General features: G+C 42.1%; 2 protein-coding genes and 1 long non-coding RNA gene across 13 annotated transcripts; 1 reads left to right on the top strand and 2 right to left on the bottom strand.

Annotated features, from left to right (window-relative positions):
- Window positions 1-46,248: 46,248 nt before the first annotated feature.
- PLAU (plasminogen activator, urokinase) lies at window positions 46,249-54,875 on the bottom strand. The gene is made up of 11 exons (XM_066191449.1): window positions 54,804-54,875; window positions 53,126-53,235; window positions 52,488-52,539; window positions 52,215-52,319; window positions 51,543-51,708; window positions 51,197-51,282; window positions 50,892-51,081; window positions 50,107-50,261; window positions 49,018-49,158; window positions 48,291-48,439; window positions 46,249-47,464 (listed from the first exon to the last, which is right to left on the bottom strand). Exons 2-11 carry the CDS (start codon window positions 53,183-53,185, stop codon window positions 47,270-47,272), a joined length of 1,299 nt encoding a protein of 432 aa, XP_066047546.1. The 5' UTR covers window positions 53,186-53,235; window positions 54,804-54,875; the 3' UTR covers window positions 46,249-47,269.
- Window positions 54,876-93,358: 38,483 nt separating this feature from the next.
- Window positions 93,359-126,064, bottom strand: LOC136294054 (uncharacterized). Of its 3 annotated transcripts, none has more exons than XR_010722293.1 (6): window positions 125,611-126,064; window positions 101,196-101,315; window positions 98,984-99,118; window positions 98,550-98,686; window positions 97,091-97,745; window positions 93,359-94,445 (listed from the first exon to the last, which is right to left on the bottom strand). It is a non-coding gene; the product is annotated as an uncharacterized lncRNA (long non-coding RNA). The 3 variants fall into 3 exon arrangements; XR_010722295.1 differs by having other exon boundaries at window positions 97,527-97,745; XR_010722294.1 differs by having other exon boundaries at window positions 101,233-101,315.
- Window positions 126,065-126,369: 305 nt separating this feature from the next.
- CAMK2G (calcium/calmodulin dependent protein kinase II gamma) lies at window positions 126,370-244,332 on the top strand. Of its 9 annotated transcripts, XM_066191439.1 has the most exons (23): window positions 126,370-126,595; window positions 128,450-128,544; window positions 179,868-179,927; window positions 195,057-195,111; window positions 195,688-195,753; window positions 198,577-198,649; window positions 201,810-201,912; window positions 202,789-202,872; window positions 203,747-203,841; window positions 206,391-206,513; window positions 207,620-207,703; window positions 208,361-208,403; window positions 216,090-216,130; window positions 224,225-224,257; window positions 228,124-228,192; window positions 229,793-229,837; window positions 230,460-230,508; window positions 232,550-232,663; window positions 234,312-234,437; window positions 237,071-237,146; window positions 237,652-237,746; window positions 238,842-239,087; window positions 241,596-244,332. In XM_066191439.1, exons 1-22 carry the CDS (start codon window positions 126,531-126,533, stop codon window positions 239,072-239,074), a joined length of 1,827 nt encoding a protein of 608 aa, XP_066047536.1. In that variant the 5' UTR covers window positions 126,370-126,530; the 3' UTR covers window positions 239,075-239,087; window positions 241,596-244,332. The 9 variants fall into 9 exon arrangements, with proteins under 9 accessions (XP_066047536.1, XP_066047537.1, XP_066047538.1 ...); XM_066191440.1 differs by lacking the exon at window positions 234,312-234,437; XM_066191441.1 differs by lacking the exons at window positions 224,225-224,257; window positions 234,312-234,437.
- The last annotated feature ends 364 nt before the right edge of the window (window positions 244,333-244,696 follow it).

Here is a 244,696-nt window from a genome sequence, read left to right as displayed (position 1 = left end):
CACTTATATTTGTGTGATTTTTGCCCATATAAAATTTAAATTTTATTCTTTGCATTATGTGACTGTACTGCATGCCCTTCACTGAAATTTCCTCCATGCTGTTGGTGTGACTGCCTCATTTTTGAAGCCACATCCAGCAAAATTCTTTGCAATTAACAGCAATATATGTAACACTGCTTTTCTAGTTGTTGTTGGTTTTGGGGATTTTTTTTAAAGTGCTAAATTTACAGAGTTTTCTCTTTCCTTTGCAGTATTCACAGCTGTCACATTGATGTCCTATGAGTAACAGCTTTGAGGCAGGTACTTTTTTCAAATAGTTCAGTTTCTTTACTGTGATGTTGCTTCTCCAGGTTTTTCAATAATCATTAATTCATTGGGTCCTAGTAGCTGCTTAGAAAGGAATGATAGGTTTTATATTTTCTGTTTACAAAGCCCAGAATGGAAACGTGTGATTTCTTTTGTCCTCTTCCAATGTGGTATTGCATATCAAACAAAACAAAGAAAGAGATGCAAAATCTCCTTTCCTTTCCATGCACTCCAATTGTTAGCATTATTAAGAGGTAGTATCTATTATTAGTGTGACAGTGGTAACCAGCATCTCAGATAAGTTAATGTGCTTAAAATAAAAGGATTAGCTTTTAAGGCATTTTTCCATGTCTTTTAGTATTTCATACAAACTCAGGTGAGTCCATTTTAACCCATTTCTGCAGAGAACCTGATGTCAGAGGTACAGATTTCTGCTTACGGAAATCTCCATTGTCTTCAGGGGCATAATGTCTTTCTGACCCAAATGATCAAATAAATTCTCCTTTTTTCACAAGTCTTTTAACAAAGGAAAGAAATTCTCTCTTTACTTCCAGTGAGGTAAGTGAGATGCACGAATACAGAAGCAATAGGCTTAGGTGGAAAAAGGGAGCACACTGTGTGCTTACAAAAAGCATAGCTGCAATGCAGCCTCTGCCACCGTGTCTTTTGGAGAGTTCTGTATCCCATGCTCAGGGTATGTGGCACTGGAGCTGCAAGTGGCAGGAGCAGTGGAATTGAGCTGCTTGCAAAGTGCTTCATGAACCTGCAGTTGTCTGCAATTATAAGGTATTTTGCTTGTATTAATACTTTATTGAAGTGAATGTGTCTGATTAGTTCAAAGCACTAGCCTCCATATTACAGTAGTTATTTTCAGTATTAGGTACCACAGTGGAGAAGAATTATGCTTTCTAGGCAAATACACTTGGCTGTGATTAATCACTTTTCCCTGGAATCATCTCATCTTGTCTGCACCAACTTGTAACTTTTCTGAATAAAAACTGATTAGCCAACTGAGGAAATTCACAAACATGCTGTATTCATATATTGCATAAGCTGGATTGTATAAATGTCTTGGTCCTATGAAGATTTAAGCATATGTGGAAATTTAAGGTTTAGACTCTCTTTTATCAGCTTCTGGAGAGTTGGAGGCTACTGTTGATCATGGAATGTTCTGCATTTCCCTCTTATCAAGCATTAACTTTGGGTAATCTAAGGAGTAAGCAACGGATGGTTGAATTTTAAGTTAAAAGTTGGGGGTTTATTTCTTTCTGTGGTAATTCCCACCATAAATTTTAAATTTATCATGAGTTTTTTGTAGAATGTATCAATGTACTGATAGCTCTAGCGTGTAGGTGGCTGGCACAGGAGGAATAAGTTTCATGCCTAATAAATTACAACCTTGAGAAAGGAAGAGCAGATTACTAAGGTGTTTGTCAGTGTAACTTCACCACAATGGCCTGTCAATGTGCCTTGCCATTATTTAGCTGACTATTGCCTTGAGCCAAGTTAGGTTCTGTTTAGTTCTGCATCTTGGTTGGCTCTGTTCTAGGAACTGCAGTGACACCAACACTTCAGAATTTTTATACACTGACTCATCATCAGTCCCTCTCTGAGCTAGATGGGAGCAGGCTATTACAACTGGAAAATTTACACCACAGTTGTCATCCAGCTCCTGAATACAAACTTGGTTTCATTGCACAGCACCACTTGGTTCCCAGCTGCCCTTCTATAGCTGTGTTCTGTTGCTGGGCACACATATTGGGGCTTAGGTCAACAGAGAAGGCTGCTACCAATTCCCTGTCTCCTGCAAGGGGTTTCTTGATAGAAGTTCTGCTGGGAAACCAAGAGAGCAAATGTAGTTTATTTTTTTCATCTTCTCAGTTACTGTACTGAGCCAAAAAGGTTTTTTTAACTACACTGCATTCTGACATGGTTTATTGTGGAGTAAGTATTGCACCAATTGTAACAACAAAATTCAAGAAATGTTTTTAAGAACTTGAAACATGTAGAAAAGAAAGGTAAGCAAAATATATGTTATTTTTGTGTATTTATTCTAGAAATTGCTAACTAGGGATGAGGTTCAAAAACATTTTTCAACTTCTAAAAAATTGCAGGTGAAAATATATATTCAAGTACATGCAAAGCACATATGGTAGTGTATGTGCAGTTAAAATTATACAGTCTAGTCACAGTAAATGCAAATAAAAAGTCTTTCTACTCTTGTGCTGACATTACTATTAACCTACAGTAGATTTTGGTGTTTCATGGAGGAACAGGTGGTTTTCAGGAGCTTGACTCATACTGGCTCAGAGCTTGTCAATATAATTGACTACCTAGTAAACAATCCAAGAGCTTTATGTATGGTAGGTGACCATTTTTATAGTCTAAGCATTCATTTTGCACATAGGGATTTTGTCTAATATTTATGGTCATTTCTACACATGGACACAAGGAAATTGAGACAAATAAACCGAAGATGTCAAATGTGTTTAAATTAATAATATTAAACTTCATGTGGATGTTGTCATTTGGCTTTAAATGGCCTTTGCTGCTCAATGATTCCTTTCCAAGAATATGCTTTGTGAGAGCAGTAAGTCTTTTGTCATCAAGCAGTTTACAGAGCTGCTACATCTACCAGCTGAGATGTGGCAACTTCTTGTATGGTCTTGGTGTAGTTCCTTAAAGAGAAGAGGCTGTTTTAAATTACTCCTGTTGATCAGTTTAAGCTTCCTCTGTTTTACTTTGCACTGAATTGGACAGAGTCTCAGGTGAGATGCCTACAGTAAGTTCTCATATTTTTTATCTGCCTTGCAAGAACAGATCTTGATACATAGTCCTTGATTAAGTAATTTTTTACATGCGGGTATGTTCAATTTCAATTCAAGGACCTTTGTATCCAAATTAGCCTCCAAGATGATCTAAGCAATACTTGATTTTTTGGGGGCAGGAGTACATGTTCATCAATGCCTCTGCAGGCTTTTTCCCCAGCTTCTAATACTAGGTGCTTGTATGTATCAGCTCTTTTCCTTGTGGTTCCTTGTATTGGATTTGATTTACTCAAGTATTAAAGCGTGTGTGTTGGGAAGTGTAAGTTTGGTCTAAAATTTTAAGTGTTCTGCTGGTTTAGAGTTTCATAAGTTATTTATTTCCCTACTGCAGGATTAACAGGTTTGGGGGCTTCTGCAATTCTGTATATGTTCAAATTCACCACAAAGTCAAAACCTTTAGACTGGCCAACACCTCTTGAAAAGCCACTGGCTGAAATTAAGAAGTACTGTATGGAGTAATAATGAACTCTTTCTATATGTGCCTGTATGTGATTGGTTTTTAACTGCATAATTGTAGAGATCTTTAGCATTTTCATGGATTCTTTATGGTTTATATAATTATCTGATTTAGTGTGCAAGTTAAAGATTTGTAGCCATATATTAGTAGCTATAGGAGTTTACTGACGTCAGCAAATATTAAATGACCAAATTCGATTTCAAAGAGAAAATGCCAGATAGCACTTAATTTCTGTATCAATTTATAAACTCCTTCCTTATACAGTGGAGATATAAATCCACAGAATAAATATACTTTTTAAACATAATTTGGAGTTTCCTATCTGTGCTGTATTCAGTAACACGTCTTGACTAAAACTCTTCAAGTGTCTCAGGGGAGCTTCAAGTAATTACAATAGAGAAAGACAATTAACCTAATGCAAAAATACTTCCTTCTTCCTGCCCCCAGATCCTGAACTTGCAGTTATTTTCATATAAATGGACCTTGTACTTGGGGAAAATTCAGTAGGACTCATTGTAAGATTGCTTTCTGAACCTTTTGTTCTCTGTTCCACATAAAATGCAGTGGCATTACAGAAAGGACAGTGTGTATTCAACAGCTGTGCTCATGATTTTAAAGATCGTTAGGATTGTTTTAGGAGAGTTTAGGAGAGTTTTATCCTGCTCTAAAGGGAAGAATCCAGAATGACATTGATTCATGCTGCATTAATGAGCCTGAAAAATCTGTTCTCATGGTGTGTTATGTCCATAAGTTTTATTTTAGAATCTCTTCAGTATACCAAAAGCATGATAATCTTTCTCTTAGTCTCCTCTATAGCTAGATTCCTAGCTATTAAAAATCAGACTGTGAATCTCTTATCCGTAGGAAAGATCCCTGTGCTTTGCTTTGCTTTCCTGTAGGTATCAAGTGGTAGTGGTATTTTGCCCCATTCCACAGGTGACATTGCTGTGTCAGTATTCAGAGATAGGAATGAGAGGTTCATGACTGTCCTAAAGGAGCTTGGCTATAAACTATTATTTCTTTTAAAATTGTTTCAAAGTAATTCCTATATAATGCATTATATGCAATACAATATCGTGTATTCAGTACACTTACAAAGGCAACAGTTGATTAATAAAAATTTTAACATTTTTTGTTAAAAATGTTAAAGAGCTGTTTGGCTTCTGCTGTCTTGAAGCTGCTGGAGGATAAGAAGCAAAAAATATGGGCCATTAAGTTTGCTGCAAATGCCCTAAAATGCCAGGGGTGAAATGAAATTCCTGTTTTGGTTTTGGGCTCTGTGTATAGAGAAATGTCCTTGATGCCAGGCAACAATATTTTCTGTGTGAGTTCTCCACTGTTGCATACTGTGTCAGCACTGCCAACTCGGTGGTAAAGTGTGTGCAGACTGGTGCTGTAAGAGGTTTAATAGCCTCAGCAATGTCCCACTGTGCAAAGCACACTGTGCTTGTGAAACATTGCCTCCTGAGGCAAACTTTCTGCCTTCATCACAGTTCCCCTTGCAAAGCAGTTAGCCAAGCCTAGACTCACATTTTTCACTCATACTGTATTTGATTTACATCAGCTGAAGGAAATGGTAATGTGCAACAGTGACTCTGGAATTTAAACAGAAAGCCACAAGGGATCTCCATGCTGAAGGCCAACTTCCAAATATGGGAGAAGAGAAGCAGCCGTAGTAGCCTGGGAAGACATCCTCAGCACAGCAAGGGACAAAATAGTTGGAAGTATAAGAGCTTTTTGGAGTTTGTTCGGAAAGGTAACTGCTGTCATGTTTTAGTCAGAGTGATGGAATGAAATACAAATACTGTGATTGCAGAAAGGAGCACGGTTTATGTTAACTGTCTGGGCCTGAACAACAGAAGTGCAGCTATTTTTTTCAGTTTTATTTTTAAGTATGTGATAGTGCACTTACTCCAGATCCAAATGTGTATCTAAACTCTGCCAGTATCAATCTGTTACGATCACAGTTTAATCAGGAAAACCCATAAGAAAAGCATCTGTGAGGAAATTAATGGGGCTCAGGGCCAGGTCTGGTTGAAATTCTGCCAGAACATTCTCTCTCAATAAAAATAAATTCACCAATATTTAGACCCCACATCCTGCAAATTCTGTTTCAAAGGTTTGAGAAGAGCTTTTAATATACATATAGCCCCAAAAATGTAAAGGCTCAACAGATTCTGTTTGCTGGTAGATTCACTTGTGTTTAGCTATTGCAGATTTTTGGGGCTTCTGGTTTCTGTGAGCAGCACTAGTGTGTCAGCCAGGCACATAGAAGCAGTGACCTATAGGCCACAAGAGTACAGAGCCAAAGCAGCAAGGGCAACTGACAGAGTAGGGGAGTGCAATGTGGTTCACATTTCTAGTGGGCCACTGTTTACAGAATTCTCTGTCAGTGGTACCCTTGTTCGCTGCGTTATAGACGAGGCTTAGGACCTTTTGTTAGCATGAAGATAAATCTGGCTTATAGAAACAAACAAGGATCATTAAGCCAAAGACTTACAAATTGAAATGCCATTAGAAAAGCCTTCCTCTTATGGCTGTGGGCTTCTTATGAAGGAAAATAATTTGTAGGCTATTTTTCATAGTGACTGTGAAAGAACTATGAGTTTTCTAGAATAGCACAGGCAAGAATGGCCGTGAAAGAGACAGGGTGCTTGTTGTCCTTGGACACTGCCAAGGTGAAGGTGGGAGCAATAGATTCTATTTTTCTTTTTACACTCCTTAATGGAAATATCCTGTATTCTGTCAGCAAATGAGAATTAATTGCAGTGTGATTCAAACTTCTTGAACTGACTCTGCTGTCTAAACAACAATGGAATTGGAGTTTCTTTAATGTCATATGGTGGTCCATATAAGAGTCTATTATTTATATGTCATTAGTAAAAGCATCAACACTTTTCAGGTTGATGAAAAGTCTAAGCTGTAGTGGAAAGGAATCCTAAATTTCAAGTCATAAGTCTCTCAAATTAGGATTGTATGTTAAAGTTGAGTCATAGTGATTCTGCTACTGTGCCATCAGTGAAAGATTTGGCAGCAGTGTCACTAAATGACACCCTTACCTTTCAGAGCAGTTCAAAATAGGAAATGTAGCAACTTGGATAAAGTTGTTTCTGCCCAGCTGAAGAGATTTTGGACATTGTTCTGCAAGAAGGTGTGGATGCTGTTTGGCAGATGTATTTTATGCCTCGAAAGGCTTAAACCCTAATGCCTGATTTAGTTCTGCTTTTCAGCCTCCATTCCTGTACATGATTATGGAGTCCAAAAATGAATTTTCAATGTAAAAGATTCCTCCTCCCAGTACATGCTAAAACTGTTCAGACTTCAGTTGAAGAATTAAAAAAAAATCTTCAGTATATCATAAATCTTTTACTATGTCATCATTTAAAAAGTAATTGATTCCAAAAGCTTATATGGAAAAAAATTCAAAAGCCATTTTTACTGTTTCACAAATTGACCCGTCAGGTTCTATTAAATACAGACACACTATTTCTAGTTCAAATCCCCATCTTTAAATTTCAAATTTAAATTTTTCAGCTGAACATATGTACTTTGGGAATTGTTATTTTATTCTTGCCCCCTCTTTTGTACTCTGTCATAGACATTTACTGTTCACCACCTTCAGGGTTGGGATACTGTGCTAGATGATACACATGGCCTGACTGGGCACCTTTATGTTGTTCCTGTGAAATGGTTCTACTCTAGCGCCTTCATGAAAGAAAGACCAAAATTTGTGTCTGGGTAATAAGTAACTTCAGGCTGATAATGTGTGATATGAAAGTAACTTATCTTCTGTTTCTGTTACATCCTCTTTTCTGTGACTGAGGTTTTCCTCTCCTAGAATTGACTTGTCTCTGTTGCAACAAAGATATATATTGTATAAACACTGTACTGTTCCCATTTGATAATTAGTGATAATGTGAGGGAAAACAATGTGTGCTATGTCATCATATCCTGGCACTATGGACGACCATGGACACTGTGGTCTGAGGAGCACAGCTGTGGATCAGGTCACGGAGTGGGCTTGCATCTGGTCATGTGGCAGGGACTGCTTGCTGAACAAACTTTTAAATGCCATGCATGCTTTTACACCAAACATCAGCTGGAAGAAAAGAATTGTACATATATTAAATATATGCACAATACATATTAAATATATGTACATAAATACCTTTATTAAATATATGTACATGAATACCTTTATTAATGCATGTACTCCCATGCACCTGATTGACACCCTTATCACAAAATGGGCAAGGCTGGGAAGGGATCACAGGTGAGGTCATCTTGTTCAACCTCTCTGCTCAAGCAGGGTCTTCATAGAGCACATCGCACAGGATTGCATCCAAATAGTTCTTGAATATTTCCAGTGAGGGGGATTCCACAGCCTCTCTGGCCAATCTGTTCCAGTGCTTGGTCACCTTCACAGTAAAGAAGTTCTTCCTCATGTTCAGGTGAAATTTCTGTGTATCAATTTCTCCTGTTGCTTCTTGTCCTGTTGCCCAGCACCACTGAGCAGAGCCTGGATCCAACCTTTCAAAACCCTCTTTTCTGACACTTCCAAGCATTAATGAGTTCCCCTCTCAGTGGTCTCTTCTCAAGGCTGATAAGGCCCAGCTCCCTCAGTCTTTCCTCATAAGAAAGGTGATCCAGTCCTTTAATAACCTTTGTCACCCTCTGCTGGACCTGTGCCAGGAGCTCCATGTCTCATGTCCTGGACACAGTGCTTCAGATACCCCTCATTAGGACTGAGTACAGGGGCAGGGTCACCTCCCTCAATCTGCTGGCAATGCTCTTCCCAGGGCACCCCATGATACCCTTGGCTTTCTTGTCCACAAGTGCACACTGCTGTCTCATGAATATCTGGTTGTCCACCATGACCCCTTAGATCCTTCCTTGCAGAGTTGCTTTCCAGCAGATCAACCCCCAGCCTGTACTGGTGACAGTATTTATGGCACTCTCTGTGAAATATTTTCCTTGCATCTCCTTTATGTAAGTCGGGAGTAAGCTTGTGGCATCTCTCTCCCAGAAAAAGAAGCCTGGAAACAACTTCCTGTGGCTTCATGCAAGCCTAATTTCAATCAAAATGTCTCTAAGTAATATAGCCTAAAAATGCTATGTCTCTTTAATTAGGTTTGCATTTCTCTTGGAGACTGGGAGCAAAGGCAGAGAGAATATAATGCAATAGAAACCCTGGGAAAATTAGATCTGAAAATGAGGTAAAGAAAACAGATTCTGAACACAGGACTGAGACAGGGAGAAAATTTATTTTGGGAACATCATTTAGGCATTCTACTGACAGGATTGCTTTGAGCAGCTGGGAGATTTCATGAAAGGAGATTTTATTTTGTCCATGAAATGACAGTGAACATAGGAAACATGCTTTCTATATTTTAATTTGAATTAATGATAAAGGAGAGGAAAAACATAGGTCAAAACTGAGGCACAACATTTTTAAGAAATCACACACACACACATACACACATCTGAATACACAGAGTTCACATGTCCACAACAGAAACCCCTTGGGATGTCAACTTCCTTCTGCTGCTGTAGGAAACCAGTACTTCTCTAACTTTCAGGAAGAGTTTAAAATAATATCAGTAAGTGGATTTCCAAATGTGAGTCTGAGCAGGGAAGGCCATTTGCTGCACTAGCTGTTGTCATAAAGCTCTGTAGAGGCAGTGAGTTTCTGAGGACTGATTGTGATCCTCAGTGGTTATGAAGTGTATCACCATGGCACAGCTGCTTTCCAAATCTTGCAGCTGAGACAGCCCTGGCGTGGACATAGTAACCTTCACGACTGGACACTGACATCTGGTTCTCCTTGTAATTGTCTCATTGCAAAATACAAGAGTGTTAGTTAAATAGCTGAAGTACAAAGGGAACCATGGTTTGTGGATTTGTGAGGCTCAAACCCTAAGAGCAATTGCCCTTCAAGTTGCTGTAGAAAGGGCTCCAATACTCTGGGGATCCATTTGATTGCATGTCAAATGTACAATGCCAAGATGAGATATAAATATCAATTGCCACGTGTTACGATAGGAAATGAACCTGCCAATGAAAGAGCAGATGTCATTGCATGAGGTCTGTCCGGCGTGGAATAGGAAGGAGATAATCATGTACGTGACATTGATCAGGATTACACAACCGATAACAAGGTCGTTGAATTTCTGCATTTGTGGTTAGGCTGTAAGAAAATTTAAGTCCTATTCCACACTAGCAAACAAATGTCATTAGTCTTCTTAAAAAACAACAACAAAAAAAAAGTGAGTGCAAAAAGAACATTAATATATTTTTAAGAAACAATAATATTACAAATGCAAAAATCCAAAGCAGATACGATGATTTTTCAGTCATGAGTGTTGTTATTTTTTCACAAAGCCTCTAGTTGGATGCAAGCAAATGAACACAGGGATGCTGTGTGAGTGCTGGACCATGGCCTTTGCACTGAAATCCAGCAGATCACGTGGAATCACGCAGCAGGCTACACCAGAGAAGGAGGAAATGTAAACACTGCATCCTGGGTGCTGCCATTCTGCTCTCTCCACCCACAAAATAGGAAGGAGTAGAGTTGCAACTCAGACCTGTGTCTCTAAGAGAACATTAAGAAAACATGAAGAAAAGAGCAAATAAATCTAAAAAAAAAAAAAAGGACATACATCCCCAAAAAACCCAAACCCAGCTGAAAACCCCCCCACCAAACCCAACACACAAACGAAAAAACACAGTCCATCTGACCCACAAACAGCCCAACAGGCTGAATCTGCATAGCTTAGATTCTGCTCAGGATCTCTCCAGTCCAGGGCTGGAACTGCAGGAGGTGCATAAGGGCAAGAACTTGGGAGGTCCAGGAGAAGAGGAAGAGGGAGTGTGAACATGCAGAGAGAGAAATCCTTAATAAATGCAGGACAAGAAGAACAGCAGCTGTCAGAGGCCAAGGGTTGAGATGCCTTGTCCCAGAAGAGCTATGTAAAGAATCTTGCCCAGCACCTGTCCATAGTGTCCCAGGCTTGGTCGTTCTGTGATAGCATCTAAAGCTGCTAAGATATATTGGGGGGAAAAAAACAACCAAAAAAGAAAAGGATAAAGCAAGAAATGACAAAAAATAAAAGCAAATAAAAGAGCGGGGGGGGGGGGGAGGGGCGATAAGACAACAATGATAATGATGACGTTAATTTGGAAAGAGTCATTTAGGAAAGATTGGACTCTGGCACAAGCTGAGACCAAAAAGGAGACCCGAAGAGAGGAGTAGCCATTATGATAAAATAATTTGGGTGTTTTTTACAAAAATTCGATAACAAAACAACTTTAAAGTGCATGCAAACATAAACTGAGTTTTATTCAAAGTGGTGCTAATTGCCTCAAATGAACTTTGAGCCTGCTACAAACTGTTAAATACTCTTAAGTTATGGCTTACTTTGAGTACATTTGAATGTACAGACACTGCAGGGAATGAACCATGCAGCTGAGAAAAGCTACAGAATGGAGAAGTGTGCTTCTTTGCTCCATATCCAGTGTATGGCTCTCCCACCTCACCTGAAATCAAAGGAGTTTCTTTCTACTTTACTGTTTCTTTCTGCTTTCACCCTCTTCTCTCTGTAGACTGAATTTCAAGCAGGTCAAAACATGGGAAATAAGGTGCCACTGCCGCCTTAGCCTGCAAAATCAAGTGGATGGCAGCTGACACCTCAGAAATTCTCTTGCAGGTGCCATGGCCAGAGGTTGGCTTTTATGGTGAGAAGAGGTAATTTGGCACTACTGCTAGTGCTACTGCAAATGTTTCCATTTGTATGGAATGCTCCAGAGCTTCATGAAAATCTCCAGGCTGTTTCTGTTTTGTCTTTCCCAGCTAGCATCCTACAGCCACACTGAGTTCAGACTTCTTAGTATTCCAAAAGCAGAGAAAGATACCTTCTTTTGAGATAAGAAATAGAAAGTATTTACTCTGTACATTTTCCTAGCAGCACAAATATTTACACAGGCTTTCCACAGGAAGGTAGCAGTTGTCATATAGCTCAGACCCCTAATCTCTCCAAGTTCAGTCAGGCTGTGGCCAGTCCTGTCACTTTCAGAAGAAGCTTTAAGAAACCCCACTTAGAAATTCACACCCATGGTAGGAGACTGTGGGTGTTCTTTTCACCCCAATAGTGTGACAGTGAATTCTTCCTGTTACTTTTGTTGTAACCTGAAGATAAAGCAAACTCCTTTTGGGCATGTAATAGTGCTGGGTCAGAATTTAGATGCATTCATTCCCCTGGACAGGAAAATCCCGTTCAGGTGGCATTTCACAGGCTGCCTGTGTCACATACTGGCAAAATGACATTCACAAGGATTTATAAAACTGATGAGCTCACAAAACTCCCATTGTAATCAGCAAGAAGTACAGATACAACATAATGATTTGAGATTATGAACAGTAAATACTACTATCTTTTTGCTGCCAAAATTTACAGTTATTAAGAAACGGGAAGTATTATTTAGCACTAATAATAATAATATCAGTTTATCTGCTGGTAGATTGATCTCCATGGTTGTGGATTATCTGTTTTCTCTGCAAGTAATGGTATTGCTTGTATTTATTGGTACATTTTGGAAGTTCATTCATCACTGTATTTTTCAAAGGATGTTTTAGATATTAGCTAATGTGTAGTACTCTCTTCTGAGGTTGGTATGGGATAGGTCTTATTTTAGAAAAGAAGGGACTGAGACTTTTTAAAAATAAACAATTTTTCCTTCTTAAGTACTGCCTGAAATTGCTACATCAAATTTTTAGGCTTAGTCTGTACTGCCTCTTCTTGAAATATTTGAGAGCACTGTTTCTGTGTGCTTTTATTTTACATAATTTGACATGAACAGAGTAATTACACATCAGACTCCTAGGTGTCAAGAAGTGACAGTTTCACAGTCCAGTCCTATTATGGGTTTTAGCCAATGGTCTTGGATACATCTGTGAATAAGCACCTGGGATGCAACACCCCGAGGTGTTCAAAACTGTTAATTCTATTCTGCCAGTTCTGGGTATTCTAAGCCAATTCTTTTGACCTCTCTAGCTCCAGTAACATACATAGCTGAGAATCCATTCTCTTGAATTCTTAACTATAGGTGTTAGATATCAGATAGAGATGATGTGATACTACTTATGCCTTGGCAGTGTCTTTTCCTCTGAGCTCCCATTCTTGAGATGTTTGGCATAGTTAAATCTTCCTTACATGAGGGTGATTTATTTACTCTGTGTAAATTATACTGTTGTAAGACTTCTGCATATCTCTCAAATATCTACATGAACATTTGAACATATGGAAGAGTATTTAATATAAACTACTAGTTTTATATACTAACGAGACCAAAAAAAAGGGGAGCTTATACCTCAGTCTTCCATAATTTCTGCATAAGCCTTTTTTGACCCAGATTTCCTATAGCCCAACTTCACAAAATTTTATCCAAGTCCTAAGCACCCAAGGAAATATGTTTACTGAAATCCTCATGTCACTGAATTAGTAGAATGCACACATACTGTAACAGACCAAGGAATTTACCCCTGAACTTAAAAGAACTTCTGTGACCATGAAAAAAAAATCTGGAGACTATTTCCCTGTTTTAGCATTACCCGGACTAATGCGAGAGAATTGTATTTTTAGGTATGTGCACATTATTCCCAAACACGTTCAGTCTAGGCTTAAACACTTTTGACAGTCCAGAGGTGCTCCCGGATATTGCAAAGGGAGCTGTGAAGCAGAGCAGGAGCTGCCCTTGGACTGTGTACATAAACACTTTGAACATTACTTAGTCTGGTTAAAACTAAATTCAGCTTCCTGAACCAAAGAAATTTCTCCTTCTTCTTCTGTAGAAGTTGCAGGTAATAGCTGAGCAATAGATAAGGTCAGCAGTGTCTGACCACAATAAATAATGTTATGGTGAACACAGTGCACAGTCTGTGCTGGCTAGAAAACTGCACAGAGCTTGGTGTGCCCCAGGTTCCTTTGTGAAGAGCCATAAAGGAATAAGTAATGTATAGGAGGTTTTATAACTGTGGGTGGAAGTTGGGGAATATCCATTCAGTCATGATGTCACTGGTGAGTTTTAACATCTTCCAGATGCCTGTGACATTCCAACATGCTTTTTGGTAACAGTAGTCTATTACTGTTACAAAGCTGCTATTAGCATTCTCCTGAGAGCGGAACATATTCCTTTAGTTATTAAATCCCTGATAGGAAGTGCCTTAACAGCAGTTGAGGGCAGTGCAGCCCATTTGCTAACAGTTGTCACAACATGCAGAGTAGAGCCGTAAACTTTTCCTAGCAGCTCGTTCATGCCATCTTTCCTAGTAATTCTAGGATAGCCTGCCTACTTCATGTGGGACAATATTAGTTTTCTGTTTGCGGAAGAACTGGACATACCAAGTAGCACACAGAAGGCCAGCAGTAACACAGATATTCTTGTAGTGGAAATTGTATAGAGTTACTATGAAAAAAGTCAGTAAGGTGGTGCAAACTAATATTTTATTTATGTGTTGTCATCTGTAAAGACACAAAGGCCTTGCCTTTGTTTGGAATTAGGCCTGCAGACACTGAGGTAGAGAAAACAGTACAACTTCCAGAAAAAAGGTGCTTTTCTGGATCCTGGAGTCATCCCTGCTCACCCTATTTTTTGTCCTTGTTTCTTGGGAGTTTACCATGTGCAGGAACACCAGAAGCTGTAAGTGTGGTTTACAGACCAAACAATGCCCTAGATTTCAAATGATCTGCAGTGTTGCAACAATGTGAGTTGTGATGCCCTGTGTATCATCCCTCCCATCTAGCCCATTGACTAATCTGCTTATTAATAGCTCTCAGTCTGAAACAAATTCATCACCCACTGTATTGCTTAGGCTGTAGCTTTCTCCTGGACCTGACAATGGTCGTGCAAAAACAGCATGAAAACTGAATACTAATGCAGACAACTCTTCACACCCACAAACTCTGGGGTCAGCCAGATAGGCTTAACAGGAATACCCCTGTGACTTCATTGTCTTCAGATACTCAGTAGTGGTTTTTGTTTGATGCCTGGAGTGTTGTTGGCAGGCTTTTCTTTTGAGAGGCACAATTTTGTCTGCTTATTATCTGATGGAAAAATCTGCTTTCATTACATCACTTCAGGTAGTTTTCTAATCTCAGCTAATTTAACATTCAGTTTCTCTGACTACAATTTCGTTTTTTGTCTTAGTGTTTGTATTACTACTAGTAATTGAACACTGGTTCTCGAGTTTTCTAATTATTTAATGTCATAAAAACTCTTAAATTAATATGCCCAATTCCTGTATCTCATTTGGGGAGAAAACCTCAGAAATGGGGAGCTCTAATTCTAAAATCCCAGACAGTCGTTCAAGTCACAACCCTTAATTAAAACACTACTCTTAATTACAATACTACATTACTTTTCAGGATCCAACTTACTTTTTACTGTCCCCATTAAATGTGGTAGTTCTTTAATGTATTTACTTTACATTGGGCTTATCTTTGTTAGTGGCCAGCACCAGCCTAGAAAGGGATTCCAAATTTTCTTCTATTTGATGTCCAATATTTTTGTACTGTGGATAATGTCTATAAATCTATTACAAAGAAAGTTATTGGTACTCTGGTGCCTTCTGAGACTTAATAATCTCACAGATGGTGACTCTTAAAACATACCTTATTACAGTTTGGGAAATGAGCTTTTCAGTGCAGAATCCTGGAGTTCATAAATATGAACTCTACTTCTGCAGAAGTTCCTGGTTTTTATTGGGGCCTTCAAGGTCTTACAGTGCTTCCCTTAACAAATACTGTCAGGAAAGCTGTATTACCTTCTCCATCTTCAGCTGAAAGCTGTGTGATGGCTAAATAGCCAAACTTGTATAGAATATATCAGTCATCTTTATGGTGGTTTTTGGAAATATTTCTTTGAAGTGTCAGACCATTTGATGGTTGAAGAGAGTTCATACTTTTTAAAGGACTGTTCTATAGTTCAAGTCTCCAAAGGAATTATGAAGTGGCTTTGGAATGCTCTGTATTACATTGGTACCTATCTCAAATCTTATCTGCTTATAAATAAAACGCTATTTTTGACAGCTACTCCTACATATTTTGATTGGAGAGTGAAAGCCAAGAAAGATTTTCTTCCTGTTCATTAATTCCTTGAAATAAAGAACTCAGGTTAGGAACTCAGATTAGGGAAGACAGAACATGAGAACCCTTGTAAAGACTGTCTGTTTGCAGCCTTGGTATTAAATCAGGAGCCAGAATACAGAGCATATTCTCAGAGTGGCATATGATATGCAGGTACTATAGGAATAAAAGCAGAAGATTCCAGCTTTTCTCACCAGTGTTCATAGGTCTGGTTAGGAATAGTCCTTAAAAAACAAACCAAACCAATACCCCACACCCCCATACCCCCTCCCAAACACACACACACAGTGTCCAGGCAGATGTGCTTGGGTTTTAGCTGGCCCTTACAGAAGTAATGAAACTCCTAGTACAGAAAGAACCAGGTGTCTTTTGCTTGGGACCGTGGCTGTAGTGGATTCAAATACAAATTCAACCCAGGCTTGGCTTGAAGCTGTCTGAAACATCAGCAATTAGAAAGCTGCTGGATTTTAAATTTTGTGGGACACTGAGTTATTATACAGAATCCCTAGATTACTACAATCTTTTGAACAACCACTGATTCTAGCAACATGTGTAGACAACTCAGCAAATATTTCATCCAGATTTCTTGCGAGGGTAGTGCATGCTTATTGCAAGCTTACTCCTCATCAACACTGACTGTGATAACAACATAGTTGTCAGAGATGTTATGTATTTTTGACATCTGTACAGCCATACTTGCTGTCATGTGCTAAATAGGAGAAGGATTCAAAAATAATAAAGTTTAAGATTGCTAAAAAACTGAATCAAATCCAGTTTAACAGCAACTAAACACACAAGGCTTTTAACATCAGATGTTTTTTTCTTTTAGTGGAAAAAAGAGATTTGGGATCTTGTAGCATCAAATCCCAGCATTTCATTCCACTAAGTGATCTGTGAAAATACTTTCTGTGATCTAAAATAAGACATGCAGACTGGAAGTGCAAAGATACTGTTTTTCTGTGGGAAACCAAACGCAGATTCAGAGTTCCTTGAGTCAGGCGTTTTGCATTGATTATTTGGAAAGACCTTGGTTTCAGTTGTTCTGTCAATGTAAGTCATTCAAGAAGAAAATTCTTCAGTGTGACAGCTACATGGAGAAGAATTCCTTTTCCTTGCCCTGTTTCACTTGGTTGTTACTGGATGGGTAACTGGCCAATGGACAAATGGTCTATTCTGTCCCTGAGAAAAGCCTTGAGGCAATAGCTGCTAGAGATATTAAAATCTAGGGTTTTTCCTGTTTTCCTTTCCTTTCCTTTTGACAGAAACATGATGCTTGTATGTCTTTCAGACTAATCTATTTTTAAAATTTCACCAGGATTTGCTGGTATGCTGACATGCTCTGCCCCTGTGAAAAAGTACATCTATCAGAACTGAGTTATTTTTGAAGTTTTAGTTGCTGTATTTTTTCACTGCAATGTTAAAGACTAGTTCAGGGTCAGGAATGCCCATCAAATAGAAGAGACAGGATAGTCTGTAGTTCCTTTTGGAAAGCAGTGCTGTCTTCCTGCCAGTACCTTTGCCAGAATGTTTTAGGCTGGAGTTCGAGTGTCTCATATGGGAAAGTGAATTTTTGCCTATCAGTTACAGCTGCTGTGTGGTGCAGTTGTTGCGGGTTATTTCTTACTTTGGGAGAGAACATGGAAGGTGGGAAAATGGGGCATCTGTTAAAACTCCTAGAAAAGTATTTCTTGGTTGGTACAGAGATCAGGGCCCTTGAAGACCACCCAGGAACTCTCTCTAATTCACAAGGCTCAGCATCACACAACCCCTCAGCAGGCCACAGGTCTGAGACAGTGCTGAGAACTTGGAGTGGCTCTGTGTGACTGAGGGATCTGCTGCACCCCTGCTGGCATCAGGCTGGGGAAGTGCTGGGGAGTCATACTGCCAGTAACTGTAGGGAACAGTGTGCATGTGAGGAGTAGGGTTAGGCCTGTGCATTGGTGCAGTCTCCACTTCATCGCGGTGCAGCTTCTGAATTGTTAACAATCAAAACTGCCCTCCACCAGTTTTCTGTCTTCCTCACTGAATTGAATACAGCTAAACTATGCTCTCTCTAGTGATTTCCTTGATTCTTGCAGTTGTACACTGCTAAGATATTTTCTTGAGCTGCCACATTCCTGAGGTAAATAAATCCTCCCTCCCACTCTCCAGCCCTACTGTATCTTCCTTGATAGGGAATCTTTTAGGTCAAACCCAAAACATTTTCATAACAGATCTCATAAATGGATGGTTATATACTGCTGTGGCTCTTTTTCTGTGTACATACATTTAACTTACCTGCATTATTATCAAGGCAGGAGCAAGACCTTATCATGTGATCTTTATCTGTACTGCACTTTTTTTCTGATTCTCACAGAACAATACTGGTGTGCACAGTTATCCAAAATATTGGAATTACTTTTTCTTCTCTCTCAATTGTAATGGCAATCTCTGCATTAAACAGAATTACTATTGTTAATATTTTTTCAATGCCATAATTTTATGACCTCAGCAGACAAATAATGTTTAAATTCAGGTAAGTTTGACCCAAGGAATTCTAGAATCTCATTTATATATATATATATATATATATATATATATATATATATATATATATATATATATATATAAAATGCAAATTTTAAAAGTGTTATTTCATTTCACTTTAAAAGAGTAATCAGCAAATGTGACTGTCCCCATGCTCACTGTTAAGATGTTGTGGCCAGCAGGAGGGAGAAGCATGGCTTAAACAAAGACCTATACAGACATTTTCTTATCTCTAGAAAGCAGAGCATTCTGCTGGTCCTACTCTGTGATGTCTTCCTTATAGTGACATATTTCTTGAGATTACCCAGAAAGCACCAACATTTCTTTCAGGTAAAATAAAAATCCAGAGTCCAGATTTTTGTTGTCTCTTTTCAGCTCCACCTCTGATGTCTGTCTATTTTCAGACAAATCTGAGTCTTCATGGCTGAAACAGGTTTAGCATTTACACAGCTCAGAGCAATGAGTCACATCTTGGTTCTGTTCAGTAAAGCACATAGAGTTCATCGTGAAATACAAAGTTATTTCCAGACAGGGGCCCTCTCTGAAAAATGTTAACAGGTGGAAGCCCTAGTAGATAACTTAATGTCTGCTCTCCAAGAGAGGGTTATTTTTACCACCAGCCTGAGTTTGGTGAGTGCAAGTGTACCATGCAATGATATACAGAAAGCATTTATAGCTGGAATGCTCTGGAGTGCCATGTCCCTCCCCATTTGTAAAGGAGAAGAGGCAAGCAGACTGATAATGTCTATGCATTTGTGCATTCATGACGCCTACATGAGGACATGATTTGATTTCTAGGCACAGAATTGATTTGATCACTTAGACAGAGAAGTGGATTATGAATAGAGAGTACCCAGTACCAAGTCCATAGGTGCTTTGATGAAAAAGTGTACAAAAATATTTTTCATGAAAATGCAGCTTATCTTTGTGAGGTTACTGATCACAGTAAGTTTACAGCCACGTAAACATGTCTAGAATTTCATATGCTTATATATAAGAAGTCATCTAAGAGAAACAGTACTTTTCTCCCTCCACTCATTTTTTGCTTGGGGAAAGATTATTAATTTGTAGCTTCTCAGAAAATTCTGCTTTTTTTCCCCGGTGTCTAGCTTTGTTTTTTAACACTTGAAGACACGTGTGCCCATGAAACTGAGGAGCTTTATGAAGAAGTTTGAGCTGGTAACTGAGTGCAAAAGTCTTGTCTGATGGCTGCTTAGCTGAGGAAGAAGAGACTTGATCACTTGTGGAATTCCCCCTGCCTCAGCCCACGTGGATGGGCAGTGACTTTCATTCTCCCCCTGACTTGGCAACTCTGGTCGGGACTCATCACAGTGACTTCAGCGCCTTTGACTACATTGTCTGCTGAAGTGCTTGAGGCCCACCAGTGTCCCCTGTGAGTGTGGGACAGCAGTGTCTTATAAATGCATAATGCATTCCCAGTGTGCTCCTGAGAGAAAGGAGCCCAGCTTTGCATAGGTCCAGCTCTGTGAGGAAGGACTGTAGAAAAGGAAGCCCACGGCAACAGTGTAAACTGATAAGTCCCATTGTGGTGTAAACAGAGTTTAGGCTTAGAAATGAAGAATTCAGTAGTGCATCACATGAACTCTCCTTCCCACTTACTGAATACATTACAAATTCTTAGAAAATTCTGCATTAGTAATACTATCAAAATCTGCTTTTATTGGATTGTGGATTGTATTGCATGTCCACAATTGAAAAAAGGGAGGTTGTGTCCCCCACATGGTTCTAGCTATACCACTATTATCTCTTATTGTAAGAGAACTGCTCTGTGTATTTGCATTTCTTGGTCTTTTCTTAAACACCCTGTTTGCGAGAATGCCAAATAGAGGCATGTTTTTGATGAGTATCTTTTCTTCAGCAACTGGGCTGAGAGCCACAAGCTTGCTTCCAGTGAACCACCAAACCTTCTTTTAATTTGATGACCTCAGTTACTGTTGTTGTATTTGGATGAACCCAGACAAGTTTATATGTGAAATTGTCTGTCTTTCATTGCTAATCCTTTGAGCTATTCAGTCTTTTTAAATCCTTGTCTTTTTAGTCTTAAAAGGGTTACATCGCTATCCAGACACTTTCAATACTCTGTTTTCAGGACTTTAAAAAGCATTTCAAGGCTCTTCCTGTATTTAAGATGATACTGATAACTGCAAAGAAATTGTTTAAAGCGAAGATTTTTGCAACATCAGCCAGCATACAATAGTCTTTTTTATTCAGGTATAAACGTGCTTAATAACTAAAGAATATTGCTTGCATATATTAAAATCATCTTTTCTAGGAGAAGACATGAAGCATGTAGTCAGGTTATCTGATGTCTTGCTTGGAAAAAATTCTCCACCAATAAAACATGGACTGAACATGGACTTGCAGAATGTGCCTTCAAAAAAGGAGAAATTATTTAATGGTTTTCAAGGTTACATAATTAGATACTGGAATACAGGGCAATAGCAATGAAATGGAATCATGTGCCTGACTTCAGAATAGTCAGTGCTTCATATAAACAGGCTTTGAGATGGGTAGAAGGAAGTTTTGTGCCATGGACTCTCAGATGTTCAGCAGACTTTGGCACTGCAGTCGTCCTTCCAGACCTGGGCAGTCGAAGGGGTCACCATTCTGTACTATTCCTGTACTATCACACTGCAGAGAAGTGAGAGTTCCATGAACCAAGCAACCTCAAGCTCTATGTGCCTAAACTTCTCAAAAATTACTTCTGTCTTTATGATTAGCTTTTTTACTATTTTCAGTTCTTATTTTGTTTCAGCTTGAAACCAAGGCCTTTGATGATTTCAACAGCCAGAAAAAGAATAAATGAAGGAAGTGTAAGTATGGTTATTAAATCTGGGAAGTTCTACAGAGTTTCAGTGATACTTAATATGTTCTGACAAGTATCCACATCTTTATCTTAAAGCTTGTGGAATCAAGATGGTGATCATTAACTCAGCTGAATTTTAAGAAAGATAGATAGTGACGTGAAAGGGATTATTTTCTTCCTTTGTTTTTCTTGGTTTTAGTTAAAATCAAGAGCATCACAGAACGTAATACATGTTTTCATTAAGTTCTCAACAGCAGAAGTTGCTGTCTTTTACTGAACAAGCTACAACTTTCATCTACTCATGGAAATTGCTCTTAGAATACACTTTTAAGGTCATGAAGAGCCGAAAGTAATCAATTATTCTGGAAATGGTATCTGAGAGAATCTGAATATGCCTGAACTTGTCAGCATAAGGGACTCTGTGCTTGCTTAGTGTGAAAAAAATAATATTCACAGCTACCATGAATAGAAGGAGATGCAAGATACTTATTTTTTTTCTAAACTTCATGAAGTGTTTTAAAGTACTCATATAGGTGCTGTACTCTGGTAAAGTGGCATGGTGGTAGCATCAACTGTCTTAATCTGCTCCTACATTACTAGGTAAACACATTCCTATGCCTTACCAGATATTAAAAATGTATTAGGAAATATCAAAAGTATAGAGGCAATTCTGCCTTCAACAGAGTAGATATGCATTTTTCTGTGGTGGAAGACAAGGGTTCATAGAAATTACCCTTAACCTCTTGGATTCAAGAAAGGACTGCATTGAACATGGACTTGCTTTAGTTTTAAATCCCTTGTCTGACAACTGCCCCTCCTCCTGCAGTACACAATGATGCTTACAGGTCCAAAAGCTACAGTATCCTTTACATCTTGAAACAATCCTCTGTGCTTGCTGTCGGCTCTATCATGGAGATGGATGCTTTCCTCTGTGTGAAACACAGTATTTTGAATTAAAGAGAATAGTTTCGTTTAAGGTTTGCTAATAGATGCAAATAAATTCCTGAGAAGCGGAGCCTGACTTCTCTAGAGTGATTTTTTCTTCCTGTGTCTTACTCCACAAACTTTGAGAAAATGCTTCCACTTATCACAAAGCCTCCCTTGTCCAAATGAAGAGGGAATGCCCTCGTTTCCATGCACCCTGAGGGACTCCCTGAAACACCCCTGTGTTGTCCTGCCTTGCTGGTGCCCTCGGAGCAGCCCGACTAAGCAGAACATCAGATTCGTTCCAGGCACTGCTGGCTGCCAGCACATTGTAGGACTAACTTGCAAGGAATGTTCCCCTGGGCAGGCAGCCACCTCCTGGCATCAGTGCCAAATGGTATCAACCATAATTGTTACTATTTACGATTTTTCTTGTTGCTTTTATGAATCACTGCTAAGACAGCCAGGTTATTCCAAAGCTTTGATCAACCATGCAGTGCAAAACCTGATAATAGGTAGAGGATAGTATGAATTATTTTGAATTGAGTCTACAATTTTTTGAGCTAAGAGATAAAAGCATATTCTCCTTGAGCTGGGAGTTCCAAATAAAGGAAACGCTGAGTCTTAGGACACAGCATTGACACTGTCCTGCTGTGTGCCCTGGAGAAGTTTCTTGATTGTCTCTCTGTTTTCTTTTACTTAGACTTCTCTCTGTATTCTGTTAATTTGCACTTTTTTCCAGCTGATTTTAAACTAATTTAAGCAAGCAGGTCCACATGTAAATAAATATTTAGCACTGAGAATAGTATCATCTATGTGCAATGGGTCTGACTGTGTGGAAAACCCTGAGCTTCTTGGTGTGTGGATGAAATATATAGATAAAAATGGTAATTATATTTTTCCCTGAAACTGACACACAATTAAAAATATAACAACTCTGTCCTATTTTGCTTTTCCCAAGTAAGCAAAATGCAAATATATATGAAATTCCTGAGGTGAACAATGCTGTAAGTGCTCAACAGCTCTTATTCAGGTTTGCACTTCCAGAAACCCTGGACATGCTGTCACAGGCATTCTGGAAAATGTTGAGTGAAACAGCTATGCATGCACAGTAATTCTGGCATGTCCTAAAAGCAGGTGACTACTGTGCCAGTACAGTGTCATATGAATGCAGGCAGTTTTTATCAGGAACTCCCAAGCAGAAATTGATTTTGTCCTTTTCTATGTGTCATGACTAAAGCAGACACAAAAATGCATTTTCTGTAAAAGAGAGAACATTGTATGCAAGGTGCTCTGGGGGTGGGTGGTTTGGATGTAACAGCAGAGGAAAATAAGTCTGGTCTTTGGTGCTGAAGAATAACCTTCTGTAGCACACATGGGCTAGTAGAGACTTCAGTGGTAGTACTGGAAGGATGCTTTAAGTTCTAAAAAAGGATGTTTGTGTTTTCCTCCACTTCTCGTGACTGACTGTGGGAGAATACAGCACCCAGCTCTTCTTCCATTTCCAGTGTGTTTAATGCCTCTGCAATGATGTTACATGAATAATATTGCTTTTTAAACGTCCATACTGTTGCTGAGTGTCAATAATACTCATGACAGAGTTTGAGCTTTTTATTGCTTTTGGTTATTATTATGTATTTTCATTCTAAATGCAGTACTACGTATTTCATTTTGCAAGTGAGAAGTACCTATCAAACATCACTGTTTATACTGGCAAGCTTATGAAATATACTATTGAAGCAAAATATAATGTTTTTTAAAATCTGAGATATCACAGGGGTACAAATCCTAATGTGGGCATATAATGCAACTGCATATATCCACAAATATATCCCCAATTGCATATATCCCCAAATATGTGCATTTTCATCAGGTCACCCATGAGGAAATGGTCTGTTAGCCAGTGTAACAGACAGACCACAAATATGAAGCATCTGAAGACACAAACAAGGCAGCACAGCTACGTTATGCCATCAGAGGTCATGACACTTATACAGAAATAGAAGGGCTGGTGGCTTGGAAGCAAGGGGCAGAAGGCTTGAACTGATTAGGGATGCCCTGCCAATGCCAGTGCTTCCTCTTGCCTTCAGACAGGCATTATGGAAGAGCAGGCACAATGCTTATCGTGTGTAGAAAAACAGGGTATTTCTTAGTGGAAGGCATGGAGAGAAGTGGAAGAGTGTTGAGGTACACTGTGTAGGTCATTCACTCCAAGGAAAGGAGGGGATAATTTTTTCAGTGTCTCAAATAGGAGACTGAACTCTGGGGAAGTCACTAAAATGCTCTGAATGCCTACACTGGGGCAGCAAGCAAACCCTTTACGGCAGCATTAGAGAGTGCACCCTCACTCCTGGTGCCCAGCACAGCAGTCTCCAGCTCACATTGCAAAGATGTACAAGTTCAGTTGTTTGTTCTCCTGACCCAAGCCTATAAATGTACAGAAATATTTTTCAAATCTTGTTTACTTTATTCCAAACCCTAGTTAGTGCATGTCAGTGCAAAACTCTGAAAACACAGTTTTGTGGAAAACCAATGAGACGCTTTATTATGATGCAGTTTCAGAGTCAAGAATCGAAGGATTTTTGGTGTAACCCTGCCTAGAAAAAGTTGTAGTACAACTGGGAAATATTCATGTTTTGTAAACATGAATTACAGAAACCAGAACCACTATGTTAAGTTTGAGGCCGTTCTGAATGAGTGGATCTAGACATACTGGCATTTTAAGTAGTAACCAACCACAAACTTGGTTTTAGTTGTTTAGGTTCCTCTTTCTTTTTTTAAATCTTTGTAATTCTTAGAAAACAGAATGCAGCCAGGGGAAGGATGGCAGGGAAGAAGTGGTTCCTTTGGTCAGTGCTACACTGAAATGTTTTTTTCTGTATTTTCTGGTGAAGAAAAGGCTTTTCCAGAACTTTTTTCCCCCCATCCCAGTAGTAATGTTTCAACTGGATTACTGTATATGTTAATTTTCAGCAGTCATCTGGCCCACCCAGGAATGTGAGTCTTGCGTTTTCCCACTGTTAAAATCTTAGAACTAAAACTCTTCCATATTTTAGCTATACTATCAAAGTATATCTGTAGTGTATCAAACTGCAGATCTATCGAAGTGTCAGCCATTTAATTATGACCAGTTCTGATTTCTTAATTGTTACTGTAAATGTTTGGTCTTCCATTAACTTTCCTGTGCCCTGAAGACAGTGGGCCCCAGATGGCAAGATGTTGGCTGTGCGACATTATGTGCAGTCTGTTCGGGTGTCTCTTTTTCCTTGGTAAAGAGAGTCTTTCTGCTGCTTTAGGCCTTGGATGTTCTCTGCTGATGGCTGGGACAGTTTTGAACACTCCAGGAAAGGCAGTGGCCAGAGCGATGATTTTGCTGTAATAGTGTATTTCTCAAAAGCCATCCAAATGCCATAGTGGTGGACAGCTTTGAAATACATATTTAGCTCATAAACTTTAAATTAAGTCTATCTGTTATGCCAGAGCAAGAGAAAAGATTTAGAAATCAATTGTAGCAAAGCAAAAGGTTTGATTTATTGGTCTTTCCCACTTCTGCCTCTCACATGTTATTTCTAGTGACCACACTGTAACAGAACATAACATTCTTCTTTTTGTTACTATATCGGTTTATATTGAACTATTATGTTCTTTATAGAATTCTGACTGTATCCTTTTCCTAACCTTCTTCACTAGTGTAATTTTTCTTTGCTTAGTGTTTCATTTGACTATAAAACTATTTGCATCAGAAGTGCAACACTTGTGTTAGTTGCTGATGCAAGCCACAGCTCTGCTTCTTGTTTCCATCTCACAACCAACTGAACAGAAGTAAAAGAAGAATAGGCAGGATCCAGACTAGCCTAAATTTCTTAAGTTTCTGGTCAAAGTCGTATTTGGAGTCCTTATTGTAACAAGCACTGCTGAAATTAGATGGGTTTACTGTGGTGATGAAGAACTGCCATGGTTCTGTTGCTCTTGGTTGCCATAAATTATAGTTTTTCTAACACGTCACCTTTGCAAATTGTACTGGTTATGCTGCTGGGCTGTCAGGGGCACTTTGCAAAGAGTGTCTGCTGGAGTCTCAACAGGATGTAACACATGGCTCTGTGATCATTAATATCTAGCACTTTTTAGCAACCTACCTAAGTACATTTTGCTCTGTGGGAATGTATGTTTAAATAGACATATTTTAAAATTAATGATAATGTCTTTGCTTGCTCTTGATGATTTAGGTATTTTCTGCACTTTTAAATTTCAAACTATTGTCTAACAGGTAACAACAGCAGTTAAATACAGCATTTTTAGAGCACAGATTACGAGGCACAGAATTCCAGCCTGAAACATCTGGCTGATAAATTGTGTTGTACACTAATCAGCATGTCATGGTGGTCGATGGCAAATGCCAGGCAACTCTAAAGCAACTACATCACTATTTCTGTCTCTCCAAACAGAGTTCCATCTGTACAGTAATTTTCTTTGCACCCAGTAAGCTGTAATTTCCGAGTTATCTGGAGAAAGATACATTTGCCAGTAGGGAGAATGGTTCTGAGGGAAGAAATCTGAGTGTGCTTGGACATTTTAAGCTGAAAAATTTCAAAATCATGTTTATAGTTTGGGAAATAGATTTTTTCTTGTTGGGGAGTTTTTCACATTGATGAGACAGCACAACTCTAAGAAGTGACATTGTCTCTCATATCCTCAGAATCAAGTTGGGATGTGGTTATTGTCTGATTAGAGGCTTGGTGCTTGTAGAAGGAGCTCTACTTCTATTTCATACAAGAAGGCAAGCATCAGACAGCAAATAAGTGTGTGTGGCACTTGCACATGAGACATGTGCCAGTACACAGATGTCAGAATAAAGTAGATGGATAAAATCAGTAAAGGTAACTAAAAAAAAACAACCAGCAGTGAAACACAGCTGCAGTTTGTGGTTTTTCTGCATGACTTTGTTGCTCCCCAATGGCTAAAGATTTCTTGCTGTGTGAGGTGGTAGTCCTGACAAAAAAGAATAGAGTTGTTATAGTTCTTTAGTTGTTGGGTGCTCTTATAGTACTGATGCACCTTATGACCTGTAGAATATAATGTTTCAGTTCTGGTTGTAGGAAGAATTCAGAGCTCTATTAGTCAGCTCTGATTTTATATTTTGTCTGGTAATGGGCCATTGTGTTTTTCAGCCACTCAGCAGTGCAATGCTAATTCTAGATGATTGATGAGCAATGCTAGCTCATCTAGCTAAGTTTACAATGACTTTATGCTGAGCTGGGGCTTTCTAGGCACCAGCAGAATCCCTTTTTGTTGCTGCCTTGTGTGCATGCTGCTAGGCAGCAGAAGCACGAAATTTCAGATGTAAAGCTCTTCTGACTGAAGCACAAGTGAGGAGTAGAAGTCTGAAAGAGAGAATATTTCAGTTTTTGAGAAACTTTACTTCCCCCATCAATGACCAATTAGATAAACTTGTTTTTCTGTTGGTTCTGAAAATTGCTGTGCAAGTGCTTCTGTTACGTGGATCTATCCTGTTGGTAAGGCACAAGCCTTAAGGAAACAACTAAGCCATATGGGGGCTGGTTGATTGCTGTGGTTAGAAATGTACCGGCTGCATGGGAATTTACGGAAGTGCAGCACACAGCTGAGCTCATTGTGGCTGGGCCTTCAAATCAAGGGCAAGATGCGTCAATGTGCTGAAGGAAGTAGAATGAAGGCATGTTCGTGAGATATACTGTGTTTCTAAAAAGGAAACATAATTGACATTTACTTTGCCTAGCCTTGCCTTCACTTGCCTTCATTTTGAAATCTTTCTGTCACAATGAGTGGAGGCTCTCAGTAAAATCCACTCCCTAGCTGTTGACTCATGTGGATTTATTTTAGATTTTTTGACTTTTTGCTTATGCTGCCTTAAGCCTGAATCCATAAGCAGTAGCTACACCATGGCTGTAGAGGAGAGAACATGAATGCATTTCAATAATAAAGAATACTGGCCCTATAAGAATTTTCTTGCTTAAGGTTTGAGACACACCACATTGACAAAATTACTTTCTCATCTCAGTGGTTCAGCTGCTATTATGTCTGATTTTGAGTGTGCATGTGTTGCAGTGTCTAAAAAAAGCATTACACTCACTTATGTACAGAAAATTATTTATGAGGTAATGATACCATGAAGCGTGATTTGAGCTTTCAGGAACGCTGACTTCAAGGACTACAAACATTTGCAAATGTAGCTAATAAAAATTATTTGGAAACATAGATGATGATGAGACAAAGAAGCAGTATAAAATTTACTCCAAATAAAGATTCTACCTCTGAATTTGCTAAGACTCTCCTTATATCTATGTCCATGGAATTGATGTTGTCTCTCTCCTAGGGATCTTCAGCAATCCCAAGGGATTACTTCAGGGTGTGCAAAAAAATGTTCTTGCATTATTTACCAGTGACTCATTTGTAACCATCTGCCACTCCTCTTCCTTGAGTAAATATTGGCAAATGTTATTGCTGCAGAAACAACAGTCAGATTTACTTCACAGCTTTCTCAGATACTGGCACAATGGCTGGGCCAGGATAAGGCAAAGTGCTTGTCTGAAAGGTGTAAAAACCATCTGGCGCTTTCTCACATAATGCCAGCCAGGGTAACCCTAACACCATTCCACCTGATTAGGAGAAAATTAGGACTGAGGTCAGGAAATCACCAAGAATCTATTCCTCAGTTGTTGCGGTTGTGCCAGAGGACTTGATCTGTTTTAGCCTGGCAGGGAACAGTTTCATGGCTGGAAGAATAGAGCTCAGACAAATGATGGTTCTGTGAAATCTGTTTGGGTTCTCATCTCTGGGAGAAGTTTTTGGAGGCTAATGATGCCGAGTGTTCTTGCTTTCTTCTGCAGGGCCATGAAAGAGGAAAGACCCCTCATGTACATTACTTTCATGCGGTTAGATGCAGTTGCATTTAATTTCTATGTTTTCGGCTTCTACTACATCTTCCATGTAGAATTGTGAAATCCTTTGTGACCTGATGCTGTATATAAATTACTCCAAAAGTGGCACCTTGGTATATTAACAGCAGACAGGACATTTTTCTTTGTGCTAAGAATTGGCCTGTTTCTTTTCAAAAATGACTAGAATTTTTGCTGCATTCTTACTCAGTGTTCTAAAATTATATCTTCATTGATTTGGCACCTACCAGCTTTCCAAATAAGACATTACAAGATCCTTAATGGATGTACTTTTGTGGCCTAGTAGCAGACTGGCTGATGTTGTTTGCTTTCAAGGTAACCTTTCATGTTTGCTACGTTTTCAGAATACTTTGATGGTGTGCCCAAAACCACCAAAGACACTCATCCTGCCCCATCTAACTGCAAAGGCTATTTCAGCCACTCTCGTGGGCAAGCTCTCAAGAGGTTGTTGTAAAAGGAAGATTTTTCTAAGTGGTTTTTTTCTCTCTAAATTGGTACTTACTCAATGTACACCAAATCCTGTGCCTTGCTGCATGGAGGCGCCCTGCCAAACCTGGGAAATTTAGCTTGGCTGCTGGAAGCAGTTCCGTTACATGAGCATGTGTGTCTTCACCCTGGCTAAAATCCTCAGCTTTCTGTTCGGCCTGGTCATTCTGTACAGAGTGTCAGTCAAGTGAATGCAATCTAGCCAACAAGAGGGAAGGAAATACATTATTCTTTCATATTTTCATGTGTTATCCTGGTAGATTCTGGTGATTAGGTCTTGGGTCCTTCCAAGCTGGCCTTTCCAATGAAGAAGAAATCACTGATGTGGAAGTTCACTGCATCCGCCTTGCTACATACAAGCCTAGAAAATAAGCTTTTCTTTTAAGACTTAAAACTTGCTTCCACATGAAGAAAAAAGATTCTTAAGAGACAGTGGTAATATTGCTGGGTAATATGTAGACCTAGTTTGTGGAAATTAGTTCTTCAGTAAAATTATTGGTTAATGTGAAAATTCTTAGAAATAGGCAGGAGATATTTAAAGATTAAATTATAGCCTGCTGGTTGACTACAGCTTGAAAAGTAGGGCTACAGACATGGTGTGTGAAAAAGCCCATTTAAAACCATGCTCTACTTTATTTAGAATCATGTAGGATGAAAATTCACAGTAAATATTCATAATCTATCTTCAAATATTAGAGAAGGAATTTAGATTGTCCTGAACCCTTGTGTTGCTACAAAAGTATGGAAATTATTTTCCTGCTTTCATTGCAGAGGGAAAGTAACACTAATTTTGGGAGCTTGTGAGATTCTGCAAGGCAGAATTAAATATGCTGGTCTAGTTTTGTGGGGTTTTTTTCATTTTGGTCAGCATGTGAAAGTGAAAGGCAAATGTTAGCAATCTTAGAGCCACTCAGATTTGTCTTCTGTTTGCTTAGGCTTCCCTGTGGATGATCTTTAAAATACATTGCATCACAAATACAGTTATACAGAATTCAAGTATGGTGGTATTCTGTGCAAATCCCTCCTCTCCCCTTCCCCACCATCCTGTCAAATCATGGGCTTTTTTGTGTGATCCATGGGGTTTTTTTCACTTATTTCTTTGTGTTGTTTAAGGAAACATCTGAGTCATGATTTTACTTTTTCTCTCCAACCATGACGAATACAATTTTTCTTATGAGTGAAAGCTTAAGTCCTTAAACTATGAGCTCTGAGCTTAACAACAATTACCATGACAAGTTCTCATAGCTTTTCTTATTCCACTTTGGATGAATGGTATTATTTCTAAGCAAAGGCACCATTAAATACCATAGGTAATTCACAAAAAGCCTATTTAGCTTGTTCTGCAGTACAGGATTCTTGTTGACTAGGCTGTTTATTTTAAATCAAGTCTTATCTCTGGCCATGAAAGAGATGCCGAGATGAAGGAAGACCAGAACATTGCAGATTCAAAATGGGGACCTGTCAGGACCTAATTTTATTTTCTGTACTTGACACACAAACACCAGGTGAGAAACACAATTCACTTGATTTGATTGCTGTGCCGTGATCTTTCCCAGTATGATAATAAGCATTAAGCAGCCTGGGGACACCCTCACAAAGTTATGTTAGGAAGGACTCTGAGGTTTCCTTTGTCAGGATCAGGGATGCAGAAGCACCCTTTCATCTCTTTGTACACAGAGAATAGGAGGGGGAAAAAAAAAAAAAAAAAAAAAAAGCCCTGTGTTTGCTGCATGTCATCTTCTGGCATCAACATTTGCCTACCTGTCATCATGCAGGTTTGCATCAGGATTTCCCAAAGCTGTCGTTCTCCTAAGTTGACTGAGATCAATGTCTGCTGAGGGAAAGTAAAGACAGCTTTTGCACACCAAGCTTGCATTGATTGTTGGTATAGTCTTGTAGCCCCTGCACAAGAATTACCATTCATGAAATCTAAATACCTCATTCCTTTTGGCTTATATAGGTTTTAGCTGTTTTTTTAATTAAAAAAAAAATATTACTAATGGCTAACTGGGAGTGTTAGGAGTCAGGATGTCTTTACATGAACATCTATTTTCACAACCAATATGCCATTTTTAATGCATTAACTGCCCTTACAGATTCTAAATGACAATCCCTGTGCATTTCCTTTGTGTTGGAATTACCTGTTTTAGTGAGCTTTCTGTCTTAATACACCACTAAACTTAGTTTCCCTCTGAACATACAAGCAACCAGCTAGAAAGAGAATACATGACATTGTAATATTGTTCACTTCGATTGGTAGTGCAGCTTTTGCAGAAAATTCAATCAAGGCATAAATTTTAGGCTGTGATGATGATAATAAATTCCCTGTTTAACAGAATTTATGCTTTTGTGCTTTTCAACATGACATTTTAATTAATCAGTGTAAGTGCTAATGAAATAACAAAGTGGCTTGAACCATAGAAAATAGCTATCGTCTGCTAAGTACTGTGTGAGAAACAAATAGCAGAACTTACCAGATGGATGCATAAATTATTGTGGCTTCCCTGAGTTTATGGTTTTCAGCTTTTTTTATTTTGTATTTCCATTTGTCCTAGGAATGTGTCACAAAATGAAGTAACACATATCATGAAAGTCCAGTGCAGAAAGTTAATGATTAAGCTGTGTAATTACAGTCAGTAAAGGATGTGATTTATAAGTATAATTAGTTCTTACTGAATAGTCTTCTACTGTGCCTTGAAATGAGAGTCCAGTCCAAATGGGAATACAGATGAAAACCTACACAAGGTGTAGCCCTTTGATTCAGTCATGGCTTTGAGAAACAGAGGAGATGAGTTACCCAACTTTTCATGATGTGCAAGTCTTCGAATCTCAGTCAGTCTCCGAAGCAAAGCTGGAACCACAGGCATTCCTGCCTCAGTGGTTGAGCTCCATTTGTTGCTTGGAGCAGAGGAAAGTTTTAGTCAAGTTGGTGACTTGTTACCAGTCCCCATGAGTCTGGCAGTGTTGGCTGTTTGCTTCTGGTAGGCTCCACTTGAGTGCAAGCACTGTCTAATTAGACATGAAGATATTTGTTGAATTGTATTCCCTTTGCTCACTCGGTCAATGCTCTGAGCAGGAATCTTTCAGCAGATATTGACCCTGACTCATGGGACTCCAGCTGATGAGGGAGAAGGTTGTGCATCTGCTGTGCTCAAGGTCGTGTCCTGGGTTCATGTGTTTGTGGGAAAGCACAGAGCTGCAGGCAGCTTGCCTGGAAAATGTGCACTGCTGCCACGTTTGCTCCTTCTGATACACCACAAACAAGGCACAGCAAAGATCCAAAGGAGAATCTCAGCACTGCAAACACACGGAATGTAGACTGAGGCAGAAGTGTGAAAGTGCATAAGCTGAGGTCTGATTGAGCGAGCCATCGACTCAGAGCAATGAGACTTGACAAGTCTAAGTGAGGAAAGGCCCGGAAGGGCTCTTCAGAGAAAGAACATTATTGCTGCCACAGTTCAGTTCCTTGTCAGCCTCTTCCTAGGGCTGTAGCCTAGCCTTGAAACTATGACTTGCAAATGTTTGCAAAATATAAATTGCATAAGAAATTCAGACTTGGGTATTTTGTAGTTCTGAATCTCTTGGCTGAGCGTTGTCTTTGCAGGAGTTTAATTTTGCTGCAGTATATTTCTATATCACAGCAAACTGGACTTTAGGGTAAAAGTAAATTGCCAGATTCTGCCTCTGGAATGAGTGCATGGTGCCTGTCAGATTCTGAGGAGCTGCTGGCATTGAGGTGAGGGCTGAATATTTGGGCTTGATCATGAATAACAGTATCAAGTCTTGCTGTTTTATTCATTGGGACATAATCTAGACAGCACAGGACTTACAGAGAATTATATTTTTTATTTCATGTGAGATTCTTTGGGACGTATTTTATATTTGGTAAAATAGTTGTTTGAAAAATGATGTGCAACATAAATACCATTTCTGAATTTGACTCTAGCTGAGGAAGACACATGCAGAGGAGATGGAAAAAGATGCATAATGAGAAATCTGACCTTAACCTACTCCCTTGTTGGGTTCATGCTCTTTAACTCAAGAGATAGCCACAATTAATAGAATTTTAAAATCATTTAACTCACGTTTTTTAAACACTTGACTTAAATCACCAATGCATTTGAATAAGTATGTTTAGCCATTTCTTTGCAACTAGGAGCTGCCATGGTATTTGGTTCCCCAACATTGCTGTTAAAGCAATTGCAGGCTAATTTATTCTACACCTACCTGAGTCTTGTCAGTTCTGAGTAGTCAAGCAAGTCAACAGCTTAGTTTTTATTCCTTTCCTGTCACAGAGGCAGAGAAATAGCCCTGCTGCTGGGCTTGTTCAAAGATGAAATTGCTCTGGAGTCTTATTAATATAGTGAATCAATATGTTCTCCTGAACTGGCATGTTTTATGTACTTAGCTTCTCCTCCCCAGGAAGACACTATTATTTAGGAATCAAATCTACCCAGCAAACTAAAATTAAGTAATTTTCCCCCTCTCTTTATATATTTTTCCAGCTAAAAAGTATTCCAAGCAGCATTCTAAATTATTCAAAACTCTGTAGTCTGTGGAATTTTCAATCTGATAGAAACAGCTGAAAAATAAAAACCACATGCTCCACTGGCTCTGCATACAAGAGTCTGCATTTTAATCCAGAGCTGCTGCATACACTGTGGCATGTGCCTCTATCGGTTGGTGTTGACATCTGCATTATGATGAGAGGAATTATTCATAGCCAAATTACTATTCAGGGTGGTAGTGTGGAACAATGAAAATGAGATTGCTAGAGGGGAAAATATATGCAACAGTTTGTATAGTTAGGGAAGAAAATTGGATTCATTTGCTGAAGCACTACTTTCCTCTTTAGCAGAGTTTAACTCCTTAACAGTAGCTGAAATAAAACTGTGACATGTTTCATGACAAAATTCAAATACCTTTTCAACTGATATAGTTGTAATATTTGTGGACATAATCAGAAAATGTTCTATATGTGGGAAATACCTTGTTTAGACACACATCTACACTTTGTTGGAACAGTGGGAATAATTTGCATCAATAAGTAAAATGCAACCGAAGAATTACCACATTTCATTTTATTAAGCTGTGAACGCACTGATTTTCTTTTTTTTTTTTTTTGTTGCAAATGGAAAAGCTTTTCTTTCAATGAATAGATGTGGATTTTAAGTGAACTGCGCCCATGCATTGTGAATATTCTGCTATGTCCTCTATTGGTGAGCTTCATGTCTCAGGATATTAATTTGTGTCCCTAAAATAATTTTCTTCCTTAGCTAACCAAGGTAGTCAGACTATAAAATTCTGAAACACAGTATAAAAGTAGAGGTTGGATTTTACAAGTTTGTGCTGGTCTATACCTCTTTTAGAGGTAGAGACCCAACGTTCTTCAGCTACCCAAGAATTTAGGGGTCCTAATAAAACTTTCAGAAAGTCATCCTTGCCCTGTACTCTACTTCTGCAGAGAGGTTGTGGATTCCTTCCTATATTTAAAAATTATCTACAACAGCCATAAATTCGAGTTTCTCTGTATATTTTAGTCAGAATTCCAGGTTTGCCCGTCACATCTCACAAAACAAGATATTTAGAGCACACGATTGTTTTATAACTCCTTGGCAGAGCAAAATTTCCACCCGTTCTTGAAAGGTTTATGGCAAAGTGTAGCTCTATCCTAATTGCTGCCTCTGAGTCCCCCCTCCTTTTTCTTACATTGTCTGTCCAGTTATTTTACAAGGGTCTTCAGTACCTCAGGTCTGGGAGGTGACAGTGTTCCCATTTCATTTCTTTACTTCTTGAACTGCATGCCAGACCAAACACTGGCGTATGGACACATTTGAACTGGTTGCTAAATAAGCAATAGACACTTGTCTTCCTCCTTGAGGGCTGTTTGCTTACCTACAGTTTAACTTCACTTATGTGTCTTCTAACTGGTTGCACTAACATCCTTTATGTGCGATTCCAAGAGGTCACAAAATTCCTTATTGACCACAGAGATAATTTTAAAGAGACAGTAAGGAACTGGAAATTCAAATGTAAGACCTGGTACAAACCGAACTGAATGGTTTTAAGGCTGGTTTTACTTTTATTAATGTTAGATTTGTTTATGTTTTGAGTCTTCATTTATACAAACAAAAGCCCCTGAACTGAGTTGTTTCTTTTCCAGCAAGAATGAGAGGTTTTATCAGTGTACATTTTCAACATAAGAAATAAAGTAATTGTTACGATTTTACAACTACTTGTGAAAGAATTATAGTGAGTTACTGGGGGGTGGTGGGGGAGATGAGTGCTGGGCTGGACTGGGCTGTGATGAAAAGACAGTGAATAACCAGATATTTTTGAAACTTCTACTCATGCTGTGTAGCACCTTTTCTTCTAGTGAAATTCTGCAGTTTCTTTGGAATTTTGCAGCTTTCTTGCAAGGGGAAGCAGAAGGACAGGCGCTGATTTCTTCTCTCTGGCTGCCAGTGATGATACCGGAGGCAGTGGCATGAAATTGTATCGGGGAGGTTTGAGCTGGGTATTAGGGAAAGGTTCTTCACCCAGAGGGTGGTTGGGCACTGAAACAGCTCCTCAGGACAATGGTCACAGCAGCAAACCTGCCAAAGTTCAAGAAGTGCTTAGACAATGCTCTCGGGCACACGATGTGATTCTTGGTTCTGTCCTGTGCAGGGCCAGGAGTTGGACTTTGATGATCCTTGTAGGTCCCTCCCAGTTCAAGACATTCTATGATATAGTAAGAAAAATCTGTCCTGTATATATTTGCATGATATTCCTTTTAATGTAATGTAGATGTACTTACCCATGAATAGAGAAGTTTTGCAACTGCTAAAACCTATTTTTAGAGATGGACAAACACAGAAGCAGAAAGGGAACACACAAATTAAGGTGGGTTCTGTGGTGAAGAGACCAAAGAGTGCAGGAAATACACCCCTGGCTCTTGTAGTGTCTGTAACTACCCTTAGACTGAACATCTGATGCTGAGATTTGAGAACTAAATGTTTGATAGCTGAAGAGTGATGTATCTGCACTGAGTTCCGAAAGATCTGAAATAGTTATCAGCTATGTTCGTGCTTTGAAAGGCCCATTTAGCTTTGGTGTCAAAGAGTTAAAAAATCAGGCGCTGTCCACGATGAAAGACATTGGTAGAAGAATTAACTTACGTTAGCCAATAAGGGTGTTTGCACTAAGGTACGGAATTCTGTTTTCATACATAGGCTAGAAGATACCAGTTCTCCAGACCATGTTCACCCCAGCGACACATGTTAGGCATCTCCCATTGCTGTGGCTTTAATAACCTCCCTGCAGATGCTGGAATGCTGCCACACAGAGTGCAGCCCAGGCAGTAACAGTAGGAGCTTCTTCATTAGACTCCCTTCTTCAGCAGGGCCTGGGAATGATGGCTGCTGAATTCCCATCTTTTGCATGAGAGAGATCTTTCCTGTGTAATGCAATCTTGAGTTTATGTAGCATATGTTAATAGGTCACATGAATCTTCTGAGGAAATTGATTACTTGACTGTTAGCTTTCATTTGATTCATAAGTGAATGCTCTAGAAAGACTTCTGTGCCCAATTATCTTCACATTCTCAGAATTTATCCTTTAAGGAAAAAAAAAAAAAGCTATTTACATATCCTTGGCATTTAAATCACCAATTTTTTGCAAAAGATATCAATTCTAGAAATAATTTCTGAAATCACTGAAGGTTATGACAATTATTTGCCTCTTCCTTTAACTTCTGAATCAATACTGGTTGCCACAGCTTGATTTCATTTGCTGTCAAAATGCAGTACATCATATACCTGTAGCAGAAATAAGTCTAAAAGGAGTGGAGGACTTGGCATAATTTTTGAACCTAGGTGACGCATAAGGAAGATTAATAGTAACCTAAACGGGGTAGTTTTTATGTTCTGTGCTCTTCCATTAGTCTAACAGAGTAAGTAACGAATCTATTTAAATGTTACAAAACCTGTTTCTAATGAGGTAATTTGTGAGAAATGCAGAATATCTCAACATTCTGACTGATGTCATGTTTGTTTGCCATCTGCAGAATGAAATGAAATAAGTGTTCGGTTTTGTTCGTTTGATTATTTAAGCAATATTTAGTTCTGTTCATGTGTCAAGAAGAAAATAATTTTTAAAGTAATCTTTAATGGAATGATGAATTAGGATTATTTATCTTTGCCATGCATCTCATATTCCTTAAAAATATGTTAACTTGATAATTCAGAGGCTGGAAAAGTTTCTTTATCTTGCAATTTTCAGGTCACGAATGCTTTAACAGCTTCTTGTTTCCAAGGTTCAGAATGATAATGTTTGGGTCGTGGGCTTCCTAAAATTTGGTGGCAAGTGATAACACAAATAAGACAACTGTAGCAAAGGGGTGTGCAGACTTATTTATTAAACACATTCAAGTGTTTCTGGCTGGATGCTCTGCTAATCTTTGTATCACACCTATATTGATATTGTAATGCCATTTTTATTTTCAGAATGGGACAACTTCTTGAACAAATTGACAAGATTTGTCATTTTAGCTGTGCATTGATGCCTGAATAGATCACAATAATTAGTCGATGTAAGATCAGTTGGGTTCTGAAAATGTTGATGCAGCTTCTGGTGGCAGTAAATTTTCAGAAATCCCTTGACCGTACTTCGCTTCCCTACCTGAACGTGTCAGATGTGAAGACCCATGAAAAGTAAATTGTAAACAAGCTTTTGCCTTTTATCTGTGTGTTTGCATTACCTTAAGAAAGAAGTTAAGGACTAAGTAGAAAGTTTGTGGGTGTTGTCTTGAAGTTAAAATTTCAAACATCCAAAATCCAAGAGATTAAACCAATTCAAAGCAAATTACGCTACGTTGTTCTAACTCAGGGACAGCAAAGTACTTGTCTCTGTGTGTAGCAAGTAGGAGAAACGGGTTGGGGAAGAAAAGCCAGCATCTCTCAGGTCAGAGCAGCCAGTTGGTTCCTATTTAGACGTGGCCATACGGCCTGAAGTTAGTATTCTTACAGCAATATGGGAATTACTACTTTCGTAAGCGGGGGTTACAGCCTCGCACCACTGCGGACGCCCAGGATGTCCCTTGGGGAACGCACCATCCCCTCTCCACGGCGTTTGTATGACAACACGCAAGGCTGCCGCAGCCTGGGCCGCCCGGCTCTTGTTCTCGCACGCCCCGCTGGCCGGGGGCTTCCTGCCGCCGCCGTCCCGGCCCCGCCGTTCCCTTCCCGCCGTCCCCATCCCGCCGTTCCCATCCCGCCGTTCCCATCCCGCCGTCCCCATCCCTCTATCCCCATCCCGGCCATGCCCATCCCGCCGTCCCGGCCCCGCCGTTCCCATCCCGCCGTTCCCATCCCGCCGTCCCCATCCCTCTATCCCCATCCCGGCCATGCCCATCCCGCCGTCCCGGCCCCGCCGTTCCCATCCCGCCGTTCCCATCCCGCCGTCCCCATCCCTCTATCCCCATCCCGGCCATGCCCATCCCGCCGTCCCGGCCCCGCCGCCGCGAGGCGCGGGCGCCCCCAGCGGGGGCGGCAGCGCGGCCGCGGCGGGAGCTGCTCGCTCCCAGCAAACGCTGTCAGAGCGGCTGCGGTTGGCGGGCGCGTTTTAATGATCCAGCGCTTTAGAGCGGCTCAGGGAGGATCACTGTCAGCGCTCCCTCTTAACACAATTATAACTGTTACTCTTCTTAGGTAAGATTTAGTACTGCCGCGTTTGCTTGTGCTTTGTGTGCCGGATTGTCTTTGCCTGTGCTATTTCAGTCCAGCTCGTGCTTTGTTGCAGGAAAATGGTTATGTGGTGTAGGACGGTTTTGGTGGTTCTTCTTAAACACTTTTCCCGCTGTTTCCATGTCTTCCACGACTTCCTGTGAACGTGACATGAAATAACTTGCTTTTGTTTGGTTTTGTTTGATTTTGGTTGTTGGGTTTTTTGTTTTGTTTTTCGTTTGTTTGTTTTTGTTTTATTCACGAAGTAACTCTCTTTATTGTGGCAAGGGGTTCTCATAAGGACAGCGTTCTGGCCATTCTGCTGCTGTAAAGGGTGCTAGCATTACCTGAAGTCAAGATAGATCAGGAAAATTTAGGATTAGAAATGTCAGTGCGGAATCACAGATTTGTCTGGCAGGATCACAGTTAGAAGTGCCGGGTTACAGACGTAAATGGCTGAGTAGCTACTGTTTGTCCCAATGCTCACCTTTTTATAAGTACTGGGGCGGAAGGGGGGCAAAGGTTATGCTATAAATAAAATCTCTTCTCTGTGATTTACGCGCTCAATGAATTGCCTGTGCGCTGGCTGCGAGCGACAGCGTCTCCTTTTCCGAAGCTGCTCCCCCATCTAGCGGCAGCTCTGTGCCTTGGCTGCCGGGAGAGGGATAGAGATGCTGGCGCCTCACCGCCCGCCTTAGGCACAAAACTTACTCATGGATTTGGAGTCTATCTAGACCAATCAATAAAAGACATACTTAGTTTTTCTGCAGATGTTCGTAAAAGTTTTAATAGAGAAGAATGGGATTTAAATCGGGGAAACTACCTTGTCTGCTGGGATCTTTGTAGGTGTGAGATTATTTCATGTAAAATGAGGGATGAGGCTAGCCCAAACACTTAGTACTAAATCTGGAGATAAGAATTCGATCACTCTTGTAGATCATTCAGTATTAAAGGTGTGCTTGTCAGTGCTATATTTACATTTTCCCTTTAAAACATTATTTCTCTAATAGCTCACAAGTCTCCAAATTGATCTGATTACCTATATCTTTGAGCTGAAGACTTTTACATTTCTTTTCTGTAAAGCTTAATGTATAAACCCTGCCTTGACGCATCTTTGTTTCCATACCAAGATTCTGTAACTAAAAATTCAAGACAAAAAGTTCTGTTTGGCAGTGGGTTTGTTATTAATAAAAATTAGCCATTGGCTCCTGTGCAGTGATACCAACAACACGATTGGGTTACTGGTAACCTTCTATGAGAGAAAGCTCCTACAGAAATGCTCTTTGCTGTTGGAAGAACCTGGAGACTGTAATATTAATTGTAGTGTCCAGGCAAGTTTGACAGATACCAGACAAAGAAAACCCAATAGTTAAAAAACATCTAATCTTGATTGTCCCTATAGAAACTAGAATATAACAGCAGATATAGCTATTTTCTCATTCAGGTTCAATGCAGGAGCTCAGATGCTGGAGATTTGTAGGATTCTTTGGGATTAAGTCAGTAAAGTACATTACATATATATGAAAACTTCAGCTCTTGACATAAATGTTTAGTAGGAAAAAGCATAGCAGAAAATCTCTGGTAATTGTGAAATTTGAACCTTGTTACTACAGTCTTTGTAAGTGTAAAATTATCCCATCAGGCAAAGATAATTAACTTATTTAAATTAACATAGTGAAAACTATAGTATTTCATGAAATCTGTATACTTGTCTCTTTAGTTATACTGACACAAAGTCTGTCAGTGTACGTGCCAGCACAGGTATGTATAGCCTGGCCCTGCAGTCTGGAGTATTTTCATTGAGATTCTGTATCTGGTTTTAGAGAGTTCTTTAAACACTGCTGCTTCCTGGCATTTTCAATGTATTAATAATGCATATTTTTATTATTATTGCAGGTTTGTTGATATAAAAGCCTGCTGACGTAGATCACAGTTAGGTGACAAACTTTGTTTTTAAGCTTTGGAGTTCAAAGCACTCATAAACTAGCATCCTTGGGAGGCTGAAATCCACTGTTTCTTTATCTTCTTCCACCACTTATCATCTTAGATGTTTGACAGCTCTGTCAGTCAGTATTTTTCCTGGCCATATGATTGTTTTCATGTCTGAGGAGGACATATGTGTATTTTATGTCTAGAATAGGACTGTAAAAATAAAAACTGTTCCAAATTTTTAAGGGTAAAGCTACCAAATTTTCCCTCTGACTATTTTAAAATCCCTTTAATGTAGTTATGAGGCTGAGTCCAGTTGACCATCAGAAAACACTTCTGTAGCCTGGTTTCAGCTGCAGAATGTAAAAAAATTTTCTGATTTGTCTCTCCAGGTAATAAACAAAAGGTCTCTTGATGCTGTGTGTATTAAAACAAGCCCATTGTAAACAGAGGATACAGTTAATGTAAGACAGAGCATTCTTAGAGGGCAAAAGATTTAAAATGTAATTTAAACCTAATTGCAGTTATTTTAGATGGAACTGGGTTGGTCTGGAAAAACATTTCAAATTTATCTGTGTATGTGTAATTTGAAATTAAACCTTAATTTAATTAAGGTTCAATTTGAACTCAAACCCCCGTGCTGTCCTGCAATGTTGGCTGAGGTATAGTCTAGCAAGTTCTAAAGCAAAATTGGACTGAGATGGTCATAGGCAACTGTTTAAGGCAGTCCTTGATGTGGCTGGGGCTGCTGTTAACATAGCACGTAAGCACGTAAGCGTGTTTAAAAATAAAAGTATTATCCAGCCACACAGATTTGTAATCTGTCAGGCTTTGCAGGTGCATTTGTAAGATGAAGGAGTTGGAACATTAGTGAAGATTTTTTTGTCATGGGTGCTAACAGGCTGTAGTAATGCCAAGTACATGCTGTGATCTTCATGGAACAGCTGCAATTTCAACAGCTGTAGTGATGTTCTGGTTTATGTCACTTGGGGTTGCTTTGTTTTAACTTAGGCTACAGTTTTGTGCCACAAGGCAAGAAAATTTAGGGAAGAATTAGTGGTAAGGAATTCTTAACTATTACTGTTGATGTTATGAATTTATTGCACTTGGAACATCCCAGCTGTGATTAGCAGAGATACTTTGGTTCATTTCTAATAAATGTGAAAGTGCCTGTGGATGTGTAAACGTGTCCATCTGGTTTTCTGGAATTATACTGTCACCAAACAGGTACCAAATCCCAAGATGCATAGGTCTGTGACTGTCAAAGACTCCAGGTGGCCTGTAATTTTCATCTTTTTCTGTGATTGCCTCTTACAATAATACTGAGCTTTGGAGATTTTATCACACACCCAGAGGCTTCTAGCTCAAAGCATACTGAGGTAATTCATGTGTATGATGCCGAGTCATAGCATTACATACAAACCACTTTTCAGTTACTCAGTAGAAAAAATAACATTTCCACTATCCAATGGGGGATAATAATTTCACTTTCTTGCCAGTTGCACATGTTATTCATTGATATTATTTTGTCCAGTGGGACATGGAAACAATTAAATTGATTCTAGTCCTTTCTAGAATATTTTGCTAAGGGTCACTGAAAGGTTTGCTTAAAACTCTTTGTAGTTATTAGTCTGCCTTTAAGAGGTTTGCCTTTAATTGTGAATTCAGAATCCAGACTATTTTCTCTCATAGGACCCATTTCTTAAAGCCGCTTTTTAAAAAGATGGGTAAATTGTGTAATATTATTTCTAAATTTCCCTGCAACATCTTTATTTTCATGTAGTCATCTCAGTCACTGAGCATGTTCATTGATTTCATAATAAAGCAGGGAACCTGAGGTTAGATGATTTCTCAAAATACCTTTTAGTTGCATTGCAAGAGCTCAAACCAACTATTTTATTTCTGTTTAATTTTTTCTGGAAAAATTCAGTGGATGAGGCTCAACACCACTCAATTCCATTTATTTCATACTTCACTACTCTTAACAGTAGAGTAATTTCATAATAGTTCAGTTCAGTTTCCCTTCCTGCAACCAAGATTATTGCTTCTCACCCCATGTCCGGAAGATGAAAAGAACAGTTTATTCTCTTCTCTGCTTCAGCCTTTTCCCTTTTGAGGAAAATGTCACTTGTAGATTTTGCTTTTCTGGATAAAAGAAAGTAAATATTTCCAGTTTTTTCTCCTGATCATGTTCTGGACCACTGATTACCGCTGTCTTCTCATCAAGAAGAATGACACTCAAAACACAGCTGAGTGTTTGCCTTGTCCTGAGGTTTACAAACTGTGCTCTGAAGTATGTGTCAGTATGTTAACAGTTTTTTACTCAGTACTGTTGACTTAAATCCAGCCTGTGGTCTGCAATGCCTTCTGGATCTGTTTTAATACCAGTCATCACTCTTTTACTTCTGTGAGTTTGGTTATTCCTGTTTGTCTTCATTATCTTGTTCATTTTGAATGACTCTGGATTGCTGCATTCACTCTGGATCCTGTTTGGATGCTGGTATTCTCACAGCCCTTTTCAGCTTCAAAGATCATTAGTGTATCCTACCAGGCAGATGCCACCTAAATCTAAATGAGTCAACTTGTTGGCTGTAGCTATGGAACCGCACACAGGAATTGAGCATACTGCTTATGTGGGTCTGCATGTGTTCTCACGCTTGACTTTTGGGTTTGCATCTCAGTTTGCATCTGTTCATTAAGTACATAGTGCTTGTTCCTTCAAATTCATGCATTTCCACTTCTCATAATTCCATTTCATTCACTTGCCAAAAGGCTAAACGGCAAATCCAAATTCTGTTCACATTGTCCACTTGAATACTGCATGAGATGGGATGGATTTGGAAGGGTTATGCCAGACAAAGTTTGAACCCAGATATTTTCTTCAATGAAGATGTAGTTCAAATACGTCACTTTTTACTTCAGCTTCAGATAGAGATACCTAAAACTTGAAATTACAAGGCTGATGGATGCAGGAAGATTTGACTCTCTTTTTATGGATAAATTCTGTACTCATTAGGCCTAAAACAAGAGCTGTGGTTAAGTGTTAGAAGTTAGCCAAAGACTTAGTGACCAGATAGTCATGTTGTTTAGTTCAGGTTTCAATGTGCACAAACAAAATCCTCTCATGCATACAAATTCCACGTGGAAGTGGTTTAACAAATGATGATGTAGTACATTTCCTCATCCCTTAGTTTATTTAAAACTGATTTTATTTTTAACTACTTTGAGTCACATTTTAGTTTCACTTCCATGAAGAAAGCTTCAGCTATATAAGGTTAAGTGGTCTGTTCATTCAGGATGCATCACTTCCTTCTAAGAGCTGACAGGTTAAACATGCTTGCTATGTGCTCTGGATACATCAAATACTGCTTTGTTCTCTTTATTGGATATGTTTCTTCTGTGGAAGGATTGAAGATAAGTAGGAACTTTAGATTATGTTAGTCATGCTTATAAGGCTTCCAAGAGTATGATCTCTTCACGTGGGCTGATGCCTCCCTCTGAGCTGTTTCTGAATACTTGTTGGACTCCTATTCTGCTCCTCTCTATTGCCAGCAAGTACCTGAAAGCAATGAACCATATTAACTAAAAGTATCTTTATGCTATCAAATTTTGTCTTGCATGTATGTTTGTACCGAGCAGATATCTAATATCTTCCAAAACCATTTTCTCTCTAGTCATACGCTTGTCATTCTGCAGGGGTGTTTACCAGTCTCCATGCACAGTTTTCTAAGGCTGTTTCTCTCCATCTTCACCAGCACCTCAACCTGGATCAGCACTTGCTCACTCTCTGTAACATGGAAAGAGAATATTTCCTGTGGATTCTGTTGCATGAAGAGGAAGTTTTGCAAAACTGTGCTCTCATCTTTGCCCTTCATTTTTCCAGGCTCTGATAACTAGGCCAGGCAGTTGATAGTGTTGCTGTAGCCAAAAACATGCAGAGAACATTGAAAGTGACTACATAAAATGGTATAGTAGCCAGTGCAGAGATGGATGTATACTGTATGTTTGTCTAAAGATTTAATTTTTGTTGGAATAACTTATCCAATATAAACTAAAGAGCAAATAAGATGCACACCCAAACAAGCATCTAAATGGTCTCTGCTTTCAATATCCTGTCTTTATACTTTGCCTAGTTTCCTAGACCTCAAACTGCAGGAAACCTAAATGCAAGTCTTATTTATCACACCTTTTTCATTCTTGCTTATATTCAAAATGTTGGAAATAAGTTGAAATTTAAATTATATCTCTGCATAGAAAAAGTCTAGAGAAGTTGATGACAGATGTGCTGTTCATTGCAATGAAATTGATATGCAGTAGCCATGAAAGTATTTATAATCTCCACCTCCTGGAGATTCATTGGTAAGTATTAAAGTGGAGTACTGAAGTAAGAAAGTTGTAGCATGCCAAAAGACATGCTTAAAACCTAGTATATTTTTGTCTAAAACTGTATTACCATTGCTTTGGGCATGAAGTATTCTCTGCCAGCACTGGTTAAGTGGTGGTTCTGGTAGTTGCATTCAAAAGAAGCAGTGAGGAGATGCTTTTCTTCTCACAGTCTCCAGTTTCCCTCTCTCTCACATGAGATCTCTAAGTCATTCCCCAGAAACTATATAATTGTAACCAACTCCCTGCACAAACTTTAATCAGGACTCCATAAACTCACCCCAAATAACTCTACCACAGACCTTGGTTAACTCTGCTAATATATTTGTTTGCAGATCCCAACCACAAATTGTACTGCCTAATAGTTTGCCATCCAGCACTGTCAGTAACCATTTTATGTTTCAGTAGTGCTTGGTGTCCCTGTCCACCATGGGCTGTCAGGGCATTAGTCACAGTACAGTCACACGGTTGTCAACTCTCCCTCCTGACAGCTTAGAGGCAGGCAGAGCTGTGGGAAAAGGGAAGCACTGTCCCACCCCTTTTATAGACACAGGACTGAGGTATAAGGACACATGACTTAACAACAGCACTGCAAAGACTGGAGCTGTTACCTAGTTCAGTCTTGAGTCTCAAGGACCAGACTGCATCAAGGTTCTTGCTATCATTCCAGCACCAGTGTGCAAGGTTCATGTACCCAGACTATACAAACCTAGAGCTGTAGTACCATTTTCGCAAACACCCATGTGCTTTTTGGAAAAAGAGAATTTAGCTTATTGCATATCAAATGCTTCATAATCACACAGTTCAAACATTTTTGTTTTACTAAGGAAGATTACAGTCAGATTAGAACTTAATGACAATTCTCTTTTGAGTCATACCATTCTATTTTCCAGAGAGGAGAAACAAACATATAAGAACAAAGTTTTTTTAATGATATTTAACATCCATAATACAAACAATAAGTTAAACACAGTAAAAATAATTAAATAAAGCTTGAGGTCCCAGCCCTCATACAAATAATTCAAATCTACAAAACAAAGATAAGTTTAAAAATAAACCCGATATAAGTCTTGGAGATAAAAAAACCACTTCCATATAGTATCAGTTAAATGAATGGAAATAAATTTCTGACTTTTGATGCCTGCAGCATTCAATAAACGCCAAGTCCTTAGATCTTCTCCAGGGTGCATAGGTACATGTAGAGAGGTTGCATAATCAGACTTTCCAGGGGACTCAGACACCTTCACATGTGACCCAGAAGTCCAGCAAGTTTCCAGTTTGCCTTCTGGCAGAACAGTTCTTAAATGAAATACTTTAAGAATTTGTCATGCTGACTCAGCTACTACTTTTTTTTCCTCCCCACTTTTTGATGCCAAGTCTGATCACTCTCCCAGTACTGGTGTTAACAGGTTAGGTCTGTGGAACTTGAGACTTAGTATTATTCAGTACAATGAGGAGAGATTTTAGACTCAGGTCATGTATAAAATGAACACTTAAGTAAGTTGAAACTGTATCAATATTTCCAGAGCAATGCTGGCTCATAAATGAAGTAGACAGCTAACTTGCTATGCATAGTATCATGCATAGGAATACTCATTTAAATGTTAAATATTTTAGTTTCCCACTGAGTGGTTTCCAGGTAATTCAGAGTAGTAAGATAATATATCAACCATCTCTCTGCCTCATGCCTCAGGAACACTGATGTAAGTGACTGACCACACAAGCATTCAAAATGAAAGCCTCTTATGACCTTCAGGTCTTCACTGCCCTGGTGTCAATATAGGCTGAATTTTGTTCATTTCAGTCCAGCTGTAGAAAAAAAGGTCACTTTGGTTCAGGAAGAAAACGACTCTTGGCAAGTAACCCATTCATGCTGGAGTCAATCCAGTTAAGGTATTGAGTAACTCTAGTGTAAACACCAGGCTTGTTTTCCTTTGCACAGCCATCTCCCCAGCTGACAATCCCATAAACCATCATCCTGCCATTGTGCTCACACACCATGGGGCCACCGGAATCTCCCTGACAACAGAAAGAGAACATATTAGGTCATTTTCTGCAGATGGAGACTGTGATTTTGTTTTTCTAGAGTTAAGCAAGCTAGTAAGAATCCATGAGCTAAAGCTTTGATCTTTGAGAACATTGCTTAGATGGAACAGAAGGTTTGGCATCCGCTCTGACTTGAACAGTCTCTAAAGCTGAGGGGCTCTCTAGCCCCCCCATCGGGCTACCAGGAGAATAGCTACCTTGGAAAACAACTCTCCATCCCCATGCTAAGTTGATAAGGACAGATATTAGACCAGTGGTACAAGGTCAAGGCCAACATGCCCAATTCTTCATCACAGAATCAATTGTCTCCCTGTGCATAAGGTACTTTTACACTTGAGGATGCTTGTTCTTTTCAGTTGCTCCTATGGCCACTCTGCCCAGTAAGGTGCAGGGAAATAAATCTAGTTTTGAGGAACCTAGAGGAGCTCAGTGTCCCCTGTAATCTACCCTTGCAAAGCTATAGTTAATTTGCAAACAGATTAGAACAGCTGCTATATAGCTCTGATGGATGTCTATTGGCTATTGCTGGATTAGATTGAAAACAAGGCCTTGAGGAAAAACAGTGGCTAAGATACTGCACATCTTGCACTTGCAAAGAAAGGCCTGGAGGGGATAAAACCTAACTCTGGGTTCCAACTTCATTCCAGATGTTTGGCCACAAGTGGAGGTCAACTCCACTTGGTGTAGTAATTTCCAGCTACATTAGAGACTCTTGTGACTAGCAGAATTACAAGATGCTGCCACATAGTAGTGTATGTGCATTTGCAATTATTTAGAAAACAAACCAAACCAATTTTACCTTGCAGGCATCAATCTGCCATGTGGGATCCCCAGCACAGACCATGTTGTCAGTAACTCTGATATCGTCGTAGTATTCATATTTGCATTTGCTCTGTGATATTAAGTTCACAGTGGCTGACATGAGTCTTTGAGCATAGAAGATGTCATCTGCAAAAAAAAAAAAAAAAAGAGTATTTCATTACTTTCACCCTGCAAGACACAAAAAGAAGCAAGCAACCCCCCCGTAATAATTTCTGCACTTAAATTAGCATAACCATTCCAATTCTCCATTGAGGTTATTACCTCCCCCTTATGCAGTATTGGTTTGCATTTACTGTTAATAAATAAGCTTCAAAGAGAAAAAAAATGTTCCAAATACAAAATAAAGTTCCATTTTTAGAGAGAAATAATTTAATAATTTTTGATGGAAATTCTGCACAAATGCAATCCTTTGCTAATCCTCCCACATGGCTTTGATTTTTTTCTGCTCCTCATCACATCAGGAATGATAAAAATTGTGTTTTACATCTTGGCTTACTTTGTATGGTTGATGAATGAGAGAAGCATCAGATAGGAAATGCCATAGACAGAGAAGATGATAGCAAAGGTCATGTTCAAGTGATACACATGGAATACACACAATAGAAAGCAATCATTTTTTAATACTTCACAGATCATGGTATAAAAATCATCACATCCCCACCACTGCGGAAGACCAACTTTAGGAAGAGAAGTCATTCACTTACAAAAATCTTGTTTTCCATAGCCAGCTATTTCACAGTGGGTATTCTCTTTTAAGTAAAGGTTCCTCTCTGGCAAGCAGACTGTTCTGACGTACTTGGATTCTACTGCACACTGTCCAGAAGTCGTCCTTATCCTTATCAAAGCTATGAAGCAAGTCAGAAAAGATATAGTTAGATTTACAAAGCAAGCTTTCCCCCTCAAGTTCTGACAATAGAAGTATTTGGTACAGTTAGTGGGAATAGTTGCAATTATATTTAGTTCTGGTTACATATGGTTCCCCTCACTGCTTTTGGAATGAGTCATCACTTAATAACAACAACATTCGTTTCCCAACACTAAAATTGACAAATGTTACAACTTGAACTTGCTTCCTCAAAGGATAGGGGCTGATTGCTTGGGCAAAAGAGTCTTCTGCAAGAGTATCTTTAGATGTTTTAAAACACCAACTTTCTGACTGGCTGTAGAGAGTGGCACACACTACCCTGAATGGCTTACAAAGATATTCTTGGATTTTCTTTATTTTAGCAGCAGCAGCTGGAGGAATCTGAAAGGGTTGACAGAGTTCTAAATGCCAAGTGCAAGAGTGGCAAGTCTGTTCTGTGCAAGTTGCAAAAACCCCTCTCTGAAGTCGCTGCTTTAGGAACAAGCTTGTGAAACCCAGACTTTCTTAAAAGTCTGAATTAATTCAGGATAACCTTCAGGATTAATTCAGGATAGCTAATGAGGTGCCTGATATGGCATTCCCATGCTGTATGATGAAACATACTGTGCATGCATTTTTTCATCATTTACTATACATAGTGTGATCTCTGGGCACATAATAAAACAGCAGAAATGGAATGCTGCCACCAGTGCCTATGGAAAAGCCACGTCTTCTACAGGTGAAGAGCCTGCCCGCCAGGTAACAGATCTGATATGTACCACAAAACTTATACAAGTGCAAAAACTGTCAGCACAGGCCTAGTTTTCAGGCTGTTCCTGTTTCCCTTCTTCCCATCTCTCATTCTACTTCTTTTAGAAGATGTGTGCCACAATTATGTAGCCTTCACCTATCCCAGTGTTTTAAAGGCTCACATTAAGATGACACTTACCAATATCATTCTCATTGCCACCTGTGTCATCTGTAAAGTCAGGGTGAGAGATGATCTCATCAACCATGAATACTTGTTCCTTATCATCAGTAACATTCAGTATGGATTTTCCAAGGAAGACTTTGTAGACAGATTTGTTTATTTGTCTTCTTGACCTGAGTGAGAGTAGAGAGATTGGTGAAGACTAGTGGTTTCTGAGGATAAGGTCAACAGCTGAGATCCAGTCCCAGCTCAGTTTCATATTTATTTTGATGCTGATAAGCAAAAGTAAAATTTAGTCAGCTTTAAAACCTGATCCAATATTCTGAAGGAATGCATCCTAATTTTCCATTTGAAGAGATTAAGATGCTCAGACATTTTGAAACATGCTTAACTGGTTGCTACTAACACAAGGCGTTGGCGTTAAGAATCCTCTGCAGGATGCCAAAAGGATCAGCTTTCCACAGAAAAGTCAACAAAAAACACCCAAAAATGTATTACACATCTTATCACCATCAGTACAATTACAAAGTTTGGGGAATGGCTAAGGTAAAAATTAAATCCTAGCACCCCCATATACAGTAAATTGTGTAAATTACATCCCACCTAACTGTCTGCATCTTGCTAGTTCATTCTGCTAGATGTGGGCTCCCAGAGGCTTCATGTTTCTGTCGCTGCTCTTTTTTCGTTCGGTCAAAGGAACATTCTTACTGTGGTGCATTCCAAAGGGTTGCTCAGTGAGCATCACACTAAGGAATCACTTGAAGAAGGTTGCAAATAAGAAGCCCGTGGAACTGGAAACTTACGGAGTGTGGAAACAGTGCGCTGCCGTGAGCACCCAGCAAGGGTCGATGAGGCTGCCACCGCACAGGAAGTGGTCCGTGCCCCTTATGGTTTGGAAGATGCCAGCTATCCAAGGCTGAGACTCAACCTCTGCCTGCCTTCCACCAACAATCTTGAAGTTCCTGCTGAAACTCCTTTGACCACACGTAGGCCCTGTGAAAAGAAGAATTTTGTTCAGATATTCTTCCAAATGAACCCCAACCTTGCGCTATTAAGAATAAAATTAAATAAACAAAACGCCAATTGTGTTGAAACTAATATTACTTACCACACTTCTCTATGTTGCAAGGTGTTTCTTGAATGAAAGATCCCCTTTTGGTGTAACACCAGGGCCTGTTCCTTCCATTTGGGTTTCTAAAAGACAAGAGTGTTCTTTTTATAAAGACACTTTAAAAAGTCATAGTATCTTAAAATCCCAGGTATTCTGAAAAAACCCAAAATATTTTGTTGCAAGATATGCCAGGGAGAAAAATGCTTTGGAAAGTCACATTTCGAATATATTTAGTCAATAATTCATCTCTGTAATGTTATTTTTTAAAAACATATTTCTCACTGAAGCACCTCTGGGGCTGTTATAATAGAAGTTATCACAGGAAGAATGATGCTTTTCTTACCTGCAGTAGCTGTGTTTGCCCAGCCCAAGCTGCAAAGCATTCTCTGAGTAAGCATGGTAACGACCCTTCCTGATTAGTGAGTGCAAGTTCCATGGCAGACATTTGTCTTCTGTTGCCATCCCTCTGTAGTCCTCTCCATTTTCAGTATAGCATGTGCTGTCAGTGTCTGAGAAAATAAAATCTTTATTAGCAGCATATTCATGTTTATAATTGTTCTGTGACAGACGTGGACAAATCCTTCCAATGAGGAAAAAAGTTCTTGCATTACACTCAAAAACAGATGTAAAATCTAGACTGACTAGATATTGTTAGTAAATTTGCTCTGTATGGATTTTGAGCATCAGGTACCTTACACTTTAAAGCATGCATATTAATTCCGTAACAGTTTAAGTGAACCTCACAATCTGTTAAGTTCTTTTGCTTCTGAAAGCTCACAAACTAGTTCATTTTTTCCACCCCAAACTAAAAGTAAGGTTGAAGAGGCAAGAACAAGAAAATTAGACATCATGGTTTCACACCAACATTTACTGGCTTCTCCTCATTTAAAACTGCAAAAGGCTATCCAGTCATGTTTCTGGATAATAATTTTACTTGGCATTTCATATTAACTTTGACTATCTTTTAGACCCTTCCAATCAATTCAGTTAGCATTAAGGAAGACAGATACTCTACCTAGCTCACAGTGAATCCCAGTGTATCCGTCTGGACATATGCAACGACCAATTCCACTAAAGAGGTAATAGGTAATGCATGTTCCTCCATTCAAACAAGGGCATTCTGTAAGGAAAAGACATCACTAATTAGAGGCAAAACATCTGAATGCGGAGGTGAAATGTAACTGAAAATTAAGTTTTAGGTGTTTCATATCATTAAGGGTCTTTCTTCTTGTATGAAGGTATAGGTATAGGTTCTTTTTAGGTTCAAATAGAACAGGTAGATGCTTACCCTTGTGCTCTGATCTGCGTTTATGTAGCTGGTAGTACTTCCAGCTATAAATCTACAGGAAAAGAAAAAAAAAAAAAAAAGATTTTTAACAAGGCAGTTCCTTTTATGTGGTTTGATCATCTGTTCCCTACTGCATACCTTCAACAGTTTAAGTTTTTGCATGTAGCTACCTGCTGAACCTGCTCTGTGGAATCTGGATATGAATGAGAAGTGGAGCTCTAATCAAGCAAAGCAGAATGGGGAAGGCAAACCATGTCATGCAAACAGAAACCACCAAAAAAAACCCCAAAATCCCAAGCTCAGAAAAACCCCACTGAGTTGTGCCACTGCATCAGGTCAACATTGTAATTATTTATGCTGTAAGAACCCAAGCAGCTCTTAATGGTCACTGTCCCTAAAACAGGGGAGGAAACCTCACCCTCTCCACCAAGCAGCGCAGCAAAGATGCAACATTCATCAATTGCCCCAGTAATTTTGGTGACCTTGGTGCTTCATGTTTGTACCATAGAATAAAAGCCAGAGAATTTATTCAACAGTGGATTCTTGTTCTGTCCTTCATGGTATTCCCTCTGCTTTGTAGGCTGGGTATGCCTTTCTCCATGAAAGAAGATTAGGTTTTTGATATACTTAGAACTTACAGACGCTAGTCCCGTGACAAGTGTGCCCAAGGTTATTGTGAGGAAGATGAGTAACTTCATGTTGTTAGTTAACTTCTCCCTTGTTCTTCTTCTATCTGTATTATTTGATTCTGAAAATAAAAGAGGAATTCAGTGTCATGCTGTAGCTTGCAGTGTCAGCTTTCTTGCTTCTATTGTCTTCAGCTAGTTTCAGAATAAATTACAACACGACTGATGAAGAATTAAGCATTTACTTGCAGTGGAATATCTGCTTATTATTTCCATATACTACATTAGAGGTTATACTTTGAAGCTTTTTTTGTACAGGCAGCAACACAACCAGATCTTTTTTGAAGAGCATAAATGAAGCAGGAAAAGTGAAATTGGAAAAATCTATACTCCATTTTTGCAGTATGGACTAAAAGTTGGAAATTGGCAGATGTACTTAGCTGCTGTCCAACTGTTTGTCCCTATTTAACTGACCATTGCTACCTTCAACGAAAGCACTGAGCATGCAGCGTCAGGGTATGAAAGAGAAAGCTCCTTTTTCAATACCTCTGTAGTTATCAGCTACATCTTGTTGCAGCTCAGCATTTAGGTAAGCCTGGCCACCTGACCAAGTGCCTCTGACCACTGCTAATTCTTGAAAGTCTGCTGGTGATGTTGCCTCACTTATTTACAGCATTAGAATATTTACAATATTATTAATTACATGCTGCTGGATCTTGTAGCCAAGCATGCATTGCAGTCTTACCAATGATAAATAATTATCTTGTAACAACAATGGGTGGTACAATAAAGTCCCGTATGTCTTTTTTGTAAATTGCAATGTAAGTCATGAGAGTATTTTTTTTAAGCATTCTCACTTTTAGAAAACTGTAAAACTTGATTTTTAAAAAATTCATGGGAATCTCAGTTATATTTACATTAGCAAAAAAAAAAAAAAAAAAAAAAAAGGCAGTGCAGTAGAGAAGAATGTACAGAACTGAGCTAGTGCTGAAGACCTGCTCCACACTGCACCTACTTCAGGTTTCTACACTGGACTAATCCCAGTTTGGTCCGGCAGACTGAATGCCTACTGATATGTGGATTGCACCTTCTAGTTTGATTTTGTTTGGAAGAAATGGAGTGCAAGTACTCTACAGCTCATTACTGAACACTCCTAACACACATTAAATTCGCACGCTCAGTGGTGTGAACCAAAACATGGGGTATAGAGAAGATCACTAGATTAATTTGGAAAATAGACATGATACAAATGAAAATGCTAACACAAACACAACCTTTGCTTGTAAGCAGGTGTCATCATGCAAGAAAGCAAATCATGCCCCAAGTACTTGGCTGTGCATGCTATTCAGGTTCAGATGTGATTTCAGCAGCTATGCTTCCCTTAAACGTTATTATGAGAATTATTTTTAGCATTTTTGGCAGCAATGCACGTAATTTATTCTTTGTTACCATAATTAGTTTCTCGGGCCCAGCCTCCGCACCACAAACAGCACTACTGCTGAGTCCTTTAAAAATTCTGACATACTGTGGCACCTAGAACTGACCTTCCCCGCTGCTGCGATACTGCATCACAGCAGCTTTTAAAATTTTTTTCAGTGTAATTTTAAGAGCAATCGCTTCATCCCGATCGATTCAGAGGCGGCACGGGCGCCTTTAGCTGCAGACCGGGTTTCAAAGGCATGGCACTTACCGGCGGCGAGGCGGCGGTGCCGGGCGGCGGAGCTGCAGCGGCTGCCGGAGCGCAGCGCGGCCCGGGCTCTATAAAGGCCGAGCCGGGGCGGGGCCGCTGCCGCTGCCTCCCTGGGGCGGCTTCGCACCGCCCCCTCGGCATCGCCGAGCTGCAAACAGAGCTGCCCAGTGACTCAAGGGGGAAATTTTTTATGCCGCTTTTTAGTTTCGGGAAGGGGGGTATGGTCAGGGCGAGCGAACAGCTTTGTACGGGTTAAGATTTCTGGAAGGGGCTCCTTGGCTTCGCCGCGGCAGTCAGCAATTCCTTAGGGACATTTATAAAAACAAAAGAGAAATATGAGTGAGAGCTATGAAAGGAATTACTAGAAACATGCCTGGAGACATGACAGAATGATAACATGCATCCCTATGTGAATTAGCGATAAACACAGAATGACTATGAAGCATGCCTGGAGATACAAGCAAATGTGGTGTGTTTTATTCATATGGTGCTACCCATAATGACAGAAGCATAAGTGATCGTTTAATTAATAGAGGATTAAATTCTTTCAGGTGTGGGTAAAACGCAGCCCGCTGGGAGGGAGTATTGGGTCAGAATGTGCGCTTGAAGCACTGGGTGTGTTTTCAGAGAGCTGTCTTCAGCTGAAACGCAGGACATGAGGGAGAGTGCTTCCCGTGCCAGCTGGAATCCGTTAGGACGCGGCGCTTACAGCGGGTGCTAAACTCATCTCCTCCAAGTTACTTACGCTCCCTCGGCCCTGAGAAATCTTCTGCTTGTGAGAAAGTGGTTGTTGTTCTCTTTTAATTTCTGTCTCCCAAAGAAGTATTCAAAGCAACTCATTTCATGAGATGAGGATGGAGATTTGAAGCAACAAATGTTTAAGAATGCAGACCCAGCAACAATAGATAGTCTTTCCTGGCCCAGTTAAATGTGATTTTGTTCACATTATGCCGTGACCTTATAGCAATTCAGTGAATAACAGCAAACAAATGCATAGTATTTGTGGGTGTATTCATAGGGTTTAGCTTCAGGTAGTGCAGGTGACTAAGGTGAGGTAGGTCTCCACAGGCTGTGTAGCTGATGAAGAGCCGTTACTTTAGAGGTCAGGTCAGAGAAGGAGTTGACTTGAAATGTTTTCATAGCTTGACAATTCAGAGCTTAAGGAGACTACCTTTCCATGTTTGCCGTGTAAGAGCTGGTGTGAATATGGCTCAGCTTTCTTCTTCCTTCCCCATTTTCTGTCTGTGTCAAGTCTGTGGTGTAACCATACCTCTATTTAGGTAGTCTGCTTACATTCTCTATTCCTTTCTGTTCAGATCTTGTGGCTCACATCAGAACAGGTGTCATGTTTGCAGAAAGCACTCTGAGTTCACTTCACTGAATGGCAGGAACTGAGTCAACAGAAAACAGCTCAAGCTGGAAGTCCATAAGTGAATGTAGATAAGGAATAAGCCTTTCTGAATTTCAGGAGAGAAATTTGTCTCACATTCTGTGGTGACTTAATATATCAACATCACAAGTAATTAGACCCTCTAAGAAACAGGGCAGAAAGTGTCAGGGTAGAATCCCCATGGCACTCTCTTAATTTCTGAGGAGTGACTATCAACTAAACTTATCCTAAGAAATCAATTCTGCAGAGGGGGAAATAATCCAGATTTTACAAGCAGTCTGGAACATTTACTCAATTAGTTTTTATACACCAACCTTGCACATAATAAATGAAGAAATAGGTCATGGTTTGATTCAGCAGGGTGAGCATGGAAGAGGAGGGCTCCTCAGGCCTGGACAGCACCTCTCCTTCCTCCTCCATGCTCCCAAGGAAGAGTCTCTAGGCCTTCCTCAAACTCTCCTTCTGGAAAAAATCCCTAGAGCAGCTGTGTTTCCTCTTTTATATTTTTGTTTCCTGAGAAGTGTGATCGGTTATCCTCTTCCTGAACCCTTGACCAAGCTGTGCAGATGCCCTCTCTTCCTCATTTTCTCCCTAAAACCTGCAGGTTCATACTTGTTTTCTAGATCCAAGTACCAAAAACTTTTGTTGTCTTCACTCTGACACAAGATACAGCAAGATTCAAATCTCCCTTTTTCTACCATTTGTCTTATACTCAGGTTTAATGAAATACTGGACTTCTTAAGTACATCAAGAAGACCCCCAGGAAAAGTGACTTGGGCTGTGGTGTCACACTGTTTCAATCAGACCGGTGACAGCTATGGATCAGAAATTCTGACATGTTTGCAGTGCTGCTTTTAAGCTATCGAAATCCTTTGGCCTAAATATTTGTACTACCTAGATAGGTAAATGAGTTGTAGTTGACACTGGACTGAAACTGAACTGAAAATGTGGTTTAGTAAAAAGATATCCAAGCCAGCTGCAAATAAGTTTGTTTTGGTTTTCCAAGTAACCTCACAGCTGCATTATGTCTATGAGCATTAAATGACTCTTAGGAAAGCAGAAATGCATGAGATAATTTCCAGTATCTAGATTCACTGAGCTGGCTGATGACTGGCACAGCAAGAGCTGAAGTGAAGTTTTAGGTAAAATAAATGCTTGGAACCTTGTTATATGCCCTGCCTTAAGGCATAGACCTTGGAAAATCTGTAGCATGGCACTTCTGCCATGTCTTTCATGTGGCCTCAAAGCTGGACCTGCCAGCACAGATGGGAAATGCACATGCTCAGGGAGTGGCAGGGATGAAACAGGACCGGTTCTGCTACCAAGGGATTTTCGGTAGCTTCAGGGTCAACATTTGCTCTCTATTGCATGTCTCAAGAGTTTAGAAGGGCCTGGTTACAGGTCATGTCTTCTCTTCAGGATAAGATTGAGATAGGACAGAGGAAAAGCAGGTCTTTATAACTCAAAAGCAAAGTTGTTTGGGAAGAACAGTGAATAAAGTTAAATGCCTACTGCAAGGCTCTCAGTGGAAGTGGAATTTACTTATAGATATAGTAGATACTGACTATGAGAAATCATGAGGCTTAAGGGAGAAACACTTCTACAAACTCATGAGCAAGTTTTGTATTTTGAGAGGCATACTGTGCCACACTGTGCTTTGTACAGTTTATTTCCTTTCCTTTCATGTGTCTGTGGTTTCATCACTTTGGTCTCTTAGCAAAATTTGGCAGAGGTGTAGGCAGGATGGAAGGAGGAAATACTTTTGAAGAAAAAGAGATGGTAAAGTGCTAGAGTGACCCTGTAGAAGGCACTTCACCTGCTTAGTAGGAGTACAGCATCTACGTAAGAAAACACTACTCACAAAATCTCACTCATTTTTTTAGTCAGGGCTGTTATTAATAGGGCTTTATATATTTCTCTTGTTTGCACCTGGATTATATCACAGAGTAAGGAAAATTTATACCTATTCTGAGCTCCTAATGTGAGTCTGCAGTCATGTAGACTTCTCTAAAATAGAAGTCAGATTCAGTGGATCTAACCCTGAACAGAAAGTAGTATCAGACCCAGAACCAGGCAGTTCTTGGGTTACTGTGATTTTGTGTTTAAGTTTTCAGTTCCAAATAAAAATCTTGCTGATTCTTTTAATTTATTGTTGAAGTAACTTGGATGTTTCAGATTAATCAGCCAGCCTGACTTAGCGAATTTAGGAAAGATAACATTCCATTCCAGCTAGATGAGAACACTGACCCTCAGAGAAATACAGGGGTTTTATCTCATGGTGGTGCATTGAAAGAGATTGTGAGGTTTGCATTGTTCTGCAGAAGTTGCTGAGGTGGAGCTATTATTGGTTACAGTGTTCATTTTCACAGCTGATGCATGATAAAATATTAAAACTCAAGAGAAATACCGTCTACCATACATTGACTCTGATGGTCCATCAGTAAACCTCAAAAGGCTAGAACTCCCAGGGAGTTAAATAACTCTATAAATATTAGTAGCAAGAACTGCTACAGAAGTGCTGTTCTACAAGGAAAATTTAAGCCTGACGCTTTGTATAGCCTGAAATCTGGGGGTCATGTGGTGCATGTTCTGGTTTATATCCACTATAAGTAACATCAGAATTAGTCCTTTGACTAGTAAAATGTGTGGTTTGCCAACGTGAATTTCAAGTCCTCTCTACTCATGGTACATTATGAATGGAGAATTTTAAATTTGCATATGAGCTGTTATGTGTGCTTAAACCTCTGTCATCTCAAATGAAAGAGCAGGGTTAAACCATACATTTGGTATTTGGTTAGTGATTAAGAATACAAAAGCTAAGAAAACACCTAGAAGTCATGCCAAAAGATTGACATGACTTGTCATCTCTTTAATGAAAATAGCTTGTTGTTGTCAGTTTTGTTAAAAAAATTAGTTTATCATTGAATTAAGTAGCACCAGCTATGGGTTTAGAATTTGAAGAATATAGTTATATTCACCATTGCATTGTGTATTGAAATGTAGCTTCAAACTCAAACTGTATTTGATTACAGTTAATTTGGGATTAGGATAGAAAGGATTTTAAGTCAGTCAGAAAGTGTGTTACAAGTTTAAGGGAAATTTTCCAGTATGATGCTGATCTAGATTATTTTGTCTTTGTCTTGGAAAACATGGGTACTTTTACAGTAAAACATTTTGTATTCTCTCTCTGATGTTATCCAAGTTAAATTTTTTAATCAGTTTACTTCCAGCTCTTGAGATAATAACTGGAATTACTGAATAAACCATTAGATTTTGAAATGTAAACAAATAGATTTCAAATGTTACATTATCACTATTCATAAAGTTAAAAATATAAACCTCACTCTTTAACCTTATATTCTCAAATTACTGTTTGTATGAGTCCCAGGAATTTCCAGAGTAGCTGATTTTAAATTGAATGTGATTCATAAAAATTCTTGTTCTTTAATGACTCTTGATTATTTGTCAGTTGTTTGTGGTTGGAATCTGAAGCAAATGATGATCTCATTTCCTTTAGGTACAATTCAGCTACTCAGGTTTCTTTCTTTATTTAGTTTTTTCCTTTTCCTTGCTGCCCACTGTTTTTCCTCTTATCTGTGTTATCTGTGGGTGCAGAAGTAGCAGAGCGTTCTCATTTGAGGGCCGCTGGACTGTCTCAGATGCCTGTGGGCACTACTTGTGGCTGTGCAGGCAGTAGGAGTAGCCAGGCTTTATCTCTGAGCTAAGCCAGTGTCACCTTGAGCGCCTGTGAAATCCCCGGGCACCGACCAGGCCTCTTTCGTTCATGCGTGGAGAGCAGCTGCCACACGAGTGTTCTTGCTTTTGTATACAATGATTTGTTGTTTCAGTGAGCTGTCCGGATACGGATATTTTTCCCGTCAGCGATGATCACATCTGAGAATTTCTTCATAAGCTTGATGTGCACCTGCTTTTAAATTGTGCTTTGTATCTCGTTTAGCATTTATGAAAATTCATTGGTTATGAAAATCAGCAATCTCTTTGACATTTGGTCAAATTGCTCATTTGAGACAGCTAATACCTAATATTTAAAGATTAGTTGAGCTACGGATCTTGCATCCAGATCATAAATACTTGAAAATTATGTTTGTGTTTAGGTCTAGGCCTGTCTTTAGTTGAAATCAAAGTGCTGATACCACTGAGAGAAACACAAAAAAGATTTCTGAGTCTGAAAGAAGGCGGCAAAACAAATAACAGGGGTTTTTAGGGATTCAGTTGTGCTTCATTTGGTGATCTTAAATCCTGAAGTAGAATATTTTTCAAAGGAATCCTTTTTCTACCCTACCATTTACTGGTCTTGAATAGCACATTGAAATCCAACATTGGAAATTTACAGAAACAGCTAATTTTGGACTATTATTTCTGCAGTGCGTCAGTCAATCAGACACACATTCCACAGGGAACCCAACAAACTGAAAGCATGCCAGTTAGCATATTTCTGGAGGAAAAAGATTTTCCAGAATCTTGGAAGAAAGCAGATTCTGGGGAATGACCTCTGCAAGCTGTGTCCCAGTGATGGCGTATCCAAGGAAGCAGCATACCCTAAACCCCCTGTGCAATACAGCCCAGGCGAGAAAACTGGCACTGTTCATCCCTCTGAAAACTGCCTGGGAAGATCATCTAGGATTCAACTCCCTCTAAAGCATTAATTATCTAAATAAATACAAGATACCGGAAAAATCGTTCTTAAATCTTGAAATTAATGACATTAATAATGGACTGTTCTAAAGAAGCTCTGAATAGAAAAAGGCAGCTCTGTGAATTTATAGTTGAAGGAAAGTGTTAGTAAATGCAGAAGAATGGTAAAGAGCCATGATGGTAAAGAGTTCAGTGTGTCAGACAGTCTCAATAGACTTGCAAGTGCAGGTGTTGAACAATTCAGAGGATAAAGCATTTTAAGGAGAAAAAATAAGTTGCTTCCTGGGGGCTGCTGAATAACTGCATTCTTCCTGCATCAGCTCATAAAGAAACTGTGCTGAGAAGAAAGAAGAAATGGAATTAACTTGGGTACTCTTGGGTAATAATAGTGTGTCTATCGAGTGCTCCAATAATAGGACTTATCTTCCCCCCACCTCCACTTCTTTGGATGTTTTGGCTGCATTCTTCCTTTTCTTTTAGTTTGCTTCCTGTAATTTATTTCTAGTATGGACGCTGTGCTATTTTTCCTAATCTCTGTTTGCTGATAGTTGTTTCAAGTTTATAGGCTTTAAGTAAATACATCTCTAAAGAAGGCTGTGCTTGTTCCCCTGATTCTGTCTTATCGCAGTTGCAGATTTTATGGACAAACGAGGTGGACAAAAAAACCAAACACAAAAACAAATAGAAAGGGAGATTGCAGAGCCTTCTCATATATCGTAAGCCCAACAGAAAAACAAAACTTTAAGAAATATGTTTTGTTTGCAAAATAGCCCTTTTTTCTTCTTTGTGCAAATTCTTCCAGAGGGAGGTTCTGGCACAGAGTGACCTATCATCAGTACCAGCAGGAGTATTCCTGCCAGAAAACAGAAATACTTATTTTCTGTCTCTCCCCTCTGCCTCCATGGCTTTTTCTTGGCCGTACTCACTACTTATGCCGTTCTGTGATTTTGGTTAGAACAGTTGGAAATTACAGTGTTTTCTTTCTTCAGAAACATAAGTGTGTTTTTGACCAAAATATCTCAAACTGAGATACAACAAAATCTCCATCATGTGGACTTTTTGGAGTGTGTCTTCCCATTGTTCCCCAGGAGGTGCCAGGAGTATGCTCACTTCTTTCTATGGACCAAGCAGTGAGAGAGACTGTCATTTACAGGGGAGATGAAGGCAAGGTGGAGGGCAGACTCCGTGCTAATGAATCTGTGAGGCTCAGAATCTCAGGCTGCAAGCTCATACTGTTGTACCAGCTTCTGATCATGATCCCATGATCAGAAAGGTAGGGAGAGAAGTGGGGAGATCGGGGAAGAGGCAGTGTTAAATGTCACTTGCAGGGAGAAGGGTAAGAAAAAAGTGTTAATGTCAGAAACGGAAGAACACACGGCTGCAAAAAGTTGAAAGATACTTATCCATGGACGTAATATCATAAAAATACTGTGTGGCCAATGTAGCTTGGCCACACAAGTTATTCAGGAGGATTCAGCATCCAAAGGATGAGTGTGAAAGGATAGGCCCAGAGGGCACAGGTGATTAGGTGCTCTGAGAGTGAAAACAAGTTATGTATAGCTGACTCAGTGAAGAACAGGCATAAGATACAGGATGACTTGATCGAAGAGAATTCCACAAGAGATGCCTTTGCAGGAGCTTGTCTGAGTGCAGACAAAAGCAGCATAATTGCAATTTTCAAGGCTTCTGTCAGGCAGAAAAATTGCATCGCTTTCAATGACAGCCAAAGAAAGTAGAAAATGGTTGGTTTGGACCCAAAAAGACTAAGAAAGACGGAGCAGTGTTATAACTGAGTTAGATCTTATGAAAGGTCTTATGAAAAGGTAATACCAGAGAGATGTTTGAATTTACTCTTTGACGGAGTTTACAGAAAGTTTACAGTAGAGATGTAACATCACCCACATAGAGATGGCAAATTAGTTTGTGTTTCCAAATGGAAAAAGGAAACCAGAAGACAGGCATTTCAAAATAAAAAATGTTGTGTTAGAAAAGTATGAAGAGATTCAGTGAAGAAGAGAATTGTGGAATGTGGCCAGTGATATGTAAAAGAAGCTCCCCAAGCCCTGAAAAACAAGGACAGAACTCTGCCTCTGAGCAGTTCTGTGAGAATAGTTCAAATTCCATGCAAAGAACAGAAGAGGAGGAAGCCTAAATTGGAGTTGGAGGAGAAACTCCACTGTTAAGTTTGTATTTGGTAAGCTTTAAGGAGATCACTATGTGAAGGAGTTGCAAGTATACAGTGGGATATTGTTAAGGTAAGACTTAGTGTAGGAAAGAACTGGGTTTTCCCTCATGGCACCTGGTGATGAACATTAATGTTGCCATCCAATTGGAAAGCTTTTGCAGCCCATGTGAATTCCCCTGAGATAAATGGAAATTTCTAACATAGTCTGTGTAATACAATTCATTATATGGAACTACTTCTATGAATAAGCATTACTCAGTGGGTATAAGGAATGTCAGGACAAATCCTAGGCTACTGTACTATGCTGTACTGAATATTACTTTAAAATCACCTTGTGCTGCACTGAGTACTATTTAAAAGCAAAAAGCTTAGGCAGATGTTCATTTTCTGTTCATTTCAATGGAATAGGTCCAAAATACCTACTAAACCAGAGACAGGAACTCTCTTCTAAAACACGTTTATAAGCTCAGTTGCTCCATAGCATCTTTATACTACTCCAAACAGAGGTCACCGTTTTGCCTGTAATAACTCACTACTGTTTTCTTGTATTCACCAAATTATAGAAAAAGCCTGCTGTAGAATATGTTCCAATGGAACAGCTTTTCCTAAAAGCTATCTGGTAATTCATTTGTCTCTTGGCCCTCAGATCTGTTTCTCTCTCTGCAGGGTCTCATCAGAAAAAGGTGAAGATTGACCCCTGCCCTAGACCACCCTTTTCACAAAAACTAGAAATTAGTGCCTTGGACTGACAAGAGCCTGGAATCCAAATCTTTCCTTTCAGGGTAACTGCAAAAAAGTGAGTGCTGTTACTGCTGGCTCTTTTGACAAGCTCCTGCTTTTAGAAGGTAACTTCATATATCTCAAGAAGGAAGCATGTTTCTAGTGCAGGCACTGAATGCAATGGTTCTACAAATATACCAAAGGACCTGTTTAATGTTTTTAGGGGGTGCTCTCATGGGGCATAAGGACATCAAATACCTACTTTAGGTGTTCTGAACTAGGTCAAGCAGCTTTTTTTTTTAATGTTTCCATGCCTGAGTTTGATAAATATGAAAATTAAGCTGGTAAGAGTAATGATTTTCAAGCTAAATTCCAATAAAGGCAATGTAGGCTACTAGGTCACTTGCTTCAGATAGTTTTAGGTGATTAATTGGTATTCTTCTGCCATTCATTCTTCCCCCTGTGTGATTCATAACGAAAAAGGGATTTATCTTGTCTTTCACAGTATGGTGATATGTTAGTAGGTGATTCTACAATAGTATTCAGTGCCAGGCAGAGGTATTTCCTTTGATTCCTGAAGCCTGTCACCACATTAACATGAGATCATTCCTCAAAGCGAGGCTCATTAAACTCACAGTGCTGCCCAGTTACGGTTTCACAGCTCGCAGTTCTGGAGCAAGATAATTTGGCACATGTGGACCTCTCTGTTTCTGTACATTGACATCCATAGGCATTGTATGCCTAAATGTATGACATTTTCTTTCTCGCTGCGGACACTGATTCCTAAAAAAAAAGAAAATACAAAAGAGGAAAGACACAATCATTTAAGGAACATAAGAAAACCGCAGCCCAAGCATGTGACATTGAAGTCTCTGCAAGCATATGTCAAGTACTAAAAACTGAAGCAATTTGTGTAAGTAACTTCAGAGTAGACAATGGCTAACTTTACCTTTAGCATCTTCAAAAAAAACTCTATTAAACTATTAGAGTATAAGCTCTAGTACATATTTATGTAGTATTGACAACTCAAAAGGAAGGAGAAATAGTATAATCTATGTTTTGGTTGTTAACAAATGACATGGACATTTTACAGCAATTTCATGGAGTGCAAATGAGAGTAGATACCTAAACATGTGGTGTGACTCATTTACGAGACGATTTCTTCAGCTGTTAACTGGACCAATGCTATTAGAGTCAGCATCAGGAGTGCTGAGAAACCTTTGATTTGACAGGTAGTTCTCTGAATCCTGGCATGAAAATCACCTTCTCAAACAATGGTAACACTTCTTTTAAGTAAGTCTTTCTAGGAAAAGAAGGAGGCAAAAAGCTGAGCACTGGAAGTCAACACAGTGATTTCTTTTTAGCTCTTGATAAAAAAGCATTTATAAGCACTGCTTTTAAGCAGGTGATTAACCATAGGAGCGTGTTACTCTATTTCAAAGCCCTGGAATGGTAGATCTTATGAATGACTGAAGGAAACTCCTGGGTTCTTGTAGGTATGATTGTCATCTCATCTCTACTGAAACGTATTTCACAGCAGGGCAATTATCTTAGATTGTGGCTATGGTAAATTCCACATTAAATACTTAGAAGCTTCAGTTTTAGATGTATAGGAATATTGGGAATGCTGTGATCTATTTGAGCTGCCTGTATCAGCTAAAATGATATGAAATGCTAAAGATTTGGTTCAACTCTTAGTGCCTGGCACATATGCAGCCCGCTTTAAGTCATCTGAGAATTTCTGATTTGAATTTTTGAGTTTGCCAGTGGTTCTTACTTTCATCATTCAGATATGGAATAGGGTGTCAGTGCTGTTACTCTACTGGCAAAAATAATGTCCTGATTCCTTGAGCACTAAATTTCAGAGAAATTTGAATGTTTTAGCAATTCATGGTTAGGATTACACAGTTTTCTTCTCATTCCACTACTCTCCTTTCGGACAAGCTTCTTAATAAATCTAGTAGCTGATTGAGGCTCAAGAATATCTTTCAGAAGGAAAAGTGACTTACTGCCAATTAAAGAAGATGTGAAATATTGGCTACTTTGGCAGACATGCAAGTAGTCAGATAAATTTTAAATAAGCTCTCAAAGGAGAACTTAGAACTGGGTGAACAATGAGAAATCTAAACAGAAGTATCTGTTGCTTACTTAATCAGCCTCATTTCATGCATATTCCTAGGACTTGACAAACATCTAAACACATCTTGCCAGAACCTTTGCTCATGGAAATCATGGCAGGAGAGTCACAAAACTGTAGGAGAGTGCCTAAGCTTGGCGGGGTTGCAGAAACAGCTCTGCTGTCCCATGTACATCTGAGGTGGTTTGGACTGGCATGCAGGCATGACCTCATGATAAACTCACTGATCCTCACTAGGAATTAATCATTTGGCTACTTGGAACCAGCAATCTACCACCAAGAGGAAGAGACTGCAGTCTTCCTTGTGAAGATCATAAGGGCAAGTACATTTATCAGCACTGTTGATCAGAGACGTCACAATGAATTTATGAGCTGATTTCTGTAATTTCTGATAATAGTACTGTGTGAAATTTCCCCACTAGTAATTTATTTGTTTTGAAGATTTGTAATATTACTGTGACCTAAGAGTTGCTTGTTTTGGTTTTGTCTCTTTCTAGAAGTGTTGTTCTGCCAAAGATATGGAACTCTGACTCTCAGAAAGTTTGAGTTGCCATGACTTACTGATAAGGAAAAATTATCCTAATCAATAAGATATCCATTCTTATGAAATGTTATTCATTCTATCCATAACAAAATGCTTTGCCGTGCCATTGAAGAAGGAGAAAGACGAAGATAGACATGTTGTATCAGTTTTCTTTTGAAATAAATCCCTTATTTTATCTTCCTAAGAAAAAATATCGTATAACACTTACGAAATGTTATGCATTTGAATAACCTCATTCAAAGTTTATGGGATTCAAAGTCTATGGGATGGAATAGTCCATTTTGAACAAATGTTACACAAATTGTGTGTGTTCTGAGATTTTATTGTCTTAAGTTGTGAGGCTGATTTTCAGCTATCCAGCCAAGAAGTCCTTGGAAATACTACAGGCAGCAAGAGTCCCGCAGGAAGTGGTATTTGTGATTCAGTCAGCGGCACCTTGCCCACTGAGTCAGTGTTGAGCCAAGGTCCAAATGCGTTTCTAGAGTGTGGAATATAAAACTGAAGTCATGACTGCTGCAGCCACTGGGAAATTCACTGAACTATTGACGAGAACAGGGACATTAACCGCAACATCCCAGATTCCAGACAGGGATAATTAAAACTTTCACCCACTTACTTCACTGGGAGAATAGTTCTTCTGATTTTCTCTGAGCCATGTACTTTTTTCCTGCACTTAACAGATCACCATTCTCTAGGCATGTTGGAAGGATGAGTGCCACAACTCAGATAAGCAGTCTATCTTTCTGTGGGCTATGCTGGAAGTGCCAGGTGTGGCACCTGCAGTTTTGCAATTCCATGACTTATCCCACTTGAAGATGTCAATGGACACCATCATTGTAGCCTACTTGAGCTTTTCCAGCTAGTTCAGTTTTGCAGCTGAAGGGATGTGCTGGGGCATTTGCAGTACATTTCCTCTCCAGGCTCATGACCCACTAGATGTGCACAGTGACTCAGAACAGCCTTTTATAAACCAAGTCTTAATTCATGGGTAGGAATTGAACAAACCTCAGCTAAGTTTTAATTGAAGATGCTCTGCATATGTGATCTTTCCTACTGGCTTTCACATGTCCAGTACAGAATTATTCTCTACTCATTAGGTTTTCTGGTGCTTTCTTTGTTTTTTTAATCCAGTTTCTATATATACTTTAAAATTTAACAAAAATAAATCTTCAAAACAGATTTTTTTAATGTCACTCATCCATACACTAATTTATGTGAAGGTTTGTGGCAGTAAATTTTGGCATCCAGATTCCCAAAATAATGCCAGAAGTTGCTGTGAAAAATCACAACCACAAATCTGGAGTTGTCCAACAGGCAGTCTAAGTGCTGTGACCCTGCATGTAGTTGATGATATAGTGCTTAGATTTGTAAATATTTTTCATGTTAATTGTTCACAGAAATATTTTTATCCTTTTCCCGATTTTAATTTTTTGTAATTATGAAGTAATATATACCTGCATTTGACTTAAATTTAGAAAAAAATTAGTAAGACACTTGGTAATGCTGGTTTTGGACCATTTAACATTTTGATTAGAGTCATTGCTAGCTACATATAAATGGATCAAATTTTGTAACAGGTAGATATGGTTTGGACCATTTAGTTAGACTCTATAATCTGTATGTAATGGCTAAATGATTGCTAGGGTTATGGAACATATTAAATATTAGGTAGTTGATTTAGCAGGAGGATAATTCTGTCGACATGTGAGTTTCTCCATTAATGTTGGGAATGTGTTTAAATGTTACTCGTATCATCTTGGCTAGAAAGAGCTCATCAGTCATCAGCGGGTGATGCAGTAGCTTCCACAGCAGACCAAGAGACATAAGGATGCAAAATTCACTTCTCTGGACACAACAGTACTACCTCTGAGCGCCTGCTGCATCTGGACTTGCAGGTCCAAGCCTCTTTGTTCTTCATTCCATTGGAATGAGGAATAGAGGATTATTCAATGTGAGAAACAGTGACGAGATTTCACTCTGAAACATGTTCTCATGGTGTCATATGAAGAACACAAAGGTTATGCACTGCACGCCAATCAATCCTGGTCTTTCCCCTTTTCCTTCCTTTATCTTTCCTCCACCCTTCAATACAAAAGTTTCCGCTTGGTCATGAAGGAAGTGAGGGAGCCTGGATGCCACCCCAGGAGAGAAAGCTAGAGGAAGGGCTGGGTGACTTAGTCAAGCAAAGGGGAGGAGAAGGAAGTGGTCATTGAAAAATAAGGTTCTAAATACAGGGCTTTGGATGAGAAATATGTGGAAACATTTCTTTAGAAGTGAGGAATGGGAATAATATATGCAAAACACTTTAATCATGTTCAATTAGTAAATGGAGATTTCAAGGCCTGGGGCCTTGTGTGAGACCAACAGCCAGAGACATGAATTTAGAGTGTCAATTTTCACTATGTATTGCACCAAAAATGCCTGTTTTCGGAACCCCTAGTACCACTTTGCCCTGTAGTCTGGTTGACCATAACTCCGTTTTGATTGGAATCCTTGCTGATGCCTTCATCTGTCATATCCTGCCTGTTGCAGCACCTTTCTTTGTGGCTTCTCTCTCTCAGATATGATGATTTAGGCTGTCTGCATTCTAACACTTAAAAAACCCACAACTTCACAAGAACCTGATCGTGTCATATGCAGTTACCATCTTGGTGTACTTTGCGTGTGTCTATTAGTATCTGTTTCATTAGAAAACCAAGTAATTGTTGGTATTTATACTGTGCTAACTTACACGAATGTATTTTGTGTTAGCCCATTCTAAGATTTTTTTCCTCTTTTTCAGATCTTACTTGGCTTAAGTGTTGTTTTTAAGGTATTTCTTCAACTAGCACTTCTCCTGTAGTTCTGTGAGCATCTGTAGGAGCCATTCTCACAAGCCAGCCTGCTTGTGAGATTGCTGGGGTTTTGTAAGTGAGGGGTGGTGATGGGGCTCTCATTTTATAATGCTGAAAAGACTTGCACAGTGCAGAAAATGAAAAACTTCTAAAAGTTCTTCAATCAGAAATGCTGGTATCCTTCACCTGCGTTGCCATAGCTTGGAAGCTCACAGAGTGCAGGTGATGAGTTGGGTCAGTTGGCAAGAGCTGTGTGATCACAGACAGTGGAGCTCCTTTGCAAGCACACAGGCTTCCTGAAAAATTCTGGTCTTAAGGGCTGGCAGAAAAGAACGGAAAAAATAGTAACCGTTTTAGATTTTATGACTCGACTACCTCTTTCCTATTCTGAGCTTCCTTTCAGATATTCTTTCACATCCTGGGCTGCATCAAAAGCAGTGCAGGCAGGAAGTCAAGGGATGCGATTGCCCCCTTCTAGTTCACTCTGGGGAGACTCCACCTGGCAAGTGCTGTGTCCAGCTCTGGGGTCCCCAGCAAAGGAAGGACATGGACGCATGGACCTGTTGGAGCAAGTCCAGAGGAGGGACATCAAGGTCATTAGAGGGATGAAGTGTCTACAAGGCAAGGCAAGAGAGGTTTGGGATTGTTTAGCTTCAAAAAGAGAAGACTTTGGGTTGGCCCAATTGTGGCCTTCCAGTACCTGAAGGGGGTCCAAAAGAAATATGGAGAGAGACTTTTTCAAGAGCACATAGTGACAGAACAAGGAGGAATGGCTTCAAGCTGAAAGAGAGATTAGATAGTAGGAAGAAATTCTTTGCTGCAAGGGTAGTGAGGCACTGGAAGAGGTTACCTAGAGAAGGCCCCATCTCTGTCAGTGTTCAAGGCCAGGTTGGATGAGGCTCTGAGCAACCTGATCTAGTGATGTGTGTCCCAGTCCATGACAGATGGGGCTGGAACAAGATGGTCTTTAAGGTCCTTTCCAACCCAAACCATTCTATGATTCCTAGCCTTTGGGGAACTGTGAAGATACCAATACATGCTGAAGTAGTTAGTTCAAGTTGCAAGGAAGAGTTAGTAGTTGAAGACTTATACAGGAAAGATCTTTTATTGCCAAGTAGCTAAGGCAGTTCAATTGCTTTAGGAAGATTTTTTACAGTATATCAGTGAAAAGTCATTGAGTGAACAAATTGCATTGTCCTTTCCTGTATTAGGCCAGGTTCACGAATAGGATTTTTTGCCCCTTCCTGCACACTGCTATTTCTGAGCCTCATGGTATTGTGAACGGGCAAATGTTATCTGCTTAAGAATTGAAAGGGCAGAATTATTTCACCCTTTCCTTGGAAATGCAGGTTGAAGATAAAATGGTCAGAGTATTTAAGATGAACAGCTGGCACCACTCCTTGATGGCCGTTTACATTGTGCTTATATTACTTGCTTACAGTGGACCTCTTCACTTTATCCAGCCTAATCAGCAAGAAAAAATTAGGTGCTGTAACCCCTAACTGTAATCTTGTTGGCCAGAGTGCACACAGCTCACTGGAATGAAGATTAAGAGACTGAATGTCAAAAATTGAGGAGAAACATGTCTCTTACCCACAGATTTTTTTAGATGTATCAGGGCAACTTCCCCATTTCCTTCAGACACATAAACAAGAACACCATGTTTAGTAGCAGCAGGAAATTTCTGTTTCTTTCACTTCCTGGGAAAGTGCTTTTCTTAATTTTTTTTTTCCTGTAGTAAAAAAAGCTCTGCTAGCAGATTTGTCCCCAGTGGTTCAGCCTGCTGACAAACGATTGTCAGTTCATTCCCTGAAAGCAGCTAACGGAGTTGTTTCTGGGTGCAGGAAGATATTAGATGTTCACAGGTCCCTTTCTAGCCATGAGATTTCTTTCTAAAGTGTGTGTCAGTAGGAACAGCCTCCAGGTGAAGACCTCTGTCAGATGCAGGCCTCAGTACCCCTGCATATTACTTGTCACCTGAAGATGCTCATATAGGAGCATCTTGCCTGTCTCTGCCTCACATATTCATTTACCTTAGCTTCTTACCTATAAATGCAGGGGGAAAGTAAAGCAAAATTTTCAGGGTCATAAGCATTCAGATTGAGGAGTAGGACAGAGATCTGCCCATTATTCTAGTGCTTGAATTTTAAGCCTGAAGTTTCCTGAACTTCTGCCTGAAGAGACCTGGGTTATTATTTTGTATGAGTTTTCATCCTGGTATTTCCAGTGATCTTAAAAAAAACAACCCTAGAACTTTTTGACACCTAGCAATGTAAAAACATACAGAGCAGTCAAAGGAAAAGATAAGCTCAACTATCTCCCCTTCAGCCTTCCAGGGAGAAGTAAAGTAATTTTCAGGCCCACTGAGTCGATGTACCCATCAGCCATTTTCAGGAGTACCACAGACAGCAAACACTGGTGCTGGAAACAAGCATATCTTTAGCATTACAGCCATTTGTTCATACCAGTGACTGCGCTTCTCTACTACTTTTTTGAGTTTCCATGGCTTGCTAGGGAGGTCGAGAATGTAAATAAGAGGTGGACATTTGAAAGCTATGAAAGAAAGTAACATAGGGCAGGCCCCCTGTTGAGGTGTGATTCACTTGATCAGGATATTTCTGAAGAGTTCTTTGTCTCTTTCATGGACAAAAAGTCAAATACCTTAGAATGGATGATATTAAAGGTTAAGTTCATTGTCTCTGATGGAACTTCATACAAATTGAGTTCCTCTTCATTTTTCTTGTTTCAAAATAAAATGGTAGAATTGAAAGTCCAGGTTTAACTCTTTTTCTCTGACTTGACACAATTGAGTTCTGTTTCCAAGTTGTGTTTTTAAATGCTTATGAACCATCAGCTTCAAAACGTGAGAACAAGAAGTTGATAGTTTTGACCTTACAAGAACTAGGATATACCAGGCATCCTGAAACCTGATCCATTTTTGAGGTAATGAGACAGGAATGAGTTTCACATTTTGAAATTAGTCTTCCTCAATTCTCAACTAGTAAAATTAATTATTTTGCCTGCACAATGAATAAATTTGATTTCTTTAGTTGAAACATCATTAATCATTTCATGGAAATAATTTTATGAAGGCCTTCTAAGAAAAACAAGTATTTTTAATGCAGCTGCTTGCCTCAAAAAGTAGCAGAATGTTCCACAAAGTGTTATTCCATCAAGATCAAAAGTATCTGCCACACCTGGAAAAGATGTAAAGAGAAGGATTTTCCTGGAGGGAGGCTAGAGATCATCTTTCCACTGCACTGGTCTGGTAGGATAGGAGCTAAACCTATTGCCAGTAGGATATTTTTGGGAGGAAGCATCTTGGAGTTCCAGACAGATGAATTCTCACCTGAATAGTTCTCACCTGGAAGTGAGGTATAGCTGGGTATTGCCACTCAAGCAGCAGTGAATGAAAGAAGTTTATCTTTCCCATATCAATTCTAGAATTTATCCGACATGAGTGACGGGTTGAAATGACATCATGTCCTCACAGGGAAGAAATTAATATGTTCTCCAAAGATATGCAGAAAGAAGGGTTTCTGTAGTATGTTTAAAAGTAGTCTGTGATAACAGAATTATAGAAATTGTCAAACTCTAAAGCAAGGGGCTTAATTACTTGATGTTGTATTAAAAAGCAATGAGTACCGCATATTATTTTTTGTCCTGTTATGGAAACTGTTTATTTTCACCTTTCCAAATGAGCCAAAATTTGCAAATACTCATGTTTCGGGGAATGCTTGCCCTACGAGTTTCTCAATAAAATGCCTTGTGTGTTCTCACAGCTAATCTGCAACACTGCAGAACTCACCAGTTCATCCTGCTGCATGACATTACATGGGCATTTGGTCACGTTGTATTTGAACGGCTTTGGGATAAACAAGAGGGGGATGTACAGTTTTGTTTAGTTTTTCAAGATTTTTAAATTATGATAAGAATAGTCCAGTGTGTTGAAATAAATGCCTTGTAGAGTTCAAAGTCATTGTTGGTTTATCTTGTAATCTAGAATTAATCCTGACAAGAAGTATGTAAACACAGCTGAAATTGATTAAGATATCTTCTTGGGGAAGATAAGAAAGAACAAGGTTGGGGCTGGCTTCTTTTTAATATATATATTTTTGAAATAAAATAGTGGCGAACAAAAGAGTTATTAAAATTATTTCATCAGTACCTGAATAAACAAAGTGACCATTTAAATCTAGGAAGATTGAGGCAGGTAAATTCTTTATTATTGTGAAAAGTAATAAAACAAGCAGGTTTTGGAAATAAGATTTGTATCTGTCACACACCATGTCCAGTTCTTGCTAGATTTGACACACATTAAGGAACATAGCTATTTTAGGACACAGCCTAAAAAAACCTAGTTAACTCCCTGCAAACTGTATCTGGAACTTCCTGCAATCCAGATGGGAAGTACAGTTGGTATAGGTATTCCTGAGGGAACTTTACACTTGGCTAGCTTAGCTCCATCCAGTAGAGCTGCAGGGGCATGGAGGTTCCAGTGTTAGGCCTGGAGTCCCTTCTGGCCATGCAGAGATCAAGCTGCCCCAGCTATGCTGGCAGCAGTGAAGAACTTGTGCTTAAAGCTTTTGGGATATGTTTACACAAGCTGTTTTGCCACTGGATTGCCCAGTAGCAATACAGTTTATAGTAGACAGATCAAATGTGTGAAGCTGGCTCAAATCTCTTCTGCACAGCCAAGTTACAACCATTTCCAAACTGCTTTTCTGTGGTGTCCACCACTGTCTGAAATCCACAGAGAAAATCTCATTGATCTCCAGTTCTCTTGCAACTCTCCTTTGCCAAGGCTCCCAGACAGATCCTCTGAGCAGCACTATCCTGCTGCCTGCTCAAGTGCCAACTCAGTGATAATCCAGCCTCCAGGCGTAAAGGCTCCAGGATAAATTATGTTCTCACCTAAAGTATGTGTTTCCGTGTCCTATGTAACTTTTGTATCTCAGTTCTGAAATTAATGAGGCTGTATGTGCTTCTGCCATTCAGTTTGCTGAGATGCGTGAAAAATATTGTACTGAGGAGTTTTGTCATAAAATTGCTTGTTGACTTTGGAGTGCAGGAAGTTCTTCATTGAATCACTAACCTAGAAGAGGAAAAGCAAGGTATTGTGAGCAAAGTAGCTGACTGGTGGAGGACTATGAATTAGTCATATTTACTGTAGAATGTCATATTTACAGTAGGATGTGTTCCTAAGATAGATGAGGGTACTCTGAGAAATTTGTGTGAAAGGTGTCAATGACTTGTCCATTTTCCTCCTACTTCCGTCCTGTGCACTATCTTACCACATTCAACTATTTTCCCCTGCTGTCTCATGATGGTCAATCTTTCCCTGAGCAGGCCAGCACATCCTCTCACAAAGATACCCTTGAACCATCAGAGGCATGTCTAGCGGGAACCATTAACCCAACTCCCCTTCCATCAGCTCCCCCCACCCCTTACAGTTTTTGCTTGCTTCCTCTCATCAGATTGTTTGCTGTTTGAGGCAGTTATTGAAAGAGATTGCTTTTCTGGTCTGAGTGCTGTGTGGAGTTGTGACTTGAAAGTTGTGTCACTCCACAGAGATGGGGCAATAAAAGGGTATCCTTTACTTATTTTCGAGCTGTATGTTAAATGCTGCTGGATTGACTGTGACCCACCAATTTATTCACAGAGAGACTGCAAGAGTGAGGGGTTCACAAATTGCAAGACTAGGAGACACCTTTCAGCCTGTTTTTTTAAGTCAGGTTACTATTGTCTCCAAAATTACAAAAGATTTTGGAAGTTAAGGCTTCCTATTCATCTTGGTTTCCATCTGTGTCTGAACATTTCTACCTGATGATAACTCCAAAGTCAAGAACCAGTGTAGTTCTCTCAAATATACATAAGAACTCTTGCTGCTGTTTTTGAACTGCTGAGTTAGAGGTGGAACTCAGAAATGGCTCACATTACCAGCTGGGCTGAAAACTCAGGAACACCAAAGTACTGAGTCCCCAGATAGGAAGATAGGATTTCAGTGAAAAATCAATATTCACAGATGAACTAAAGAAACTGTCACAATGTCCTCACTTTCAAATTCTTTCATAGACTTAGCCAAAATTGTGATTAAAAGTACATAAACAGCTTGCCACTTTAACTTTCAGGTGTTTCAAAAAGAACTCAGGCTGTTATATCTGCAAGTTCCTGCCTATTGATTCCCATGGGCAAAGATATAGCCTAGGGCTGTGCAGTCTTGACAGCAATTTTGGAAAGATACTGAGGCACTACCAGGTATTGTGCTTGTCACACTGTGTTTTAAAAATAAACTATTCAGTGCAGATAGGAAGAAAGCAGCCTTGCATTTTTGTTACTAATGTATGAACACTACTTAAATAACTAGAAAAATTTCTGAAAAATGGTAAACATCTTACACTGTGATGAAGTAGCTCAGTTTCGGACTGGTCATTAGGCTGATCATTTACAAATAGTGAGTCAAAATACGTCCCAAGCCACACCCTTACAATGCCACTGACGTCACAAGTTCTGACCTTCGAACAGTTGTATTCACTGTTCTCAATGATGCAGTTAGGAAATGTAATGATGGTGGTATTGTATGCTACTTTTACAGAATCACTAGTTATAATAGCAAGAGCTCTGGTACAGTTAGTAGGAGGAAGTAGCACTAATAGTCACAGCAAGCAAATACTTCTCTGTGTTGCTTTTGGTCAACAGGAGCTCCATCTTTCTTTGCTTTTTTTTGGTAAGGAAGAGGGCCAACTTTTTTTAGTCACTTGAGATGAACTGGAAAGAAGGGCATCCAATTTTCAAGCCAGGTTTCCCTCAGTCCAGTAAAAAAATCTGCTAAAAAGAGAAGTGCAAGTAGAATTTTATTTGTCTTTCTCATTAAACAAAATTTAAAGTATTTAAATGCTTCCTAGCCAGCGGATCAGCCCTTTTTAAGAACAAAAGACAAACTTAAATCCATATCCGTAAAACTGGCATATGCAGTTTAAAAATGGAAGAGAGACCAACTTGCTGTTTTTTCCTGCTCTCCAATGTAGGTGAGAGGTGGAAGGAAGACTGTGGCAGAGAGCTATAGCTAAGGGTACATATTCCACTGTTTGCCAGCTGGGGCTGTCATCTCCCACACCCTGATCCTTCCTGTGAAGACAATCACAGGAGCACATCTGATTTCTTGCAGCTCTGGTCATTACTCATTTCCAGCTGTGCCCTCGAAATCACCTGCTCTACGCAACTGCTGGCACTTTACCTGCACCGAAACACATCCCTCTCAGAAATGTAAGACAAGGTGTCCTTGGAAAGTTTTAAAGTTCCCCTGAGTAGTCTCAGATTTAAATTTCCATAACACATGATCTAGACTAAAAACCCTAATGAACATACTACCTTTCTGGGGAAGACCAGCTGCAAACTGCATCTGATATTCTGCATACATGAATGCATAAATAAATGGTTTAGCTGCAGCAGGAGGAACCAAAAGTTTAAATTACATGGTTTATAGGTCAGTGGAAAAGCAGGGTGCAAATTTAAGTCTTGAGCTCCCTTCCAGGGCTCTATTTAGATATCTCCAGTGAAATCATGTGAGCATTGTAGTGCCCTGAGGACCGTGTGTGTAACTGTGCATGATATTTTTGGTTTTGTTATTACCATTTTTAATGACTTCACAGTGATTAATCCCCACAACTACTGTTTCTATCAGAAAATATTAAGAAAAGTAGCCTCCTGTTCTGGAAAACACAAGGTAGTTATGAAAAAAATCATTGATAACAACAGAACCCTTTGAAATTAAGACCTCTTCTGATGTCCATATTTCTTTGACTCCTATATCAGACTTTCCTTGAGAATTTCAACCTTATATTTAAAATAAATTATAAGTATTTGCAGTTTTATGTTGTTGCAGAGTCCACATTCTTTCTTAGCATTTAATGTGTTCCGGTTTATAAATACAAGCTATTACAGGAATCCTTTGTACTTACTAATAGGAGCAGCTTTGTTTATTCATTGAGTTTGAAATGAAGTGGTCTGTCAGCCAAAGTATACAGTTCTACCCCCAGCACTGGGGACATTGCATTTGCTCACACGCCTGCTGACTCTAATGGAGTCAAAGGAGCTCTGGGTCATTCATGGTACATTAGTTTAGTTTGGGTGTGGAGTCATTTTTAAGATTACATAAAGGACCTCGATATGTGTGTTCTATATTTAGAATTAAAAACCTTGAGAAAGTCATGTGCCATGCTAACAGGGGATTCACGTCCATAAGGTGTATGGAATTACTGTGAGTACATTGAAGTGCTGAGGGCTTTTTTTTAAATGTGCCTCCTTCAGTTCACCTCTTCAACAATTTTTGGAGTTGGCACTTAAATTTCATGTTCACTTAAGTATCTTAAGCTGATCACCCCAAAACTTTGTTTTCAGGTATTTTTTGAAAGCTCTTGCAATCTATACGTATTTTCTTTATTTGTCCTTCAAAGCCTACAACAGAATAAGATGTTGTGGTTTTAAGCATTTTATAGATGCATAGAAAGTCATGCTCTAAAAGAATTCATAACTCAACTACTGCATTATTTAGAAAGAAAATGAGAAGCTAAGTTATGAGAAATTCAGTTGGCAGAGCAAAGTAATAAAAATGAAATATACAAAAAAGTAATCAATGACACTAAAATAAAGATTTCCCAAATAATTTCCATCAGCTGCAAAGTCAATTCTTGTGTGTCTCTGTCCTCTTAACTCATAGACATCTGCCCACCTAATAGATATCACAAATATTGACAAACTGCGATCTTCAGTCTCAAAGATGACATGTCTATCACAAGCAGTCTTTGCTATGATATATGATATGGAGGTAATTTTTGTGGAGATCAGAGGTTTGTGTTTGATTGAGTTTCTCCATTTGAGACATAGTAAATCAAGAGTTGTTTACTTTCCACTGATACCTGGTATTGGCATTCTAGCTGGAATGTTTACTGGCTGCCAAAAATGTATTTATATGCTACTTCTTTACAGACCACAACACTTGAGAAGTGAAACTTCAGACTTTTAAAAAATACCTGCATACTTAACAGCAGCAGTCCCATCTGCTTCTTCCCAGCTTTAGCACTGTTATCAGCCATTATCTCTCAATTCCTGGAATTAGTTTCTCCACCAGAAGAAAATCTGGATTATTGTTCTTTGAACTACCATCAGTCAGTACTGATAATGTTACAGAATCTTTTCTAAGTCGTACATTTTACAGATCCTGCATTTTTCAAGCAAAATGTTATTGAATTTAAGTTGAAGTGTCCAAAAAAAAAAAAGAGCCCTGTTGGGAAAAACAGTTTCCTTTTCCTGCGTGTAAGACAGAGTCCAGCAGCTGGTAATGGTAAGAGTGTCTTAATCTAATCACTGTGAAATTATGAACATACTTGAAATTGTAAGTATTTGGGATAAGGACTGCCACAGAATACAGATGTTAGAGTAACCAAGGCCCGCTTTTAAAAAAGAAAATTACAAGTGTCTTCATGTGCTGATTTATGATGATAGATGTTGTGAGTCAGTAGCAAAACCCCCAGAACTTCTGTAGAATTCCTGCCCCTGAACTGGAAAGATGGTTAAAGAACTTCTTCCTGCATATAAATTTCTATCATTACACCCTTAAACATACACAAAGTTAATTCAGCAAAGATTTGTCATGTGCCAAATATCCAAAGGGATAAATAAAATTCAACAATTCTTCTGCCATCCATACCTTATTTTCATTTTGATATGTCTTGGAAGGTGAGGAGAAAAGGCTAAGGATCTGCTTGTCTTTCTCTGGCTCTCAAAGTGTGAATGACTGAAGATTGTCCTTTAGCTAATTTGATGTTAATAGAAAATACTAAATGAACTTCAACAAGTTTTTCTTTGAGAAGAAAACACACTTCCCCTGGCACTTAACAAGGGTAATATAAGGATAATTAGGAGGTACAAAGTGAGCAGTTTTCCTCTGCTCTACATGGACAAAGACTTCTCAAAGTCTGTGGGGATTAAGATGGGTATGTTGGAAAAGGCAAATACCATCCTGCTGGGACAAGTGGAGGTACAATAGAGATTCTAGTGCTTGCTAGAAAGAGTAGAGAAGTATATTTTGGGCCTGCTGGGAGGAAGCAGTTTAATTTTAATAAAAACAGCATCATTCTGAAGTCTGGATGAATATGTACACCTTTTGGACCATGGAAGCTAAGTACTCACTTCCAGAATGTTTATGATTTTGCCAGGATTAAGTTAAATTGAAATTACGCTGTCTGCTTTTCTCACTGGTTAAAAGTGTACTTGCTCTTCTTCCACAATGAACTGCTTGCTCTGGTACCACTCATTAAATCACAGAATCATAGCTTGGAAGGAACTTTAAAGATCATCTTGTTCCAACCCCATCTGCCACTAGCAGGGACACCTTCCACTAGACCAGGTTGCTCAGAGGCCCATCCCACCTGGCCTTGAACACTTCCATGGATGGGGCACCTACAGCGTCTCTGGCCAACTTTCTCAAGTGCCTCACCATCCTCACAGTAAATTTCTTTCTAATATCTAATCTAAATCTACTCCCTTTCAGTCTGAAGTCATTCCCCCTTTTTCCTCCAATTAGAGGAGCTCATTTTTTTCGTAATCAGTAGATCTGTAAAAATATATTAGAAACAGATTCATTAAGTTATATATCCTGTCTCTACATGCCCTTGTAAAATGTCTCTGTCTCTCTTTCTTGTGGACTCCCTTCAAATACTGGAAGGCCACAATTAGGTAACCCCAAAATTTTCTGTTTTCCAGGCTAAACAGTCCCAATTCTCTCAGCCTTTCCTTGCAGCAGAGCTGCTCCACTCCTCTGACCATCTTGGTGGCCTCCTCTGGACTTGTTCCAACAGGTCCATGTCCTTCCTGAGCTGGGCACTCCAGAGCTGGATGCAGTACTCCAGGTGGGCTCTCACCAGAGCCGAGCAGAGCAGGGAATCACCTCCCACCACTTCCCTGCCCACGCTGCTTTGGATGCAGCCAGGACACAGTTGGTTTTCTGGGCTGCAGGTGCTCATTGCCAGGTCTCCCACTGCTTCTTGTGTAAGGCCCCTTTCCCTTTTCTCTCAGTGTTGTGCTGTCCTTTATTCTATCCTTAGCCCTCTTTAATTCTAGCATAGTAATACCAGCACAAAGATTTATACTAGCATAGAAATATTACTAAAAATTCTACTTGCTTGTCATTGGTAAATTTTTCTAATGGAACCTGAAAATTTCTTCTAGTCTGAAATTGTGAAAAGTTAAAATCTTTAAGTCTCACAGAAGTATTCCCAGGTTGTACATAATACTGATCCTCTTGCAACTCTCAGAGAAGAGTAGTGGACAGGTGCTCTTAACTTGTATATTTCATAGCTTTTCTTCACCAAGAACACAGGATTTATGTATGTTAAAACTTCTTGGTTTCTGAGAACAATCAATGCTAATTAAACTTGAACCACTTATTTGATGTCCCAGAAAGTTCTTACTGACAGGCTTGGTCATAATGAATTCCTGTATTGCTTGGAGCTCTGTGTTCTGCCCATGCAACAGACCTGTCTCTTCTCTTTAACTATATTAAAAGCCTGTGTGCTTTACTGTCCTTGTCAGGAGCTAATCTATAGGATTATTTTGTTGTTGCTGACATGCACAAATAGAATCTGACACTTGCAGCCACACAGCTGTGTGAGGTTTACCCACCCAAAATCTTTCAAGGGATAGATTTTTGTTCTTAAATACATACATTAAAATCTACATGTGAGTTTATTATGTATAAAATTGCAGAACTAAGTTCTGAGATTCAGTCATATAAAGTAGGGAAGGAAGAAAAGTATTTAGATGAACTTCTTGCATTAATTTCTTTTGATGTTTCGTAGATATCTAAATGTATAATGAGGGTGTGCTATGCATCATCTTTTAGTATCAGTGTTTCTCTTGATGCCAAGAGACTTGTAAATCAGATATTGAAGTGCCTATATTAGCAATAAACTTCATGATATGCCTGATCTGGATAAGAAAATTGGATATAACACCATGCAAGTACAGCTCTGTAAGCAACCTTCCCAATGTTAGTGGGCCAAGTGACCCACGATAAAAATTAAGATAAAAATCAAGGTATAGAGGTGTACCTCTTTTGACAGTACTGGTACCAGAGCAAGCACTGACTGAGTTTTCCATCCAGTTATCAAAGAATTCAAAATCTGAGTCTTACAGGAATGAGGTATTGATTTAGTTGTACCAAACACAAGGTCTGAAAAATAAGGCTCCCCTTGAAGTACTTCTCCACATTTCAAATATATAGGAAACCCATGGCTCTCCTGAAGCGTGTTAGAGTTCTTCCTTAGAAGCCATTCCATATGGCTTCGTTCTCAGCTGTCTCCTTAGCTGAACTTGAGGCCACACAGGAGTATAGGCCACATGCTTGCAACCCATTCCTCCTATCCAACATAAAACAAAGCTTTAGATATATCAGCCCCTTTGTGACTTTGCTTTTCCCCACAGGAGCCAAAGAATTGCAATAGCGTGAGCAAGAGGACTGCCTAACATCAGTCAGGTTTTCAACATACTTTTCAGCTGCTTCCTTTATTTACGCTATTGTAAATAAGTTTATGCAATCGTGACTTGACGCTAAGTCTCTCTTGCTTTACATAACTGTGGGCTGCCTTTCCTAACAAAGTAGGATGTGACTTAAGTAGCCTCTTAGGCTGAATAGACTGTCAGCCTTGTAGGGTCATCTTTATTCATTTCCTCTGCACAAATACTGCATTCCGTACATTGAGGCCTCTTTGGGTCTGTTATATGCAGTTTGTTAATGACTATTAACTGTCAGTCAAATTGCATGTTTTCTTTCCTTTGAATTTACATCTCAGGTCTTGACTGACCTATCCACATTCCTTCACTAACTTTGTGATTTTGTTTCAGGTTTTTTCCCTCTGGCCTGCCTTTTTTGGTGCCCCACTTCTATGGCATTGAAGCCTGGTTATTTGACACTTGTGCTGTTTCAAGGAGTCATTTGCATTGGTATGATGGATCGTGTTTGATCCTGTATCCATATGCGCCCAATTTCAGTTAATTTAAATTCCTTTAAAAGGAACTGGAGCAAAATACAGAAGTTTGAAAAAAAACATTTGCTCCATTCAATTCCAAAAAATTGTTTTAGCTACATGGTAAAGTTTGAAAACCCACTAAAGTCACACATAAGCCTTTGATGGATGAAATCAGTAAACTGAAATACAAATTTTTACAGGGATTTAGAGGTAAAATATTACAAATAATCCAGAAAAGGGTTAATGCTGCAAAATCAAACAAAAGAATCATGTGCCAGCTGAAGTTTATTGGGAAAGAAAAGCTAGTGGTTGATTTGGTTAGCCTCGAGGTTAACAAGATGTTAGGAAACATGAGGAAATGGAGACAATTGCTGTGACTGCCAACCAACTTTCTGTATCTCTCTTCTCTACTAATTTTGGAGATGTACCTGTCTTAGACATGCTTTCTCCTTGTAATGCACATTAAAAATATATCAAAAAGAGAGGTGCCTGATCAAACCAGTAGTTTGGAAACAAATAGTCGTGTTAGGAGGTAAGCAGCATCTCAAACTTCTGAATTAACTTTAATATGAAGTACAGGACTGTTAAAAACAATGCTGTTCCTCAATTAAAATTGCTGCTGATGGGGATCAGAAGTAGTGCTCTCATGTTGAAAAATATTCCAAGGTTAACTCAGTATTTTACACCACAAAACCTTACCTTTATTCCCAACAAATTTTTGAAACTGTAGCTCCAATATAGAGAACGTTGGAAGATGATGTTCTCAAAGTATGAAAGAAAACAAGTTTTGCAAGGGTAAATCTTACTTCTCTTATTTGACTGAGTCAGTAGAGTGAGGAATGAATATGAATGAGATTATATAGTTTTATGGTTTAGAATTTTGATTTTAATAATAATCTTGTGGTAAGTACCAAAAAGACCCATTTAGAATGGAATAAAATAAGTAACTTTTTGGACCTTCTGTTGTTTTTCCTGCATATTGGCACGGCTACTCTGATGGCGTTGATGTGGAGCTAAGTCATGATTATACTGGTTAGTTCTGTAATGGAAGTAGTCTTTCAGATCTGACTTCAGCTCTTGGTATTTCTGTTAACTGCTTATGGAATTCATGGCAAAGCTGCAAAATTCAGGGACATGTTCAGAGACTTAGCCCAACCTAGGGAATAAAATAATCCTCCCATAAATTATGAGTATATGGAAAAGCTGTCACATTGTTTTCTTGACTAGTTTTAAAAGCTCAGTAGTTTTGATCAGACAGGACTTTCTCTTTTTTACATTAGATACAGTGTGATAGTTTGAAGTACCTGGAGTGCAATTCTGGCACTATGCAATGTAAATGTATTATTATAACAAAATGCTAGAGAAAAAATGTGTTGAAAAGGACAAACGGAGTTTGGTGAATCGACATTAACACATAGAAGCTCAGTAGTTTGTGAGATTTCATTCAAATAATTTTCAGGTACTTGTGAAAATGTTATGATATGTTCACATGACCCAGTGACTAGATATGAAGAAATCAGAAGTGACTCATGAAATATTTGCAAACCAAAAATGCCTTCAGTGTGAATGTTAAAACCAAACCCATTTATAGTGTAATCTCTCCTTTATGGGGCTATAACAGACTTTTTGTTGTATGCAAAAGCATGGGATTTTTGGAGTAGCCATTGATACAGTTACTATGATCAACCACCCTGTAGCAATTTTTGTTCCCAGGTACCAGTGATATAGTGGAAAAATAGAAGTTTCAGACCTTTTCCATTGAAAGGGACATTCAGGAATACTCTGTTGAAAGCTAAGGCATGCTCTTAAAATTCTGAGATGAATCTGAATTTTACTAGTTGAATTTCTGTGCAAGTGAAGCACAGGACTTTTCTTTGCCTTGTCAAATGAACTTGTGTTTGGTGAATCTCAAGAGGCATAAAAGGCCTACTGGGATGAAGCTGACATGCTTGTAAGTTATCTGTCTTCATCTTAGTTCAACCACATTAACCAGTGGAGTTCTGTGTTTTCTAAACTCGGTTACTTGTTGTCTGAGATTGCCCAAGAATAATTTAAAGGGGTTTTATAAAAAGAGACGATAAAATCTCCAAGTCCATCTTTTCTCCAGGATATAATGCAGATGTGCAGTAGTTTACTCAGGATTTTAAAGAGCTCTCCATGAGTCAATGTCCCCAGTATTGTTCTTGGCCCTTTTTTCAGAGCTGAGGTTGCTGGGTCCATCCTCTGTAACCTCTGGTTTTCTGGTTTTTATTACTTTGGAGGCCTCTTTAGAAAACCATTCCTATTTGACAGTTAGTCTATTAATATGTTGCCTTTAAGAACATAGCATGTCTTTGAAATTTCTTGTCTGTTAACAAATTCTGTTAGATCGGAAGAGGCAGATAGGAAAGTTCATTCTGAGTGGTTATTCCAGATGCAGAAAGGTGAGCAAAAGCCGTTGTGTTACCACACCAGTATTTTGGGTCTTACTAGTGTCTTCATCAAATTGAATGAAGGATAACTGTCTTTTCAGACAGATTTTTACAGGCAGTAAAAGCCCTGCACTGCTTGTCTCTCTTATCCAGCCAAGAACCCAAGATTTCCCTGGCAGCAGGATTATGTCCATGTTCCCTGTCAGAATCCAAGTTCTCCTACTGCTTGTAGTGCTTGCACTGTGTAAATCTAGTTCCTTAGCAGATGGTGGGAATGTCTATTTTCTTCTCTTCTGCAGCCTGCTCTTTGCAGAATTGTAATCGGGAAATGAGGTTCAATCCCTTGATCCCAGTATCCTGAACCCTGAGTATGGATGATTATGTATACTTTATTTCTCTCCTATTTTGAATCCTCAGTCAGCATCAAAATGCTCTCATAAGGATTTTGATTATAGTAATACTTCCGCCTGTGAAAATGGGTCTTTAATTTCAGATGTTCTCATGAAGAAAATGCATTTACTGAATCTAAATATCTCTTATGCAAATCACTGAAGATATTTTAGAAATTACAGAAGCCATTTTTAAAAATGAAAGAAAGTGAGGATTGTGTTTTTCCTGGTTTTTGGATCCTTTTGAGATTTTATGACTACTGGAGGCATCTTCCAAATAACATCAAAATAAAATACTGATAAAATACTGTTAATTTTAAAAGCTCTGTGTAACAAGATTAGCTTATATGCTTTCTAGACAACATACTACTTAACCAAGTCTCTATTTTTTTATGCATTGACAAGGAAAATAATGTTTTGAGTATATTGTGATGTATCTGTTTTATGACTTTTATTTGACAGTCACGGTTTTAAGCTTCAATGTTCCCAGGAAATAAGGACTGAAGCTTAGGGAAGTTAAATAAACCTGCAGTTATAGCATATTAAACAGTTTAACTAATTCCTAGGTTTCTGAAGGCAGTGTGTCTCACTGAGGCTTTGGGCTGGGTAATGGATTATACTGGTAGGTAAGGAATTAATTTATGGAAGGAATAATGTTAGAAAGATTTGAGGTTAGTGTGTCAAAGACTTAACCATTTCCAAAATAGGCATAAACCAGAGATTTTTTTTTTTTAGTGTTGGACAGAGAAGGAACCTGTGTTAAAGAGGAAGAGTATGATTTCCTTGAAGTTCTTTTTTTCCCATGTTAGTATTTTTGTTTCTACATATAACAGGAATTGGTAACATTCACATCCACATGGTCTTGTGAGAAGGATGTCATCTGAGAGGCAGAGAATTGTACATAAATTTTTAGATTTGTTTTCTTTTATAGTCTTAAGTTCAGGAATGATCTATCTGCAATAAATGATTAAATAATAAACATTAATTCCATTAAATGATAAAAAACATATTCAGAGGAACCTTGGGTTCATCCCTCTGTCCAAAAGCAGGGTCATTCTATCTGTGGCATTGTTTCACCTGCTTTGAAAAGCCTGTGGTAATAAAGGCAGGATATGTTCCTCATCAATTTATTGTGATAAACTGCAACTGAAATCCATTAGTTGTTGTCCTGTCTACCATGGGCATTTAAACATTTCATTTCTAGACTCCGCATGTACTGTAAGACTTGTATGGCATTCCACCTCTTGCCTGTGCCTGTGTCTGGTGCAGTGTGTCTGATCTCTGCCCACAGGCCGCGTTTCCTGAACCCCCGAATGCATTAGTTGGCTTCCTTCTGTCTCCTACTGGTGTGTGCCCTTCTTGGCACTTAGAGCCACCCTCAGTGCTTCGGCTGAGGTTTTACAAGTGCCCAGGGAGATGGTGAACTAGGATTATTTCCTGTGTTGCTCAGGCCACACTCCCATGTAGACAACCAGTACAATCCCTGCTGTTTTCACAACACCATGATGTTGTTGACTCATCTGTGAATGATTATAACCATCTGTGGGATCTCTTCAGGCAGACCTGCTGCTGGGACACTAGGATCCCAGCCAGTGCCATCTTCTTATTGAAGCTTATTTTCTCGTATTTGCCAGAAGAGACTACTATTTTTAAAAATTGTTTCCCTAGTTTGCCAAAATTTCCAAAATTATAACCTGATCTTCACCAGTATTTGAGCCCTGCACGTTGAATAATGATAATGATAATGATAATTTACCCTTCTTGCTGTTTTGAAAATATTCAACAGTCCTGGGTCAAAGGCAAACTAGTTTTTAAAACCCTACCCAGTGAAACCCCAACCCATATCAACTCTATGGCAATTAAAATAAAAACAAGAAAAACAAGTTTCTCTGGTTTGCTCTGAAGAGCATTTAGTGTGCCAGGATAAGAAACCTGGTACTTGTTGATGGTGCAGGCCAGCCTGCAGAGGCTGCACTATCTGTGCCCAAGGAAAGGAATGCACAGAGCAGCCTCCCTGCACAAAAGGAAATTGAGGTGAGGCTCTAGATGGCCACTGTGGTGGCCCTTCTCTTCATGGTGGGCAGACTGAGTTACAAAGGTTGACACAGAGGAGTCACATATTCTTTCACGAGTCTACCGGCACCACAATGGAATAAGACAATGGCACTCTCACATCCTCTATCCATAATCCCTATTAAAAGAGTGAGACTATTTAGCATTGTTACTTTAGTTCATCTGATGTTCAGTACCATTAAGTTACCAGTCTTAACACTTAATATATGAGTGATAAAAAGGAGGAGGAAGCTGGGAGTTTCCCTGACAGTTTTGGGAATGCATACCAGTTTGCTCAGTGCTGTCTGCATAGTGGGGATTTCTCTTATAGACAGAAATTGAAATCCAGTGTTCTGTGCTCTCTCTTGGCTCTTTCTAGACTCCCTCAATTTAGGGAAGTTAATGATTCTGTGTTTGTTTTTTTCTTACATGACTAAAATGATACAGAAATGTGAAAATGAAAGGGAGGTTTGAGAGGTCATGTAACCTCCCTGCTGAGGTATCTTTAGTTATACATTCCTGAGACATGTTTGTATTTGAATCTCTGGCAAATGGGACCTCCACAGCTAACTTTTCCTGCAGTGTTTGTACTACCCCTAAGCTTCCACATGCTATGCTTTCTTCTTGTTTTCCCTACCATTAAAGATGGAGAAAAGTGCATTGCTATTCTTTTAATAACATCTTTTCTTATCTTACAAACCTTAGACCTTGTTTTTTCCTCATGGTCCTTCATGGTTGTGTCTTTTTCAGATGCTGTTACCCCAATTTCTTCAACCTTTTCTTTTAGGCCATGCTTTTTAGTTGATTCAGCATTCATGTTGCCCTTCTCTGGTCTTTGTCCAGTTTGCCTTCATCTTTATTTTGCTTGTCTTCAAAGCAATAAATACTGTTCTTCACCAGCATTCAGAAGCACTGATTTTCACCTAGACTGTCTAATCCACAGTGAAACTGTAAATTTAGAATAAGTTGAGATTTACCTTTTTTGTAGCCATCTTGATGTAACTACTTTATAATCAGGTCAGTATGGTAGGAGAGCACTGTGTAATTAAAATGCAAATTGTCTTTATTCAAGAAAGCATTTCTTTTCAGACCTGTCTGTAAGTCACATGTGTTGGAAATGAAAAATCTGCTTAAATGCATTTCTTAACCAGAGTTTATGCATTTGAAGTATTTTAATTGGAAGAAAAATGTGGTGTTTATACTTCATCATGATAGTGTGTAACCCTGGCAGTTTTCAGAACTTCTCCTCAAATTCTTGTTTATCACATATTGACTGTGGTAGACTGGAAATAATTTGTTTATTTTTAGCAGCTTGTCTACACAATCATGCAAATCTAGAGGATGAAGTTGCCAAAACTTCTAAACATAAATACCCTGGAGCTGTTTCTGCAACAGATGGAAAAGTGCCAGAACTGCCACTGACATGAGGGCAGCCTGACATTCGAGGTGAAAGTAATTTATTGTAGAGTGGTTACAATGTAGTGAACAGAGGGTTTGCATTTGGGGAAATTTGTGTTGCCTTCTTCCATATTTCGCTCTCACAGTCACCAGAGCTAAGCAAAAACAGGAGGTGAGACAATAAAACAGCTTAATGAAGAATCGATAAGATTTTTCAGGTTTGTGTTCATGTTCAAGTTTTTTATTCATAGGTCACATTTTAAAACACCACTTTTCGCTTTCCTGCCACCCTTTCTTTTGAGAATAGACATTGTATCATCCATGACTTACTTCCAAATATTGCCCCACCACCTTTTCACAGTGGATACTGTCTATTTCTTGTTCTCCTTAGGCACAGGCTGTCACTTCTTTTCACAGAAATGGGGAGGAAGACATCAAATCACAACACATTTGAACCCCCTCCCCATCCCCCAAGGACATATTTTTACAGAAAGAGCTGGCAGCTTTTCAGAGTTCATAGAATTTTTCCTTTCCCTATGGGTTGAATCAGACCTTGGCCAAGAAAACCCAGTCATTAAAAACAAGCCATTGTAATAGCCATGCAGCTGTCAGATGTAACATTAGGCTGTGGGTGGTATTGTAGGTGGCGCTTCCAAGTAATTGTATTGTTACTTCATTGTTAGTGAAGAGCTTGGGGATAAGGCTGAGAGAACATGACCCTTAAGAGATCTTGTGTCCTCCCATGTACAAGTCTGTTACGCTTACCCGGAGAATGTGCCAAATTTGCTTGCCCTAAGTTTTGTCATCCAAGCCATGATGCAGGCACTATTGGTCACTGGCAGTTCTGACATCACTGTTCCTGAGAGGAATCCACGTCCTGCAGACGTGGCGCCAGACCTGGTGCAGAGCGTGTCAATCTGCCCTCGCCCCTCGCTAACAGCGTGCTGGAGCACCAACTAATGAACAACCTGGTACCAGCTAATGCAGCCAAGCTCAGAGTAGCTCCGAAGGATGTTGCGTTTTAATGGTTTGTGGGGCTTTGGTTTTTTCTTTCCAGAAGTGAATGTAATGGTGGTGGACCTATCCTAGTGCAGGTAATTTGCCTGTGAAGCAGATACAGTGGTCAAAACAGAGAAGGGCCAGCATGGCAGAGCAGGATATTGAAGAGTTCTGATATCAAGAGGAAGTGTTCCATCCCACAGTCTGCCCAAGTGGGCACTCCAAGCAAAGCACGTGTCTCTCTCAGACACCACTTCCTGGTGTTAATAAGTTAATAAGTGGAAGTGGTCTGCAGGGGAAGTGATGTGTCTGTCACAAGTTTGAAAGTCCAAGGATTTGACTAGCAGAGTTTGAGGACAGCTGTCATGACTGCAGCTGTTAGTTCTGTAAAATTTGATTTCTAATTCACCACATTGCTGAGAATGCCTTTTATTTTATTGTTGGGGTTTGTTTGTTTGTTTGTTTGGTATGTTTTGGTTTTGTTCTTTACCTTCCAAACATGTCATAATTCGTACTTGCTTAAGAAAGTCAGAGGTGCAGAACCCTAACGCATTTACAAGGCACTAGGTAAAGGAGTAAACAAATGAAATCAGCCACAATCAAGTCATGCGAGCCGCTCCTTTCTCCTGAGGCTGAGTATAAGGAATTTGAAGAATTCCTAAAGTTAGCTGCCCAGCAATGTTGCACCCACACCCCCACCCTAGCAGCACAGATTCAGGGAACACTACAAGGAGGAAAAACCTATTTTCATTTCACAAATTATGAAAGTTTCAATAAAGAAAGCAAAAAAAATCAAGAATTTTTGAGTTCATGATGGTCATGTTTAATAAAGTCATGGAAACATTTGAGGTGTTACATAGAGACCGTGTCATGAAGTGGACCCAAAGGAGTCTGTGTAATAACTCGGTTTCCTTGCCTGGCTGGGTACTCCTATGAGCTAATTATAAGGGAGCTGCAAGCCACCCTCATTTGTCAGCATTGCCAAATTTCACAATTTCATGGCAAGATTTTCTGCAGTTGCTTTAATACTTCAAGGTTGCTTGGTGTGTCAAAGCAGTGGAGAATGTCAGTTACCTTTTTTACCTTCCTGAATATTGGAAAAAAGAATTGAAACACGGGAGCATGGATTTCATATAGGAAGTCATAGGACCCGCAAAATGTTGTATTTTGAAAATAGCATTAATTGAAGCAAAATCTTTCTTTAAAGCATTTGAGGGGATAATTTTTCTTCTTGCGGTCATTATCTGGCTCTGGATTGATGCAGTATGTGATACACTATATTACAGCTGGGCAATGCCATATCATGATAAAGTAATGATGCAAACTTTTGCCAACTGAGGATTGCAAGCTTGAGCTGGTGACTTGTCTTCCTCTCCTGGCCACTGCTCAGTAGAGACAAAGAATGAGTTGACAGGGATGAATCTGCTTTTCGATGGATTTGGGTTAATTTTTGTATATTCCATTTTAAGTTCAAAAGCATCAACTTCATGTAATTGTGTTGTGTGAAGTCCTGGCCTCTGCAGCAAAGTTTTTAAAGAACAGGCATCCAGTGAAATGTTTATAATCAGCAGGCACCATAGTGAGTCACCAGTATGAGTCACTGACCTAGTTGTAGTTCATGGGATTGTGAAAATGGGGTCAGATTTCCCTCTGCCTCACCGAGGGGGTACACTCAGACTGGCATCTGCACTGTGACAAAGTGAGGATGTGGCCCTGGATGGTGGGTACTAGTAGGATCACAGAGCGTGTCCTCAGAAGTTTCTCCACAAGTTGACATTAAAGGACACGCCATATGAACTTTAAATGAGAGATTGCCACCAGCAGCAACAGAATCTTTACAGTCCTGAGCACACTGACCAGTGTTCTATCACCACCCACGGTGTTAGCCTGATGTTTTCCAAGTTAAGGACAGTTATGAACACAGCCAGAGGGGGCTGTCAGGCAGGTTGTATGGTTGTGGTTCAACCAGCTGTCCATCTACTGAGCTTTTCTTAGTGGTTCCATAGAGTAAGGGAGAGAGCACCCCAGGTCAGCTATCAAAATGGCAGGCTTACCCTTATGTACAGGCCACTTTGTCCCATAGCTATCACTTCCCCTTGTAAATATTTCTGAAATGATGGACAAACATTTTGTCAGATGCAGACATATGTTTGGTGTTGGTAGAAATTTCATGTAAACCAGAAGGTTGTTATGAAGGGTTGATTACATTCTGTTTACTCATATCCAAGCTCATTTCCCACTGGGAGCTGGGTGAAATGTATTTCACAAACACTGTGGAAAGATCACAGCGTTTCAGGCATCTTTCCATGAAGATGTTCAATGAAAAAGAGCAATGTGGAAACTTACAGTGAGAATGTATGCTCTGCACAGGTGATATACCAGAAGCTGCACAGCACTCTGGTGTGGGAGAGAGCCTAAAAAGAGATGAGCCTGGCCAGTACCAAGAGGCTGACAGAAAAGAAGAGACAGTGGAAAAGAAAGGGCTTAGTTGCAAAACCAGTCAAAGGGTGTTATGGTGTGGTGCCCATTCACAGAGCAGCTGCCCTCAGCTTGACCACCAAATTGCTAGACAGTGAACTCAGTGTATCTCACGGATTGGACCAACCAGATGCCATAATAATTAATTCCAACTGTCCAGTAATTGAAAACAGCATAGAGACAGCAATTCTTCGTTGACAACATTAATAAAAAATCATCTTTAGTTGGCAAAGCCTCAGGTTTTATAGTTTTGAATAATGCAAAAAGAAAGAATAAAATTCTGTATTCTAAGATAGGCTTTGCTAGTAGTGTTGCATCTCTCAGAAGGGACTCGTTCAGCAGCCATAATTCTAAAATATCACTTTGAAAGCTGGTGTCTGTGTGTAAGGCAGGGCTTCTTCACAAGAATGTATCTGTCCATTAAGAAGCAATACTTTCAAATCATATTTCACAGATTTTGAAATTTTATAAAGGATTGCCAAAAACATAGGAGTACTTTGCTTCTTTTGTGTCAGTTCTAACTTTACTGCATAACGTAATTATCCTTGAGGTAAGTAATTCTTAGGCTGCTTTTTTCTTATTTAAACGTGATATTTTAATGTGTATTTTTGGCTGAGGCTTTAAATGCCCAAATTGCATTGAAATGCTTTAGGGCCAGAGCACACAGTTCCTGTAAAAACTGTTGCCTCCATCAGTAACTCCAATGCTCAAAAGATCCGAAGTGAAGCTTCTTGTCTGCATATTCCTGTTCTGTTTCTCATTTTATTTGAAGGATGTTAAAAACGAGGAAGGCAAAGATTGTGCTTTTTGATATGCATAATAGTGCATGAAGAGTGCTAGATCTTCCCTTTTTTAGGATGAAAGCCTTTTTGTAAAGCTATATGGCAGTCATTGGCATCTGATCTATAATATTCAGGTCTGTAAATTGACTAGCAAAGTATGGTCCTCAGGATACCACAAGAATTTAATTAAGCAGAGCTACTTTGTTTACATGGTGCAAATGGGAGCAAAATTGACCAGCAGGTGAGACATGACTGAGATTTATGTTTTTCATCAGAAAAATAATACAATAATACTATCACTTCTAAGACTTTATATATATTTTTAAGAACACTATCACTTCTATGATTTTTTATGTCATTAATTGTAGATAGTTTAAGAAATTGTTCATTAAAGAGTTCACATATAATTCTTGCAATTACACTCTTTTATCTTGCCTAGCGCTTTAAATGGAAATCTCAGAACATGGTTTTTCAGTTCTTTGTTTGCCAGAAGGAAGTAGGGAAATCAAACAGATAAATAATTAAGGCATTGACTTTAATGGGGGCTTAGGAGTTTAATTGTTTGGGTTTTTTCAGTACAATTTACGCATGGTGTTATAAAAAAAACCCCAAGAACAAATCAGCCAAAACCAACCAAAAAAAAAAAAACCAAAACAAACAAACCAACCATCTAGCATTTAGTGTCTTTAATGCAATAACAAACATTTCTACAGTTCAGCACTTGTGAGCAACCCTAGAATAGCAAACCTGTACAAACAACTCAGATCTTCTGAGAAACTTTGAAGTAAAAAGTTATTTTGTGCAAAACTCAGCACTTTGTGACCATTCAGATAACGGCAAACCAATGTTCTCGTCTCAGCACTTGCCTGCTCTTCTGCAATAATATGCCAGTGTGAATGTATGACAGGAAAAAAAAAAAACAAAAAACAAAAACCCAAACACTTAAAAGATTTATTTTCCAAGTTCATACAGAGCAAGTAAAAATAGATTTGGTCATTTATAAATGCATTTTATTATATACAGAATGAAATGCAAAAGGTTATACCTAGGATTTTGAAATGCTGGAATATTTGTAGTTAGTACAGGAAAATGTGATTTTTTTTTTCCTCCTTACCAGAATCCTGAGACAACATTAAATAAAGAAGGGTGAGCTAGGCTGGGATAACTGACAAGCTGAGATTAAGAGTTTGTTCCTTTTCACAGCAACTTCAGTGATTCTACTGTTCACCCTGGTGCTTCCAGGGTGCCTTTCTGGCTTTTAGCTGTGTGCTGCAGGAAACCATTTCCGTGTGTGCTGCAGCTGTAGCAGTGTGGCAGGGACAGCTGGACAAACTGCTTCAGTCTACAGAGCTGGCTTCCATCCCCATTCTCTTCCTGGCCTGAAACATGACTGCCCTTTTCCCATATTCAGTCTCCCTATTTCTGACTCATTCGCTGTTTCTTTTTATATGCAGAAAGGAATTGTGCAGGAGAGGTCAGAGCTGCTTCTGCAACTTCGTGCTGCTCACACAAAGGCCGTCTCTGGATACCTCTCACTCACACAGTGCTCTGCAGATCTGGGGGCCCAAAGTATCTGGCTCACAGCAGACTTTTTTCCCACAATATTCAGCTCTTCTGTATGTCTCATCTCCTGGTGGCACTGGAGGAGGGGAGGGAGAACAGAGCAGCTAGATTAGCATTTGTCACGTGGCGACAAAAATAGCAAATCACCATTATAATTTTGGCCTGAGTTATATGAGATTAGAGGATTTTTTCATGATGCTTATGAAAGTGACCTTTAAAAATGTTTTGTGGTCAAATAAACATGAAACTTATGGAAAAGGAAAGTCCAATTGTGTACAGAATGTTCTCAGCTCTTGCATAGAACTGGGAATCTAACAATTAGATTACTAATGAACCATCATCGTCAGAGCATGTTTCACAAACTGAAGTTAGTCTATAGAGTACTTATCAGGGATTTAATCAGAAAAAGCCTGGAAATTCATCTGGGGCACAAGCAGCCTTTGTTCAGCAAACTGCTGACATGTTCCTTCAGGCAAATTTTTCCTTTGGCTGGATTAGTTAAGCAAATAACTATGCAGAGTGCTTAGTCCTGGGTTTGCAATTCTGAAGGAAATTTATCTCCTTTACAGGTGCACTGCACATATGAGTATGTCAAAGCAAGGTCAAAGTCACAGTCTTTGGGACTATGTCTTGATTCAGTAAAGCTCAGGTCCTTTGAAACAAAGGAGAACTCTGGTTCTGAGTTAGCAGCACTGCTGGTGGTCATCACCACCTGGTTAAGGAACACTTTCGATACCACTGAAGTCCAGTTCATATTTTTGTGCCCTGTGAAATAAGGAGTCCTGTAATAGTAAAAGATATAATTTATGATTTAGAAATCCATCAATTGAGAGAAAGAGGACTCTGTGTGTACAAGTGCTTGGTAGTGAGCTAGCTCCTGTGCAGCCAGAGTTAAAAAAGCCAAACACTTTTCTTGGGGTAATGTAATTCTCTCTGTATGCCTTCTGGGAGTTTGCAAGGGAATGTCAACATTAGTACAGATGATGCAGACATTCTCCTGAAATACCTTATTATGTTATTAGCACTACCTGAGAGATCAGTTTTGTCCAAAGGTGTCCAGTGGTGTCTTCACCTAAGTCTAAAGTACAGTCCACAAGTATTTGGTAAATGGTTAAAATGTTTTTCTTTCTTGGCTAAAATCCATATTTTGATTTAACCCAAGATGCTGTATTAATTTTTTAATGACTGCCACTCTACTATAGAAACTTTTTCAATGAGGTACCAACTGTGTACTCTTTTTCTGAAAGTGTCCTGCCTGCTTGATTTTTTTTCTCACGTTTCACAGACTCATTAACTCAATCCCACCTCCTTTGCCATTAAGAAATTTGAATTGCCATTCTGTGACCACTGCAGACTTGCCTGCAGCTGCTTTTGGACTTTGGCAACACCCAGTTGTTGTTCATAGGCCTGAGTGATGCTCGACTTGACTGGGCCTGTGTCTTGTTCTGCAACATGTAAGTTGTGCTTGTGTTGTGCAGTTCATTGCCCCACTTACTTCCCCTGAATTCCCTTCCCTGTTGCCTTTTGGGGCTTAGAGTGGCAGAGCTGAAGTCAATGAGACTAAGGAAGGAACTGGTCATGTCTGCCTTTCCTGTTGAGCTTTTTCCTTTTTACAGTTTTAGTAGCCCTATTAACACATTTAGGAAAGCTGGGGAGCCTTTGCTCCCACAGAATACCTGCATACACTGTAGTGGAGATGTCTCCTAACACCCCTTCCCTGTGGGCAGAATGGAAATGTGAAAGCATGCCTGGGTCTTACGAGGGGCATCACAGGTCAAAGTCCACATAAAGGTAGACAGGGGATAGACATGCCAGATCTTTCAGAAACCATTTTGAAAATTATGAGCAAAATGGGAAAGCGAACAATAGGATGATGAGTACATACTAATGCACACAGGTGAGAGGAATTAACAAAAAGCCAGGGTGAGCTTCCGGGAAGGACTACTCAAAGGCTCTGTGTGAGGGCTGAAGAGGTTTGGGAATCTGGAGATATCCTGAGAGCATGAACAGAGGGAAGTGTAGATCATGTCTTCAATTAAGGCTGGAAGGACTGGGAGCTCTTTGGAAAGTAAATAGGCTGTGATGGAAGCAGGGTTTGGTGTTGCATATATGAAATAGGACAGAGGTTTGCTGAAAGCTGCTCGAGCAATTTTGGATGTAAACACACCAGCCAGCCCCCTGAGGAGAATGTGGAGAGACAGGGGTCTGCCGCTCCCACAGTTAGTAGGATTACTCATCGAAAAGAGAAATGGCCTTATCCTGTTTTGCTCTACAGACACTTCAGTACATTTCTCCAGTGTATTATACCACGAGTACTCTGCCTTTCAGGAGCTCCCATGTCCTTCTCAGTTGTATGGAAGGATCATGCAAACATGATGGCTGAAGGGAAAAGGACAAATGAGCTGGGATTCACAGCCAAAAGAGCAGAAGCCCACCTTCCTCTATTTCTGTGTCATATCTTACTCTTTTACACCTGCTTTTCAATGGTTCTGTTTCCTACTGAATGTTACCTCTTCTACCTTTTAGCAGATCTCTCTCAGATGGCCACATTGCTCAGTCTGTTTGGCCAAGCTGATATTTGAGAGTGGCAACATCCAAGCCAGCACTTTTAACATAAGTTACTCACTATGTTTTGCTGTATCTCTGTGATGAGAACTGAGATTACGGGGTTGTGGGAGAGAAGAAAATGGCAACAAAATGGAAACTACACAGAATTCCCACCTTCTTTCTGGAAACGACTTGACAACCTGTTGAGATTGTAGCTCTTCTTCCAGCTCTGGCTGTCTGTGGAATGCAACCCAGCAAAGAGAAGGTAGTTGTGACTTTTTTTTGTCTATCTGCCTTGTGTCCTCAAATCTTGCTAAAGGAGAAGCCTTATAATCTGCTTGCTCTTTGCAGTGTAGGGTGTTGCAGCTCTTTGGAGAACATTTGTATCTTTCCCTTGGTTATTGGAGGTTTCTTGGCTCTTTGGTTGAGAAAAGCTCAAAGGAGCAGATGTGTTAAGGTGGGTGTCATTCTTTCTTTTAACGCACTGGCTTTTCTAACCCGAAAGAAAAACTGTTGACGACTGGCCTTCTTGTTAAACAAGAGACAGTGTGAGACAGTAGAAGCTGTCTGGCTTGACTCATGGGTTTGACAGAAGAGTTAGTAAGTTTACCTGAGGACATTCTGAAACATCATGAGACTGGTAGTAGCTAAATATAAGGCAAGTCTGTTGGTGCCACCCTGGGAAACAGAACTCATGGGTGTGTGGCACAGAGACAGCAGAGCCTGCTGTGCAGAGGCAGACAGACTGCCCCACTGACCTCTTGCAAGGTATCAAGGCAGTCAGACTCACAGTTGTAGAGCTGTGACTGAAGCTAATAATATCCAGTACCTGTAGGACATTAGGAAGGGAAGAAGAAAATATAAAAAGATGCAATAATTAATAGGACTAAGAGTACAGATAGTTAAAAACTGAGAGTTTCAAGGGATTCCAGATGCTAGGATTTTGCATCTTTGAACCTGGAAAGATTCTCACCTAAACTAAACATCCATCAGAATAGCCAGAAAACAGACATCTGCTGCTTTTCTTTTGGCTACATATTGATTTGAATTGCTACCCTATAACAACTACGCTGTAATACACACAGGCCCAGATGTTTTCTGACAATAAAAGTGTAGCTTGCTAACGCTTAAGGAGGAAGGATGCTAGGTCTTCTTCAGGAAGAGAATGGTGTGTCCTCCTCAATGCAGCTGGACAGAGTTAACCAGCCAGAGTATTTGCTGTACAGAATAAGCTAGTCTCGGGACCAAATAGCAGTCCCCAACCCTGGGTACTGTGTTAAGCTTCTCTTTGTTACAGGTATAAGAGATGTGTTCTGATTTTAACCTGCCTCAGATCTGGCTTCCAGTTATGGATGTAGAAGGACTGTGTTTTGGAACTTGACTCTACCCACAGGTAGCTCTCTCTCACGGAATAGTTCAAGAATTTAACTAGACTATCTACCTCTGAAGGTCTTGCCATGTATGTGTACCGCTTGAAGCTTGATGTCTTCTCAAACTGATTCTCAGCTATCAAATCAGGCTACCAGTGCTTCCTTTCACCCACTACTTTCTTTACTTTTTCTTTCTTACCTAGAACCTGAAATATTTGTGGTTTACATTCTTAGGGCACAGCACTTCAGCTTCTCATTAGTACCTCCAAAGCTTAAGGGAAGAAACAGAAACAGGAGCATGTGTGTGGGTACGAGCCATCATCATTGAAGGGTCACGTAGCAAGGTTTCCTCTCTCAATGACTCCAGAAAAGGCATGACCATCACAGCTTGCAGGTGGGACTGTCACCAAAAGAGAATAAGAATTAAATTGTGCCTCATATTTCTAGCACCTAATCACTGAGCCGTATAAAAAGTCACACAGAAAGTAGCTACCATAGTGGAAGTCAAAGCATACTAACTTCCAAAATCTGAAAAACACGGGTTTTATTATTTTTTGGTCCACACTTGAGCTAGGGGAGATATCTTGAAAAGAAGTTAAAAAATCAACTAGGTGTCTCAAGGATCATGTGACATATATTCTCAGCAAGCAGCCAGAGGGTGGGGAAACTCCCAAGTTAGCAATCCCATGAAAATTACCATATTTGATGGCAGCATCCACAGAATGTCCATCTCCCTGTAGAAACTGGTTTTGCTGCTACAAGCACATTCATGTTTAGATCATTATCTACTCAACAGTTCTTGATTCCTTGTACTTCAGAGGAAATGCTGTATCTGTTTTGAAGGTGGATGGCAGAGAATGTGAAGATTGACTTAATATACAGGTAATTTAAAAAGATACTGCACATTTATTTTAAACTAGAACACCAGTAGAGTTCATGTATACCATCTTATGCCAGAATCAGTCTCCCTAGCCCTTTGGAATTTAAAAGAATATTACAGACATTGAAGATAAAATTAAACTCGTCTATAATTTTTCTGTATTTCTATGATAGAAATAAATATTTTTCAAGAACTTATTCAGGACTAGTCATATCTATGGACTTTTCTTTCTCTCCAAATCTTGTTATGTGAATAACAGTCCCAAGTCTTTCTGTTCTGGGTACAAACATGTTTCAAAGGTGTTTTCAGCCTATAGTTCCAGGCATAGCTGTTTTTCCAGCTTCATTCTGTCTGACCACTTCCAAACAACTTGTTTAGACAAGAGTTGTAATTTTTTGTTAGTACAAAGACCCAGAAAAATTTACTTATACATCTAGAGGACAGGAGTCACAGAGGAAGGACAAAATAATAAAAGGCCAGCAGGTAAATTATTCTAATAAGTGCTTACCACCTTCCTTTGCACTGAAGCAGACATTTACACAAGTGTCACTACTCACAGGGAAGCAAAATTTCAGCTCTTGTCTCTCCTACTCTGGACAGATCCTCAAAAACTCTATTCATAACTGCATATCCTGTTCCACTGAAAATATGTGAGGCCTTTGACACCTGTTTTCCTACCAATTATGTACCTTTTTTCAGATACATATACGAAACATCATTAGATGTAACTCTTAGCCCTCCAGAAGCAATGCAGTAGCCATCAAATAAACAAGGCAGCCAGATAATGATCACTGATAGCACCCAGGTGCTTCACAGGGAAGTTGCAGCAAGGTTTATTATCTCTTGCATTATCTTTAAGGTTTTGCCTGGAGGCCAGTGCTGAAATCAGACTTCCAACCTGCCAGAAAATTCAAAAGTACTTGCTAAGTCACCCTCCCTGCCCTGAAGACTTTGTATTCTAAAAAGTCCCTTTTCTATAGATAGAAAGGTGATGCATAAACCAAATCTAGACTCACATTTTGCAGCAGGTTGACACTGATTTTCTTGATGTCTTACTGTGAGAGAATCAGGAGTGTTTTCTGGGAATGTCCTAAGTTTCAGCACTGTGTCTTTCTCACCAACCTCTTTTACAGAAAGTCATAGAACAGTGTGTGACTGAAGGATTTAAGTCACCCTATTCAGTGGAAGCACTAATGGTTATGAAAAACATCCAAAATTGCAGATAAAATGGATATGCAAAACCCCACTCAGTTCCTATAAAAATGAATATTCTACCAAACATCACGTTTTCAACAGAGATTTTCAACAGAGATCAGATTTGGGCTGGTTCTGTGTTTTCATTCTTTTCTCTTTTTCTCTTTTTTTTTTTTTTTTTTTTTTTTTTTTTTTTTTTTTTTTTTTTTAAGTCTTCTCATGGAAAACTGTACCATTTATTTCATCTGTGTGAGAAAGGGCAGGATGTTTTGCTGGTTATTTCATCATGTGTGAAAAATAAAATGTTGCCAAAGCCTACATTGAACATACTTCCTTAAGAAAAGCAGGTTAAATTACAATAAGCCTCCAGGGGTTTTAGTCACTGTAGAAAAGTCAATCTGTAGTTTCTACTATACCAGCAGGTTGGAATGCCCATACTTGCCCTGAATATCACTTCTCTCTTATGCCGGCCTCTGAATTTTAACATACTAATGTCTAAATACAATTTGTTTCTATATGTGAGATTTTGGAAATACATATAAAATCCTTTGAGACAACATTTTATCTTTGTCTCTACATATATCTAAGCTTGAGCCAGAATTCCTTAAATCTGAAATATCTGTACATGAAAGGAATACTGTTGGATCTGGAAAAATGCAGAAGTCTGGTAGTATCTCAATTAGTTCTCATATCTTTGTGTTGCTGGGACATGAAACATGAAATGGCACTTAAAACAAGAAGCTGGGCAATTAAAGGTGATCCGTGTTTGCTGCTGAAGTTGTTTAAAGCTTTTATCAACTCTCTGAATGCCTGTTTAAGAGATGTAACTGCCCACCTTGCAGTCAATGGTATGTTGTTCTCAGTAAACGTACTTAGCATAGAAGAAGGGTGCTTGCTTCTGCACACATTCCTATGAATCATCCACATGATTTCACAGCAGATTTTCATGAAGCACCTGCATGAAAAAGGGTTGTTAGAATCAGTCTTTAATTCCTCCATGTATTTTCATATTTTTTAGGATTTTGCAGGGTGAAAAACGCTCTAAAAAGATAAATATAAGTAAGTCATCAGCAGTGAAATGTGGCAGTTGCAAGTTTTATTATTTGAATGTTGACAGGTCATTTCCCCTTTGCCTCTTGCATAGACTGTAATACTATCACCAGTCAGCACCAGCCATCTGGCTTGTCAGCAGAAGGGCAGGGAAATCACACACTAGGCAGGGAAAGCTGCTTCTTTTCTTTCCCAGGGAAGTCCATGACAGGAAATAAAGGAAGAAATTATAAACTATGATCAAATAAGATAGAATTGTCCACTCAGGAATTTTGTTCTCCTTTCATTGGGTGATGAGAACAAATGCTCAATGTTTAGCCTGCTCTGACCTCGAGAAAGCCAAGTCAGTACTCTGAGCACTGGGACTTTAATGGTGACTAAACGAAAATGCAGAGAGTGGTTATGTTCCAAGGGGAGGATGAGTGGAGTAGGTTGGGGATGGACGACACTTCTACCAGCTGGGAATACACTATTGAAGAATCCATCTTTGCAGAAAAATATATTGGCTAGAAATTTGGTGTTTTTCTTGGTGCATGTCAGTCTGACCTATGAAACAAGGTGCAGCACTGCAAGAACACAAATATGTCACCAGACCTCAACAAAGCCCTTAATTATACGGTGGTTAAGGAATTACTGCATTGCTAGGAGCATGAAATGCTCAGTAATATCCCACAGCTGTCTGAAGAAACCTTTGTGCTGCTGCCAAATAGTTTGTGGGGACATTAAAACAAATAGTGAATTCTCAGCAAAAAAATCAGACTGAGCTCCTTTACTTACAGAGAACAGCAGTGTTTCTGGGCTCCAAATCTGGGCAATCCTGCCTTGGTGCTTATGCCAGTAAGAAAAATGGGCTCTTTAATCTTTTCTCTGTTCCAGCTTTTGAAGGGATGTTGATACCGCTTTTATCCCCTGCTTTTTTGGGGTGTATCTTGTCAATTTTTCTCCTCACCTTTTCAAATATTGTTAGCACACTAGAGTCCTTTTAGACAAACATCAGCAGCTGGAATGCAGACCCTAAGGGTGTGATGACTTACCAGATGCAAGGAATACATCCTCATTGGATGTGATTTTACAATTTTGTTAAAAGCTTGAAACTAGTGGAGACATGCAAGCTTGTGACATGCGAACAATATTTTGAAACCTAAGTTTTTAATACCATGAAACCTGTTATTTCTGGCCTGGTCAGTGTAGAATGGGAAGGTCTTAGGGGTATGGAATGAAGAGAGTTACTTTTGGAAACAAAGTTGAAGAGTTCTGGTAGTTAATCTAAAAAAGAAACATCAAACTAAGTAGAAAAATGTTATTGTGTAGATCTGAATTATTTGCTGCCATCTTCTTTTGTTGCTTTAGGTGAGTCAGAATTTTTTGGTTTCTTACTGACATACCCATTTAGTGGACTATAAACTTTAGTTACTGCCTAGACATGCTGTGCATTTTGACTAATGACTATGTGAGAAGCAAGCTGCTGTCCAAGATAGAAGATCTTACAGATATGCAAAGTCAAAGTGTTTTTACAGATGAGAGTGTGAACATCCACAGTACTATGGCTTAGTTTTGTTCCCTTTGTAAATCTTTTCAACAGATATGCAGATCTCCAGTCAGCCATTCTCTGAAATAATTCAGAACTAAATCTAGCAATTAAGGGGCCAAATTTTATAATGAAATATCCTGACACTTCTGCAAACAGCGCTATCAATTACTAAGCATCAGTCCTAGGAAGGTAGGGTGGCCTTTCCTGAAAAAAAAAAAAAAAAAAAAAAAAAAAAAAAAAAAAAAAGAGAGAAAAGAGAGAGAGAGAGGGAGAGAGAGAGAGAAGAGCTCTTCAGGGCAAGACTCTTGTAGGAAAATAGGATTTGATTATGTGCCTCTATCCCATTTTGGCTCCATAAAGTCTTTTTCAGGCCTGCCACTCCTTGCTGACACATTACCAGGTCACCTCCGCTTCCGTCCTTTTGCTCTCTTTTTCCCAGGCAGGCCATCCGCCAGGTCTATTTGGCCAAGTGCCATCCAGTGAGCCTAAGGAGGTCTCCTCTGCAGACCAGGATTATTCTTCAGACCAGATACAAATCTATTAAAGCTGTGGGATTTTTTTAACTGCTTTTATGGGCCATCAATACTATACTTGTTCATATCCTTTTGAGGAACAATACATATGGCTTCTTGTGAGTCAGAAGGAATTTTCTTGGCAACCAACAATGTGCAGGAGGTGAATTTGCCAAACCCTAATTTATTCAGTGTCCTTCTGTCTCTGGGGCGTTTTAATCTCTTCAGCCATGAGGTTCTTGAAGTATTTGTGTCAGGCAGCCACTCTCATTGCACAGGAAGATGGCTTTTCTGCCTGCCAGTTCTCAGTGCATTTCCTGCTTAATTCTCTGTCACTGCTTACAGAAATAATCGAAGTGTCCTTACCTTGCCTGCATATGTTTATGTTGTCTATGGCATGAGTACTGATAAGAAAAGAAGTATCAAAATGCAGATGTGTCTTTGGAAATTCTTCCAAGTTTTCAAATACCTTTGCCTTCAGTTTGTTTTCTATCAAGTTTTTGCATGAGTTCCCAAGGGAACAGTAGGAGTTGGTGTCACCTTATAACGTGACTGACAATGACACTCTCAGCAGCTGGGAATGAACAGCATGGTGAATGTCTGGTTTTAGGAAGAAATGGTTCCTTGTTTCCTTTCACACTGCCTTCCAACAGGATGATCTTACTTTCCTTCATTGTATTTATTAATTACTGACATCCTTTATAGGATGGCTTATCTCCTTCCTCCCTTGAATAATGTTTAACCTTCAAGAAGCTAGTTTCTTGCAAATTGGGAAGTACACTTCTTTTCAGGACATCATGAATGTAGAGTAGCAGTGTATCATAATACGCTGACTACCTTGGAATTCTCATTCTGTTCTGTGGATGGAAACCAACCAGAGCAGTTCAACTCCCACCTGCTGGAAAGAATGTTGGTGGGGCATATAATTGATTCTATTCCTGCAAACTGTTGATGCAGAAATTCAGACACATCACCACTCTTTGTGCTTTAACAGGTCTGAAATTGAAATTTGACCCTGAATGTTGTAAGGGACAGATATCTCTAATGAGAAAAGCAATGAATGATTCCTTTTATTCTGCAGAAACTAAGAAGTTCTGGCTGCAGCCCAGGCTAGCTCTGTTAGCACTTCTGTGCTCCACTGTCAGTGTAAAGGTGAACACGTTTGAAGGTGCTGATTCACATGCTATGTGATATTGCATTACAGTTTTGTTACTGACAATGGCTTGGGTAAGTGATTCTAAAGAAACCACAATCCCCTGTGCTCAATGGGTCAGCTACTTCAAGCTTTATTTACTTAATTAATTTGTCCTTAAACTTATTTTCAGGCCTTGTGTTTGTGGTGAGGGTTAGTGCATTCCTATAGAATTAAGGAAAGGTTATGGGCTGCTGTAAAAAAGTTGCATTTAGGAGCCACTTTAGTGTGATCAATTAATTTTTCATACCGTATCAGCCTTTGAGAAGGAATCCCTACTTATTTGACACATGGATCATACTCTTAAAACAAGTGAATAATTGAAATTCTTCAATGTGTAATGAATTGTGAGGGATTTTTCAGTTCTATTTTCTTTTCCTAAGGCAGAAATGCCTTACAACATGGGCATGTGAAGAATGTGTTCACTGCATTCAACCACTTTAAATTTATGGTGCTTCACTTTATTGCAAGGTATCTGTATTGGAGAAGGTCGGTAACCAGAAGGGTACAATTAGCTTACCTTAATGATGAACCCACAGAATAAAGCTGCTGCAGCTGCAAGTGTAAATGGATTAAGCCACTTTAAATCTGATTTATACAAAATTAGCTTATAGCTACAAGTAGCAGTTTAGCCTATGGTTAGACAAAACACAGGGACACAGATCCTATTGGTAACCTCAGAGTGAACATCAAAAATTACCCTTCAAGCTTCCTGCTTGAACCTATTCATTGCTTACTTGGTACATGGTAATTGGAAAAGCAAGGCAAGTACACACCCCCTGAGTGGTGCTGAGGGAAGGACCTTGTATGCAAAAAGCTACAAGAGAAATATTCTCATTCCTTTCTCAATTCATTAAGCAATGCTGTGCTTTTTGTTGTGTCTGTTTTCATGCTGTCTCATTTATCAGTGAGGGGTTTTCCTTCTCTTCAAGCTAAAACAAGACTGAGGGAATGCTGAGGAGCTCATAAAAATATTGCTTTTGATCAGCTGGGAAATTCACCGATGCGTAATTAGAAATGATCACCTGCTCGAGTTGCCTGGATAACAAGAGGTCTAGTCCACGACAGAATCTGTTAATACAATTATGTATTTCACATGCTTTTAGCAATGTCATCATAGCCAGATATTTGATCTATCCGATCTGGCATCCTGCCTTTGGACCTGGCTGTTAACTGAGAGTTAGGTGAGCAGCACAGTTTCCAGTCTCTTCTCTCACCCTGAAAATACACATGAGCTGCTTTACTGAGTAGCCAGGTTTGTGCCTTGGAGGGACCGTGGTTTCAGGAGCTGCAAAGCTAAGTTTTAGTACCAGCTCTGTCACTGACTCACACATTGGCTGTAAGAACCTTCACTGCTGTTGGATTATTTAAAATGTCCAGCCCACTCATTTAAAGCTTGTCTTTTCTTTGGATTCTTGGGATCTTTTGTAGAGTTATAATTTATTTGCAGTTCAAATCAAACCTATTCAAATACATATGAATTAATTCCCTGAACATCTTAAAACATGTTCTTTAGCTGCAAGTGTCTGAAAATTCTGTTAATAGTCAGAAAAGTTAGCTGTCTGTCAGGCTTGGGAAATGTCAGTCTGTTGAATTGAAGATCTGCTCCCTGGCTGAACTCTGCTCATGTGCCATGTCATCTGCAGCTTCGCCTCTGGGAGATGAGGATGAAGGCCTAGCATATTGGTGAAGTCTGGAACGAGGCTTCTTTCCTTCCCTTGCATATGGCTGATGAATCTACTAATGCTGTGTGCTACACAGACCAAAAGCTAAAAAAATACAGACATGAGACCACAGGATGCAAGGAAACAAAAAGCAGTAAGCAATAGGTACATCTAGGTGGGCCTGTATGAAGCTGGGCACCCAAGGAGTAGAGGGTATAACACTGTTTGAAGAGATTTGGAGAATTATTGAGGGCACAGTGATTACTGGACGAAAACGATGTATGTCTCCATTGGCATTTACACGACAGAAGCTACTTATGAAAGAAGTGTCACTTAGGAGAATCCCTGGAACAGACTGTTCAGATTGTGTGGTTGTAAATGTGTTTAGGCTGGAAACTGAAATTCTCTGACCATCACAGCTATTGGTCTGGGGCACTTTCCCAAATGATGGAATGAGGCAAAAAGCTTGTTATTGTTTCACAGATAAGGTCAGTCATTTTAAGAAGCAGGATGTTTTGAAGTGGCTTCCTTCAAAATCCAATGCTCAGCATGTCCCCTAATCTGATATTCTTAATATTTGTTCTCTAAAAAATTAAAGCATTACTTTTCTAAGGATCCTTGTACTGAGGTTCTTATATGTTTGCTTTTGAGCATCTGTGTTTGGATAATTTAATCTTTGTTTTCATCTCTGTCACTGGACTTCTTCAAGGAAACCAAAATATTTTGTAGAAAGAAAAACAGTGCTATTAGGCACAGGCTGAAGACATAATAGAAATACACCATCCAGTGTAATCTGCTTTTAATTGGTCATATCATTCAACTGGTCATATCATTCAACTATTGCTAGTTAGAGAAGACACTGGAAACAAAATGTTTGGCCTCAGAAAAACTAAAATGTGTTATAAAAACTTAAATATAGAAAATTGATAAATCAGAATGAAACTAATCATATGGAAAATCTCAGCAAACAATCATCATACAATGGCTGGGATAATTTCAAGTGTGTTAGAGGTACAAATGGGCTTGAAATAACATGGGGCTTTTTGCTTTGAGTTACAGCGTTAATATGATAAAGCTTTGATTCTTTACTGCTGTATTTACCCAAAAGAAAGATAGCTTTTTTAAAGTTAAACTGCTTGGAAAAAGTAATTCTAAATTCTGTCATTCTCCCTTTAGCTTAATGTGGTAATTAATATCTGCTTTTTAAAACAGAGCAACTTTTCAAAAGCTTTCTTTTTTCGTTCAGATTATGTAGTGTTATGTAGAGGCCACAGCACAAAACTATCCTACCATTTTGCTTCTACTTTTCTTTCAAAGTTGGTTTCTTTGTCCTATCCTTAGTTTGTCCTGTGACAACCAGGCTACCTGCCAGTTGTACTGGGCAGTTTTCTGATATCCCTTAAATGCCTCAGCTATTGAATAGCTGTAGGAGTATCAGTTATAGATCATTATGCTAAGGAACTGTACAAACACAAGGAGAGGACCCAATGCTTTGCCTTAAAAGGTACAGGTACCTAATTGGTCAGCTGGTAGCACATTTGTTTTGAATCTTACCTCTGTGCCCGATGGTGACAATGAGTATCTCTTTAGTGAGCCAGTGAAGAGGCTTTTCTGCGTGTCTTTTTTTATTTAGATAGTATATAATGCATTGGCTACAACACTGAGCTACACTTTTGCTTTCTCACCAAGTGTGATTACTGGGATTGCATGACACAAGGCGAGTGTGGTTGGTGTTTGCTGCATTGCTCCATGCCCCTCAGCAAAGGCAGGCCAACGTGGCCCAGATGCCAGCGTGGTGTGCTCATCACCCCAAGCCCTGCCAGAGTCACAGGCAAGGCAGGTTTGTTTCAGACTCTGGGTGAGTCAGGGCTGTGCACACTGCACCTCCACAGACCTCTGCAGAATGGCAGCTGCCTGTGTGTGGTGGGGAGCTGGTGATATGTGTATGTGCTGAAGGCACTCAGCAGTTTCCATTTTAGATTATAGGAAGTTTTAGGGTGCATTTTCCAGATACAGTTGGTTCATTTGTGAGTCCCAGCTTGTCCTGTAAGAGCAGAGTTTCCAGGAAAGTTTTCCATCCAAACAGATTTTTTGATCAATTAATTCACAATGAAGATTAAAGCTGGGTCACCATAGGCACAGAAGTATGAAGGGGCTCCTGCTTACCCAAAGCAGTCAAATAAATGATAATTTTTTTATAATTCCAGTATAAAGAAATATAATAAGGAGACCTTTTTTTTGCACCTTTGACCCCTTTGTGAGAAGGGGAGAGGGGTGCCGGGGAGCAGCAGGGGCGGGTGCCCGCCGGGGAAGATGAGCTGTGCCCACGCCAGCTGGAGCGCAGTCGGTGAGCGGGGCAGGCACAGTGCCGGCATCCAGCCCCAGCCCGCACAGCTGCCAGCTGAGCACGGAGTGGCACGGCCCAGGTCACGCCAGGAGGGCAGAGACCAGGCATGTTCACATCCTCGACACAGCCTGGGCAAGGATCGAGGCTCGGGGTCTTCTCTTCAGCACCACTCCTCAGCTGTTTGCCTGGGATAAAAGGGCAGGTCCCAGTTTCCTAATCTGAAGCCAGATTACAGTCGAACACTATCAGGACAGACCTGGAGTACAGACACAGAAACCCTGGGGCAGGGGAGGTACCGCCAGGGCTCCGGCAGGTAGAACTTGCAGTGTCGCTCTGGCTCCAGGGACTGGATGGTGAAGGTACGGACTTGCCTCCGTTTGCTCAGACCTGTTTCCAGTTGTTTATGCAAGAAAATCTGAAGCGCCTGTTTATTTGCAGACGTTGTTCGTATCAGTAAGGTATGGCTTTGGCTTTGATTTTAACAAGGTATGTAAGTGCAAGTGTTTGGGGTTTTCACTTAGTTGTCAAATTAACAGTTCAAAAGCCAAAATCTTTAGAAAAGGTTAAATTACCAAATTGCCTATTCCTGACGTGCGAGGTGGACAGCATTTAATCATATCTACTATTTACATAACATTGTTCAGACAAATGATAGGGAGAGATATCATTATTATGCAATATATAATCCAGAGGAGGAAAACGGGTCTCAGTGAGGTCAAACAAGAAGTGGACCAGCATGTGTGAGGCCAGTCTTCCAAGAATTAATATTTGGCACATGGAAACAACTAAGGGTCTCTTAATTTTATTTTTCCCCAGAGTTACCGAACATCCACAGCTTGCTTTGATATTACCAGGGCCTCAAGCATTTCTGAAAATTAGTTCATATTTGTCACCCACTTCTACTTCTAAATAGATATGGTAACTTCTGGTGCTGCAGTTTGAGCCAAGGGACTGGCATACAGAGAATTCACACCTAGCTCTTCTAGAGGATTAGAAACTGGGATCCATGACTGAAAATCATGTTTACAACCACATTTATTGTAAAGTTTCTGGGTGTCTGGGTGTGCCAGGATGAGAGCAGTAGCTTTGCTCCATTACTGTGTTTGAATCTGCCAGTTTATACTGGTTGCCTTGCTAATGTTTTTTTCTTCATTTTCTGATTTTTCCAGCTCACAGCTGCGAAAGAAAAGCTGTCTGGGGAGTCTATACAATACAGCTTTGCTGAGGTAAATCTTCTTAACCCTCTGACATGTCATTCTCATTTGGCTCATCTCTTGCTAGCGAAAGACGCGCACTGCATTTGGGGCTGAGACTCTACACAAGCCCCAGGAAGAAGCCCACACTCTTGGGTTCCAAGGGGCTGGATGAAGCAGACTGCACCATTTCCCATCACACAGGAGCACCCAGCTGTAACCAGCACCCACACTGCACCTCCAACCCACTTCTAGGTGAGCCAATGTCACAGAATACCACTTGCCTAGCAGAGTGAAGCAAAGAATTTCCCTCATACATCACCAGCTGAGACCAGGGACTGAAACACCTCTTGGGAACAGCCTCCAGCTGGACATAAGCCTGGAACTGGAGTGTTCCCAAATCTTTGAGGAACCCCTCTGTGCCCTCAACCAAGGTGCCTTGCTGACTACCCATTTCTAACCCAAGTACTATGTTACTAATTTCCAAGACAGTTCTCCTTGACCACATAACTTGTGTCAAATTGGATATTCAGTGCTGCTTTTACAATAAGAATTAGTTAATTAATATCACCATAGCTCCGTGGCTATAGCTGGCTGCTTTCTGTAGGGTCTTCTAAGGAAGGGCTTAGGCTTCTGTGGATATAGATCCAAGATAAGCAGTGAATCAAGCTCACTTCTTTGGCTGGGCAGGACATGTCTAAGATCCTTCCTTTCCTTCGTCACTCCCCAGGATACTGACAGAATTTTGCAGAGAAGCCTGCAGAGCACATTGTGAACTAGATCAGCTGCACAACAGAGCTTATTAGTGCAGCTTGCCAGTCTCTTCCAAATATCACAGTTGTCTTCACATTTTGAAAAGCAATTAAAATCAACAGCACATAACAGATTACAGCTGTAGTAAACATTTCCCTTGGCCGTGGCCAACAGCCCTGGGAACTCTAAACTGCAAACAACAGCCCCTCCTCCTGTTCGCAATGGGGATGCACATTTAGGTTCAACTCTGCAAAAACTGGTTTTCTCCCAAATTTTTGTTTGTCCTTTGTAAGCCACCTGGGGAGCCATAACCTCCAGAATATTACATTTAGAAAAATTAAGTTCCCCGAGCAAACTGGGGCTCATTATTCTGGAGTTTATTAAAAACATAGACCCTAGTAGAAACATATTAATCATGGATTGCTGAGAGGGATGCACACCCACATAGTATTCATTTCTCACTGGCTACAGGTTTATCTGGTTAATCCCACACATTGATATTCATTAGCTAAATGAATACACCCACAGCCAAACAGCATGAGTTTGCGGGGTTGTTAGTTGGCATAACTTCAGTGACTGTTAACAAGCCTTCATTCTTTATATACCAGTTGTCAGTCAGAGCCCTGTTTGTGATTTATAGGAGAGATAACTGCTACCACATCTTGCAAATAAAGAGGTGAAAGGAAAAAACATAGGGCTTGTCTGAGGCTACTGTGGAGCCAGAGACTTAAAATATGACAGCTCCAGGTCTATATTTGCAAATGTAAATTGTCTGATGGCATTGACCTTTTCCGACTGGTCACAATTCCTGTGAGGTGCCTTAGGTCACAAACAGAGCCTGTATTTGAAAATTATTTTTCAAGAATGATGAGCTCTCAGAGTCTGTGTTGATTTTAGGCTAGATGTTGCCACAGAAATGTGTCATGTTTCATGGTGTATTATGCTTTCACTCTTTGATCAATTCCTTCTTCTTGTTGGGTTTACAATTAAGTGTCTTGCAGGAGATTCCCCATTTTGATTGGATTTGCTGATTACTTGTCAGGGCATCGCAGGAATTAGACTGCGGGACGGTGATTTGTTCGGGGAGAGCGAGCACCACACCCAGCCGTTCCCTCACACACCTCAGAGCCAAAGCAGCCCTTCCAGTGGGGTAAGTGCTGAATTTCATCGCCTGCACGCCCGTCCGTGCTTGGGGCTGAGCTGGGGCAGAGCTTGGATTGAACATTTACAGGAATCTTGAGTTGCTGTTCGGATAGCCGAAAATCCAGACAAAGCCAATTTCTACAGCCTGCATGAACACAATGATTTATTTGATTTTTTTTCTGTCTTTAAAATCTTTAAGTCAAATTTCAGAGACTACTAAGAACATAAAATACGGCCAAAAAAAAAAAAAAAATCTCATCCGTGTCACATTCTGAACACCTTACGGATGAAACTTACTGCTGCTGTGTCTTCGGCCGCAGCCGAGCAGCAGGCTGTGGGCAGCCCGCAGACCAGTGCAGGCACCCGGCCGCACGGCCACGCTGGCGGCTGCCCGGCCGTGTCCCTCCGGGAGCAGGATACTGCAGGATGCTCTGGAGCACCCCGGAATACTCTGGGATAGCCCGGGATACCCTGGGATAGCCCGGGATACCCGGGGATGGCCCGGGATACCCGGGGATGGCCCGGGATAGCCCGCGCCCGGAGAGGGGCCGCGGCGCTGTGCGGGAGCGCCCCCTGGCGCCCGCCGCCGCCCGTCCCGGCCGCGGGCCCCGCCGCGTTGTCCCCTCCGGCGTCAGGGGGATTCCGCACTCGAGTGAGTCTTTCCATCACTCTTCCCAGGTGTATGGAATGTTCTGGCTGTCGCAAGTTGCAGTATCCTCAGGTTGCTCTAGTCTTCATCTCGCGCGGCTCGCCCGTGCCAGGCATCCTTCTGGATCCCTCCCCTCTGCAGTTCCAGGAGTGCTGCTTGGTGCTGTCACTGAACAGTTGATTTATAAAAGCATAAATTTCAATTTGTTTACAGAAAAGTGTCTTGTGGGGCCAGAATTTATTATTTTAACCCCGTTAGGAAATGTTAAAGGGAATTACATTACTGTAGTTGTGCATGCGTGTGTGTGTTCTGCAAAGGGGAAGTTTGGAAAAGGCTTTAAAGCTCTTCCAGGCATCAGAGGAAAAGAGTATCTCAATAAATATAAACAAAGTGAGAAGACTGTGCAAAAAATTGCTCTTAAGGTGGCAGGCACTAAGATATTCTTGGCTCTCACAAGGGCTACATACCTCTGCCCAGGGTTGTGATCTATTTGTGCAGGCCCAGATGACAACTGGAGGGACCATTCAGAACCTTGCTTGGGATTGAGAGATCTTGCCCAATTCCTTCAGAAAGTACCAGCTCAGTTCTGTCCAGTCCATGACAAGGCTCAGGCTGTGGGGTAGGAGGGTGCTTCTGACTGGCCCATGTCACCCTGTTGTTCTGAGGCCTGCTAGCCTGATACTCACCTAGCAAGCCTAAGGCTACCTGGCTTGGTGCATTCCAGGGGACAATACCACGACTAGCTACTTAATGGAAAGGATATGTTTATGGCATTTATCAGTTTCTTTATTTTCTTTCTTTCTTTCTTTCTCTAAATCCCCTTGTTATTTTATGTGCAAGAATCACATCACTTTAATTTGTTCCCTTTCTAATTTGAAGACTCCTAGTTTACTTAATGTTCTCTGTAAAAGTGGTGTTCTATGTATTTAACTATCCTTGGTGTCCTTCTTACTTATGAATAGCAATGATCAACTCAGAGTTCATAATTTCATACATGAAGATGGAATTTTTTCTCCTTGAGCATCACTTGACATTTAGCTGCAGTAATGAGTGCAGGCAAGCGAGAAGGAGCAGAAAAAAGAAACATGAGAGGAAAAGTGTGGGATGCTGCCTTCTGGGGGCAGTGTGAGCTTGTGTAATTACAGTAACTGTGATCAACTTCATTTCTCAAGTGCAAACACATGGCGGTTGTTTCAAGAATTCCTCTTCTGCTGGAACTACCTCCCCATTGGGTCTTCTCTGGCTCTTTACATCTCCTGTACTCATTCGCGGCGGGGCCATCACTTGAGTAACTAAGTAAATCCTTGCCCTTCCTGCATCCTCCACTTTTCAAAGTTTTGTCTCTTTTTACTTTAACTATCTTTGGAGTAATTTTTTTCTCAGTAACTAGGCATGTTGATTTTTTCCCCTTATTACCTACTCCTAGTAGAGGGCTATTTAAGGGGTTCTGCAGGGATATCCTTTGTGGAGGCCAGACTTTCAGTAAAGATTGTCTCAGCAAGCTGCTAAATCCAGTGATCAGAGGTTTTCCTGCCTGTTGTGTGACAGAAGCAAGTGACATCTTCAGCCTGGAAAACTTTAATTCACAATAAATTGGGTGCTGAAAAGTAGACTTTGGGGTCTTTGATGTCTCCTGTTACAGTATATATGCAATATATAGCACCATTAATTTCTGAAAAGTGCAAGAAATTAATAATTGCCATAGGTTTGATTGTTGTAGGACAATGCTTAGAAATGTCTTGCAATAGGTGCTGTCTGAGATGAAAACAAAAGGAAGGAGTACCTCATAGCTAGCCCAGCTTGATGTCAAATTTGCAGTAATTTTCAGGGGAAATCACTTAAGCGAATTATGATGTCATCATGGGGTATGCTCCCGCATTTGTTCTTGTGCTTTTCCCACTCCTTTTTATAGGTAGTATTAAAAGGCTGTTTAAAATAGGTTCTTAGAAATTAAATTTGTGTATATGTACTCAGCTATCTTGTATAAATCAGGTATTCTCCTCAAATATATTAGTGGATATTTGTAATTTCTCCTCTAAATAGTTAAAAAAACCCAAGTGATAAAGATAATTTCCTAAGTGCCAAAAACCTTATTAACCTGGTAAAATGAATGTAAATAACTTTTCCTGATTTTACCAGTGAGGTAAATGACACAGAAAAGGGAGAAATTGCTTCTGAGTCCCTTCTCTAAACACTTTTCTTCCTTGGTTAGGAGTTCTGCCTCTGTAATGACGTCCAGTCACGACTTCTTAATGCAACTCTCTTATTATCTCGTATTGTTGTACATCACTGTGTAAAAATACTTGCTGACCTGTGCAACCAAGAAGCCCATCTCCAAAGAGCTCTGTTTGCCTCCAAGAAGGCACAAAAACTGTTCAGTAGAGGAAATTGTTTATGATAAGAAGGCAGGATCACCTGCTTCAAGATCCTGTGGTAAGGTTTGATTTTAACAAGGGAACGCTGGCAAATGAGCACAAAGAGTTTTACAGGAGCAGAGGACAGCAAAAGCAGAAGTTGGGGTGTCGAAAGCTGGACACACACACACACCTGAAGCTGACTGAAAGGATTGTAGTTTTGCCATGTGGATAATTCATGACTCCTTAAACTGAAGTGTTTTCTTAGCTCATGAAACCGCAGGATTAGAATGACTGTTGTAGATGCGGTTTAAATCCTCGGGCAGTTTAGGGATACTGACGGCTGGGGTCTTTACACCCGGGCGAGGTGTGTGTGTTCGGCGCCCCAGCCCGCCCAGGGGCCGGGTCAGGTCCCTTTGCCGTCGCTGTTGGCGCGCTCGAGGTCAGGCGGGGCAGCGGCTCTGCGGGGCGAGCGCGGCCGCTGCCGCGGGGTGTCTCCCGACGGCGCTTTCCTCGGGGCTCCGAGCAGCTCGAGTTCCTGCCTAGTGATCAGAGCTCTTCCAGCGCAGCACGCAGCTCAGCCGACGCTCTCCTCCTTTCCTACGAACTTTTTTGACTGTTAAGGAAGGAACTGGAAGCTATTCGGTTTGGACCGTCTTTCATGGCATTAGGTACTGTGATGTCCTGATGACTTGCACTGTTTGTAGGTCTTGAGATCTTGCCATACTTACGCATGTTCTATAAATGCTAAATTGCATTGGCAATGGATTGCAATTTTTCCCACAGTGGCCTCTTTTTGCTTATGAGTCAGTAGTAGCAGGACTGTTCCAATAGTCATAGATACTTTTTCTGTTCCTCACCCTTCACTCAGATGTCCAACATCTGTTTCACCTGTGTGCAGCTTGCATCTTTTCTCCTGCTGCATCTTAAATATTAACTGCTAGGAAATGTCCCTATACAACACATATGGAGTAAGAACTCAGCAGTGCTTCCCTTCCCTTTCGGTTGTGCAGGTGGTCTTGCATGAGGATGGGTCCCCACAAGCACCATTCCCAAAGGGCATGCCTGCTTCCAAGGTGGAGCTGAAAGCAGCAGATGAGTCCTGAATGTCACTTGTCCTGTGCTCCTGTTCTTAAAACAGTTTCAGAAGCAAAACTAATCCCAAGAGCAACACACATGGACAGGGTGGTACATGAGCCCAGCATGTGCAGTATGTTATTGACTGAGCCAGTGCTGGCAATTGGAGAAGTTATGCTGCAAACTTGAATAGTGAAGGTTGCTGTTGCTGGGCCTTGTCTTTGTACCAGCCTAAGGCCAAAGCAACTGTGTTGTGTGTTTGAGCAAAGCTTTATGCTAATGTGTTGTGAAGGCAGACTTGAGGCAACCAAAAACCATTCATAATATATATCCTATCACTTAATACGTTTGCTATTGTTCTGGCCATATACTTTATAACTAACAAAGTTCTAGCTCAAGAAAGGTGTTGGGAATACAGGAGGCTAGATTCTAATCTCCAGCATTGAGATGATTTCTGTAAGGTTTGGTTTCTGTTAGTAGGTGGACAGAGACAAATAAATAACAAATTTAATGCTCAAACTGTGCATGGTGTCCATAAGAAGGCCTCGTCGCTGAATCAGCTGGGTGGTAATCATAGCTCAAAACTGCTTCCATCACAATGTTTCACACACAGAAAAGAACTGCTCATCTAGGCAGTCACCTCTGTGGTATCAGTCTTAGTAAACATGCTTTAGAAAATGATAAAGTTTCAGTTACCAAGAAATGCATACCAAGAAAACAAGAGGATTAGACCCTTGAGATAAAAGGATGAAGGTATAGATTTGAAGAAATAGGCAATATTTAGGTTTAGAAAGCATCTAAGTTGTTGACAAAAAAATATGAATATGATATGAAGTTCTTCTAAAGCAAGAGAAATGGAATCACATGGGAGTTTCAAACATTTTGTGTGTTCCTGTAAAACTCTTGAGTTTCACTCTGAAATGGTATTTCTAGTGACATGCAATACAACTAAGTTTTTAACTCCCCCATTCTCCCTTGCCAAAGGGAAGTGTGGGCCAGGAATGGGACTTTCAAGTCCTCAACTGGCATCATTTATTCATTCATTCAAAATTAATTACCCCAGCTCCTGGATTTGAGGACCATCCAGTGGAGTCAGGGACAGTCCAGATTGTGCTTTCACCTACTCCTGTGTATGTCTAGGAATAGAGGCAGATGCCAAAGCTGAGACAGATGTTAGTTCTGTGAATTTTAGTTATAGCCAGCAGGTGTGATTTCCATGGGGAGCTTGCTTTTCCCATAAGAATGACAGCCAAATGTTACAGCTGTGTGGGATCACAGAGTGCACATCCTCTTCCAAACTCACTCAGAAGCAAAAGCTAAATGGAGTTTGGCTCTTAATTGTATTGACAGCATTTATTTTCTCATGTAAACATAAAATGCTTTGTCGCTCTCTCTCCGACACACCCTAGCCTATCCTTGTTTGCTGCATGGAGCTCACTCTAAGTCAGTTCCTCCCTAATGTTTCTGGATCCTTGGCCTTTACATGCACTCTGTGTCCTGGAATAAATATGTAAAAACACCTTTCATTTTTCCTTGCAGCTTATGGTATCTCTGCTTTTGTTCCCATTTGTGGGACTGCAGGACCTACACCCACCTGGCCTGTGCGCCGTCCAGTCACAAGTACACATGCACACCTCAGCATGAGCTGCCTTATCCACATCTTCATGAGCAGAGGCACAGTTCCACTTCACGCGCTTGCACACACTTTGGTAATTTGCAAGTATTCAAGAAACAAACAGCCACGAGCTAGCATCTTATTCTCTTCCTGGAATGTATTTTTTTCACTGGTACTTCTCAAATGTAACATAAGGTCATTAAACATGGAAATAACACCCTCCTCTGCAGTATAGAAATTGTATACTTGAGGGCTTCTGAATGTGCAAATATTTGTGTTTCCACACAGTCAGGTGTGTTTGCCTACTGCCCTTCAAAGGCAGGAAGTCTGTGTCACTGCAGACTCACAGTGGTGGATTCTTAATGGGGATCCCAACTCAAACTGACAGATGTTGGGTGTAATTTTTTTAACCTGTCAAGAACCATCTTTTTTTCTTTTGCATTTTATTTTTATTAACAAGATAGAAGGAACAAAGTGGACTCAGGAGGAGACGTAGAAAGCAGTAGCAGTCACAGCCACTCCATAGAAAAGGGATGCAGGAACATAAGGAAGGTTTAGTGAGTTTTTAATTGTGAATGGCACTCCATCCTGAGGCATAATTTTGGGGAGAAATTTGATGAGAGCTGCACGTTTAATTCAGAGTGGCACCACTGCATTACCTTCACCCAAAATCAAGATCCACAGGAAAGTGTCTGTATCTGTTCGTGTTGGAGGAGCAACCTGAATTCTGCCTTCCCATGACAGATGCACTCCAATGAGGTCATGAGGGAGTCACTGTCCCTCTCTCTGGCTCATTTCTATCATTGTAAAACATGATTTACTTCACTTATTCCCACAGGTTTTGTGGCTGTAATGAGGAGTGTAAATCATTATTTTACTATTGCTCTGGCTGGGAAATCAGGCCTGTCTTTTTCACTGTGTGCTCCCTGTTCGTTACACACAGGCAGAACTGAAACCTGGAGAAACCAGAGTCCAGCCGCCGCGTGGAAGTTTTGCTGTGGTTCCCAAATACCCTCTTGCTGCTCTTGTTGGCTCAGGCTGTATTTGTAAACATTCACAGGCCCTCTCCTTTGGATTGTTCCTTGGAGCCAGATTTTCTTTTGATGTGAAACAGGATGTGTGTGTTAATTAATTTATTTTACTCAGGGTAGAAAATTACTGCCAATGTTCTTTGAAGAGTCCTGTGAGCCATCTCTCCCATTGTGTAAACATTCAGGCAATTTTGGTTAAAATATTTATTTTTTTAAAATGATGCATAAATGTTAAACTGGCTGTTTTACAGTGGAGAGGTTTTACAGGCACTTTTAAAAATGTCAAGGTCATCTTTAAACAGTTACTGTTTAAACTGAGAAGGTGAAACACTGGACCAAGAGGATTCAAAGAAGAAAAAAAGGAAAACCAGTATTTTCTGCTAACAGGTGTTATTTGAGAGTTTTGTGCTGGTGAAAGTGATGGTGAAATACTCTGGAGACATTGCTTCTGCATCTACTCCTTTGTACTCGTACTGTGGACATTGTTAGTGAAAATACACCCTTCCTGCCTTAGTCCTAAATTTGAAAGGACTTCTGCCTGGTGATGACAGGAAAGCACAGGCTCTACAAACGTCGACTTCCTGAGATTGCCAGGAGGGGCCAGTTCATGCCAATTTTGGCAGTGACGTTTGTGCTGTGGAAGTACACTACTTCATGGCTTATAATGGACCAGGAGCTTTGATGATTAAAAGTTGCTTGTAATGTCTCCCAGATTCAGAGTAATCTCTCAGGATAAAAAGTTTTGAGAATTCCAGTGCTGGATGATTCTGTCATGTTACATACTACAATTCAGCACTCCTATGAGGGCAAGGAGTACAGGGTGTTCCTTGTCTAAACCAAAAACTTTCAAACTGCAAGTTTAACAGAATTAATAATAAACTCCTCTATTTTTAAAATAGCTTTCTATTCTTTTGTGTTAACATCAAATAACTCCAGTCACGGTTTGATGTTTAATTGGAAGGGTGCTATGATTTGAGAGTTTAAACCTGAACAGTCAATGACATGCTGCCAGACATGCACAGTATTTTACCAAACAAGACCAGACAGATGCCTTGTTCTGAACAGACTGCAGTTTGAGATTGATCCATCAATATACTATATGACAGCAAATTCCCCAAGGGAATTATTTGGTCTCTTTGTAATCTCAAGAGTCTGCACACACTTCAGGGTATCTTTGGTGTTCAGCACTTTTATTCTGGGACAATAATCCACAGCCATTTAAATCACGATCTAACAGAAAACTCTATGTAAGAAGTTTAGTATCTTCCCAGGGATTGTGCCATAAATTCAACTGAGATGACAAGATGGCAAAATGGATAGTGGGAGATACATTAGTTTATCTTAATTTGAATTGAATTCAAATAGAGCTAGTAATAGCCAAATGTTTCGATGACTTTGGTTGTGAGAGTTAAACTGGAGGTTTTCTCAGTGATCTGATCTGTGCTCCATTTTAAAAAGCAAAGCAACAAAATTTGTTGCAGCTGGCACTAAACAGAAGTTTTTCTTTCAGCAGTAGCAATAGATTGCATTGACTGATCACTGGAAACCAAACTGCTCATTTCTCATTCCTTCTGGTTATGGGTGAACCCCAGCAATGAGGGAGTTACTTGTTCATATTCTTCTCAACACTCTGAAAGGCAGCATTCAGCTCTTGTGGCCTGTCCATCCATCATCTTTTTTGCAATATTAGCCTTTCCTTTGACAGGGACCTTATTTTAAAAAGAGGGAGGCTCCATTCCAGGATGTGGCGTTCGTTTTCAGTATTCATTCAGTAATCAATACTATTCAGCATGGTGTATGTATAATTCCATGCAATAAAGTTGGTGGAGAGATCTGGGATATAGAGAGAAATCTCTGTTCATCCTTTACGTAACAGTCATTGAGTCATGCCATCTTGTTTAAACAAACAGTGTGAATCTTAAAATAGCCCCTGAACATTCCACTGTGATGGCCATATTCAAATGAATGTTCAAGATGTTTCCCCACTATCGTATACCCACAGAGTAACCCTTCAGTGACAGCAGAGCCGCCTGGAGTCACTATTAAGCTATACTGGGCACTGGTCATATGAATCTGTTCATTTCCTCTGGTGAAGCAGGAAAATCTGTTTCTCTGTCATCCATCCACCAAGGGAGGCACCAGAAATGAAATGTTTTGAGGCTAACCTCATCTGAGAGTGATTTTAGCATACCAGTTACTGTTACCAGATTTTTTAAAAGAGCTTGTGGAACATGACCTTGTTGCCATATAAGTGGTGGGAAACCCTGCTCTTCACCCAATTAACAATTGACATTGGCCAGTTTCAAGAAGTGAAAGCTTGGGTTTTTTAAAATGCAATAATATTAATATTCTTATAGAACTAGAGGAAGCACTTATTGCTCACATTATTTGTCCAACTTTCATCATCCTTTCTGTTTTCTATAGAGTCCTATGGATAAATTTCAAAGGTTAATTTGGATGTGATAAAAGCATAACATGTTGTAAAACTGATCAGTTAATAGAGGAGCCAGCAGACATTGCAGCTCAGCATTTAAAAATTGTTTAGTGATGTCTCTCTAGCAAAGGAAGATTCTGAAAGGAATCTGGGAAGGTGAGTCCTCTGGAGCTCACTCAGTTTCTAACCTAGAGCTCATGCTAGTATTGAAGGGACTTGGATTTTCATGAGATGAGAAACATACAATCAGGCTGCATAAAATCAGGGTAGCCCCTTCTACATGGCTCTGTGGGTGAAGTACTCAGCTCTTCCACACTATCCACGTGTCATCTTCCACTAGGCTTTGCCTATGTCATATGTAGTTGTGCAGGAATCCAGAACAGCTTGTGGAATCGGTCAATAAACCTGATATTGATCCATTATTAAGGTAGGAATAGGCTCTAGAGAACAGAGAGTGTGGAATGAGCTTTTGCCAGTTAAATATGCTGAATGTGGACCAATGCTTCCCCTTCCTAACTGGGGACCTAGCCCTCGGTTCTGAAATCCAAAGTTACAAGCTCTTCAAGCTGAGGAGAAAATACCTTGCGTCTAGTTACTTGGAAAAATCCCAGTGAAAGGCATGTGCCCCCCTGGCTCACTAGGGGGGCTGGGGAAGTAGGCAGGGTGCCGGCAGGTACATGGAGCCTGCCCAGAAGCACCCAGGCACTGAGCCCCTGCCAGACACAGCTGCCCCCTCCTTGGTCTGAGCTCCTGGGGCAGTGACCCACAGCACTAAAGAGCAGAGATGTACAGAATAGGGCGGGCCACTTGGTCACACTACCTACTGACCCTGTCTCATAACAGTAGAAAGCACTCAGAGACATTAAAATAGAACAAATTTGCAATGAGATCAGGTTATATGTTTTATGAGCCATATAATTAACATGCGACACTCAGAGCCATGGGATATTATTGACTTAAATAGCTTAGTAACTATCAAAAAGGATTAGGCGTTGACATGAAACAGAATAGCATGTGCACTGACACAAGCTAGGATCAAAATTACAGGGGCTACCAATCCTGGTGCTTCAGGGCATATTTTGATCATCAGCTTGGGGTCAGGAGGAAAGCCACTCTCTAATCAAGAAGCATGCAATATGCACGTGGGTCATAGTTACACAGATTTTTTTATTTTCCTGCTTTGATTCCTTTTCCTTTTTCTTGTCTGTCTTCTTTCATACGCTCCCTTACATTTATCATCTGGAATAGGTCACTACTGAAGACAAGACACTAAACTAGATGGATGGCTGAATAGTCCCCACTAATAGGGTAATTTAATATTTGCTTCTCTCCAGAACTCTACCGTTTATTTCCAATATAAATTTTATATTCATTCACTAAAAAGTTCCTCTCTTTCCAATCTTCTTTCTATGCATGCTACTTTTAATTTTTATCAGCCTCACTTATAAATCCTCAGAGGTAGCAAATGAATGTCAGTTTGGGAGAAGGAAGAGAACAACCAGGCACATTAAAAAAATATATTTTCTCGGTAGATGAATGGCGCAAGTAAAAAAAACACAAGATTTTGTACAGCCAACATGAACAATCACCTCTGAAAATACATGACCTTTCTTCTGTGAACATGAATGTGAATCTGTGAACAGTAATGGCAAAACGATGCTTCATTTAGGTAACTCTGCATATTTCTTTGTAGATTCATAAGCAGGAGAATAGTTAAGAATTTCAAAACTTTTCCTTACCTGCCAAAAAATCTCTCATTTTAAGATGATGGAGTATTTCACACAATTTTAGATGTTTGGATGTTTTGGTCTGCATTTTCATTTGTTACTATACTGAAGTAGTGTCAAGAAGCTGCACACAATAGCAGGGCAGGTAGAATTTTATGCCCTGTAATATCTCTGTGAGAGATAAGACCTACCTGGAGCTACACACTTTAAAGAGGCAGGCTGAAGGGCAGAAGCATAGAGAGAAGAGATTGTTGATTCCTTGTGGAACCCCAAGTTAATAGCAGAAACGCAGAAATGTCTATTTAAAAAATATGCCTACTCATTTTCTTTACTGCATGTTTCTTTTTTGCTACTTGCTTTCAACCTCCCAGACTGATTTCTAACTCTACCCATTTTTACCCTACCCTCCACTTTTGCTAACACCCTTTCTTCCTATCTGGTACTAGCCAGCACTGCTCCACTCAGCACACTAATACGTGCTGCCCTTGGGCTTGTTCAGCCTTGCTGGAAAGATGCTGTCATGCATCTTCTCCAGCATCCTTCCCATTTTCCACAGCGGTTTGGATTCCAGGTTTTTTTAGTCCTTCACTCTGCTTCCCTAAAGACCAACACTTTTGTGTTATTGCCTTCCCACAGACATTCTTCAACATACCAACGCTGACCTCGGGCTCCATGGACAGATGGGGCCTGATCCGAAGTCCATTAACATCAGAGGAAATGTCCATTTACGCCCATGGGCTTTGCCTTAAATCCTTTGCATTTTACTTACTTTCTTTAGTGCCTCTTACTCAGCTCCAGTTATTAAAATCAGATTATTACCTCACAGATCCCTGACAGTTCAGAGTACTGTATAAGCCAAACTCTGCTGCTTCAAAGATAGAGACCAAAACTGCCATTCTGCTAATGGGAAATCTGCAGCTGGCTGGTACTGAAAGCAAAGCATTACTTCCAGATTTCAATCCTGCACATAACTCGGGTCAGGATCTCCCCTACTGTTCATTAGCTGAATCTCTCATTACTAGTGCACAGGCTCTCAAAACTATTTCTTGCTGTTGAGATATTTTCTGGTCTCTGCAACATTATTCTGACCAGGCACCATCCAGATTCACCTCTGTTTGCAGTTTTGCTCTCAGTACAAGTAGACTGGAATGTCAGCCAGAACATCAATATTTCTTTCTGTTGACACAATACTCTCTTATCCATATTGCCACCCCTCCTCCTGCTTCATTTTGTCTACATTCCTTTTAAAAACTCTACTCCCATAATTTAGTCTCCCACTCAGTACTTGGTTTAATCAAGTCTGTCACTCAATTTATATCCCACTTCTCACTTAACACAAGTTTCTCAGTTAGCAATCTGTTTCTGTAGCACTTGCTATGCAGAACACATGGTTAGCTTTTCTTTACACACTTACTCCTCTGTTCCCTTTCTGATTTCCAGACCTCACTTTTCCTTGTAGCTCTTGAAGATGAGAAATGTCCTCTTCTGTCTCTCTCTTTTTACATTCCTCGTGTATTTTTATAAGACCACTGCTACCAGAGCTTCTTAAATATCGTGGGGTACTTTGTGTAGAGCACAGAACACTCCTTGAGTCCAGTTAAAAGAGTTTTCAACTGCGGAATAGCTCTCAGTTTAATACGTAGCTTTAGGTAAACCTCTCCTGTTGCTGTACTTTTTGGTCATGGCTCAGCTGCTTTCCTCTGCATAAAAGTAAGATTGACTCCCTCTGGCTGCTTATTCACTACAACACGTTCAAATTTGGTTCTAATCCTCCACTCCCAGTTTTGTGTTGTTGGAACAGAGCCCTGTTCCAGTTGCTCTGTACATTTTAACATTGGGGAATGGGTTGCATATTTCCTGATGACATCGCCTAGCACAACTACAGCACAAACTTAACAGCTCACTTTTCCTGCACAAAGGACATCTAATGTCATTTCGGGTGGTAGAAATGCAGTGCAGGTTGCGTATCAGCAACATTGCCTGCCTCCGTATATATAATCTCCCACTTAAATTTCATGTTATCAGCCAATTCCCCGGGTAAGGACCATGGGTTGTCAAACTGCTTTCCTCCTTGGCCGCAACTATTGTGTTAGAGAAACTGGTGGACCACCAAACGAGGCTGCTGGAACAGTCTTATCTTGGCAGGAGCCCCATCAACTGATACCTGTTGGATAGATCATTTGTTGGTTCTCTGAATTATACAGCTGTGTCAGCAGGTTTCCAGGTTTAAATGCTGGCATGGTGTAAGACGCAGAATGCTGTTGTTTCATAATCACCTTCTAGAGGTATTGCTTTGTTGTAATGCTACTGTTATGTTGTCCTACTTTTGCTATCTACTTTCTGCATAGGAGGAGGGAATTTTTGCCCACTGCATCACTTTGGTGTAGTCTTTGCAGCACCGGGCTGGCTGCATTTAACCTGGAGACAGGGAGCAGGGGGGGATATGCAGGTGGCTGCTGTCACTGCTTTTCATATGATTGAATAACATGATGATTTCATAGTCCAGACACGGCGCAGAAATATATGGTACTCATACAGTACTCTTAATTTTCAGATCACTTTAATGCTACTCCTGGCTTAGGGTACACTCATCTGTCTCCCTGAATGTTCTTAACACAGCTTGCAACTCCCAGTCACGCAGGAGAGGCCAGAGCAGCCCATCCCTCTCTGGCTGGATCAGTGACTGCCCTATATAAATCTGCATATTAAGCAGATTTGGCAATTGTTCAGACAGAGACAGACTCACTTAAGTAAAAGGAGAAAACAAACTTGCTCATGAAGGCACTGCAGCAGCACTCTCAGACTCTGTGCTAGTAGAGACAGCACAGAGGCTGGTTTGTTTTCTTTTGTAGTTGGGAGACTGGTGATTTCTGTTTGTCTTCTGCGTCCAAGTCCCATCACCATAAACCACGCGTGTGTGCGAATACCGGTTCTCACTCTCAAACACTTTCAAGCCATTTCGCGTGTTACCGCTTTACCTCTGCACCAGATGGTTCATTTCCTCGGGGACTTCCACACGCGTCCCCAAGGTCGGGCAGCCTGACAGCGCTCGGGAGCACAGGGCCCAACTTTGAGGTGGATCCGCAGAAAGGCTTGAGGCCCCGCTTCCCCCGGTCGCGGGCGGCAGCGCAGCGGGCCGGGTTCCCTACGCTCCGTGCCGGGCTCCGACTGCGGTCGGGACGGGCGGCGGCGGCCGGGAGCTGCCGCCTCTCCCTCCCCGCGCACGGAGCGGCCGGAGCGAGCCGGGCGGCTGCTGCCGGCGGGCCGCGACACGCAGGGGCCGGGTGGCCCGGCGTTAGCCCCGCTGACGTGCGCCCGGGGGAGGGCGGCGACGGCGGCGGCGGCGGCGGCAGCTCCCTCTCCCCTCCCGCCGCACGCAGGAAGCTTATCCGGCCGCGGCTGGCCCGGCGCCCCTCGCGCGGGGAATTAAGAGTCTGCTCCCGGCCGCCTGCGGAGAGTGGGGAGGGGGCGCGCCCGCCGCAGTCCGCCCGCCCTTGGCGCGGGGCGGGGGCGCTCGCTGCAGCGCCCGCTCGGCGCCCGCGGGCGGGGGAGCGGCCGCGCCCCGGCTGCAGCCCCCGGCGGGCGACGGCGCTGCGGGCGCCCCGGGAGCGCCCCCGGCGGCCACACCCCGCGGCGGGCCGGGGCCGGCGGAGGGAGGGGGCCGGCGCGGGGTGTCTCCGAGCCAGTTCTCGCGGTGCTGGCCAGGCTCAGCCTCCTTCCCCTCCCCGGCGAGCGGTGACTGTGCACGGCGGAGCGGGGAGCGCCGAGCCGGGCGCCGGGGGAGCCCGCGCCGCCCCGCCGAGCCAGGAGGAAGGCCGCCGAGCAGCGCGCCCGCTCGGCCCGTCCCCCGCCGCCCTGCCCCATGCCCCAGCGACGCTGAGCCTCCCGCAGCCCGAACATGGCCACCACGGCAACGTGCACCCGCTTCACCGACGAGTACCAGCTCTACGAGGAGCTCGGCAAGTACGGAGCCTGCTGTGCGCCCCGCGCCGCGCCCCGCCGCCCGCCCCGGCCCCGGGACCCACCGGCGCTGCCGGGACCACCGTGCCGGTCACCCGGCTCTCCCGGGAGCCGGAGGAGGATTAGCTGTCGCGCTGTAATCCTGTTCTCCAGCCCCCCGTCCACCCCAGCGGCACAGCCGCCGGAGGGAAAGGTGTTCCTGCCCTCCTGGGTCGCCCCGCCGCAGCGGGTGTCCCCGCAGCCTGTCTCGGGCTGCGCGCTCCTGTTGCACCCCGAGATTTCCTCTGTTCCCTCCTTTCCTTCCTCAGGACCTGGCTGCCCCGTTCTCCTTCCCGCACCGTCTCCCAGCTACACGTTGCCGTTCCCCGCAACTGTTTCTGCTCTGGGACGCGACACTGTTAAAGCCACTCCGCGATGCTTCAGTCTCCACTTCCTTGTCCCTGTGAAAGGACCAGGTGCTGCTGCACCGCGCTTCTCCTCCCTCCCCGCTTCCTCGCTTCTTCCCTCCCTCTCTCCGCACTTGTCTCCGCATTGGCAGACTTGCTGCTGCACCCTAGGACAGGGCTTTGCAGGGGAGCGCAGTTGGGCAGGAAAGCAGCGCAGAAACGGCCAGAGTAGGATTATGGGGACAGTGCTTTCGTGGGTGCTGCTGCTCGCTCCCTCCCTTCCTGCACCAACTGCTGGGCTCTGCTGCATCTCTTCTTTCCAGCCCGGTGTCCCCGTCCCTCCCCACACTGCTGCAGCTGTGTGTCACCAAGCCCGGGCCACAGTGCCGGTGCTCACCTTGATGCTCATTGGTGTGTATGTAGAGGTTGAGGAAGGGGATAAAAGGCAGGACTCCGCAGCATTGGAAGGATTCAAGCTATTTTAGGCTCCTTGTAGGACTAACTGTATGTGGGGCCCTTGTGCAGCTTCTGTTCCCCTCTCTCGTAGTTGAAATATGGACATTTGTCCCTAGACATGGGTTTGCATTCCTGATCTGAAGGACTTGGAGTTTTCTGCTAGTTTTCTCAGATTAGTCCTTCCCCTTTGCAGATCTTTCCTGTAAAGCTAGTTGTTGTTCTTTACCCACCATGTTGTGTTTTTTTGTTGTTGTTGTTTTTAAAAAATAAAGGGCTGTTTCCAAGTGCTAATTGTGTAGTCCTGTAGATTTTCAGTCTGTCATTTCACCTCGGTCTCTGTTGTATTCACTCTTTTTCCTCACAGAAATCCTTCTTCCCCGTCTCTCAGATCTCTTTCCAAGAGTAATTCGCTTTGGAATAGTTATAATAATATCAATAGTTTCAGCTTGAGAAAATGTACAAAGCTTTGTAATTTTCTAGTCACTTCATTAATAGGTACATGCTTATCCCCATTTTGCAGGTGGTTGTGGGATATAAGAGAACTAGTAACTTCTGCAAAGTGTTGCAGTGGTTTTGTGACTGAGTTTGCACTTGAGCATGGGAGACATGAGTGCTGGTTTTGTGCTGTGACTGCCGGGATGCTGTCTCTGGGAGATGGACTTACCAGCTAGTGTTTGCAGTGCCATTTGGGGCTGTTTGTCTCCTGTTTATCAATCCTTTCACGTCCTGTTTCTGTGCCTGTATGGTCTCTCTCTCCCCCCTCACAGTGTGCTCTTCCTACTGTGCTGTCTGTGAGGGAGCTTGGGGAGTCTTCAGGAGGCTTGAGTACCATATAGACTTAAGTTTTTTGCTGATCAGACAGTGTGCATTGTTCATCAGATTCTCAGGTGTTGTGTCCCTCCTCTCTCTGTCTTCTGCCCTGTCCTTGATCTGATTCACTCTGGGGACAGAAATTGTTGCTATTATAGTCTCGTTTTCAGTTTCATAGCACCTACCTTCTTTTTCTTTCTTCCAGGGGAGCCTTCTCTGTGGTCCGCAGATGTGTAAAGAAAAATTCTTCACAGGAATATGCTGCAAAAATCATCAACACCAAAAAACTGTCAGCCAGAGGTTAGTGTCTCTGTCTACCTTCTTCCCTATATTAGTAGAAAAATACTTCACTGGAGTTGAGGCTGTAATAAATTTAAGGGATCTGGAGTTGCTTGTTTCAGTCGTCATTTAGGCCTTTCAAAATAATTGAGTTGTATGGCAAAGAGGAGACTGAAAGAAGGTGGTGTGGGCTGATAGAAAAATTCCTGGAAATCCTAGAAATGGATACTCTGTAAAGTGATGTTGTCTTTTTTCTTCTGGAGATCTTTCTTCTTCAAGTTGAGCTAGAGGTAGATTCATCTATGTGTGTGTGTACCAATCACTTATAATAAAGAGAAGTGTTGCAGACTTATTTTGCTGAATGTCTTTTTTACCTAGGACATCTGTCTTATCAGAACAGCTGTGATTGTTTTTTTGAAAGATAGACGCTATATGCCCTGCTCCTTTCATGCTGTCGTTAAAAGTGGTGTGTTTGGAAGCTAAAAAGTCTGCCTTCAAAGGCAGATATAGGTTGGATGGAGAAATCTTGCCAATTTGACTTTTCCGCATATTACAACAAGGGGCTTGTGCTTTCATTACTCCTGGAGACAGCAAAACCTGAAACTAGACTGTAGTGTTATAAAAAGAGAAAAAAAAATCTTACTCTTCCAAGCTGTTAGTCTTCTGCTTTCCAGGGATGTACGTATGCATGAAGGGTTGTAGATGGACAGTATGAAGGGAATGTGCATCTTCTGGTGTGCAGGGAATCCCTACAGGGATTAAAGTTGCCCTGTGGGTGGGGTGGATGAGGGGGAGAATGAGGCAAACTGAACTGCAATGAAAGATGCTGAAAACAGGGAGGGCAACAAGTTGAGATACCAGAGGCAACGCTTTCTAGAAAAGGTGAACAAGAAGAGTTGTGAGTCTTTAGAGGCCTTTCAGAGTTCACAAAATTAATGCATGAAGCCCTTGACTATCTTGCTAGTCAAGTAGAGGGCTTAGTAGGGGGCTTGACTGAGAAATGAAAGAGAAAAGCATGAGGAGAAAGCAAATGATCTTGAGAAATTATTTAGAAGTGAATAATGTTTTTCCTAATCCTTACGAAAAAGAAAAATAGAATATGTATTCTCCTTTTTCCCAGAATATGAAATGTGATGATAAGAGCAGAAGACAGCTTGAAGAATAGTGTAAAATTTCCATTTACTGTAGTTTGTGTGGCTTGTATGAAGTAGTGTCAGTGGTAGTGTGCTGTGAAGCAGTGATTTTTTTTTTTAATTTTTTTTTTTTCTGGAAGCAAGCATATGTGCTAAGGTGTTTAATATTTAGCCTGAGTGAGGTTGTTTTGGGGGCCAGCCAGTGGAGCCCTGGATTTGTTAATGAGGTGGCTGCAGATCTTTTGAGAATCGGTGTCCCATCAATGGTCACGTGTCAGTGCCTGCTGATGTAGGTGGGATATTCAATCTCTTGAGTTCAAAATTAGTTCAACTTAATATGGGAGAGGTTTGAAGAGTGGCTTTGCTTTGCTGACTGCCATTAATGCCGTGTTTGCTCCATAGACTTCGCTGTCTGTCCTGTAGTGGGGACTGAAGCTCAGGAGAGCCATTTCTCGGATGTTAGTGGACACCAGGCTGCTTGGAGAAGGGAGGGGGCACTTTGATAAACTGATCGCGAAGGGTAAAGCGTTACCGTACGAAGGACAGGGTATTGAAGTTAACTCTGGAGAGAAGAAAAATGGGCAAAAATGCAGGCTGAATATAGTTGACAATTCAAAAATATATTAGCTGAAATCCAACACTCTTCGAAAAACTGATTCAGTTTTTAAGTGTTTGGTCATTTAATGAGTTACAGAGGGAGAAATGTATAGATTCTAATTGTTTCTCATAGTAAGGTGATGACAATTTAGGAGTAAGGAAAGTAGGAAAAGTAAGTATGGGTGAATATAGGCTGTGTTTTGATCTATACTTACTATTTAGATTTCATACCTTCCTATAAATGAAATACATTGAGGCTGCTAGCCTTGTCCTCAGCTACTTAACTCAAGGCAGCTGGCAATGATATACTTAAAAACGTACTGGTTAGGTAGGGTAAGTGTGAGGAGAACCAAGAAAGAAAATGTATCTTTCTGCTGCTGCAGAAGAGTATCAGAAACAAGGGACTGATCAAGTTGTGTTGAAGTTTTAACTGAGGACTGAGGAATCTGTGAAATGTGGATGGTGACTTCAGCTGAATATGTAGGTTCCTCAGTTATTCCAGCTGTGTTTGCTGAGAGCTCAAGGGGTAAGTACAAAAAGTACTTAGAGTAAAAGACTTGAGTATTTTGATAGGAAGTTAGTGAATTCACCTTGGAATAGGTCTTTAAAGCATTGAAGGAAAAATGTGTGCTATTTAGACATTGCAGCTGTAAATCAGTGATTAGGGAGATTCAATTCAGCAACCTGAAAGTCTTGGGAAAAGGCGTTTTAGAAAGCTGTCTCCCTGAGGAGCAGAATTATGGTGTTAATTCTGCAGCATCCTGGATACGTGTTGCCTGCTGTGTCCTTTCCCCAAGCTGGCACTTCTCCTTGGGCTGTCCATGTCTCTGCCCATCAGTGCCTCTGTCCAGGGCTCTCCTGTGCACCCAGCTACATGCTGTCCATTGTGCAGGGTTACCCACCCTCCTGACCTGCCTCCCACGCTGCTGGTTTTCTTCTAGGCATGGTCACAGAGCCAGAATATTCCCTTATGTGGGGGCAGCCAGCCCCTCTCCAACTTAAGCATAGCTACGTTTAACATTTTTTACAATCTCTAGCAGAATTTAAACCTGCATGGATACCTTATGCAGTAACTGCTACTTCAAGAGTCAGCATCTTGCCGCTGCTGCGAAGTATAGCCCATTGCTGCTTCACAGAAGTTTTGCCTTCTGTAGTGCTTTCCTTGATTCTGTTCAAGGCAACGGTAACAGAGCCTTGTTCTCCTTCTGCAGTACTTCTTGTTACTTCTGTTTTTCATGACTTGTGATGAAGAAATATTAGATAGCTAACTGGGAAGTGCTGAAAAGCTTATGATATGTGGCTGAAAAGAAGGAAGAGGAATGCTTCAGGGTAAATTATATGCAGTGAAAGGGTAAAGACTTAGAGGCATGGTGCTTTACAAGGCTTCTCTGTGAAAGCAAGGAGGATGCACAGGGTGCTGGTCCTAACAGCTTCAGTCTAGTAAACTTCACTCTTCATAAAATACTAAGTCAGCTGTTGAGAGGAGAGTCTCTTTTTTATATTGTCTGTGATTTTTGGATGCCTGTTCTCTCTTTTAGTAAGTTTTGTCAGTAAGAGCTGGTCTAAATTAAAATTCATATTTTGGCTTTAGTGAAGTATTTGCTATTATTCACGTTGTGTTGATGCTTAAGACTGCCCAGTGAAGACCATGCCAAGAAATTTAATGATAAATTGGGTCCAAATGCTTGTGGAAAAGGAGAGGAAACAGACTTCACCTTAGTCAGCGTTCAGCTGACATATAAGAGCAGTGGTTATTACACATGGAGGAAATACAATGCTTCAGTCATCTGAAATTCCTATGGGATTGAATGCACAGACTTTTACCAGTGCTACGGGTGGAGGGCAGAAATAACTGTAATTTTTTGAAAGTTATCTTGTGGCTTTCACCAGAATTCTTTTTGAACATGAAAATTCATAGCAAGTAGTGCTACAGTGAAGTTCAAATAGAGTAAAATTACTTGCAGTGATCAGAAGATCAAGAGAGAGGCAGCAGCTTTAGCAGCAGTAGGGAGATATCCCCAGTTTGACTTGCCAGCATATACTTCAAGAGAGAGTCTGGCTTTGGAAAGAGGTAGGCAAAGCTTTAGGATTTGATAATTTTTAGGATGTTTTTATATCAAATAGTATTTAGTGATCCTACCACCATCTGTAGTCCTTCTGCCCTTTATTTTTAACTGCAGAAGGAAAAATCTCTGTGTGTTTTATCTGTTGTTAAATTTAATTTGCTGTTGAAAATCTGTATCTTTTAACTCTTGCAAGTGATATCCCTTGATGAATGAATTAAAACCAGCTGTCTTGTAAGTTAGTCCACTTCACTGTGCTGCCCTTACTGTGGCTTTGCTTTTGACTGTGAAATAGAGGTGACTTCTCTCCCTGCTTTTCATCTTTCCAAATTTGTAAACCCGATAAAAATTTGCAGTCTACCGAGTTATTTTGTTGTTGTTCCTGTAGGAGATTATGTGGATTGTGGGAAGGGCAGGGAATTACTTCTGTGTATCAAACCCCAGCAGGAAAAAAAGCACACTTTATACTTCCAATTCTGCTTTTTTTCCCACCTCACAATTGTCCTGGCTTTTGGTTCTGTAGCGGTTGCTGATTTGGGCTTTACAATATGTTTTGTTGCAAGTGTCAGCAGCAGTTTCCCTGGACACTAAAAGGTTGAGCTTGAATGCTGCTTTGGAGAGTGTGTGGGACACTGCACACCGCTGGAACTGGCTCTGTGCAGGCTGCTGCACTGCAGCGGGGCCAGCGGCTCTGCCCGGCCAGGCAAGCCCGGCGCCCGCTCACAGGGGGCTCAAGCACGGAGCCGGACTCGCATAGAAATGTCCTGTGATGGGCGTCCTCGGTGTGTTCCTGTGTTTGCAGGTTGAGGACAAATGTCCTTTCTTGCAGAGGATGGCAAATCAAACCGTGTCTGCTCAGCTGTACTGCTGAGCAGCCAGATCAGGTCCAGTCATTCGGTTTGGGAGAGAAGCTGCCCTTCCTGCAGCATGGGCTGAGCGAAGAGCTTCCCTGTGCCCCAGCTCCACCCCGTGCCTCCCCTTTGCTGCCTGCAGGACTCTGAGAGATGCTGTGATGAAGGAGCATATAAAGCAGTCCCGCTGCAGTGGGTTGGAAATTTCTTGAGGTCTTTGCACCCAAGAGGGAAGCAGGGAGCAGAGCAGAATGCTGCACACCCCCCAGAGCAGCGTATGAGGCTGGGAATTGCCTGGTGGAGTGACTGTAAGAGGCTGGGTGCCGCGGGATGGGGGCTGCAGGGGAGGGCTCAGTCGGTGGAGTGGGCTTGTGGGTAGCAAGTGGCTGAACTCCTCACTCTGCGCCACAGCACAGAGTGCGGCAGGGGCTGGTGGCGAGGCTGCTCAGCTGATGTCAGAAACAGCAGCCCTCTGCCCTCCCCTCTTCTTCCTACCTGCCTCTGCTTGCACTCCCCTGCATAGGGGAAAAGGGGTTCAAATAGTATATATACACCAGTAGGGGAAAGTTCATTGGAAGAGGTGTTTGGAGGAGAGGAGAGCTTGTGCAAAAGAAGAGACCCCGACCTTGGTGGAGAGGTTGGAGCTGGGAACTTAGTGGGGGTGCTGAGGGTCAGCTTGGCATCTTGCCTACCCCAGCATATCAGCACAGGCAGGAAAATGCCCTGGCGTGAGAGGCAGCAGAGATTGTCGGGGTGGCCAGCGGTGGAAGCCTTGCTCTACTGTGTCTCGCCATGGCCAGAAGCCGGCTTCCTCCCACTGTGGATGTTAGTGATGGTTGGGGTTACCCCAGGTTGCCTCTCAGTTTACTCTGTATATTTTATAAAGGAACTGGAACAGAGCAGACAGGATTTCAGCTTGTGTCTGTCTTCTCAGTGGTCACATTGAGTATTAAATTTCCGGCATTAACAATGGGGGGGGGGGGGAGTGGGCACACAGATTGGGCAGAATTCCTACTGCCTCTGCACGAGGTTAGAGAAAGGAGCTTGGTGAGAGAGTCGGGTTTCTTGTTTTCCCGATATAAACTGGATTTGTGTATGGCAGAAATGTGATTAGACTAACTCCTGCATGTGTCCCAAAGCCCTTGGCTCTAGAGCATTCTCTCTGATCAGCCAGCCATGGTTGAAATATTTGTGGGTGTCCCTACGGTGAAGTGCAGGGTGTTGAGCAGCCTGTAGATATTTGGGGCAAGGACAGCTACTTTGATTTCTTGTAAGAAGAATCCGGTGAAAAAAGTAAAAAAGTGTTTGCTCTCTTTTGTTGGTTTTGTGGTGTAGCACAGATATTTCACTATCTCCAAATTTAATCCTTCTCTAGACAGCAGCAAAATCATTGCTAGCAGAGGAAGATTCATCTGTGGATCATAAAGAAATTTTTAAAGAGTGCCCTCTTCCCCAACAGTGGGTTAGCACCACTGTTTCTCTGTGTTAAGACAGGACTATGACAGTATTTTTGTTCCTTTCCACACCCTGCAAGTATTCTAGTTGTTCTGGTCCTCCAGATTGGGTGAGGACAATTTTTAAAAGTGAAGCATGCTAATACAAAAATTTCTCTGCACTGTGCTGTCTGTGAGCACAACCCTAACAATTAAGGCATCACCCCCCCTCTTTTTCTGACCTGTCACCTGTTTTGGTATTTCACGTGCTTTTTTTTTTTGTTTCCTCTGTTCTTGAAGTCTTCTGATTTTTACCAACATAAGAGATGTAAAAAACCCCACATTCATTTGCCAGTGTTTGACTATGAAGTGAACTATTGCTGTTGGATTGGTTGGGTGTAGGGGGTAATGTTGCCTGGCACCAGGGTCACCAGCACAAGAAAGAAGCCTTGGATGCTGTAAAAAAGAAAAGTGGAATATCTCACATTGTTGTGTTTGCCTGCAACTGAAGTTGACTACTCAGAGTAGTCATTTTCAAGAAAACAGAGGTGCACTGATTTCTGATAGACAAATGCATCCTGAAAATTTTGAGTTGCTCACTAGATGTTTTGGGTTTTGTTTTTGTTTTTTTTTTTCTAGTGTGTGGAGGAAATGTGACCCTGTAACTTCAACTACTGTAGTTGCTGCTGATCCTTACGACAATAAGCTTAATGCTTCAAACATTGGGGCCCTTTGAATTAGGCTGACATCGTGTTCCTTTGTATACCTTATTAAATTTAAATACCACTTTATACTTTGGTAACATCTCCCCAAACATTCTGGTATTGCTGCCTGTATGATTTTTGGAGGACAGTTATGGAATACCTCTGCAGAAATGGGCTGGCAGTACCTTAGAAGTAAGCTTTCTGAACTGAGGGTAGCCGAAGATAAGTGGGGCATGGATTTAACTTTCTGCTGAAACTGAATTATTAGATTTTGATTCCTTGTAGCTTCTTTCACCCTTTACTCTTCGTCTGCCTTTCTTTCCTTTTTAATTTTGAGTTTGTTTTGAATGTTCATTTGTTTCTCGTGGATCAGTTACTTTAACCCATTATTATATTAATTTATAATGCTTTGATTGAAAATAGCCCTTTAGTAATGTTGCTTTCTCTCCTTCCCTCCCAGAGAATATTGCACAATTTCTGTTGCTCCCACAATTTGGATGAGCAGACTGGGAAGTTGGTTGTTGATGCAAGCAGCTGATTACTGATGTCTGAGACTAATACAGAGATGCCAGGAGAGCTGGTTAATGTATCTTGCCTTTTTGTGATGGAATCAGGAGAGGAGGAGATGACCATGGTGGCTTTACTCCGGTTGTCGGGATCTGTCTGGCTCTGCTCCTGGCAGAGTCAGAGGGAGAATTCCCCGTCTCTGAGATGTGAGTTGAGTAAATGCGATGACCTTTCAGAGAATGTGTGTGTGCATATAACTTTCGTGTTATGTTCCTGAGAGCAGGAGTTACATAACTCTCTGGTGACCCCCTGTCCTGCTGCTCCCGTCCAAAGTTCCCATCCTGAGTTAGTTGTTGTCCGAGCATCCACAGCCATGAGCCCTTGTCTTACCTGTGGCTGGAGTGTGCTTACCTGTGTCGCAGGGACAAGTCCAAGTTAGTGTGGTGCTTCAGAGAAGGTTGCTAGCTAATCTTTTTGCTAGAAGCCACAGGTGATTTCAGTGTTAAACATGAAACTTTTCTTTCTGAGACAGCAGAGGTGGCATCTCTTTTTGCAGTGCTGTTGTTTGTGTGATTCTGCCAGAGTCCCAAAAGTTGAGCTGAAAATCGTCTCAGTAGGCATTGTGGGAATGAAGACACAGTTAATTTTAAAGAAAAACAAACGCCGTGTAAACCTATCTCTAAGGAAGGGATATGCTTGTGAAGATGAGCCTAGGAGTGGCCACAGCTCTTTGTAGGCCTACGAGCCAAAGGCTAAATGGCAGATCAGGCAGGGAGTGGCAGCCTGCCTGCTGTGGCAGAGCTGCTGGGTTATCTCTGGGGGCTGTTGCCATGATGACAGTGGCAAACAGGGACTGAAAAATTTACCAGATGCATGTGAGTCAAAGGATTAAACTTTCTCATAGGAGAGAAGGGAGGGGAGGAGGGTGGGTGATGATGTATTAACGAAGGACAGTATCCTAGTGAGAAATACCAGGCTCACTCTCCTGTAGCTACTGGGATGGCAGGGGGGAATGCAGGCTGGCATTCCTCCTCCAGTCTAAACTCTGAGCAGCGCTGCTCTTGACAGATTTTCTCTTTGAAGAGAGGGTGAATGCACCCTGCTTTCACTGCATAAGTCATCAGGATTTGCATTGCTTTGGCAGGTGGAAAGTAAGAAGTGGGAAAAGATGGTCTCTTTTTTTCAGTCTTTTTTTTTTCCTATTCCCTATACCTACAAGGAACTCTAGTTCTTTACTTTGTGCTTAGAGATTTCCTGCACTAGAGTTAATGCAAATCGAGTTTCAATGTTGCCTGCAGGTTGCAGACTATCAAATATGGTCTTAACAGGCTTGCACTACTGTCATCAGTAGCACAAGACTATCGTCATTGAAAATGTCTGATGCAAAACAGTGTCAGCACTACTAGAGCTAGTAGTGGTCTTGACCCTACGTATGCTTTTGTTCTCTTCCCAGAGCTGGGGCAGTGTCCCTGCATATCAGAGTTGATAGCGTGGTGGGCAGGCAGTGCATGAGAGAGGCTGAGCTTGGCAGTTTTCCCTCTCCTGGAGTCTGAGGAAGTCCTATTACTACCCTGTGCTGCAGCCTCCTTTGTGGACCTTGATCAAAATAAGGACTGGTCCTTGGAAAATTAGTGATTTGCAGCTGGCTGGGGAGCATGGAGCTGATTGGGGGGGGTCTCTGCACTCAGTGCCCAAAATCTCAGTGCTCCATAGCAAAAGGTGGTATCACTTGGTTGTTTGCAATACTGCAAATTATCATGGTACCTTCTTGCAGGCAGCTTCAGGAAAGACCTACCTGTGCCTGGGGAATTTCTGAACAGCAATATACTGGTATAAAATGTGTGAAAGCTTAGTAAGATAGAATTGTGGTAATGAAAACTAGTTTCATTCTAGAAGGGCTTCTTCAACTTAGGAAATGGGACACTGATATCTATGGGAATTATTGATATAGGTCTTTCCCACCAGGCCAAATCCCAGTGGACTTCTTAAGTGAATACAGGCCATATGTGAGAAAAAGGATTTTAAGCCTCCAAAGCCAGCTCCTGAAAGCCTATGGAAAGGATCCTTTCCTTTCCCTTCCCCTTCCCTTCCCCTCCTCTTCTGGACACCTGAGTTAGCTGGTGTAGGCTGCAGCTTGTCTTGTGGAGTAACTCGGTGTTTGGATGTGCTTTATCTTCTGCAGTTACTGTGTCATCTCCGATAAGTCAGTTGGTGTAGACTGTGGTAAGTGATAGCTGTGAAATGTCGTTTCTTGGTGTTGAAGACAACTCTTTTTTGAAAGAGGTTTTCTCAGTCCCAGGGGAGCCAGTGAGAAAACGAGAAACAGTCTGACATAGCCTGACATCTGAGGTGAAAAAAAAGGAGACTGAAGAGCTAAATCCTTAAACTTCAGTGTACTTCTCTGTTCCCTGCTCTTTTACGGGGACGTCTCTTTCACAAGGCGTCTCCTTGCCTGTGCAGCAGAGTACAGTCTGTGTAAAGTTTGCTGCAGCTCTGGAGATGGGTGAGATGTGTGTGTTTATCCAGGGCTGTTTGCTGCTAGAGACCTGATCTCATACACCTGACTTGAAATGTGACTTCATAGGGGACAGTCCAGTGCTTTCTCTGGGATGCACTTTCTAGATGCACATTTCAAATTACATGGGTACCCTGGAAGCTTTTTCAGGGGAAACAGCTTCTTAAAACTCTTCCTATATTGGTCTTCTCTGCCTGCCAAATAAACTTTGTGTTTCTACTGTGTTGGAGCAGCTGCCATTCTGAAAACGTCCATGTGTATCTTGGTTGGGTTTTTTAAAAACTTTATTTATTTCCTCATATTCCTTTATGTCAAAGCATATAGCATTTCATGAGTAATGGGCCAAGAAATTGCCCATTGGCTGGAGGAAAAAATAGATGTAGAAGGAGGAACTTGTCCTTGTTACTGGCCCCTGTAACCCACAGGGACTTGCTGGAACATTTTTCTTGGAGGCTACTAGTGAGTATAGCCTGGTGATGCCAAGCAGGACTTTTCTGTTGTTTGCCAAAAAAATTGGTGTGCTGTTAAGTTTAATTTTGCCTGCCTCAGGGCCAGTCCATGAAAGCTTTGGGTATCGAATGTCCTCTGTTGAGATTGTGTCAGAGAGATTAGAAGCGTTGAAGTTGCACAGCTTTATTTTATAGCTGGTGCCTGTGCAGAGTCAAAGCTTGATTGTGATGATGTGTTTCTTCACTGCAAGTTAAAGTAGTGATTCATAGCTCCTTTGTTACTTTAAATATTCCTGATTTTTGGATTGCAGATTGAAAAGTGGCTTTCAGCTCTGCCCATTTTTGTTTGATTTGCGTGTCATCTGGCCTAGAATCTGCCAGCTCTGCAGATTAGGATATTGTGTTGTGTCTGCTGCTTGTTATGGAGTTGCCTGGATTAAAATTTTCTGTGCAGAGCAGTGATCCACAGCCTTCTCTGTCTGTCTGAATTGCTCTTGCACTTAATAAGGATGATGTAGAGGAGTGAAGTGTTGGTCAGCTTGTCCTTTGTGTGGAAGCACTTCTACAGTAGTAGACTGGGAGTTGAGCTCTCTTAACACATTTGCCTTCTCCAGACAGCCAAGTTCAGCGTCAGAGATATGAAAAAAGAGACACAAGGCATTTGGCTTTTTGGGTAATCAATATAAAATACTGCTAACAAGTTCAGTTGACTCTAGTTGCTGCTAGCAATTTATGTTGCTGCAGACTTGGTTACAGTTTTAAGGAAGCACATTATGCCTTGTCTTTGTGGCTATGTACATTTAGTTTCTTCAGTAGTCCTGAGGCTGAGCTTAAAAAGCCTTCCCTTCCACCACCTCACAAATAGTTAAGAAGTGTCTTACCTCCCTGATGAATTATGAAATGTTAATTGCTGAAGTTTTTTCTCATTTGAAAACACAGCCACAATTTCTTCCCTGTCGTGGAAACAAAACTTGGGTCTCACAGTTGCAGTTACCTTATCTAAAGGGGTGGCAGGGGTTGGCTCAGGAACAAGGCAACATGTAGCTCGACTGAGCCAGACGAACTTCAATTCTTCCTTCTGCATCTTTGAATTCCTGGATCCTGCATTGCAGTGACTTGACACTGCTGAGCTCTGCCTCCCTGTCGCACTGCTACCGCGCCTGCTAACCGACTGTAGTCTGATACTTACTTAGCTGGATCATCCAAGCCCACGACACCTGATGTGATCAGCTGATGGGGACAAGAAGGGAACTTATGTCCACAAATAAGCTCACTTGGTGTGGTTTCTCTTTGTTAGGCTGCGTTCTTCAGGATCCTCTGTGCCTAGTGGGTTTAAGCCAGAGCTGCTGGGGTTCTTGCACGGGTACAGTTGCTGTGTATGCAGCAGAGAAGGTGCTGATACGGCTGTGTGCCTTTGGAGCAGCTCTGTGTCCTACTGTCTCACTTACTGCATGTCCACTTTAAGAGAGTTCATCTGCAATGCAGCTGTTAGCAGGGAAGTTCTGTAAATCAAGAGGGAGTGAGTGCCAGTGAGCCCAGTGTCTGCACTTGTGGCTGGGCCCTTCCCACGGCACAGGGAAACTTGTTCAGAAAAGACTTTTTGCAGGAGGAGAAAGGGACCGGCAGCACAGTGCTGATGGTGGGAGCCCCTCCCTTCTGTGCCTGTGTGTGCATCAGCTGCTCAGGAGCAGGAAAACATGGAAAAGCACAGTGGGCAGCAGTCCTGGAACTGGAAAATCCTGTCATGCTTTTCCCCTTCTCACTCTGCCCCAGAGTCTAACCAGGTGTTTGCTTAGGGCCAGTCGTGTCAGGATGTCTTTATAGCACACTCCCTTCTTACACAGGATGTCCTGTTAGAATTTGGAGCTCGTTGTGAGCTTCTGCATGTCACTGAGGAGCGCACAGAGGCCCCATGGGTTGCAGGTTTACGACTGTGCTGTCCTTTGTCAAATGGCTGTCAGAGGCACCCATGCTGGTGCAAGGGGGTGATGGCAGGGAGAGAGCCCCCGGCTGGAGGCAGTGGGAGTGCCCTGGCTCTTCAGGGGTTGCCCCTGGCAGGCTGGGGACTGGCGCTCAGTGACTTGCCAGGAGGAGGAGGAGAAGAGCCATGTGTGCAGTAGCCATGCTACAAGTGGGGTAGATGAGCCATCTAAGGGGAACTCTGGGAGAATTGCAGCCCCTCCAGCACATGCCGGGGAAGCTGGCTGGGGAGCTTGTGGCTTTAAGCATGTGGCTGAGGAGCGGATGGCTTGTTGTTTGCTCTTCTCCTGCCTCTCTTCTGCTTCTCCAGCAAGTCAAAGCTCCTTGAAAGACTGCCTGGCTGTCAGCCATGACAGGAGCATTTGTACAATTGCTTCCTGGATCCCCATCCACAACTTTCTGAGGATATTCTGGTGAAGGGAATTCCTCTGTAGCTCACAGGGGTCCATGAGGATACCTAGGGCCCCTTGGGCCCTTTCTGGAGAGGACCCCGCAGGACCTTCCTTCAAGGTGGCTGCAGCTTATGGGGAGTGCATAATGCTTTTCATTCTGGTGCTTAGCAAGCAAGGCTTCCTCCTTCACTGTATTTAAAAGTATTCTGGGCTGACTTGGTTCCAGATTTCTATTTCAATTTCTTTATTTCCAGTTGGGAAAGCATCTCCAATTGACAGTCATTGGTGATGCAGAAAAAATTGGTGTGTGATTCACCACGCACTTTTCCTCCTTTGTTTCCTCTCTGCCTCTCCTGTTTGCTGGGCATTTGTTGTCCCTCTTGTAATAACGAAATTGTGCTAACTGTGTGTAAGCAATGTGCCCTCCCCTTTTGCTGGGGGACTGTCTGACTTGTTGTAAGAAGTTATTTTTAGGGTTTGCTTCCTGGGATATTCTACCCGTGGCCAGTTATGGTGATGAAAATGTCACTGAGATGCAGAAGGGACTCCCAATTCATTGATAGCATGCCTGATCTTTCTTTCTCTTGTAAGGGTGCTCATGGAGATCATGAGTTCCTTACAACTACATTGCCAGCACTCAGGGACATAGCCCCAGTGACTGTGCAGCATAACTCCCTGTTAAAAGCATAATGGGCTTCTGAATTAGCCCAGGGGAAAAGAAGAAAGCAAGAAAAAAGAAATTAAAAAGAAGTAAAGCCTTTCTTTGGTTGCAGTGGAGTTTGTTTCTGCCCTTTCTCTTTTTTTTTTGTCTAGAGATGTTAGTGCTGCAGAGCTGTGTGTCAGTGTACAGGGCAGTCCCTCACAGGCAATTTGCTCCTTGTACTGGATGTATTATGTTGCACTGGGTTGCTGCCAAATGGCTGGTCTAGGCTAGAGGAGAAGGTGTGTGCTTATTCTTTTGAAACAGCTCTCCCACCCCACGTCTGTGGCTTGCAACACCCAAAAAAGTTAATCTTTATGGCAGCTATGGCTAACAAAGCATGAATGTAACACAGGCAAATTACAAAGCTCAACTGACCAAGGCCATGGGCTGACAAAATACAGTCTCTGGGGTCAGTGTCGGCTTAAGGAGCACCTGTGTGTTCCTCTGAAGATGTCTGTTCCCTCTGTATCGCAGCAGGTTTATTTTCCTTTTTAGTCTCATGCCTTGGATCAGGAAAACAAGTTCAGAAGAACCATTCAGTAAGGAATTATTGAAGTGATGGGGATGGGCGGTTATTTGTTCTCCAGGTAGGCTGGAGATCTGTTTAGATCTTCAGATTTCTTGGAGCAACCGTGGAAGGGGTTGCCTTAGTGTAGCTCTGGAAACCAGGATCTTCTGAAGCTGGGTCTGAGAAAAGTGCATGTGGAGTGTTACGTTAGTGATGTGGAAATGTGGAAATAGCTTTTGTGTGCCTGTATCGTACTCCTGGAAGAGAGCATAGAAAGCAGAGCCCCGCGAGTGGCTTTGGATCAAGGTATTGGAAAAGTTTAACTTGGTTTTCGGGCCTGATACTGTTGGAATTGGGACGCCGTGTGGCTGCAGTGCAGGGATGGTGGCAGCAGTCTTGAGTGGGTGAGTGTTGTGCCTGTACAATGCAGACTTGTGAGCTGCCTTTAAGAGCACCCAGTTACAGAAAGGTTGGGGGAGACTGCTCCCTGATTAGATGGCATCTTCACCATTATCAGTGCTTAGAAACTCCTCTTACGCTTTTACATACGGAGTTTCTTTCTGTATGTAACACACACGCATAATCCTGTGTGTATTTTTAAGTAATCCTGACATTTGAAGTTGTTTTAGTGAGCAGTAACTTTGATGATGTCTTCTTGCTGCCTTGCTTCCATACAATACCTTGAAGTGCCTGAGCACTTTATATGCACAGGGTGGAGTTTTTGGACTCTTCAGGAGCCAGAGGCAACCACACTGTCTCTTTCCCTGCTGCCCTGTGTCCCTAGCTGCCACATGAATTTACTGAGACATGGTGTGCTTTGCTCTTTGGTACAGAAGTGTTTTGGTGGCTCTGCTACAGGTGGTATCTGGTGTGGCATGTGTGTGCGTTTCAAGTCTTCTCTCATTGAAATGTCAGTTAGCTGCTCTGTATTTACAGCTTGCTCTGCTTAATTTAAAGTTCTCCTAGCATCGCTAGGGGAACTTAGCCTTAAAATAGATGGTCTGACCTTTTTTTTTCTAAATTATTCTAATCCTCTGAGGCTTGATGTTCCTTCTTGTCAGAAGGGCGTATTTTAACAGAGGTATTATCTCATTTGCAGAGAAGTCATTCAGCACTGGGGTGCGATGCCATTCATCTGTGCCTTTAAGAAGATTTTGTATTTAGTTTACTTCTCTCATTCATGTCTCCCAAATATCAAATCAAGGCAGCATTTCCAACATCCTTTCTTCCCAACTGGTTGGAATAGCTAAAAAAGAAGCAATGATATGGACTTGGTGTTGCATGGACACAGGCCTCACAGCATCTCCTGCAGTGAAGGATGATGTTCTGCTGAGTACCAGTATTAGGAGTATGCAGAAATTCTGAGGTTCTCTTTCCCTCCTGAGCACCTCTCATTTTCATTCAAGCATAGATTTCCGTGGTTCATTCAAAAGAAATCCAGCTGTTTGATGACCAGTGGCTGCATTATCATGTAGCATTTTATTCAAGATACACCACATTGTACAGGTGTGTTATGGGAAAGCTGGGGCTGGGTGCAGTAGGTCTGCAGGCTTGGACAGCCCTGACTGACAGTGATGACTGAATTGGAGCACACTGGGTTTGAGCAGGAGCTTGTGTAGCCCCTTGTGCGCAGGGAGAGCGTTATGGTTTCTGTTCATATGTTGGTAAAGGTGGAGTCAATGCCAGGAACTTCCTCCCTCCAAGTAGGGTTTTTCCCAAGGTCGTGTTCATGTGCTTTCACCTGTGGGTGTTCCGTCTTTTTTTTCCAGGAGCTTGGTCCTCTTTGCCCCCACTGCTTTGTCCTTCCAAAATTTGTATTCCCCTGCCTGAAAGAATGTCATCATTCCACTGCAATGTGCTCCTCTGCACCACCAGGAAAGTGGTCCTGCAGCTTTTTTTTAAACCGTGTACCCTCAGTCTTACTTTGCTGTTCTCCCTGTCAACTGTGTAATGCATCAACAAGTTTCATTAAGCATCCTTTATCCTCCCAGTACTGCTACTGGGCAGGGAAGTATTAGCCCTGTTTTACACTTTGAAATAGTGAGAAAGACTGCAAATTTTCAAGTGCTTTCCAGAACACTTGGCAATGAGCCATGATGAGTTAGGAAAAGGGTCCAAGTCATATTCTTTGCTGTAACAGTGATAGGAAGAGTGTAGTTAAAAAAAAAACAAACCTGTGGGCATTTGGCAGAAAATAGTGTGGGCTGAAGTATGATGTAGTATAAGGAGTTGTGGTTTGCTGGTTGTAGGAATAATATTTTAATGTGTTTTCTGTACTACTTTTCACTCTGATTTGCTTACTGTTTGTGTAATACAGCTCCAAAATACATTATATTTGGTATGCCTTTGGACTCTCTTCCTTTCTGTGATTTTTTTTCTAGGTGAAGAGGATTGAAAACTCAATCAGAGGTAACTGCTGTTGGTGCAGAAGGCTCTTACATGATAAACACACAGTGGTTTTGTGTGTGTGTGTGTTCAAAGACCAATCAGAAAAATTAAAGGAGGTCACTCAGATGTAAAGTTATTTCCTTGTTTTAGTCATAACTACAGGGACAGTAACATCTGCAATAGTTTATTTTCTGAAGTGTGTAAAAGTAAAGTGGCAAAAATGAAAGCTTAAATCCCTAAGATAAGCAACTGTACCTAAGAGTTAAGAAAACCCCAATTTCATGACAAGAATTTAGGTAAACTCTAAAATCGTCTGCATTTTGAGATCTAAGTAATTGATTCAGTTGTGAAAATTCGGATTGTGGGATGCTGTCACAAAACTGTTCCTGCCCCGCTCTTGCTGTGTCTTTTTGGCTAATAATCCATCTGTTAGTGCAAAGGTTTCTGACTTCCTGGAGAATTTGGAAACATCCATATTAATGCATGGTTAAAGCATTTGAAGTCTTTCCCCAGGAAACAGCTGTAGGTGCACAAGGCATACCGCTACAAGCCCTCTTGACCATGTGATAATGTCAAAATAATACGAAGTCCTCAAGAGCAGAGCATCCTTTACCACCCAGGAGGAATAAAATCTTGTGTGTGTTTAAGAAGATTACTGTTAGCTCATCAGAAGGAATAATGAGAAGTTATGGGACAGAGCTGAAGAACTGTCATTAACTGAAAGCCAGTCCAGGGGATGGAATAAAAACCATGAGGGAATGACTGGAAAGCTGTTCTACACTTAATAATGTGTATGCTGGGGTTACTGCTTACTTTTCTTACTTCAGCATGATTCAGGTTTTGTTTAGAGGACAGTTAGAAACCGTACTGTGGCAGTGCTGCAAGGAATAGACATATAAAAGGGAGAGTAGAGGGAAAAGGAAAATACTAGAGGCAGGTGAAATGTGATTAAGGTTAATTAAAGTGTACTGTGAAAGCCAGTTAGATGCTCTGGTCTGCCCTTTCTGTAATAAAAACAAACATGGTTATGCAACAAATTGAAAATTTATCTTTTCAATAATTCAATTCAAACCCGTTGCCTTTGGACAAATATTGTAGATTAGAAAAAAAAAGAATGAAAAACTTGTGTGTAATTTAAGTCAGCATATTTGAAGAGGAATGCTTTTAAAAAGTAAAGGGCTTAGACTTATTTCTTCGGGTTTTTTGTGTTTTGCCTTGCAAGATTAATCCCTTCTTTCCTATGTAAAGGATGACTGGGATCATCCTGAAACGTAGATATCTGTCTTTTTCTTTTAATTGACAGTTGTTTTCTTTGTAACTTCAGCAAAGAATACAGGCTTCCCTTTGGAGTAAAAGGTGCTCTCCTAGCACGAGGGCATGAGAGTGAAAGATGGAGGAAGGGGTGGATATTCGACTCCAGCATTGGGAATGATTCATCCTATGTCTTGATACAAAAAAACCCAAACAAACAAGCAAGAAAAACCATGAAAACCAAACAAAATAAAACAACAACAACAAGAAGCTGCAAAGGACATCCAGACACTATCCTTTTTCAGTCTGTCTTTTCTGCCATCTGGCTGTCCTAATGTTCCAGTATGTTGTAAGTCGAATTGTTGCTATTCTACCTGAATTAGCAGGTTTCAGACACCATTGGTTAGAGGACATGCGGCAAAATGAGTTTGAGGTCTGGCAATGAGTATGTATTAAATTTAGGAGCTGACAGTACTGCCTATCATGACTTGATTTTCTCCACTTTTGGGAATTGTATTTGTCTTTTTGTGCTTGAGCTTTGTTTTCATTTTTAGCAGGTTTGAATAGTGTGTACTGCTGCTGAGGACTAATGCTCATGCATGGACCTATGCTAGCACTATTGCACAAAACATTTAGGTTGCAAAGAATTTTTCTGCGAGTTTGTTTTTTTTTTTTTTTTTTTTTGATGGGGGACAGAGGAGAAAAGGAAAGCCTCAAGAAAATGTAGCATCCCATGATGCTGTTTTTAGAAATTCTAAATTGCAGGTGCAGGTTTATATAAAAGACGCTTAAGAAGCGTTTCCCTGCCACCCCCAGCTTTTTACCTCCTATGAATAAAAGGATGTTAATACTGTGAAGCAGGATGTGAAGCACTATTCTTCCAGGCTCAGTCCTGTGAACAACCTCAATGTGTTGCATGGTTGGAATTAAGTTCTTACATTGGAGCTATAAACATTGTTCTACTTCTCTCTGTGCATGATATGCTGGTCATCTCCAAAAAACCAGGGTGTCTGTTCGTGACTAGAAATTCACTTTGAGTTAAGCAATATTTGAATTGAAAGCGTGAAGAGTGTGACGTCAAGCCTTCTCCATGGAAAATGATATTAAAAGTCGCTAGCTGTTTCAATGCACAAGTTGTAGCGGTGTCAGCTGTATTACTAACTGAAAGCCCTGGCGATTCTACAAGTTTTGTGAAGCACTGAAACACAGTGGGGAAGGTACTTCTTTGAGTCTTGAGTGGATTTTAATTTTCATGGACTCACAGAATCATAGAATGGCCTGGGTTGGAAAGGACATTAAAGATCATCTAGTTCTAGCCCCCCTGCCATGGATAGAGACATCTTTCAGAAGTCCAGGTTTCTCAGAGCCCCATCCAACCTGGCCTTGAACACTCCCAGGGAGGGGGCAGGGACAGCTTCTCTGGGCAACCTCTGCCAGTGCCTCACCACCCTTAGAGGGAAGAATTTCTTCTTAAACCTAATCTAAACCTCTTTCATTTTGAAGACATTCCCCCTTGTCCTGCCACTACATGCCTTTGTAAGTCCCTCTCCATCTTTCTTGTGGGCTCCCTTCAGATACTAGAAGGCTGCAATTAGGTCACCCTGAAGCCTTCTCTTCTCCAGGCTGAACAACCTCAGTTCTCTCAGCCTTTCCTCATAGGAGAAGTTGATTAGATCCCTTTAATCAACTTGGTGGCCCTCCTATGGACTCCTTCCTACAGATCTATGTCCTTCCTGAAGGCAGCACTCCAGGTGCATGTTGTTGGCCCGTGTCCAGCGTCTCACCCACCAGCACCCCCAAGCTCTCGGCAGGGCTGCTCTGGATGGGTTTATGCCCCAGCCTGGATTCGTACCTGGGGTTGCCCCAGCAAGGTGCAGCACCTTGCACTTGGTCTTGTTAAACGTAATGAGATTCCCATAGGCCCACTTCGTGAACTTGTCCACGTCGCTCTGAACATCAGCCTGGGCTGACTCTTCTAGTTGGAAGAAGCCAACTTTGCCTGTAGTCAGTAGTTCTGTAGCTTCGTAACAGTGAAATTCTTCTTCAGGCTTCTCTTTGGGCCTCCAAATACACGTATTATTTCAGACTTTCCGCAGAACTGAGAGTTCACTGTTCAGTCTGTATGTGTGAGGGGAGCGGCGGGAAATATGTATTTGTTTCTTTAAGTTGCTTATGTGCCTGAAATTTAAGGGTGTAGTTGCGTATCTTCATAAATCCGTGATGTGATCTCTAAGTCCAGAAAGGTCTGAAAGTTTGGCTTGAGTAAAGCTTCTGGTTTTAAATGAAGCATTGCTTGTTTTTAAGTCACGAGGTATAGTTTAATTGCAAACTGGAGCTCTTTAAAACCATCCTTCTCTTAACTGTCGACTAATTTGAAGTAACTGTGAACCCAAATGAAGGGCAAATGGTGCTCGGTTTTGAATTATTGGTATTTATGGAAAGGCAAACAGTTTCCTTCCCTCCTGCCCTTGCCACAATAAGGGCATTGCTTTTGTGCAGTGTAAACTGCATTTAGTAATGGTCTTGTGCTTAAGAGCTCCTAGTTAATGAGACCTATTAACAATAATGAAAAATGGCATCCTTAAAGTGCAGAGCTAGTCAGAAAAATAATTCTCCAAGAATGACTGGATGGCTGTGTACTCTTTCTTGGCTTATTTAATTTAAGGAGTGGGGGAGGAGCACAGTCTTGGCTCTGAAACAAATTATTCTCCTACAAATGTGCCCGTGATCTGCACTTCCCCCTGGGGGTTTGCAGAGCTGGGGCTTCTAGAGCTGAAGAGCTTCCCAGACTGAGCCTAGCTGAGACTGGGGCGTGTAGGCTTGCCTTTGCTTTCCCAAGACTCAGTGGGAGCCACAGTAGTAAAACTCTTTTTTTGTCTGTTCAAATGAACACATCTGAGTCAACAGCACAGAGCAGTTGCGTGGAGTAGAAAAGTGATTTTTTACATAGTTATTCATCTGGCTATGTTTGTATTTTAGTGTGTTGCCACCTCTGCATCATGTGATGTTTTAGTTAGACAGGGTATGCATTGCTTTTCAATATGTGAATAATCCTGCTTAAGGAAAGGAGAAGATTGGCAATGATTTTATTGGATTTGAAATACAAAAACTCCTACATTCCTGCTTAGGAACGGACACAAGGAGACTGCCTGGATGATGGCTGTTCATATGAATAAATAGTAAGGCATTACAGGGAAAGTCTGGGGAGGTGAAAGCTACCTATATCTCTGCCTTGGTGTCCTCCCACTCAGTGCTGCACTCATTTCCCATTTAGTGGGAAATTTTAGTAATTTCCTTTTCAGCTAGGACAGCCTGTCATGCTAGCTAACATGCTTGGAACAGCTGCACTTAGTGTGGGACCACCTTGTCCATCTTCACTGGAAAGGATTTCTCTGGTTGTGCTAAGAATTACAGGTTTTTGTGGTTATAGGTGTTCTGTATATTGGGAGAACATCCATGCTGTGGGACAAAGTGGGCACATTTTAGGACAAAGGAGGGATTTTCATGTTTCTTCTCCCACTCTGGGGGCAGCACTGATTGGTGGAGACAGACTTAATTTCTTGATTCTGAACCCTGGCTGCCAACTCAAGCTAATGGTACCACACCCTTCAGCGTTTTAATTGAACTTCATCTTCTAAGGAGGCACCATCCTATTAACTGCCATCTGTGGCAGGATCACGTGCTTGAGGCAGTCCTGGATGGATAGACAGTGTCCGATTCAGTGGAGATTCTTCTGCCTCTTTATCCTCTGGTGCTAAGCAGAAAGATGTCAGTGTCTGCTCACAGAGGAGCTGTTTCTGTGCCATAAAGAAAGCATTTCAAACCACTTTGTCTTTGCCTCTAGCAGGTTTTGGGAGGTTTATGTAATTTTTCAGGATATGTTATAGGCTAATGTGTGTGTCCTTTGTGGAAGAGAAGAGTTGGAGTGTTTGCCACTGAGCACTCAACCCCTGCTTCAGGGACTGTTGAGCCATCTGTGGGAGACAATCACCTTCTTGAAAAGAAACTGGCTTCTGAAGCTGTTTCTTTGTGGAAATTGGAATCCAGTGGATACCTAGGGCATGCAGGAGCATTGGCTAGCAGCTTCCTTTAAAATGGAGCCAAGAAAGATGCTGCATGGTGAGCTGCTGCATCCCCAGTGGAGCTGCAAGACTGTTAGACAGGAGGCAGGCCAGTGCATGGAGGAGGTGGCTGGCAGGGAAGCAGGGAGCAGAGCGCTGATGGGGGTGTGCACAGCGCTGCTCTGTAGGTGAGAGGAGAAATTAGTTCTTGGTGCAAAGTGTTGTGTGGCCTGATGGCCAAAGCTACTCACCACTGCCAGCTTTGCATGCACATTTGGCCAGGTTTTCTTTTCCAGTTCTTGCTCTCTCCTGCTGTACACTGCCACAAGTCCAAGATTTTTGAATTTGACCTAGAATTGCAAGGATATGCCTCTGCTCTATTTTCTTAGCCTGGTGTGTTTGACAAGATTGGGATTTCCTTACTGAAAAATCAAAACAGAGATGATTTCCCTTGGAATTTCTTATCTTCCAATAAGGTGTTAACAGAAGGAAGGGAAAAAGTAATTCAGCAAACCTAAATACCACGAGGTAGGCTTGTGCTAAAACTTGGACTTTATTAACTGCCTCTTGCTCTCCTTAGCTTGTCTGTTTTTGAGGTGGAAGCACTGAGCACCCATGCATCTACTGGGCATAATTTATGTTGACATTCCCATTGTCGAGCATTCCTTGGGATCAAACATCTAATCATGTGTTTACTCATCACATCTATGACATGGCATCACTACTAATTTCCATAGGCAATGTTAATTCTGCTATTTTTTCACTTCTAGGTATTTTGGAACAGAACCTAAGTATTCCATTTTTAAAAATATGTGTTATGCCTACTGGATCTGTATAAGTGTTCTTCCTCTTTCTCTTCATTGACTTGGTCATTCAGTGCTGCAATCCAGTGTTTTATTATTTACGTTCCTGGGCTAACTGTCGGCTGATAGGGAAGGAAGGCTTTTACATTTACGAATCCTTTACCAAGAGATAATGTCTTTTGCAGAAGCTGCCACTTCTCTTTCTGTGTCCTTGTCTAGGACTTGTGAAAAGTATGCAAAAGAACATGGGGCACAAAGATACAGTTTGTCACAACCTGCCATCACTGCCAGGATGTCTAGAATGTCTATTCACTAGAGTGAATTGGGATAAATGGCTGGGTGCCATTTCAGAGTGCATTTAATGTTTGGATATTGGAGCATAGTTTTTATGTAGCTGGTATGGAAGAGGAGACACCAAGAAGTGCCCTCGATTAGAAGCAAATGGGTATCTCTGGGGCAATATTGCCCTTTTCCTCAAAAACCTTACTCATAGCTTGTGTAATAAGGTGATAAGGAAGTCATTGCACTTCGGTGTCTGCTGAGGTTTGGTATTCAATTCAGACAGAAAGCCCAGTACCCTCTCTTTTTTTCCTTTTCCCTCCTGTCTGTCTCCATTCTTTCAGAAGTAGCTAATGTCTGGTCAAAGCAAGTCAAATTGTTGGGCAGGCAGCATCTGTGGAAAAGCAGAGAGTCATAGTGGGCCTCAACCTTTTAGAATGCAGACAATTTTGAGTCTTGGATTGTGTTTCTGTAAAATGGTGTATTCTGTTATGGCTGGAGCTATTAGGCTAAATTAATTGTTGTTTGAAGCATCTGAAAATCCAGTGCTAGAAGCTGTCATAGGAAATGCTAGATGTTCTTTTTGCAGCCGGTATGAAATGCTAGATCTGTATTTTGTTTGAAGGGTGTTTCAAATTCTTGATGCTTAGTCATGACCTGTCTATATGTTAACATGCATTTTCTACAAAGTAAATGCAGACTGTAACAATTTATGTCCTGAACAGAAGGATCTTTCCTATAACATGAAATATTTGCTAATAGGCTGTCATGTTTTGGGTCACTGTGGTCTGCTGAGGTAGATGATTAGAGCTGGTGTAGTAACTGCCCTTAGAGCTTTGTTAATCAGAATCTTATGAACTGAACCAAGAGCAAATACTTTATCTTTGGAATAAAATTTCATAAGCTGAGGGATCTCAAAGTGCATTCCAAGCTTACAGTGGTAATGGGACCACTGAATTGCAGTCATAGGCTGGGGAATCACAGAATGAAGCTGTATCTTAAATTGGAGCTGAATCTGAATTCTCCTATTGCATAACTCAGACATGATGAAGACAGTTTACATGTTGAGAATATGATGTTTCAGCATAAAATCAGAAGAAATCGTAGAACTTTTTTCTTGGAAGAGGGAATGATGGTAGTTACTGCACTTTTAAAAGTGTGAGGAGCAGAGGGAAGCAGCATTGCACTGATGAACACAGGAAGATGCCAAGTAAAGATCTAGTGTATTTTTGCCAAAATATGACTCATTGTTTCTCTTGTCCGAATTATATTCCTGGGAGCATCTGATCACCACAGAGTCGCAAACTGATTTTGCCTAGTGGTTAAGACTGAAGGATGCATCTTGTTATCATGAAGGCAACTAAAAGTTCTTAAGGACAGTCTCTTGTCAGAGTAGCTGGATAGGGTAAAATATGTTTACTCAGCAGGAGGCAGAGAAGACTGGAAAAGCACCTTAGGGCAGCAGACATTTGGTTTTCTAAGGGATGTTGCCCTCTTTCACCTCTGATGTCAGAAAGCAAACTGCCCCAAGTCCTCCTATATGAAGACCTGCTTTATTGATAAACAAAGCAAACTCTTCAAAATCCCCTCTTTTCCTGGTAAAGTGGGTGTTTTCCCTCCCTGGACTCTTCTTATCTTGTCTTCCCTGTGCTGCAGATCAGAGAGGCCAAGGCAGGTTTATCTTAGCCCCCAGCAGTGCAGCCTGCCATCAGTGTGAGTCTGGCACAGCGCTTCCTGCCAGCCACGGCTCTTGGTGGTGTCGCCTGGCTCTTCCTTCTGACACGCCTTCCTCCCACACCTGCCTGGGCAATTTGGTAGCTGCTTTCCCCAGACATGTCTTCACTTTCTTTGTTCCTGTGGAGCCATCTTCTTGATTTTTCTCTTAGCGTGCAAAATTATGTATAGGCTGTAATAAAGAAGAGCTTCTCACATAAGCAGTCACTGATGTGCTTTTGTGGATAAATTGCTGTCCCCTTGAAACTTCCATTTCTTTTAGTTGGGAATCAAGTGTCCTGTTTCTTTAATATTTGAATAATTCTTGATGTGTGGCTCCATTCTGTTCTTGTAGCTGGGAAGCTTTTGCTGTCTCCAGTTTTAACTTTGGATGCTGTAAATGCCTCAGTGCTCTGACCTGGTGGTTTCCTGACCAGCTGGCACTCGAGAGAGAATTGCTGTATATGCTTATAGACATAGAAGGAGACGCTACTCCTTGCACGTTCTCCAGTATACTGAATGAATGAGAGGGAGCTAAGTGCTGATTTAGGAGTTGGTACACTCTTGTTTTGGCTGTTCTTGTTAAAGAGCTGTAGGAAACCTGTGGGATATCAGGCAGTGTCTGTTCTCCTGGGAGAGGTCCTTGGTTCTGGCTGTAAGGAGCTAACTGTGTAATTGCTTCTTGGGAAATCGCTGTTTCACTGTCTGCTGAACAGCCCATCTCTAAGCACTGCTGTCTCAATAGCAATGTCCTATTTGCCTTGATACAATCCAGATCACATGTGATATCCTGGTGTTCTATGGATGGGGTTTTATTTCTTTCTTTTAGGCACAGGATCTGACACCTTGCAAATTTCGAATAAATTGCTGTGTTCTCACTCCACTCTTTTTGATCTCCAGAACTGAGTATTTTTCTTCGCTATGTGATGAGGAGATGGCAAAGATAGATATTCCCTATGTACCTACAAAAATGATGGCCTCTTTGTGAGTGCCAGAAGTTCTGAAGGGAGAACATTAGGGGAGCTCTGAACAGTTTTGTCTTATGATGAATGAGAAACTAGGCATAATTCAGTCAGAAGACTAGAACATCTTATGTCTGACCTGAACTGTATGTGAGCAGTATCTAGGAGTATCACAGCAAAGGGTAGTTGAATTGTCCCCCATAGCAACATGAGCAGCCAGCTGTGCTGCTGTTGAAAGAGGCAGCCTTTCTTCTGGCTGTTCCCTCCTTGCACTAGCACAAATTCTTTATATAGGTGTGTGGTGAACCAGGTTAATGATGGATCAGTTCAGTTATCCAGTTCAGTGCGCTGCTGCCCAAGTGCTTGCGTCAGCGTCAGAAGTAAAGAGGATACAGGGCCATTAGCAAGAGGCAGGGGAAGGATGTGACTGCAGTGACTGCCAGCTTTGCAACAAGGGGATCTCCTGTACCTGCTGTTGGACAAATCTGCACCACAGACAGTGCTGGAAGAGTGATCTGTTTTTTCCTAGAGATACTCAAAAAAAGTCTGGCTTTATCTTAGCTGTGGCCTTTCGGGGGAGGAAGTCGGGGTACTACACCAGTGCTGTAGTGGGATGTTAACTCCTACGGCTGTGCCACTGAAACCCTCGATTCCAGTAGCTTACCTAAGGAGTCAGAGATGCTGTTGTGTCCCTATGCAGCTGAAATACTAAAATACTATCTAATGCGTATATGGGTTTTTTTGGAGGAAGTGTGAGGTTCTTCAGGCTAAACACTCTCTTGCTGTGGTGCTGGCTTTGCTGATGTGCACTAGCCTTTGCTGAAGGAACTCTTCCAATTCAACATCCTGGAATTGCTATGCCTATGAAATTTATTTATTGGCAGACATGATCCAGACGGAAAGGAAGACCAGCAGTGGATAGTATCACTTCCAGCAGGAATTTTAATGTGCTGGAAGTGTAGTCTTGATGGTGTTTTCTATCCTCTCAAGCCTCTGTGTCAGGTGCTGAACCTGAAATTTGGGTCTGAGATTGGTCTGATTTTCTCTTTAAAGCTACTGCATGGTTGAAGAGAATGTCATACAGTCTTAAGATCACTTGAATGAAGAGATCTCTAGGCAGTGTCTCCTTTGTCTCTGTGGGAAGTCATTTCATACAATTCAAGAGCTAGGCTCCAGGAGTGGGAGCGGTTATCTACGTGATCCCTCGCAGTGTCATTGCCCACACGGTGAGTCACTGGTAATGCCTGAGTTCTTATTTTTAGTCCTGTTGCTGCCATCGCACTGAAACCATTGGCCGGTAAGAGACTTAAGCAAGGAGATAAACATGTTAATCTCCCTAGACCTTCCCCCTCAGCTGCTGCCTCTCTGCCTTTGTGCATCTCAAGATGTAGCCTTTCCTGGACCATTGGGCAGAATGATGTCCCCTGTGTACCCTGGTGGGATGTCACTCAGAGCTCTTCACGATTAAGCGCTGGAGCTGGGAGGAATGCCTTCCATGCACGTGGGTTTGCATGTGCAGGCAGGGCAGTGTGCTTTGTCAGCAAGCAAAGCAAGCTGGGCAGGTTGTCACCGCTCACCCAAGCGCCTTTGCCATCAGGGCTTTACAGGAAGCATCCACTCTTTCTTCGGGTCCTGTCACCCAAATGCCTTTTCCTCAGTCCCCTGGGGAAGAGCTCTGAAACAAACTAACAGGATTCTTTTGTATAAGCTTGCTGTAACAATTAAGCAAGTCTGACCCTTTTGTTGAGTTTTTAAAATATCCTGGTGAATTCTTGGGCAAGGCCGCTGGTCTCTCTGATATATTATTTTATTCTAACAACTCTTTTTGCATTTATTCTTAGACTTCCTATTTTACTTGTTTTCTTGACATGGCAACATAGAGGATATGGGAGTAATAGTGAGTGCTTCTTTGCCCAGTAGTGGGCTGGTGGTGATGCAGACTGAATAGAGTCTGCATCCTTCCTTCTGCCCTGTCCTTTTGCTCTCTTTCTTAGATACTTTTGATCCTTCAAAATTAACTAGTTTGCAGATTCCTAGGGTTCCAGCTAGTTGTTTTCTGTGGATAATTTTGTTAGCATGTGTGTCTCCAACTTTGGGGACTCTTAAACAGATTTACTCTGTGTGAATTTTAAGGTAAGAAAGGAGTGTGTTCAGCTGTTCTACGGTTTTGTTAGCAGGGTTGATTGTTTTCTTAAATTATGTTTTTGAGGGTTTTGCTTGGTGAAGAGAAATTAAGGAAATACTATCAGCTGGTGGGGACTTGCTCTTGTTCCAGCAAAAACCAGAGCCCTTGTGGACCTCATTGTTCCAGAAGTCCCAAAACACACATCCATAGCTAGTAGCACTGTGTGTTTGTGGGTGATCTGCCTCTCAGTTTCTTTGGCTCAGTGGCCTCGGGTAGCCAGCTGTAGCTCGTAATTTGAGTATGGTTCAGACTCCTGAGCTCCTGGCAGCATGCTGGTGGGACAACAAGCACATGCCTAACTGGGATGGAGTTCAGTCCTGTTGGTGATGGCTCAGTTGGTGTCATTCTTCTGACCTTCCTGGTCCAAGGCCACTTTCAGTTCTGTACCCTCATTTTTGTTCTTGTCCATGTGCCTTTGAGGGTGGCCCGATCTTTTTAAAACTCAGAATGATAATTTTGAAAACTTCTTTTTCTTTCTGATGCCTGCCTTTTGGAGGGAAAGGAATGAAGTCCTGGGTGAATGAGGTCTCGCTTGCTTTGTTTGTTTGTTTGTTTGTTTGCAATCTCTTCTGATTGTCAGACCTGGGAGAACATTAACTCAACCTAAGAATGGCACACTCAAGTATGGAGTTGAGCTATGGGTTGAACACAGTAACTACCATCCTGCTGGGTGATTGCTGTCAAAAGGCAAGTGAAGGGAGTGATCACAGTTTTGAATGAGGAAGTAGTGCTGCCAGCATGCTGAGGTGGGGGACCGGTCCTGTGTGTGACTGAACTCACCTGCAGCTTCTCTGGAGGCTACTCTTTGCACTGAAAATTAAATTGACTGTGGACAGTGGAGTTGTGAGAGAGGAAGTGTAATCACTTCACCCACATGAGCTGTGAGTGCCTAGAGCTGGTCTTCACATGTCTCTCTCTTTTGATGTGTTTTTCTGTTATTATTTGTATTTATTTATTATTATTATTATTATTATTGTAAATTTTTTTTCTGGATGTGTTCAGTGTTTGAGAGTGAAAATGCACAGGACTGGACAAGCAAAGCATAATTAGTAATATCTCACTGTGTCTATATTCTCCCTTTCTCTCTCTCCATTCCTTTTACCAGACTCCTAGTCTAAACACAATTACTAAGCATCTGAAGCTGATGAAGTGGCTGCAGCGTGAAGGACATAGTTCACTAACTTTATTCTCAGTGGTGTAGAGATAATAGCATTGAAGTCCCAGTGATGCGGGTTTCAGTGGAGGCTAGCAGCTTAGGCACATATGTAAGTCCCCAGCAGGCCTGTACAATTTGTGTTCAAGTCTATGGACCCCACTATTACTACTCCTGCTAGTGAGGTGTAGTGCTAACATGGATATGTCTGTTCATGCTGCGATTGAACCTTTGATTGCGGAGTAGACATCTCCATAAAGATTTGAGCTCTTTTGCAAGGACAGAAGGTGCCCAGCAGGAACAATATCAGAAGCCGAGTGTCTGTCTCCTGCTCATGAGTGCCAGTTCCAGAGGAAATTGTTATGCAGTTTGCTTATCACTTCAGTTTTACACCATCTCTCTCTCTGCTGCTATACTTTTAAAGTGAAGGTCTAGGCTTCTCAGAGGACAGCTGCTCATGATATCCCCTTGCACAGGCTCTTGTTCACTTAAAGCCCAGCCTCCTGGAACTTTTCCTCTCTCTAACCCTATGGAGAAAAATCTGTGGGATCACTGCAGTCCTTATAGGCAACAGCTTGTCCATGATGCTGGATTCATCGTCATCTGTCCCCTTAGTTGAGGTGAGGAGGCAGACGGATGGAAGACAATTTCAGAGCCATCCATCTGTCCATTCATGGCAGAGAAGCAAAGAGAGGGCTCTAGAAAGCCAAAGGATTTTGATAGCCTGTGTCTGAGCTAGCTGTGGTGTGTTAGGGGTGCTGATGTTTTTAATGTCCTGGAGGTCATGAAAGTTAATACTATGACTGTAGTGTGCGTGTGGAATTACCATGACTCTAATGGCTTATGAAATGTGAAAAAGGGATCTAAAAACTGGGAAAGTGACCACAAGGTCTGGTAACCCATGTGTGCTGTAGTAGACCTTGCCTTGCTCCTCCACACACCTTTCCTGCCAAAGGAATGAAAATTTCCAGCCGTGGGAATTACTAGTTGTGTTGGTCTCTAAGTTTCAGCAGTGGGATTGTTGGGTTGTGGTTTGTCTCAGGGATTTAGGTTTGAAGAGGCCTTGGTTTTTGTCGTTTGTTTGTTTTTTTCTTTCCGTCCCCACAAAGCTCCAGAGAAAACTGCGTTCTTGGATAGGTGACTCAACTCTGCCCTGTGGATGTGTTAGCCCTGCAGCTCCCCAGGGCAGATGCCTTGAGCACTGCAGAAAATAGGGGAAAACTGTGGGCATGGCAAGGCTGAGACCAAGATCACCTGATTCTTGAAATCAAAATAAGAGATACCTGCTTCTTCCCTGCGTGCTCTGGGTGATCTGTCAGATCTGGTGACGGGTTCTGAAAATTTCATTTTTCTGGAGCTTAGCTCTTGACACAAAGTTCACCAGCAGTATTGACTGTGATCATTGCAGTTATGGCCATGCAGAAGTTACCCTCTTGTCCCTGCCAGAGACCTTTCCCTGCCACCTGGTCCTGTGTCTGCTATATGCTTCCTCCAGTTTGCCAAGCAATTTTCACAATCTTCCCTCCTGTTCACTTGGAATCTCCCCAGCTGTAGATCTATCAAGATCCTGTTCTGAGTCAAGGGTGTTTGCCCACTCTAGGTATCACTGTGGATTCATGGATTTATTCAAGGCTGCTGTTAGCATCTCAGAGTCTGTGAAGCAGGAGGTGGACAGTGAAGGTCATTTATCATTGCTGGATTGGATGCAACTTTTCTGTGTTTATAAGTGTGGTCAAGTAATCACTGTGAATGAAAATCCTTGCTGACCTGTTCTTCAGGACTTGTGCAGCTGCTTTTTCTGGATTAGACAGAGACTCACTCAGGAGAAGGAAACAGCTTGCATGCAAACTGATGGCTCAGCCACCTTCTGTTACTCCTTTGCAGTAGCCTCAGCTACATTTGAAGGGCTGCTTCTGCTGAGCACTAGAGTGAGATCCTGTCCCTCATGGTGCAGTTCCCTCCCCAGGCAGACATCCGCAGACGCTCTGTGCTGGCCATGCCATGGACTGCCTCTCTGAGCATTCAGTTTTTCAGTGTTCCTGCTGCCCCTCGGTTGGACACAACTCTGGATACTCTGCCTGTGTTGTCCTTATTTGTTGTGCTTCACAACTAGTGCTGTGCTCTGAACCTCAGTTGTACTGATGCAGGGAGTTCCTGTCTCTGTTCCTGTGAAGCTCTGTAGCAGGAGATGAGAATTATCATCCAGCTTCTGAATGAGGGTACAGCCAGAAGGGAATTAGCCTCTGACGTATGGTTGAAGGGACAGTGAACGCACATCACTGATGGCATGTGGGCATAGGTTAAGAAGGTCAGGACAGCAAAGCAACATCTGCGTAATCCCTTTGCTGTTTTGTGTGAAGATGAATGAGTGGCTGGGCAGGGGAAGGAGGCATCAAAATCACTGTTAGCAGGGCAGACTAGAGTGTGGTTACAGGTTTGATTTTTGTGGGGGGTTTTTTAACAGGAATGAACAGGTTTTTAGTATAGTAGCAGTAAAACGTGCACTGAGCTGGCAGCCCCCTTCTCAGGAATTTGAGAACTTCCTAGAATTGCTCGTATGAACTGGAGACAGATTCCCCACAGCTCAGAAACTCTTGAAGAGTTGATAACAGCTCAGCATTTGAAGGGACAGCATTCGCTCTGTGACTACTCTTGCATTCCTCAGTCTGCCTGACCCTCCAGCCCTCTGGAATGCAAACCTTTCTGCAGGTGCTGGTGGAAGCACAGCAGCAGCATTTCCTTGGTGCTCCCTTCATACTGAGGGGCAGGTCCTTCTTGCTGCAGCCTTCCCTGTTGGCTGTAGCCAGCCCAGAACAAGGAGGTGTGCAGGAAGAGATGATTCCTCTCTGGCTGCTGGGGATGAAGTGTGCTCAGAAAGTTGGAGCAGGTACAGAAGCCATGCAGAAGCACAGTGTAGTTCCAACACTTCAAACTGCCCTGGCTAGAGGAAGGTCTCTGTGTATTTTAGGCTTTCTGCAGCATGCTGCAACTTTGGGGAGGAAAAGAGGAGTGGCTGTCTTTTCAAAACCTCTGAATTGCTTGCCTTGCACTCTTCTTTTGAGGATGAGCTTTCATGAGAACAGTGACAGCTACTAGAGAAGCTGCAGCCTCAGGATTTTCCTGCGTCTTCCTCCCACCAGAGCTGGTGGTGCTGTTTTGATGTGTGTTTAATAGACCGAGCCTTGACACAGTGTGGGCCAGTGCCAATTGGAAGGATCCATTTTCCAGCTGCATCTTCCTAGTCAGTGTCTGTCAGAGAGCAGAAGGCAGTGCCTAGATGGAGGGATATGGAGACCTTGTGCCATTATGAGCATTTTCTAGAGGAAATGTGCAGTAGCTGCACTTTGGGGCATGGAGGCCTTGTCTCCCATGGAAGCTGGGAAGATAGAGCCCTCCTCAGCTTCCTTTGGAAAAAAAACAGTGGATGACTAATGCACTCTTTGTAAATACAACTTGTCCTATCAGTCCTATCAGTGACTAATGAAGGCTTTTTTCTCCCTTCCCCTCCTGTCTCACAGATATAAATACAATTGCACAGAGCTCTCTTTCCTCTTGTTTTATTTTATTCTTATCAGTGGTGTAGCAGGTGATGCAGGTCGTTTACAAAAGGCAGCTTATTGCCCCTTTTTCTCATGTGAAACTTAATTCTAGGTGGTAATTTGTGTATTAATTTTTTTATGAGGGTCATGGTGCACTCCTGAAGTGATTTTCTCTTCCGTATGCTGATCTTCGTTTCTCATATTGGAACCTGTGTCATGTCTACAATGCAGGAGAATCAACCCTTGCTTTAATTTGTTTGGTTAGACGTGTGACAGCATGCAGTTAGTCCTGTACAATTGGACTGTGCTCAGTTACTGCTCCTGATTGCACACCCAATCCTTGTGAAGGGGCATCCTATTTTCTTCCTGGCATTCTGCTAACAGACAGCTGCCAGCCTGCAGGTTAGGAAGCCTGGGGGCTTGCTAAAAGCTGTTGGAGAAAGCTCACTGTGCTAGTGCCACGCTGTCTGGCCCTCGCAGATACACACAGTATGCTAACGAGCTACCCTAAAGAACCAGGAACAATATTCACCAAGATGTCTGGGGAGATACCACTCATGTGGTAAGTGCATTATTAAAAAAGAAGGACTTTTAATTCAACAGAAAGCTTAGTTTTAGGTGAAAATGGTATATCAAATAGAAAAATTGCACACAGAAGTTCTCTGAACCCTGCTCTGAATTGTCTCCGTGGTCTCAAACGTTATTCATCATCAGAGACAGATCTGTGAGGGACTTGGAACAATAATGTTCTTGAGTGCTGTCTTGGATTTGGCAAGCAGATTCCATAAAAGCCTATCTGACCTTCTCACATTGACCTTTTCTGAAAAGAAATCTAGAAAACTGCTTGTAAGTTGGGTCAGGTTGTTTTGCACTCAGATATATTTCTATTTTCAAGGCAGCAGGGACCGGAAAAGATGTCTTAATGCTGTCAAATACTGTCCTTCCAGTTCTGCCTTGTGAACCTTCTGGAGAGAGCAAAGAAGAGCAGTACTTGGTAAGACCATGCAAGACCGTTTGAGGAGGCCATCAAATGCATATTCTTCCTTCCTGCTCTGTGCAAACCAGCCTGTGTAACATTCCTCTGGCAGTTCTGTGTTGCTAGAGCAGTAGTTTACATGTCACTGCAATGTTACAGAGGAGAATTTTTCAGAATATTTTTTCTTTTTTTCTTTTTTTGTCCTTTGTCAGGCAGGATGATGCCTCATTTTCTCCCTGTTTTGCTCTGTAGCTCCCATCCTGCCCTTCCCTCTGCCAAATCGTGACTTGTTCTCTTTGGTTGCTCTCTCTGCCTGTCCTGGTATGACACCAAGTCTTGACTGCAGCCTTTCTCCACCCCCTCTTTATATCCAGCTTACAACTGACCTAGGTTGCTGCTCCTGTGGCAGGGTAGCTGCTTGCCCTACACTTGTACTCGCAGATCTCCGGGGTGCTCGTAGAAGTGAATCATAGGATCACCGAATATCCTGAGCTGAGCTGAAAGGGACCCACAAGGATCGTTGAAGTCCAGCTCCTGGGAACGAACAGGATCATCCCCAAGAGTCTCACCAGGTGCCTGAGAGCATTGTCCAAACACTCCTTGAACTCTGTCAGGCTGGTGTTGTGACCACTTCCGTGGGGAACCTGTTCCAGGGTCCAACCACCTGCTGGGTGCAGAACCTTTTCCTATCCAACATGAACCTCCCCTCGGCTTCAGGTAATTTCCTCAGGTCCTGTCACTGGTCACCAGTGAGGAAAGCTTGGTACCTGTCCCTTTGCTCCTGCTCACAAGGAAGTTGTGGGTTGCAATGAGGTCTCTCCTCAGTCTGCTCTTCTCCAGGCTGAACAGACCGAGTCACCTCAGCCACTCCTCATAAGCCTTCCCCTCAAGGCCCTTTGCCATCTTCGTAGTGCTTCTTGGGACACTCTTTATATGTTTCTTATATTGTGGTGCCCAAAACGGGCCCCGGCGCTCGAGGTGAGGTGGCCCCAGTGCAAAGCAGATCAGGACAGTGCCCTCCCTTGCCTGGCTGGTGATGCTGTCCCTGATGCCCCCCAGGACACGCCTGGCTCTCCTGGCTGCCAGGGCGCTGCTGGCTCGTGTTCCGCTTGGCTTGGCCAGGACCCTCAGATCTCTTTCTGCAGGGTGGCTCTCCAGCATCTCATCACCCAGGCTGTACACACAAGTGGAGATCGCCACGTGCTATGGTCCTGCCTGGCTTTCAGAGGTCACCAGCAGTGGCCCTCAGCTGTCTTTTGGGTACCTTCTAAATTAAGATTTATATGAAGTTATTTGCTGACTTTACTATAAAGAGCCAAAGTATGCATTTTCTTCTCTAGGCCTTTTGAGTTTGTTGTTTATATTTCAAAATGAAAAATAGTTTTATTTAGAAGCACAAATCTATTGGTAAAAATGTGAAGTAAGGAAAGAGTCCACAATTATGGTGAGATGGAAGGAAAATAAGAAGGGGAAACTTGAACTTCAAAAGCAAGAAATCTGTGCTGGAATCGCATGTTGATTCAAACTCTGGTCATGAAATGGAAACAAATTTGCCATTTAAAAGGTAGCATAATTGCTGGTAACAGCAAGCTGTTTCTCCTAAAAATGTTTGTTTCCCCAAAGAACATGGACTCCTGCTCTATCCTGCACAGGTTCAACAATCCCAGTGACTTCCTGCTTCCACAGACCTTTTATCTCTGAGTTCTTGGTCTCCTTGACAGCTCAGTGAGCAGTCTCTTGCCTTAGGCTTCAGAGTTAGGCTAAAGAAATGCCACTCTTAAATAAGACAAAGTGTGACTGATTGCACAAGCAGGACCTGAGCCAGTTGATATGAATCTGCCTCTGTCACAGATGTATAAGCAGTGGGGCACGTGACGTATGTTCTGTGCTCAGGAACCAGATGCTTAGGGAAGTTAAGCAGAGATTACTTTAGAGTGGTTTGGATGGACCAAGCTGACCAATAGGAGGAAATAAAGAAGTCTTCCCAGGTCTCCAAGTCCACTGGCTGATTTGTCCTTTGCTGTATTTTTGCATGAGCTCAGTATAATGGGAAGATGTTTTCCACTGCTTCTCCATAGTTCATTTAGTCCCTGGACCGTTCTATTCTAAAAGCAGGGATTTGCTGTTTCATGATAGCTTTGCTAAAGCTGGGTGGAAGACAGAACTTTTTAAGGCAGGACACCTTTGCATTTTCAGGAGACTTCAGAAGCCTCATGAATACATCATTATCTTGGGCTAGCCTGTTTTTTGGCACATTGGCATTACTAGCCAGATGTTTTCTTGGAATAGGCAGCAGCATTGGGTGCTTCAGAAGAACCAGTACCCAGCTGGAGACTGAACAGAGTGCTTGTGACTAGTGTAAGATTTGCCTGTCTTAGGGTACAATAGGCAGCACTTTGTGTCTTCACCACTCTTGCTTCATTCATTCTCTTGCTGTTTCTCAGTGTGCGCTATGTTGGTCTGAAGGCTGTAGAAATTATCATCTCTTTCCTCTTCACTTTTTAGTAATGCAGTAAAGGAGCTCAGATATGCTTGTTTTGGCTGCAGTTTCATTAGAGAAACCTGCCATCAAAGCTTTCAAGCAATTCCACCTGCACAGGGAGCTGTATAAAGACTGCACAAGTCGTTTAATCCGTTGACCTTTTGTGAATATTTAGCTATATCAGTGACCCTTTATGAAGCTATTGCATGGACGTGTACTTGGTAGGATTTGTCGTTGACATGCTCTGGGTTGAGGCAGCACTGTACTTGCTGCCTTGTGCTGCTCTGTCTTCTTCATATATGCCTTGCTTTTAACCATGTGTGGCAACACTGTAATCCTCCCATCATGTGTTAAAAGTTACAGGCCAGGAGGTTTTACAGGTGCGTGTAAAATGATTGGGTGGTGGGGTTTTGTTTGTTTGTTTTGTGGTAGGGAGTGGAGAAATCACTGTAAGATATATCTTCAGGCCAGAGGGAAAGATGGATTAGATGAAGGATAAGCTATTCTTTTATTTCTTTGAATTCTCTGAAATACTTGTGATAATGATTTGGAGGAGACACCAGTGCAATCTTGGTAAGTTTTAACTGTGAGTACAACTGTGTTTCGCCCAGGGTTTCATTTGTTTTGTAATTTCACAACCAAGAGTCATGAGGGAAGTTTCCAGGACTGTGTGATATAGAAAGTAGAATTTAGAAAATTGCAAAATGTAGCGGCATTAGCCTGAAACTTGGAGTTTGTGGCCTGACCTTTTCTTCTTGGTATGAATATTAGCTGGCCAGCTTCTGTTTCTGAAATCCTTAGCATCCAGCGTGTACACCAGTGCTGTAGATGCAGCTAATCGAGACTCTGTTCCTTTGAGGTTCTTTTCCTTTTCTTGGCCTCTTCCTTCTGGTGTATTTGTACACTTGGGAAAGCAGGGTAAAGAAATCTGTCACATTCTCAGGGGGTGAGGACAGTTAAAACTTCAATAGCTCTCCCACAGGGATTGGATTGGGCACAGGACTTAGATAAACTCCTTCATTCTTAAAACAATGAATGACTTGACTGCAGGATTTGCAGCTGTGGTGCCTCAGTATTACAGCTTTTGAGGCTTGTTTTACAGAGATCTAACTAGCTGGAGAGTCTGTTTTAGACCAGTTCCCTGTCCTTGGTGCATCTGTAGTGGAGATGTTACACGTGGTATAGATTTGATATGATTTGCTCTTAATTCTGATGCATTTTGTGCTTTGGGTAATTCTGCCTTCATCCTAAACTTCTAGATCAAGGTAAGGCAGTTCTGATGTGATCCGCCAGGACTTGTTGCTCAGATGGTACAAATGAGCAGCCTGTGCTGTAAACAGACTAATGCCAGTGCAGGGGCTCAGAGCAACTTCGTACACAGTGTCTTTATTACTATTTTTGTTATCTATTTACCTTCACACTTTTTCGCACAAGGAAAACGCAGTGTTTTCCTTGTCTAAATGGGCGAGCTTTACAACGCATCCTCACCTGCCTGAGATCTCAGCCCTTGAGGGACAATTCCTGAAAGCAGGAGCAAGGGCAAGAAGAGACACAAAGGTCGATCATAGCCAAATGGGAACCTCTGGGCCCTAATGGTGATTGTGACTACCTCTCTTGCTTGCCCACCTGCGTAAAGATGGTGCTGTTCAGTGCAGGCTTTGTGCCCACCAGGAGATGAGCAGCAGGGATGCTGTGGGCTTAAGAGTTGGTTTGCAGCACCCATCATCGACTGGCAGCAGCATTTATCTAGGCCAGCAGGGATGCAGGGAGTGAGTGACTCACTCGAGGATTCATGCGCGCTTTCCCCCTCTCCTCCCCCCGGCGCAGCTGTGGCTTGGTCATCAGCCATTTGGGAACTAGCAGCTTTATTTGGTTGCTGTTTGCAGTGGGCAGTTTCTGTTAGGGTTGTTAATTTTATCAAATGCTTTCAAAGCTAACTGACTTCAGAGAAGACTTAAAATTGCCTTTGCTGCTCTCTTCTCCTTCCCGGCTCATAGGGCTGTCACCCGAACAGCTGATCTGGCACTGAACTTGGCTGAGGAGGTGAGAACAAGCAAATGGGCTGGAGGCAGAAACTTCCTGAGCTGATCCGCCAACAGCATGGTCACTGTTTGGGATGGTGGCTTTTGTGGTTAGGCTGAGTGCCCTCTCCAGGCACCTCCTTGGCTTTGAGGACTGGAGGGTCTTATGGCTGTGCTCCAAGCTGAACAGAGAAATATGTTTCAGTGTGTGGTGGAGGAGTGAATATGGGTACAGTGAGAAGAACAGGCAGTTGTTTAAATAATTGTAAAATGAAAACCTGATTAGTTTGTGATGATAACAGGTGCTAAACTAATCAGAAGTTGCCAGACTTACTTTCTGTTGAACTGTGGGTGATATGGTCAGTAAGGCTGCTGAGGGTTATGGCCCATGAAGAAGAGCAGCCTGCCCAGGGCAGCCGCTGTGCTGCCCTTTGCTCCCGTTCACCAAGGCCAACAAGTCTCATCTCTGAGCTGGGCTTTCTCATCTCACATGATCCCATTTGCCTCATATGCCCCTTTTGGTGGGTTCTCTGTCCTTCCCATGCTCCTGTGGCTTTGCCTTCCCTCTGGACACTTCTTTAGTTGTCATTGTCTCCTGTCTCTCTTCCTGTCTACAAGTGCTGTTAATGTTTTTCTTTTAGAAGCGCATTTTATGCTTGCATTTCACAGGGCCTGGAGGACACACTTTCTAGGCCTTCCTGCCCGCTGGCTGCTGTCACTTCAGATCCTGGCTGTGTTAGATGTAAGCAGCTTGGGAGACTTGCTGTCCCTAAGTCCTGAACAGTGCTGCTTGCTCTGCTGCTGCTCCCCTCCTCTGCTGGGTCACAGAACCCAGGAACCTCTTTTTCTGCAGAGACCAGTCCAACAGCACTGGTGAATATTGAGTTAGTTATTTATTTTAGGTAATGGGCCATACTGCTTTTCTCAGTGTTCCTCAGCTGCCTGTGAGCTTGTGAGCTATGTATATCTGTGCTGCGGCTGCAGCAGTATCTTCACGGTCTACACCTGTAGCTGTCCTCTGCCTGCTATGCTGAAGGACTGCGCTATTTGGATACTCTGCTTGACAGGGGAACTGAAGGCAAGGAGTGAGGCTTAGGAAGGGGCAGGGATCACCTTTGCTAGCATTCCCCTTGAAATGAAGATAGCAGTTTTAGGGACAGGATGAGCATGGTCCCAAGTCTTACTTTGCTAGACCAGCTGTCCAGGTAAAGATAGCAAAAAAAGTAAACATAGGGACACATTTTTTTACTGTGCTGTCTACTGTGAATGGTGCCTGTTCAGAAGCTTCTTCTACCAGGGAGTGCTGCAGTCTGCAGCCCACCTTTGTGCTCCATGCAGCTCATATTGGACTGTGAAGGCTCCTCAGGCACTGGCCAAAGGCGAGACCATCCTCTGCTGTCTTTTTTGGATTTGAAATTTAACCTCTTTGTTGAAATAAGATTCATAGGGCAGAAGCGTTCCTTTTAGGTCAAAGCTGAGGCTGCTGGGTGGGTAGTGTGAAGTTTTTTCTGCTGCTCTTCTCATTTATGTGTTCTGTGGACAAAGGAGGGTTTAGTCTTCAGACGTGTTGGCTCAATATCTTAACCGCCGCCTCATTAAAACCAAATCTCAACAGAGAAAGTTCCTCTGTAGCCATCAGTGTTAGTGCTTTAATGACTGTTTCACTGCATTTTCTTTCTCCATCTGACACACCACCCTTTCTCCTCTCATTTTTTGCCTCAGATAGGCAGCAATTTACAGAACTGTTGTGCTCTGAGGTAACATGAGGGCTACGGTTTCAGTCTTTCTTTGTGGCGGGATGGACTTTATCAATGAGAATGTTCTCTGTGTGTTGTCTGTCAATCAGCAAATCTGACCATCTCTTGAGATTTGGTAAGTGTCTGTTGACCTGATATGGTGCTGTGCAATTCAGTGCCAAAATGCACCACACAATTTAGATCCAAATCACAGCAAAAGACTTGGTGGGGGGGAGCTGTAGATGACCTTAAAATTGGTATTACGGTAATGTAGCAGCATTAAATGCCTCCAGGAGAACAAGATCTGAAGTGGTCTAGCCAGGAGCATTAAACATTGACCAAAACAAGAAATTAACTTAAGAGAATAAATCAAAACTATAGCATACCAGCTGCTTTTTTGGGAAAAGGTGCAAGTCGGGTGCCTCATTCCCTGAGAATCTGAAAGCAGGCATGGTAATGGAACAGGGTGACCACTTTAAAGCTGTTGTGCGCACCAGATTGTCCAAATCTGGAGCTTTCATGTGAAGGAGGCTATTTTCAGGCTGTGCTCTTGTCAAGTGCAATGCAGTCTTTGTTGGGTGGCAGTTCCCAAAGAGACTAAATGTGGGGGATTTTTAAAAGAAAAATATTTTTTCTAAGTCTGAACACCAGACCTCATAATAAAAATTCCTTAGGTCCTAGGATGCCACTGAAGTCAGATTTCGTGCTTCCCGGAGTGAGACATGATGAGGTAACACAGCAGTACTAATGCTGCCCCTATCAATTTTTTGAGTGTTCAGAATCCATTAGATCTGAACTGCATTGTTTCTATCTTCATTTCTCTTTCTGCAGAGGGATGAAAAACAGGGTAGTGAAGGTTCAGATTTGAAAGATCTGAGTTTGTTCACAGACTTGTCACTGACATGTTCTCTGGTTTCAGTACCTCTACTTTTCTTCTCCAGCACTTTAAAGGTAGGGAAAGAAACCTTGTGCTTCAAGGGTTTTCTGGCCTTATGAGTAAATATTTGTTAGAAACCTAGAGATTCTCAAAAAAAAAAAAAAAAAGATACTATGGAAGTAGCCGTTCATCTATGAGCATATTTTGCTTGTTTTCTAACATATTTTCCCACCATTTAATTATCTGTCTTTCAGAAATTTGCCAGAATTTCTGTTTTCCCAAATCTCTGCTTGTGCTGTATAGGTCTAGGGGCATCCCAAGAGAGGTCTCCAAAGGGCACCTAAGGAAATACATTATTGTACAGCTCTGTGTGAGCTAAGAGATGCTCCCATGCATGTTATCCTGTTCATCTCATTGTGGAAAGCATGTGGAACCCATCTCAAATTTAGACTGTATTTTTTTAAAAATCACTTGTCCCCTCCCCATGTCTCTGTGAGAGCATGTTGAGATGCTCTTTATTTAAGCATGCATCCTACAGCCAGCCTCTAGGATCTGAAACGTTCCCCCTCAACTTTCTAACCAAAATCTTGTGGTGTGTTTGTGTAGCATTGTTGCTGCAGCCTCCTGCCTCAGCATCTCCTAACCCACAACTTCTCCCTTTCTCTGTGTGGGAGCCACAGCTTTGTGGGAGAGATGAGCTCCTTGTATGTGTGCCTCCAGTGAGTCTGCTGGGATGCAAAGCTGATGTCCCACCTCTTTTTGGACTTGATGGTTGGCTGTAGGCATGCGAGTTGCAAGATTCTCCTGTTGTGCATTTACCTTGCACCTCTGCTGTGAGAGTGTCTGGGGGAAGGGGCTGTGGTGAAGGAGGGGTGTGAGTGGAGGATCTGCTCTTGGTCTCGGTTAAGTTTCTGGTAAGCTGGTCACATGAAACAAAAATACATCAGCTCCCTTCCCCCATACACCGGCGTGTTTCTTGGCTCTGCACCCAAACTAGCTGCTGAGCACGTGATTTACTTGTAAAATGCAGTTTAAAAAAAAATGGTGCCCTTGCAGATGGGAAACAAGGGATGGGAGAGCCAGACCGGGGCTGCTCTGTGTGCAGCTGGGGCTGCCATCAAAGGGAAGGGGGATGTTTCCCTGCTGATTTGCTGAAACTGGGGCGATGTGGGGCTGCGGAGGAAAGCGCAAGCTGCGGGAGGCAAAATGGAGGAGAAGGTGCTGAACCACAGCCTTGCCAGGGGAAAGAGGTGGGCGTGCTGCGTGTGGGGCAGGGACAAGGAAAGGGAGGGCTCTGTTCCACGTGCTGTGGGAGGCTGTGCTTTGAGAGTTGAGCTACACCAGTACTCTGAACCGAAGGTCTTCTTGCAAGATACACAGAGAGTTGTAGTCATTTTTGCTTTGGTTTGGCGCAAGAAAGGGGAAGTTTTTTGACCATTCACAGCTGGGGAGCTCAGCATCTTCTGTTTTAAAAACTTCATTCATTTTGCTAGTTGTGTTTGTACCCCATAGTTCTTTTCTCTGGGATGTAGGCTTTCCAAAGCTTTTTAAATTGCACTAAGCTAATATGCCAAGAAGAGCTAAAATAAACTGTTACACTCACCACACACTTAGTAGGGACCTTCAAGCAACTGCCCCCAATGTGCCAGGCTGGCCAGCAGGACAGTTGCACCATTCTTAGGGGATGTGCAATTGCACCACATTTCTTCCTGTGTCAGGGCTACGAGGGGTGCACTAATGCCTCCTGGCCACAGCAGATAAAATAATTTGTGCCCTTTGCAGTGCTTCTATCAGCCTGACAGCATTTGTGGTTGGTGATCTCCATTGCTTGAGATTAGGAGGAAGGTGGCTGCATTTTTGTTCTTGTCAGCTGGAGGGGAGCTACAATCTGCTGCTGCAGGAATGGTTGCCAGTACCTCCCACTGCAGCACTGATTTTCCTTGTGTTCCATCCCACCCTGAGCAAGGAAGAAGTTTGTAAGGCAAGAAATGGCGTTCTTTGCGGTAGCCAGTGGAACAGGTGGAGTTGGTGAATGATGGGTAATTTTAATGGTCAGTTTGTAGAATTCTTAATTATGGCAGCAGACTGTGGGTACCAACTTCGTGGCTGTAGATGTTAATCTAGCACAGAGCTTTGCAGGCAACCTCTGAGGTGAAATATTTCCTTCCCACCCATTCGCCACCAAACCTGGAAGGGTACTTCCTTCAATGGCTTGCTTCCATCATGATGGCATGAAATAAACTGATGGTTAGCAGGGAAAAAGAGGGGGAATGAAATTCAAGTCAGAGGCTCTTGGAAATTCTTCATTCGTTTTTAGCAACTAAAGTACATATTTGATGGGAAAAACAGATAATAAAGCAGAATAAAGCAGAGTTGGCACAGCTCTTGTATATCCCACTGGTGGCATGGGAAAGATGACTAGGGAGATGTTTATCTTGCCAGCAAGAGGGACTGATGTGCCCTGAGAAATGTGGACCACAAACAGAGCTCGCACATGAGATGGCATGTGTGTCATGTCAGATTTTATTGAAGATTCTAACTCAGTTCAGTGGTGCTTTGGCCTCCATCAGTTGTTCTGCAGGCAGGTATCCTCCACTCCTCTAATGCAGTCATGCTGCTGGCTCATTTGTCAGTGCCTGCATTGACACCGGGGCTTCCAGCTGAATCCACTGGGCTCTGCTTGGCTCACTGCACTTTGCTGAGTAAGCCTGGGAACAGTAAAGCTTTTAAAACAGCCTGCAGAGCAGGGGCTGCAGGAGCCTGTGGCTCGTGGGGAGTGGGCAGTGTATGTTGTGGAGAGATGTCTCATTAAGGTTTTACAAAATGCTTCTCTGAGTGCTGTAGCAAGGTCAGGAGGAGTCCCCTTGCCCAGATTTTGAGTTTATCTCAACTTTGAAGCCAAGGACTATGTCTGCAGTGGATGGCTGGGGTGCTTACTCCTTTCCCCTTCCTGAATGCCCATGCAGTTGTATTTCGCATTGCTTTGCAGTGCTGGCTTTGGTCAAACTGTGGGATCTTCTGCACCAGGAACCGAAGTGAATGGTTACCGTTCTCTCTGAGATAGTGAAAACACTCAGTATGGCTTTATCTGTGCCTTTGTAGGCAAAGAACGGCGTGTTAGGCCTGAGCACACTTAGTCTGCTCACATCATTAATTGTGACAGAGATCACTCTCACCTACAGCAGCTAGCCTGTGCTGATTCACTAATTTGATCTCCTTTAACTCTTGAAGTTCGCGGAAAGTAGCTGGTGGCTGTGAGAGCCCCAGCTTCCCACTTCCTCTTAATGTGCACATCAGTGTGCTGCTGGTCTGCTTTGTAAGGTATGCAGCAGGTAATACCCAGGGTATGTGTTCCTGTTGAAAACAAGTGGAGAGGAATTCTCTTTCCCTTACCAGGTCCAGCTGCTGGATAATTCAAAGAAAATTTTTGGACAGGTGGTTAGCTAATAAACTGAAAAATATACATATGAATAGAAAAGGAGCTTTGAGTGACACCAAGTGTAGAAAGTGCAATGCCAGAGTTGAACACTGACTTTTTAAAAAAGATTCCTCTCTTCTAGGTATTTTTAAAAGCTTTTTTGCTTTTGCCACTGTTGTGTACATATTAATATCTGCCTTCAATTAGATTATCTTTGCAAGGTAGGGACAAGGTAATGAAATGCAGAAAAAGAGAATAAATTGCCTTGGCCCACTCTTCAGGGCGCTCATTTGAGATACAAATAGAATTACTTAAGCCATCTTGACTTCTACTCTGTGGTGTTCAAAGTCTAATTTCTGCGTTACTTGAACAGAAAAGTGGAGACTGTGCTAAGTTTATGTAGATTGTTCCTTTTAATTTCTTTTTTTGGTTTTTCAGTACAGCAATACCGAGGGGTTCACAGATGCTAGTGTGTGTAAACAGAGCTTGTGAAGTGCTTGTGAAGCTTGTGGACTTCGGGTTGTCTTTAAGATCCCTGTGTATATGTACTGTTCGGGATCGTATTACACTTTTACACATGGAGTTGTTTGTTTCTGGAAAGCTGTGAGAGCATGGGAAAAGGCTGTTACAAGGTGTTAATGTTAGTGGTTTTACTGGAGGAAAGGCTTCTAGAAAATATGTTTGCCACCACTTCTTGAAAGAAATCTTATATTTGTTTATTGTGTCATGTTGGCACTTAAACCTCCTCCTTCTGTCTGTAGCTGAAGGCAAGTGATGGGGATTTTGCCACTGTCTTGTTTCTCTGGCTCTCACTGGCTGAGAAAAGTGGAGCTTGGCTCTTTCATCTTCACCGGCAGGCTCCAGACGTGTCTTCCCCTTGGTGACCGTGACTCTTGCACAGTTGCTACAGCAGAGATGCTGGAGGTGCTCTTTGGGTGTGGGAGCCCCTCTGCCCTGGCACTTGGGATGTCGTGGCACTGGGATCATTCTGCACTGAGAGGCTGCAAAACAGACTCTGGCGTTCAGAAATGTTGCCTGCAATGGCAAGAGTATGCTGCTGCAGATTTGTTAACTTTAGCTGGTCTTTGAAATGGCAGTGTAGAAACAGTGGAATGGAAAGGAGGGAGCGGTCATTATATGCGTAGTTTCTTTGCGTTTTTCCTTAGGCATCTGCTCTTAGCTCTTGTCAGAAAGGATATACTGAGTCGACGGGGGCTTCTGGTCATTCCCAAGGCCTAGGATGATTTTTAATGTTTGTTTCTATTAATTCTGCAGATGGGGAAATGGTGTCAGTCTGAGACTTGCTGGTATCCCTGTTTAAGGTGGTGGTATGGCATGGCATACTGTCATCTGCTACCCTGCTGCAAATGCTGAGACCTCTCAGTTGTTCTGTAGTACAGTCTTGCTGGAAAAAATAAGAAATATGGGGAAAAGTCTGTGTCTTGAAGTGCAGGATGAGGGAACTAACACTCTTTTGCTGGCAATATTTCAGAGAGGAAGTTTAAATTTAAACAAGCATGAAGGAACCTGAAGGTTCAGACTAGCCTTGCACTACAAAATGTATTTGATGTAAATTCGATTTCTGTCTTGAAGCAACTCAAATGATATCTTAGCAGCTGGCACCAATTGACTATCTCCCGGAATTGGCATGATGACAGCAATCAAAATGAATTTATTACTTTGAGTTTGATTCTTTTTCCGGGCTCTTCCCATTCTCAGAAATGTAATCTAGAATGTGTTCCCACAGGAATGATAGTTGCAAGCCTCCTTTAACAGCAAGGACAGAGCACGGTCCTAATGCAGGATGAAGACGGGTGGACTGCAGTATTGAGCAGCCAGACTGTATATTCCAGTTGAGAATAGGAAGATTATGCATTTGTAAAGGGAGGAGCGCTGGGTTTTTCTTCATGACATAGATTCTTACCACAGAGCTGATTCACATCTAAGTGTTAGTTTTCTTGATGCTTCTTTTTACTCCTTAAGAAAGAATCTGCCTTTTCACTGAAGTGGCTAAAAATTTAGGCTGCTAAAAGTTATCCCCCGCTCCTTTTTCTTTTCCTTTCTTAAGGCAGGTGTACTAAATAAAGAGTGAGCTTTAGCCACAAGACCTCAGTATAACTGCAGTTTGGTAAAGTAAGCCAGTAAATGCTGCAGCAGATGTAGTCCTTTGCACAGGGAACCATTTTGAAACAGTGCTGTGTTTCTAATGCTTGTTGAAGAAAGCATGTTAGAATTAAGTTTTTACACCTTGTTTTCTGGTAGGTGTGAAATGGATCACTTTTACTGATAAGTCTTGGTCTATATCAATAATTGTTTTGTCCAGTATTTCGATTGGTTTTTAATGCTGGCTTCTACTTCCTCTTGCCAGAAGAGGGAATAACCTGAAATAGGTGTGCTTTTGCTCACATTCCTAAAGCAATAAATTTCAGTGTTCCTCGGGCAGGTGGAGGGGATGGGGTTCACAAAGGGCATTTCTCTTTCAACCTCCCTGGCTAGTGATCCTTTCTGGAGCTTGTGGCAAAGCTGTGGCTGGAGAGTGTGTTCACATGGCAGCTGCCCGTAGCTGAAACAGAAGCCCTCTGTGCACCTCTTGGGAGCAGGAGTCACTCAGGGCATCGCAGCTCTGTCTGAAGTCTGGAGGATCTCTTGCGGTGCTGCCGGTGCAGGGTGGCAGTGTGGGCACCTGACACCTAACCAGCTCCCCATGCTCTCCGGCTCGCGTTTGGCCCTCACCCCGCCTACTTGGGACTGATCTCCTTGTTGGGTTTGTGCTAGGTGTCGTTCTGCAGGCTCTGCCTCTCACAAGCATACCTCAGCTCCATGCAGACCCGTCTCCCTGTGCTTCCCTGGCAGCCCCTTCTTGTCACGCAGCTTCCTAACAGGCTGATTAGGCACAGTGAACTTTTTCATCTTTTTGTTGTTGTTATGTAAATGTTCTCACTTGACAGCTGTAGACTACTGGTATATTTGCAGATATCCTCTACCCTGTCTGTGTCTGAAAGTGTTCTCCAGGTCTTGGGGTACCCTTGGAGGAGAAAGACCTTGTGAGGATGAACCTCCTGCAAAGCAGCCATGCATGCAGTGGCTGGAGTATAAAACTGGGAACAATTTTCCTGGAGAAAAATGGAGCCCAGACATTGGGTCTCGTGTTATTCATCCGTCTCTGCCACTGCATCCTTGGCATATCAGACAGAACTGGTCAGACAATAAAATTATTTTCGTAGCAAAGAGTAAGAAATGTGCATCAGTATAAAACCAGTCGTATTCCACACTGTGCTGGAGCCTGCCAGGTGTTTGTGAAGTAAGGTTATGTGCTTCTAGAATTTTATTTCTGTTGGGTACACCTTTCTTTAGCATCAAGTTATTCTGAGTATCTGCTGAAGTTTGATGCGTTGTGGAAAATCAGGGCAAACTATGATGATTTTGGTCTGCTGTCTTCCATCCTCAGGCAGGGTTGTTGTTTCAAGCTGCCCAGTTAGAGTTCCTTACAGTAATGACTTGGCTGATTGTGCACAGCTGTTTCTGTCCATCCATTGTGCGTGAAGAGTCCTGCCTCAGTGAGTGGACTGCATGTTTGTGTAAAATGGAGCGGTTTCATTTTTATAGGCCCTTAACTCTTACAATTGATGCTAACAGAGCCATTCTTATTTTCTGTTTAAGTAAATTCCTAGCCAAATCAAAACCCGTCCCAAAGAAATCTCAGTTATTTTAAAAGGCATTTTCTCATCAGGTATGTTCTAAAGAAATCCAGCAGTAACATCGCTAGAATGGGTGCTGTGTTTGCAGAGCAATGATGTTAAAGGTACTTGGGTTAAATGTAGGTTTACATGCTGAACAGAGAGACAAAAATCATATTACGTAAAGGACTGATGAAAGTAAATAGATATTCGCACCTTAGTTTATGTACCAACACCAATTACTTTTCCCTTGTTTTTAAGCACCATCTTCTTAAGCATTTACATTTTAAGTTTTGCTACAAAAGAGATACGTAGACTGCACTCTCCTGTCTGTGTAGATACTCACTGCTTTAGACTGCAGATAGGATAATTTTCCAAATAGCAAGTTTCTTCTTTTTTTTTTTTTTTTTTGGCTGGAAAACAGTAAATGAATATTAGATGAGTGTTTGTAATATCCTGTACTTAAGTTTTAAGCATCAGCTATTGTTCAGGGCTAGACAACTCTGTAACGTAGCAGGAAAAGAGCTTAATGAAATCCAATATTTGGAAGCAGGAGGTAGATGAATTCAGACTTGGAACAGCAGTGCTGAATTTTAACAGGAAGGATAGCTAACATTTGGAGCCATTTCTGTGGGTGTATGACTTTATTTATCACTTGAAGTCTTGAATGTGAACCTTTATGTTTTCTAAAGGATGTACTTTGTTTTAGGCAAATTATGGAAATTACTGGTTGAATTCCACAGTTTTGTGTAAGGTGGGAAATAGGCCCAATGTCCCAGGCCTAGAATCCTGTGAGGTAGGTCCGATGTGCTGTGCTCCTGTTAGCTATGAGGTATAGTTCCACTGTGCATTAGGAATAAAAAACCTCCACTCCACAAATGACTTGCAGAAGCAAGTTTTATTTTTAAGGCAGAGGGAGGAGAAATTATTTCTTTGCAAGCTCTTGGTAAGCAAGGGATCTTTTCATTGTTATTCTAATATAGTTAAGACTACTTTGCATTTTGAAGTTCAGACAAGAGTGTTAAAGCCAACCCATTTACTGCTCTGTTGGACTCAAAAATTTTTTATGTTTTGTCTCCTTCCGGAAATAAACCTTTGTTAGACCACAGTAAGGTAGAAAATCGACGTTCTGTTTTTATTCCTTACAGATTTAGGTACCAGGCTGTTCCCCACAAGTGCCAAATTGATTCTGGTGCCGATTTGATAAGAGTCAAATGTTTTCACCTTGCCAAAGGCCACCAGGTGATGAAGACCTTTGGGGCTGGGGTGGGCGAGCATTTGTCAGCTCACGGGTTGGAGTGTGTGCTGGTGCTGCCTGACGCAGGAGGAGTGATCCCGCAGGAACGGGAGCTGTGACCCTCGAGGACTGGCGGCAGGAAACCCTCCCAGCCTGACCTTTCGCTGCTCTCGTTGTGGCGGCTGGCTGCTGCGGGCCGGTGCTCCCGGGCCTGGAGTGTGCTTTTTCTCTGTGAGTTGTGCTTGAGTTGGCCTGTTTTGTTGCCCCGGAGACAGAAGAGTGTGGTATGCTTTCCCCCCGACCAGAAATAGTTTCCTGTACCTTGTGACCGGAGTGCTGTACTCCTCCTCTGGTCTCTGGCCAGGCTGTGTGGTGCTGGAGGGATGGGGTGTGGGGTGGTGACCTCTTGTCACAAGTTCTGGTGTGGCTGCTGCCCATGAACACTAGCTGCCCTGCCAGCTCCCCTCCCTCTGCACGATGGTGTAGGATTTCAGGGGAGCAATTGCTCTTGATTTACATCTCCCATGGCATTTTGATGGTTATGTCATTTTGTTTGAGCCTTGCTCCTGTCAGCTGTCTGTCCTGACTGTCAGGACTTGGTAGCTGAGTAGCACGTGGTGAGCTCTTGCCTCTTCTTCCCCCTTTGCTCAGCTGTTTTTGCTGTCTGCTTCTCTGTGTCCTTGTACTTGGGAACAGATTCTCAGCAAGTATAGCTGTGCACGAGGGCAGCGTGATCTGGGAGGATGAAGGATCCCCTTCTGTAGGAGTTCCAAGTCGAGCTGGGAGGGAAAGTGGGGAATTTGCAAGGCCGAAGCGTGCGAGCAGGCTGTGGGTAGTTTGTCTTAAACTGTTGTCCTGCTGTGAGAATCTGTCCTGAGTGCAGAGTGTGCAGCACCGTCTGTTACTTTGCAACTGTGTTTTGCAGAACTTCATTTGTGAGAGACGCTGCTAAAAGGGAAGCAAAGACATCCCCACCCCTCCCAACCAATGCAGGTGAAAAAGTGCTTGCACTGCACCAAGGCCTCAGGAGCATGGAAGCTCTCCAGGCTTTCTTGCTGCCTGGTGTTTTATTGGAGAGTGGTTCTGGCAAAGAACTCTAAAATATATGCAACAACAACAATAATTTCCAGGACTGAGAAGGAAGGAGAGATGAAAGGAGTAATTTACCTTCCCCCATCCCTGAACAATAGCAGATGAGGATGTAAGCACATCTCAGCCCTATAAAGTATTAATTGGGACATTTTCTATAGTTCAGCAGTGGAAAAGACGACAGGAATCGTGCAATGCCCTGAGCTTCTATTCCCAGCCTGGGAGAGAAAAGTGTTCTGTGCTGAGATTTGGCTCAGTCTCTGCCTTCTGCTCATGGGGAAGAGAACAATTGCCCAAAGCCTCCTTTACAGTGAGAAGGGAAGATGATGCAGAGACCAAGGAGCTGAACAGGCAATTTCCAGGCAGAGTAGTGCAGTGCAGCTTTGTCGAAGTGGGTCTCTTCTAGGATTCCTGTAAATCAAAGGGTGCTGCATTCCTACTGGTGATCTGCTGAGTAGCCCAACCAGCCTTTGAAGGCAGTGAGCCGTCCAACCTGCCTGCTCCTTTGAAGGTCTGTGTGTCACAGGGATGCAGTGGCACACCTGTGCTGAAGATCTGCTAGCGAGGAAATGTCAAGAGTGAGCAGGGACTGCTACTTCCCTTTGCTATGTTCCCTGGATGGCTGGAATGGGAAGTCCAAGGACTGGACATTCTTACTTTTCTTGTTCTAGGCATCTGCATCCACAAAACTCTAGATTTTAGCGGCTGCCAGGGCTGGCTAAAAGATTTTGTCTCCCTCAGTTCCCTTTAATCAATCTGTTTAATCAATCTGCTTGTCCAGTGTGAACATTTCAGGGGAAGATGTGGGTGTTGTAGTGTAAATTCAGGAGTCAGCCACTGCTGTAGTGAAAAGTCTCAGTGGCTAGAAAACCCCCTGCTTCGTGGCTGAGGAAGGCAGAGTTGCCCTGACTCCTTCTCCTTTCCTTGAACTTGCACATTGGAAGAGAAACCATTTTTTTACTCTCCTTGATATTTTTCTTTATCCCCAATGAATGCCGTGCTTGAACTGATGTTGCCTTTGGGCTGGAATAAGCATACTTAGCATTTGAGCAGAACTTCTTGCCTGGAGATTTCTAAGTGCGTGATCAGCATTTCACCAGCGAGTCTGTCCATGGGTACTGAAGTATGGTTACCTTTACAGTTCACTGAAGCTGGCAGAATTCCCTACTTCATGTGACGGCTGTGCGCTAGCAGGAGCTGTGTATTTCTCCCTCCTACTCTGCCCTTCTTTCACAGTGTTTCTTTGGAGTGGAAGCAGTTCCTTTTCCCATTTCATGTGTGTTATTTCTTCTGAGGCTTTTCCTCCAACTCTCCAGCCTTGGAGAAAGGATACCTCCCAGAAGGGGTCTCTCTGAACGTGGCTTTGCATGTTTGAGAGCTGACAGAAGAGCGGTGCCTGTCATTCTGCAGCTACTCACTTTGAATCAAAGGATGCAGTGCCGGTTTAGTGCTGACTCTGTAGTGGACACAGCAGTCCTTGTGCAGCCTCAGCCTCGGTCCTCACCTGAAATGCCTGTGAAGTTTTGGGAGACAGATGTATTCCAGCAGTTCCCAACCTTTGGGATGTCTGCTGGGTCACTGTGTTCCTTTCTCTGTTGAATATGAGCAACGGCTGAATTCAGAGTTGTAGTGCCTAACACCTTGTTTCTTATTCTCTTTCAGATCACCAGAAACTGGAACGTGAAGCTCGAATTTGCCGACTTCTAAAGCATCCAAATATTGGTAATTTTCCTTGAGCTCAGAGGGGTGGGGGTGAGACAGGAGTAGCAATGAGTCTCAGCTAGCATGCTGTAAGAGAGCAGATGTATTCTGAATGTTCAGAACAGCTCCCCAAAGTTGCCTGTTGAAATCACCTTAATAGTTTGTCTCGCTGACAAATTCTGCATCCAGCCTTGTCCCATTCCTTAGCATCCTGACCCAGATGTTCACCAAAGAGCGCCGTGTTCCTGCCTGCTCACCCCTGCAGAGCTGTCCCTGCTCTTTGGGTGATGCATGACTCTTGTCTGCTCGTCTGACATTCTGCAATGGGAGTGAGGTGTTGTGTTTGTTTTCCCCACATCTATCTTCTGTTTGTTCTCCTTGGCCCTTACTGACCTGTCTGTTTAAATGCTGTATTCAGAGACGTGCTCAAAGTTAAACAGGGGTGGGCTAATACTTCAGCCCCTCTCATTGCAGTGGCCACTTCCTCTGAAAACAGGAGACCAAAACCGAATTTCCCATATTGAAGGGGGAATAAAAAGAGTACTGGAGCAAAGGGAATAATTTGTCTAAAAATACAGAAGGAGACAAAAAAAGGCACAATATAAAAAAACCCTACCTTATTTACTGAAATGTAGAGAGACATGGATTTTTATCTAGTTCCAAAGCACCATGGAAGCTTGGACCATTAATAATCCCCTTTTTAGCTTTTTAAAATAAATAAAGTCTCTAGGATCCTAGCTACAATCTGATTTGAGCTAATTTATTTAAGAAAACATTAAGAAATACCAAACTGCCACTTTTAACCAAGCCATAGTTAAAAATCCATTCCTGGGAAGACTATGATGTATTACTTTGTATTACTTTTGCATAACTCTGTCAGTGGAGATAGTACTTTAAGGGCATCTCTCTGGTCTTCTGCCTCGCAGCTTTGTAATCATTTGCTCTGTCCTCTGAAGGCCTGGGAGAGGAGAGGTGCCTTAGAGCATACCCCATGGACTGGCATCTGTACTCTGTTCCATGTGTGATGAAAAAGCCATATCCACAAGCTCAGGACCTCACGTAATGCAAAGTCCCTTAGCAGCAGCTTTTAATCAGGAGGAGCTTCCTGAGTGTAGTTGTGGTGTAGGTATGGCTTGAGAGGACCAGCGGCCACCTTCCGCAGTAGTTTGCACTGATCAATATATTAGCCAGTAAATTATTGCTCGACAGTATTCAGAGTGACTAAAACTCTAGTTATTGCACTTCATTCGCCCTGTAAGGCTTGCTGTACCTAGTTTAGTAGGTGATGTCACTTTATATTTTGACCTTAACTTCACTTCCATCATCTCTCCTTTTTATAATTTCTTACATCTTTTCTTTCCAAACCTCTCACAGAGTAAATGTTATATACAAAAGGAAGACCACTCATATAAGTAAACAGCACGGATAGGGAAATGTATCACATTCCTGGTTCAATTCTGCAGTTGTAATGAGTGACAGTGCTTGTCTCCTGTTCTGTTGTGGTTTGGAAAAGACAGTTTGGGGGAATGTCAGTGGTCCTTGTGTTTTTTACAGAGAATTTCTTGTCTTCCTAGAAAGAACAGTTTTTCTTTTAAGGAAAGGAGCTAGTCATTGTAAACTCAATGAACGCTTACAAATAAAAACAAGGGAATTAATTTTTATGCCTACAACACAGAATCAAAGTGCGTTGAATAAGACCTCAAGAAGTCATATGGTTCATTCAGCAGTCCTGTGAAAATCTTTTATACCTGGCTGGTTCCAGGCATGTTTGTACTTAAAAACCTTTAATCCTTTCGCAGCCCCTGGTGACAGTCTTTCAAATGTTTCATTTTTCTGTCAGTTAAACATTAAAAACATAATTTGCCTTTCTCTTAACTTGTTTTTTTCTAGTTTTATCTGGAGTATCTGTGGAAAGTAGTTTTTCTTTCTTGTAAGAATCTTTTACATATTTGAAGACTGTTATCATCTCTCTTTTTAGTCTTTTTCTTCAGACTAAACAAACCCAGTTCTTTCAATCTTTTCTCATATGTCATGTTTTCTAGACCTCCAGTCCTTTTTTTTTTTTTCTTTCCCCCCCCTCCTCCTTCTCTGGACTCTCTCCAGTTCCTTCATATCTTTCTAGAAATGTGATGCCCAAAAGTGGACATGACTGAGGTCATGTCAGTGCTGTCCAGAGGGGAAAGAATTGCTTCACTTATCCCACCAAAGACAGTTTTGTACGTGTTTGTTTCGTGCATCAACCTTTGAAGCTTTTCATTTAAATATATTCTTGATGCACATTTGTTTCCTGACACAGTATTGGTCCAGGCTACTTTCTGCACAACTTTTGGCAAGCAAATAATTTTCCCATCTTGTATAAATGAGGATCCCTATTGAACTGTATATTACCTTTGTCTTTATTAAAAAAGATACGAAGAAATCCAGTCTGTGGGTTCCCCCCTCCACATTTGTCAAACCCATTTTGATTTATCTTTTGATAGTGTAAAAGGGTTGCAGCTCCCACAATAACATGGTCTTTAATAACAAAGCCATATATTGAATCATGTGGATAGTTAATAACACTGTTGAATACTGCTGGAATCGAGTCAAACACTTGAAGATATCACTTGATACATTGTTCCAGTTTGACAATGATCAATTTTGAGTATTTTTTCAATGAGTTGTATACACTGCTGTCAGCTAGTTTTGAATACACATTTTTTTTCTTAATTGCTTGTGGAAAGAGCATGTAAGATGCTGTCAGAAGCCTTGCTGAAGTCCAGATGCTACAGGCATTGCTGTTTCCTTGTTCCTTGGACTTGTTATGTTGTCATAGAAGGGAAACATGTTGTTCTGATATAGTGGTTTTTTTTCCTTGAAACGTGTATTAGCAGTTAGTAATCACCTAGTTACTGGCATTCCATGTTGTAAACTCTTCTGGGTGAGTACTTGGTGTGTTCCCTCAGTGTGAGCTATGTGAGTAACACTGTACAAACCATAAAGAATTCTGCAGTTTTTTGCACTTGCTTTCCATTTCATGTTTCGTTGTTACTGGTTTTGTTGCAAACTGTGTTGCAGCAAATCGCATTCTTCTACGGGGCCCTGAGCCTGTAGTGAGTCTGGAAAGTTAGAACTCTGTGAGGCAAGCTGCTTTTCTCTCGTGCCTGTAGACAGGATATAAAGCAAGCCTGTTGTTGACTTTGTGGTCTTACGCGTTTACTGCCGGACAGTTGATTCTGGACTGCAATGCACTGACCATAGCACTGCTACTCTGATAAAATGAAGATTTCTCTAGATACAAGGCAGTAGTGATATTTCCATTTGCTGTTGCTTTTTTTTTTTTTTTTAATGACTGCTTTCTGAGTTATCCTAACATGCCTTCATCGAATACCAGCTCTAATTACAGGCTTTGGCTCCGTAGTTCAGTGTTTGGCTTCTCTTTAGATGCACATTATGGCCAAGGTAATCGCAGTGGAGTAATCTTTCTAAAAGCTTGGTGTTGCAATAAGGGTTTGGGGTTTTTTGGGTTGTTTCTTTTTTTTTTGTCTGGACGAAACAAAATTGACTTGAGGCAATTTTCTTCTGATTTCCGACTTGTGATATTTGTGATATGGAATGTGTCATTATACCTGGTCAGACTTCGGCAGAGGAAGGACTTCTTTCCCTGAATTTCAGTTTGTTCTTTCTCCTTCTGACGACTTCTAGAGAACTTTGCATTCTGGCCCAGAGAGCCATTTGCCAGCCATGATCATCAAATACAGCAGAACTGGACAGAGATTAGTCAGCGATCTGTTCTTTTCAAAAAAGGCACCCATTACTGAGGATATGGGTGTGTGAAACAGACAACATCATTAAAACCCCACTGTCCATAAAGAGATAAAGTGCCGGTGGAAGTTGGCAAGAGTTACGGCTCTGTGGGAAATTCCGCTTCTAGAACAACTTAGTGTTCCAGTGATTCACTTACACGTAGATCTTGTGACATTAGACATGGATGTATTGGTGAACATGTAAAAGAGAATGATACAGCTGCTTCTCCCTTAATCCCTGTTTTGCTGGAAAGAGGCAGATTTCTATAAGAGCACCCATAGCCCTGACCCTTCATTTGCAGATGCTTTGCTGGTTGTGCCACTGAAACTTGTAGAATTGCTAAGATCAGAGCTAAACTTACAGTGTCTTGAATATCACCTCCTGCTTACAGGAACAGCTCTTTCGGTCTTCTGCTTAGTTAAAAACCTTAGTCAGTCTGAAAATCTGAATTTGATTTTTAAGTCCTGTAGTTCATCCACTACAGACTCTGTCTTGTGAAACACTCCTTTTTTCCTGTGCTTCCTGCTGCCCATCAAATGTTTAAAGCAGTGACAGAGGTGGGAACACTAGAATCTTCCTGCAGATTTGTTCAGTGCAGATATGAAGTTCAGAAAAGTGTTAAACATGACCTTTCCTGTCTTAGAACTCCCAAAGCAATAATGATGGAAAATTTGATCAAAATCATCATTCATAGTTTTGAAAAGTCTTTTCTAGCATTGTGCTTCAAAGGTAGGGTTGTGACTTGTTCTGTGCACAGAGCAGAAGTCTGCTCTGTGTGTGGATTTTGTCTACTGTGTTGTTAGGTGTTGCCCTTCTCCTAAATTTTCTTTGTTATGGCAGTCTAAATATGTGCCTCTCCTCTGGATTTGTCACCACTTGATCTGTACTCTTTCTGAGGTATTTTTAATCCAACTGTACAAAAGTAATTCTCAAATATCTTTTGTTCATAGTTGGAACTGAGCACCTCTGGTTGGTCATTGTGCCCCAGCTCATGGCAGCCCATGGCTGCGAAGAACTGCATGCACTTAGGTCTAGAATAATAAAACCATACATTTTAAGAGAGGTTGGTAGTAGCCCAAGAGCCAGAGCCAAATTCTTTTTTCTGATTTCTGCCTTTGTATCCTCTGCTGAGCTGCTTCAGAGTTAATTTCTTTGAGAGAATTTATAGCAGCGGTGAAATGCTGTCCTCAGCATCTATCAGAATTATTGCTTTTTCAGGTTTTTCCTACTTCAGACTTCTTCTCCAAAATATACTTGCACCTGAATTCTTCTTATTTTAATTTTTATCTGTTGGCTTTTCTCAGCATAAACCCACAATTTTGGACATGTCCTTACTTAAAATGGGGAGAAGATGGTATAGAAAACTCCTGTGAATTTGAAGAATTTCTTATGACCCAGTAGGATTTGACTTCCTTTGACAAGTAGTCTGTCCTCCTAGTAACTCTGAGTTGTGGGAGTGATTTTGATGGATGTGTATAAGAAAAGGGCTCCAGTTTATGTGCCCTTAAATGATGGTTACAGTTGAGGTGTGAAGTGGGGCAAAGACAGAAAGAAGGATGCTTCTGTGTACAGCCCAGCTGGAGAATCCCACAATGCTCCTAACATACCTTTGCGGGAAACACGGTGTATGGATCACGTCTGCAGGCTTAATACTGGATTTGTTGTCGTGGTGGTGTCAGCTACAGCTTCAGGTTCACTCAGTCCTCATTTTAAGATACTAGTTTTGATAACAAAGCCTTCAGTATTTCCCCCCTGCTGCCACTTGGAATGTTTTCCTATCACCTTTTCCTTAACAAGAGATTTGAATTGCTTCCTTAGTGAATAAGAAAAAACCACGTAGGCTGTGTTTTGCTGTAAACAGCAGATTTCCTTGTTTTCATTTGGCTGCAGGCATCCAGACTGCCTTTGCAATTGGGACAGAAAGGATATGATGTGCAAAGAATAGTTAAAATGCTGGGGATTCTCCAGTGTTTTGGCCATGATTGCTGCCCTATGGATACTCAGTGGTATCCAAGTGGGATGCTCCCATGCATGGCTGGCTGTTTAAATCTGCAGCCCTGTGATTTCTGTTGCTGGGGGACTGCTTCTGGTGCAGAGGGGATAGTGTGGGGAAGGTGGAGTAGGGGGAAAAGAGACCTTGTAGTAGGAGTTACACTTTGGGACTTTCTCAATTACAGAGCAGCTTTTCCTTGGAAGTGTCCTGGGGCTGTCTGAGAGGACAGCAAGTTGCTGAGCTTCCAAGAGGTCAAACAATAACATTCTTGGACTTAATGCTTTCAACCTGCTCTCCTCCTACCTTGCCAAAAGAAAAAAAAAAAACCAACAAACACTCAAAAATCCCTCAAACAGACTATCAGCTGAAGTGAGTTCCTACTAGAAAGTTTGAATCTTTGAGCTGCAGCTGCAAGTTACTGTTTGTTATTTCCAGTCTCTGCACTGTTAGAGACTTAGGTGAATGTCCATGCATGTTTGCCTAGTAGAATGCTCCCCAAAACCCCAGGTACTCCACCTTTTCATTTCTCATTCTGATTTTCACAGTTAATTCTTCCACTATTATTTGCCTCTGCGTGTTTTCTTCTTTTACTGCCACCTCTTCCTATAGCTTTTCCTATAGTTTTAAGAAAACCATTTCTCCATAATCCATCTCAGTTTGGGAAGGGAGTAATAATTGCATTTTTTCCTTGCCAGGGGTTATATTTATTCTGTATGTCTCTCTGGTCTGTACTAGAGACATATTTGGATTCCATTATTCATCTGTTTAGCTGTGAGATTTATCTGTATGCAAGCAATCCCTTAAAAAAATAAATAGTGGGACGAGGGCCAGATTCTGTGCACTCAAAGGTACTGCAAAAATCAGAGGAGGATTCCCCTGCTTCCCTCCCTTCGCCCCCACACTGAGGAATGGAGGGAGCCTCCTTTGGGTTCCCTCTGCCCGAGGCCTGGTGGGAGCAGGGGGTGGCTGCACTCTGGTGAGATCCTGCAGGCGGCAGCCGGCCTTTGGAGCGGAGCCCACGTCCCTGCCAAGGGGTCAGGGCCAAAACACACAGCCAGGTTTGGGGATGGCAGGCAGAGCAGAGCACCCGCCTGCACGGATTCATCCCTGATGGCAGAAATGCCAAGATGCAGAGCGCTGTATGAGAGATCGAAAGTTTGTCCTGGCCATTATCTGTATTTTATTAATGTTAATAAAGTGAATGTTCTCTGCATATTTTCTTTGAGACACCAGTGTAGTTGGCTTGTTATTATTTTGGGTGTTTTTAGAAAATGCTCTCATATAATACTAGTGGTTATCAGAAGTACTTTGCTTATCTGTTATGTGGCTAATAGGAAATTATTAATAACAATTCTGGATGGTCATGATTGCACTGTTATCAGGAGAGCAGGAAACATTCCTGTGAATGCACTCTTTTGGCTCATCTAATGTTTAAGTAGGGCATTCTAAATGTTACGTATCATGTGGTGAACTTCAGCTTTTCAATACAGACATTATAAAATCAAAGGAAAAATAACATTTACTTGGCACTGCAATGTTTTTTCAAAATACTTTGTGGGGTGTTTTTTCTTTTTACTTTTGCTTTTTACCTCTGCAGAAAGGCAGGCTTCTTAACAGGGAAGGTACTATTCTCCCTGTAACTCCTTTCTAGGCTGTGAATTTCTGTGCCTAAGGGAATTTCCCAACGGGCCACTGCCTTAGCTTCCTTTTTTAGGGCTGGAGAGTTAAAAAGGTTAGAGTGAGAACAGTGGTGAGGGGGGCAGGAAACCCACCTCTGTGCTTCTGGGCCTTTTCATTTCCTTAGCACTGTTCCTTGCCATTCTTTGCAGAGCCTGCAGCAACTTGGTTCTGCCTGAACTTGAGCAGAGTGTTAACAAATCCTCCTTCTCTTCCATTTTCCAAAACTTTGGAACTGCAGTTGAAGTGCTGTGTGTTTGGGGAGTTCATAGCGAGCTGGTGTATGTCCAGCATACCATGACCTCGCTGTGTCAGGTTTGGGAGAGGAGGGAAGGAGAGCACGTTTCCGAGGGGCTGGTGAACAGCAGCCCGCTGTGTCCTGTTAGCTAACTGTCCTGCTGCGGCTGGTTACTGCTCTCCCAGAGCTGGTCATTAGCTGCTGGGACAGATGATTTCTAGAGGATTATTTGCATTACACAATTTAATGCTTTTTAATAGCAAATTTTTAATTAAAAGGAGAGTCCTTTTGGAAGCAGCCTGAGCAGCTGCAGCTGAATTCTGCGTGTTTAATGTAATTAGAGAAACAGCTGGGACGGGAGCTGAGCTGTGACTACAGGTTGGTGGTGGCTCCGTGTGGGACAGACATTCTGAGTGATGTGAACCGTGCAGGAAGGGTCCTGGCACGCAGCCAGGCTTGGAGATGGTGGGACAGTTCCCATCTTGGCTGCCCAGGCTGGTGAGCAGCTGGGGAAGCAGAGAGTGTGGGTGGTAGCCATCTGCGTCAGTTCACTTGTCACTTGTGCTGCCATGGATGATAGTGCTCAGTTTGCAGTCTGTCAGGCCATGTGTATTTGTATCTATAGTTTCAGCTCCTCCTGGCACGTTGCAGGCTATCAATGGAAGAGGACATCAGGTAGGTTTTACCCTCCCGTTTCATTCTGCTTCTTCTGGTATGCAGAGTCTTTTGAAATATACCCTTGCAGTATCTCTACCTCCTCCATTTCTCCATGATACAGGCTGATGTCCGGTTGAAAATTACTGAAAAGTGAAACTGTGGTTGTTCCTAATGAGTGAGTGGCTGATGTTTAAATAACATGGTTCAGTCCAGAAGATCCCAGAGCACTTTTGAGTTTGCACTACTAAGGCTGCATGGAAGAGTTCCTGCGTTGCAATTACCATGACCCATGAGACAACCATAAGCCTCTGCATTGTCTTGTATTGGCTCTGCAACACCAGCAACTTAATTAGAGAGCCCTAAATATTGCATAAACACAGCACTCGTTGTCTGTTGGTGCAGAGGGAGTTGGCTGATACTGTCCTTTATGTGCCCATATTATCCAAATGCTTTACACTTAGGAGCATCGGTGAACCAAGGTTTAGCAGACAAGATTACCTGTGGCTTGAACACTTTCCCCAGGCAAGGACCACTGATATGTAGGGGCAAGCAGATTTCAGTCCGTGTTACCTTAGTTCCTAAGCAGAAATGAGTGATTGCTGCGTGAGGATACTGGGAACTGTCCTGTGAAATTCTTCTTCTGTACTTGCATTTTGTTGTAACTTTGGAAACTTCTTTGCTATAAGATATTTCCTTGCAGCAGGCTGCCAGAAATCACCTCGTGTTAACAAGAGCTTGCCTGCCCCAACCATGGGCTAAGCCCCTGTACAGCCCCGCTCTGCTATTTCCTGTGGATATGGGATACAGGGAATGTTCATCCTGGGGCTTATGTGGCAAGCATAAATGCTTCTGGCCTGTTGTGCTTGACGTAAGAGTAAAAATATAATAATATTCAGCACACTGGACAGAGTGAAAGGGAGATGTGGGTCAAAGCTAGGCTAGGCATATTGTGCTTGTGACCCCAATACCAATTAGCCTTTCAGATATGACCTTTTAAAGATGAGATGCCTGCTGCATTCCAGTGTCTTATGTTTTTGTAGTTCGGGTGGATTTTTATAAAATTTTATAGCTCTTTTCTGATTTCTTCATGATTAACTTCAATTTCTGCATTCACAGAGCCTTGCTTTGCGTGACTCAGCAGCAATTTGCATTTGTTGTTAGGCTGATGCAGTTTGTTATGAAGGAGATTTTCCTCTTATGTTCAGTTGGTTTGTATCACACTCAGGCATCAGAGAGCTGAGGCTGTCTGTACAGGGTCACTTCATTCAGGCACGGAATGCAAACCACCTGGCATGACTGTTACTGCATTGCTGTTTTTCACTAAAATGCCTAATTTTCTCTCCTTAATATAATAGCTTATCAGTATTATTTCCTTCTAAAATAAAAAATGTAAGTGCACAAGGATTTTGAAACACCTTGAAGTAGCAGCCTGAAGTTCTGTTCTTGAGGCAAGATTTCCAGTGAGACTCTGAAGACAGCAGGCAGGGAAAAGTAATATTCACAGCAGATGTTCTTAGAAAGTGCTTGAACTCCTGGTACACAGCTGCTGTTAGGTTCAGTAACCGCAGCACGTCCCCCTGAGCCACTCAGTGTGGTATCAGGCTCTTTGCAAATGCTCTGGATTGCATTAGGGCCTCGGACCTCAAACACACACCCACACAAGACAGAAAAAAACGTGGCCTAACTTGCATCAGGGTGTGCTGAAGATCTGAGTCTTCTGGGGAAAGGGAGCCTTTTGGTATCGCTGTTTTTTCTGTTGTTAGTTACTTTTCCAAAAGACCAGCGTTGTGGGAGATGGTCCCTATACAGGTAAAATCAGTCCACATAGGAGAAGACTATCCTGAGGGACTGAGGGAAGAAGCAGTTAGCTAGGTTGTGTGTTGTGATGCCCCACAGCTCTTTAACAGTGCAGTTACATGTGTGCATTTAAAAGTGGAGGGACAGCTTTGAATAGCAGATTCTCATCACCCTTGGCAGAGTACTACTGCAGTACCAGATTCAGGAGATACATAAAAAAAAAATTTGGCTTTCTTTGTGGCTTGCTGAAAACATTGTTTCATCAAGATGCTGTATTGAAACCTCTGCTTATTCCTCCAGAATCTATGTGCTTCTTGGAGATATCATCCAAGTAGTGATGCTCGCTTCTGCTGACTGAGCAGCTGGTTTGTTGGAAAGGTTTCTACCTACCAGTCTGTAACTGATGCTGCTCCTTTGGACAGCATTTGTTCTAGCAGTGCTTACTAGTACTCTGGGTTTTTTAGGTTTTATTTCGAAAGTTATCTGTAAGATTTGTCAGTCTTACAAAATCAGATGTGCTTGTAAACTCTACAAAACCTTTTTTTGTGTGTGGATGGGAACTTCTTTTTTTCCTGAATAAAAACTTTGGGTTGGGTGAGGTCTTTCACCATATCCTGTGATTGATTCAGTGCCTTGTTGTCTGACTTGCTTCTCTTTTCTTTCTTCCTCCCCTCTCTGTCTGTTCTTGTGAACCTAACCATTGTAGTACATCCATCAGAGATCTTTGAATGGGAAGAGTCATCAGGTGACTCCAGCTGTGAGTGGTGTTGGCAGGGTCTAATTTCCCACATCTCTAAGAATCCCTGTGTTAAAAGTGTTTGGCTAGGAAGGAAATACGGCTTGAATTGCTGCTTCTGGGTAACAGAATCAGCTAATAGAAATAATCTACCTCATCTTCTGGTGAATAGAGTGAGATGACCTTCCTTTGCACATACTGATCTCTTTTTAGTTTGGTCGTATTTTGAAAGACACTGTTACTGTTGTGCAACTTCCCTCTTGCTGTGACTTGAGACTCTTTTTGTGATGTGTGCATTTGTGTAACCTGCCAGGCTAGACACATGGATCACTGGTCCCCGATGAGAGGAAAAAAAAAGAGTACTGTAATATTTTTGAGGACAAGTTTTACTGGATGAATACTTTTGTTTTTATTTCTCTGTTTTTCTTATTATGGATAATCAGGTTTGAGGATTTTGGCTGCTGGTGTCTCCACATAATTATATTCTTCACTCTCTCATAACCTCTGTCAACAGGTTATACAGAAATGAGCAGCTTTTGTGGGCTCTGCTCAACCACTCTGTCAAAGCTGAACTTGTGTTAGTAAAGGAGCTGTTAGACAGTGTGCCAGGACCAGCAGTCTGTGGTAGAAATGGGATCTTCTTTTCATGGGAAGATGTTTGAAACAGAGGACAGCCTAGTACTTGAGTTTTGCTTTTGGAACTGGCCATTCAGGAACCTGTGTTCTGCCTTCAGGTAGAGAACATTTGCACAGGTTTTCTTTAAGCAGAGAGGGCGCTGTATTGTCTGGGCAGTGAAGGTATCAGATGTTTCCTGATGTTTGTGTGTCTTCATGGTCAATACTCACACAATGTGGATCATATCTGTGAACCACTAAAGTGGAGAGGAGACACAGAAACTTTTAAAATGTTTTTTATCATTCAGTTACTTCTGAATATGTGCCATTTTATGGACTAGCTGAATAGTTTTGGAGAAGGCAGGTCATGTTTTTAAGCTAATCATCCCTTAGTTAGGGATGTTAGCACTGTAGTAGAAAGCAGGGCGTTTGAACTTCGCATGTCAGCAGAGTGAACCATGGCCTCAGAGCTGTCCTTTACAGTCTTCTTGCTAGTCAGGAAAGCTCTTGTGGCTCTGCAGGAGGGTAGGTAAGCAAAACTTCAGGCTGAAAGGACACTGAAAGGTTTTATTTCTGTTCTGCTACTGAGTATTGCTTTTGTTTCTTTGCATCAGTATGAAGTTAGGGCTGGAATTAAGAGTCGCAAGAGTTTTGGTATATTCTGACTTTTTTTTTTGATCCTTTCTGACTTCCCTCATTGCTGTCTCCCTCCACACTTAAAGCCTACTATTCTGAGCTGTCACTAATTTTTCCTGTGCAAGGTGATGGTACCCAGTGTAGTTTTTCCTACAGCTTTTCTGGATTCTGCTGTTCTACCATTACTCCCTGAGCTTTGTTACCTCAGCAGATGAAATTCCAGGCAGATTTTGTTCCAGCATCAATGTGGGCTGTTGTGAGGAGGCAGCTCCCTTGTTAAGTTAATGACCTATGTCCTGCCTTCAAGGCCTTCTTTTGCTGTGCAGCCCTGGGGTGGTGCACAACATCAGTATTTATGAACTGTATCTGTCGTCCTGTCATGGTTCCTCACCTAAGGATGCAAGTAGTGTTTTACTGTCCTTGAAGGCTCTTTTTGCTGCCTCTGCCAGTCTCTGCCAGCTGAATTGCTACTTCCTTCCCTTTTCATAATGTAGCTGACAAAATTGCTTTCCTCGGGACAAAGAAATAGCGCCAATCAGCTCATTTGTGTTTTATTTTCTGATGTAATTTGCTGCCCGAATCTTTGCGTCAAAGTTTATCGTTCACTGTTTCTCATTTCTACCTGCCGACATGTCTGCATGTCTTTTTCAAGGCCGCTGTTCTCAGCATGCTGGTGGCTGTGCTCCTCCATCGTGGTATCGCTCATGCCACTCTCCTCTGTGCTTGGTGTTTCTTGCAGTGCTTTGGCGATCGACCATTCAGGTGCCAGAGGAGGGAGAATGATTTTTCGTGCCCACTGAGCATCGCCAAACATGACCTTGTTAGTTCATTCAGCTTTCCTTCAAGTTTTTCCATCTGTTCATAAGGTCTCTCCGCAGACTTTTGCCTGTGTTCTGGCCTTCAGCTCTTGTTGATGTGCTTTTGTCCTGCTTTCACCTCAAGCAGTCTTCACTGGAGTGAGAACTGCCCTGCACTGGAAATCCCAGTGTCTTTTTCAGCTGCTTTCCATCCCGTTTCCAATCTTGAATGGAAATCTTCTCCTCTAGGAAATACCTTTCTTCTCACTTGTATTTTTGTTATGCCACCTCTGCTAGTGTCTGCCAAGTGCTCGGGAGGCAAGTTTTCTTGTAAACACAAATTTGTGTTGCAATAAAGGTATTACAAACCCAACTAAAACTGCTTACTTGGAAGAATTTTTTGTTTGCAGCAAGTGATTTATGGGACGTAGGTTTGTCAGGGTGATGTGTCTGTTCTCACGCATTAGGAACAGCATGTTGCACCTGAACGCTGTACTGGCTTGTTCGCAGCATTTCGCTGGATGGAGTGCTCCTCCCGAACCCCTGCAGTCTGATATGCAGTAGAAATGCTATGGAAGGGAAACTGGCCAAGGGAGCAAGTCAGAGAGCTTGTAGATAAAGGGAGGAAAAATATGGGAACAAGGAAAGAATTAAATCCTCTGAGGAAGGGTACTGGCAGTGGTCTCTGCACATCTGTGCTACTCTCTCTTCTGAGTCTGAGTGTTTGCATGCATGTGGAAGAGTGCCTTAACAAAGGAGAGCTGCAAGGAAGAGTGGAGAAGAGCCCTGACGACATGTGCAAAAGCTGTTCCATATGTGCCAAGTGCTAGTTTGAAACATTCCCAATACAGTGATGGGAGCTGATGTCATGCACTGATAAGAGGTGCAAACTGACTTCTTGATACTGACAGAGAGGAAATCATGATGCTGGGATCATCAAGGCAGGTCACCTGCATTGTATGTGGAAGAGAGTGGAAGGTAGGGAAGAGAGGCAAAGGTGCCATTGAAGTGACAGAGCAGGATAATGAGATTTTTCTTGTAACGATGAGAACGGTCAATGCTACTTTGGTCAATACTCAATTACAAGGTGTTAAAGTGACTGAGGCCCAGTCTTGTCTCAGCTAGTTGTTTTCCTTGGGTAAATCAATAGGCAAAGACTATAGATAGTCATGTGAAGAAGATGTCTTGTTCTAGTCACAATGTGAAGGTTTAGGAATTGAGTCAAAGAGAATTGCTAACTTGTGACTGACTGGCAGGGAAAAGAGTGAAGTTCTGCAGCAGAGGAAAAAAGCAGAAAGTAGGGTTTATGTAGCCATATGAAGTTTCTCCTCTTGGGTTACAACAGTGCCTAGGTATCCAACAAGGGTCAAAGAAATGGAGATTTTGATTCAGACAAGAGGAAATGGCACCGTGCTGGAGGCATAGATACAATGGTTATTGCCTGTGTTTAACATGAGGAAAGGAGAACAGAACCTTAGAGATCCCAAAATATCAGGGGATAGTGGCCCATCATGGGCCTGGGACATGGAACAGTCAAAGATGAAAGTTAATTTAGACAATAGGAGCAGAATTAAGGAGGGATAGCTGAAGGTGGGTGAAATTTTGAGAAGCAGAATGTGATCAAATATGTCTTTGAAAACAAGCAGGTCAGAAAAATGAGACAAGAAACTGATTCTGAATTTTGGGTAAGGATTTGCAGTGTAAGTCAGAATGAAGTGAGGAAAAAGAAGTAACAGAAGAGAACATCGTTGAGCCTTACAGATAAATGGCAGAAAGGAGACCAATGGTTCTGACATGCAGGTATGGTCAGAAGTCAATTTATGGACTGAGAGCTTTTTTCGGGACTCGGAAAAAGGTTTGTTTTACGGAAATAATGGATTGGGAGAGATGCCGAAAAATGATCACATAGGAAAAAGTTGGCATATGTAAAAGGAGGGTACTAAAACATTAGAGAGGAAGAATAAACAGGAGGTCAAAGATACTCAGAGCTTGTTTTGATGCTGGAGAGGGGTGAATGTATGTGCAGGACACCCATCTGTTCCTTTGAGATAACAGAAGGAAATAGGTTGCTTAGGGAGCACACAGAGTATAGGGCATGGGGAATTAATAGACTGAGTGGGTTGAGGAAGAACTTGGTTGTGTGCATGAGTTTGATTTGTGAAGTGTCATATTTGCTGCATGCTCTGTAAATCTCCAATTCTTGATTATGTTTTTGCAGTGCGACTCCATGACAGTATTTCAGAAGAAGGTTTCCATTACCTCGTCTTTGATCTGTAAGTGTCTGTCTCTGATGCTTCACCAGTGATGCAGGCACATTGGTGGTTGACTAAGAGTGGAATAAAAAGCACCTGCATTAGTATCATTTTCCCTTTCTCTTTTGAGACCTGTAAATACCTCTGGCCTGTTTGACAAAAATCCATTGACTGTGTGGTGGGGACAGACCAGGAAGGCTCCTGGCGCAGGTGTAAGTGTGGGATGGCAAAGAATGTCTATCCTGTGTATGGAGACTGTTTGATTTTTGTCTCTGAGGCAGCCCAGTGGGGGTCAGAGGAGGGCTGTCCTTCCCAAGCTCAGCATACACTCAGCTCAGCAGAGGTGTGTGGGCAATTCCTGCGCAGTGTGTCAGCAGTGTCCTGTACGCTGCTGGTGAAAAGGCAGTCCAGGGGCTCAGCCGTGTGCATACACCAGTGCTGGTGCCATGGTGGTGGAGCTGTGCCCTGGCTCCTCTGTAAACCAGTTTCCCACACAGGTGTGGCAAGGGGCCCGGGTGGGTGGCCATATACATCCTGTGCAGCCTTTAACTGCACAAGCATGGGCTGTGTAACATCCTTTGTTCTTTTGCACTCCAGGGTTACTGGTGGGGAGCTCTTTGAGGATATTGTTGCTAGAGAATACTACAGTGAAGCAGATGCCAGGTAAGACTGTTTCCAGACTCGTCCATGCATGTTCCATGTACATGTACAAGTGGAATGAGTTTCCTGACCGCTGATCTGCGTGTGGCTTTGTTCTAACACTTCTGCCCCTTGTCTGGATAAAACAAATCCTCTTCCTGCTATTAGCATGAACTTATTGTCACCAGACAGCCTGACTGAGAACAGCTCTAACCCTTGCCCACTTGCAGACATTGCTGTCTCTGCCAGTTGCAGATGCTGTGCTCTTTGCTGGGAGAGCCACTGCCAGCGGCTTTGTCTACCTGGCCTTTTTGGTGGGTGGTCACAGTGTGTCCTTACTGATCAAACATAAAGGAGAGCTGTGAGGGTGTCCCCTGCTTGGCCTTTTTCTTCTAGCAGGGTTTCCAGTGATGTGCCACAGCTGTTGGGCAGGTCTGTTCAATTTGCCTGTGCCTAGGTAATGGTTTACAGGGCAGTGAGGAGAGGGGGCTCTGAAGTCTGGGTTTCTGTGGAAACCCTCTCTGACTGTCAGCTGGTCAGTGCGGTGACGGACGGCACAATATGGGAGAGCAACCTTCATGTTTTAATGTTAAAAAGATTTAGAGTTATGCCCTTCTGTTCCTGAACGTGTCCCCTCTCTCCCACGTGTGAATTTCCTGAAGTGGCACGTGCTTGTCCCTGTTTATACAGGGTGGATGTTACGTACAGCAGTAGCTGAGGGTGTTGTCTGACCCATCCATCTGCTGGACATGCAGCATCTGGAATCAAAGCCGGGATTAGGCCACTCCTGTTCTGCTTTTGTATGGCCTGGGAGTGGCCCAGTGGTGACATTTCACCCTATTTATTCTGCAGTCATGTTCTTATCCCATACTAACCCTGCTGAAGCAGAAATCAGAGGAGCTGTGAGAAGAGAGGAGTAAGAAGGAAGTAGTGGGTACTGTGGCAGGCACGTTGAGCTTGGTAGGCAGTACTATGAGGAAGATGATACTGAGTGCAAGGAAGGAAGGAGAGCACGACCTGGGGTGTTGGTGTAAGAACTGCCGATGGAGTCTGCAGGCGCTTATTTGCTTTCCCCATGGTTCATTTACGGCCTTTGTCTTCTGGGCATTGCAGGCTTTCAGATGAGGCACTGCCCTGCGTGCTCTGCCAGGAGCCATCTGGTGATTGGAAGGCCAGTGAACTCATCAGCTCTGCTGGAACTCCTGGCAGAGAGGTCTGACAGCCCCATGGATGTTTTCAGTGGGGTGTACAGATCTTGTAGGCACAGCATCTCAGACGGATACACAGTTAACATGCCACTGTGCCTTGAAGTTGGGAAGTTTTGAGGTTATCAATCATACTCTTCCCCTGTTCCTCTTGCCAGTGCCTGTTCCCTGAAGTGCTCAAAAGCTGTCAGTGACTGACACTGCTCAGGAAAATTATGGCAGGGTTAGGGGAAAAGGAGGACTGTCTGTTGCTCTGTGAGCCCTCCTTAGGGTGCTCAGCCCTCTGACTGTCAGCTGGTCAGGTCTCCAAGTGCCCACAAGATGACAGAGTGAAACTCCTCCCTTTCTTTCCCCATGCTGTGCTGAATTCCAGAGCAGTCTGAGAGAGCGAGGTCTGTGCCAATCTGCCGTGTTTGGCTCGCCTGGGACACCTCACACTTTTGCCATTTTTGGCCAGAAAATCTCTCTCACTCAGACTCAGCTCTGTTCTAATTATACATTTTTGTTTTGGGAGCAGGGAGATTTTCGTGGATTCCAACCGTGAGGATCGTACTGCCAGCTCCAGAGGGGTGGGGGTAGCAAATACACAGTGCTGCACCTCCTCTCTTCTTCCTTTCCTCACCCTTTTCCCATCTTTTCCTGTAGCCTTTTTTCCTTCCCTCAAATATTTCACTCATTTCAAATTTGTTCCTGTGAGATTTGTAGAAGTCAGTGAAGGGTCTGAGAGATCCTGCAGTGAGGACACAGACCTCTCTGAGTTGTCTACATCTGCATGCTTACTGCCCAGCCATAGTTGTCAAAATCCCTATTCCGTTCCACATTCACCCTTGGGAGCCAAGTAAATGTTTAGTAGAAGAGATGGTTCCAACTTGGAATCTCACCCATGGGTGGATTGCGCTGTCGTTATGCGACAGGTGTAAATAACGTCTTGTTTTTGTCCCTGTGGTTTACAGCAGTGGGAATGGCAGACAGGGTTTTCTGTGAGCTGGGGGAGTGCAGCACACTGCACTTAACGGAATGAGTCTGCTTTTCAGATTACTAACCCCTTAAGTGGGATCTGTACTTAAAAGGCACCCAGCAAGCGGGTGTGTGTGCACATTGTGTATATAAAGTGCTTGAGATGCTGCTCTGAAAGCTTTGCAAACTGGCAGGCGCCCAGGCGTCGTCATCCTGCATTTGCTGGGGGAGGCTGCTGCGCTCCCAAAGTTTATTCTTTGCTCGGGACTAGCCCAGTGGAATGTTTCCTGGAGCAATTTGGTCTTGCTTGCACAATTACAGCTGCTGTTTGAAGATACTCGGATGCCTTGGTTGTTCTGTGTGGGGTGGGCACTGTTGGCTGAAGGAACAAGTGAGAGGCTTAGTATGACGGGAAGGGAAGGGAAGGAAGGAAATGATGGAAGGTAGGAGAGAGGCTTTGTGGTCCTGCTACAGAAAGGATGTTTGGCATCCTGTTGCTGGGGAGGGGAGGCTGGGGTTGTTCAGCTGTGATGGTGCTTAGCTGTGGCATCCAGTGGTCATGATGAAGAGATTCAGCATTCTTGAATGCCCCCTAGTACAAATATAAAAGTTAGGGAAATAGTTCTGGCATGAGATGTTATATGTGTGTGCATAACTTTGTGTGTGTCTCCCTTTTATCTTGCAGCCACTGTATTCATCAGATACTGGAGAGTGTGAATCACATTCACCAGCATGATATCGTGCACAGGGACTTGAAGGTAATGTTTCCTCTGTGCTGTGGTCTGAGGAGAGCAGCCAGGGGTTCATTGGAAGAGGCAAGACAGGAATATTGTGTTGCCAGCTGGCAGGGATTTTTGTTGGGGGGGGGGGGGTTGGGGTTTGGTTTTTGATTTTTATTTTTTACTTGAACTGGGTTCAGGGGTTCCTGAAGCACAAGTTTTCTTCTTCAGAGCTTTCTAGAGGGCTAGAGGGTGTGCTGAACTCCCAAGGAAGTTCTCAGTCTTTGTAAACCTTGCCAGCTCTCAGCCTCTCTGAGGCAGCTCCAGGATGGAGTAGTTGTGAATCTTGGAGAGAAGCATGCTTCCAGAAAAACTTGGGTAGGATTCATTATAATGAAGGACATTTCTAGTTTGTGATTGAAGAGATCTCTAGAGACCCGGAGCAATCTTTGTTCAATCTGCCAGGATGAGTTTGTCTGCACAGAGCATGTGTATTTTTATTCTGCAGTGTTGCCAAACACATGCCACTGCGCTAGGGCAGAGATGTTCAACAAGAATTTTTTGTGTTATTTCTTTCTTCTCTCATTGGTAGAAGCACTTTTAATCTAAAACCAAAACTGATGGCAAGTTAAAGATTGGATGAATCAATCATTTGACTCATTGTAACATTTATAGCCCCTGAGCCTCCACAGTGGAGTCACCTAAATTCCCCACACTGGGCAGCTATGCTGGGAGCTGGGCAGGCTCCAGAATGAAGAGATTTGTGCAGGAAAGTCTGCACGCCCTGGAGCCTTCTCTGTCTAAAGTGGGAATGGTGATGGTCACCAGCAGTCCAGTTAAATTAATGCAGGATGACACCTGCTACTAGTGCTGGTTTGGGCTTGTTAAACAATGTACAAGGGGGAAAGTAGAAAAATATTACAGAGAGTGTGGTAAAAGCACATTGCAAGCTGTTCCTCTGGTGTTTTGATCTAGTGGAGAGCCCTTTGTGTTTCTGACAAACTCCCATGCAACACTTTTGACCTTCTGATTCACTACACTGTGAAAAATTGAAAATGATCTACTGTGGACTGTGGCTGCTCCTTATTAGACCCAACACCAGCTCCTGAGAAGGCAATATCCAAGAGGCACTGCTGCCCAAAGTTAGGGAGTCTATGAAAATCAACAATGTTTTCAGTACAGAAGAAGTTTTCCTTGTGTTCAAATATAATCCGATTTCCTTCCCGAAGTTTTGTTTGTAGGAAAGCGAGCAACTTGTTCAGAATTTATCAGCTGCTAGACACTCCCTGCTGTAGTTAATATGTTTCTTCTGTTGCTTGCTCTGATTGATTGAAACTATCCAGGCCTGAGGAGTAACCATTCCTTTTAGCAATGGAAGTTCCTATGCTTTTTATTTAATCTTTAGCTCCTTTCCAAAAGCTTGGCCTTCAGGGTCAGCGTGTAATAACTGCAGAGCCTGTTTCAAGTAAAGTTTTGTCTTTTGCACCACACTCTCATAAGCCTGTCTTTTGGCTGACATACTGTTAAAGAATGTCAAACACTGAGCTGCCCATAGGGACTGTAAGAAATTAGGGAGTGCGTTCACATCCTCACCAAAAAGTATGTGAAACCTGAGACAACCCATATGTTGGCAAACATGCACATGGATAAGCACAATTAGCCTTAAGGTGTTTGCTTCTAAAATAGAGCTACAAAGTGCTTAGCTAGCACAAGCCTGTCTTAAATATTGCTCTTTCTTAGTCAAGCTATGCCCAGGTGCGATCTGGAGCTGGGAGGGATTTTCAGAATATTTCATTGATTGCTTTAGGGTCTTGTTTGTAGCGGTGAATTTTTATTACTGTAGCTTGATTACCACAATCTTTTCTTCTTGCCATATAGTGAAGAGCCAGTGGCATCCAAATGTATTGAGACCCGGTTGTCCTTCCTTCCATGCTGCTTATGGCAAGGACTGTGCTGAGGAAGGCTTTTCTCCTTTCATTCAAAGCAGAAGTAGGCACATGCCCAGTACTTTAAGACGGATGAGTGAGCAAAGCAACTTGTGTCTGTCAGGCAGAACAGGGGTAAAGAGTTGCTGTGGGGTGAAAATAGTGAGCAGGCTGCAAAGAAAGACCTTTATCACATTTGTGAAACTGAGACAAGTTCCCGTTTCTGGATTTCCAGGCTTCCATCCTGCTCAGTTAAAAAATCAACTTGACATGAATTGCACAAAAGATGAGAAGGGAATAGGATGCTATCCACGTTTGACCTGCCTATCTTCAAGCTGAATTTCCTGCAAAGCCATAATAGCCATCACCTTAAAGACTTTGGGGTTTCAAGGGGTTCCATGTAACTAGCTGCTCTGGTGCTTCAGAGGAAGCTGCCAATTCTCAGTCCAGTTTTTGGAGTTGTGTAAAGCCTGCTGCTGAAGTCCTCTGCTGGAACACAACAGAATTATGGTTTGAGTGAGATTCATTCAAGGTGGAAATGTGAGGGTCAAAAGTCTGTCTCCCTTTCCTGCCACACAGAAAAAGTGACATCGCTGCTTCTTGTATAGGTGATGGCAGCAGTAGCAAGACAGAATATTTTATGCTGCTGTAAATGTGTAGCATGAAAAAATTGCTTACAAAAATACTCACTGCTGTGCTGCTTATGCGAGTTTGAGGCTGAGACTTTTTCTGTAAGGGATGAAAACTACTGCCTAGCCAGATGATGCCTTCCCACATTACAGCAGTGTGTTTGGCAGCCCTTATTAGCATCATATTTACTTTTTCAGTGCCTTGGGGACTGTCTAATGTTCAAGGGGAGAAACATCACTGCAGATTGTATCTCCTGCATTGTCCCTCCCTTCTTCCCTCCCTCCCCTTCCCCCTCCCCCCAGTTATCCTCTTTGAGGAGGGCAGAATCGAATTTTGGCTCAAATGCTGCAGGAACTGTACTGCCAGTGCCCTCTGGTGTCAGCATGTAATGTATGGGCTGAGTTGGAAGAGGCTCTGGCTCCCACAGAGGAACCAGAGGATTTGTGTTCGACCTGACAATTTTCTGCCACTCTAGGTCAAGGCCATTCGTTGCTGTTACTGTGTCTTCACCTGAACAGGTTCACCTGTTCTGCATGCGAAATTCAGTCAGCAGGTGCAATTTAGTGATGTGGATACTAGGTGAGAGGTTTTAACAAGGATGTCAGTCTTTCATTCTTACTCTCTTTTTTCTTTCTTCTCCTCAGCCTGAGAATTTACTACTAGCGAGTAAATGTAAGGGTGCTGCTGTCAAACTGGCTGACTTCGGACTGGCTATAGAAGTCCAGGGAGAGCAGCAGGCCTGGTTTGGTAAGACTGTTTGAGCTTTCCCAGCTTTGCTCCCCTGTTTTCTGGTGCCTGGTTGAGTTGCATCCTCCTGAGTATTTTCTCTCAGCTCTTCCAGCATACTTCTCTATATTTGACTGTTTCTTTTTCAAGCATGACAGCCTCTGGGTCTTAGGCACAATACTAGGTGCAATAGAGGAAAAACTGATAAAGACAGAAAAAATGGCTATGTGTTTCTCTATTTTTCTTCTCAGTTTACAGTAGATGCTAGTGTCAGAGATGAATGCAGCTGTTAAGTTTAGACCCTGATCTGAACTTTCCTACTGCTCCTACAGAAGTGCAGACATCTGGAATTTTGTTTGGTCACTTTACAGAAATGCATTTGACCTAGCCTTCCTCAGGCACTTTTGGATCTGACCTTATCTTTGTTTAGCTAAAACACAATTAGAAATGAGACCTTTTCAGGCCAGAAATCAGCTCTGAGACTCTACAATGCTGCAGAGATTCTGGAAAAATGACTTCTCCTGGTGTCCCCATACCACTCCACAATCGGATGTGTTCCATCTGTGTCTTGTGTTTTCAAACTCCAAGCCATTACATGTAACAATGATATAAGACCTGGCATACAAGTTTGTGCCTAGCCGGTTGACATGGTCCCTCTTACTTGTCTGTTTTTCATGCAATACACAGGCGCTGGATCCCATCTGATTTTCTCCTTTACTTTGGAGTTTTTTGCCTCTTTCTGTTGGTTTACCAAGAGACAGCTCTAGCAAATACGAGATGAAGGGCGAGGGAGAGAGGTTTTGGAATTTGTTAGTTACCACTAGTGGATTTTGTGATATGGCAAGATCTCTTCTGCTTGGGTACTGTAAGTACTTTATGTCATCCATTTTCTGGCAGGGTTTGCTGGTACTCCAGGCTACCTCTCCCCTGAAGTCTTAAGAAAAGATCCTTATGGAAAACCAGTGGATATATGGGCATGTGGTAAGATTCTGACAAAATGTTTTACACTTAAACAACATCATTCCATGTAAAAGAGTGATTCCTTGTAGCCTGTTGCTGGGAGGGTGCACAGTGCTCCTTCTTACTGGGTGGAGACATGAAGGCACAATTGAGGATAAGCACCTTGTGTGGATGAAATGAATACTGGAGCCTGAACTCATATGATTCTGGCTCCTAATCTTTTCCTCAGGTTATCTATCAGATGTTTGAGACTCAAGAGATAGGACCTGTCAATGCTTTGAAGAGTCAGTTGTTTAGATAACTGGTAGCAATTTCCTATTACACTAACTATGTAGAAGATGAAATACTGAAGAGGGATGATTTTCTAAAAGAAAAGAAGTAAGTGTAAATGTATCTGGGACCGATAAGTTTAAAGATTTATGATATCGGTGTTGTCTGACATGGACTAAATGGCTCCCTGCAGGCCAAGAGTGTCAGCTTTGTCACTGTCATTTTTGTCCCAACACCATGCACAGTAAGCATCTAAAAACAGAGTCCTTCCTAAAACGTCCCTTGCTGCCTAGGAACCCTAGGAGATGTGGCTTCATCTTGCTCTGAGAGCAGCTGGGAACTGTGGCTCTCCAGCCATGGTAGCCAGAGGAGGATAGAAGGACTTTGTGCAGCTCGTTCTAGCTCCTGGCACTGCTGTTAGGAGCTGAACATGAAGTGCCAGGGTGAGGTTCAGCAGATGACAGATTTGTACTGTGTTTTGCCATCTCAGAAAGCTAAATACAATGGCAGATGAAGATATTGAGCAATCATTGCCTTGGGGATTGTCAAGAGGGAAGGAAGAGGGGCTGAAGGAATAAATGGCGTATTAGCCTAACCATAGTGTGTCTGTGTCTCTCCCTCCCAGGAGTGATTCTGTACATATTACTAGTGGGGTACCCTCCCTTTTGGGATGAAGATCAGCACAAACTCTATCAGCAGATCAAAGCCGGAGCCTATGACGTAAGGGCACTTTCTTGCTGAGTACCTGCATGGGTGTAGAAGCCATCCAAAACATGGCACTATCTTACCTGGCGTCCAGCAGCAGGCCCCAAGCTTCTGTGCAAAATGGCGTTTGACGTGCTCATACACCTCGTTGCCTTCACTGCCTGGGATGCAGTCCTGTCTGGGGCTGCTGAGGGATATGTGGAAAGCACCACAGTGTGCACTAGAACATTGGCACTTGCTAGGGAAATGCAGAGGGTGGGAAATGGTGTCTTCTTGTAATGCCAATGTTTTCAGTGGAGTAGAGGGAAGATAGAATGAAGGAACTTGTCTTTGTCAAGGCCTGTTAAAAAGTATGGGGATGTATTCTGTAGAATAACAGCTTAAATTATGGTCTTTTATTCCTCTGTGCTGTAGTCCATGGAAAGCGTGGAGCCCAGTGAGAAGACTGAATGGTGGGAACCATTGGAGGGGTGGCTTTGTGGTGGATTGGGTTGGAGGCTCTGGTAAAAAGCCTAGCAGATCATGGAACACTTCTTAGAGCATGGTAAAACTGAGGTGTGAAAGGTGCCTGAAAGAGGAATAGCAAGGAGGTTAGTACTGAGGGAAGCAAAGGTGGTATAAAATGTCATTTGGGTACTGCAGCTTTAATGTTTGACTTAAATTCTTCCATGTCAGGAGAGGTTTGAGAGGGAAGAAGGAATCCTGGAAATCCTAGCTCAAAGCCTGTGGGCATGAATATCAAGAGGAAGTTGGGGAATTCATTTTATAGGCTGTCTTGTGGTTTATATTAAACAAAAATAAAACCCCAAAAGGTGAGGGTTCTGCTGGACTCCATCTGCTGGTTACCTCCCAGCTTCTGGGCTTGAGACCATGAGAGCAGCTGTACTGGTGGGAGCAAAGGTCTGCCTGTGTCCTAGCTCAGTGGCTTCCCGAGTGAGCAAAGTGATGTCTTTGTACCTGATAGCCTTAAATGGACTTGTGTTCTTCTCTTGCCTTGCTGCCCCTCTGGTTTTTCTGTTGTTTGTTCTTATTTGCAGTGGTTTTGCACTAATTATACCAAAGGGGATTTTCAAAGCACTTCAGGGATTAAATACCTCTTTCTGTAAGTCATGAAGAGTGAAGTGCCTGGTCCCTCCTTATCTATCTGTTGTTTTTGAATTCTTCTCTCTAGTGAACAGATTTCTGTAAATTCTTCCCTCGTTTTGCCTGATAGAAAACTGCTACATTTTGCAGATGCACCTGCCCCTGGTGTCCTTACCCAGCACCAAGGGGCCTGTATGCACAGGACCAGTCTGTTGTTCTCCCTTGACCAGAGAGGAAGTGGCAACAGTGAAAACAGTGATGGGGGGTTTTTTTGGGTTTTTTGTTTCTTTGCTTTTTTACTTTCTGCAGCTGGGTAGGGGTTTTGCAAGACATTACCATGAATATTTCAGAGTTCAGGAGTGGGCAAAGTGTCCTTGCTTGAAACTTCAGTATTGTGATTTTTGAGTATCCTCTTGCAATGTTTGCAGAACAAATTGTATAATGCCTTAGTGATGCCTGCAAATGCAGAAATGAGATTGTATGCAAATCAAATACAGCAGGTGTATTGTTATGACCCAACTGAGTAAAGCGATAAAAAAGCATGAGGAAAAAAAGATGGATTAAACTTTAAATTATGTAGTACTGTAAGGAAATGTTTTCAGCATAAATCCATTTTTTTGTCCCACTTAAAGACAGGGAGCTTTACCCCAACAGCATATTTGTGTTCTGGAGTTCACCTGTACTTGTACAGTAGGTTCATAGGATTTAATCTCAGCATGCTGTCATCCATACCACATGCAAGCCTCTACAAGATGGTGTAAATATCTCATCTTTAGCATTACTGGAATTAGAGCAGAAAGCAGTTACCCCGCATGGATGATCAGCAGCTGAAATATATAAAATTATTTTCTTTGTTTTCATGCTTCTGTTACATCTCTCTTCCCCCCCCACATCATGATCTTGGTATGGGAGGTGGTTCCTAACAACTTGCTGATGGGTTGCTACACCTAAGTGACTGGTATTGTTCCAGGATATTGTGTTTTCTGGTGGGAAAAGTGTACCTGATGGGATGTTCTCTGTTAGTGGGTTTTGCTTTCGTGCAGTTTTGCTGTGATTTTCCATAAGGTGTTAGAGCTTTTAGCATGCTGAAGAAAGAGACAGGTGGGATAAAAAAAGATAGTGCCTGTGTTTTTCATGTAAGAACCCAGTTAAAAAGATGTGTGACTTTACTTTTTTAACTGTTGAGTGTGAAAGAAATTCAAAGGTCTGAGTGATTCCTCAAAGGCTTTTAAACTCTTAATCTTCTTGCTTATGTCTGGTGAATGATACAGGTGTGTCCTGCTGTCTGGTACCGTTCATTTGCTGGATTCTGGATGATTTTTGTTCAGTATGGGTTTTCACAAAAATTGGTGGGTTTTGCAAATGTGTTTGCCCTGGTATCAAAAGGGCAAAGGCTGGAATTCAGCTGTGTAACAGGAGAGAATTTCTTCTGCTAGTAGAACTTCTCTTCAGTTCATCATCTGTTCTTCTTCCTCTTTTAGTTCCCATCACCCGAGTGGGACACTGTGACTCCTGAAGCCAAGAATTTGATCAACCAGATGCTGACGATAAACCCAGCAAAGCGCATCACAGCTGACCAGGCTCTCAAACACCCATGGGTCTGTGTAAGTGTTCTCCTTATTCCAGGTTGATCTGTGGTTTACCTTGAATGGACGTGTCAGGAAGGACCGAGTGTATTTCAAATATTTCAGATTATGATTTTTTTTTTGGATGCTGACTGTCAACGAGCCAACTTTGTCATGCTGTGGTGTTTTTATTGCCGCAGTAGTAAAAAAAAAAAATCCCTTTGACAATAGGATCAAAGCAGAGACTTCCCATGAAACTAGCTGAATACAGGCACAGTTTACAGTTCTTTTGGGTATTGCAGAATTTTTTCCAAGCAAGAGAAAGTTAGTGGAGACTTTATTCACACTTATCTGCCAGGTTAGAAATTCACCCACTATCCTCATAAAGGAAATTCAGGCTTGTGGTTCTATGCAAGAGCCATAGCTACTTTGACATTAGTCACTGGCTTCCTCATGTGCTCTAAATACTTGGCAGTATCAATCTCTGATTTCCTCTTGTGGTCTTAATGGCTGGAACACTTCTGGAAGTTGTCTTTTTGCAGTTGATAGGATCCCAGTCTGCTGTGGATAACAGATGTGCATCACTGCATGAAGATTATGCTCATTTTTTTGTATTGGTTCAGTAGAAATACATAATCTTTTCTCTTTCATGCTGAGAATCTGTTTCTGCAATGCTGGTACAAAGGTGCCAGGGCCTCTGCTAGTCAGCCTCTTACATTCAGGGGGTTGCCGTGTCCAGGGAGGCTGCTGCTCACAAGTAGTCCCTTACTGCTTGAAGTTTCTCTTTCAAGCTGCAGCTAATGCAGGTCTTTTCTGTAGTGCCTCTAACTGGGTTCCCCATGGGTATGCTTGTTCATTTCGCTTTGTCTTCATACTGTCTTAAATCTGATGTGCCTGAAAGGCAGGGAGGACTGATTCTCAATCATGAGTTTCTTGGGTGCAGTCCTGTCATAGCCCACCTTGATTTAATGTGTCTTGATGGAAGTTCTCAGGTGATGAACCAGTTGCAGTGTTTTGCAGCCATGCAGTGGGGAGAGGCTTGGCCATGTCAGCCTGAATGTCTTGATTGTGTGCAAGTGGAATGAACTTCCCTGGCTGATTTGGTGTGGGTATGTTCTTGATCTTCTGCTGTTCCTGTTTTTCAGCAACGATCCACTGTTGCATCGATGATGCACAGGCAGGAGACTGTGGAATGCTTGAGAAAGTTCAATGCTAGAAGGAAGCTAAAGGTAAGTACATCTTAATTTGCCTTAAGTTTGTTTTTAGTTCTCTGAATTTGAGGTTAGTGCCTTCCTAGCAACTTCCTAGTACTTTTTTTCATGACTAACACAGTGTTAGAGTAAGTATCTTATGTGGTCCTCCAGTACAGGGCACTGAAGCAGTGTACTGAGGGGCTGGGTAGTTTCTTTCTCCAAACTCTAAGCTTCCCATGCCTCTTCTGCTACATATTCACCCCTGCTATTTTCTGCCAGCGAGCTGAAATAGAGCAGCTAGTTCTGGGACTTCTAGTTCTGAACACTCTGCACCTTCCAGAATTAGTGTTACCAGTTGCCTGCAGCTGGGGCAAAGCCTCTGGCCTGTGCACCAAGCAGCTCTCTGCTGTGTGAAATCTAGGAAGCAGCTATGTGTTTAATTCTTAGTGCCATTTCAGATGTCCTAGGCTATCCTGCCTGGCATCTAGCTGCTGCTCTAGAAGGGCAGGACTGTGGGTGGTCCTTTGTCAGGCCTGTCAGCCACACCTGGGAATCCTGGGTACACTGGGCTTCTTCAGGGTAGCAGTGGGAATACCTCTGCATTGATAACTGATGCATTGTGTTCTCCGTGGGTCAGCCCAGCCCCTTTCTCAAATGGCACTTTCTGTTTTCCCTGCTTTGTCTTCCCCACAGGGTGCAATCCTCACAACGATGCTTGTGTCTCGGAATTTTTCAGGTAAGTCCTCAGTGTTCCCATCCCTTCCTTGGTTTTGTTTTGTGTGAGTGAACTGGAGAATATTTTAACCGTTTTGGGGTCAAGTAAGAGGGGAGGAAACATGCTTTCAGTTCGTCATGGTGTAATGGTGATCACTTCACCTGGGCTGGTGACCAGTGTGGAATAGGAAATTATTTGTTTGGAGAGGAGCACGTGGTATTGTACTCTGGTACAAAACAGAAGTCAGCCTCCATAATTGTCTCATGATATTTTATTAGCAAATTACTTGTGAGAATTCTAGTTGGTGTCGTTAGCTTTCCCATCATAAACCAGGAGTGAAGAGCTCTTATTAGGTAGGAGTGTTTCCTTTAGATCTGAGGCAGGGACAGGGAAGTAATATTGGTGAGAATAGGGACAGGAACTCTTTGGTATTGTATTACTCATCAAAAATGGGTCTGAAGTGTCTAGCTATTAGTTTTCCTTCTTGGAGTCTCAGAAGTGGTTTTCATTCCTTTTAAATTTAATAGCTGGTAGTCTGGCTCCCACCCAACTGCATTACGTAGTGCATTTACTGAAAATGCAAATCTCCACATGTAAATCCATGCTTTTTGGAAGATTATTGTCTTGGCTCGGCACACCTAGGTGACGCAGTCTTATTTGTGTTCATTTTCATTTGGGTGGAAAACCTCTATTTGTAAGTGCTTTTGGTTTATGGGATCTTTGTTTTCTTTACCCTCTTTGTAATTTTCTTTCTCTTTTAAAAGAGCAATCATTGAATGCATGAGTCAGATTTTTATTGCACCTGGCTACAGCTGCTTTCAAGTGGAAGTCTGCTATATGGATTATACAATGATGGAAATATATTAATTTCATCTGGCAATTTACTAATGGTGGATACCAATACTTGTATTCTGGATATTGTTACAATAAACTTGAAATTGGAATGAAAACCTCTGTGAAATGATCATCCCAGTATACAAAGTGCACATTCGTGTATACATTCTTCTGTGAACTCAAGGCAGCGTTTTTAACCTTCCGTATGGTGATATTAAAAAAAAAAAGTTAAACCATGTTACAATTAAGGGCCAACCCTCAGCAACATCCAAACCTTTTTTTCTTGGTTCTTGTTTTCAGGTAGACCTGTGCCAATATGTCAGCATTACTTGTATCTACTGCAATTTATTTTTACTGCTTTTCTCATAGTTTGGCCTTAAAAGGGACAGTGATTTTATCCATTTATCTGTCCCACAATCGTGCTATTACAGGACTTTAAAATTCTGTACTGTTTTCTGAGATTGATTCTGAAATAACTGTTTGAGGAGCTGTGGCACAATGACAGGATTTCTGCAGGCCTGTACAGAGCTAAACATTTTCTTGAGCCTTCTGCTGGTGTGAACTGGTTTTGTTCTATTTACACAGCTCGTCTTTATTTCACTTAATTGATGATTCTGAAATGGACAGGAGTTTTATTCTTTTTTTAATAAACAGAAGTTTTAGATTAATTTTTAGTCTTCAAATGTTGTGACTTCCAATGAAACAGCAGAAGTGCTTGGGTAAGAAAATCTCTTACAGCTATGATTTTGACTACATGAAATGCCGGAGAGAGCGGTTCTCCTTAATGGTCTGTGACCTATACATCCACTTAATCCCTGAGCTAGTACTGAGGAGGAAAAAGCTTGCTCTACTCATTCTTCTCTGTGTCAAGGGCTGAAGCTGCTGGATCCACTTCAGTTAACAGCTGAAGAAAAGGAAATCCTAGGTGGCCCTATAGTGAGTGCAGGGTTTGCAGTGTCACCGAGGTCTGCTTTGAATATAAACTGTGTTTCCAAGCATGAGAGAGTCAGAAAAACTGTCCAGAGAGAGATTTTAGAAATTTAGATGCAAAGCCTCTGTTGAGAGTAGCAATTCCTTACGTTTTTATGTGTTTTTAGAGGGGTGAAATCATCTACTCCTGTTTTCTTTGCAGTGTAATATGAGCTTGACTTTTTTAAAATTGTAGTTTTTTTTAATTTACTTAGGTTTTCTAGTTGGCTGCAGTTGAAGTAGATACGTCTGCTGGAATTAAAGAATAAATGCATGCTAACTGAAAGTAATGAGTTAGAAAGTTTGTGTGGGAACTTTGGGCAGAACTCAGACTTTTCTTACCATGAGAGGCATCTAACTGGCCTTGAAGAGTTCTGCAATAATATTTGTTTCTTTCCCTAAAGCTCTTAAGGGGTTTTTATTTTCTCAGATTTGGTGACACTATTGTGTGGGTTTTTAGAAGTCCCATTCCCAGCAGACTCGGGACTAGATTTATGAAGAGAGAAGCTTCTTCCTGCCTGAGAATGAGATCTCCTAAAAGCTTCTTTCACAGATGTTTTGAACAAAGAGGAAAATGAAGGCTCATGTGACCTCAGTATCAATTAATTAGGCACGACTGTACTATCTGCAGGAAATATGAGAAGACTCCTTTAATCTTCTTGCCATTACTATCTCCTGTGTCACATTTTGTAATAGGGAGTTTCTTCACTGTGTAGGCCTGTGACAAATTGTAGTCCTAAAGAATCTGTAGCAGTACTCTCTCTCTTTTTAGCCCATCAAAAATTCTTGCTTTTTACAAAGAAAGTTTCTGTTCTTTTGTGAGTAATTTGTTACTTGCTATGTGCCTTGTACCCCAGGCCCGTTAAGTTAAGGGATATCTGGTTTCTTTCCCCAGTTGTGATATATTCTACCATTTAATATTGGCTGTTTGTGGTTCTTTTTAGAAGATTGCATCTCAGGCCAGCTGTAGGCTATTTATTAAAAGCAGGTACAGTTGCACTCCTTTCAGTACAAGTTAGGAAGTTGAAACCTCATTACAATAAGATATTTCTGGCTTCTCTCCACACTCTGGGAGGTGTTAATTCAGCTGCAAGAGAGCAATGCAATCTAAGTTTTGCTGTGGGATTGTTAGGGTCACACTTGGGTGTTCATTTGGGGCTCCGAATGCTCAGAAGATCCAAGCAAACACTGATCTGATCTGCATTCACTTACAGAATACAGAAGTGCAGTCAGGTAAATCAGCTGATTAGATCATACGCAAGAAACTCCTAAATCATCTTCTGAGAAGTAAATGTAAATTTATTACTAGAAGAGAGTTGGCAAGGTTTTATAGAGACTCCTGCAATATTTAAGGGTGCCTGGACTCATTTATGCAGATAAAACTCTGTAAATAAGCTTGCTATAAATGGAGTGAAAGGATGGAAGGAGGCTGGTTTTCATCTTAGGAGCAGCCATCTTCACCAAATGCTGAGAAGTGGCTTTTCTCCATAAGCTGATTTTTACGAACAACTTAAAAGTGGCCTATGTAAAATTCTTCGAACTGTTTTCCTAAGTGGATTGCAACTGTTAGTTTGGGCTGTTCAACAAGCTTTCACACTGTGAAATTCACTTCTATCACATGGTTCAGCACAAGTCCTGTGTTCAAAATAGATCCTAAGACAGACATTGCAGGTAATTAAGCCTTATGCCTGAAACCTCTCTTTTTAACTGATGTTGAGCATTTTTCTGGGTTATTGTCACTCCTTGCTCAAGTCAGTTTTGTGAGGGAGCTATTGTGGCAGAGTGTGACAATGACTGGAATTTGTTACATGTCTCTGCAGATCCTTATTAACACTCCAATGTGCAGGTTTGGGTTTTTGACTAGATAGGTGAGGTTGAGAGAGGCTGGAGGCAGATTCAAGGAGCAGAGTTCTTTCTAACTAAGTAAAGAAGACCCAAATATGCCTGTGCATATTTAGTGTTACCTGTACGGAGACATTTTTAGCTGACTAAAGAGCAAGAAGGAGGAAGTAATACAAATACTGAAGAGGTACTGAAATGTTTTGCTGTCTTGTTATACCTGCCTTCCAGATGTGTAAAACTGAATTTTTGCTATTTTGTGTGTGTGTGCATATACATATATATTTATACTCAGGTTGAAATTTGAGTTCTTTTCTTTAACTGAAATGAGTAATATCTGTGAAGTTTCTACTCTGTTATGTTAGGTAGATACTGATTCAGAAATTTGTATCTCCTGGTAGAAATCCAAAGGTATGAAAATATGGAGGGGGGAAAGTTACTAAGGTATTTGTAGAGCTTTAACTAAATAAGTGTCACATCACTGGAAATCACATTTCCCAAGCAAAAGATGAAATCACAGTTAATGAAAAATTGTTTTTAAGTGTTTTTTCTGTATCTACTAAATCTCTTTAAGTTTTGAATGTGAATGGTGCTCAACTGCTACAGTGTAGACCTGCCAAAGTGGTGGATTTCAGCTAGTAACTTCCATTTGCATCTTCCTGGAGCGATATGGATTTCATGACTGCATTTAAGTGTTTATCACTATGGCCACAGAGTGTAATTTATTATCAAAAGTGAATGTAATAGAATAATTTCTTCTACTTCTATGTTCCTCTCTCTAAAGTTCAGGAAAGCTCTGTGGATACTTTTTAATGTGGTGTTTGTTCTTAACAAATAGATATTCTCGAAGTTACACGGCATTCATGGGCATTGTGCACGATGGTAGCCAGAAGTGCCTCTTATGACTGCCCACTGACTGTTGGCTTATTTGTGGTGACTCCAGAAGTGACATCGAGTAGAGAAATAGTTAATATGACTTTCTTTGAACTGAGAATATGAGAATGACAAGCTGCAACTCTGTGTCATTGGGAAGTCTGTGTTGGTATGATACAATTTTTATTTTATCAAGTCTCAGTAAACTCCAGAATTCTTCAGGTATAAATGCTTGTGTTTAGAAACCAGAACTTGGCTTGTTTGTTGGAATAGCATCTTAAGTTAGACAGATTTAATAAAAGCAGCCTCAGTGTTCTTCCTACTTCCCAAAAAAGAACTCTCTGGAAGCTTAACTGAAGTGAGAGATGTAACTGAGTTTTGGCAGCTGAGGACAGGGCAAACCCAGGGACAGGCTGGACGAAGGGTTGCTCTGTCTGGAAGAGGAGGAGTGGGGCTGGCAGTGGAGAAGCCACTATCCCTGGCTGTCTTTGGATTGAGTATTTCCTCTTCAGTCCCCCCTTGGCTCTGGGACATCCAGAGTGTCTGGTGTTTATTGCTGATGAGTTCAGCATTGGGGATTTGTGTTTCTGCCAGAAGCATGGTCCAGAGCCCAGGCTGTTTACTATGGAGGCCAAAACTGAGAAATGTGGGAAGAGGGAGAGGCCTTTTGTGTTTTTCTTCAAAGATTAACTGAAGAGTGTCTTGTTAAGCCAGGAACAGAACTGTGTTTTTAAATTACTGGGTTAGCAGCATGTGCATTTGTGTTTCTTTATTCTAGAAGAACTCCTAACTTCTAGAAGTTGAGAGAAGAGGGAATTTAATTTCTTTAACATGCAGAGAAAATGGGAAAGATAGAAAAAATTAATACTAGCATCTCATGTCTGGAAAACCATTGACCATTGGTACAAGACGGTTTCAGGAATAGTAGCGAATTTGCCTGCATTTTTCTTTGGATTTTTCCCCTCCAGTAGTCTCTTTGCTAATCTGCCTGTCTTCTAAAAGGATTTTTGTTACAGGAAGTCTTGTCTGTTGCTTCTGCAGAAATTCCTCTTGCATCCTCTTTTATTTCTGTCTTGTAACTTGTGCAGGTTGATCTGTGGGTAAACCTGCATGCGTCCCTGTTGTGTGAGGTGTCTAAGTCATCTTTGTGTGTAAATGCATTTCATGGGCTCTCCAGCTGTCTTTATGAACCGCAGTGTGATGCATGAACCAAATACACCACAGACCAAGTTTCTTTCTACAGTGCTGGGATGCTGTCAGGCCTGTGGGAGAGCAGTGTATGCCATGCAGAGGTACCAGAAGGGAGGGAGGCTGGATGGGCAGGCTGCACCAGGGAACAGGGATCAACAGTGCTGGGCTGTACAGAGGGGCTCTCAGCTGAATTTGCTTTAATGCTGTGAAACATGATTTTAGCTGTCTTCTGTCCACAAAGACAAATGTGAGGTTGTGGGAAAACTGCAGAAAGAGTGAGAAATGTTGGTTCCCTGCTTGTCTCTGGGATGTTCCCAGAACATATGGTGGTACTATTTTGCTTCTCTGATGGTGGATTTGGGTGGGTGTTGTTTTGGTTTTTTTTCACTTCAAGGATGTCCCATTTGGCGTATTTGTTAAGTTGCAGAATCCTTTACTCCTTCTGAAGCGTTGTAAGGCCGTAACAGTTTCTTGTTTTCAGCAGTTGTTGTGTGAGATGCCTTGATGCATGTGTGGTATGAATGCTGGACCCCTTTTGACCCCACAGTCACACTGTTCTCCTTCTCACTTGCATGTAGAATCAAGCTAGCCTTTGCCATGCCTTGAAGGTGGCAAGAACTTATTTGTCTTGCAGTCTTGCAATGCTTGCAATATGTGTACACTCAGAAAAGAAACTGTCACAGGGGAGATGAGTTGCCTTGCCCACCTTCATGTGTGCACATTGGAACACTGTGTTTTGACAGATCACATTCAAAAAACCTCTGCATGAAGTTTTTCCAATGTTCTTGGTTTCTGAGAGCTGGAATGAAAACAAAATTGTAATCTAACTTTATACTTGCATTAGAGAGTAGAGAGTAGTAGTACATAAAATTTAAACAGTTGCTTAGATATTATGAAAACCTTTTTTGCCTAACATTGCTGCTTCTAGATGGACTGAGCACTGTGAAAATTGGTCAGTATGTCTTTGGGAATGGAACATTTCAACGAGTCATGGGAGCATTGTCTTAGGACTTGCCTTTTCTCTAGGCCTCATCTTTGCTGCACCTAAAACCCAGGTGCCCAGACCCATAAGCTTCCCAGCAGCTGCTTAGGAGAGACGTAGCATGTGTTGGTACTGTAGTTGTCTTGCATGCTGAAGTTGATACAACAGAATACATTCTTCATAAGCAGACAAGAAATGGTTTATGTCTGTTGAAGTTGTAGATGGGGTCTTGGTGTTGACAGTCATTGTTAATGTACTGCTTTGCTGTAATAGATGGAGCAGCTCCTTCATCACTCCCAAGGGTGCCTTCTGCCAGGCTTCGGTTGTGGGCTCTCTGTGTGTGCTCATCATTCTCTCAGTTTCATTGTAGTGCCAGTTGTTCAACTCGAGCACAGCAGAACATCTTTATCTTTCAGTAAAGAAATTCAGCCTAGTTCCCTGTCTCTTTTGCCATTCTTCCTTTTTTAAGTTTTCAGATGCTGCTTTTTGCACTTTTTCAGTCCCTTTCTTTTGGGTATCCAGCTATCCCCAGAGAAACTGAGTAACAGTAATTAGAAGGCTTCTGTGTTATCAGCACCCCCTTTATAAGCCACGTCTGTTATGTGAATGGCTGCCCTTACAGGTGCAGCCTTTATCCTATTGCAGAAATGAGACAGGTTTCTTAAGCTTTTCCCCCTGTAACTGCTGGCACTTCTGGGTGGGGTCACCCCTCAGAGTGAGTTGAGGTTTGACACAGAAGCTCTAAATTACCATTTCTGACTTGTTCTTGAGATGGTGAAAGTGGTAGTATTTTGCCTGAATAGGTGAACAATAGATAGGATAGATGATCCTCTGCTATCAGGATGAATTTGATAAGTGACTTGTCCTGTTTTCCAGGTCTCTTGCTGCTAGAGAGGAATTATCAGGATGGTTGTCCTTCTGAAGTTTTGTGCATTTTTGAGGGAAGTGGTGGGGGGGAGAGAGAGAGAGAGAGAGAGTCTTGAAAACAAATTATGACCTAATTCTGCTTCTCTCCACAGCTGCCAAAAGCCTGCTGAACAAGAAGTCAGATGGAGTGAAGGTAAGTTCTTGCTTTGCCATTTCACTGTCTGTCCCACCATCTGAACAGAAGGCAGCCACTCTCTCTGGTGCCCGTCCCCTTCCAGGGTAAAACCACAGCCCTGTCCTGTGGCTGGGATTGCTATAATCAGTGTCTTGTTATGGAACCCTGGGTGGGATCTTAGTGTTCCTTACATGCATAACTAGCTAAGTGCACTGTTGCAGCAGCAGGAATTCCTTTTCCCCTTTCTGTGATGCATGGAGAACTGGTCAGCACTGGATTAGAAAGACCGAGGACTTGCTCAGTTGTGACACATGCCTCTTGTTAGTCTGTTTTGTTCAGTGCTTCTGACTGAAAATTACACAGAGCAATTGCGAGTGACTGATGATATACCCAGCAGACCCCATGAAAGTTTCTTTGTCTACTCACATGGACAGATGCTGAAGGTTGAGCTGAGAAGAAGGGTGGGGAAGGAGGAGGCTCCAAATGTTCGTGTTTGGACAGAACAGAAACTGAGGATTGTGTTAAAAGTTCAGTTCATGTGCCTGAAGTTGAGGCACTCTCCTGTTCCCTTCTGAAGGGAATTATTTTTTCCCCACTTCAATGTCACTCTTTGTGTTGCATGGTCATCATTTAATTTTGGAGGTCACATGGGCCCTTGCCAAGGCTCTGTTGTTGCAGGCAGCAGCCCTTTACCAACTAAAACTGGAGGAGAGACAATTACCGGCTAGAGCATGGTCCTCCCCTAACTGTTCTGAAGGGTAATTGTACTCCACATGGAAAAGAAGCGTTGGGTTTATTTCTTTGCATTTTCCTTTGAAGTCCAAACCTTCCTCCACAGCTGTTAGGTGGAACAGTTCATCTCCTGGTTTAGCACCGTGGGCAGTCTTCATTCTCCCCTTTGCTTCAAAATCCCGATAAGGCAGGGGAGAAGTAATTGGAAAAACAGTTGGGATCAACATGTCTACATAGTTTTGTTACCTATCTAGGAAAAAAATGTCTTTGTTCTTAGGATTCCTGATTTCTAACATGCTTTCAGGGAGTGTCACATCTTGGGTTAAAATATTCAAAAAATGGGCAAAGGATGTTCACGTAAATCTTGAGGTACAACTTCCCACTAATGTAGTTCCAAGGGGACCCTGTAGGTTAGAACCTTCCAGCTCCATGGAAAGCTTGTGGTGTTTGGTTCATGGAGTACATGATGTCTTCCTCTGTGAAAAGGATAATTCTGGATTTACTTTTCACCCCTTGGCAATATGTGTTGTTCCTTGTATGTGTAACTGAATACTTTGATAAAGTGGAAGGTACATTAGAGAGCATAGCATTCTTTGTTCATGGTGAATGAGATTGTTGTCTGGAAACTGCTGCTTCTGCAGGACTGGAGACCATGCAGCTTCCTCCCTCCAAAGTGTTACAGCAGGTTGGCTTTGCAGTGTGAGCCCCAGTGCTGTCCATGAGGTGCATTGCTCATGTTCAGCCTGGGCTGAGGGGCCCTAGGAGAGGTGTTAAACTTTCCATTTTCCCTAAGTGGTGACTATCTTCAGAGGTGGATTTTGAGTCCTCACTTCTGTAAGTGTTAAAATTCAGAAATAAATCTTGTATTTCTTATTAAAACTCCTGTTTTGAGTTACTCTTCTGCTCAGTAATACAGACTTTTAAAAGTACAAGTTGTTTTCCCCCAGTACTAAGCTTGGACAAGATAGAGAGTGTGTGATGGTCTGTGTGTGTTTGTGGGACATCCTTCACATTTCTGTTGTGGGATTTCTACATGTCTACATGCTTATCTCTTTCCTTGCCCTGCTGTAATGGGTGCTGCATCCCATTCGAAGTGTAGACTTTTACTATGTCCATTTGTTTGTTGGAGCAGTAGTGGCCCATTGGCTGCTGGGGACAGCCTTTGTGCTGGTCACTATCTGGTTGGTGGCCTCACCATTGTGACCAGCCTACTTGGCATGTGTTGCTCCTTATGCAGGAAACTTGTAATTTTAGCTCCACTCACTTTCTCACCCTGTTCGGTTCTGACAAACAACTTGTGGCAGTGTCTGGTCGAGGTAAGAGCATCTGGTCTTACTTGTGGCAAGCGATGATTTTCTGCCCATTGCAGTAGTGCGGAGCACAAATACCGTGGCTTGAGCATCAACCAGATTTTCAGCTTTGTGGTATCTTTTCATTCCCACTTCCTATATAAATTATTCTACATCGGATGTAGGTTTAGAACGAGCACTGCATGCTGTAGTTTTAACTGTAGTCTGCTGCTGACCACATGCCATCTTGTTAGGCTGTTTCTCACATTTCCTCCAGATAAGAAGACTGGTTTGAATGTTGAGTTTTCTGTTTGTCTCTTAGAACCTTCTTGGAAATTAACTCTTTATGGAGATTTGAGAGAAAATATGTTTCAGTTTCTTCATGGTTTTTATCTGAAAAAAATATTTTTATTTATGCACCATAAGACTGTTGTCACAGATATCCACAAAATAGATAAGAATGGAAAGAGTATTTCTTCCACAAATAGGTTATTACACTAGTGTAAAACTCAATGGCTTTAAAGACATTAAGGGAAAAAAGCACCACCAGTTTGTGTTAATTTACTTTCTGTTCAAGGTAACTTTCCCCCTTGTTTGGCTGGTATTCAGAGCTGTCTGTGCTAGAATTCTGCATTGTTTGACAAAGATAGTAGGAATTTCTATGACATAGTATTACACAAGCTTGAGTGAGACATATACACCTTTCTCATGCTTTATTCCCAATAACTTCATAAAAATGTGTGTTGGTGAATTTCTGATGCAAGGTACAGCATGTACTTGCTGACACATAAATGAGAGAAGAATGATTTAATAGTCATATGTAGTGATACGAGCATCTAGTGTGAGTTGTGTTGAGCTGATACATTAAAAAAGGCACAATTTTTGTTTCTCTAGCAATAGGCTCAAATCCTTCACTGAAGAAAATTTAGCAGTAAAGCAATGATGATGGATTCATTTTACTTGGATCAGACCATTCTGGAAGGCAATGGGAAAAGCTTAAATCAGGAGGGGAGGACAGGAAAGGAACTTTTTTTAAATTCCAATACTAGTGTGCCCACGCTGGGGTTGTTTTGATAAATTTCCATGGATGTGACCCTCCCCTCTAGCAAATTCCTTTTCAAACTTTATTTGAAGCATTCCTTGTTTTCATTTTGCCCTGTTGCTTCTGTTTCAAGTACTAATTCTGCTAATTGGTAGATATTTCATCAGCTTGGCACTTGAGAACTTTTCCATTATCTTAAATAATGAATGATTTAAACTGCCTTGAATCTTAAATTCTGCCTGCTCACCAAACCTTTGTGATGCTGCACTCACTTTCTTCGAGCAGAATTTGGATCCAGACTGTAGCAGCAGGAAGGCCCAAGTTTTATCCCCAAGGAATATGGTTTTCTGCTTTCAAATCCAGAGAGTGAGGCTAGAAGATGCTGAGTGCCGAGTTGCAGAGCCCCTGTAAGATACCACATATCTTGTGGCCATCACTGTAGGTCCCAGGTATTTTTTTAAGATTCTAAATTTATGAGAAACATTGTGCATCTACCATTTTAAAATTTACTTCAGATAGTTTCAAATCAAATTTATTTTCTCTTGTTCCCCTTTCTGACTGTAATCTGGAGTTGCCATCTACTTCAAGGTGAGAGAGGGGTTAAGGAGTGGGGCTGGGGCAAACACCTGGATGAAAATTAAGGACACTTTATGCTCAGCGTCCTTCCTCTAAGCTTGTCAGGTCTGGGCTCCCTGTAGTTAGTGTTACATTCCTCATGCTGGTTTTTTTTTTTTTCTTTTTTTGTTTTTTTTTTTTTTGTCTCTGGGTAGCACTTCAAAGAGTCGTGTTCCCTTTTTTTTCCAAAGGGGCATTTCACTTCCCGCTGGTGTGAGAGGCTGTGTGTGTTTCCAGTTGTAGCAGGGCTTGTAAGACCCATTTCTATAATCAGAACTTTTTAATGCACAAAGTGTTATTTTCAGTTAAGCATGTAATTGTTATTATTTTTAAATTGGTCCTTCTCTAAGCTCTTTGTCAGTTTCTTTTTTTCTTTCTTGTTTACTTCTGACCACTTGGGTTTGTGACTAGGATTTACAAAATTATATCAGTAATGTTCCTCAGGCCCACTGTAACACTCTGTGGAGATAGTAAATTGTGGAGTATGCTGTGGGATGCAGGAGGCTTTAAGAGCATTCACCTGCAATGCTCTGCCAAGTCTGTTGATTTTCTACCTTGTCTTTCTGCAACATGCACTCTGTTTTCTTTCCCAGTGAAAGCTGGATAGCTCAGCTGAAAGGAGGACTCAAGTGAAAGGGAAAAAATATCCATTTATTTGTTTTAACAAGGTTAATGTTCTAAGATCTGCCCTGTATATTACATAACTGCAAAGAGGTACCAAATACCATTTGTTCTACTGTTTGGAAGGAATATTGCAGTAAGTGTACATTTTATGCCTGATTGTGCACCAGCTTTCCCTGCTCTTTGCCCAGTAAAGAGCATGTGGGGAAGAAAGGATGCTCTGTAAACTGGCATGGCTGCTGGGAAGCAGTTGGTGAAAGGCACAGTAGCAAGGTGAAGCAACCTATAAAATCTGCAAGGGTCAAGTGACAGTCACATGATGACCAACAGGAGTTAATGCTCTTATCTCTGCATCTGGACTTTTTATAATCTGAAAGCCATACTGTTTAAAGCACCATTGTTTATGGTGAAGCTAAACAGGGAGAATCCAAGTTCATCTGAACAGCAGAGTTCTGCGCTGAACTGTGTTATGCAAGATACCTGGGGAGTGCTTCAGATCTGTTTAAGTGCTGACATCCAGTAGCACATTATATCCACCTTTGATGCATTCAGTTTTTTCACTGCATTGTTGTAATGCCTAGAAACACCAACTGAGATCAAGGGTCCAGTGTGCTTAGCTAGTGGTGGCTAAGCAGAAAATTTCTGCCTCTTAGCTTGCAATTTAAATAGACAAGCTGACAAAAGGGCAAGAGAGAAGATGGCTTGACAAAGATTAAATTATTTGCTCAGCATCACACAAAAGGCTAAAGAAGAAGCAGAAATAGGACATCAAATTTGTTGGTTCAAGATGACTGTCACTATGATGGTCTGCTTTTAGTTCAACATTTTTTTCCTACCTTAAGTTCTGAAATTGCTGTCGTCTCCATAGGAATATGAGTTGCTGCAAGCATGATATTCTAACATAAATACTGTCAGTATCATGCTGGGGGAGAGCTGCATGTAGAAGATAGACAAAAAGCTGTCATTAAAAGAAATAGCCATGTTAAGTTCCTAAGACTATGAATGGGACCTTGCTTGGAACCACTCTACTTCTTATAGTATGTTTTAGTATGTGTTCTGGAATGATGTACACTCACCATTTCTAGTATTTCTGCCATGCTGAAGAGACAGTGATTCTTCAGGTTGTCTTCTGTCATCTACTGACTTCTGTTGATTGTTACCTAAACCAAGTCTCTTCTTTAAGTTTCACTGTTGAGAATCTGCTCTTCTTTCGAGATGAACACCTAAAATTCACACATATAATACAAATAGAACTGTAACAAGCATTCATCCCTAGGTTTGTTGTCTGTGCTGTTTTGGGAGAATGTTTTCTCACTCAGGTGTAGGGAAACCCTTAAAGTGATCAGTGAGGTACTTTACCATAGGCTGTAACAATTTTTTTCATTCCCTGGGACATCTCTGCACTGCCGAGTAGTTCTTAGAGATGTATCTGTGTTATGGAAAGGAAAGAGAACGCTATAACTAAACTTCTGTTCTCTTATTTACTTTGCTAAGTTGCAGTAACATTACAAGAAGAGCATAAAGCTTTGCTCACTCAGCTAGTCACCTTGGGAAGGTAACAATAGATGGTTCTGATGCAGCTGTTAAGATGTATTGGGAGATTGATCTGGTTTCAGTAACTTCCTTGTATGTGATTTAAGTTCTGATGCTTTAGCACTTACTGCCAGCGCCTCATGTTGGCATTTTCTAACCTGTCCTGTGTTTCAGTAGTACTGTCATACTCTGGTCGAAACACAGACCTCACTCCCTGCCCTTTTCGTACTGCCAACCTAGCTTTTCTTCCCCGTGTTATTATAGTAGCCAGTAATAATGTGCTTTCTGGGATTTCTACACTACATCATGCCCTGTAATAGACTGACACTGTTTTAAATTTAGCTTGTACTCTTAATTAAGTTCTGATCTGCAGAGGGTTCTGTTTCCTCCTGTGTCAGTGCTACTTGTGCCTCTGTGTAGGAGGGTGTTTGTTTTCTGCATGGCATGGTTGATTGTTTTCATATTGACTCTTTTGCTTGTATCTTAACATTTTCTGTCCCTTTTTTCTTTTGTAACTCACTGGAAGTCTGTATGAATTTCAAATGAGACTGTCTTTCTTAGAGAAAAGTTTACCTCAGTATCCATATAGTCTCTTTTTGTCTGCTGCAACTTACAGGATACATTAAAAATAAAAACTGAAGTTTTTCATTGGTGTGAATTTCCAGTTTTCCCAGTTAAAAATTCCCTGTTGTGATGGGGTAAAAGGCTTTCTCTGGGTTGATGGCCGTCTAAGCATTGCATTCATGCACTGGTAGTACATGCTATTTTAGCTCTAGCTTGAGGAAAAGCCTGTGGAGAAGCTAAATTGTCCTGAAAGAAATGAGAGGAAACACAAATTTGTAAACCATGTAATGGCAAGCCCTGTGTTGTGCCCCCATGAAGTGAAAGACTAGTGAGCCAAATGCTGAACAGATCAGAGTCTGTCTGTACCGGAATTAAAGATCAGATGAGGCAGAAGCTTTGCTAGTTGGAGTCTGTTCAGGCAGTGGCTATGTGACTGTGGACTGTAGGGTGTCATTAGGAATGTGGTTCTGGGTATGAGGTGAACGTGGGCGCTTCTGCTTTCAAAGACATGCCAGTCCGTGTATGTGCTTGAGCTCTGATGTGAGGATAGCAGGGATGATGGCAGTATTCAAGGCTAAGAGCTGTGAAGGCTCAGTAAGGGTATGAAGACGGGAGCTACAATTCCGTGGCCCGTTCTGTGTTCACGGGCTGCTCAGGGGGTGCTGCGGTAGTGTGCAGGAGTCCAGAGCTACAGAACTGAGCCCATGGCATGGCAGGACTGACGGGAGGTGTGCTGTCCTGTACCACTCTGTGGGCTAGACTGTAGTAAGCAGCAGAGAAATAGCCCAGATAGTACCGAAGGAGAAGGGCAGATGGAAAACGTACAGGGAGACAGCAAGGGGAAGGCGTAGCATTGTAATGGTGAAAGACCTGCCGGGCTCAGTGTGAACTGGATGACACTAAGGGTTTAGTGAAAGAGGAGGGAAGTGCATGCTGAGCCTCGTTTACTGGAGCGTGCAGTTTGCTGTGGAGGTGTCTTTGAAGGTAACTGAAGATGCCATTGAACAAGAGTAGAGTCCGAGGAGGTTGAGTAGTTTGAACCTGTTTGTTCTTTTCCCAATATCTGAGAGTGCAAAGTGTTCTGGCTGTTGAGTGCTTCTGTCTTTCTTGTTTGAGCATTAGTGCACCTTACCTCTCCAGTCAGCCCCAAATTCAATGTGAGGGAGCCTTTCTCCTCCCCATGCTATGCACACAAGTTCCCTCTTCTTTCTTTATCCCCTGTGTGTGCATTTCTGTTGTGGCCTCCTCCCTACCCTCTGACTGAGTTGCAAACACACCTCTGCATCCTCCAAATGTGGACACACAGGCGGTTTCTGCCTACCTCTTCTCAGGCTGGAGAAGCTGCCCCATTTTCTGAGGTGGGAGAGCACAGAGAGACACTCCCTCGTATCCCACATCTTGTGCATATATACTGCTCTCTCTTCTCTCCTTATATCAGTGTGTGGGGCACCTATGTTCTGACCTCAGTGTTTGAGGGGATGGGGATCTTAAGCCCTGCCCTTTCCCCTGGTGTGTAGTCGTGTGCTTTAATGGTGACTTCTCTCTCTCTTCCTTTTTTTCCATGTCTCTGCATTTCTGCTGCTGCTTATACCTGCCTCAGGGGAGCATTATTGGCAGGGGGGCCCTTGCTGGCACATGACTGTGTGAATAGTTTCTGTGCTTTTCTTCTCATCTCCTCTCTTCCCTTCTCTTTCCCTCTCTCAATGATGTGTCCAGAAAAGGAAGTCGAGCTCCAGTGTGCATTTGATGGTGAGCACCTCCCGTAAGCTGCCTGCGATTCGTGCCTCCGCCATTTTCCATGCCATGCACGCTCGGCTTGTGCTCATCACCCTACATAGCATGTCCGTGCAGGGGGGTGGCAGGGGGGATCAGTGTGCACTCAAGGGTCCATATCCTCACAAAAAGGGCTCTGTGATCCTCTGGCCACATACAGCTCCCATTTTTTGCAGAAAACCCAACTGCTGGCAATGCAGTTTGACTCTGCCTGCTCTGAATGTGAAACAAAAAAAGACAGTGGTTCTCCTGGGCTCGGCAGAGCAGGTGTGTGCCTTGCCTGGACATGAGGCTTTGTCATTCTGTTGCGGAGGTGCCAAAAAGAGGAACAGGTGCTGTCATCCTTGATAGGAGCCTTGCAGTGTAGAACAAACTGGGAGTCACTCCAAATGTGGCAGAGACTGATGGGGCTCCACTGTTCCGATGAAATGTGTGGGCACAGCACCATAGGGCAGCTCAGAGCTGCGGGTCACTTCTTTTTTTAGCATACTTACTGAAAAGGTTTGTCAGAGCCTTTATAATCCAAAATTTCCTTTTGTCCTGATCTTGTTTATGTATCCCAGCATGACCAAATACCCAGTAACTGCCCTCCCTGTCCTGTTCATTTCCTTTTTCATTCATCAAAGTGTTTGACATTTATTGAATTCGTCAAAAGAGTAGTCAAATCCACTCTTAAGGGTCCAAGGAGGAAATTGGCCAGTGTCATATTGTCAGAAGTCATACACAACCCAATGGCACACTTAGACACCAAGATATGAACAGTAACTGAAGTACAAAAGTTAGGTATTGTATTATCTTCTACGCACAGAAAAATAACAGAAAAGATTTCTCCCGTTTCAGATAGAAGTGGGAATGTTACAATACCAAGAAAGCAGAATAATTATTTTTGCATTACTACCTGGAAGATACTTCTCCTCTTCCTCCTTCAATGATACCTTAAAACTGTGTAAAAAAAAAACCCACAAAAAAAGTAATCCCAAAGTACTACTTTGAAAATCTGAAGTGAGTGACTGACTTTTCACCACCCCTGCCTTTATATGGGGCAGAAGTTCACTGTGCCTTTCATACCTTTTTTTTTTTTTGCCCACTGCCAGCAATACCTAAATTCCCTTTGCATATTGTTTTAAAGCAGCTGGTATATGTAAACCATGCAAGCATCAGCCTCTGAAAACATGGAAGCAGTGAGAGTGGCTGAATAACCAGAGACAGCCCATGTCTTGGTTGTTACTTTCCTTTAGTCGGCTACATGTGTGTGTCCCTACGATATGAGCACTGGTCTGTTTTCTTTCTCTTGCACCCTCTGTGTTGTTCATGCCTGTCTGTCTGTCTCTTGTCGAGCTCAAGAAATGTTGCCAACTGCCGTGCCAAAACTAATCGTGTTACAGAACTTAAGAAAGGCCTAGCACCTTTATAGGTGAATTGGCCTCTTTTAACTTGAGTTGTACAGAATTACCAAGGTTTGTACCCTGACCAGTGGCTGATGTTGACTGGCAGCAGCAGGGAAGGGAGGAGTAAGAGTTGGCTGTGCTGCCTGCACTTCTGGGAAGGGAAGGCTAGCTTTTTCCAGGGAAGAGCAGTTGGTTAGATGGCCACATGACATGAGTGTGTGCAGGAAGCTCAATATGTCACATACCTCCCTTTACCTGAGAAACAGCTGCGAAAAATGTGTATTCTAAGCTGCCTCTAATTTCATTGGGACACCATCCTGTAGTAAAATGCTATCCAATTCTGGACTAGCAAGCATGATACTTGGTCTTCTTCAGCCCACTGGCTGGGGAAGAATATCATGGGTGAGCTGGGTGCTCAGTGCAGACTGAAGGGCAGGCTGTGTGCTTTGGGTGTGTGGGGGTTGCACTTTATAAGGCAACATAACACTCCTAACAGGTTGTCAACTTTTTTTTTTAGAACATTGGCTTCCTGGATGTTTCTTTAGGTTTTGGTTGGGGGTTTTTGTGTGGGTTTTTTGTTTGGTTGTTGGTTTTTTGTTGGTTTTTTTTTTTCATTTGGCCTTAATTATAAAGCCTTCCAAAACACTGGAATTATTTTTGTATAGCTTCTTTCATGCTAATTTTATCTTCTTATCCCAGTGGACTAAGAAAAATGGGTTACGTTCCTCTCACTGGAAGAGGTTTGGAAGATACCTCTGCAGTAGGATCACTGTTTCTTAAGAAGTACAAGAGCTTCAGTGCTGTGTGGAGAGGTGGACCATTGTCTGAAGTTTGATTGTATTTGTGCCACAAAATAGCTTGGGATTAATTTTTTCAGGTTGATCTGCTCCTCTTTGACATTCACAGTGACCTGTCATCTCTTCCACCATCAGGCTGGAAATACACGTATAAAACAAAACTCTTGGAAGGCCAGAGTCTTAGGACAATGCAAGGATGGATAGAAAGAGGCAGCAAACTGTAATTTCTGTGGTATTTCTTCTTTCTTAGGTTGGAGTTTGAGCGTGTATGTTCGTTCTTTTCCCATGGACTTCTAAAGAGTTCATTCCTGCCTCTGTTTCTTCTCTCCCCTCCACCTGCCCCACGTTCCTCTTTTGTTTCTCCTCTCTCCCTCTCCAAAAGGGATAGTTAAGCCAAGACATGTTGCTTGTGAAGAAAAACCGAATTGTTAGTAGGTGTTTAAGTCTCGGTCTTATAAGATCTGTCACTGGTTGACATAATTATACCTTTGGCAGATGTTTTCCAGCTTAGTATTTGACTTCTCCATTCTTTGTGGTGTTTGTGGTGTGGTGATGAGGGCCTGATGTTTTGCAGGACGAGTGTGCACTCCCTGAGTGGGACAGAGAGCCACTGCACTGAGGGCACTTTACTGTGAGCTCCCATCAGGTGCCCTGATCTGTAACTACGGAGCGTGAGCGAGGCTCCTGCAGTGCCAATTTTGACCTTGCTGCTGGCATCTAGCTGCAAAAGATGTAGCCTGGTGTGGGGGTCACACATGGGCTGGATTTGTGGGCTAGGAACTCTGTGCTCACAGACACAGGTTTGGATTCCTACAAACATAGACTTGGCTCATTTCTGATGTACACAACTCAATGGGATGATTCTTTTCAGCAAGCTGGCGATGGACTCGTGCTGTATGAACGCAGGAAACGGAGATTTTATTCTTCTACCACAGCTACAAGAGAGTCCGAAGAGGGGAAAGATGAAAAGCTGCTGGGCACCATCCAGAGAACTTCCTATTTGTGGAACTATATGGCCTTTTCCTTATGTCCCAATCCCATTCCTTTCAATATTTTGGTCATGAAGTCTCTTTGTTCAGGTCACAGCAGGGATACAACATACCATACATTGCCTTTTCTCTACCTTTTCTAGGGCTGACCACACTTTTACTTGGATCAGTAGATTCCCTGGAACTCTCAGCATTATCACATACCTAGAACTGTTTCTGTACACTTTAGGGCACCTCAGACTTGACTCCCATTTGTGCCCCATTTGAGACCATGACTATTGTGTGTCTCTCACTTCTGTAGTCCCTTTCTCTCAGGATAGCTGCCATCTCTCATTTTCCTTCACCAGATATTTATGTTAGTGCTCGTTGCAGGATTCTCCCCACCCCTTTGGGCTGCTGCCTTTTTGCCTTCTGTTTTCCTTCCTTATAGCACTAGCAGTCCATTCATATTTGGATTTTGGTACATCCCTTACAACTTCTATTGCCTCTGGGGGAGGGATGATGTCCAGCAACCCGGGCAACAACTCCTCCTTCCTCCCTCTTCTTGGTGATTGAGCCTGTGGGGAGGGTCGGGTCTGAGGAGACGGTTGGGGTTGTAGCAATACTGTCATTTTCATGCTGCCTCTGCTCCCCAGCAGGGGAACTAAAACCATGTTTTTCTGTCTCAGCCACAGAGCAACAACAAAACCAGTATAGTAAGCACTGCAAAAGAAACACCCCCAGTGCAGACGTCCATGGTATCTTCCCCAACCGCTATTTTTTTTCCTGTTTGGTTTAATTTTGATTCTGTCCTCTCCCCTTCTCCTCCCAAACCCCTTCCCGAGTGCTGCTTGTGCCACTCTGTTTCAGCTTATGTTTTGGCTTCGTTCTGTCTGTGTCCCTGTGCTGTTGTGGGGCCTGATCACAGCCTCACAGGCTTTGGGATGGGGGTGCTGAGCAGAGCTGTGGTTGGATGTGGGGATCGCAGCTTGCCTGGACTTCCCCGTGTGCCACCCCTGTATAGTTCTGTGTGTCCCGTTCAACTGTTCCTGCTGGCTTTGGGGAGGATGGTTTGGAAGAAGAGAGTGTCAAGCTCCATCCACTCTCCAACACTCAGGAAATGGAGGATGGACTTCAGGACACCAGAGAAGAAAGGGCAGATAAAGGGTTTTTAGAAGAATCCTTTGCTGGCCTATTTGGCCTGCTCAGTTGAGTGGCTGATGTGCTGCAGCTCACTGACTTGCTGGGCTGGCATTTTCTCTTTGGCCTGTGTGCAAGCCCTACAGTGCCAGTACAGTGCCAGTGCCAAGTACATTGAACAGCACAGCCTGGGTGTGTGGCCTGCCTCAGTCCCCATGGCAGAGCAGGCAGCGGGTGGCAGAGGCAGATGGGTGAGTGTGCAGCACTGCCCAGCACTGTCCCTCATGCCCTTGCTGAGCCGCCCAGCAAGAATGACAGCACTGGCAGGAGATGGTGCAGGGTCCTGAAGTCTTGTCCTGGTATTGAAGGGATGAGTGCAGGAGCTAGTTAGCACCCATAGGCCTGGTAGCTGCTCTTTGTTGTCTGTCTCTGGAGAGTTGGATTTGGCATTTTTGGGGCGTGGGAAGGTGGGATTTGGTGTCGGGTTTTTTTTTTTTTGTAGGATGAAGGATTCTTGGGACACTTCATAATTTTCCGCTTTCCTTTCACTAGCTTTGTTCATGATGTTTTTGATATTGAGAGAGCCTTTCTAAATTATTAAATATGGTTATTATTGAAATTGGAGCTCATTTCAGCGACTTTGAGAAAAATGTGCCTTTTTTCACATTTCCTTAGCAACTTCTCTCTGAGAGGCATTGAGGTGGTCTGGCTCACCTGTTTTTTATTATGGAAATTATGAATGTCCCTTTTTTAGGGTAAAATACCCAGCAACCTTTCCAAAAAGCGGGGAGACAAAGGCCCCAGCCCAGTATTATCCTTTCTTCCCCCTCTCCTCTTCTGAAGCATTTTCCAGTGAGGATGCTGCTGAGGGGTCATTACTTCACGAACAGCTGCAGAGGATGCAGACTGGCTCCTTGGTTGCCCCCTGGTGTCTGTGCCAGCCTGGTTCACTGGATGCGAATTGGGAATTAGGGGCAGTTGCAGGGAAGCTGGGGGCTTTGTCTCCTTGTGACTGTAGCTTTTAGTGCAGCCTCTCTCTTGATGAAACCTGTGCAGGAAGTGTGTGAGCACGCACGCAGGCACACGTGTGCTGTTTGGAGTTTGTGACTTGGTTTGATTTTTTAATGTCAGTCACCTTTTCTCCACTTGTTGGGGAGTGAAAGTAAATGAGAGAATGCTTTGGAACTAGAGTTTAATGATTCTTCCATCCTTTCCTAGGAGCCTCAAACAACTGTTGTCCATAATGCTACAGATGGCATAAAGGTAAGGGATAGGAGTGTTGCCAGAGAAACCTCTGCTTCTCTCTTGTCTTCGTGTGTCTTAATTCAGTTTCTACCTTTCCAATGTCTGGTTTGTAGCATGCTCCTGAGTACTGCTGTCAATAGACTAGGAGGTTGTGGATCTCTGAAACAGGCTGAGTAAAGGCAACTGTTCAGATATTAACACATCTTTCCTATTGTGGTGTGTAACCACCACTCTCTTTCGTATGTGGGATGGAAGAGGAGATACAGGCACTTATGCTTTTTTTTTTTCCTTCTGCAAATGGACACTCTCTGAGAAAGCCTAGGAGCCCTTCTTTAGCTTCTTGTGGCTATTCTTCCAAACAGAAGCAACTCTCATTAGATTTCATTTGACAGTTTGGTAACTTCCACACTTGTAAAAGTTCTGGGTTAACGGCTCGAACATGCAAAAGCTGAGCAGAGATGCTGTTATGTTCCGCTTTGTATTTGGCCTGCTTACATCCAAATCTTCCTTGTATCATCCTCTCCCTTCCATCCCTGCAAATGTTTTTGTGCTTTTCCCCATTTTTCTTCACAAAGAAATCAAACTATTTGCTCATGCTCCCGACTGCTGATGCCTGGTAATGCTCTGTTCTGCCGTGCAGGGTTCCACAGAGAGCTGTAACACCACAACTGAAGATGAGGATCTGAAAGGTAGGTATTTGGCCTGTAATTTCTAATATAGTTAAGTGTAGGCAAGGGATTCTGGAGGTTCAATCATTGCCTTGAACTAGCTTCCCAGATTTCTGTGCCTGACTCAGTTCATAAATTTCCCATGACGTTGCCATTCCTGTCACAGTGGGACCGTGCATTGGGGAACCGTCTGACTTGGCCTCTGTGGTACATAAACACTGAGCTGATTTGTTTTTGTCTCAGAGTTGGAGTTCTTTTCTTGCATATATCGTAATCTGTTCATCTCCAGTCCATTTCTAGGTGTGGAAAATCCCTACCAGTCCCTTGAGGTTTGGACTCTGCCTGTGTTTTTGTGTTTCCCTGTAGATTACAGGGAGTTGAAACCTCTCTGTTACTTATTCAGTCTCCCTTTTCACCCCTTTCTAGGAATCTCTTTTGTGACATGCAAAGACTTCCCTTGTTATTTTTTCTCTTGGGGTCTGTTTTTTTTTCTAAGATGAAAATCATTCTCAGCCTATTGTCCCTGACTGAGATATCAGTAGAGAGAGAGGCTGAGAAGAGATTTCATGCCTTTCAGTGACCATATCATAAATATTCTGTGCTTGTGAAACTCTTTAAATGAAGGAGCTCCAAGTTGCAAATCTGCTCGTATTGTTAGAGCAAGCAGCTATCTTTTGCCTAACTTCTCTAATGAATGACGAGCATTTTCCTGAATAAGCAAGTTTGGGATGGGTGAAGGTAGTTTGCATTCTGAGACAAATGTGTTAATAACTTGCCTTTTGAGGCAGAGGTATTCTCATTCTCCCTGTAGTTCATCTGAGTTACAGATCCAGGGAAAAATCAGTGCTGACCCTGTGATGTAGCAGCCATGTCACCTCTGTCAGTGGGGTAGTTCCTGATGCTTTTCCCGTGGCTTGTCACAAGCTGCTGGCTCCTCTTCTGAGGAATCACAGGGAGCAGAAACACATGCCAGTGGGTGAATGAGCTCAGCAATACAGATTGTTTCAGATAAGACCTGACCTCATTACAGGACAGTGCTCTAGCTCCCACCTTTTTGCCAAAGAGTAATGCGTGGTTTAAGAGCCTAGCTTTGAGGAACGGGAACTGAATGGGTTTCATAGTGTGGTAATGAATTTGATTTATCATCTCTGCTGGATAGGCATCCAGAACAGGTATTTGTCCAGAAACTTGTCTCCTGTGGCACTTTTTATTCTGGAGAGGTCCCATGGTGGAGCTAGCTGAGGCAGTGGGTGTTGTAAGTCAGGAATACAAATGCTGCGAGGAAAAGAAGTCTAGGACTGGAACCAGAAGGTGGGGAGGAAGGAAGGCAGCTGGTCAGTGTATGGAGTTGTATTGGGCAACATTGCTACAGATCAAAACTATGTTCTGTTTTTTTTTGGCAGAGGTTAGAAAATTTTGTTATGATTCTAATAGGAGGGAGCATTTGAATGGTGATTGGGAGGGAAAGAGTCTGCACAGCAGTGGTTTGTGCTGTGGCCAGCTCCGGTAATTTTAGTCCTCCAGTTTTAAGTGTAGCTGTGTTCACCAGTGTTCCTTTTTCATTCCTGCCCTTCCACATTTTAAGATAAGCAAGCACTTGAGCAAAACTAGGTAGACCAAAAGGTTTGGGAGTGTTGGAGTTCTCAGTGTTCGGCATAGCCGTGACTCTCCGAAAAGAGAAGTGTTTGTGCGGTTCCTCTGCCAACTTCTTGTTTTAAATAGGCACCAGGATACACAGGTCAGCTCTGCTGTGCTATAGGAGACATTGTCTTTATCCATCAGTGACAGTTGCCTCAGGGATGTGTTGTTTCCACTGTGGTGGGGCTAAAGGCAGTATGTGTTGTCATTCTTCCTCCACCCCCCTGCCCTTGTGTCATTCTAAATTGCACAGCAGATTCATGTTGTAGAGCTGTCTACTTGGCTTTGCCCTGGAGGATACTCCTGCATGTTTTGTGCCCAGCATTGTGGTTTCTTTAATGTTCTCCTATTTCCTTTCTCTTTTTTTATTTACTGAACTTGCGTGTTTTGTTTGTGTTTGTGTTTTAATTCCCTGCCATGCTAGCTCCCCCTCTCTCCACCGGGGACGGCAGCTCAGTGCTTGAAGGACGGAGGCACAGTGAGAGCAAAACACAGACTGAGTCCATGCAGTCCCAGCTTTCTCTCTGTTTCTCAGCCAGTAAGTCCAGGGGTGCAGTGCTTCACAGCATCTTTTTCCCACCCCTTCCTCCACCCTTCCCATTTCTCCTTACCTAAGATTTTTCCTTTCCTCAACTTCCTTCCAAAATGTTGTGTTTTCATTTCCAGTACTCCAGAATAAATAGAAATCATCTCCCTTCCTTCAAAATACCCTCCTTTGCACACTGAAATTTTCCAAACATTTCCTCTCCTTTCTGGAAAAAACAAGACCCAGAACCTCATCGTAGCTAATTTCATTCTCTTGCTTTCATCTGGGTGAGATGTGGCGTTCTCTGTAGAGACACTGCCTTTTGGGGCTTCCTTGGACAAGTCACTGCATCTCTTAGTTTTCCTTGTGGTAAATGGGGTCAGTGGTGCAGGTCTGCTTATGGAGGGGAGGCACAAGACTGAATTCAGTCTCACTTGTCTGAACTTCTGAGGACCTCAGATATGGACGGTGCTCAGAAGTACCAAAGGAACAAAAACCAGTTTGTTCAGACTACTTTAAGGTGCTTTGAAAGGGAGGCTGTGGCTCCTGAAAGACCCCAAAACATTTTTTAATCCATTATCAGGTGCTTTGAGTGAAAATCCTGGGATAATGTTGGCTCTGATGCATTTGTCTGTCGTGAGCTTTACCTTGCGTGTTTGTCTTGCTAGCTCAGTTAGCTGGTACCATGATTAGTCTGTGAGTTATGGTAAGTTCTGCGTGATATCTCCTGAACTTGCTAGCTCTGTAGAGGAGCCTGTGGCTGAAAAACTCTGAAAATGCATATGAAAAAAGCTATTAGGTTGGAGAAAATCTAGGTGGCATTCACAGCCTTTCTCCTACACAGACATACTGTACTAGCTGCCTGACTGTTTAAAGCAATAGTAGAAGGATCTTTAGTGTGAGCTGGGAACATCTGGAGTATTTGATTCTGTTCAGGTCAGTCTAGGAAGGAAGAACCAGGCGTGCCCTCTTCTGTCTCTTCCTGTTGTATTTCCCTGCTTTTCTACACACAGCACCTGTATCTCATATGATGCAGCAGCTGGAGCATCTCTGTTACATGCTTTAGAAGTAGATCAAAGGATGTCAGACTGCTGGTTTGTAAGGTGCAATGGGAAAGATGTTTTGCCTACCCAGAATGGAAGGGAAATGATCTCTTATGAAGTCCTTTTTGCTGTGAGCTGTCCATTACTTCTCTCTTATTAATTTCTTCCTCTTGCTCATAGCAGGGCCCTGCTTGGTACGCTGAGTGCCAAATCACTTCTCTGCCAAGTGGGTCAGTGTTCTCCCACTTTGCTTCCCTCCGAGTTGAGATTTGCAGTGATTTGGATATCCCTACTTCCTTTAACCCCGTCTTGTACTTGCCCTCGTGCTGTTCTGTCACTACTCCGACCACTGTTTGAGGTCGCCCTGAAACTTCCTCCCGAATTTGTGTAATTCCTGCTGTGCTTTTTGCACCAGTGCCCGGGTGGCCCCTGCCAAGCAGTGTCTGGCCCAAGTGATGTGACAGAGGCAGGGGAGCAGGTAGAAGTTATTGGGGTGTGGATGTGTCTGTGTGCCGACCGGGGCTGGGGCTCTGTGTGTCTGTACTTCTTTGTTGGTTTTTATTTTACTTTCTGATTTTTGTTTGTTTATCATTTTAACGCTTACATTTGTTTTGCAGCTACACAGTCTTGTGAAGAGAAGCTCCATGCCTGGGACAGCCCAGGGCAGACATTGGAGTTAGAGCGTGCTCGGTCGGAGCCTTTGCTAACTCCAGTAGTTCCCTTTGTACTTAACCGAGCACCGTGTAAGTTAGCAGCTGGGTAGCAGTAGTGGAGTAGTGCGACTCATGCTAGTTACCCTAGATGTAAAGCTCCCTCCTCTCTCCTCCCCTGCCCCTCGCCGTCCGTCCTTGCCGGGCCGGGCGCGGGCGCTCCGAGCCGGCGCCATGGGTCCGGGCGGGAGGCGCGGCCGCAGAGCCGGGTGCGGGGAGCGGCGGCGGCCGCCGGAGGGCGCCAGGGCTGGGGAGCGGGGCCGCCCTCAGCGCGCCCCGGCCCGGCCCGGCCCGGCCCGGGGAGAGACAGAGCTGGGCCCGGCCCGGCCCGGCCCGGGGAGAGACAGAGCTGGGCCCGGCCCGGCCCGGCCCGGGGAGAGACAGAGCTGGGCCCGGCCCGGCCCGGCCCGGGGAGAGACAGAGCTGGGCCCGGCCCGGCCCGGCCCGGCCCGGGGAGAGTCAGAGCCCGGCCCAAGCGCTGCCGCGGCCTTGAACGGTGCCCGCCCAGCGCGTCCGCGGCGCTCCCCGGCCGGCGGTGTCGTTGCTGTGGCGGGGCTGCCTCCGCGGCTCTCAGACGCGGGCCACGGTGTCCGTGCTGGTGCATGTCGCCTCTCGCTTGTGCCTCTGCCGTGCCTCTGCCGTGCCAGTTGGGAGGCCCCGCGGATTCATCGGGAGCGGCAGGCGCGAATGCCGTCCCCCTGGCATCCTGAGGCTCTCTGTCCTTCGGACGGAGTGCTCGCATCCCGTGTGCCGGTTCTAGCTCGGGACACGTAGTGAAAGCCAGGAGACAAGCACAGTCTGATGGGGTGGACTAGTGTTGAAGGACAGGCCTGACGGCACTGCATCAAGGCACCTTGGGAGGGGATGAAAATTTCCTTAAGGTGAGCCAGCCCAGCACACCTTCACTGTGGTCTGCAGACTCCCTCACTCATCCCAAATGCAGCCTTTCCCATGGACTCCATCTTCGGGACATTGGTGGTGCATGGTTTGGAGGTCCAGCGAGTAGCCCTTCTTCATGTGAAAGTAATCCCAGACAACTTGCTTGTAAGGACATTTTCACAGCAGATGTAGCCCACTGTGTCGTTTTGACCCATTCCCTGGGTACGTCTTTCCACATGTGGAAGTGCATACAGCCTGCATAGCAAAACCAGCCACCTTATTGTTATGAGCCAGATGTTTCCTATCTGAGGGGTTCCTGAGGCTGGCTCAGTAGTAAAATTCTCTTAACTGATTTCCAGAGTAGGTACAGACATTTTTCATAGCCAGTGAGATTATTATCTTCTTGTTCTTTGGCTGCACTTACCAATGGTGGGATGAGGTACACATGTGGATGACAGCTTATGGGCAAGGGGGAGAGCAGTTCAGAGCAGCAGCTTCTGGCATTTAGAGCAGAATTCAACTTCCCTGACTTGAACATCTAAAGATGGTAGGTTGGATTTTAACACCCTCCCCCTAATGACAGGCCTCTGAGATGCCTATGTGAGACTTCCAGAAGTCCCAGTTTCTTTCAGGGCCCAAAGGGGGAACAGTCCAGGGACTGGTTCCATTTCAGACATCTATATTTTAGATGATGAAGGGCACAAGAATGGCACTTCTAGTGGTAGGGATTGTATATTATCTGATAACATTGAAAAGAATGCTAGAGAACCTCTTAAATGCCTGTATAATGTGCTGAAGAGTCTACCTACAGGTGTGGGGAAAGCTGAAGAGATGTGAGGTTGTGCATATAGGCTCAGGTATGGGTCTGGTGCACATTGTAGTCATAGAATAGAATTGTATTGTTTAACAGACCTGACTGAGACTTTGTAAATGTTATGAATTCTTGAGACTAGCATGGATGATAGAACACTGCAGAGGGGATGGGGTGGGCAATTCCTGTGGGGACCCAAGAGAAGAGAGTGCCAAGGTGCTGGCCAGGTGGGGGCTAAACAACAGTGGACAGACAGCCCTTGTCTTCATTCATCTTGAAGTCCAGTGTGCTGGGCTGGGTTAATGGCAATGCTGTCAGAGTGCTGTGCCATAGGGCTTGTCAGAATCTAACTGCCTGAGGAGCAGTGTGCAAACTCAGACATAGCTAGGACCTGCTTATCCAACCCATCCATCCTGCTGCCGTTGTCTTTCTAGCTTGCAGAAGCCATCCCTACATGTCCCAGTTGCTTGTTTGCAGCATTCACAATAGCTGAGGTATTGATGATGGTGGTAGGCAAGTTGTTGGGAGACTCTTTCCAATTGGCTTGATCTATGGCCATTTGTATATGGCTACTGTGGTGAAGGTTTTCCACATCTTAAGCTGCCAGACGAGTACTTCACACGGGCAGGGTCACTGGCATTCATTGGTCAGACTCCCCAGAAGCAGCTCAGGCTGTCATTCAGGAGACCCCTCTGGGTGCCTTAGACCTTTCTAGAAGAAAATATATATATATATATATATGATTTCTTTATTTCCTTTCTCCCGACATTATGGGATCACCATTTCCCTTTCATGCCACTGCCCCTCAACTCTCATGTGGATGTCTTTAGTGTGTATCTCCAGAATGCAGGGAGCAGCATCCTATGAGATCTAGACTAATGGTGCTCTACAAATTGCTTGTAGGAAGCACCCACTAGCCTCATATTTCTACTGAACTCTTCAGCACAGCTAAATTGCTCTTTCTTCTTGTTCACAGTGCGTAAGCAAGAGATCATTAAGATAACCGAGCAGCTGATAGAGGCCATCAACAATGGAGATTTTGAGGCTTATACGTAAGTAGGGATGCTTTCTGACAGGTTGTTTATCAGTTTGTGTGCAAGTGATGCTCTGGCTTTTGGGTATGAGGAGCTGTCATGCAGTCAGGGATGGTGAATGGTTTTATCCTTTTTAGCCTACATCAGTTAGGAGTAAGGGGTGGAGTAGCAGAGCTCTAAATGAGCTCTGTTTGATTCCTCAAGTCAGGTGTCAAACAGCAACAGGAGCAACAATAGGAAAATGTCCTGGGTTTGTAAGAAAAGTACAGGGGAGGGAAACGAGAAGAGCAGAAAGAGAATAGAAGAAAAGTCAGTAACCTAGAGGTTTATTTCACGTGAAATGCCATCTAGTTGGTTCATTGAGTTACAGTAGGGCTGAGTCTTCAGGAACTTACTTCTTTGAGTAGGGAGATGTAGTTAGGTGGACACAGGGTGTGAGTCAAATGGTGTAGCAGCACTTCACTGCGTGAATAGTTCTTGGGTTCAAATGCAAACTGTAAACCTGCGCTGCTTTTCTTTGCAGAAAAATCTGTGATCCTGGCTTGACCTCATTTGAACCTGAAGCTCTGGGGAACCTGGTTGAAGGAATGGATTTCCATAAGTTTTACTTTGAAAACTGTGAGTGGGTAGATTTGGTAACTCCCAACACCTTTCTCTCTACTCTTCCTTTATGTCACATTTTGGGGGGGAAATTTGCCTTGTTTTTACTGGTTCTCAGAATAAGCAGGAACTTAATTGTACTTGGGTTAGGATGCATTCATAAAAGTCAGCAGCCTTTCTGTCAAAAAGCCTGTTCAGCAACAATTTCAATTCTAACCCCCACATCCCTTCACTCTAGGCATACAGTCTGCCAGGTGGGAGTGTTTTGTACCTGGCATGGACGGCAGGAGCTTTATAAGTTTGAGGCACTGGACTTCTTACTGATACGAAAATGCAGAAAAATTATCAGGTTTTGGTGGAATCAACATGTATGTTTGGGGTAGAATACTGAATGGTCAGGCATAAAGATGATTTCGCTTTGAGTTTTCACTGGATGGTTTCAGATCTCTAACATCTAATGAACCTTTTACATAGATAGAAGGGTCACCTTGTCAGCCTGGGGCAGGAAAGACTTGGGAGAAATGCTATCATTTATACTCTGGGATTTGTCTCCCTTCCTGATTGTCTCCACAGGATGAGATAATTGAAATTTAAATCCTGAGCTGCTCATTCTGTTTTATTTTGGGGTTATGTCAAGGTCCTTAGTATGGGCAATATGTAGTTCTCTAAGTATGCAGAGACTTTGTCACTCTCAGCAGCCTATTGTGGAGTAATTTTAATACTTCTCCAAAGTTTGTTCATATTTAATGCTGTCCTAGCTTAAAGATCTGGTTACTGACTCCTTTGCAATGATATTCTGTAAGTGAAAGGCCTTTCCCCATAACTGAAGACACAGCAGCACTGACATTGAAAAAGTGACGAGTCTGCTTTGCAGAGGAGATGGGGGCAAAGGGGCCAGGGGACTCCTGGCAGTAAGTGTGCAGTTCCTAGGGAGAACAACAGGAGACAGGGGAAAGAATTGCTTGGATTTTGCCTGAAAAATTGCAGGAGCAATTTTTGTGGTATTCCAGAATCCAACAGAAGGTGAGTGAAATATGGAAGAGGTTGGAGAATGTGGGACTCTGTTCCTCCTTAGTCGTAAAACGAATCTGATGGTTTTGCATGTCCCGCCAGTGCTGTCGAAGAACAGCAAGCCGATCCACACGACCATCCTGAACCCCCACGTGCACGTCATCGGCGAGGACGCGGCGTGCATCGCCTACATCCGCCTGACGCAGTACATCGACGGCCAGGGCCGGCCCCGCACCACGCAGTCCGAGGAGACGCGTGTCTGGCACCGCCGCGATGGCAAGTGGCTCAATGTCCACTACCACTGCTCTGGGGCTCCTGCAGCACCTCTCCAGTGAGGATCAAATACGGGTATGGACTCTCAGGGAAGGAGTGCATCACACACACAGCTGAGGCTGCTCTGTTTGGGAATTCAGCATTCAGGGTGGTTTAGCTGGCTGTGAGAGAACCGTATTTAGTTGTCTGTAGGCTGAATACTTTGGCTTGTAGATGGTGTTCCTTTAAGTCCTGTGCTCTGGACTCAGTAGGGTTATCTGCCACTCCTGGCAAATGGGAGTCATGTGCCAGACAGCTGTTCCTGGGCTTCGGTACCCTTGCAGCAGCTGTGCTTCCTCCCAGGTGTTCAGGTCTGTGCTTGGACAAATGGCTAATCCCGAGCAGAGAGGAAGAGTATCTCATGTTGTGCACAGGTTGGCCCTTTCACATCTACCTTTCCATGCTGGGGGTCATTTCAGAGGACCTTTTTGATGATTTTGTCATCATCTAGAAAGGATATTGTAGAATCCATGCAGGACAATTTAAATTCTATAAGGGGTAACGGTTTATTCATATAAATTTCACCACTGATTTTCTGATAAGCAAAAGCTATTTCATGTACCATGTTGAGAAAACTCAGAGGGGAAAAGAATCTAAACAAATAATAGTATCAGAGGATTTAAAATATCCCCCAATTAACTTGCCACAATTCAGCATTGGAAGAAACTTGGACTCTAAAATATGTCATGAAGAAATGATTGTTGCTTGCTCCTGAAAGACATCAGATCCATTTACTTCTTCAACATTAAGGCATTCTGGTTTATTGCCTTAGTGGGTTCTTTTAATTAGATGAACAAGGTCTTTCTGCATCCTTTTATGCTGCAATACATGTCACATTCATTCTATAGCCCAAAGTTGCCTAATCTTAGGACCTTTTTACTAAATATTATCCATTTTAGGGCAAACACAATAAATATCTACAACTGGGAGGCAACCTTTTTTTCATGTGGTCATTTAAGGATGAACCACTCAAGTATAGTTGCTACTTGAGTCCTAGTTCTGTGAACAGCTTGGGACTAAGCCAAGAGCAATTTGTATTCATGTGTTGTGAGGTATTCAACCCTACTGAAGGCAATGGGAAGGAATGTGAACTATCACAAGCAAGCTGCAGAGGTCACAGATGGAATTTGAAAAGCAAAAGCCAGTTGGGGGCACCAGAAGCAGGGAAGCTTTCAAGAGAGCTGGAAAATCAGCTGATTTTCCAGGGAGTTAGGCAGTGAGAAGGATAAAGCCTTTGCAGGAAAACAAAACTTGCATCAGATTGCGTCACAGAAATTTTGGGGGTCCAAAAAAAGATACAGAAGAAATTAATAAATTAAAGATCAGTGTGGCTCAGTGGCAATGCCTAGGAGTTCTGAGGAAGTTATGGAAAGTCTGCTGGAGAAGAAGTATGTTTCTTGGCTATGGAAATACTGAAGCCCTCCAAAAGTATGTGCTGTAGGGTTTCTGAAAACTGCAGAGCAGAAGCTATTTCCAAACCACAAAATGTTGGTTAAAACAGTATTTAAAAATACCCTGTAAACTAATAGAGGTTGAAGTATTTGCATGCATTTCTGGGCTCTGAAGGAGGTGTACCCACAGGCAATTACAAATGGGGTCAGTGTGGGCAGCCCCCATCTGAATGCACTGAATTATTTTGGAGCAGTATTATCCCATGTGCAGTGAAAGCTCAGGATGAAGAATGAATGAGGTAAGAATGCTTAAATAGAAATCTCACCTGGAAGGCAGAGTTCAGTTCTGGGTAAATCATCTCAAAAGGAAACTGCAACCAGAAAAGAGGTTTGCTGTTAATCAGAGGACTTCTGTGTGAGGGGAAAGTGGGAACCAAGAAGGGAGAAGACTTATAAGGGAGATTCTACAAAGATTTGCAAACTAAGAAATGATAGAAAGAAGGGTTTGGCTATCCTTTCATGACAGGCTAATGCTAAATAGACAGTAAAAAAACCCCAGACTTAAAACTGATCAAAATAAATCCAGTAATTTGGCACATGAAGGTTAACTAGGAAGGGCCTTTGCTAAAAGCTACAAATTCACAAAAGTGCAGAAAAGCTCATGTATTTGTTTAAATATTAAGGAAGTTCAGAGACAAAATTAATGAAGATTTGAAAATAAAAAGCCTAAGAAAAATAGAATTATCTTTCAATTCAACGCAAAAGCCAATGGAAAGTGAGACAGAAAATGTTCCTTAGGACCAGAGCCTTTGAGCACCCCTTAGGAAATGTCTTCAACTTCTGGGTCTTGTCTATGAGAGAATGGGCTCAGGGCTGCTCCGAAGCAGCACATAATACGTTTTAGCAATTATTTAATTTTCATTGTCACATTCAGCCACCTGGAAGGGGAAGTGAGTGCCTCTTATCTTTAGAACTCTCCTCATGAACCCCAGTTTGTCTTGTGTTAGGGGTTTCTACCTACACCAAATAGTTAGCATGTAGAAAACTTGATTTTTTAATTGTGTACAGCTAATGTATGGCTTTATTTCCTTCCATCTTCCATCCTGTTCTCTCCTCTCCTTTCTGGGTGGACACTACCTCTTCCTGACTGCAGCAACTTGTGGAGATACTCAGCTGGAGGGCAATATCTTCTTAGCAAGCAGCTCTGGAGTGCCTGAGTGACAGCAACGGTCATGTCTGTTTTGACGTTAAAAAATTAAATACAAATTACAAACAGGCAGCAGCCAAATGCACGAAACCCTGCATGCATCTGATGCTCCGGGCACTGCCTTTCTGTTGTTTTCCATGGATCCATCGTGTCTGTTTCTGCTGTACGAAGGTGTTTTTAAATCTAAAAAAAAAAAAAGACATGTTGTTTGTATAAAATAATAAAAAACCAGGAATAATGCTAAATAAATGACAGATTATCCAACGTGCCCCCTCCCCCAGGGCTCAGTAAGTGGCAGCAGCCGGAACATCTTTCAGAAATGAAGTGAGGGGGAAAGCAAAAGTGAAGGAGAGAAAGAGAGAGGGAGAGCAAGAAAGGAGGCGGCTTGAACAGCGGATGGCTGAACTGTGCTCCGCAAAGCGATGGTGGAAGTTAACACCGCATTCGGGCTGTGCTGCAGCTACAGTCGGTGAGAGGTGGCAAGGAGACCCCAGAGGAGCCAGTGTGAAGACTGGGGTTCAAGAGAGAGGAGGTGCTCCTCTTCCTGTTGCCCAGCAGTCTGACTTCAGCCTGTTTCTTCTTCGATTTCTGCACAGCAAGAAAGCTATGGAAACCTGGTTGCTCGGCTGCTGGATCCCAAAACAGACTTTTCTTTCTTTTTTTTTTTTCTTTCTTTTTTTTTTTTTTTTTTTTTTAAGACATAAAACAAAACGGAATGTTGATTTAAAACTAAAGATGGAAGTAGGGATTTAAAAATGGGTTTAAGTGAATATAACTTGAATAGAAGCTCGCTCTTTAGTGATAGTGGTTTTAGAAACTGCCACTACTTGGACAGACATGGAGTTTTGAAGCCAGCTTATTTAATTTAACAAAACAAAAAAACATTTCATTAAGTGCAGAGATTTTAGAGGAAGAGGGTATTTGTATGGGATTTTCTATTTTTTTTTTTCCTTTTTAGTAGCATAGTTGGGATCCACAGTGCTGCAGAACACGTGTTCCTTAGGAAGCAGACAAAAAAACTTAGTGTTATGTTCTTCATGAAAACTTGCACATACACTCCTATATGAGGCATAAATAGCGTGTGTTTTTTATACTGAAATATATGCACCCGTAGAATTAAAGGGGTTGCCTGGCCTCCTGTTTGATTTGTTGGTCTCCAGTAAAATAGCAGTGGGAACCAGCAGCCCCAGCCAGGTGCTTCTCCCCACCACTAACCCATCTGATGTTTGTAAGTGTCATGTTTCCTAGTGTTTATTTGGGTAATTTTTCTATTTTTTACAGTGATGTTGTAACACAGAAAACTATCAGATCAGAACCTCAAAAGCTGTAGCTGAAGGAATCCAGGCCACCCCCCACCCCGTGTTGCCTCTGGGTGTTAGAGGATACCTCATGTAGCAGAGGGGAAAGGGAATGAGCACGTGATGTGATCTGATGTTCGTCCTTTGGGCCAATTCATCTTCCTTTCTTTTCTTTGCTGCAAAAGGAGTTCAGTTCCTTTATTCATTGGGTGGGGGATGTGGAAGTGTTTTGTTGACCTTACCAAGGAGGGAGCCTAGCCCCAAGAAGAAAATGGCCTTTCTGGCAGACCTGCTGGGATTTGTCTTGACCAAGGGAAGGCATCATTTGCAGAAGTTGGAATGGGCTTTTACCTGAATTTATCTACCCCTAATCATTTTTTGGATCTCTAGAGGGAGTTGAAAGGATTGCCTTGACAGCATACTAAGTGTGTGGCAATCTTTTAGCAGACTATAGAAGAGAAGAAAGACAATTTGGATTTTTAATCCTTATTCAGTATAAACGCAGAAAATGAAAGCTGTTGCACAAAGTGTAGCTGACACTTTGCAGCAGATAGCGCTCTGCTCCCTTTGTTGGAGAGGTGCTATCCCACACCAGGATTGGATCAGCTAACCACTGATGAAGGAAAAGACCATCCACACTTCCCAGGTTTGTTTGAACAAACACCCTTTTCTTCCTCCTTCCTCTATCCCAGGGGAGGAGTGAGGAGGGGATTGAACCCATGGGGGGGCAAACACTAGATTTTATTATTTCAAAACATTTCTAAGACAGCACTAAGCCAGTGAGTGAAGTGGAAAAGTAAAAAGATACTTCATTCAGAAAAATTTTTAGCCACAAAGAGAGCAAACAGATTACAATTATGCCATTTAAAAAAGATAAATACAAAATATTATGCATGCCTTCTTTCGGTCTGATCTTCCTTGTCTCTTTACCTGATGATTATTAATAGTTAAAAAGAGAACCCTCTGTATTAAATATATGCATCTTTCAGAGAAAATTTTAAAAGAACAGAACTGTTGGGTTTTTTGTTTTTGCACAGTCTTGGAGACGAACTCTTTTGGATTTTTTTTTTTTTGTTTGTTTCCTTTTAAGTTAATGAGAACCTTAGCTTGGTATGGCCATTATCAAACACAGCTGTACACCTTTAGCATTCTTAATGTTCTCTTATGGGGCTAATGTAAGCATCTATATAATATATATTATAAATATCACATTTTAAACAGGAAATGGAAGGCATTTGATGCAGAATTTTTGCATGATATAGAAATAATTAAAGTTAGCTAGTGTTTGTTTGTTTGGTCTGAATGTTGGTAGAACCTTCATAGCTTTGTTACAATGAAACCTTGAACTGAAGATATTTAATAAAATAACATTTAAACAGTGTAAAGTTTGGAGTGTCACATTATTCTCCTAAACCATGGAACAACATGCAATTGGTACTTCTGGGATAAGAATCAATTGACAGAGGAGTTAGGTTTTGTTCCCGTGTCATTGAAAAATGTAATGTTTAAAAAGTTAAGTGATATCATCCCTAAAAGGGGTGAGAGGAGAATACTAGCATTAAAAACAAAAGGATGACAGAACCTGTTAAAATGGCTTTCATGGCATTTCCCTGACAGAGCAGGGTTAATAGGGAAATTCTGCTTTTGTTCCCAATAGGCTGATCCTTGGCATATCTATGCTGTTACTTCCTCTCCTGGTCTTGGTTTTCCTCACCAGTATTTAAGACTCCTTGTGGGAGAAGCTATCTT

The sequence above is a fragment of the Chamaea fasciata genome, unplaced genomic scaffold, assembly GCF_029207755.1.
Source record: "Chamaea fasciata isolate MVZ Bird 193981 ecotype frontalis unplaced genomic scaffold, bChaFas1.0.hap1 SCAF_9, whole genome shotgun sequence".
Taxonomy (NCBI): Eukaryota; Metazoa; Chordata; class Aves; order Passeriformes; family Sylviidae; genus Chamaea; species Chamaea fasciata.
Note: the sequence above shows the minus strand (reverse complement) of the source record. Positions and strands in the feature narration are given on the sequence as shown.

Excerpts from the sequence above, each read along its gene's own strand:
- CAMK2G (XM_066191439.1), top strand. The coding sequence starts at position 126,531 with ATGGCCACCACGGCAACGTGCACCCGCTTCACCGACGAGTACCAGCTC. Across the intron at positions 207,704-208,360 it reads ATGCTAGAAGGAAGCTAAAG|GGTGCAATCCTCACAACGAT; the intron begins GTAAGTACATCT and ends TCTTCCCCACAG. Across the intron at positions 234,438-237,070 it reads TGTACTTAACCGAGCACCGT|TGCGTAAGCAAGAGATCATT; the intron begins GTAAGTTAGCAG and ends TCTTGTTCACAG.
- PLAU (XM_066191449.1), bottom strand. The coding sequence starts at position 53,185 with ATGAAGTTACTCATCTTCCTCACAATAACCTTGGGCACACTTGTCACG. Across the intron at positions 51,709-52,214 it reads TGGGATTCACTGTGAGCTAG|ACACTGACAGCACATGCTAT; the intron begins GTAGAGTATCTG and ends TTATTTTCTCAG. Across the intron at positions 47,465-48,290 it reads GGCAGATTGATGCCTGCAAG|GGAGATTCCGGTGGCCCCAT; the intron begins GTAAAATTGGTT and ends TTCTGTTGTCAG.